At 40.8% G+C, this 243,793-nt stretch overlaps 1 protein-coding gene, 1 non-coding gene and 1 pseudogene across 3 annotated transcripts; 2 read left to right on the forward strand and 1 right to left on the reverse strand.

Annotated features, from left to right (window-relative positions):
- Positions 1-19,326: 19,326 nt before the first annotated feature.
- Trnas-gga (transfer RNA serine (anticodon GGA)) lies at positions 19,327-19,410 on the reverse strand. Its single transcript is given in 2 exon segments — positions 19,327-19,361; positions 19,371-19,410. It is a non-coding gene; the product is annotated as a tRNA-Ser (tRNA).
- Positions 19,411-22,627: 3,217 nt separating this feature from the next.
- On the forward strand, positions 22,628-22,745 carry LOC126250126 (5S ribosomal RNA; annotated as a pseudogene).
- Positions 22,746-87,081: 64,336 nt separating this feature from the next.
- Positions 87,082-241,448, forward strand: LOC126248919 (uncharacterized). Of its 2 annotated transcripts, none has more exons than XM_049950412.1 (13): positions 87,082-87,293; positions 123,479-123,587; positions 128,807-129,018; positions 136,130-136,280; positions 143,811-144,019; positions 151,259-151,508; positions 161,168-163,666; positions 177,057-177,224; positions 187,756-187,796; positions 191,095-191,164; positions 197,583-197,678; positions 234,428-234,486; positions 241,364-241,448. In XM_049950412.1, exons 1-12 carry the CDS (start codon positions 87,183-87,185, stop codon positions 234,478-234,480), a joined length of 3,969 nt encoding a protein of 1,322 aa, XP_049806369.1. In that variant the 5' UTR covers positions 87,082-87,182; the 3' UTR covers positions 234,481-234,486; positions 241,364-241,448. The 2 variants fall into 2 exon arrangements, with proteins under 2 accessions (XP_049806369.1, XP_049806370.1); XM_049950413.1 differs by lacking the exon at positions 241,364-241,448 and adding an exon at positions 237,038-237,238.
- The last annotated feature ends 2,345 nt before the right edge of the window (positions 241,449-243,793 follow it).

Consider the following 243,793-nt stretch of genomic DNA (forward strand, 5'->3'; position numbering starts at 1 on the left):
AAGGTGGATATACACTGTACTAGTGCCGACATTGTGCATGCTCTGTTGCCTGTGTCTATGTGCCTGTGGTTCTGTCAGTGTGATCATGTGATGTATCTGACCCCAGGAATGTGTCAATAAAGTTTCCCCTTCCTGGGACAATGAATTCACGGTGTTCTTATTTCAATTTCCAGGAGTGTATTTGCGATGGATTGTCAGAATGGAGTATTACGGGAAAGGCTAATCTACACTATAAATTATTACAAAGGCTGCGGTAACTATGAGCATGCAGGAATCATTAACATGGATTTATTCTCACCACATGTATAGTGCAACTAATACTACGACCGTGTACTCTGGGAGGAAAGCGGTGACGAGAGTACGACGCCCTTCGGCCTACCCAAAAACCTCCGCACACGCCCGCATTTCCGCCGCGTGTTTACACCAATACACGTCATGCGGCAGGGCGGCTGTGACCGTCGAATCGCTCGGCGGAAACACGATGATGAGGAAGTGTTGGCCGGCCGGACAGTGGAATAGGTATGCGTTAATGTATGCATGCACTTCAACAGCGTGCGTACAGGGGCATATACTGTCATTCGGTTATCATCGCTCCCATAAACAGGCGCCCGGAATTTGCAGACCGAACGTCGGACTGAAATCGAATAGCATATACAGAGTGTAACAGACTGAGTGTATAGACGTTTATTCTGAATACAGCACGATGAATCCAAAGAATGTATTTCACCTACTACATAAAAGCTTCGACCATTCGCAATACGATATCGACTCTATCATTACCGACGAAGAAACATCGTTCACATTTCATTTAGCGAATTTCATTAAAGAGTCCATCAACACAGACGTATTTGTAGAGAGTTGTAGTATTTTGATCTACGATGACGAAAGTGTATTTTCTGAGGCTGTCGCAATGGTAGAGGTGTTGGAAGGGGATTTTGAGGATGTCGTGGGAGACTGTAAGAAGAGTAAAATGGTAATAGATTTGGAATATAAAAAAATGGCAGCTCCGTTCTGGCGTGGAAAGTAAGGAAAAAGAGTTTAAAAAACAGTCCACCACAATTTCAGAAAGGTTAAGGGTACAAAATCACTATATAGATGGGAAACACTGAAGGTGGGACACGAAGCGACAAATTATTACAGATTTCCAAATATGTATTGGAAAAATTCCAGAAGGCATGTAATAAATCACTCTCTATTCATGACCTGGACCTGAAACGATAGACTTCGACGACGAAAGATGAAGTTAATTTGTCGTGCCACCTATTCCCGGTATCTACGAAATGGGTTCACCATTTTAAAGTAAGGCATAGAATTATTTCCAGACAGAATAATGAATTTGTTACTCAAAAACAATTAACCAATAAAGAACAATTAGTAGAACAAGTTAATGCATTTGTGGCAAACGTAAAATCTAATACCGCAACATTAGGAGAGGACAGTGTTTGCAGTTTGGATCAATCCGGATTTAATTTGGAGACACACACAAGTAAGATGGGGCTGGACGTTTTAGCTGTTAGTGACATTCGGGTAAGGGGTGAGAAAGAAGAGGAAATGGGAGAATATAAGGTCTACCTGTCAGGAGTCAAAGCAGGAATAGCACAATGGGGAGTAGGGCTTTACATCAGGAAATAAATGGAACCCAGCGTAGTTGCAATAAGGTATGTAAACGAACGACTGATGTGGATAGATTTGACAGTGTCTAGCAAGAAAATTAGGATTGTGTCAGTATATTCGCATTGTGAAGGGACAGATCAAGATAATATGGATAGTTTTTATGAGGCACTCAGTGATGTAGTTGTTAGAGTAAAGGACAAGGACAGTGTTCTGCTCATGGGTGATTTTAACGCCAGGATTGGAAATCGAACAGAAGGGTATGAAAAGGTTATGGGTAAATTTGGAGAGGATATGGAGGCCAACAGGAACGGGAAACAACTCTTGGATTTCTGTGCCAGTATGGGCTTAGTAATCACAAACTCCTTTTTTAAACATAAGAACATTCACCGGTATACTTGGGAAGGCAGGGGAACCAGATCTGTCATTGACTATATAATAACAGATCAGGAATTCAGGAAGGCTGTGAGGGACACACGTGTATTCAGGGGATTCTTTGATGACACTGATCATTATTTAATCTGCAGTGAAATTGGGATTGTGAGGCCGAAAGTGCAGGAAATCAGGTCCATATGTAGGAGGATAAGAGTGGAGAAACTTCAGGATAAGGAAATCAGGCACAAGTACATAACAGCGATCTCAGAAAGGTACCAGTTAGTTGAATGTAGTCAATTACAGTCATTGGAAAAGGAATGGACAAGGTACAGGGACGCAGTACTAGAAGTGGCTAAAGAATGTCTTGGAACAGTAGTATGTAAAAGTAGGATGAAGCAAACAGCTTGGTGGAATGACACAGTCAAGGCAGCCTGTAAAAGGAAAAAGAAGGCGTATCAAAAATGGCTACATACAAGAACTCAGGTAGACAGAGAAAGTTATGTTGAAGAAAGAAACAAAGCCAAACAGATAATTGCAGCATCCAAGAAGAAATCTTGGGAAGACTTTGGAAACAGGTTGCAGGCTATGGGTCAAGCTGCTGGAAAACCATTCTGGAGTGTAATTAGCAGTCTTCGAAAGGGAGGTAAGAAGGAAATGACAAGTATTTTGGACAGGTCAGGAAAACTGCTGGTGAATCCTGTGGATGCCTTGGGCAGATGGAGGGAATATTTTGAAGAGTTGCTCAATGTAGGTGAAAATACGATCAGTAATGTTTCAGATTTCGAGGTAGAATGGGATAGGAATGATGATGGAAATATGATCACATTTGAGGAAGTGGAGAAAATGGTCAATAGATTGCAGTGCAATAAAGCAGCTGGGGTGGATGAAATTAAGTCGGAACTCATCAAATACAGTGGAATGTCAGGTCTTAAATGGCTACACAGGATAATTGAATTGGCCTGGGAGTCGGGACAGGTTCCATCAGACTGGACAAAAGCAGTAATCACACTAATCTTTAAACATGGAAACAGAAAAGATTGTAACAACTACAGAGGAATCTCTTTAATCAGCGTTGTGGGTAAAATCTTCTCAGGTATTGTTGAAAGGAAAGTGCGAGTATTAGTTGAGGACCAACTGGATGAAAATCAGTGTGGGTTTAGGCCTCTTAGAGGTTGTCAGGACAAGATCTTTAGCTTACGGCAAATAATGGAGAAGTGTTATGAGTGGAACAGGGAATTGTATCTGTGCTTTATAGATCTAGAAAAGGCATATGACGGGGTTCCTTGGAGGAAGTTATTGTCTGTTCTACGAGATTATGGAATAGGAGGCAAACTTTTGCAATCAATTAAAGGTCTTTACATGGATAGTCAGGCAGCAGTTAGAGTTGACGGTAAATTGAGTTCATGGTTCAGAGTAGTTTCAGGGGTAAGACAAGGCTGCAACCTGTCTCCACTGTTGTTCATATTATTTATGGATCATATGTTGAAAACAATAGACTGGCTGGGTGAGATTAAGATATGTGAACACAAAATAAGCAGTCTTCCATATGCGGATGACTTAGTTCTGATGGCAGATTCGATTGAAAGTTTGCAGAGTAATATTTCAGAGCTAGATCAGAAATGTAAGGACTATGGTATGAAGATTAGAATCTCCAAAACGAAAGTAATGTCAGTGGGAAAGAAATATAAACGGATTGAGTGCCAAATAGGAGGAACAAAGTTAGAACAGGTGGACGGTTTCAAGTACTTAGGATGCATATTCTCACAGGATGGCAACATAGTGAAAGAACTGGAAGCGAGGTGTAGCAAAGCTAATGCAGTGAGCGCTCAGCTACGATCTACTCTCTTCTGCAAGAAGGAAGTCAGTACCAAGACTAAGTTATCTGTGCACCGTTCAATCTTTCGACCAACTTTGTTGTATGGGAGCGAAAGCTGGGTGGATTCAGGTTACCTTATCAACAAGGTTGAGGTTACGGATATGAAAGTAGCTAGGATGATTGCAGGTACTAGTAGATGGGAACAATGGCAGGAGGGTGTCCACAATGAGGAAATCAAAGAAAAACTGGGAATGAACTCTATAGATGTAGCAGTCAGGGCGAACAGGCTTAGATGGTGGGGTCATGTTACATGCATGGGAGAAGCAAGGTTACCCAAGAGACTCATGGGTTCAGTAGTGGAGGGTAGGAGGAGTCGGGGCAGACCAATGAGAAGGTACCTGGATTCGGTTAAGAATGATTTTGAAGTAGTAGGTTTAACATCAGAAGAGGCACCAATGTTAGCACTGAATAGGGGATCATGGAGGAATTTTATAAGGGGGGCTATGCTCCAGACTGAACGCTGAAAGGAATAATCAGTCTTAAATGATGATGATGATGATGACACACCCAGGTCGTACTCTATCCTTTAAAGGAACATTAAAAATTAAATGTCTTGCTCAATCGCTGAATTCATTAATCCATAGCTACAAGATAGAGCCAATCCTATCTGCAAGTAGTGTTTTACAATCCCCTTTGCTCATAGTCCTGCAGCAAATAGGTGGCCAGTTTGGAGCCATTGTTCAGCAGACCATGTACAAAGTCGATAATATTGTTACATTTGCTTCAACATCTGGTAAATTAATGTCAGATCTCGCTATTAAATTGTTTGCAGATTTTTATTTACCTACTGTTGGTGAGCAATCTGTTCTGCATTTGGATTCCTGGACAGAACAAACGGAAAAGAAGTTTAACAGCATAGACAAAGGTAATACGAACGTAAAAATTATGACGATTCCTGTTGGAACTACCGGCATAATTCAGCCACGTTATGTTTACACATGCAGACCGAGGAAGAATTTTCTAAAACAGCTCTCTGATTAATCCTACTATACGGCTATCATTTAAATTTGCACCAGGGGAATAATATCCTGAAAATGCAATCTTTGATTCTTAATCAGTTTTCATCCCCTCGATTTGGGAACCTATTTAGGTATGCGTTGCTCAAGAGCGGATACTTCATAGAAATATCTGATAAATGTCAACCTCCTCTTAATTATTGCTTTAAAAATTGTGATACCTGCTGTAAATTGTGCAATGATATTGCAGTAATCAGATATGAGTGGTGCATGATTTGTATGTGTATGCAGCACTTCTTTGCAATGGTTAATACAACGTCCCCTTATTACTGCACTGATTATCAAAGATAATGCAACACAACCTAAATACTGTAAAATAACAAAGTAGATGTTAAACATAATACCCAAAACTAAACAACTAAAGAAACGTAACAAAACAAACAAATAAAACAAAGTCCATGAAAAAACAAAACGAGAATAGCCGGACTCGACAGAGAGCGAGACCATATTGTTTTAATTAAATCCTTCAGGAGCCCGTCTTTTACGGTTGCACTGGGAAATTGCAAACAACACTGTCGCCATGTATGTCAAGTTTCATACGGGGAACAAAGCGTACATATAGCTTATATAGGGGTACTTCCAGCTTATATCTGACTACTGCGACTTCGGGATATAACTTTATCATATATGGTTTATATGGTTGAATTTGTTGTTAAATATACTATTAGATTTTCTACAAATAAACTTCGTACCGTTTCAAAAACTGTGAGATCGGGGAAGAATTGCGAAACATATCAAAATGTTTAAAGATTTGACTGGACTGTACATTTCTTAAAGTACAGTAGCAACCATGGAAATTATGTTTGAACATTTTTGTTATATCTCCTATTGTTTTGACGATGTATGATCAGAAAGATAACAACCACGTTTTCTTCGGAAGGGTTTTCACCACTTCAGCGGTCGAAAGGGCCACTTATAAAAAAAAATTTTGACATATACTACAATGTAATCGAAGTGTATCTGAACCGGCAAGTGGCATTTGTGTAGTGTCACTAGTCAGCTGAATGACTGTCAAAGTCTCTGACATTTTTAACGTGCTCAAGAGGGTTCTTAGAGGGACCCTTTGCCGTTTTATTCACGAACATGTCAATCTTGTTGCCCTCCGTCATCACGCCACAGGAGGGCACCAAACACGATGGCTAAGAAAGCATAAAGACCATTTTCTGTTTTGGCACACTTTCAAATTTTGTCGAGTATTTTCGAATGGCCCCTAGTGATTCCAACTGGTATACCAGAGCAAACGATTATGTTCACACTACACACCAAAAGTGTCAGATAATGTTCAATGGTGTTGCTGCCTCGTGATGTCCTTAGAGTGGGATTTAATCATCCGGGGAGTGTATACAATGTCGAACGTTGTCAAGAACGTTATACTGTTGCTCATTGCACTGCGAACTGTCGTTTCCGATCTCGAAATGTATGGGAATCAACGCCCAAAGGAAAGGGGTGACGCCATTCAGTCCTACGGGCACGGGCTCGATGCCCGGCTGGGTCGGAGATTTTCTCCGCTCAGGAACTGGGTGTTGTGTTGTCTTCATCATCATTTCATCCCCGTCCGGCGTGCAGGTCGCCCAATGTGGCGTCGAATGTAATAAGACCCGCACTAAGGCGGCCCGACCTGATCCGCAAGGTGTCTTCCGGCCAATGACGCGAAACGCTCATTCCCATTTCCATCGACGCCATTTATGACACCTCCTGAAGGCTTTTCGTGTTGATCCTGACGGTAGTGTGTTTGAAATGTTTTCCTCGGCCACCCAACGCTGGGTGTCGTGTTTTTGACCTCCATCGCAGAGGCGCCTAAAAAAAGGGTGAAATGGGAGTAAGAGGAGCTGTGACGATCTTCAGTTGCGTGACTCACCCACAATGGTGTTGGGTAGAAATGTGATGAAATTTTGTGCCCCCATTACACCTCACATGAACTTCTGAGTTGTGGTCCCTTTTTTTTTCACCTTAGTGTTTGAAGCGTCGCAGAGCCAAATTTCAAACATATGCTTCGCAGTGGGAGACAATTACATTCCTTCGCAGAAGTGACAATATCTTTATTTTGTTTAGTGTGTATTCATAACATATACAGCAGAGACAATATATAGCCTATGACGATTCGAATGTTTATTAGAGAATCGTGTGAAATTATGAAGTAAATCAGTCAAGATCCTTTCGATATTTTTCATAACAATGTCTTGTCTTTATGTAGTAGTGTAGATAAATACGTAGGTTTCTGTTTTCTTTCAACGTATAAACATATGTACATAGTTTTCCCATTGATACAACAGGCATATCCCTGAAACACAAATATGTACAACGTATGGTCATATCTTTTACATCCTTCATATGCGGGATCCTGGATGTCCGGTAACGAAGCGCTGGGGTTAGGAGGAATTGCACTTATGGGTGGACTTCTTGTGAGATTTTCCGACGAGCCCCTTCACAACACACACGCACATGGTCGTAACGCTTCTGTTCTTTTCACTTCCGGCTCTTAATTCTGCGTCTAATACGTGTAAGGACCCCTCCTATGGTTACTATGGCGGTGATGTTTGCTACCGTATAGACGGAAATGTTTGTCTTCCAACTGTATCTCTCCGTTTCTGCTATTTTTATGTAATTCTAACTTTTTTTCTAATGCATGCATACGCTACTCTATCCCTCTTAGGTCCTGAAAGTGACGTATACTCATAGTTACGGAGAAGTGCAAGTCTCCATCTTCATCTCTATATCTTTGTACGAGGGCTATTCGGAAAGTAAGGAACGATAAGTCGCGAAATGGAAACCGCAGAGAAAATCAAAACTGTTTTATTTGCAACAGTTAGCTACAACTTCCAGCTACTTCTCTACATAGTCGCCGATACGGCTTGGACGTTTGTCGTAGCGTCGTACGAACTTTCCAATACCCTCGTTATAGAAGGCGGCCTCCAGTGCTTTCCGCCAATTCTCTACGCTGGCCTACAGCTCGTTGTCTGGGCCAAAATGTTGTATTTACAGCCAGCGGTTTATGTGAGCAGAGATGAAACTTAGAGGGAGACAATTACGGGCTGTCTTGTGGGTAATCAAACATTTCCAACTGAAAACGATGCAGGTGCATCTTCATTGCCCCTGGAGAATGAGGCTGAGAATTTTCTTGAAGAAGAAAACGCACGACAGTTATGTAATGTTGGCTGCATAGCTTCTGGCGAAATTTCCTACCAGGCCCTCGCACTAGGCGGGAGACATTATTGTTCTACGTATCTTTATGTGCCCCCTGTGTGCTCAGAACGAAAAAGAACGACGTAACGCGATCGACGGGAATACTAGAGACACTGCCCAACACACCTGTGCAAAACTTCATCGGTTTTTCACTGTGGTTTCCATTTTGCGACCGATAGTTCCTTACTTTCCGAGTAACCCTCGTATTTTAGTCTCGGACGGGGGATCCTTCATGAGTATGTTAACATTGAGAAGTATGTTCCGGCGGACTCGCTCAGTCTCTGTTTTCTGCCGAGTATGTAATATTATCTGCGCACAGTATCCCATACACTTTCTTAAGGATGTGCTGTTCCTATTCACGAGTATATCTATAGGTTCGTGACCATCAGATAACAGTTCTTTTGATACAAGAACTTCCAAATTCTTTCGGCATCTTCAACAGATCCATCCGCAGGTGCTGTGCTCCCATATTCTTTTGATTGCATATTTTTGCTTGCATGTCTTTCAGGATTGCGCTACCTCTTTGCAACCTAGTTGATCTTGTGCAGTAGCTTGTTGTTTGTTGGCATCGTCTATTAGAAGACAGTCCGTTTTTGGAGCCAACCTAAGTAACAAACCATCTCTCTCTTTAAATGTAGCGGCAATATCCCGTATAAATCGAAAACTTGGTTCAGTACTAAGGGTACTTTTAATATGTACGCTAATGCACTGTCCAGTCACATTAATTTGACCACATGTCAAAAGCCTGAATAACATCTACATCTACATACATACTCCGCAATTCACCATACGGTGCGTGGCGGAGGGTACCTCGTACCATAACTAGCATCTTCTCTCCCTGTTCCACTCCCAAACAGAAGGAGGGAAAAATGACTGCCTATGTGCCTCTGTACGAGCCCTAATCTCTCTTATCTTATCTTTGTGGACTTTCCGCGGAATGTGAGTTGGCGGCAGTAAAATTGTACTGCAGTCAGCCTCAAATGCTGGTTCTCTAAATTTCCTCAGTAACGATTCACGAAAAGAACTCCTCCTTTCCTCTAGAGACTCCCACCCGAGTTCCTGAAGCATTCCCGTAACACTCGCGTGATGAACAAACCTACCAGTAACAAATCTAGCAGCCCGCCTCTGAATTGCTTCTATGTCCTCCCTCAATCCGACCTGATAGGGATCCCAAACGCTCGAGCAGTACTCAAGAATAGGTCGTATTAGTGTTTTATAAGCTGTCTCCTTTACAGATGAACCACATCTTCCCAAAATTCTACCAATGAACCGAAGACGACTATCCGCCTACCCCACAATGGCCATTACATGCTTGTCCCACTTCATATCGCTCTGCAATGTTACCCCCAAATATTAATCAACGTGACTGTGTCAAGCGCTACACTAATAATGGAGTATTCAAACATCACAGGATTCTTTTTCCTATTCATCTGCATTAATTTACATTTATCTATATTTAGAGTTAGCTACAATTCTTTACACCAATCACAAATCCTGTCCAAGTCATCTTGTATCCTCCTACAGTCACTCAACGACGACACCTTCCCGTACACCACAGCATCATCAGCAAACAGCCGCACATTGCTATCCACCCTATCCAAAAGATCATTTATGTAGATAGAAAAACAACAGCGGACCTACCACACTTCCCTGGGACATTCACCATCGAGGACAACGTACTGGGTTCTATTACATAAGAAGTCTTCGAGCCACTCACATATTTGGGAACCAATCCCATATGCTCGTACCTTAGTTAAGAGTCTGCAGTGGGGCACTGAGTCAAACGCTTTCCGGAAGTCAAGGAATATGGCATCTGTCTGATGCCCTTCATCCGTGGTTCGCAAGATATCGTGTGAAAAAAGGGCGAGTTGCGTATCGCAGGAGCGATGCTTTCTAAAGCCGTGCTGATGCATGGGCAGCAACTTCTCTGTCTCAAGGAAATTCATTATATTCGAACTGAGAATATGTTCGAGAATCCTGCAGCAAACCGATGTTAAGGATATTGGTCTGTAATTTTGAGGATCCGTCCTTCTACCCTTCTTATATACGGACGTCACCAGCGCTTTTTTCCAGTCGCTCGGGACTTTACATTGGGCAAGAGATTCGCGATAAATGCAAGTTAAGTAAGGAGCCAATGCAGTAGAGTACTCTCTGTGAAACCGAATTGGAATCCCATCAGGACCTGGCGATTTATTTATTTTCAACCCATTCAGCTGCTTCACAACCCCAGGGATGTCTATCACTATGTCCTCCATACGGGAATCTGTACGAGACTCAAACGGCGGTATGTTTGTACGATTCTCCTGCGTGAAAGATTTCTCAAATGCTAAATTTAAACCATCTTTTGCTGCGTGAACTACTGCAATACGTGCAGGAAGAGGTTCAGAGAGGTCCTGGAAGGTACCAGTAGGGATGCTGAGTCATGCCGACTCCAGCGCCGTGGACAAATGCGCTATGTTTCTCGGCTGAGGATCCATGGCGCGAACTGCCCGATCGAGTTCTTATCACAGATTCTCCTTTGGGTTTAAATTCGGGACGTTTTTGGTGGGCAGGGGAGCACGGTAAACTCATCTTGGTGCTCTTCGAACCACGCACTTGCACCACGGGCTGTGTGACACGTTGTGCTGCCCCTCTGGTAGATGTCACAGTGCCAAGAAACGTGACACGAATGCAGCTCTGAGGTACTGTTGGTGCGTAAACGTTGGCCTTAATGAAACCCAACGGGAAGAAGTCATAGTTCGTCAAATCTGATGATTATGGAGGCCAGCTGAGAAGCGCTAAGTCGTCGGCTGTTTGACGCCCAATCAAACGGCTCGGTACAGTTTCATTCAGACATTCACGCACTTGGCGACTCCACTGATGGAATGCTCCGTCTTGTTGCCAAATGAAGCTGTCCTCGTTCAGTCTCACAAACAACTAGGTTTGAAACATAGCAAGATACTGCTGACCATTAATCGTGTTCCCATCAAATAGGAATGGGCCATAGACAGATGAGTGTGATATTGCACAAAATACAGTTTTTTACGTGATTCTCGTAGATGTTCAATGTGTGCATATGAGTTCTGTAGGTCCCAAATAAGAACCATGTGTTTGTTTACTTTCCCACTAAGGTGTAAATCGCTTAATAGCTGAACACGATGCATTGAGCAAAAGTGTCATCATTAGTAGTATTCTACACAGAGGTGACAAAAGTCATGCTATACCTCCTAATACTGTGTCGGACCTCCTTTTGCCCGGCGTAGTACAGCAGCTAGAAAAGACATGGACTCAACAAGTCCCTTACAAATATAGTGAGCCAGGCTCCCTCTATAGCCGTCCATAATTGGGAAAATTTTACCGGTGCATGATTCTGTGCACGAACCGAGCGAGGTGGCGCAGTGGTTAGCACACTGGACTCGCATTCGGGAGGACGACGGTTCAATCCCGTCTCCGGCCATCCTGATTTAGGTTTTCCGTGATTTCCCTAACTCGTTTCAGGCAACTGCCGGGATGGGTCCTTTGAAAGGGCACGGCCGATTTCCTTCCCAATCCTTCCCCAACCCGAGCTTGCGCTCCGTCTCTAATGACCTCGTTGTCGACGGGACGTTAAACACTAACCACCACCACCATCTGTGCACGAACTGACCTCTCGATTATGTCCTGATGAATGGCCAAATCTTCCGCTCGAATTGTCCAGAATGTTCTTCAAATGGTTCAAATGGCTCTGAGCACTATGGGACTCAACATCTGAGGTCATCACTCCCCTAGAACTTAGAACTACTTAAACCTAACTAACCTAAGGACATCACACACATCCATGCCCGAGGCAGGATTCGAACCTGCGACCGTTGCGGTCACGCGGTTCCAAACTGAAGCGCCTAGAATCGCACGGCCACACCGACCGGCAGAATGTTCTTCAAACCAGTTGCGAACAATTGTGGCCCACTGATATGATGCATTACCATTCATAAAAAGTGCAATCGTAGTTTGGGAACACGAAGTCCATGAAGGGCTGCAAATGGTCTCCAAGTAGCCGGACATGCCGGCCGGGGTGGCCGAGCGGTTCTAGGCGCTACGGTCGCAGGTTCGAATCCTGCCTCAAGCATGGATGTGTGTGATGTCCTTAAGTTAGTTAGGTTTAAGTAGTTCTAGGTTCTAGGAGACTGATGACCTCAGAAGTTAAGTCCCATAGTGCTGAGAGCAATTTGAACCATTTTTTAGCCGGACATAAGCATTTCCAGTCAATGATCGGTTCAGTTGGACCAGAGGATCCAGTCCATTCCGCAGCCCACACCATTATGGAAGCCAGTTTGCACAGTGTCATGTCAACAACTTGGGTCTATAGATTCGTGGGGTATGCCTCACACACGAACCCTACCATCGGCTCTTACCAACTGAAATCGGAACTCACCTGACCAGGCCACGATTTTCCGGTCGTCTATTGTCTAACTGACATGGTCACGACCCCAGGAGAGGCGCTGACGGCGATCTCGTGCTGTTAGCAGAGGCACTCGCCTCGGTCGTCTACTACAATAGCTTATTAACACCACATTTCGCTGCACCATCTTAATGGTTACGTTCGTTGTACGAGGCGTGTTTTTTAAGTAAGTACCGTTTTGAAATTTAAAAAAGACGTGTTAAGATATCTCAATAATTTTATTTTCACGTGAAAGCCTGTACCAAAATCTACTTTTCTACATAATTTCCGTCAATACTGAGGCACTTGTCATAACATTGTGCCAGTTTTTGAATACCCTCCTCATAGACGTCTGCCGCCTGACTTGTTAACCACTGCATCACCACTGTTTTGACTTCGTCATCGTCTTGAAGACGCTGACCGCCCAGGTGTTTCTTTAAGTGCAGGATCAGATGGTAGTCTGGGCGCAAGATCGCGGCTGTACGGAGGATGATCTAGAGTTTCCCATCGAAAAAATGTGATGAGATCTTTGGTTTGATTCGCCACATGTGGACGGTCATTGTCTTGAAGCAAAACGATGCTCTTTCTCAGCTTCCATGGACTGTTGCTTTGATTCTGGTGTGACGTAGGCCACCCATGTTTCATCGCCCGTAACCATTTTGCTTAAGAAATCATCACCGTCGTTGTGGTACCGCTCAAGGAAAGTCAATGCACTGTCTAAACGTTTTGTTTTCTGGACATCCGTCAACATTTTCGGTACCCAACGTGAGCACAGTTTTCGGTCATTCAAGTGCTCGGTCACAATGCCATACAAAACTCAACGAGAAGCATTAGTAAAGTTATCCCGCAAGGAGAAAATCGTAAAGCGTCTGTTTTCTCTCACCTTATTGTCCACTCCTGCACCAAATTTCATTAACGACCGAAGGACGCCCACTCCGTTGTTCATTATGCACATATGAGCGGCCATCTTTAAATGTTCTCACCCACTTTCTTACCATTGCATCACTCATAATGTTTTCTCCGTAAACTGCACAGATCTCACGATGAATATCGATCGCTTTTAGCCCTTTATCACTAAGAAATCTTATAACAGCCCGTACTTCACAGTCGGCGGGACTCACGATTATCGGAAGCATCTTAAACACTCAGTGCACAACGTAAACAAGGAAGGATCAGACTGTAATGGCGTCAGTGCGTAGATTAAGGTACAGGCTTTCATGTAAAAATAAAATTATTGAGATATCTTAGCATGTCTTTTTTTAATTTCAAAACGGTACTTACTTAAAAAACACGCCTCGTAAATATCACATTGATTTCTGCTGTTATTCCATGCAGTTTTGCTTGTCTGTGAGCATTGACAACACTACGCAAACGCCGCTGCTCTCGGTCGTTAAGTGAAGGCCGTTGTCCACTGCGATGTCGTGGTGAGAGGTAATACCTGAAATGTGGTACTCTCAGCACTCTCTTGACAAAGTGGAACTCGAAATATTGAATTCCCTAACGTTTTCCGAAATGTCAAATGTCTAGCTCCAACTACCATTCCACGTTCAGAGTCTGGTAATTCCCGCCGTGCAGCCACAATCACGTCGGAAACCTTTCCACGCGAATCACCTGAGTGCAAATGACAGCTCCATCTCATACATTGTGTACGTGGCACTACCGCCGTGTATACAGGGTGTTACAAAAAGGTACGGCCAAACTTTCAGGAAACATTCCTCACACACAAAGAAAGAAAATATGTTATGTGGACATATGTCCGGAAACGCTTACTTTCCATGTTAGAGCTCATTTTATTACTTCTCTTCAAATCACAATTATCATGGAATGGAAACACACAGCAACAGAACGTACCAGCGTGACTTCAAACACTTTGTTACAGGAAATGTTCAAAATGTCCTCCGTTAGCGAGGATACATGCACCCACCCTCCGTCGCATGGAATCCCTGATGCGCTGATGCAGCCCTGGTTGGTTGGTTGGTTGGTTTGGGGATGGAGACCAGACAGCGAGGTCATCGCTCTCATCGGATTAGGGAAGGACGGGGAAGGAAGTCGGCCGAGTCCTTTGAAAGGAACCATCCCGGCATTTGCCTGGAGCGATTTAGGGAAATCACGGAAAACCTAAATCAGGATGGCCGGACGCGGGATTGAACCGTCGTCCTCCCGAATGCGAGTCCAGTGTCTAACCACTGCGCCACCTCGCTCGGTTGTAGCCCTGGAGAATGGAGTATTGTATCACAGGCGTCCACAATACGAGCACGAAGAGTCTCTACGTTTGGTACCGGGGTTGCGTAGACAAGAGCTTTCAAATGTCCCCATAAATGAAAGTCAAGAGGGTTGAGGTCAGGAGAGCGTGGAGGCCATGGGATTGGTCCGCCTCTACCAATCCATCGGTCACCTAATCTGTTGTTGAGAAGCGTACGAACACTTCGACTGAAATGTGCAGGAGCTCCCTCGTGCATGAACCACATGTTGTGTCGTACTTGTAAAGGCACATGTTCCAGCAGCACAGGTAGAGTATCCCGTATGAAATCATGATAACGTGCTCCATTGAGCGTACATACTGACGAAACGAAAATGAGCTCTAACATGGAAATTAAGCGTTTCCGGACAGATGTCCACATAACATCTTTTCTTTATTTGTGTGACAGGAATGTTTCCTGAAAGTTTGGCCGTACCTTTTTGTAACACCCTGTATATGTGCGATCTCATGACTTTTGTCACCTTAGTGTAAGAGCCGCCAGATAATGCCACATGTTTGGTTTTGTCGACATGACGTAGAGCCTGTAACAGCTGTAACTTGTACAGCTTGATAGCCAACCAACGCCTCAAAACACGTCGAATTGTTGTTGTAGACAGTTATAGCTCCCGACTTGATTTGTAGGGCTACGTTGGAAAGCGGTTCGAATTCGTGCGACATTTGCGTCGCGAACATACACATCCTGTGTCTACAACTTGTCGATACCACCTGCAAATGTTTCATCCCATTTGGAGGATCAGTTTGATATCTCAGCCAGAAAGGTTTATGCACTGTAATCCCGGAATTTGTGGCCGAACGGTTCTAGGCGCTTCAGTCTGGAACCGCGCGACCGCTACGGTCGCAGGTTCGAATCCTGCCTCGGGCATGGATGTGTGTGATGTCCTTAGGTTAGCTAGGTTTAAGTAGTTCTATGTTCTAGGGGACTGATGACCTCAGATGTTAAGTCCCATAGTGCTCAGAGCTATTTGAACCAATCCCGGAATAACTCGAGAACACTAAATGATTTGTGCTGCGGAGTGCAATATATGCAGTAATCAGGCAAACAGAAGACAACCGACATCTAACGGCATTGAATATAGGCCAGACGATGTATTCGTTCCTCCAATAACCGAGCCGTGGCGCAGCGGTCGATGATTTTGACTAGATAATACTTTGTAATACGTATATTCCTTTTGAAGCATTCTGTACATCGTTAACAGGCAGTTGTTTGCTTAATTTGTACCGTTTCCATTTATCAGACTGCTCACTGTAGTTTAATGTTGTTCTGTAGCAGCGGGTTCTGTGTGAGTGCATGTCGTCGATGCACAGCCTTCCCACTAGTTTTGTAGATAGTACTGCTATGCCGTCTGGCTGCCCTAAGAAGCCATGCTTTCCTGTTTCTAAAACTGGTTTTTTTTTTCAGGACAGTGTGTGGTATTTCCTTATACGAAGTCTGTTATTTATGTATTTGTTTATGTCCGCGGACCATTCTGTACAATAGTATTGGACAAGTTTACATGAAATCTGAAAAATTACAATTTAAAACGTACATAACCATAAGCATACATCAGTAAAATGAGTGATTTCTTCAAAAATAGCCTCTAAAATACAAGCATCTAAAAATACGTTGACATACATACATAATTACCAAAGATTAAAATCACTTTATACTTGCTGAAAGTTTTTTACACATTTGCTCAGTTACATATGAAAGATTATATTAATTTTTTGCATCAAGATATTCTGTAACATTGTATGGATCAGTTTCAATCAAGTGAAATTTTAGTCTATTTTTGAAATCAAACTTGTTTTCTGTCATCTTTATAGACTAGCAAAGTGTTGTACAGAAGGCATCCTGCTTTTACCGCCTCTTTGTCAGTCAATTTCAGCCGATTTCCTTCAATATGATAATTATTTTTATTTCTTGTGTTATAGTTATGGATATCTCTGTTTAACAATGCAGCATAGTTACTTTTTACATAAATAATTGTTTCATATATGTTTAGTGACACTACTGTTAATGTGTGTAGTTCACTTCACTTACTTCTGCAGGAACCTCTAGAAGATAATTTTGTAACGCATCTTACAGCCTTCTTTCGTAGCTTTAGTACTCTTAGTATGTGTGCATTTACAGAATTTCCCCAGACCAGGATACCATGTGAAATTTCTGAATGAACTAGCCCATAGTACATTGTTAGCAGTATTGGTGTGTTTACTGTCCTAGACATTTTTCTCATTAGAAATATACTTACGACAAACATTATTTATAAGCTTCCCCCATATCAAGTATCTATCCACTGTCACCCCCAGGAATTTATAAGTTTCTGTCTCTTTTTAGATCCAGGTCTCCAAGACTAACTGTAATAGTGTTCAAGTTAGGTGTTTTGTTTGCATGGATTTGCGTATATGTGGTTTTATTTACGTTTATAACAAGATTATTTCCTCTGAAATAATTGTTTCCATTTTCCATATTTAGAGAAGCATGCTTTTCTGAAGTCGTCTGTTGAAACACTACTTATAACGAATATCGTGTCATCCGCATACATGACAGCATTTCCACCTACTATTTGGGGCATATCATTTACATATAGAATAAAAAGTAGCGCGCCCAGCACTGATCCTTGAGACACCCCACATTTAACAAATTCAGAGTTTGAGCAGACATCTGTAATACTTTAGTTCAGATTTTGCTTTATTTTTACGCACTATTCTCTATTTTCCATGAATAATTTCATATCAACCGCTTCCCCCCTTATACAATAACACTTAAGGTTTTCTAATAACATGTTGCGGCATACACAATCAGAAGCTTTTGAAAGGTCAAAAACCATACCATGAATTTTCTTTTGTTTTTCTAGTGTCTTAGCTACGCACGCTGTAAATTCAACTGTTCTGTATTGGTGAATCTAAGACTTCCTAAACCCATGCTGGGTATCGTTCAAAGTATTGCATTTTTCTATAAAATTTACTATTCTGTCTGTAATTATGCATTCTATAATTGTAGGTAAGACAGGTGTAATAGTGACTGGTTGGTAATTTCCTGGATCTTCCTGGCTGGCTCCTTTGAAAATAAGGATCACTTTACTCTTTTTTTAAACATGTCACGAATATTCCATCTTCCTAAGTTTATGAGCAAAGTCAGAGGCTTTATCACCACTGCAGACAGCATTTAATTTGTTTAGTAGATATACCATCAATATTATTTGTTTAGTTAAAAACAAATTCGTGTTCATTTATTGGGAGAAGGAACAAACTTTCTGTCTCATGAGGAGCATTTTGTACCAGAAGAGTTGTGCTTTATTAGTTTGACCACTATCTCAACTGAATGTTGATTTAAAATATTACTGACTTCTTTAGGGTCCCTGATTTCCTTCCCATTTTTCTTTATCGTTTTGTTCCCGCTGTTTTTCATGTCTTCACTTTCCCTCTCTTTCTTTGCGTGTGACCAAACGGTCTTTGCGATACTATTAGAAGCTGTAATTTTGTTTATGTAGTAAATGGAAAAGTATTCAACCTTTTTTTTTTTTTTTTTTTTTTTTTTTTTTTTTTTTTTTTTTTTTTTTTTTTTAGGAGCGCCTGATGGATTTGAATCTAGGGCACTTGCGTGAGCCGATCTTGAACCTTCGTGAGCATGCTTCAATTTGACGGAACGACTGGAGCAGCGCTTTGTATCAAATTTTGCCAGAAACTGGGCGACAGCCAGGTAGAAACCACTCAGAAGATTCAGACGGCTTACAGTGACGATACTATGGACATCAAATAGATGAAGGAGTGGTACAACCGGTTGAAAGACTGGTCATCGGTGGAGAGCGAGCCACGCACTTGTCGGCCATCAAAATGCCGAAACGACTAGGTCATTGCCAAGTTGAACGCTGTCGTGATGCAGGACCCTAGGGTGACTATCAGAGAACTTGCGGATGAGGTGGGCATCAGCACTTCGGCGACATTCGAGCTGAAGCTGCTGACGACAGAACAAAAGCAATTTCGTATTGAAGTCTCACAGGACATGCTGGACTCCGCAAGCAGTGGACCCGACTTCGTGAACACCATAATCACTGGTGACGAGTCCAGGTGTACGGGTGCGACCCGTAACTGAAATCCCAGTAGTCACAGTGGAAGCATTCATCGTCACCATGACCAAAGAAGACCCGCAAAGTGCACAGCAGCGTCAAAGTGATGCTGATTGCTTTCTTTGACTCCTGCGGTGTGGTACACCACGAGTACGCACCACAGGGTCAAACAGTCACGAAATAGTGCTACAGTGATGTCGTTCGTCGCCAGCGAGATGTGCAGCGCAGGAGACTGGACTTGGGATCAATAGGAAATTGGCGCTTCCATCATGACAATGCTCCAGCACATTCTCGCATTCAATTCAGATGTTTTGGCGAAAAACCAGATTCAACAGGCTCCTTCTCTCCTGATATACCCCTCCCCCCCCCCTCTGCAACTGCTGGCTGTTCCCACCGTCAAGAGGCCGTTGAAAGAAACGAGATTTCAGACTAGAGAAGACAATGGCTCAAATGGTTGGCTCAAATGGCTCTGAGCACTATGGGACTTAACATCTGAGGTCATCAGTCCCCTAGAACTTAGAACTACTTAAACCTAACTAACCTAAGGACATCACACACATCCATGCCCGAGGCAGGATTCGAACCTGCGACCGCAGCTGTCGCGCGATTCCAGACTGTAGCGCCTAGAACCGCTCGGCCACCCAGGCCGGCCAAGAGAGGACATTATGGCAGAAACGACAGCAGATCTAAACTCCATTCCGAAAGCGGCTTTTCGGCATGCTTCCAAAAATGGCGGCACCGCTGAGAGTAGTGTGTGAAGTCCCAAGGGAACTACTTTGAGGGTGATTAGGCGTCCAACTCTCCAAGTGAGCCAGTTTATTTTCCCGGCCAAAGGTCAGATACTTTTCTAGCAGACCTACTATTTGTACGACCTTGAGCGAAATGACGTCATACGCCGAAGTACATATTAAGATACAATTAGTGCTTGGGATCCAGTGAACTATGCCAGGCAAGTTACCATTGTCCTCGTGTTCTACGGAAATTCAGATTTGTTACCAATTGGTTTGTGAATTATTAAAATAAGCATGTGTTTTTTCTAAAATACAGGAAACTGAAATTTCATTGGACTTTAAAACAAAGTAGAGGTTATCTTTTAGGCAATTCGATCAGTGAGTACTTCTGTAGATATTTCATTCTACAAACTGAGTAAAAATTGGAGCTACCTGCTCCATTGGCCCTTATGCTTATGATGTATTTCTCGTAATAGTAAATGCTGTAGAATTTTATTGAGACAGAGTGTTTGAAATACTTTGCTATCCTCAGTTTGATTTCAGCTATTAGGACAGATTTACTGTTCCATTAAAATTGCATATTTGTATTGATCTTGACTCAAGTTATTAATAAATGAACAAGTGCTAAAATGTTAACCTGAACTCAATCGATTCCAGCCTTTTATCCTGACCACCCAAGCCAGAACGCTACAGCAGGTCAGATCGTCCGAGCGAAACGTCTGCAGATTTTCGAGCCAGAGGAAGCAGGTAATGAGGCGGAAGGAAGCAGACAAATGGCACGGAAGCAACGGCAAGCTCCGTCGCGTTACCACAGCTCTATCACAAACGGAAAAATTGTGGGAGAACATGGACTGTCGAAAAGGAATAAAACGGAAAGTCGTCTGGTAGAATTTTCCTCAAGCACAATTTTACCATTGTTAACAGTTGGCTTTAAGAACAATGAACAAGTGTTGTACATGTTGAAGAGACCTGAACACGGCAGAAAGTTTCAGATAGACTGCATAACTGTAAGATAAGAGATTTTAAACTACAAAACGTTTCCAGAGGAAGAAGTGGATTCTGGCCATATTTTATTGGTTATGAACTACAGATTAAAACGGAAGAAATTACAGAAAAGTAACACATTACGGATATTTCGTGGATAAATTGAAAGAGCCAGAAGTTGTTGAGGCTTTTATGTGGAACACTGGGCAACGACTGGCGGAAAGGAAGGAAAGAAATACAACGGAAGACGAGTGGGAAGGTTTTGAGAGATGAAATAGTGAAGGCAGCACAGGATCAAACACGAATAAGATAAGTCCAAGCAAGAATCCTTGGATAATATACGAGGTATATCGTTTAAACGACGAAACGAGAAAATATAACAATGCAGCAACTGAAGCAGGCAAAATGGAATACCGTGGTCTAAAACATGAGACTGACAGAAAGCACACAAGGACAGAGAAGAAATGGCTATAGAAGAAATGCAAAGCTGTGGAAGCTACCTGACTATAGGAATGATAGGTGCTGCCTATAGGAACATTAAAGAGACCCTTAGAGAAAAGAGCTTTGGTGGTAAATTCCTATGGGACTAAACTGCTGAGGTCATCGGTCCCTAGGCTTACACACTACTTAATCTAACTTAAACTAACTTACGCTAAAGACAGCACACACACCCATGCCCGAGAGAGAACTCGAACCTCCGACGGGGAAGCCGCGCGAACCGTAGCAAGGGGCGATAGACCGCGCAGCTAACCCGTGCGGCTAAGAAAAGAGAGGCAGCTATATGAATACTAAGACCTCAGATAGCAAGCCAGCATAGAAGGGAAAGCTGACAGCTGGAAAGAATGTGTAGAAATTCTTTACACTGGGGATAAACTTGTAGACAATGCTATAGGAAGCAAAGAAATAAAGATGAAGTTGAGGTGTGGGGTAGGGTACTGCAAGAAGAATGTGACAGAACACTAGAAGATCTATGACGAAACAATTTTCGTAGAGTGGACGACATTCCCTCAGAATTATTGAGAGCCTTGAGACAGACAGCCACTACAAAACAACTCCATCTGGTATGCAAGAAATGAGACAGTCCAAACACCCTCAGTCTTCAAGAAAAATGCAACAATTCCAATTCCAAAGAAAGCAGGTGCCGACATGTGTGAATGCTACCGAACCATCAGTTTAACAAGTCGTGGTTGCAACACACTAGCACGAATTGTTGAATTATTTACAAAAGATTCAAAACGGAACGAAGAACTGGTAGACTCTGACTTATGCTTGGAGATAGGTTAATGGAACGCAACCCTACGTTTATAGCATTTGTAGAATACACTCTCTGAAATGCTTAGAAGTATCAGGAATAAAATAGAAGAAATGAAAATGTTATCTACAACTTTACAGAAACCTAACTGCTGTTGTGAGAGTCGAAGGACATGAAGTAGAAGCAGTACTTGAGAAGGAAGAGAGACAGGTTTGTACCCTACCCCTGACGTTATTTAATCTATAGACTGAGCTACCTGTGCAGAAAAACAAACAGAAATTTGGAAAAGGAACGAAAGATCTAGGAGAAGGAATTAAAACCTTGAGGCTTGCGAATGACGCTGTAGTTGAGGTATAGACATGGGAAGGATACTAACTCCCAAAAAGAAAATTTTTAGTGAAACCAAAAAACTTATCTATGAAGTTGTTTTCACTAACTTTACTACAGAAACTGCTTAAAATGGAAGGTATACACGCACCTTAGTGTTACATATGACATTTGAAAAATTTGGCATGTTTTACACAATGAAATCCCAGTTTCCTTATATGAAACATGCTAAGTCACTCCTTATCCAAAATCAGAATGACTGTTATTTTTAATTCATGCACAGATTTTTCTGTAGAATGCATGATACCTTTCATTAAGGAAGTTTAACGTAGATAACAAGTCAGTCTATCTCTGTCTTTCTCTGTCTCTCTCTCTCCTTTTTTCTTTTTATTTAAAAAAAGAAACATCGGGGATGATTGGCCGTCTTTCAAGGCTTTTCAGACTGACTGCCGTTTCTTAAAAGTTCTATGCTCGTCTACATTTCAATGTCATTCAATGACTGTCTTGTTTTTACGAGAGTTGGAACTTCAACAGTGGCAACTATTTATTTACAGCTCGTACAAAATAGATGGCAACGGCCTTGCCGCAGTGGATACACCGGTTCCCGTCAGATCACCGAAGTTAAGCGCTGTCGGGTGTGGTCGGCACTTGGATGGGTGACCGTCCTGGCTGCCATGAGCTGTTGCCATTTTTCGGGGTGCACTCAGCCTCAAGGTTCCAATTGAGGAGCTACTCGACCGAATAGTAGCGGCTTCGGTCAAGAATACCATCATAACGACCAGGAGAGCGGTGTGCTGACCCCACGCCCCTCCTATCCGCATCCTCCACTGAGTATGACACGGCGGTCGGATGGTCCCGGTAGGCCACTCGTGGCCTGAAGACGGAGTGCTTTTCGTACAAAACAGATACGTGTTTCAAAGTTTTACTAACCTGCGGAGCAGCCAGCAGCATTGTGTATAACCCGTTGCCAGCGATGTATAAGTCGTAGGGTACTCTTAGCAGTGCCATTTGTGTTGACAATTCGACCGACGCGGTCTATTGCCCGACGAATTTGTAGCAGTTCTGAAGCGAATGCCGTGAAGTGTTTCCTTCAGTTTAGAAATCGAGCTGACCTCACGAGGGCTTAAGTCAGGGGAGTGCAGTAGGTGTTATAGCACTTAGCAGCCCCATCAGTCACACAAATCAGTAACAGCTTGCACTGTACGTGCTTGAGCATTGTCCTGCAAAATGATGGTGAGGTCCTGCAGAAAGTGTAGTCACTTGTGTCTCTATGCTGTTCATTTTTGGAACACAACCTACGACCAGCTTAGAGACAGAGGTGATGACACTTTCTGCAGGACCTGACCATCATTTTGCAGGACAATGCTCAAGCACGTGCAGTGCAAGCTGTTACTGATTTGTGTGACTGATGGGGCTGCTAAGTGCTATAACACCTACTGCACTCCCCTGACTTAAGCCCTCGTAAGTTCAGCTCGATTTCTAAACTGAAAGAAACACTGCACGGCATTCGCTTCAGGACTGCTACAAATTCGTCGGGCAATATACCGCGCCGCTCGAATTGTCAACACAACTGGCACTGATAAGAGTATCCTACGACTTCCACATCGCTGGCAGCGGGTTATACACAATGCTGGTGACTACTTTGAAGGTCAGTAAAACTTTGAAACACGTATCTATTTTGTACGAGCTGTAAATAAATAGTTGCTACTATGAAAGTTCCAACCCTCGTATTACAAGAAAATCATTTCTTAACAGTCTAATCTACCAGAGGGAGCTGATTGTTAAAGAATTTGTAATCAAAAACTTGTCACATTCTCCAAAGAAGTCAAAGAATTCCTCATCCTTCATCATTTTTGCATTATTAGACTTTGCATCTTCAGCACTTCGAATCATCCCTGCTATCTCTTCTGGAACCATGGTCTTGCATCTCTTTCCCCATTTCTCAGTTATGTCGAAATCACTACCACAAGGCATGTGGGAATGTTCTGAAACTAGAAATCCAAATTACTATACCAAATGGAAGAAGTTTTGGCAGCCTACTTATTTATAAGCACAGATCCGTATCACAACGGACACTACTACTTGTTACCAACACGTCTAGACACTCTCGGTTGCCAAGATACCACCTCGTCTGACCCAACAGCTCTGCACATAACAACTTACACTTCCTAGAGATTATGTTGTCAGCTAAATTTGGTTATGTCTATACATACTAGCCTCTCTGCGCCATTGACATGGCTGCGTACTGCCTTTTCGATACAAAATGTCAAAATTGGAATTTTTCGCAGTTACGACCTTTTCTATCTCAGTTGAGACACTGAGATAGAAAAGGTCGTAACTGCGAAAAATTCCAGAGACGATAAATGACTTGTAAACGCATCTAAACGGAGTGGATAGGGTGCAGAAAAGAGATTATAAGATGAATACCAACAAAAATAAAATAAGGGTAATGGAATGTTATCAAATCAAATCAGGCGATGCCGAGTGAATTAGAGCAGAAAACGAGCCACTTGAAGAAAAGAAGATATAAAATGCCGACTGGCAATACTAATAAAAGTGTTCCTAAAAAGAAGAAAAAAATTTTAAGACCTAAAATACAGGGTGATTCAAAAAGAATACCACAACTTTAAGAAATTAAAACTCTGCAACGACAAAAGACAGAGCTAAGCACTATCTGTCGGCGAATTAAGAGAGCTATAAAGTTTCATTTAGTTGTACATTTGTTCGCTTGAGGCGCTGTTGACTAGGCGTCAGCGTCAGTTTATCCTAAGATGGCGACCGCTCAACAGAAAGCTTTTTGTGTTATTGAGTACGGCAGAAGTGAATCGACGACAGTTGTTCAGCGTGCATTTCGAACGAAGTATGGTGTTAAACCTCCCGATAGGTGGTGTATTAAACGTTGGTATAAACAGTTTACAGAGAATGGGTGTTTGTGCAAAGAGAAAAGTTCTGGACGGCCGAGAACGAGTGATGAAAATGTAGCACGCATCCAGCAAGCATTTGTTCGCAGCCCTCAGCTCGAACAAGAAGCACAACAATTCATATTTCAGCAGGATGGAGCGCCACCACATTGGCACTTACCTGTCCGTAACTACCTGAGCGTCAACTACCCGAGGCGATGGATCGGCCGCCAGGCAGCCCGTGACAGAGCACTTCATCACTGGCCTCCAAGAAGCCCTGATCTTACCCCCTGCGATTTTTTCTTATGGGGGTATGTTAAGGATATGGTGTTTCGGCCACCTCTCCCAGCCACCATTGATGATTTGAAACGAGAAATAACAGCAGCTATCCAAACTGTTACGCCTGATATGCTACAGAGAGTGTGGAACGAGTTGGAGTATCGGGTTGATATTGCTCGAGTGTCTGGAGGGGGCCATATTGAACATCTCTGAACTTGTTTTTGAGTGAAAAAAAACCTTTTTAAATACTCTTTGTAATGATGTATAACAGAAGCTTATATTATGTTTCTTTCATTAAATACACATTTTTAAAGTTGTGGTATTCTTTTTGAATCACCCTGTAAATTGCGAAGTGGTTTCTGACGGTACAGGGTGGACAAAACAAAACTGACCCGGAAAATATTCACAGTAAGACTGACGTGGGATTCACCCTTATTAATGAACATCACAGAAAACGCTGGTGATCGTCACTGTTGACGCTGATGCAGTGCTGTGTTCGACACATGTAGCAGCTGTGCCTGAGAGATTCCGACAACAGTGTTTTCAATGTTCTGCGGTAGCTCATCCAGTGTGTGAGGATTATTTAAGTACACCTGACCCTTCAATCTGCCTCGCAGGTAAAAATCGTAGGGTGAGCGATCCAGTCGACCAGGAGATAGAACTGCTTCTGGTGAGTTTCCTCACCTCGCTGGACACATCAGGCACTCGTGACAAGGTTGCCAATGCCGTGTGTGCTATTCCTCTGTCTTGCTGAAATTATCTATACAGCCTTTCATCTTCTGTGGGTTGCTGCACATATGAATTAAAGAGTTTCTGGACATACCAGTTTGCATTAAAAGTTTGGTGAAGGAATATAGTCACGATACAGGCACAAGACAATGTGCACCAAACACCAATCTTGAGACGGTGAAAAGTACTGATGGGGAATTTTTTTATGCATAATGGTGCATGTTCTGTGATTTCACATACCCTGACAGGCTGAACCATATCTCACCACTCAAACTTAATGATACAGTGATGCACTAGGGACAGAGGATGCGAGAGACGCTCATGCGCAGACATGCGACAGCAACAAATTGGTGCACGGCAAATGCGATTTCCTGTCTCAACCAAATGGTCGTCAACGACGATAAAGTCACAATACTGAGGTATTAAACACTGGAATAGCAAAGACCCCCAACTTACCTCCATGCACTGTATTGGGATGTTGCATAAGTTCGTAGCGTTTTTCCATAAGTTTAATAAACACAACAGATACACATAACAGAGACTTCAGTCATTAATAATATATTCTCCTTCAGTATTAATAACAGTCTGCCAAACCTGGGGCACTACGGTCGCAGGTTCGAATCCTGCCTCGGGCATGGATGTATATGATGTTCTTAGGTTAGTTAGGTTTAAGTAGTTCTAAGTTCTAGGAGACTGATGACCTCAGAATTTAAGTCCCATAGTGCTCAGAGCCATTTGAACCATTTGAACCAAACCTGGGGAAACTTTTCGATTCCTCGAGTGTATACATCACGTACTTCTGAAGCGAAGAATTCGTCGAGCCATGTTCGGAACCCATTTTCATCCGGAAAAAAAGTTCCTTGAAGGTTCAAAAAAATGTGTGTGAAATCTTATGGGACTTAACTGCTAAGGTCCTCAGTCCCTAAGCTTACACTTTACTTAACCTAAATTATCCTAAGGACAAACACATACACCCATGCCCGAGGGAGGACTCGAACCTCCGCCATGGAGGTTGTTCGATAGAGAGCGGAAAAGGTGAAAATCTCAGGCGCAAGATTTGGTGAATAAGGTGGATGCGGAATAGCTTCCCAAGCCAACTCCCGTATAGCGTTTTTTTGTCAGTCTAGCAGAATATGGGCGAGCTTTATCATGGAGTAGTATCACTTCACGCAGTCTTCCTGGTCGTTTTCCTTGAACTGCGTCTGCAAGACGTCTCAGTTGTTGTCAGTAAACGTTAACGCTTATGGTTACACCTCGGGGAAGCAATCCGTAGTACACCACACCGTAGATGTTCCACCAGATACATGACGTTATCTTCCACCAGACACATAACATTATCTTTTGTGGATGCGCGCAGATCTTTGTACCAAGAGCCTCTGCTTTGTGTGGGCTCAACTATTCCTTTCTCTTCCTTATGTTAGCATAAAGACGCCATTTCTCGTCACCAGTAACAATACAGGATAGGAATTGTCGGCATTGTTCATGAAGCCATTGATGACCAGCAAGCAGAGATGCCCATTGTTGTGTTGGGGGGGGGTTACCAACACAAGTACAAGGATAGCGTACCAATAGGGACAAGACAGGAGGCATGAAGGGCGCCAGCAGAAATAACAATCATCCATTTATTGCACCATTACACACGCACATCATGATATATGAGACATTATGACAAACAGTGTGCATAATGAAGACTGCACAATTTTACCAATGTAAGAAATTAAAATAATACTAGCACAAAATCAACTAAAGTGTCTTGAAGGAAATGTTTATGAGAAGAACACGACGGGGCCGCAAGGGAGGAGGCAACACAATACTTAACTCAGGTGCACCAAAACAAACAACGGACACCAGGCCGCGCCAACAACGGACACGACGGCACGCAATACTCCCTCCGTTGCGGTTCCGCGCGTTCCACATAAGTAATAGCTACCTGAAACATTTTAATACTTGGAACAGTACATCAGTGATCAGCAAATTTAAAAAACAATAACATGACATACAAATACAATAATTTAAGAAGGCAACAAGAATTAAATCATTTAAGTGATAATGTTACGTTCCACCCAAGTAATAGGTACCTGAAACATTTTAATACTTTGAACAGTACGCCAGTGATCAGCAAATTTAAAATCAATAACATGACATAAAAATACAATAATTTAAGAAAATCGCATCGTATGAGTATGATCTTAAGGTCTTTCGGTAATTAACAGATTACGAAAGGTAAAGGGGCATGTGCCACTACTAAACCTTGCGTAAATACACTACTAAATTTTTCAGTACCCAAGTTGCAATTAACTCAACAATAATTAAATCATTTGGGTGATAATGTTACTTTAAAATAATAATAAAATTATTTCATACAAAGAAAACCAAAAATGGCCCGATCAGTACTCCACAGTGAAGCAGTTCACACAAATGGTACTCCACGGCCCCGAGCACACAGCCCCATACAAAATGCAACACAACCACGGCGACCCGGCGTACTACCAGAACCACCAGGCAGTAAACCAAAATCGTACTAAGCCAAAACAAGGACAGACCTTTAAAATAACGAGACCTAGCCCGGGCCGGACAACGGACCATATCCCGGGAAATCCATAAGAAACCTCAGCCAACTTAATACCAAAACAACAATTTATGAACAATATGCAAAACACAAGACCTCTCAGTCCAAAGGCTTCCGTTTAGTCGCGAAGGTGGCTCCGACCCGCCTGCTGTGGTGCCAAGCGTCGTACGGAGTGCCGAATGAAGCTTAACCTTCGTGGACGGAAAGCGGAAGCACCAAAAGACAAAATGATCTCCAATCTAACTGCGCAAGGCAAACTCTAAGGAGTGCCACTCGAAGACTATGCACTTGAAGATTAAACATAAAGCCCCCAGACTAACGTGCCGCTGAACGACGCACTTCCATCACCAGCGTCTAGTAGAGTACGGAGAGCAGCGTAGCCCATCGATATACATCCATGGGACGGTAAACGAGGATAGCAACCCAGCGACGGAGAGACAGGAAATCCACGCTAAGGCATAAATGGTTGGTTGGTTGGTTTTCGGGAAGGAGACCAGACAGCGAGGTCATCGGTCTCATCGGATTAGGGAAGGACGGGGAAGGAAGTCGGCCGTGCCCTTCGAAAGGAACCATCCCGGCATTTGCCTGGAGCGATTTAGGGAAATCACGGAAAACCTAAATCAGGATGGCCGGACGCGGGATTGAACCGTCGTCCTCCCGAATGCGAGTCCAGTGTCTAACCACTGCGCCACCTCGCTCGGTAAGGCATAAATGACATCCCGCCGCACATAGAAGGTATTTCAAACTCAGGCTCGACAAACTGCAAGAGGCGAGATTTTGCTCCCCTTACGCATCAAGTTAAGCGGCACACGACGGCGCTGTCCACACTATTAACCGTAAAATCACGGTCCGGTCTTCCCATCGGGCCCCACTTGGCGTCCAGACGCAAACAACCCCAGGCGAGCCGAACTGTCCACGCCAAGGCAGCCACCTCTCACCTCCTCACACGCCTCCAGCTAACCCCGGCCAGCGATCACACACGGAAACAACCGCCTAACGCCAGTGAAAACTCAGCACTAAGATCGATACGGACCTGGAAATAAGCGAGCGCCGTAACACTCATATTGCCACCCACAGATTTTTGAGATTTTGCCTCAGAGCATACGGTACCAACACGCCCGATTTTAGGACCTGCTCCACTGCATAAAAATGTCGCACGATGGCGGAATGGTTACAGTTCATCTCATTTGCCACTTTCCGTGTACACTGACGTGGATCATTGTGAATTAATGCGTTTACACGATCTTCATAAAACACCGAAGGTCTTCCTGCACGTGGAGAGTCGCTGATGTCAAAACGATCCTCCTTAAAACGAGAAAAGCAATTTATGCCGTGCTGTGTCTAGGGGCATTATCGCCGTACACGGCTCAAATGTTTCTGGCTGGCCGGCCGGTGTGGCCGTGCGGTTCTAAGCGCTTCAGTTTGGAACCGCGTGACCGCTACGATCGTAGGTTCGAATCCTGCCTCGGGCATGGATGTGTGTGATGTCCTTAGGTTAGTTAGGTTTCAGTAGTTCTAAGTTCTAGGGGACTGATGACCTCAGAAGTTAAGTCCCATAGTGCTCAGAGCCATTTGAACCATGTTTCTGGCTGCTTCCTCTGCTGTCTCCCCTCTGCTGAACTCAGACAGAAGAACACGTCCGAAATGTCCCGATTTCTCCACTTGGCATTCTATTTTCTAGCATCCACAGCACCACTCACTATCTAAAAATTACAATATGAAACACAAAAAGCAACAGTGAGCTACAAATAACAAATGACAATCTATAAATAAACCAATAGCAACCGGAACACCAACATCCAAAACAAAAACGCTACGAGCTTATGCACCAACCTAATAGCACTGCAGAGAATGTCAAATCAAACACCTTTCAGCCGTCTAATTTTCAAATTGTTCTTTTATTTGGTTACCAGTCGGCGATTTACTACGCCATCTCCCCTGACCGACGTATAGGAAGACTCCGCTCTGTCAGCAGATGATGGTTGCAGTGATCGCTGCATCAAGCAGAAATCTACAGATACCAGTCTTTTCATGCAGGCCGCTATTTTGACCGGAAGCGAGGTTCGAATCTTCCTACACTTCGATCAGGAGACCTGAAGAAGGCGTAGTAAATCGGCGAAACTGATAGCTAAATAAAATAACAATTTAAAAATTAGACGGCTGAAAGGTGTTTGATTTGACATTCTGTACTGAATAGCCGAGTCCCGCAACCATCTCTGAAAAGATGGACGTACAGAAACCTAATAGCACTGGCGTCGCGACTGGAATAAGCTTTGCACGATGTCTTAGTCTGCAAATTTGTCACGTATCAGAAATACTTATAGTCACCAAACAAAATCACTTCCTATGCGATTTGCCTGGCATACACATTATTTGTGTACTACACTACTGGCCATTAAAATTGCTGCACCAAGAAGAAATGCAGATGATAAACGGGTATTCATTGGACAAATATATTATACTAGAACTGACATGTGATTACATTTTCACTCAATTTGGGTGCATGAATCCTGAGAAATCAGTACCCAGAACAACCACCTCTGGCCGTAATAACGGCCTTGATACGCCTGGGCATTGAGTCAACCAAACTTGGATGGCGTGTACAGGTACAGCTGCCCATGCAGCTTCAACACGATACCACAGTTCATCAAGAGTAGTGACTGGCGTATTGTGACGAGCCAGTTGCTCGGCCACCATTGACCAGACGTTTTCAATTGGTGAGATATCTGGAGAATGTGCTGGCCAGGGCAGCAGTCGAACATTTTCTGTATACAGAAAGGCCCGTACAGGACCTGCAACATGCGGTCGTGCATTATCCTGCTGAAATGTAGGGTTTCGCAGGGATCGAATGAAGAGTAGAGCCACGGGTGGTAACACATCTGAAATGTAACATCCACTGTTCAAAGTGCCGTCAATGCGAACAAGACGTGACCGAGACGTGTAACGAATGGCACCCCATACTATCACGCCGGGTGATACGCCAATATGGTGATGACGAATACACGCTTCCAATGTGTGTTCACCGCGATGTCGCCAAACACGGATGCGACCATCATGATGCTCTAAACAGAACCTGCATTCATCCGAAAAAATGATGTTTTGCCATTCGTGCACCCAGGTTCGTCGTTGAGTACACCATCGTAGGCGCTCCTGTCTGTGATACAGCGTCAAGGGTAACCGCAGCCATGATCTCCGAGCTGATAGTCCATGCTGTTGCAAACGTCGTCGAACTGTTCGTGCAGTTGGTTGTTGTCCTGCAAACGTCCCCATCTGTTGACTCAGGGATCGAGACGTGGCTGCACGATCCGTTACAGCCATGCGCATAAGATGCCTGTCATCTCGACTGTTAGTGATACGAGGCCGTTGGGATCCAGCACGGCGTTCCGTATTACCCTCCTAAAGCCACCGGTACCATATTCTGCTAACAGTCATTGGATCTCGACCAACGAGAGCAGCAATGTCGCGATACGATAAACCGTAATCGCGATGGACTACAATACGACCTTTATCAAAGTCGGAAACGTGATGGTACGCATTTCTCCTTCTTACACGAGGCATCACAACAACGTTTCACCAGGCAACGCCGGTCAACTGCTGTTTGTGTATGTGTATGAGAAATCGGTTGGAAACTTTCCTCATGTCAGCACGTTGCAGGTGTCGCTACCAGCGCCAACCTTGTGTGAATGCTCTGAAAAGCTAATCATTTGCATATCACAGCATCTTCTTCCCGTCGGTTAAATTTCGCGTCTGTAGCACGTCATCTTCGAGGTGTAGCAATTTTAATGGCAAGTAGTGTATGTGCAAAGACAAAACGTATTTTGCCATAACTATGTAGCCGCGCCGCACAAGACGTCCGCGTGTTCCGGGTTCCAACCACATTCTTTTGAACAACGGCACGACCCCCACACTGTTGCTCAACTGGGGCGACAACGTCGTCCCGCCATCACCTTTGGGGAGGTTTACTATCTTTGGCCCGAAAAAAAGCATGTTCTTTGAGAATTTTTTTCTCGGGATGTGTTAGATATCAATGTCAAATTTGGTCAAAATGTGTATTGATATTCCCTCTACAAACTGGAATTTTTTCGACCGGAAATGTCGAAGAGCAAAGGAGGAAGTGCCGTCGGGACGAAACAAAATTTCCATATAGACCTTCATGCGCGGTATGTCACAGTTCAGTCGACTCGTCTGGAATCAAAATTGAGTTGACGTTAGCAAAGTATATAAGATTGTTTAGGAGTTGTACCTCGCTGAAGATATTTGGACCATAGGAAACTAAATGGCGGCCATCTGAAAAAAATAGGGTTTTTTTCATCGATTTTTCGACTTCGTCGGCCAAGTAAAAATATTTGTAATTCATGGATCGGAATAAAAGTGATACAACTCCTAGACAATTTAGTTAGCTTCGTCAGAAACAAAGAATCATGCCAACTGGTTCAGTAGATTTGAAGTTACCATACCGCGCGATAAAAAAAAAGTCATTTCGAGAAAAACGCGTTTGAAGTTTTGACTACATATAAATGCAATATTATCCAAAGTACGTTCAATCTGCTATACCGGGTCCATAAACTAGTCCTTCCTCTTCCTCATAGAGGGCGTTCTGCTCGATCTGGGCCATCCCGCGCTGCTCGAGAGCCGCTCGTACGGCCGGTGACATGCGGTTTTCGGCCGCTTGAATCCGGTGTTCGTCCGAATGCTCTGCGACCTGCGTCGAATAGAGTTCCAGGGTGAAGTCCATCGTTGTGATGGTCTTCAGAACTGCTGAATACCGTTCGTTGAAGAAGCTCACTGCCAGGAAAGTCGCAGTCTCCACAGTCTTCGCACCAGAATGCAAATGCTTGGGAGCTAACTCCCAAACACACGCGTTCAAACTTTCATTTGAATTTTGAGTGTTTCCTCCCAAGCACCGGTACAATAACTCGTCCTCCGAAAGAAAAAAAAAACTGGTGTGTGAAAAAGGCCGATTTTGAGCAGATGCAATTTTTTGTTCGACCTCGAACAACAAACATTTCCGTTCCGTATTCGGAAAAACCGTTTCAGGGGTGGACAATAAACACTTTTATGGATAAAAAAATTCAATTTTAAAAAAATCGATTTTTTGAACCAAATGATAGTAAACCTCCCCTTAAGAATTGTTAATGTTTTTGTGGTGTCGTCCGAAGAGTGACATCCCAGGTTGAAGTTGGTACCTTACGAAGGAACCACATCGCTGCCAGTCTCAGGAAGTAATGAGAGACGTCGGCGAAGACAGGTCCTCAAAAGGTTCTATAAGCCACCAAGTGTACTTTCGTCAGAGTTCAGCGCTGCTCGCACCACTCTGTGATAGCTCAGATCCGGCAGCCTGCTAGTATTATTAGCCAGAACTGTGTACAAAAGTTTGTACTTAAATTACTCTGAGATTTGACTGTCATTCAGTATTGTTCAAACAGTCAGTGTTCTGCAACAGTACTATATTGTCAATCATGTAACAGACACCAAAGCTCACAATTTGCAGCACTGTTCCCAGAAATGATCGGGATCCTTTGGTTTGGAACCGAGTGGAGGGTCTCAAACAATGGCTCCATCGATTTTGTGACAGTCTTGGCTACCGATTTCTGGACCTTGTAATGGTACTTGAATTACGCAACCCTTACGGCACCTCACCTGACCTCTCGATACCAGTAATATTCTACTGTGTTTCCGTAAAGTAGTTGACATATTTCTGAGACAACATTCAAATTTTATTTCATTAATGTAGAGGTACTTTGATACATCGATATGTTTATGTTACAATGATATTATTCTTATGTGTATTCTTTCTTTTGTCACTATGATCTTTGTCGTACTTGTAACTCTGATTTTTGGGCACGTAAGCGATAGTTAGTTTGTTAGAGAGTCGGACCTTGAGAAGGTCAAGTCTTGGACGTCATGTTGGAAAGACGTATATTTTAGTCAGCTTATAAAATGTGAACTTTAGCAGTGAGGAAGATGTTTTCAAGTATGTTTTGTATTGTGAAGTGATGTTTTGTGTGTTACGTGCCATTGCAGCAAAAGTAATAAAAAAAGAAGTGTAACTTGAATTCGGAGTGCTGATTACTTTTTTTACATCACCATTGTCCTGCAAAAGTGTAATCTTCAAGAATGGTTTGTGAAACACATCTATAAAACTTTTGTATATAGCAGAATAAAACCTAGGCCTCTTTGCATCCGAGCCTGGAATCATCACCACCTAGATTTTCGACGAGCCATGATTTTACAACGAGACCAGCGTGGGAAACACGAAAAGATGAGTGCCTAGTTTATTTATTATTACATGAAATGACTTTATTAACTGTGCTCTAATGACACCTGCCACATAATAACTTTGTTGTTGCCCGAAAATGCAGTATTTACCAGCGTGAGCAACACCACAACCATTATTAAATTTTGACCTTTGTTGTGGTAGGGTTGTTAGAACCTGCATTATGGCGTGGAGGATTGTAGGACTCCCCTTGACAGGTCAGGGCTACATTACATGAAGTATGATGGTGATGATGATGTTTGGTTTGTGGGGCGCTCAACTGCGCGGTTATCAGCGCCCGTACAACTTCCCAACCTTTGCTCAGTCCAATCTTCCCACTTTCATGAATGATGATGAAATGATGAGGACAACACAAACACCCAGTCATCTCGAGGCAGGTGAAAATCCCTGGCCGGCCGTTGTGACTGAGCGGTTCTAGGCGCTTCAGTCCGGAACCGCGCGCCTACTACGGTCCCAGGTTCGAATCCTACCTCGGGCATGGGTGTGTGTGTGACGTCCTTACATTAATTAGGTTTAAGTAGTTCTAAGTCTAGGGGACTAATGACCTCAGATGTTAACTCCCATAGTGCTTAGAGCCATTTGAACCATTTTGAAAAACCCTGACCCCGCCGGGAATCGAAGCCGGGACCTAGTGCTCGGGAAGCGATAACGCGACCGCGAGACCACGAGTTGCTTCCTTGCATAAAGGAAGCAGCTACTTGTGCAGCAGAGGATTTGTACATTGCACACGCCTGTTTTTGGACTAGGCAGTAGCTTGAGGCCTTCTGATGAACGCTCACCAGTCGATAAACAGAGAGTGAAATCAGACTGTGTACAAAGTAAAGACACTTTGGCTGTCAAAATTTTAACTGTAAATTGTCAAAGCACTTGCATCAAAGTTTCCCTTCAGGAAATCTGTTGCACTCAAGTTATTCTCCTCTGAAATGTTTAGCAAGGCATGGAATGTATATCCAAAAGTCAGATTTGACGCCATGAAAGGGGGAGTGTTCATTGCAGTCGAAAAATATTCTTTCTATGAAGGCTGAATTTGAGCGTGACTGTCAAATTATTTGGACATGCGTAACATATCTAGGTGAACTCAAGTCAATATTATGAAACGGATAGTTTCTACTAACCGTATAGCGAACAGCCTTATTATTGTGCCTATCTGCGACTCAGCATCTCCGCTATATGGTGAACAGGAACTATCCTTTTCATAACATTGGCATTACTCCAGCCTGGATTTTCTATTGTTTGAACTCTACTTAATTATCAGATGTTATTACTGGCTACCCAGTTCCACCGTGATAATTTAAGAATCATTCGAAGGAAGTCTATACTCAGTGCGGCAGAAATACCCAGATCATGCAGTAATAGTTGGAGGCGTCTTTAAACAACCAAGTATAGATTGGGACGTCTATGGCTTCAATGCAGGTAGCGCGGACAGACAGTTGTGTGAAGTACTTCTGAACACGTTTTTCGAAAATTCTCTCTAGCCGTTTGTTTGACAATCCACACGAAATAGAAATACTTTAGACTTATAGCTACAGGCATACCTGACCTTATCGATGGTGTCAGTATCGAGACAGGAATTAGCGATCATGAAGTCATCTTAGTGATGATTATTAGTAAATAAAGCCATTGAGAAGAATAGAAGAGTTTTTTGCTTGAAAGAGCAGGTAAGCAGTTGTTAGCATCCCATTCAAACAATGAATGCACATGATTTAATTCCAGTATTATGAACGTGGGGGGATTATGGGCAAATCATGCTCTGGAGAAGTATGTGCTGACTAAGAGGATTAAGGACGGGAAAGACCCATGATAGTTTAATAACAAAATTCCTAAAATGCTGAAGAAACAAAGACTGTTACACGCCTAGTTCAGAAAAGAACGCACTAATGTCGACAGGTAAAAGTTAGTAGAAATTCGTGCGTCTGTAAAAATATCGACCCACTAAGCGTACAACTACTACCAGCGTCATGCCTTAGCAAGAGCTCTTACTGACAAATCTATTAAATTCTGGTCCTACATAAAAATAAATAAGCACGTGTGACCAATCTGGTGTGGCCATAGAAGACAGCAAAAGGAACGCTGAAGTTCTTCATTTCGCGTTTAAGAAAGCATTTACACATGAGGATCGTACAAACATACTGTTGTTTAACCGTCGCACAGACTCCCATGTGGAGGACGTAATAATAGGCGTCTCTGGCCTAGTGAAGCAATTGAAGGAGTTGAAAATTAAAGTCACCACGCTCAGAGGGACTACCAATTTGGTTTTAGAGAGAATAGTTTATGGCATTGGCTCCTTACTTAGCTAGCATATATTACGAATCTCTCCCCTAACACAAAGCACCAAGTTACGTAGTACCACAAAAAAATCTTATGTTCAGCATGAAGCCATGTTTAAAAATTAATTTGCGATGTGAATTTAAAATGATTCGTTTTACATATTGTATCGTACAAAATGCTCCACGAAAAATGAAACTAACTGGAAGAAAGTGCAGATGACGGTCGTATATAAGAAGAGTAACAGCATGAACCCACAAAATTATATTTAATTTAATTTAATTTAATTTAATTACACTACACGCAGTAGACGAGCTCTGAACTTGCCCTTTGGAGATACGCTATCACTATAGTTTTATAGTTATTCAGTTGAAACTTCTCACACCTTTATGATTATAGCGGATCTCCATTCTACTTAAATATAAACATCCTAGTCTTATTTATTAGCCTACTTAATCTATCTTGCTTCCTTAATTTTTAAGACAAAAAAACAGAAAATTATGAATTTCAACAAAAATTTTAATTTGTGAGATCCAAAGTACTGTTTCTATTAAATTATTATGGAAAAGGAATCTAAATATAAACTTTTAAATCTCTAGCTCTTTTCTGTTGCGCCAATGATTTTTACAGAAAAACGTCCAAATTTCGAAAATGGTTAAAGTTATCGAACTGATATTCAACACATATTAATTTAGTATTACTCCTGACATGCTAGAACCGTTTCAGGTTATTTACTTGATTGTTAAAGTATTGCGCAACATTTATGACGTCAGAGCTAGTTACAGCGGACTAGGCTGGCACACAATGAAAAAAAGACTGATGAGAATTTTATAAGGCGTGAGTAGGCTGCTTCCCTACATCACCCTCTACTTAAATTTTTTTTTAATGTTAATGACCGAAAAAAAAATTTAATTACAAAAAGGGAAGCAAGAGTACAGCTTAACTCCCTATGAAAAATTAAAATTGAAATGTAAACATAGAGAAATATCAAAAGAAAACTGATTACCTACTTTAATTATTTAAATTGCTGGCATGTTCACTGCCTCTTAAGCAACATTATCCCTCAAAATTTAAGCAAAATCAATGAAACACTTTGGCATACATATTGCCTTAGACAAACAAACACAAAAATATGTAAAATTATGAAAATCTTAAATCCATTAAATACATTTTTACATACACAAATTCAAAGAAAATAACACAGTTATTCATGATACATAAACAGATGATTATATCTTAGCAGTCTTTTCTAAACCTGAAAGAAAATTTTACTATCATGACAATTTCATTTTTACACACGTAGTTGTAGCCGCTTTGGCTTGCGTTCTACACTTCCATTCACAAGGGCAGAGGAGGGGAAGTTGCTATGGTGTGCGTCCTTCACGTTCTCTCTAAATTACATGGGGAAAGGGGAGGGGTCACTGTGAGTTGTGTCCAAGTCACTCCACGCTTTCACGCAGCTACCAGGCTGCCATTATCTGGTTTGTCCTGTAGAACAAACAAAAAGAGTGCCTCAGACTCTGTTCACTTAATATCTAAGGGTGGGTCACAATGAAATGGGGATATAAACATTTTATCCTTCAATATTTTGCTGGAACAAAGTTAACAGAACTTTTTCAATTTTACTCTCGTGGTTACTTAATTGTCATAAAATCGGTAAACAAATGGCTCAAAACGCCGTTAGTCACGTACTAGAGAAAATTTATGCTCAAGGCATACAATCATGAATCCTATTTAATTTAAAATTTATTATTTCTGGTCCGGAACACTGAACCAATGCTCGGTACATTCATGATACATTTATATTTTATTCACTTAGCTGACTCATCTTTGATTACCTTATTCTTAGAGATAGTATGAGTATATTTGATTAGTAGTTGTCTTCTCAGTTTCTTTGTACATGTGAGTAACTTGTGGTAATAGTACAGTTCTGAGTGTTCAAAACACACTACGTTTAGTTGACTACTAAATCCACTTATTGGTCCTCTGCTGCTGTGTCAGTTCCACATCTGCAATTATGTACTTACCTCATCGAAGTGTATTTATGCTGAGCTATAAATAATGTTTCACGTCTGTCATTATGTTACTTATTTACTTTGCTAGTGTATGAACTTAAGTAATACTCACTCCATTAACATTTAAAGCACAAGATAGCACATTTATTTCATATCCATAGTGTATTGCAGCTGATCAGTTTGCTCACGTGGCAATCCATTTCCACTCGATCGGACGCTGAAACCACAGGTAGTCTCTCTCGACCTACCACTAAAGTGCATCAAGTAATTATGGACGAGCGTAATGCTAAATTCTTTAAACCTATAGGACACCATGAGCTACTCTGTCTCATCTAACATAAGGGTACCTATGGCCGCATTCACGCCTCCAACTCATAACCTCAATACGTGTAGGTGTGTCACCGCACACCCAACACCAAAATAATGGCCAGCTCCAACCTCACAAATACTTCAGGGACGTGTCCTTCACGTCTCAACCACAAACACTATTCAATTCTATTACACTGCCATTCCTTGCTACACAAGGTGAGTTTATTCTTACAACTTGTCTGCATATTTTTCATAACACTAAGCACTCTCTCTTACTATTTAGTAGTTAGCTCTAATGCGTACACTAGGTCTCATTTCCACTTCAGATCCTGCTTGAACACGAATTTGTACATCTTTTTAAAATATTATTGTGGGACCATTTCCAATAAAACAACAACTTTGTACTTATAATATTACCAAGGTTCTATACATACTTGTTACTCAAATACATTTGTATCTTACTTACGTCATACTTCTCTATTTTTTATGTCACTGTTAGGTTTGTCACATTAGGTATATATTTTTTTCACTAATCGGTGGATAGAATAGTTCCAGAACTCATGGCTTGATAGTCATACCGGAAGATTTAGTATTTGGGAGTAAGAGCCGAAATTTTGTTGGATAGTAAAGATGAAGAATGAGTGAGACCTGAAATGGAAAGAAGATCCCACACAGCTGGGACTGCACAGCTGCCACACTGTGTGGAGGTTATAGAACAACCTCCTCCCTACAGAATTCATTCACTTCCTATGAACTTCTTTAGGTCGATCACGTTCCTGAGACCTAATAGCTTTTTACTTTTAGGGTACTCTAGCCTATATGTATTGGCATGTGGTTTTCCTATGATCCTGAAAGGTCCTTGGTATTTACTAAGGTTAACACCTTCGTCCCAATATCTCCTATTTTCAGAACTCGTATAGGCAGCTCCCAAGTTTCATCATTAGTTACTACATGTTTATCAATAAAAGGTACCGTTATTACTCCAGTTATCGGCAAGACCATTTTTAACTGGCTTCTTTCAAAGTCAACAACACTCTGATATTTTGACAAGAAATCTATGCCAATTAAAACCTCAATACTGAGATTATTTACAATTAAACATGGATGATCAATTAAATTACCATTAATGTTAAAGGGCAGCAAAGCTTCTTGCTTTACCGTTTTTGACACCTTGCCAGTAGTACCAATTATTCTTAGTCTTGATACCCTCATTACTGTAAGCTTGTCTTTACCAGGTAATGCATCAAAGAAGGACTGAGATATCGCACTCACCTCACTTCCACTGTCTAAGAGACAACGTACATTGATACCCAACATATTCACTATTATTATAGGGTGGCTTATTTTAGGTTGTACAGGTGGTTCCTCAAACTCATCTAATAGTTCCTTTTGAATTTGTCTCCAACTAAAGTGATCGACATCTATCATCATTACATTTAGGTCAAAGTGTGTAGGAGTTTCCTGAATTACATTTTCAGCTGCCTTTTCCAGTCGGTCTATTAATTTCAAATCGAAACACCGCACGACTTCATTACATTTAGTTTGCTGAACATGACCCAAATTACTGTAGTCTGAGCGATTCTGCGCCTCCAGACCGGGCATAACACTAGTTACAGCTAAACCACTTTCTGTATTATCGTTGGGTTCCTTCTCTAGTGACAACTGGTCACAGCTACTGAGTTCATCGACCTCCAACAGGCTACCCTCTACATTATTACTTACCTCCTGTCCTAAATCTATTAATACAGTATCAACATCCTGCACAGGCACTTTAGATAAAAGCACATCATCCTCATCGTAAATATAAGCATGAATTTCTTCTACTTCTTCACCTGACAATTCAGTATTTTGTAGCTCCTCCCTATCGTTACACTGCTGCGCCTTCTCTTTCTCTTTCCACTTAGAAAGCGTCTCGAACACGGTATCTATCAAATACTGTGAGTGATCTAATATTTCTGTTGTACCCTTAGATGCTACCGACCCCTCATCTACATGTTCTGTCTGAGTATTCTGATCTGTTTTACCAATTACTGTAATTACTGGCTTAGGAAAAGTAACCGCCTGGTGAGCGCCAGTGTCCTCATAGACGGGCACTGGTTTTCCTGCCTCGGCCTACTACTGTTTCCTGTATTTCCATTGTAGTTAACTGGCACTGCATTGCTTTCCGTACTGTTGTTTATCTGCATAATTTTGTTTGGAACAAAATTACTATCATTTGGATGCCATTGTTGGTTCTGATAATTATTTCCCCAATTCCTACCTCTCTTAGGATGGCGAACACCTACGGTTCTGATGTTTACATTGCCATTCTGCTCGTTCTTCAAATTACTACTAGTGTTATTAGCATTTCTGTTATTACGTGCTTGCTCCTCATTGGCAGCCACACGCTCTACACGTTCCAAATATTCAATGAAACGATCCAGATTGTCTCTAGGGGCAGATATAATTCTAGTTTGCCAATACCATGGCAGTTTGGCTTGGCTTCAAGACCTAGTATTATCATTTCAGGTTTTAGCTTTTCGGCCAAATGTGACAAACGTGAGATCCATGACCTAGCAAATTCTTTAATAGATTCCTTGCCTGCATTGAAGCGTTTTCCACTCCAAAACTCTCTCAACACTTCATTTTGCTTATTGCTAGACCAATACTCATTAATGAAAGCTGTTTTAAATTCCGCTAATGTTTTACACTTCAACATAACATCAGCTGACCAACGCATGGCGTCACCTGCTAAATGGCTTCTAATAAATGAGATTTTCTCTCGTTCAGACCAAGTTGGTGGAATCACATCTTCAAAATCGTTCCAGAAATCTAGCGGATGGATATTTTTATCTGGGTCGAACCGCAAGAACTGCTGACACCCGATAAAAGCGGCGTTTGCAGCTACAATTTGTTGCATACTACCATTACCAGAAGTTACTGAAGCTACTTTACTCTCAATGTTAGCGATGTTAGTACTAATATTTTCTACTCTCATTTCAACATTATCTACTCTTTGCACAATATGAGTAGTATCAGTTTTGATTGCATCTACGTCTGCTTGACATATGTTTACTTTTATATTAACATCTTTAAACCTATCTGAGCACAGTTCAGATTCCGCCTCTATCTTTTCTGTTAACTTGTGCTCCAGCTTCGCATCTTCCATTTGGAAGTCTTTGCGAACCTCAGCAACTTCGGAATTTACTGTTTTATACATTTCAAAATTGTTGAGCAACCTTTTTCTTAATATCCTCATGGTTGTAATCAATTTTATAATTCAAACTATCCAGATCCTCTTTCAACTTACTGCAGCCAGTCTTGCAGAAAGTTTCTAATTCAGCTTTATTGGATTCTAATTTATTGTCCATTACCTCAAATCGTTTATCAAAATTGATCTGGCTGGCCACAATCCTATTATTTACCTCAATTATATTAGACTTTAATTCAGCATTACTGGTAGCTATTGCTTGTAATAACATTTAAATCAATCGCCCCAGTATCTTTGGGTTGCTCACTAGCTGGCTTTTTATCACACTCAGGTGACGAAAAACTAGCTCCAACACCAGAATCATCAAAACTAAATGAAACTTCTGATTGATTAGTCATATCTAACTTCTCCTTCTTAAATTCTACCATCTCTGATGACTGTTTCGTTTTTAACTCATCAGATAAACTATCATCCAATAAATCAACAATTTCTAATTTTTGTTTTACTACAGGGGTCTTTATTATTGAATCATTGCCCCTTTTCACACTACTGTCAGGAGACAATACTTCATATTTCACTTTAACATTACTATTTTCATGCATATTTACACTTGAACCGTTGTCTGGATTTACAGTTCCCTCAACAGACATAGGTTCTGATTTAAGTTTAACCTCGGTTTCTTCTGGCTGTTCCATCGCCGACAGTCTTTTAGGGGAGGTTAGTAAAATTTTTAACAGCTTTTCACTTAACTTAGTTCCTTCTGCACGACATATGGCGTTGCCGGCGCGGCGTACCAGGATTACTGATGCGACGCAGCGCGTTGAACTGCAGACGGCACTCCGACGGCTGTTGTGTGTTTGCGTGGCCCACAACTGCAGGCGCGTCTCCGGTTGCTCCGACGGACGACTGCGGTGAGGCGAAACTGGCTTCTCGCGATGCCGGCAGCGCCGCTAGACTCGGTGCCAGCTCTGTCAATCCAGATGCGTTGTTAATCCAATTGCATCGTCCACATACACACATAACACATTCACTGTTCTATTACTCAGTTGCGCGTCGCATTTCACTCCCGAATCCAAATATTTAAAAATCACTTTCACTTTTACTCAGTTTGTTTTTTTTTCCCGGCCGATGCACCATTTGTGGGGCGGCGGGTGGAATTAATGTTGTTATTTAAAATGTTTTGTAATGTAGAAAAGATGCATTCCCTGCCGTTTTAACCATATGTGGGGTGGTGGGTGGAATTAATTGTTATATAAATGTTCCTATTATTTATGCTATCTTTTGCTGTTCTCAACACTGGCTCTCTAACTACAATATTGGCAACCAGAAAGTGATAAGCAAAACGTGAAGCCTGTAATTAGAATTCCTAGTGCCCACTTCATTTGAGAAATACACTTATAGCTACAGCTTATAGCTCTGAGGAATTAGGAGATTGTCTGGGATTCATAATCAAAAACGATCGTGTAAAACGTTCTCTATATTCTGAAAGTCACAGATGGAAAAAAAAAAAAAAAAGAATCCACACAATCTGACTAACAGAGCAGTTCAGAGTCTAATGCGCTGATGCAACTATAACTCTCCAAATTAAATGTTTAAGTGAATGCTCGCCATAATTTGATGATAATGTTCATCAAACGCCACGCTAAATAATGGTAGAATGTCTGTCCCGCGACGGCAAGGGAAAATACGACATACGCAAACTGAAGATAGATAATTGAAGTCATCCCAGAATTAACACTTCACTCGAAAATGATTTCATGGTTACGCATATCCCGAGTAACTTAATACGGCATCCGAGGCTGTTTATAGCAATGATACCGACGCGACGCGACTCCCGACACAGATAGTGTGCTATTCAGCGTCTGGAGAGAACTGGGGCCTTACTCTCTCGCGCAGCGTTCTTACATATAAAGCCGCGGTGCGGTCGGCTAAGGGAGCACCTGATCAAATCGGCTCTCCCGACTAGCCGCTGGGCTAGTAATGCACCACTTTAAGTTACCGAATAAATCATAGCTTCTTTTGCTGTTGGCCGATGAAGCTCTCAATTTAAATGTGCATTCAGCACACAGGTAAGTAATCATAATAAAAGTTTGACGTGGCTAAGTTAAATATTTTGGGCGAGAGAATTAATTTAATTACACTACACGCAGTAGACGAGCTCTGAACTTGCCCTTTGGAGATACGCTATCACTATAGTTTTATAGATATTCAGTTGAAACTTCTCACACCTTTATGATTATAGCGGATCTCCATTCTACTTAAATATAAACATCCTAGTCTTATTTGTTAGCCTACTTAATCTATCTTGCTTCCTTAATTTTTAAGACAAAAAACCAGAAAATTATGAATTTCAACAAAAATTTTAATTTGTGAGACCCAAAGTACTGTTTCTATTAAATTATTATGGAAAAGGAATCTAAATATAAACTTTTAAATCTCTAGCTCTTTTCTGTTGCGCCAATGATTTTTACAGAAAAACGTCCAAATTTCGAAAATGGTTAAAGTTATCGAACTGATATTCAACACATATTAATTTAGTATTACTCCTGACATGCTAGAACCGTTTCAGGTTATTTACTTGATTTTTAAAGTATTGCGCAACATTTATGACGTCAGAGCTAGTTACAGCGGACTAGGCTGGCACACAATGAAAAGACTGATGAGAATTTTATAAGGCGTGAGTAGGCTGCTTCCCTACACAGTGAAGTATAGTAACCATAATATGTAAATTCAAGCCGAATGATCCCTCAAACAACCATATGCCATAACCTAAAATATGCTGAAGTAAATTTCATTCAAAACAAAGGTACGCATTAAACTTGTCACTGAACAATTAGTGATTGTGAAATCCTGCCTTCGAATTGAATGTAGCCATTTCAGTCTCATTATATTGTTTTTAGGAAGGTTGAACACCTGTACCTACTTTTCTACTGTGTAATTTCCATTACATCTCAATACACAACACTTCAGAACCATGATGAAGATGAAACTGCACAAACATATTATGTTGCACTAAACTCACATTAACACAGCTTAATAACATACATTAAGGCCAATTCACACTGATCATCACAGCACCATCATGTCATGGCATCGTCACATCAGATCGTATTCACACTGTTAGTCATGTCAAGTCAATTCAGACCATATGATCTCAACTTACATGGCTGTCCTCAGCTATGTTCTCACGGGAATTACGGTTTCCACACGATGATTGTCAACTGTTTTTACTTGGGAAGTGCACTTACACAACACTACAGCTTATATACATGGATGCTGGAGTCCACATTTGTACGAAACTGACATTTATCGGACTCAGGTGGTTTACAACTTGCAGGAATAGCTTGTATTATATTAGAGGAGGAAAACCGAAGTGTGAAACAACGCAAAAAAAACTGTGAGTTCGAGAAATGTCATTACATGGTACAGAAGCGGAATTTCACACACTTTACAAGGAGCTCGAGGAAGAGGAATCTGCATTTCATAATCATTTTAGAAAATTGAAGCACCAATTTTTTCAATTATTATGTCAAATTGCACCCAGAATTATCGAAAGGAGCATTTGTTAAGAGATGTCACCACACTTTGCGAAACATTGATTTGTTAAGGATAAGTTTAGTTGTTAGGCCAATGCAATTTTTTGTGCAATAAACATATCTCCCTCTAAAGATTTACTTTACATATTATATTCGTTTTTTAATGGTCCAAGTTCCTTATATGTACTATGTTTAGCTAGTGAAAACAGATAAATATTGACCACTGGTTCTTCCAAAACTGATTCACCAGCAATCCACAACTGTGCATGTCAGGACGTGGCTGAGGTGGAAGTGGGGTCTGATGTTTATTGAGAAAACATTTACTGATGACCTATCTGGGGTACATTATGTGAGTTTAGCGGCCCTAAGGCGCAAACAGATTGAGCCGGGGCTCGAAAAGTGCACAGGGGCAACCGGCCAATGCGTCTGATCTCGTCGGGGGCTTGTCAATAAAAGAGAGCGATCCACACGCCTCGTTCGCGCAGCTCGGCGCGGTGGGCGCTCACACGTGATCTCCTGGACCTTTCTGATTGGATGCTGTAGGAGCTCTGCCTAGGCAAGCGACGCTTCCCTAAGCGTCACTCCGTCAGCAGAAAGGTTGTTTGTCCGTCGAGCACGTGAACAAGCCGTGGGATAGCGGCACATACTGGAGAAATCTGATGTGTCGCCAACCCAGGGCCTGTGCACGGCTTTGTGAAGATCCATTGCCATCCATAGCTCACGCATTTAAAAAAAAATCCCTTTTCTTTTGTTAAAAATAAAGGACTCCCGTACTCAATCTGTCAGCACCTGTACATCTCCTTCCCCTTCCGCGGGAGCGAGGTTTTATGGTGAAAATTAGTTGTTGCTCGTTGATAAAAGAAAACAATTTGCTCCCTTGGTCGGGTGTGCTAATATTTGCAAAAATGGGGGTGGGGTGAATCTAAGTTTTACAAAAACATCTATGTATACTGGAGTGGTTTTACAACAACATAAAAAGAAAGTCCCTTTAAAAAAAACGATATTATACAGGAAGATTGTTGATCAAAATCATAAAACATTTAGAGACATCTTATCACACATAATTCAATACGATAATTTCCCATCATCATTACTGTATCAGAATGCAAATCTTAGCACAAAAAGTTAAAAGTATGTCAAAAGTTTCACAGCGCTAAACTCGGTGTAGCAGAAGTGTAGATGTTGGCCGAAGTGAATCAGCACTGGTCTTTTGAAGGTTACAGGCGCCTCTAGAAATGTGTAATTGTTTGTGTTGTTTGGCAAACGTTAAACTCGTTGCTACATAATGGAATCAGTTTCAGAATATAAACTAAAATATGAAGGTAGTAATTGTAACAAATTAGTTAATTCTACAAAATAAAAGTATTCAACTGACAAACGTAGTTAACATAAACAGAATATGAAGATAGTAAATAATTAGATAAAAAATTGAAATTCTCAAACTGAGAGGTAGTTTCTGTGGTCAATAGCTTCAAAATAATAATTAAAGACTTATTGAAACACTAACAACCAAAAAAATTGCTTCATATACAGATAAGAGAAAGTTAAAACATGTTCATAATGTAACATAAAAGGCATCTGCTTCTCTGTAGGGACACTGATTGCAGTTGGTTAAACAATAAAGTTCTAGCTGTTGATGGTATATCTTCCACATATAATATAGACAATCATTGAAAAATAAACAGAGTGACATTCTTTCGGTCAGATGCGGCGCTGTGATGGGGTGGCCCATATGCCACTGACGGAGAGCGGGGTAGTACAGGGCGCCGCGCAGAGTTGGATACACTGACGTTCCCTCAGGTGGGGACGGCGGGAAGGAGGGACATGGTGGCAGCTGCTTATTGTGTAGGCAGGTACTGAAACACTCCCCCAGGGATTGTATCAGTAAAGTTTGCAGGGGTGGGCTTCAGTAGCAAATAAACTAAGGTTTCCTACATTCAATGGTTATCTCTAGTATCTTTACCCTATAGTTTACATGATTAGATACATTGATACATTGATACATGATAACAATAATAGTAAATGAACATTAGACAATACAAACCTTTTTTGAGTTAAAGAGTGTATTTCACTATGGTAGACCATGCCTGACATTACTCTTGTCGAAATTCACCCTCGAGCTGTGCCTCGGGGACAGTTGGTTGTGTTGACTTAATGTGTTTACAATATCCTTTCTTATACAGGCACCAGAGAACGGCTCCTGTGACAATCAGGGTTGGAACAGTCAGGGCACTAGGCAGAGTAACCGTATACAATTGTTTCTGTGTCCGCCAGGTAGCTATGTGAGCAACAGCTCGATCCAGGGCGATTTGGCCCTTTTCGTGAGCTAGTAATTCGTCAATTGACTGAAGTGATCGAGCGTCGGACTCGGGTAGCCTGGGTACACTATCGGATGATGGTAGTACCACGGGTACCTCAGGTAAATAAAGTAAAAGGGGTCCGAGGCTCAAATTTTTCACATGTGTTAGGTGTGCTGACAGTTTGACAGTAGCTGTTATTAAATCACAGGTGCACATGTTGAACAGTAATCTACTGTTTTCTAGTGCGAAACGATACGTCCGAGACACGAAAACATGGTCATAGCATATTAAAGCAACTGTAGATGTTTGAGGTACAAAATATAATAAACTATCCCCTACTGGTCTAAACCAAGGCTCACGCAAGGTCGATAACATACGAGGACAGGGGGGGGGGGGGGAGTGTTTCCTCTAAAAACAAGGCCACCTCACAGTCCTTAGTTCCAGTATGAATGGATAAGTTCAAAAAAATGGCTCTGAGCACTATGGGACTCAACTGCTGTGGTCATAAGTCCCCTAGAACTTAGAACTACTTAAACCTAACTAACCTAAGGACAGCACACAACACCCAGCCATCACGAGGCAGAGAAAATCCCTGAACCCGCCGGGAATCGAACCCGGGAACCCGGGCGTGGGAAGCGAGAACGCTACCGCACGACCACGAGATGCGGGCTGAATGGATAAGTTTAAACACATATAGTAATTAGTGTGAAGGCACTGATGGAGGTCAGTGAGCTGCATGACAGAATGTCTTTGGCGATCTTTGCTAATAGCTAAGATATAATTAGTTTGCCAAGTCACTTGCTTTCGTAGGGCAACCCAAGTAACCGGAAAGGTGTGTGGTCGGTAGCATTCAAACTCGCAGTTGGCGCATGTGATGGGTAGAGAAATCTGTGCGCACAGTCCTTGAGAAGTTCGCACAAGATGTACTGTAGCTGCCGCATAATAATGGTGTATCGAAGATTCCCATACAGGGTAAAGCATCTGCATTGGCGATGCCAGATGAAACGAAACATTAGCCAGAGTTTGCAGGAACATTTCTGCAGGCATTAACGTAGGGCTAAGCTTATTCTGTAGTCCTAGCAGAGTAATAGTATGGAAGGTGTTAATATGTATCTGAATGGCATGGGTGTTTTATAGTAAGATCTGTAGCGCTCTCGTTATCTCCAAAGTGTCCGCCCCCGGTAGCTGAGTGGTCAACGTGACAGACAAAGGGCCCGGGTTCGATTCCCGGCTGGGTCGGAGATTTTCTCCACTCAGGGACTGGGTGTTGTGTTGTCCTAATCATCATCATTTCATCCCCATCGACGCGCAGGTCGCCGAAGTGGCGTCAAATCGAAAGACCTGCACCAGGCGAACGGTCTACCCGACGGGAGGCCCTAGCCACACGACCATTTCATCTCCAAAGTGTAGGTCACATTAGTTATGGTATGATGTAAAAACTCAAGGTTCCGTTGGATAACATTCCTAAATGTTTCGTACCGGTGTACAAGGTCAGTTGCCACGACACGAATTTGCCTAGTAGCAGCTAATAAACTGTCTTCAATATGGGTGAGGCGTAATTGCTGGTGGACCAGTACGTCCCGATTTTGGTTAGTAACCAAAGTTACTTGGCGTAGGGTTTGGTCCCAGCGGTTAGCGTCAGCATGGTCGGGGGTACCAAAGATAGTTTTGAGTATCGCACCTCCGGCATTGAACCAGGCTCTCTTAACCCGAGTTAGGGGCACAGTGTCGAAGATGCTTCGTAGTTGTTCTTGAGTGTTTAGCAGTGCTTGTTTTAAATCCCACAGAGTGCGTAAGGTGGAAGTCTGCCCTGACTGTTCAAGTAAAGGTTCTCAGGCCAATAGGCGATTGATAAGTTGTTGTAAAGCTACCTCTTCTTCCTTAATGGAGGTTAGTTGTATATCGGCACGTATTACCGCTTGATGGGGGGTATATAGCAAGTTGTTCAAACGTTCAAACATGATGCCTGACGGTGACGGATGATTACTAAAGGGTGGGAGACTGACAGCTCCAGTAAAAAGAATCAATAAAGCACAGCATCTCATGGTGTAATGTCTGGTCGATATTCTCCTGGTAGTTATTCAACAACTCCAGTAGATTATGAGAGACAGCGCCGAAGTGGCCAATGAAAGGACAGAGTGTAGTACGAGGTGCATTCAAGTTCTAAGGCCTCCGATTTTTTTTCTAATTAACTACTCACCCGAAATCGATGAAACTGGCGTTACTTCTCGATGTAATCGCCTTGCAGACGTACACATTTTTCACAACGCTGACGCCATGATTCGATGGCAGCGGCGAAGGCTTCTTTAGGAGTCTGTTTTGACCACTGGAAAATCGCTGAGGTAATAGCAGCACGGCTGGTGAATGTGCGGCCACGGAGAGTGTCTTTCATTGTTGGAAAAAGCCAAAAGTCACTAGGAGCCAGGTCAGGTGAGTAGGGAGCATGAGGAATCACTTCAAAGTTGTTATCACGAAGAAACTGTTGCGTAACGTTGGCTCGATGTGCGGGTGCGTTGTCTTGGTGAAACAGCACACGCGCAGCCCTTCCCGGACGTTTTTGTTGCAGTGCAGAAAGGAATTTGTTCTTCAAAACATTTTCGTAAGATGCAACTGTTACCATAGTGCCCTTTGGAACGCAATGGGTAAGGATTACGCCCTCGCTGTCCCAGAACATGGACACCATCATTTTTTCAGCGCTGGCGGTTAGCCGAAATCTTTTTGGTGGCGGTGAATCTGTGTGCTTCCATTGAACTGACTGGGGCTTTGTTTCTGGATTGAAAAATGGCATCCACGTCTCATCCATTGTCACAACCGACGAAAAGAAAGTCCCATTCATGCTGTCGTTGCGCGTCAACATTGCTTGGCAACTTGCCACACGGGCAGCCATGTGGTCGTCCGTCAGCATTCGTGGCACCCACCTGGATGACACTTTTCGCATTTTCAGGTCGTCATGCAGGATTGTGTGCACAGAACCCACAGAAATGCCAACTCTGGAGGCGATCTGTTCAAGTCATTCGGCGATCCCCCAAAACAATTCTCTCCACTTTCTCGATCATGTCGTCAGACCGGCTTGTGCGAGCCCGAGGTTGTTTCGGTTATTTGTCACACGATGTTCTGCCTTCATTAAACTGTCGCACCCACGAACGCACTTTCGACACATCAATAACTCCATCACCACATGTCTCCTTCAACTGTCGATGAATTTCAGTTGGTTTCACACCACGCAAATTCAGAAAACGAATGATTGCACGCTGTTCAAGTAAGGAAAACGTCGCCATTTTAAGTATTTAAAACAGTTCTCATTCTCGCCGCTGGCGGTAAAATTCCATCTGCCGTACGGTGCTGCCATCTCTGGGACGTATTGACAATGAACGCGGCCTCATTTTAAAACAATGCGCATGTTTCTATCTCTTTCCAGTCCGGAGAAAAAATCGGAGGCCTTAGAACTTGAATGCACCTCGTAGTGTCCTGCATTCAGAAGAGAGAGAAGGCGTAAGAATATCTCTATGCGACTGTATGTAGTAATGACGACAAAATATATCACAGCAGTGCGTAATAGTGTTTGGTTAATATTTACCGTGCAACGGAGTCGGAGAGTAGTACATTCCGATGAGGCGGATGCAACTTCACTGTTAATACTGAACTGGCCAGTAAGTGAGCAGTCACGGGTCTTTATACAATAGCAAGAAGCCAAAAGAGGGTTGTCAGCATTGCTGACAAGTACCTATAGTCAGCGATCACGTGTAGAAGACTGACACGGCAATTTCACAATCTGACTGAGTGAATTAGTCAGTGGAATAAGCCCGCGGCCATGTAAGAAGTGTGACTGAAAGGGGATCAGCAGCGCCTATGTGTTATTTGTGTGTGTTTTTGTTTTATATATAGATATTTATGGATCTTCACCCAGAATATTGGTGCGATATCCATGAGAGTCAATCTGTTGAGGTGGAAGGTTTCTTAGCCGCTAGATGCAGATAAACGGTTAAGCGTGTTGATGGAAGCACTTAACCATGCGATAAAGTACATGACAGCTTGTATCCTTTACAGAGAAGATTACACACAGGTAGAGAATGGCGGTAATTACATTTTGTAAGTGACAACAATTTTCAGAAAATTCCGTACGCCCTTTATCTACGGAGTTTTTATTTCCGGGGTGACTGTTCAGATCGCTGCAGCTACCCTAGACAACACATTGCGCACTATGTTGAAAAGCGTTTTCTGCGCGAACTGTAACAGGTTTTCCCGGTGAGAAGTATTTAACGCATAATTCTCTCCAAATAAAGTGAGTAGATGCAAAAGCGATAACCAGATAGAGGGTTTAAGCGCCAGAAATGCAAACAAAACAAGTGCAGCTGAACCCTTTTAATACATCTCCTGTAGTAGAGTTTATACTCTCCCTTTCAGGGTGGGGTGAGTATGACTGTGTATACGTATCATGTGGATGAGGTGTCTGTGAATGTGTAAGGAACGTTGTGCGGGCGTTCATGAAGCGATAACGTGTAGTTCATACACTATGTCTGACAATATGTGGCTATTCTTCGCTATGGGTTGCCAAAGCGAGATAGGACTTGATCATCATATAAGCACCAGAGGTAATGAGAGGAAAAACCGATGATAGCGACCGTGAAAGAGATTCTGGTGTACAAGGTTGCGATTGCCAGATGGGCTGAGTAAGTAACTAACTTGAAGAAGGACTTGCTACTGCTGTTATTGAGTGGTCGAGATTCGTGGATTAGGCAAACCAGTGCATATTTACGAGGATAACAAAATGTTTCCCGGCATCAGGTAAAAGTAAGGCAGAGCATGGCAGAAAAGGATGAAATAGCAAGCATTTGCGGAGAGATGGTTACGTGAGAAGCATTGGCAACAACCAAAGACCACACTCGTTATGATATCAAGGCATTAAGCAATTAACAGCATGACTGAAGTGGTTAATACACCCCGATTGCTTCAGGCAAATTGGGAACAGCAACTTAACAAGACAGATACTTCGGCTCTTTACTTCTATGAAAACTCGAGATTCGCTGACGTGACTGTTGGAGAAGAAATGAGCCAACACCTGGCATAATACTCGGGTTCTAAGAAGGCAGCGCAATAACGCAGTATATAATGACTGTAATACAAGAAAAGGCGGATCAACATTGTAATAATGTATTGCATTTTAAAGCTCAGAGTGACTTACTGCCCATTATGTGGGTAAAGATTCTGAGAGGTGAAGCGTAGTTGCACAGTAAAGTTTACAGGTTACAATACGTACGCGCGTGACTGCTGATCAGGCAGCTCGGGCCCGTACGCACACGTGTGTTGCGCGCCGCACTGCTTCACAGTAGTACGCGCGGGGAATAAAACTTCCCTCTTACACGACCGAGTATTGGCGTACTTAGTTTAGCGAGTTACGCTGAAAAATAATTTATCTTGGCACTAACAAGGGAACCTCCCCATCGCACCCCCCTCAGATTTAGTTATAAGTTGGCACAGTGGATAGGCCTTGAAAAACTGAACACAGATCAATCGAGAAAACAGGAAGAAGTTGTGTGGAACTACGAAAAAATAAGCAAAATGTACAAACTGAGTAGTCCATGCGAAAATATGCAACATTAAGGAACGCATGAACTCACGAGCGTCGTGGTCCCGTGGTTAGCGTGAGCAGTTGGGGAGCGAAAGGTCCTTGGTTCAAGTCTCCCCTCAAGTGAATATTTTTTTTTTATTTTCGCAAAGTTATGATCTGCCCATTCGTTCATTGACGTCTCTCTTCACTGTAATAAGTTTAGTGTCTGTGTTTTGCGACCGCACCGCAAAACCGCGCGATTAGTAGACGAAAGGACGTGCCTCTCCTATGGGAACCGAAAACATTTGATCGCAAGGTCATAGGTCAACCGATTCCTCCACAGGAAAACACGTCTGATATATTCTATACGACACTGGTGAGGGCAAGTGCGTCACATGACGGAATATGTTGTCGACCCAGCTAACTTGTACACTTAGCGAATGGGTAAAAAGATTCTTCTACATTGCCCGATTTAAGCTTTCTTGTGGATGTGAGAATTACTCCCAAAAAAGTGATGAAAATATAAGAGTTTGTCACATAAACTGCAACAAATGAATCCAACAGTTTCACAGTCGCACACTTTTCCCTGTGCTCTGTCAAAACATATGTTTTTAACGTTTTCAAATTTTTCCGTGTGCAGACCGTCAAGTCCTGCATATGTACAGGCAAATCTGAATATGTCCTGGAATTTTGGAAAGCGAAGTTGATTATGTATGAGTGCCTGAGCTTTGATAATTGTCTGAAAATAAAATTTTAGGATCGAAGGAAGACTTGAACCAAGGACCTCCCGTACCGCAGCTGCTCACGCTAACCACGGGACCACGGCACTCTAAGGCTCAGAACAACCTTGATGTGGCCTATGTTGCCCATGGACTCCTCAGTTTGTATATTCTGCTTAATTTTTCATAGTTCCACACAACTTCTTCCTGTTTTCTCGATTGATCTGCGTTCAGTTTTTCAAGGCCTATCCACTGTGCCAACTTATAACTAAATCTGAGGGGGGTGCGATGGGGAGGTTCCCTTGTAAGAACTGTGTGGTGGCTCTTCTAAGTACGTATCGTATCGTTGCTACGACGCAAATTACGCGTCGCACTTGTGTTTAGTGCCACGAAAAGCCACGAGCAGCAAGGAAAAGTGAAAATGCGAACACGATTATTGTATTTATGTACTTTAAGGGAGGGACAAAGCTCTCCTTAGGAGCAACCAAGTAATGCCCATGGTTACGTCTTAAAAAATTTCCAACGCAGGTTTTCGCCTACTGTTGAAGGACACTGATTCTTCGCTTGGCTAGATAGCAGAGACACGATTCTCACTTCACAATAGATCGTCGGAGAATAGCTTAAACATGGACACTGCAACAAGTGAGGAGCGATACCTCGATGAGAAAAATGGCTGGAAAGACAGATAGGACCGGTATTGTTGGAGTAATTTACAGTACCACTGCATACTCATTAACAAAAGAAGAAAGACAGGATAGATCCGAGGGCTCGGCAGTAGAGTAAGTAATAAAAGGGGAGGGCTTCAAAAATTAACTGCAATCACAGGCGACTACAGGTATCCACCGATTCGGCAGCACGGATACCAGCATGTCGTGTGTTGTCACTAGCGTGAAAAAACCGAGCCAACGGAATAGTTGTCCCTATTACTCGTTGTCCATTGTGAGTGCGAATCTGTCTCTCGCTGAACTAGCCAGTTGTGATTCAGGCTAACTCAGCAGGCGTTCCTTTACCCTTGGCCAATTACTACGTAGCGCTTGGGCCCATTCCTGAGTAGTTCCCATAATTTACTGAGTCCGACCTATCAATCTGACACGTCAGTGACTGTGTCAGATAGTCTTCCATCGCTACGGTGGCGGCGAAACATTCCCACAGACGAACAGGTTCAAAAAAAAAAAATGGCTCTGAGCACTATGGGACTCAACTGCTGTGGTCATAAGTCCCCTAGAACTTAGAACTACTTAAACCTAACTAACCTAAGGACAGCACACAACACCCAGCCATCACGAGGCAGAGAAAATCCCTGACCCCGCCGGGAATCGAACCCGGGAACCCGGGCGTGGGAAGCGAGAACGCTACCGCACGACCACGAGATGCGGGCGACGAACACGTGTATCAGTCTTTATCGCGGAGCCGCTCCTTGTTATGCAAGGTAGCAGAATGACCGGCATGGCTTAAGTGCTATTTGATTCATAAAGGAAAGATAATAGTAATCCCTTAATACAGTGAGGGGAGGGGGAGGGTTGAGACATGACCCCGTGTTCCCTGCGTATACAAACTGAAGGTATACAACATAAAATGACAAAAAAATGCACACATACAACATAATAAACTGACATGAGGCATAATGCAATTAGCAGCACAATAAAATAATACAAAACAATAAAACGAAACACACAGCATAAATTAGCTTATGACTTAGATCAGTGAGCAAGCATTGCAAAGCGACTGGAAGGCAGTATAGTCGTCTCAGGACTAACAGATGTGCAATCTGCTACGAGTTGGCATTAAGACATTTAATTCTGGACGAATTACGTCACTTGAAAGGAGACCCTATTGAGCTTGACTCGAAGTATAGACTTGCATGAGTAATTATGCAGACCAACTATCATTAACTCTGCCTCTATTTTGTCAGTAGGTGTGTGTCATGCCCTATCCTCTATCATGTATCTCCCTAATCCTGGAGACTTACCTGAGCACGTACTGTAGCACCACGGCGACATCTCGACGATCCATGACTTACCTGTGGCGTCTGCTTGGTGAGCCGCTGTTGCGATCAGTAAGACATAATTTTGTAGGTGTGTCGTATGTAAACAGTGAATAATTCTCCGAGTTAGTCCATGGCTATTAATACTAAGGACTTCGGCCGGCCGAAGTGGCCGTGCGGTTAAAGGCGCTGCAGTCTGGAACCGCAAGACCGCTACGGTCGCAGGTTCGAATCCTGCCTCGGGCATGGATGTTTGTGATGTCCTTAGGTTAGTTAGGTTTAACTAGTTCTAAGTTCTAGGGGACTAATGACCTCAGCAGTTGAGTCCCATAGTGCTCAGAGCCATTTTGAGCCACTAAGGACATCCATTACTGGGTGTGTGAAAACATTACTTGTAATTCAAGGTGGTGTGATCGGTACAAAGTGCGTAAATGACGGTAATAGCAAATAGGAGCAAGTGGGACTATGGTGATGTGAGTCAAATGTAATTCATTGAGGTGTTAAATTGTAATAAAATCGTGGCAGTGAAATGATGAGGTTCTCTCACTTGTTTTGTACCACCTATAACCCCTGCCACACTCTCAAATAAATGGTTCTTTCTTTAAATCCACTTACTCTGTTATGGTAAAGTATGCATATTTTATCTATAGTTATGCTATTCCATGCTGAATAACGACGGCTGTCAGGATACGTGAGGGTCTCGTCTTTTAATTAGTGACGCGCATGAATGGATTGACAAGATCCTCGCTTCATATCCACTATCTAGCGGGACCACTGCCAAAGGAACAGACTGGAAAACGTTAGTGAAGAAAGAATACCCTATTGAGCTTGACTCGAAGTATAGACTTGCATGAGTAATTATGCAGACCAACTATCATTAACTCTGCCTCTATTTTGTCAGTAGGTGTGTGTCATGCCCTATCCTCTATCATGTATCTCCCTAATCCTGGAGACTTACCTGAGCACGTACTGTAGCACCACGGCGACATCTCGACGATCCATGACTTACCTGTGGCGTCTGCTTGGTGAGCCGCTGTTGCGATCAGTAAGACATAATTTTGTAGGTGTGTCGTATGTAAACAGTGAATAATTCTCCGAGTTAGCCTTCTATAATGATCACTTGTATGAAAGCTAATAGTGTTCTATTCTTCATTAGCTAAGAAAAATGATTATCTGCATTGTAGAAGACAGCAAATGTGTATATGCGAGACGTATTTACACTAGTAGTGCAGAACCCGTTTCATGCCGTATCACGGCATTGTGTATCCTACAATTCTCATACGTGCTTGTTGAGCGCCATAGGTTGCATTTAAGACAGTGCCCGCATCTCGTGGTCGTGCGGTAGCGTTCTCGCTTCCCACGCCCGGGTTCCCGGGTTCGATTCCCGGCGGGGTCAGGGATTTTCTCTGCCTCGTGATGGCTGGGTGTTGTGTGCTGTCCTTAGGTTAGTTAGGTTTAAGTAGTTCTAAGTTCTAGGGGACTGATGACCATAGATGTTAAGTCCCATAGTGCTCAGAGCCATTTGAACCATTTAAGACAGCATAAGAGTGTGAATTAGTTGCAAGGCTGTAGGTAAGGTAGGAATAATTTCGTTTACTAGTGTGTTTTATGTAATTTGCGTTTTGTTAGGCATAAGATACTTCGTGTAGTAGTGTAATTCCTCAACTAGGACGTGTGTGGTTCATTAGATGACGTAACAAATGACAAAATGTGGCGCAGTGATTCATTCGACGCAGGATGTACTGGTGTGTGGGTGGGTGTGCGTGCGGCTGCGTATCTAACGGAATGCGCTGCTCTGGCGCCTCCAGCAAGGACGCTCTATCAGGCAGCTGTGCGCTTCTTCGTACGCATAGTTATGTTTTGTTTTTGCCTGCGATGGCGTGGAATGTTATTTGTCACTATGTGGGTGAATGACTTTAGTACACTAGTGTTTGACTATGCCAAACTAGTGAAGTTGCGATACTCAATACTTCAACTCTAACTACGATTCTAATTCTATTCTTCTTAAAGTAGTGCTCTCTATCGGACGATTTCGAGCCCAGCTCCCTTCCGTACATAGCCAGGTTGGATACAGAAATGCACATCGTAGTGGCCGGCTACACTAAGTTATGTATATCTGCCAATTCCTGGATGTGTATGGCGAAGGAGTACGCCCGAAGACGCCCAAGAGCGGCACTACATCCTTTAACTTGCAACCGCGAATACCAATAGTCTCTTTAACGGTTGAACACAAAAACTTTTAATCCCTGTTTTCCAAGATAGCGGAAAAATATTATTGGACGCTATACGAACTGAGATGCATTACATTAGAAATGACTGTGTCCTCTACCAATTACGTAGTAGTGCCAGTGTCTTTCTATGTGAACTTTTACTACATAAGTTACTTTTTCATCGCATAGTATTGAAGAATTTACATTGAATATCCACTTGGTTTGCAACCTGGGAAAAGTTTTCACTAGCTTCTGCTAGGCAATCAATAAAAGTTTCTCTCAAAAGATAGCAATTTGTGTTGTGTACGTCGGCAGACATCGTTATGAAAAAGTGTACTTTATTTGAGCATTAGGCAAAATGATTTGTGGTTAATAGCTATTGCAGCGATATTCAAAAGGGAAGTTACCAGTACTGTCGTATGGAGGATGAATGACATAAATACTACAAGTGTAGTTCCCATAACCAGGTACCATAACACAGATCACTCCTCTTCACATAACGCTTACCTTTCAACGTTCTTTGTCATACTCTCCAGCATTTCATTGTAGGCATATGACGCGCTAAAGCTTCGGTGCAGCTACCAGCTCTCTTTCATTACAGTGGCACTAGTAGGTGAATTTGTTACTGATAGTCATACGTACTTTGCATAGGTATGCTGTGTAGATGGACAGTACAACGTGTGAAAAGAAATATCATTAAAATTGCTGTGTCCTTCCAGGCTGAATGTTAGGTTTGTATGTACTGTGTAATTATTTCTTTCGATAATAAATGATTCCAAAACCTCACTATTTTCGTCCTGTTACCTTATTGATACATAGATTAAACTCTGGGGTAAACTCCTTAGTTCAAGCATGGATTTGTACTCTCAGGGTGGAAAACAGAGAGAGATGTGGTGTGATATTTACAACGAGGCGGATGAAGCTAGTATGAGAGTGACCCAGCGATTACAAGCATTGGGTCTGATATCCTCTAGAGTGATACACAGGAACTGCAGAAAATGTGGACAGCTGTAATCGTTCCGTTATCTTAATCTCTGGAGAATTTAATTACATGGAAGATACAAACAGTGGCTATAACTGATCTAATACCCAGGATTGAGTTTTAAACTCGTGTTAGTGTAGGATTATGATAGTCTCGTATTATTTGTCAATTACTTTTTCCATTCAGGAAGTGGTTAGGAGCCCTTGCGACAACTTATCGTACTATTTGAGCAGATATCTCCTCATCGAATATAATTATACTCACATTCCAACCCATACTTCCAGCACTTTGCTTGCTCGCTGCTTACTCTACACTTTGCACTTACATATTAGTAAGCTACACTTAAGGCTGCAGCAGCGCATGCAACTGAACAAGTATTACATGAAACCTCAAATGAATATGAGTTAACAGCTATGCTTGATACACTACAAAACAAGATACAAATTTAGTCTCTTGACCTCAATGCATAAGGATGCTTGTTCCTTAAGGAATATCTAGGTCTGACAGGTAAAGGTTTTACCCTCTTTTTCTTTACTTTAGTCACTGTAGGTCCTGGCATAGTTGATACACTACTAGGCGATGGATCAGGCAAAACTGTCGAAATGGAAGGTGCTTTTCCATAAAAGGGTTTCAGACGATCAAAATGTACTATCACTAACCGATCTGGCAACTGGATTTCAGCATTTACTGGAGAGGTTAACCGAATGATAGGGTACGGTCCCTCATATTGAGGTGCAAACTTCTTTGTTCTTCCTCGTCTTACTGTTGGGTTATGCAGCAAGATTAAATCTCCAGGCTTGTAAAGGGGCATTACTGCATTCTTATTACTCCGCTGTAATTGTTTTTTGGTGGCTTTGGAATTATTGGTTTGAACTTGTTTCCAAATTGACTTGAAACGGCGAGCTAACCTCTTGACTTCAGTTATGTCCACACCTGGGGGCAATTTGTCCAATTCAAAAGGTGAGTTCATAGATTTGCCAAAAACTATCTCATAAGGACTATAGCCTGTTGACTCATGGACACGGCTATTATTGGCTGAAGCGACTATATTGATATAACGGTCCCAATCTGAATGCGTTCTGTTTATATAGTAACTTAACATTTTCTTAATTGTCCTGTGGACATGTTCCAGGCGGCCATTTGCCTTTGGATGAAAGGGGGTGGTTCTCCACTTTTTGATTCCTAGAAGCTTACACACTTGAACGAATAAAGCCGACATAAAGTTCGTCCCTTGGTCTGTTAGAACAGCGTCAGGGCTGCCGAAAGGCAAAACTAAGTGATTGACAAATTCTCTAGCAACTGTCTCTGCTGTTATATTAGCGAGAGGTACGAAAACAAGGTATCGAGAAAAGTGGTGCATAATGGACAGGATAGATTTATTGTTCTGATTGCTTTGTGGAAAAGGACTGACGATATCCAGAGCAATATTCTGAAATGTTCTCGTCGCCTCTGGCAGGCTTTGTAAAGGTATTTTGGTCCTAGGAGGGGGTGCTCTTTGAGCGCAAGGTAAACAATTTTGAATATACTTTTGAACATCTTTCTTTCTGTTTTTCAACCAACACCGTGTAGCTATCCTTGCATTTGTTGCTCTTCGCCCATTATGGCATGCTTGCAAACTATCATGGCATTGAGCTATTATTCTGGACTGCAATTTCTTAGGAATTACAACTCTATTACCACCCGGAGTCTTTCGGTATAAAATACCATTTTCAGTAATGAAATCTACACTGGTAACATACCTATGACATTCAACATCTCGGCTTTGCGTCTCTTTCAGTTCCTCATTCAAAACATCATTTGTTTGAACTACCCTTACTGTACGACTCAGGGGGTCAGCATTAGAATGCAGTCTACCAGGTTTATGCTTAACCTCGTAGTCATATTCGGCAAGTTTTAAAGCCCATCTAGTTAAACGACTGCTAGGATCTTTCAGATTCAACATCCAAGTTAATGCCGCGTGATCTGTTATTACGGTGAACTTTCTACCTTACAAATAACATTTAAAATAGTTTACCCCGAACATAAGTGCAAGCAATTCCTTTTCAGTAGTACTATAATTTATTTCAGCCTGATTCATCTGGCAGGAGGCATACCCAACAGGTCTTTCCTCTCCGTTATATTCTTGGCTAAGGACTGCACCCAGAGCAAAATCTGAGGCATCGGTTGCAAGAATAAAAGGTTTTTCAAAATCTGTATAGACTAAGAGAGGTGAGCTTGTTAGTACTTCTTTAATCTTCTTTACAGCTACTTCACATTCTTCTGACCACTCGAAAACTGCACCTTTTTTCAACAACTTGGTTAATGGCTTAGCTATGGTGGTATAACCTTTCACAAACCGGCGATGGTAATTATATAGGCCAAGCAGTGACTGTAACTCTTTTACATTGGTTGGGGTGGGAAAATCTCTCACAGCCTCAGTCAACCGAGGATCTGGTTTGACACCTTCAGCACTAATGACATGTCTCAAGTACTAGACTTGTGATTGTGCAAATGAACATTTTTCTATCTTCAGACTTAAATGGGCACTCTGCAAACGTGACAAAACACACCTCAACCTTTCTTCATGTTCTTCAATAGTTCTAGAAAATACAATAATATCGTGTAAATAAACTAAACATGTGGTGGGCTTTAAACCACGTAACAATAAATCAGCAAATCTTTGAAAGGTTGCAGGAGCATTCCTGAGACCAAATGGCATGCGTAAAAACTCATACAAACCCGAAGGCACAATAAAGGCGGTTTTAGGTCTGTCCTTGGGAGCTATAGGAATCTGATGATACCCTAATCGCATATCTAAAGTGGTGAAATACTTGCAGTTTCCTATTTGATCTAGGGTTTCGTCAATACGAGGCAAAGGATAAGTATCAGGTGTTGTTACTTTATTCACCGCTCTCATATCAACACAAAGCCTATAACTCTTCTCGCCATTGATTGATTGCTTACGAACCAGAACGGTTGGGGACGACCAGGGGCTGGCAGAGGGTTGAATAATCCCTGCTGCTAGCTGCTGTTGAACTGTGTCTTCCACTATTGGTTGTAAATGATAAGGGACCCTACATGCCTTTTGAGATATAGGTCTAGCATCCCCGGTGGGAATCTCGTGCTGTATGAGGTCAGTAGCAGGCAAATATTGCCTTTCCTCAAACAACCACGCAAATTCTTCCAATACGGGCCATATTAGCCTCTGCTCTGCTGTACTGAAATGCTCTAACTTTTCATTAAATTGCTTTTGCAAAGAGGGTATCTGGGTACGCACACTTATAATAGGGAGCTGCTTCCTATTTTGACTCTTACCTTCATTTATCACTGAAAAATAATCGTCTCCTATTTCCTAACCACTTGCTAAAACTGTTCCACGTGGAATCTCTATCTTTCTCAAACCAAAATTATCGACACATACAGGTACACAAAACTTGTTCCCTTTTCTCTCTACAGCACATAAACCTCTCTTCACATGAACTTGTAACCTGTCCAACACATCGTTTTGACGGAGCGGATCCACAAAAACGATTGAACTAGTAGGCAATGGAGCTTTGATATCAATCCACAGAACCTTGCCTGTCCCACTCTCAATGGTAACTGGGCGTAACGATTTAATGGGCCATGTACGCGGTTCTGTCGGGTCCTGTGAGAGCGGCCGTCCCTCACAGTTTCCTCGCGCGCTTTCGGTCCGTACGCCGCCGAAAAAGTGAGTTTCCTCACCAAATCGGACGGTTTGCGTCCTATAATCGATTACCCCTTGGTACTCATTGAGGAAATCATCGCCTAGAATGATATCAAAGTCCCTCCTACGTTTCCGTACAACCTCCATATTAAAACCATATGTTTTTTTTTTTTTTTTTTTTTTTTTTTTTTACTTAACTGAAAACTAACGGAAGATGTCCCCGCAGGACTGATCAGTCCCTCACCCAATCCAGCAATGTGATAGCGGGGCGGTTTCAACCTCCGATTATCGTGATAGGGGACAAACAGCACGCTAATTTGTGCTCCCGTATCTACTAACACTCTAATTGTTCTACCCCTGAGTTTACCCTCTACCAAAACATTTGCCACCTCACCTTTCTGCTGTTTTTTATACGTCGGTTTCATTACTTTTATCGGGGGCGACCATTTCCCTGTTGCTAACTACCCCGTTGCCTGTTTGTCTGTGGAACATTTTACTGCCTTTGTCTGGTTACATTGTTTTGGGGGCATGTGGCATTGGTATGCCCGATCTTGTGGCATCTGCCACAACACGGAGCGCGGCAGCGTGCGGCACTATGATTAAACTTCCCGCAGCGCTGACATTTTGCATCATTAAGAAACACGCGCCGCGTCTCGTTACTTTGCGATGGGTTAGTAACAAATCTCCCTGCTTCATCACGTAGCAGTGCAATTCGCACAGCTTCGTGCAATGTAGTAGGGGAAGCCATTTTCACTTTTGTCCCGGTTTGCGGGTTAATCCCTCGAATGAACACATCTATAGCCCTTGCTTCTACTTCCTCTATTAAAACTTCATTACGGGCCTGGCAGTTGCTAAGTACGTAAGTGCGACACGATACCGTGCGGATTCGATCAGCAAATACTTCTAAATCTTCATTGGTTTTCTGTCGTAAGGTAGACAGCAAATCCCGATAATAACTGACACCTCCCTTATCGGAATAGCGCTCTGCTAACCCTTTAGCCAAGGCTCCAAAAGTGATAGCATCTCTCAGAGCGTCGACTGACTCAACATATGTTCGAGCGTCTCCTGCTAGTTTCAGCTTCAGCACACTCAAAAGGAAACTATCAGGCCACCCACAAGTCCTACCTACATCTTTGACACACTGCAAAAATGTCGTTACATTTTCGTTAGTTTTACCAGCGAAAGTCGGGATGAAATTTACGGCAGGGAAACTGCCAACAAGAATGGACATAGGCGGAACTGTGCTAACTGCAGAGACGCGACTAGCGCTTGCAGCTGCTTGTTCAATTGTAGCTTTTTTGTTGCTTTCCGCCGCAAGCGCATTGCACTGCTCTTGCAATTCCATCTATTGCATAGTTTACTGTCTTATCTGTTCTTCAAACATAGTGACAGGGTCCTACCCCCATGAACCATGGACCTTGCCGTTGGTGGGGAGGCTTGCGTGCCTCAGCGATACACATGGACGTACCGTAGGTGCAACCACAACGGAGGGGTATCTTGAGAGGTCAGACAGACGTGTGGTTCCTGAAGAGGGGCAGCAGCCTTTTCAGTAGTTGCAGGGGCAAAAGTCTGGATGATTGACTGATCTGGCCTTGCAACACTAACCAAAACGGCCTTGCTGTGCTGGTACTGCGAACGGCTGAAATCAAGGGGAAACTACAGCCGTAATTCTTCCCGAGGGCATGCAGCTTTACTGTATGGTTAAATGATGATGGCGTCCTCTTGGGTAAAATATTCCGGAGGTAAAATAGTCCCCCATTCGGATCTCCGGGTGGGGACTATTCAGGAGGACGTCATTATCAGGAGAAAGAAAACTGGCGTTCCATGGATCGGAGCGTGGAATGTCAGATCCCTTAATCGGGCAGGTAGGTTAGAAAATTTAAAAAGGGAAATGGATAGGTTGAAGTTAGAAATAGTGGGAATTAGTGAAGTTCGGTGGCAGGAGGAACAAGACTTTTGGTCAGGTGAATACAGTGTTATAAATACAAAATCAAATAGGGGTAATGCAGGAGTAGGTTTAATAATGAATAAAAAAATAGGAGTGCGGGTAAGCTACTACCAACAGCATAGTGAACGCATTATGTTGGCCAAGATAGACACGAATCCCATGCCTACTACAGTAGTACAAGTTTATATGCCAACTAGCTTTGCAGATGATAAAGAAATTGATGAAATGTATGATGAGATAAAAGAAATTATTCAGGTAGTGAAGGGAGACCAAAAATTTAATAGTCATGGGTGACTGGAATTCGAGAGTAGGAAAAGGGAGAGAAGGAAACATAGTGGGTGAATATGGATTGGGGGAGAGAAATCAAAGAGGAAGCCGTCTGGCAGAATTTTGCACAGAGCATAACTTAATCATAGCTAACACTTGGTTCAAGAATCATAAAAGAAGGTTGTATACATTGAAGAATCCTGGAGATACTAGAAGGTATCAGATAGATTATATAATGGTAAGACAGAGATTTAGGAACCAGGTTTTAAATTGTAAAACATTTCCAGGGGCAAATGTGGATTCTGACCACAATCTATTGGTTATGAACTGCAGATTGAAACTGAAGAAACTGCAAAAAGGTGGGAATTTAAGGAGATGGGACCTGGATAAACTGAAAAAACCAGAGGTTGTAGAGAGTTTCAGGAAGAGCATAAGGGAACAATTGACAGGAATGGGGGAAAGAAATACAGTAGATGAAGAATGGGTAGCTCTGAGGGATGAAGTAGTGAAGGCAGCAGAGGATCAAGTAGGTAAAAAGACGAGGGCTAATAGAAATCCTTGGGTAACAGAAGAAATATTGAATTTAATTGATGAAAGGAGAAAATATAAAAATGCAGTAAATGAAGCAGGCAAAAAGGAATACAAACGTCTCAAAAATGAGATCGACAGGAAGTGCAAAATGGCTAAGCAGGGATGGCTAGAGGACAAATATAAGGATGTAGAGGCTTGTCTCACTAGGGGTAAGATAGATACTGCCTACAGGAAAATTAAAGAGACCTTTGGAGAGAAGAGAACCACTTGCATGAATATCAAGAGCTCAGATGGAAACCCAGTTCTAGGCAAAGAAGGGAAAGCGGAAAGGTGTAAGGAGTATATAGAGGGTCTATACAGGGGCGATGTACTTGAGGACAATATTATGGAAATGGAAGAGGAGGTAGATGAAGATGAAATGGGAGATATGATACTGCGTGAAGAGTTTCATAGAGCACTGAAAGACCTGAGTCGAAACAAGGCCCCGGGAGTAGACAACATTCCATTAGAACTACTGATGTCCTCGGGAGAGCCAGTCCTGACAAAACTCTACCATCTGGTGAGCAAGATGTATGAGACAGGCGAAATACCCTCAGACTTCAAGAAGAATATAATAATTCCAATCCCAAAGGAAGCAGGAGTTGACAGATGTGAAAATTACCGAACTATCAGTTTAATAAGTTACAGCTGCAAAATACTAACGAGAATTCTTTACAGATGAATGGAAAAACTGGTAGAAGCCGACCTCGGCGAAGATCAGTTTGGATTCCGCAGAAATGTTGGAACACGTGAGGCAATACTGACCCTACGACTTATCTTAGAAAATAGATTAAGGAAAGGCAAACCTACATTTCTAGCATTTGTAGACTTAGAGAAAGCTTTTGACAATGTTAACTGGAATACTCTCTTTCAAATTCTTAAGGTGGCAGGGGTAAAATACAGGGAGCGAAAGGCTATTTACAATTTGTACAGAAACCAGATGGCAGTTATAAGAGTCGAGGGGCATGAAAGGGAAGCAGTGGTTGGGAAAGGAGTGAGACAGGGTTGTAGCCTATCCCCGATGTTATTCAATCTGTATATTGAGCAAGCAGTAAAGGAAACAAAAGAAAAATTCGGAGTAGGTATTAAAATTCATGGAGAAGAAGTAAAAACTTTGAGGTTCACCGATGACATTGTAATTCTGTCACAGACAGCAAAGGTCTTGGAAGAGCAGTTGAGCGGAATGGACAGTGTCTTGAAAGGAGGATATAAGATGAAAATCAACAAAAGCAATACGAGGATAATGGAATGTAGTCGAATTAAGTCGGTTGATGCTGAGGGAATTAGATTAGGAAATGAGACACTTAAAGTAGTAAAGGAGTTTTGCTATTTGGGGAGCAAGATAACTGATGATGGTCAAAGTAGAGAGGATATAAAATGTAGACTGGCAATGGCAAGGAAAGCGTTTCTGAAGAAGAGAAATTTGTTAACATCGAGTATAGATTTAAGTGTCAGGAAGTCGTTTCTGAAAGTATTTGTATGGAGTGTAGCCATGTATGGAAGTGAAACGTGGACGATAAATAGTTTGGACAAGAAGAGAATAGAAGCTTTCGAAATATGGTGCTACAGAAGAATGCTGAAGATTAGATGGGTAGATCACATAACTAATGAGGAGGTACTGAATACGATTGGGGAGAAGAGGAGTTTGTGGCACAACTTGACAAGAAGAAGGGACCGGTTGGTAGGACATGTTCTGAGGCATCAAGGGATCACAAATTTAGCATTGGAGGGCAGCGTGGAGGGTAAAAATCGTAGAGGGAGACCTATAGATGAATACACTAAGCAGATTCAGAAGGATGTAGGTTGCAGTAAGTACTGGGAGATGAAGAAGCTTGCACAGGATAGAGTAGCATGGAGAGCTGCATGAAACCAGTGTCAGGACTGAGGACAACAACTACAACAATAGTGACAGGGTCTGTGCCAGGAATTTCGGCAGCAGCTCCTGCTTTCTTGTTTGAACGGGTGTCAGGCATGTTTACAAAATGACTTCACAAACAACTCAAGGAATTGCTACAAAGATAGCAAGGCCAGGCCACTGCAATTGCTCGCAACTTGCACTACTTCATTATGCTGGAGGCGGCGACGTTGGCGGCGGCGTCGAAGGCGGCTTAGGCAGACGAAGCGGCAGCCGGGCGTTGACTGCAGGCTGCGCAGCGACGCTACAGCGGCGGTGAGAAGTGCTGCCCCGGCAGCATCTGATACAGTGGCATCCGGCTGACTGCAGCTCGGCTGGCGGCGTGATGGTCAACGCGCGGCGATGTCACTGTATCGCGTGCGTTAATGCTGAAATAAAACGGGGAACCAGGGCCGACGTGATGGCAACAGGGAGAGCTGCATGTAATAATGTAGTGCCGTATCGGTGCTTCCAGCACCACAAGAAGTTAATTTACTGCATGGCCCCCAGGTCAAAGAAAATGCCGCGTCATCTAGCCATAATTTCAATACTTGTTAGACCGCATGGTGGGTCATATCCCACTTCACTGACACCAGTGTGCATGTCAGGATGTGGCTGAGGTGGAAGTGGGGTCTAAAAAAGAACAAGTGTTGATTTTTCAACTCCGGTCGGCAAACTGCCTCCCGTTTATTGAGAAAACATTTACTGATGACCTAGCCGGGGTACATTATGTGAGTTTAGCGGCCCTAAGGCGCAAACAGATTGAGCCGGGGCTCGAAAAGTGCACAGAGGCAACCGGCCAATGCGTCTGATCTCGTCGGGGGGCCTGTCAGTAAAAGAGAGCGATCCACACGCCTCGTCCGCGCAGCTCGGCGCGGTGGGCGCTCACACGTGATCTCCTGGACCTTTCTGATTGGCTGCTGTAGGAGCTCTGCCTAGGCAAGCGACGCTTCCCTAAGCGTCACCCCGTCAGCAGAAAGGTTGTTTGTTCGTCAAGCACGTGAACAAGCCGTGGGATAGCGGCACATACTGGAAAAATCTGATGTGTCGCCAACCCAGGGCCTGTGCATGGCTTTGTGAAGATCCATTGCCATCCATAGCTCACGCATTTAAAAAAATTTCCCTTTTCTTTTATTGAAAATAAAGAACTCCCGTGCTCAATCTGTCAGCACCTGTACACAAAGTTACTTAACAATTCATAAACCTGCCACAAAGACATATTTAAGCAAATAACTCTAAAACGATAGTTGATGTATACTTCACAGAAAAAGCATTTTGTCCCTTTTGCAGTACCTGAAAATTTCAGTCCATTTCCTTATCAAACATTGCAAATGGCTGACAACACACAAATAAATTCCATTTGCTAATCAGTCTGATTCTACTCACACTGCCTTTTCACTTCAAATTGCAGCCATATTGCAATCCATTTGATTGTAAGATATTAAATACCAGTATGCATGAAAATCCACTTTATAAATGTAGTAGGTGGCATGTAATTTAAAAGTAATATTGAAAAACTATTTTTGGCACATGATAATTACAACACAAACATGAGAAGATTTAAGATGTTTAGGAATCAGACCTCACACATTCTTTATTTGTCCCACAATGCTTCTTTCCTAACAGAGTTTGAATATTTCCTATTGCTCAAATCGTACAATTCAGGTTGCTGCTTCACTGCTTCAATTAATCTTTCGTCATCCATTATAACAACAAATAACAAAAATAACGAATAACAAAGACTTAGAACAACAACTGATATCAACCAAGCAAAGCACGATGAAACTAAGTATGGAGGTTGAGCACACGGCTGTGCATCGGGAGAAAATGAGCTTGAGTGTCATGTGATCAACAACAGACCATGATATCAACCATAGAAACTTTCTTCCAGTGAAATCTTGATGGTACCATGATGTAACATGATGGTTAGTTGGATGCTGCCATTTGAAACACATTGCAGAATGTTTTGATGGGATGTGATGTGATGGTCAGTATCAATTGGCCTTTATGATTTCTGTGTACTTAAATAACAAGCTCCTAACGATCACACATCACAATGTGTTGTTTATACTTGACACATTATTGATATAGCCCAAGACAACTGTTGACTATCGCCATTTATCACTAATGTCACTATTATTCGGACTTCCCATCAAGGTGGTGTTGGTTGCACAGGAGCGATTGACAAAGAGAGAGCTTTCAGGGATATAAGTGTACATCAAAGTTAACACATACCAAAGTCGATCGTTAGATCAATTGTTCCCATAAGACAGACTAATTACAGTGCACGCAAAGGCATTGAAATAGTTGTACTTCCCGTGCCCCATATGGGAATGGAATGAGAATAAACTCTAATATACAATGGAGAGTGCCCCTTGTCATACAGTTTAAAGTGATTTTCAGTACATGGATATAGTTCTGGAATACCATAACTTCTAAGGCCAACTCATACCATCTGTCATTTCAAAACATTACACAGTGCCTTTCAAATCGCGCCATTCACACAGGCTGTCAATGGAGTGTCACATCATATCACATCAAGGTTTTCTGGGGAGAAAGTTTTGACTGTGTTGTCGTCAGCTGCCACAGGAGATTAAACTATTTTTACCACGCTCTCTAATTTTACTGTAGTTGATTTCGGCTTTTGTTTGTTCTTAATCTTTTTTTTCTATATTGTGCTTTGTTTTTGTAGAAAACTGCAAAAATTCCACGACGATCTGGATGTTTTTTACGTTGACTGTTCTGCCACAACCGAAGCGACGTATCTGAAATCGAAAATAATAATTTAGCTTTTGCAATAACACGACAGAACTGACACCCACACCATATACAAATAAGAATATAAGTTGATGGAGCAATTTTCATTAAATAACATTGTAAGTGAAAAAGTCAGCTCTAAAGAAGAAGAAATATATGGCTATTTATGGCGTTATTATGTATGTAAGAAAAAACGTAATGGATAAGCTAATCAGCCTCTATTTGTTCCCTTAAAAATATTGCTTAATGTGTTTGTATGAATATGTTTTTGCTGGAAATATATATGTTTTGAAGTGTTTCAATTCTCAGCACTTTACCACACAAAATTGATCAAGAACATAGGTTATTAAGTTTGCTTTGACCATTAAGGCGGTATCGCTGCGATCCCTGTGTTTAAACCGAGATTTAAGTCACAAATCACCTTAAATTTTTAATTTAAGTTACATAACATTTGTTTTTGCAATTACTTAAAAGTTATTTACACACTATATGTCGATTTTAACGCACTAACTAATGCCTGCAGTATTTTAATTTTTATCACATGCAGTCACATATTTTTTGGTACTTTTTTAAATACCAGACATAAACAAACTGTTTGAGAACTGAATTTTACATTCTGAGAAATTATAAAATCTCTGTAGCAAGCATATTTTTTAAAAAATGTCCAGGGCTTAAACTTGCACATAAAAATTTCCCTCTATAGACACAAAATGAAAGGCTGCAAAATTGATATTTAATGCCAGGGTCTACATTTTTCTTTCACGCCACTCAGAACTTCATTTTAATTAACAGTTTAAGTATTTTGTTGGAGGAACATGAAGGTTCTCATCGCAATTGTCCACAGGTTCTTCCTCTGAACGATTATCCGGTACCAGAACCATGATCACTAACTATTGAAAAATCGTCATCTTTTTCCTCTATTTCATTATCTATATCATTGACATCTTCCTCCATGTAGCGACTGACAATTTCATCAAACTTAGGATAGTTAAAAGTGACACATTCCTGGGAACACATCTTGTATTACACTGAAGAAAACGCATATATGGTTAATGAGGCATAGTGTAGGAGACTCCAACACATGTCAATTGTTGTAACTTGGCCAGACAGCCAAGCCACTGTGAGGTAGCCGAAAGGCACGCGTTTAAGCTCACGCAGGCTGGCGTGAGGTCTGGAACAGGTAAAGTAATTATACTATCAAGAAAAGTACGTAGCTGCTGGAATACTTAACTTTAATCCATAATTGGTGAACATCGGTCTTGATGGTACATGCATCAGAAGATAAATAGCAAATGATAATGGCGCCTTGCTAGGTCGTAGCAAATGACGTAGCTTAAGGCTATGCTAACTATCGTCTCGGCAAATGAGAGCGTAATTAGTCAGTGAACCATCGCTAGCAAAGTCGGCTGTACAACTGGGGCGAGTGCTAGGAAGTCTCTCTTAGACCTGCCGTGTGGCGGCGCTCGGTCTGCAATCACTGACAGTGGCGACACGCGGGTCCGACGTATACTAACGGACCGCGGCCGATTTAAAGGCTACCACCTAGCAAGTGTGGTGTCTGGCGGTGACACCACATTCCTCCCCCGCAAATCGGCGGACGGTTGTGGTATAAGGCTTCCGCCCGCCGTGGAGAGGAACCCATGTTGGCGTATGCGACGAGGTGGGGAGCCTAACAACAGGCGAGGCTGTGCCACCCGCACCCTGCCATTCGGTCCGAGGGGAGCTAGGAAACGCCTGAAAACCTAGTCCAGGGTGCACGCCAACATGCGGTGTATGCACCCGTAGAGATACAGGAGGGGCCGAAGGGTCGACCTCCATCGAGCCGGGGCACCCGACGGGCGAAGGCGACATATGGTCCGGAGTGGGCAAGAGTTCCATGGCGGAGGACAACTGGTCACGAGAAGCGATCGGCGGCGCGTGACCCATGGAGGCGCCCGGCGGTTGCAGCGACGCGTCCACCGCGGGCGTCGCCGGCGGGAGAACAGGCGGCGGCAGCGGCAGCGGCGGCGCGTCGCCATGGGGCAAAATGGAAGGCAGCGTCGGTAACACCTGGGGCTGAGACGAGCCAGTAGATGGGTCCCCAGGGCGCTGACCGGACGGCACCGTCGCTGAAAGCAGACGGGGAGCGGCAGATCCCGTGCGACGACAGAGGCGCAGCTGATTGAGATGCCGACGCACCCCACCAGAGGCCCCCAAAACCAGATACATAGCGCGGCAGAGGCAGCGAAGAATGCGCCCTTCAAGCCAACGCCGTGAACCTCGATAGTCGCGGTAGTAGATAACGTCGCCTGGGGCAAAAGCAGGTGTCTGCCGCTGCACAGGAACCTGATGCGGCGGATGGAGCAAAGACATCAAGGTTCGATGAGGGTGACCGTGAAGCAACTCAGCCCGCGAACGACCATCGCGAGGCCGAGAACGATACGAGGACAAAAAGAGCAATAACGCGTCCTCCCTAGAATGCGACTCTTTCAACTTCAACATCTGTGACTTGAAAGTCCTAACCAAACGTTCAGCGGCACCGTTTGACTGTGGCGAGCACGGCGCGGACGTCAGATGTTGAATACCATTGGCCTTGCAGAATGACTGAAATTCTGCGGACATGAATTGTGGGCCATTGTCGGAAACAATAGTCTGCGGAAGACCTTCAATGCAAAAGATAGCAGATAACGCTTGGATGGTGGCAGATGACGTTGTGGAAGACATCCGGTCAACAAAAGGAAAATTACTGAAGGAATCGACAACAACCAACCATCGAGCATTCCAGAATGGACCAGCAAAATCGATGTGTAAACGTTGCCAAGGGGAAGTGGCTTTTGGCCATGCAAAGGATTTCCGCGGTGGTGCGGATTGTTGTGCGGCACACGCCACGCAAGAAGAGCACATATTCGTAATCGCTGCATCGATTTCGAACCAAGTACAGTGCTGACGAGCAAGTTGTTTCGTTCGCACTATACCCCAATGTCCTTGGTGGAGAAGCCGTAAGACAGAGGACTGTAACGAACGTGGGACCACGACCCTGGACTGATCATTATCAGAACGCAACAGCAAAACACCACGTCGTACAAAAAGTCTCTCCTTGTGAGCAAAAAAGCGGCGAACCAACGGATCCTCGATCCGTGACTTTGACAAGGGCCTTTGCGTAGCAACAAAACGCAGAACGGTAGCAAGGACAGGGTCTGCAGCTGTAGCTGTAGCAACACGACGAAAATCAATCGGAAACGATTCGACCACGTCATCGGTGTCCGAATCAATAAACATGCAAGCAAGTTCGGAGGAATCGAATGCTCTATCCTCAGCAACAGGCAAACGGGACAATGCATCAGCGTTTCCGTGCTTAGCAGTGGACCGATACAAGATATCGTAGCGGTACTGCGAGAGGAAAATAGACCAGCGAATGAATTTCTGCGCTGTACGTGGAGGTACAGGCTTGTTCGGATGAAAAAGCGATGTCAAAGGTTTGTGGTCTGTGATGATGGTAAAGTGACGACCATACAAGAAATCATGAAACTTTGTAACACCAAATACGAGAGCCAAAGCTTCTTTCTCGATCTGTGAATAATTTCTTTGTGCAGACGAGAACAATTTGGATGCAAAGGCAATAGGGCGATCGTGCGAACCATCTTTGTGCGCAAGCACAGCACCGATCCCGAAATGCGATGCATCCACCATCAACAAAAGGGGTTTCTGCGGATCGAATGGCGTAAGGCAAGTATTGGAAAGCAACGCCGATTTCAACTGGCGAAAGGCGCGTTCGCATTCCGTCGTCCAGACGAACGGAACACCTTTACGGCGTAAGCGATGAAGCGGAGCTGAAATGGAATAGGCGTGGCGCACAGAGCGATGATAATAATAGATTTTTCCCAGCACACTCCGTAGCTGCTTCAAATTCTGCGGCGACGGCAAGTCTTGTATGGCACGGAGGTGCTCTGGACTGGGATGTATGCCTTGGGCATTGATTACATGTCCCAGATAGGGTAAGTCACGAGCAAAAAACACACATTTGTCCTTCCGCAAGCGAAGACCATGTTGTCGCAAGACCTCAAATAATGTTCTGAGAGTGGCTAAATGTTCTTCTTCCGCCTTTCCGGAAATCACTATATCGTCCAGATAGTTTGCTGCAGTAGGGACCGATGCACAAACAGTTTGCAGATATTGCTGAAACAATGCAGGGGCGGATGCACACCCGAATGGCAGTCGTTTGAATCGGTACAAACCAAGATGCGTGTTAACCACCAAGACGCGCTGGGATGCGGCGTCCACTGGTATTTGCAAGTACGCATCTGCTAGGTCCAACTTCGAAAAATATTTACCCGGGCACAGTTTGTCAAAAAGATCTTCCGGTCAGGGCAAAGGAAAAGTTGCAATCACTAGTTGTGGATTCACTGTTGCCTTGAAGTCCACACAAAGTCTCAATTTTCCGGAAGGTTTTTGCAAAATTACTAAGGGTGATGCCCAGAGAGAAGCCTGCACACGTTCAATCACACCTTGTGATTCCAAATTGTGTAACGTTCTTGCGACCTCATCACGCAATGCGTGGGGAACATTGCGCGCTCTGAAAAATTTCGGTTGCGCGTTGACTTTCAGTTCCAAATGTGCTTTATAGTTTTTAGCGCAACCGAGGACCGGTGCAAAAATGTCTGCAAACTCTTCACATAGACGAGAAACACTGTCTGAAGGCACAGTCTGGTTCACTGATAGGACCTGATTGACTGTAGACAAGTTAAACAACTGAAATAAATCTAAACCAATCAAGTTCACTGCAGAAGAAGAACGAATGACGTAAAATGACACAAGTTTTGTTTGTTCCTTGTATGTTGCAAGAAGGCTGCACTGTCCTAACACAGGGAGCCCGTGACCTGAATATGTAGTTAGCTTAACATTTGCGGCACGCAACGGAGGTGTGCCCAGCTGTTTGTACGTGTCTTGATTGATCAGTGAAACTGCAGCTCCGGTATCGAGCTGGAATGGTATCACTTTGCTGTGAATGTCCAAGTCCACAAAAAGTTTATTGTCCTGCTGACAACAAGAACGACTGTCTCGTGCAACGTGAACTGACACTGGTACAGAATCACTTGCGACTTGACGGAATTTCCGGCGATGTCGACGCACACGATTTATGGGATGAACACAGTCACTGTGAGAGAGAGTGGCACTGGGCGGAGTGGAATGAACTACATGAATTTCCATAGGCGAAGTTTCACGAGCCTGAGTATCCTTGGTTCAATTTCGATTCCGGCGCGAAGCAAAGGGCCTGGAATGGTTGTGAGTGTCCGATCTGAGCTTTTTCTGGCAAACACTCTGAACATGTCCTTTTTTATTACAGAAAAAGCAAATAGCCTGGCGTGACAGGCAATTCTCACGCGAATGTCTAGTAGCACACCGCGGGCATGATTTTAGCACTGCATTTGCTTGCTTGTACGGCACACGTGGCTGAGGGCTAGGCGGCTTTGGTGTGGCCGGGCGCGAGGACTGTTTACTGTTCCGTGCAGCTTGCCCGGCGGGCCGGTTAACCTGACACACGGGTGGCGAAGTTTCAAATGATGCCTGAGCAAAGTCAAGCGTGTCCTGCCGATCCAATATGTCCAACACTTGGTGAAGGGAGGGTTTGACTAGTTTCAAAATCTGTTCCTTTATACGAACATCAGAAACGTTCTGTGCAATTGCATCACGTACCATAGTATCTGAATAAGGGAGTCCACATTGACACTCAAAAACACAATCCCTAGTAAGGCCTTGCGAGGTTGCAACCCACTCCCGATTAGTCTGTCCTGCAGTACGTTTTGTACGAAAGAACTTATACTGTTTGGCAACTACATTGACTGATTCTTTGAAATATGCATCTAATGCAGACAAAATTTCGTCGTAGGACAGAGTTGCTACGTCGCGTCGGGGAAATAATTTCACTATCACACGGTACGTGGTCACTCCGACACACGATAATAATAAAGGCTGCTGCGCATTACCTTGAATTTTGTAGGCGGCGAGATGGAATCCAAATTGGCGTGACCACTCTGTCCAGCTTTCCAGTGCAGCATCAAACGGACGGAAAGGTGGTGCAACAGCGTGTTGTGGCTGCAGTAGCGGTGGAGCGGCGGCTCCCGCATCGTTTTGCATTGCACGTTGACCCCGGACGAGCTGTCCAAGGGCATCCAATAAGGCCTGCGTCTGCTGATTCTGCAAGCAATAAAATTCGGACAGTACATCTGGAGATGGTGGCGAAGCCATTACACAAGTAAATCAGTCGGTAGAGATACGAACGCGATTTAGCTCGGCGCCAATCCTCGGCGCCAAACTGTTGTGACTTGGCCAGACAGCCAAGCCACTGTGAGGTAGCCGAAAGGCACGCGTTTGAGCTCACACAGGCTGGCGTGAGGTCTGGAACAGGTAAAGTAATTATACTATCAAGAAAAGTACGTAGCTGCTGGAATACTTAACTTTAATCCATAATTGGTGAACATCGGTCTTGATGGTACATGCATCAGAAGATAAATAGCAAATGATAATGGCGCCTTGCTAGGTCGTAGCAAATGAGAGCGTAATTTGTCAGTGAACCATCGCTAGCAAAGTCGGCTGTACAACTGGGGCGAGTGCTAGGAAGTCTCTCTTAGACCTGCCGTGTGGCGGCGCTCGGTCTGCAATCACTGACAGTGGCGACACGCAGGTCCGACGTATACTAATGGACCGCGGCCGATTTAAAGGCTACCACCTAACAAGTGTGGTGTCTGGCGGTGACCCCACATCAATAACACATGTCATCAACAAACATAGAAGGTGACAATGCAGCTGACAACAAAACATTCTAGGGTTGGCGATTTAAGGAGGATAGTGGGAGACCACACCATGTGAGTTAAAGGATAATAAATGTTATCATTATTCGTTCCTCAATTCCACTACTGTATTCGACTCATCATATAACAAATGGTACCTCATAGCCACACTTTCACGGTTCATGGCTGGCCTAAGAGTTCGTCATGATGTGACAGATAGTGTGAATACACCCTGATGTGCTGATGTCATAATGTGATGGCCACTGTGAACTGGCATTTTGTTGCAAATTGAAACTGTTTAAAAATCAAAACCTTTTGTCCAAGGAAAGGCTTAATTACTTATATGATTCTACCAAGAGGTCGTGATATCTGCTACTACAGCTACAACTGAGCATGGTCGCATGTGTTCAGGTGACCATGAACTAAGGTGTTTCAAGGTATCTTTCAATTATACAGTATATATATCTATAGAGTGAGCACAGTCGCCGGCCGAAGTGGCCGTGCGGTTAAAGGCGCTGCAGTCTGGAACCGTAAGACCGCTACGGTCGCAGGTTCGAATCCTGCCTCGGGCATGCATGTTTGTGATGTCCTTAGGTTAGTTAGGTTTAACTAGTTCTAAGTTCTAGGGGACTAATGACCTCAGCAGTTGAGTCCCATAGTGCTCAGAGCCATTTGAACCATTTTTTGAGCACAGTCTATTGTACATTTTCTCAGTGTCAAGCCAGGCTAATCACGTGATTATGGGACAACATTGCTTGTCTACAATTGGTGGTAATGACGAAAGTTGAATATTACATGTCCTAGCCTTGTGGTGTATACATTTCTACGTGTTTGAGTTTTAGTAACAGCTACAGTGCAGTATTGTCTTTACTGTGGATGTAAAGAGAAGTGAGTGAAAGGAGAACCAGTTACTTTCCATAGGTATGTACAACAAATGTATAACTGAAAATGTCATATTGATATGAGGCACTTTATACATTGAAATACATTGAGACACAATGTTAGAAAGTTTTGTATTGTAGAAATAATTTCTGCGATTTTATGGCCCTATGTTTACGAGACAAGTGCTAGACGAATTTGCAAGTTTGTTTGAGTAAACTTTCAGTCAGTGCAAGTAATAGCAGACAAGCTGGTGGTGCAAATCGCATACCGTCTTTACTGTAACAGTTCCATAGTTCAAAATGTGTTGTTTTAATGGCAGTTTGGCACCATCTACAGTGTCATTGTAATGTAATTAATTAGAACAGAGATTTGGCAATATGAATAAGTGCAATAGAAATCATAAAAAATATTGTAGGCTGTCACTTCTTATCCTGTTATCGAAAAAACGTAAATGAAGTGAAATCTAAGCTATGATATTGTGGCGAAAATGCACAATACTTATTGCTCTTCACATCTCTAAGCCAACTACAGTTCCTAGCATAAAATTGTTAATATGTCTTTAAAAAGTGTATACAAAGTTTCACAACACTTCTGAAGGTGATCTATCTTCAGCAATGAAGTAATGCACTAAGCGCTATATGGACTAAAATGTGTCATCCCAAAATCATGTGATTTGAGCTGCAGCAGATGATGCCGACAGAATTCTCGTTCTGCACTTCAGAGATGAAAGGTATATGGAAAAAGTGGCACCACACCCAGATGTTCATCTCTAGATCACTAGAGGCGCTAGAAGAGTCATGAAGCATGAAGCCATCTAGCTGGCTGACTAGGCCCCACACAACTGTCCAGTGAGAGCTTTCCAATGCTATCCAATGGCGGGTGATTCAGTTGCGTCACTCTATAATGTAGCTTCCAGTTTTGTTCGTTTTTGTAGTCTTTCTCATTTCTTAACTGCATACTGTGCATTATATTTTGTTGCAACTTCGTTATAGTAAGCTTATGTACTTAAAATTTCATACACTTTACCTTGGAACTGGAGATAACTTCTCCAGAAAATGCGTCCACAATTAGTACTAAGATATATGATTTACAGTACTTTAATTATGTATAAATGAAATATATTATCTGTCACGAATTATGCTGTGTGGTTTCCTTTCGTTTAAATATGACTGATGTGTCATTAACAGTTATTCTTGTGAATGTAACAAAGAATGTTATGTTTTCCAGAATATTCCACAGAATAAATTGATGAATGAAACACTCCTGTAAATACCCAGGTTGTTCACCTGGATATCATGTAGGTTCGATGGAGAAAGCTAAAAAGCATCATTTCTAGAGGTTTCCCAAGCAACCTCTAGAGTTGCTTCTGAAGTGGAAGAGTGTTTCTAAGCTGTAAGTTGATGTGAACAGTGCTAGTGATTTTGCTTGTGTATATCATTTCTCTGAAGAAGATTTTATGTGTAAAACTAGGCATAGGCTAAACAAGGGTGTGTTTCCTAAACATATGACAAGTGTTCATTATATATCTGCTAATATCGGAAGTGGATCAGGTAAACTGCTGATAGTGAATTACCAAGCACTAACTGTAATGTGGCAAGTCTACATTTTCCAGCTGCTAATACGAGAAATGAAAATGGTACTAGTTGTGCTGAACAGTTTATACTCCGAGTGATACACTTTGTAAATTTCTTGTTCCCTCTCAAAATGAATCTACAGGTGGTGAACACATATGTTTAGTTGAAAGATCTTTTGATGAGGAAAGTGATGTTTTGGGTATTGGAGTTTCAAAAGCAGACTTAAGTCACAGAATATCAAAAATGTATAAGATTCGTAAGAATACTTTAACAAGGTAAGCACAAATTTAAACCAAAGTTATATCATGGGAAAAATGAACTAAAAAGAGTCAAATATTTGTATGATAGCAATATTTTCTCTTTCATACAAAACAATTCATATCCTGTTGCCAGAGATTTCATAAACAGCCAGTTACGGAACTCCCATCGACCAACAAATGCTAGGCAATGGAGATGTGAGGAAAAGATATTTACTCTGATCTTGCCTGCACAGATATTTTCCAGTTCATTTTTCCCTGCCACCTGTGAGGCTTCTGAAATCTCTATTATCTGCTGTACCTTTTGAGCCAGGATTGAATCCTGCAGTGATGAATGTAATAAAAGCAATGTGGAGCAATGAAAATATTGTTGTTTCTTGACTAATGAAATATCTTTGGAGAGATGTTTCTATTATGATGTGAGTAAGCAACAAATCACAGGATTTCAGGATTTAGGTCATTTAAGAAGGTCAAATGTATATGTAAACCACGCATTGGTGTTCATGGTCAGAGGCATACATAAATACTGGAATCAGGTTGCTGCAAATTATTTCACTTAAAACTCAGTTTCATATACTACTGCAAAAGTTATCATTGTCCACGTTATAAGGCAACTGCAAGAAATAGGGTTGAAATAGTTTGTAGGCTACAATTTGTGACCAGTTTGGGACCAACCAGAGACCACTGAACGAACTCCGTAGTAATAAATCGAATGAATTCAGTCTATTTCATTTTTTAGTTAGTGATGAACCTATTGCAGTGATTTATGATGTTCCACGCCTAATAAAGAATACTAGAAATGCTCTTCTAGTAAATAAAATACAATCTGGGTTGGAAAAAAGGCTAGTTTTAAATTTATTCAGAAAGTTTTTCTACTGGATCAGCAGAAGATGTTTGGGAATTTGTCAAAACTCCAGGGGAGCCTTTTTACTTTAAAGATTCTTTTACTAAAATGAAAGTTAAGGTAGCTGCAGCCACACTTAGTCCTACAGTTGCTGTAGTTATTGAGACATATGTAGCATTTAATATTTTACCTACAGAGGCAATAAAGGTTGCAGAATTTGTTGAAAACAAAGACTGCCCATTCAGTTCATGAAACAGCTCCCATTATTAACCACAAGATGGCAAATCTGTCAGGCTTGCCCTCTCTGCAGACTCGACACATATTCAAATATGGTATGGTATATTAAAGGAAATGGAAAATTGGAAAATACTGGGGCTAAGAACAGAGTGAGATAACACATAAATGTTAAGTTCATAAGTGGCTGGCAGACTACAATACAATCACTGATGTTCATTTGGAACAAATAAAAAAATGGCTTCAATTTTTTAAGCATGAGGGACATTAATCAAGATGCCTTGGAGATTTTTTGTTGCTGTGTGAGACAATATAGTGTTTCAAACACCATCCCAACCCGCTTTCAGTTCAGAGCAGCACTGAAAACGGTTATAATCTATAATGTGAGCCTAACTATAAATTCATTATGTAATGATGATGATGACAGGAATATGTCATTAAGCAATTTAAGGCAATTTGTGAGATCTCACAATGACAGCTTTCTTGACTCCACAATATATTATTGTATAGTTGCTGAAAATGTGTTATTTAGTATCCCTGCTGATAATACAGCTGTCTGTGGTGACAGTGCGGTGAGGAGGCTGATGTAAGGAATGACAGACGTGCATCGACTTTTGTAGTTGGTTACATCCTGGGAAACATGGGTTGAATACCTGAAACCAACCATGATGACTGTAAAATGATTGTTTTCGCCAGCACCCGCAGAGGATCATATATTTACAAGTTCCAGGGAATTTAATACCCTAAACACACAATTTTTGTATGCCAGTGAAAGCCTAATACTCTTTTTAACAAACTTTCACAGTCAGTGGTATGAATATTTGGATAAACATGGCAACAGGAAAAATTTGAAGATAAATTCTAGTTACCATTCAAATTTCCAGGAGGTGTAACAATTTGTAGAGCCCACTATTCAGTATATATTAAGAAAATGTGTACTATTTATTATTTACAAGTATGTCAGAGATTGGAAACACCATCTGTAATAAAGGAAAACATTATCTCTGAACTGTAAAACAATTTTGAGTTTTTTTATTCAGTTTCTCCTTGGCGAAATTGAATAAAAAGCTCAAAATTGTTTGACAGTTCAGAGATAAATTTTATAGTGAGCCACAAAAATAAAAAACAGTAGTTCATTTTTGTTCGCAGTTAATTGCTTTTATCCCTATTTCCTATCTGTGATACTTTTCTCTTAATGTTAATGCTGTGTCTGCTTTTGTGTTGAAACATTTACAGTGGGTATCTGCCCCAGACAGCAATTTAAGGGCGCCAGATTCATATTCTTGAAGAAAAAAACCTTGTTTTGGAAGGCACCTAGTAACCAGCACACATTGGTCTAGCAGTTATTCACATGATTTTGAAATGCATCCCTATTGGTTTTTGAGCATTTTTGAATATATTCTAAGTTGATTTCTGAAAGATGTAGGGACATTTCAAAGGCAGTTGGTGTTTAATAATGCAAATTTTCTGAAATAGAACTAGAGTTGCAACATATTTTAGATAACAGGTAGATTTCCATACTTCATCCACTTGTGCTGATGACATAGGAACTAAGCATGGAATAGATGGTACTGTTTTTTGGAGGCAGTTTAGCAATTCTAATCATTGAAGTGGAAGTTATTTAAAGGGTAATACTGCTGTAGATACATCTTGAGTTTTTTTAACTACTGCTGTGATGCAGGCCCAGATCTAGGGATTGGGGGGGGGGGGGGGGGGCAAACTGGGGTATCTGCCCCAGGCAGTAATTTCAGGGCTTGCCACATTCATATTCTTGAAAAAAAACCTTGTTTCACAAAGCAACTGGTATCCAGCACCCGTTGGCCAATAGATTATTCGTATGATTTTGAAATGCATCTCTATTAGTCTTTGAACAGTTTTGAATACATTCTAAGTTGATTTCTGAAGGACTTATAAGTTGATTTTTGAATTCATGCATAATGTACATGAGGTCTCTGCCAGCGGAATCCCCATCGCACCTAGAAATAAAAAACTTTCTTGCAGACAAAAGGAAACGTGCTATACGAGCCGTGCCAAATAAACCAGAACGGGTGAACGCCATCGCTGTCTGTTTATGTCGTTATTGGCTGTGCGAATGATCAGCATTATTATTATTATTAGCTATATCCGTAGATTCAGGTTACCAGAGTGGAAATAAACGACTAACAGGAATAACAGGTAAGAAAGATTACATCTTCTCAGTGTATCTTCTCGGTGTATCAAGGAAAACGAAATTCTGACAGAAAATTTTTACCATATCACTACACTACTAAGGGCCTGTTGTATAGTCCCTGGTTACCAACCACTTAAGTTCTACTCTCGGAATAGTGCGGAAAACGCGTGGTACGAACACATAATAACGCCTAACCAGAGAATAAAGACAGGATAACTAAATCGGTGATCCTGCCAGTGTTAGTGAAGTTAACTGGAGTATAAGTTTTGATAATGGCAAGAATAGCTACATAATTAGTGGTGACATGATTATTTGCTAGAACGAGGAAGGAGAGGAAATGGGGAAATTATACAAATTATATGAGGAATATGATGATTTCAAATTTATATAAAAATTCTTATTGCTACTTTTAGATCTAATTCTTGAGAACCGAGAGTTTATGAATGAAATCTTAAACTATTTCCTAACGTAGAACTTTCTGAAACTTCCTTTCAGGTTAAAACTGTGTGCCGGATAGAGACTCAGACTCGGGACCTTTGCCTTTCACTGTCAAGTATTCTACCATCTGAGCTACCCAAGGACGACTCAGGGCTCGTCCTCACAGCTTTACCTCCGCCAGTATCTCGTCTCCTACTTTCCAAACTTCACAGAAGCTCTCCTGTGAAACTTGCAGAACTAGCACTCCTGGAATAAAGGATATTGCAGAGACATAGCTTTGCCACAGCCTGGGGGATGTTTCCAGAATTAAATTTTCACTCTACAGCGGAGTGTGCACTGATATGAAACTTCCTGGTAGATTAAAACTGTGTACCGGACTGAGACTCAAACCTGACTTACAAGTGCTCTCCAGGAAAGCTAGTTCTGCAAGTTTCCCAGGAGAGCTTCTGTGAAGTTTGGAAGATAGGAGACGAGGTACTGGCGGAAGTAAACCTGTGAGGACGGGTCATGAGTCATACCTGGTTAGCTCAGATGGTAGAGCAGTTGTCCACAAATGGCAAACGCCCCTAGTTCGAGTCTCGGTCTGTCATAGTTTTAATCTGCCAGGAAGTTTCATTCAGCAAACACTCCGCTGCAGAGTGAAAATTTGATTCTGGAAACATCCCCCAGGCTGTGGAAATGCCATGTCTCTGCAATATCCTTTCTTCCAGGAGTGCTAGTTCTGCAAGTTTCGCAGGTGAGCTTCTGTGAAATTTAGATGATAGGAGACGAGGTACTGGCTGAAGTAAGCTGTGAGTACGCGTCGTCATTCGTGTTTGGGTAGCTCAGATGGTAGAGCACTTATTTGCGAAAGGCAGAGGTCCAGAGTCCGAGTCTCGGTCTGGCACACAGTTTTAATATGCCAGGAATTTTCATATCAACACAGACTCTGCTGCAGAGTGAAAATTTCACTCTGATAAAACTTTTTGCTTGTAGTAGGCCTAATAGGCATTTGATATTGCTACTTCGTGAATTATATTTTGTTGTGTTATTTATGTAAATCAGGAACATAAAAGTGACCATTTGTACCAAAACAGTCTCGCTTATTTGGATTGTCTTACATTTGCTGCCATATTACGAAGGCCTATTTCGATTATCTAGCAGACACTGACAAAACAGATGTGATGAAATTGAGAAACCACACCAGTCTTGAGTGCTAGTCATGTTAACACCTTTTTGAGTATTAGACAACGACATTTTGAATTTTCATGTAGCAAAGTATTTGATGAACTTTGATGATCTAATAGATTCTTCCATAGAAAAGAAAGCACACCATGTTGAGCTGCAGTAAGATTACAGAGAAAAAAGTTTTGGGATCTAATGACTTAGAAAATGTGTACTGTCTTGCTTGCCTCTTGTCTTTCATGTTTCCGAAATTTAATTTTTTGTTACACAAAAGAGAAAGTTATCAGCTAATAGGCAATAAAGAGTGCAAATTTGCTGAAGAGTTCTTATTCTCCCAATTACAAATAATCAAATCCAATATTAATTATGAGGTTTTTTTAAGGGGATATGGTGTCAAACTGGCCAAGTAAGAGCAGGAGAGGCACCATAGGACACTTTAATTTCCACTGTCTTGAATATAGGTTTGATGACTTTCATTACAAAATATACATGTCTGAATTCCACAGAGTGGAATGCACTGACTTGCGATAGAAATATTCTGTGTGAAGATGTGTGGTACTACACTTTGGCACACTTAAGACCAAATAGCATGTCTTAAATTTTCTCAAACATATGTGTTTTATATATTAAACTCTTCACAAAGAGGTGCCCTACAAAATGAACATATTTTTGAAAAACAGATTTTCTTACATTTTTGACGTCGTATCTCAATTGCTTGTGGGGAGGGGAGGGGGTGCCACTATCAAGTTTTGGTGCGGTTCGGAAATATGGTAAATCTGGGGCTGCTATGAAGGTCAACTAGAAAAACTATGCACCAGCAGGTTGTTACACGTAAAAATCTGCTCTTTGTACCACAGTTACTGTTGTAAAGCTATGGTAGAGGAAGTTATTTACACTTAGAGGCAAATGCCCAGTAAGATAGTTTCACATGCTGTTAACAACAGGCATGTGGGAGAGACAATGTGTCGAATAAAGGAACTTAATTGTTTGTCTGCAGGTAGGACTTATGCTCACGATTATATTGTATTAATTCACCTACATGTGTGTCTCGAGGAAAATGCAATAATGTATTATCTGTAGCTTTAACATGCAAGAAGGAAATCAGATTGCTGTTTCACTTCCTGTCGACTGAACTTGTGTAAGACAAGAAAAATATAAAGATAACAAGGATAGCAAAATTTTCTGTTAGTAAATTAATGAATTATTCGAAATAATCTGCCTGTACCGATGATGATATATACTTCCATTCACATTCGTGAGTTTTTTTTTTTTTTTGTAGGTTTACATAAAGATATTCATGCTACAAAAAACGCCGTTGGTATTGTGATAAACGTTAACTTGTTTTATACTGATGCTTGCCATAAACATAACTTTGGAAGTTCAGAAGATTTGTATTGGTGAAAATCAAAAGCACAAAAAAAAAACCTACTAATTGGGCTAAAGGCGTCGGGTGTGGAGGGGGGGGACACACAATGTTTTCTTTTTCTTTAGTTCATCTCCACTTCACTTGGAGCGCTGCTATCGTTCCATGTTTCCATTTTTTAACACGGGACTGGCGCGTCTCATTTATTGCTGTTCTGCGTGTTGCGCATCCGAATGCACACTCCTTAGGTTTTTATACTTTATGCTTTCAGCACCATGGAGGTAGAATTTTTACCTCCTTGTTCAACACAGACATACATTAATGTATGTCTGTGGCTTTCAATTTGCGATGCTAAACATGAGGTTCCTGCAGTGATGTCTGTATTCTTTGGTTTGCTGTCAACTGTCAAAGATGTTTAGTGGTTTAGAACGCCAAAGTTAGTTGTGATGAGTGGAAATGAGTGTTATGAATTGTGTTTGTTTTGAATGTTCGTGTAAGTGAATATTTCTGCTGGGCGGAAATGAAAGATCAAGGGAGGACTCCTCTTCGAACTATATTACAAAATTTTCTGAATCACGTCGAGAATCTGGATAACCAGAAAGTTGATGGGAGCTATGAAAAAGAATTTCAGGTACGTTTGTTATTCTTTGTACAGTGTTAGACAATCTGCCACTATTTTCCCTTGATTTCTACTTGATCCAGTGTTTGTACTTGCGGATTAATCATTTTAAAACTTTCTTTTTATCGACATTGTACTTTCCATTGAACTTTAGCCAAGTGAAGCACTGTGCCCAAGTTCTGCCCTGAGTTTTCAGTGACTCATTTCCGTCGTTCGTAATACACGACACTGCCAAAAATTATTTTACACATCTCCAATTTCCTTGACCCCAGAAGTCTGATGTATTCAAATATTTCTAACTGTTGTTTTGCTAACAACTCCAAAAGTAATGTTATTTAGCCGTGTGCTCCCTCCGAAACTGTTGTCTAAAATCACCTTATTTCCGTTACAGCCTCGTAAACTATCGAACCATATTAGTGGTACTGTATTACTTTGTTGTGTTAAATGGACAATTGTGTAGCTGTATTGACCATTCGCTATTATTTATTCCTAGTCGTGTGGATACAAATTTGTTGTTTATGAAACATATGCATCTGAAAAACTGCAAGTATTTAAATATTTTTCGACAGTTTCGTATTTTGAAATGCCGTCTGTTTGTCACCACGATTCTGAATACTCGGACAGTATTATTTTTTCAGAAGCAGTGTTATTAGTACTAGTAATTTATTCGTCTAAGAATGGGCACAAAAATGTGTCTTGAGAGGCTTATATATTAATTTGTTTTTTTAATTTTGTGTGGCAGGGTCTACATAGCATTTTATGTTTGAATTCATATCGTCAGTCATCAATCTGGGTTATAAACTTCTCAGACGTTGTGAAAGAGTGGAAGTGCACTGTGTGTCAACAGTGCATGGTTCCATATCATTGATGGCTGTGACCAATAATAATTATTACTGCTATCTACTTGTAAAACTCCTTCAAATGATTTGTGTTCTATTATTGACATCTAGTTTCCAGTTTGGTTGAGCTTCCTTGTGTTAACTGGTTCATCTTTATATTTTCCTTCCATTCTTATATTTTTCCAGCCACATCTTGCATATCTTATTTGTGTTACTTTCTCTATCTAGACCTCTGCCACACACTTAAGTGCGAATTGTACATCTGTAGAGTATGTGTGAATAGGTTATGTGGTAAAAGTACAACTAGAAACTAAATGTTCATATTTTCATCTTCACTAACTAGATATTACTGCATAAAAATAATAAATAAGGAAGAACTTTATTTCTGGAGCAGATATTTGATCCTAAACAACCCTCTGTTATGTTTTTGTTATAATTTACTTGTTGTGCTTGCAAAAATACTTCCCATATGCTTCATCTTATACTGTCTCATGCTCTTTTTATTGTAATTCTGTTTGATTATTATTAGTTTTGTAACTGTGTTTGGGGGGGGGGGGGAATAGTAGAAAAGACGTTACTAGCCCTACAGTATTATGTATACAATCATATATTTTAAACAAACAACAAGAGAACCATGTCCAGTCATCAGAAAAATAACTTCTTAGAACAATGTGCGTCTGCATCATGAAACCAATTGTTATATTATGAGGCATATTCATATATGAACTGAAAAACAAGACTAGGGCCTAAGATAGTAATTGTTCTATGACATTACTGGTATATTTAAAAAAAAAAAAAAAAAAAAAAACACACACACACACACAAATCGAAATGTGGTGCTCAAATTTTCTTTCTTTTGTGCTTCACTTTAAATTTGCTTACACTTAACCTATAGTATTCTTATGTTAGCAAACAGTTGTAACTTGTTCAGTTTTTTTTTTTTTTTTTTTTTTTCTGATCTCTTCAGTCTTCTGTGATAAGGATGTAAGACAAAATAACAATCATCATGGTCATATAGGACTCTTGTAAGATGTACTCCTCCACCAGAATTCCCACCCAATCATTTGCCTTTTCCACAATAAATTTCATGTGCTCGTGTTAAAGTGACATAAATTATATAGGAAATACAAAGTAGGTAACCTTGTCTTCCAGCATACAGGGGAAAAAAAATATCATGTCACTACAACAAACATGGAGTTTCTTCTGCAGAAGTCGTGTATCGCTCAAATTTAGTTGCCCAGGGTGATCAAATAATAGGTGAAGATCCAGAATGAGATTTTCACTCTGCCGCGGAGTGTGCGCTGATATGAAACGTCCTGGCAGATTAAAACTGTGTGCCCGACCGAGACTCGAACTCGGGACCTTTGCCTTTCGCGGGCAAGTGCTCTACCAACTGAGCTACCGAAGCACGACTCACGCCCGGTACTCACAGCTTTACTTCTGCCAGTACCTCGTCTCCTACCTTCCAAACTTTACAGAAGCTCTCCTGCGAACCTTGCAGAACTAGCACTCCTGAAAGAAAGGATATTGCGGAGACATGGCTTAGCCACAGCCTGGGGGATGTTTCCAGAATGAGATTTTCACTCTGCAGCGGAGTGTGCGCTGATATGAAACGTCCTGGCAGATTAAAACTGTGTGCCCGACCGAGACTCGAACTCGGGACCTTTGCCTTTCGCGGGCAAGTGCTCTACCAACTGAGCTACCGAAGCACGACTCACGCCCGGTACTCACAGCTTTACTTCTGCCAGTACCTCGTCTCCTACCTTCCAAACTTTACAGAAGCTCTCCTGCGAACCTTGCAGAACTAGCACTCCTGAAAGAAAGGATATTGCGGAGACATGGCTTAGCCACAGCCTGGGGGATGTTTCCAGAATGAGATTTTCACTCTGCAGCGGAGTGTGCGCTGATATGAAACGTCCTGGCAGATTAAAACTGTGTGCCCGACCGAGACTCGAACTCGGGACCTTTGCCTTTCGCGGGCAAGTGCTCTACCAACTGAGCTACCGAAGCACGACTCACGCCCGGTACTCACAGCTTTACTTCTGCCAGTACCTCGTCTCCTACCTTCCAAACTTTACAGAAGCTCTCCTGCGAACCTTGCAGAACTAGCACTCCTGAAAGAAAGGATATTGCGGAGACATGGCTTAGCCACAGCCTGGGGGATGTTTCCAGAATGAGATTTTCACTCTGCAGCGGAGTGTGCGCTGATATGAAACGTCCTGGCAGATTAAAACTGTGTGCCCGACCGAGACTCGAACTCGGGACCTTTGCCTTTCGCGGGCAAGTGCTCTACCAACTGAGCTACCGAAGCACGACTCACGCCCGGTACTCACAGCTTTACTTCTGCCAGTACATTCTGGAAACATCCCCCAGGCTGTGGCTAAGCCATGTCTCCGCAATATCCTTTCTTTCAGGAGTGCTAGTTCTGCAAGGTTCGCAGGAGAGCTTCTGTAAAGTTTGGAAGGTAGGAGACGAGGTACTGGCAGAAGTAAAGCTGTGAGTACCGGGCGTGAGTCGTGCTTCGGTAGCTCAGTTGGTAGAGCACTTGCCCGCGAAAGGCAAAGGTCCCGAGTTCGAGTCTCGGTCGGGCACACAGTTTTAATCTGCCAGGACGTTTCATATCAGCGCACACTCCGCTGCAGAGTGAAAATCTCATTCTGGAAACATCCCCCAGGCTGTGGCTAAGCCATGTCTCCGCAATATCCTTTCTTTCAGGAGTGCTAGTTCTGCAAGGTTCGCAGGAGAGCTTCTGTAAAGTTTGGAAGGTAGGAGACGAGGTACTGGCAGAAGTAAAGCTGTGAGTACCGGGCGTGAGTCGTGCTTCGGTAGCTCAGTTGGTAGAGCACTTGCCCGCGAAAGGCAAAGGTCCCGAGTTCGAGTCTCGGTCGGGCACACAGTTTTAATCTGCCAGGACGTTTCAATGGGTGAAGATTTTTAAACTCTTAGTTCTGAAGATAAATGAAGGGTTGGAAGTATCATATTCATGATCTTGTGCTGAAACTAAATGATCCTATCATTGTTGTAAGGATGCCAGTAATCTTCATTGTCACTGACATGTTGTTTTGTTTGTATTCACTTTGTTATCTCCTATGGCAGTGTTATCATGTACACTTGTGTGACTTAAACATTAACAAAATCAGATTCTTTAAAAAAGAGAGTTTTCAGAAAAGTATTTTGAGGAATCCAGGACCACAGCAAAATGCAGAAAACTAGCAAATTATTTATATCCAATATTAAAGTTAGGAGACTTTATATTTCACAAGCATTTTGACCTTTGTAGGAATGGAAAATTCACCAACTAAGTGCAGCTACTCACAGAGGTCCAGTGTAAGCTGTATTTATCGTATGCGAGTGAAGCTTGGTATGTGTTTTAAAGCGAAACCAATTTAAAATCGGAAAAAGAAAATTAGTTCCAGTTGTGGCCACCAGGTGCAAATCTTTCATTGTGAATGTGAGAAAGATTTATAGAAATATTATCATATAAGAGTTTAGGAGCAATATGTAGGCAGAAAAGGTCAAACAAGTGAGAAAGCCATAATGGTTTAATTATTAGCTGCCACTCAAATAATTTGTTCAGTATGAGTACCAGAGATGTAGAAATGCTGCATTCGTAAAATCACATTATCAATAGTTACCTGTGGCACTTCTGGTATAATCTGAGCAACATGTTCATGTATACTAGCGTTCTGATCAGGTAGAGACCGAATATGTCTCTGGTAAACGTGTTCCTTTAGATATCCCCAGAGCCAAAAGTCACACGGATTCAGATCAGTTATAATGCAGGCCATGCATCTATAAAATCTCTGGAGGTAACATGTTCATGGAAGGTTGCATAAGCAGATCTTTCACTGTGCGAGTGACATGAGTGTTGCCCCATCTTGCGTGAAAATGTGATTTCCACCCAGTTGCATTCTGCCGAAGCAGGAATCCCATGCTGTACAAGGAGGTTTCGATAACATTCAGAATTCACAGCACACCTGACAGGCCTTCTGGGTGTATTCTCTTCAAAGTAGAACAGACCAAGAATAAATGTGCTGAATACTCACCGCCCATTTGCATATGGCAAGTGCAATGGTTCTTCATGTGCAACACACAGTTTAACAGTACCCCAAATTCAGCATTCACTGCAATCTGTAGTGTAAAATGTGCCTTGTCACTTCACAGAATATTGCCCAGCCACATGTCATCAGCTTTGATCCATGCAAGAAACTGAAGAATATATTTAGAACATTTGCTGCACAATTTAGATATTGTATAGGACCCAGTGTCAAATAAACTGCAGAACTTTCTATACTCTTGACCATGGGATGGACAGTTCTTATGGCACTGCATGAGCACTAGCACTATGCAGGGAATGTGCTGCACAGTCAGTTACAGCAACAGCAACCTTGTCAAAAACTTCCTCTTCCAGGTTCCACCCCAAGCTCCACTGTGTTTATGAATTTCATTATCATCTTCTTTAAATCATTGAATTTACATGGAGCCTCTCCTCAGACCTTTCCGTCGGCAATACTCTCTCAGTGCAGCACTGCCATTCACATAAGCTAGTTTCTCTTCATAATAGCCTTCCTGTTCACTTATGCTGTTGCTTGCCAAATGATAGTGTGTATCCATGTTGTCATACAAATAGTCTACAGTGCCACATTTGCACCTGCTGGGCACAGTTGGAACTAATTAGTTTACCAGCATGAATCATTAATGCAATACGATATCTGCCGATACTGGGCCTCTGTGAGTAGCAGCATTTTAATTATAATCACCCAGTCTGTCCGGAACACCCTCAAGCATGAAGACCTTTCAGAAGCTCTATACTGTGTTTCTTTGACATCAGAGAAGATACGAAAATCTTACATGTGACAAACAGGAAAATTAAATACCAAGAGAATTGCCTTTCAAAACTTTATGAAACTACATGGTCCAGTCACTTTAATGTGACCACCACCTATCTTTGATGTCAGCGTGCAATAACCACACACAGGTGGCAGCACTAGCAGCGAAGAATATATAAAGCTTGTCAGGGGGATGTGTAAAACCAAGCAGTCATTGTTCTAATGCAGAAAAAAGCAATTTATCTGACATTGAAAAGGGAATGATCATTGGCTTTCAGCCAAGGGTGGAAGAATTTCTGAAATGGCTGAGTTTGTAAGCTGTGTGCATGCCGCTGTGGTTAAAGTACGTCTTGCATGGCAAAACCAGTGCCGAGGCAACTACGGTGCACCGTGGGCCATAGATGACAGGAGTGAACAACAGCTGTGGAGATGTGTACAGCCAAGTAGATGTGCAACTATTGAACAGCTGACTGCCCAAATGAATTAAGGGGCTACCAACAGTGTCTCCTCAATGACAGGTCAGCAAAAGTTGCTGCATATGGACCTCCACAGCACACACATGGTTCCTTCACCCACTGTGACTGCTGTTCGTCAATGTTGAAGGCTGGAATTTGTACCTCACAAGGGAACCTCCCCATCACACCCCCCTCAGATTTAGTTATAAGTTTGCACAATGGATAGTCCTTGAAAAACTGAACACAGATCAATCGATAAAACAGGAAGAAGTTGTGTGGAACTATGAAAAAAAAATAAGCAAAATATAGAAACTGAGTAGTCCATGTCCAAGATAGGCAACATCAAGGATACTGCGAGCTGAGGAGCGTCATGGTCCACTGGTTAGCGTAAGCAGCTGCGGAATGAGAGGTCCTTGGTTCAAGTCTTCCCTCCGGCAAAATGTTTATTTTTTTGTTTTCAGACAATTATCAAAGTTCAGGCACTCACACATAATCAACTTCGCTCTCCAAAGTTCCAGGACATGTTCAGATTTGCTTGGACACACGGAAAAATTTGAAAATGTTAAAAACATATGTTTTGACAGAGCACAGGGAAAACTGTGCGACTGTGAAACTGCTGCATTCATTTGTTGCAGTTTATGTGACAAACTCTAATGTTTTCAGCACTTTTTTGGGAGCGATTATCACATCCACAAGAAAACCTAAATCGGGCAAGGTAGAAGAATCTTTTTCCCTATTCGCCAAGAGTACAAATTAGGTGGGTCGACAACATATTCCTGTCATGTGACGCACATGTCGTCACCAGTGTCATATAGAATGTATCAGACGTGTTTTCTTGTGGAGGAATCGTTTGACCTATGTCCTTGCGATCAAATGTTTTGGTTCCCATTGGAAAGGCACGTCCTTTCGTCTACTAATCGCACGGTTTTGCGGTGCGGTCACAAAACACAGACACTAAACTTATTACAGTGAACAGAGACATCAATGAACGAACGGACAGATCATAACTTTGCGAAAATAAAGAAAGAAAACTTTTCACTCGAGGGAAGACTTGAACCAAGGACCTCGCGTTCCCCAGCTGCTCACGCTAACCAGGGGACCACGGCGTTCCTGAGCTCATAGTAACCTTGATATTGCCTATCTTGCAGATGGACTACTCAGTTTCTATATTTTGCTTATTTTTTTCATAGTTTCACACAACTACTTCCTGTTTTCTCGATTGACCTGTGTTCAGTTTTTCAAGGCCTATCCACTGTTCCAACTTACAACTAAATCTGAGGGGGGTGCGATGGGGAGGTTCCCTTGTCAGTACCACAGCTGGACCTCCATTGAGTTGTGGTAGGTGGCCGTTTTTTTTTTTCTTCAGATGGCATGAAGTGTCTGAAAGAAAATACCCTGCAACCAGGAGGGGGTGTTATGGGCAATTTGGTAAACACATCCTGGTGCTCTTCAAACCAATGTACACAGCAAGCTGTGTGACACACTGCATTGTCCTGCTGGTGGATGCCATTGTGTCGAGGAAAAAAAAATGCATGTAGGGGATGGACATGATCCCCAAGAACAGATGCGTACTTTTGTGGATCCATTGTGCCTTCCAGAATGATGAGATCACCCAGGGAATGCCACAAAAACATTCCCCAGACCATAATGCTCCCTACTCCAGCCTGGACCCCTCGCGACAATTGTAGCAGCTTTTCTGTAATTCTGTCTTGTGTAAATGGTATGGAACTGCGGCTGGTCAAAGAATTGAAGGAAATAGATACCAAGAGGCATAATTTTATTTAGCTACCACTTTTGGTGCCTCATTGGCACCATCTTCAGACCCCTATACACTAAACTAGCAACTCATCAAGTTTTTTGTGCTATTATAGGGACCACTATATCCAGCTGGTTTCTGTAGACTTCTAAAAACTTCTCGGTCAATGTGGACCCTAACCCTAATGACAACTGTCAGTCCAAGCCATGCATACACAAGGTATAAAGGGGGCAATGCATTGGTGGAGCAGTCATTTGTACTTAGATGATTCATGTGGAAAGGTTTCCAACCTGGTTATGGCCACACGGTGAGAATTAAAATACTTTGAATGCAGAATGGTATTGGAAGCTAGACGCATGGGTCATTCCATTTTGGAAATCATAATGGAATTCAATATTCTGAGATACACAGTATCAAGAATGTACCGGGAATACCAAATTTCAAGCATTACCTCTCACCACGGACAATGCAGTGGCCGGTGGCCTTCACTTAACAATCCAGAGCAGCAGTGTTTGCATAAAGTGGTCAGTGTTAACAGATGAGCAACACTGCGTGATATAACCACATAAATCAGTGTTGGAGATATGACGAACATATGGGCTGTGGCAGCAGATGACCGATGCCATTGCCTTTGCTGACAGCATGATATCACCTGCACTGCCTTTCCAGGGCTGGTGACCATATTGGTTCGACCCTGGATGACTGGAAAACTGTGGCATGGTCAAATGAGTCCTGATTTCATTGGTAAGAGCTGATGATAGACTTCAATTGTGGAACAGACCCCATGAAGCCATGGACCCAAATTGTCAACAATGCACTGTGCAAGTTGGTGGTGGCTCCATAATGGCGTGGGCAGTGGAATGGACTGGGTCCTTTGGACCAACTGAAGCAATCATTGACTGGAAATGGTTATGCTCAGCTACTTTGAAGACCATTTGCAGCCGTTCATGGGCTTCATGTTCCCAAACAACAGTGCACCATGTTACCAGGCTACAATTGTTTGCAGTTGGTTTGAAAAGCATTCTGGTGTAGTGAATGATTTGGCTACCCAGATTGCTTGACTGAACCCTTTTGAACATTTGTGGGACATAATCAAAAGATCAGTTTGTGTACAAAATTCTGCACCAGCAACACTTTCGCAATTATGTACAGCTATAGAGGCAGCATGGCTCAGTATTTCTGCAGGGGACTTTCAATGACTTGTTGACTCCATTCCATGTCAAGTTGCTGCACTACGCCAGGCAGTAGGAGGTGTGACATGATGCTAGGAAGTATCCCTTCAGTGTAAATTATAACAAGTTCAATGTGCTGAAGTAGTATTGTATTTCTTGTTAAGTTAGGTCATGGGTGAAATATAAGCCCAATTAGATGAGGACTTAATCAAAAACTTTATGTTTCAAGTACATGCGTCCTAACTGGAAAATGTTTTATACTAACATCAGTGATGGCACATTACTACATGTCCGTAATTATCACATATACAGCTTTCTTTCTGACCCATGTTCATTAGAACTTCTTTTGGTTATGTTATTGAATATACTTCCATCCTTGTCAGTTTTTCACTATTACTTATGATACAGCCTGTATAATTGTATATTAGGTTATACGAGGGCTATCCACAAAGTACATTACGTTTTGGAATTAAAAATAAATAAAGTATTGGAAATTTTTTTTATTATATACAGATGAAGGCCACAGTTAAATACTACTTTTCTACATAGTTGCCATTTAAATTAAGGCACTTATTGTAGTGATGGACAAGCTTGGAAATGCCTTCGTCGTAAAATTCGTCCACCTGCGCCTTCAACCACGTGGTTACCTTTTCTTGAAGCTGTGCGTCGTCATCAAAATGCTGCATAGCCAACCACTTATTCATTGCTGGGAATAAGTGGAAGTCACTCGGTGCCAGGTTGGGACTGTACGGCGGATGAGGAAACAACTCCCACTTAAAAGATTCGAGAACTTCACGAGTGGCATTTGCCATGTGGGCCCAGGCGTTGTCGTGAATCAGCAAGATCTTTGAGCCCAACTTTCCCCTGCACTTGTTTTGTATTGCTCTTCTGAGGTTGTGCAGAGTTTGGCAATACCTTTGAGAGTTTATTGTGGTGCCTCTTTCCAGGAAATCCACAAAAATCACACCTTTTCTGTCCCAAAGGACAGTCATTACGTGGTTGAAGGCGCAGGCGGCTGAATTTTACGACGAAGGAATTTCCAAGCTTGTCCATCGCTACGATAAGTGCCTTAATTTAAATGGCAACTATGTAGAAAAGTAGTATTTAAGTGTGGCTTTCATCTGTGTATAATAAAAAAAATTCCAATACTTTATTTATTTTTAATTCCAAAACGTAATGTACTTTGTGGATAGCCCTCGTACTTGGTAAGGATTCCTTAGTCAGTAAGCACATCTAATTGAATGTTATCCAAGTACAGGGTTATTACAAATGATTGAAGCGATTTCACAGCTCTACAATAACTTTATTATTTGAGATATTTTCACAATGCTTTGCACACACATACAAAAACTCAAAAAGTTTTTTTAGGCATTCACAAATGTTCGATATGTGCCCCTTTATGGCAGACATCAAGCCGATAATCGTTCGTCCCACACTCGGCGCAGCATGTCCCCATCAATGAGTTCGAAAGCATCGTTGATGCGAGCTCGCAGTTCTGGCACGTTTCTTGGTAGAGGAGGTTTAAACACTGAATCTTTCACATAACCCCACAGAAAGAAATCGCATGGGGTTAAGTCGGGAGAGCATGGAGGCCATGACATGAATTGCTGATCATGATCTCCACCACGACCGATCCATCGGTTTTCCAATCTCCTGTTTAAGAAATGCCGAACATCATGATGGAAGTGCGGTGGAGCACCATCCTGTTGAAAGATGAAGTCGGCGCTGTCAGTCTCCAGTTGTGGCATGAGCCAATTTTCCAGCATGTCCAGATACACGTGTCCTGTAACGTTTTTTTCCGCAGAAGAAAAAGTGGCCGTAAACTTTAAACCGTGACATTTGCACAAAACACATTAACTTTTGGTGAATTGCGAATTTGCTGCACAAATGCGTGAGGATTCTCTACCGCCCAGATTCGCACATTGTGTCTGTTCACTTCACCATTAAGAAAAAATGTTGCTTCATCACTGAAAACAAGTTTGACACTGAACGCATCCTCTTCCATGAGCTGTTGCAACCGCGCCGAAAATTCAAAGCATTTGACTTTGTCATCGGGTGTCAGGGCTTGTAGCAATTGTAAACAGTAAGGCTTCTGCTTTAGCCTCTTCCGTAAGATTTTCTAAACCGTCGGCTGTGCTTGCTTTATTTGTCGACTTCCGCGGGCTACGCGTGAAACTTGCCCGCACGCGTTCAACTGTTTCTTCGCTCACTGCAGGCCGACCCGTTGATTTCCCCTTACAGAGGCATCCAGAAGCTTTAAACTGCGCATACCATCGCCAAATGGAGTTAGCAGTTGGTGGATATGTGTTGAACTTCGTCCTGAAGTGTCGTTGCACTGTTATGACTGACTGATGTGAGTGCATTTCAAGCACGACATACGCTTTCTCGGCTCCTGTCGCCATTTTGTCTCACTGCGCTCTCGAGCGCTCTGGCGGCAGAAACCTGAAGTGCGGCTTCAGCCGAACAAAACTATATGAGTTTTTCTACGTATCTGTAGTGTGTCGTGACCATATGTCAATGAATGGAGCTACAGTGAATTTATGAAATCGCTTCAATCATTTGTAATAGCCCTGTGCATACTTCATTGATTAAGTGTATGAGAAGAATTCAGTAAATTCAGGCACATGGCTTCCACCTGAAGGCACTGCTACATAGCCTTCTGTGTTTTTAATAGAGAGGAAGCTGGATTTAATTTGGTTGTCATTTCCAAAATTATGCTGATTTTGGCACTGGAGATTATTAGCAAAGAGCCAAGTCATCACATTAAAATTAAAGATCTATTCCAGAATTGTTCTACAAACTGGCGTATGTGATATAGGTCTGCAGGGTCTCTAGATTAGTCTTTCCAGTATTCTTGAAAATGCTTAGTGTCTTGTGATCACTCCCAGTCATGTTGGGCACACTTGTATTAAGAAATTCTGTCAAATTCTCATTAAGAAAATCCACCAGGTTACAAACTGTGAAATAATTTTGGAAACAGAATTTGGAATTATGTTTATTTGTCTTGATTTTGTTGTTAATTTGGCCGGGATGCTACCGACTGAATGATTTCACTCCCTTGACTAAAGTTTCTCTGAAGTCCATTTATAACTCTTTGCTTTCCAGTGTTAAAAGCTTCACATGGTTGCTTTGATTTAATTTAAAATATGTTGATCTTCTGTCTTTTGACTTTTTTGCACCTGTGGTATGACACCCCACCTTTCTTGAGCAGCTCTTCAAAGCCATTACTAAATTTCTTACTTTTTTAGTATTTCATTTTGTGACAATTTGATTTGTTGTAGTTTAGAATGGTTTGAAGTTTTCATTACAGTCTGGTATCCAGAAATACTATTAATACAAAAAAAAGGTAAAGCTTTCATCAATCCAAAAATTCTTTTGAATACTACAGTGCCTTATTAGTCATGGCCTGTTGAAGATGGTATGCTGTTGCCTTCCTCTAGGGTTGAGAACTGGCTTACCCAGCCAGTTAAAGGGGATTTGCAGTTTAACGTGGATTCCAAATCACAGTGTGAATTGGCATCTTTCACCTCAGCAAACTTTGCCAGATGTGAAATAAGTGATAAGTGACAGATAAAAATCTTAGGAATGACCAGGAATTGAACCCAAGAACTTCAGATTTGTAGGCTGGCACTTCACCACTGAGCCACTTAATATAAGTACAGGTAAATGAGCTGTACACTAGTGACATTGTTCTTGAATTTTCAATTAACAAGTATGTGCTTTGTCCTTGCTTTTGGTTATTTTGGTTTAGGTTGTCAGTAGCCTCCCTGTCTCATTATAGGTAAAAGACTAGCTTTTTCTCTCAAGGTAACTTAGTTCCTTCCAATATCCTTGTCACTAATGGCTCAATCCAGTATCTAATGACGTCACTGGTAGCAATCTGTTAGAACTATTATAGAACAGTAAAAAATTGGTGATCTCAGAAAAGTATTAGCACATCACTAGAGATTGTTTTGTTTGTAGACATACATGATTGTGTTGAGAGTGATCCTGTTTGTATAGACAGATGAAAAGTATATCTAAAGTGTTTCACCATGTGACTAAAATTATAAACTATGTGAAACTTCCTGGCAGATTAAAACTGTGTGACCGACCGAGACTCGAACTCGGGACCTTTGCCTTTCGCGGGCAAGTGCTCTACCATCTGAGCTACCGAAGCACGACTCACGCCCGGTACTCACAGCTTTACTTCTGCCAGTATCTCGTCTCCTACCTTCCAAACTTTACAGAAGCTCTCCTGCGAAACTTGCAGAACTAGCACTCCTGACCGAGCGAGGTGGCGCAGTGGTTAGACACTGGACTCGCATTCGGGAGGACGACGGTTCAATCCCGCGTCCGGCCATCCAGATTTAGGTTTTCCGTGATTTCCCTAAATCACTCCAGGCAAATGCCGGGATGGTTCCTCTGAAAGGGCACGGCCGACTTCCTTCCCCATCCTTCCCTAATCCGATGAGACCGATGACCACGCTGTCTGGTCTCCTTCCCCAAACCAACCAACCAACCAACTAGCACTCCTGAAAGTGCTAGTTCTGCAAGTTTCGCAGGAGAGCTTCTGTAAAGTTTGGAAGGTAGGAGACGAGATACTGGCAGAAGTAAAGCTGTGAGTACCGGGTGTGTGTCGTGCTTCGGTAGCTCAGATGGTAGAGCACTTGCCCGCGAAAGGCAAAGGTCCCGAGTTCGAGTCTCGGTCGGGCACACAGTTTTAATCTGCCAGGAAGTTTCATATCAGCGCACACTCCGCTGCAGAGTGAAAATCTCATTCTATAAACTATGTGTTTGTGTATGTTTCCTAGGTAACCTTTTACTGCAGAACACGAGTCAAGATACCTATTATATATTTGGGAATGCAGATGAAATCACTTATTACATATATAAAAAAAAAAATCAACAGCGTACTGATAGTAGAAAACTCTGCTCTGAGTGAAAATTTTTAACAGCCAGTCAATAAGATACACTAATTGGCCATAATCTGTTTGTTATTAGGGTGTTTCATGTTTGCCGGCTATTTGAGCAAGGAAATAATTTTCTTGAGTTTCCTATTAGTTACTTATCGTGATATTTCCTTTACATAGAATAATTCTATTTTTAGACATCCCGAGGGAGAGTATACACTTTTGTTTTATTTTGCACTAATACAGGCTTATTTTTACATAGTAGACTGCTGCTACTTATGTTACACTACTTTTAGAATGCTTGCTTTTTGATAATCAACTTGCCAACAGGTCCACATGAAGATATTTGCATCATCATTAATGCTGCGGTGACTGGAAGGGCAAACACAGCCGCATGTATGGTCTTGGCTGCAGTTGGCTCAAATTTCTCATTTTTTTCTGGTCAGGAGTGATCATTACTTGCAGCTGGGAGTAATCTGCTATACTTTTCTTTTTAGTTGTGTACTTCAGTAATAATATACTAACACCACCTATAGTGATTCTTATTTACACGTTACCTACCTCAGTAGCAAGGTTTTAACTGAGATTCCCTCACCTAACTCGAGCCATTAAATGCCCTTTCCTGCAAGATCAGCTAATCAAGGTACTGGCTTAAACTAACAATATTAAATCCCTGGTAGCTGGAACTTCGCTTAAATTTGGTGAACTGGATGAATTCTTTGTAGACTACATTTGCTAATTTAAATGCATGTCTTTTGCTTTAACTCATGAGTAACTAGAGCTGGTCACTGGATCTGGTTAACCAACAAGTCAGTCAAACTCGCGAGATGTTTCCTTGCTCCAGTATTACTATAAGAGCCAATGAGCAGTTGGAGAGGAAATAATTTGACTGGTGAATAGCTAGTTAGGCAATCTGGTTAACTGGCAAACAAACTCGAGCTTCCAACTACAGTATTCCCTCTGATCATCTACGAGTTATCATAGGTGGTGATGAGAAAATGGGATGAGGTTGCCATTTAATGAAAGACAGTGAACAGATATTGATGCTACTTGTTCTGATAAATTTTGTGTGTCGTACAAACTAGCAGATATTTTGAAGGTTATGTAGAGTACAGATTCTTCTTGCAAAAGTGCCTTATCTGAGAATACTATTACATTTGTAAATGAAAAATTAATATTTTTAGATACTATATGTCAATACAGAGAACAACAATCTGGCAGTTTTTTGAAAGAGTGAAGGACGAGAACCAAGCAGCTATGTATAGCTTGCGTGGACTGTCCTTTGTCACAGGTGAAGGAACAGCTAACCACAATCATTTAAAACAGTGCCTCAAATGTTGTTATAATGATTAGCAGCCAAAAAGCAAATAAAAATATATAATTAAGCAATATAACAATTTTGTAGGTCTGAAGAGAAATTATATATATATATATATATAAAATTAGGTTTTCCATATGTTCTCGATGGTGGCCTGAGTACACACCATTCAGAATTTTATTCTTCTCTCAGTAATAAAAGGTTTCACTGAGATGGGAGCTACTTGATTAATTGTGTATTGCCCAGTCTTAAGATTTGAAGAAATGTAGTGGAATCAGTCTGGGCTGATCAAGTGTATTGGTACTCAGGAGACATGTTTGTAAAGTATTTAATGACATTTTTAATTTGTGAATATTTTTTTAGGTCTACGGTTATTCTTAGTAATGAAAAACTGCATGACAATATACTAATGTGTGGAGAATGCATAAACAGGACCAGAACTCATCTAAAGCTACTGTTCAGGAACCAAAAGAACCACATAATTTCATTTGAAAAATTAATTTGGTACTTGCATATCAGTAGTTAAAAAAGGTTACTATTACACACCTTTTCCTATTTTACGAGACCATGGTGACTGTCAGAGCGAAAATATGTTATCAATATTTTTAGCATCTCAGAAAGTGAAATAGGTGCCTCACCTTATATGTGTGATTCGACGAAATGATGATCCCTGAGACCAGAGAGGTCAGCTGTAAGAAAGTTCCTCGACTCCTATTTAACGGGTACAACTCGGAGGTGAAAGCCCTGCCATTGGAAAAAGTGCTCCGTGACCAGCATTATCAATCTATCATGTAACCACTGGCATGAAATAATATTTATCTTAGCCCTAACATTTCACAGTATAATATAGGCTGAAAATAAAAACCAAAAGGCTGTGTGATTTTATTTCCTTATGTGAATAAATTTGTGAGCTACATATAATGGATCATAATTTTAAACAAGGTGGCAGGTAACAGAGTACTTGCACAAATAAAATTTATTTTGCATGATTTTTTTTAATTTTTAGTTAAAATGAGAGTGAGGATATCATGGTTCAATAATAATTCGTGTATTTTATTGTAGAGTCCCTCATTTTTAAACATTATTTTTTTGTGTTTGTACAGTTAGTCAGTGCAAAAGGAATGATGATAATTGTACACTGTCTCATGGGTTACAGTTTGGTAATTGTGGAAAACTGAATCAATGTAAATGCTCAGTACAGTTGTGAGTGTAGCAGATATACCTTTAATAAATAAACAGATTAGTATGCTTTGTACCTTTGGTGGTTGATCCCATTCATATTTTGTGATGCAGTAAGTGGTGTTCTGTGTTCAACATGATTTTTGCTTCTTAGTTAACAATCTCATTTGCCTTCACATAAACTTTTTAAGCATGTTTTGAAATGTCCTCGGGTATTCATCTGGGTGATGTCACACAAATGGTGTAATATTATGAAAAGCTGACTTATTGCCACCTTCAGCAGTCCTGATTACAAACTGTCTTCCATTGAATGTTGTCTTAGATACCTGCTCTCTCTCTCTCTCTCTCTCTCTCTCTCTCTCTCTCTCTCTCTCTCTCTCTCTCTCTCCAGCTGTTGATCTTGAGGCCATGGTACCTGTGAATTGTTACACTGGCAAGGAGGGAGGGAAAAGTAATGAGGTGGGGCATGAGCTGCAGTCCTCAGTCTTTGTGCCACTGCTGCTGGTGATGGAGTGCTGCTGATGTGATGGCCATCCATATGCTATGGTCCCAGCTTTTCATTTAGCATGACACAAGTGGATCTATCCACATATTGTCAGTGTGCTTTGAGCCCACGGCTGAGTTCCAAGCCTTACTTTGTTGCAAACTGCTGCCTTTATTGATCAGTTCATCATGTAGCTAGATCTCTATCGCTTCTTTTAAAATAGAATCCCATAAGGTGTTGGCCTGTTTTAACAGCTTGCTGCTGTCATAATGCTGTTTTATCCTTTACAGTGCTTTTTGACCGTTGCCTTTGTTGGCAGTGTGATGCATGTGCTTAGCACATCGTTCCTATACCATTCAGATAGTCTGACCTATGCACATTTCCTTCACTAGCAATGGTTGTGTTAGACTCATGGTGTTGGGAGTCCTAAGTCATCCTTAATAGATCCTCCTGAGGATATTGTCTTGGGCAGTGAGCAAAATACACACTTAATGTTACGTTCCAAGAGTATCCTTCTAATTTCCACTGATATGCTACATGTGTTACTGTGTTAGGTATAAATGCTGTCACAACTTGTTGCTCTTCTTCCTCTGAAAGTTGTGGCCTAGCTTTCTTCAGTTTAAAGACTCATTGGCTCTGAAGGTGGTTTTAACTGTTCCTCTGAGAAAACTGCCTAGCGGTTCTGCAATTCTACTGCCAAACTCTCTTGATTAGATTTTGTAAGCTCAGTACACTAGTGTGCTCAGACTGCCTTCTCGTTGTGAGGGCACATGAAAGGAGGAGGTATGCAGGTACAAATCTGTATGTGTTTGTTTGCTGTAAACACTCTCTGTTTCCCATCTGGTCTACGGTTGACTCGCACTCCCAGAAACAGAAGTTGGTTCTGTTCATGAATCTGATGTTTTGGTACATCAAGTTCAGGTGTTGTAAAAAATCTTGTTGCCAGATTACGAAGGCATGTTCAGAAAATAAGTGTCTAGATTTTTATATTTATTTGGAAAAAGTGTATTTGAAAAAAATTAGAGGGTATTGTTGATACACATGTTGACTATTTTTCTACATAATCACCACCCTGCTCACTACATGTGGTGAGCTGTGGCACAAGCTTCTTTATGTCTTCCTCGAAGAACTCTCCTGCCAGCTCCTGCCCCTTTTCAGGACCGCATTTGAAAATTTAATCCCAGACATGTATGGCTTCAGGGAGGTGAAAAGATGATAATCTGAAGGTGCCAAGTCATGGGAATACAGGGGGTAGTACAGAACATCCCAATCAAGTGAGTCCAAAAGCACCTTGGTGACTGAGGCTGTGTGAAATTGGGCATTGCCAACCAAGAAGCACATTTGCCCCATCAGCATTCCTCTCCTTTTGTTTTGAACACCCCTTTTCAGTTGTTTTAGGTTCTCACAATATTGTTGTGTATTGATTGTCTCCTCCTGAGACAGAAATTTGACCAAACTTATGCCTTTTCACTTACAAAACACTGAGGCCATGATTTTTGTGCCTGAAATTGTGATTTTGAATTTTTTGGCTGATAGTTAATTGGTGTGACGACACTGCGACAACCGTCTTCTTGTGTCTCTTGTGTGTAGTAAACCACCCATGTTTCATCTTCAGTCACAGTAGAGCTCAGAAAATTCTCACATTTCAATTCAAGTCGCTCAAGAAACTCACAGGCGCTATTGATCTGATTTTTCTTGTGCTGCGGCCACCGTTTTTGGGACCCATCTTGTTTACACAGTTTCTGATATCCCAGAATGTCTGTCAGTGTCTTGTATAAGAAAGTTCTGGTGAGCTGTGGAAGCACTGCAGAAATTTTATACACTGTAAATTGGTGGTCTTCACGAACAGTTTCTTCGATTTTTTACATCAACTTATCGGTCAAAATTGAAGGTCTTCCACTTGTCTGTTCATCGTGTACATTTGTTCTGACCCCACTAAACTCCCTACATCACTTAAACACACTCATTCTGTTAATTACACCTTCACCATAAACTGTTTTGATTTGAAAAAAAAAAAAAAAAACACACAGTAGATGTAATTCCTTTCGCGGGTAGGAAGTGTATCATGGCACCCGGCTCACACTTGGCAGGGTTTCATATTGATGTCTTTCATGCTACTGGTTACTGCAACATGAGTTTATGTAGTATTGTGTTCCTGCAATGCTTCTTTCTGGCCACGGGATCCCTTCTATCATACATTCTAGGCAATCCTCAAAAAACACAAAACCACAACCTGTTATGATCACAGTACACTTACTTTCTGAATATGTCTCATATCATCTGTGTATTGGAAAAAAACATGAGGGTATTTGGATTGCTGACTCACGAGCTGCTTCTTCAAATGCCTCCATGAACACGTTGGATACCACTGGTGATACCATTGGTGTGCCAGTGTTGCTTACGATGGTATGGAGTGGAATCCCGTCTTTAGGACTTCAGGTAATGCTTAGTGTTTCGGAGCTGCAGCCACTTGTGGATGAAGTCTTTTCACTCTTTTCATGTATAATGTTCTAGAGAAGTTATGTTGGCTTCCTCTACACACAGTTGGTTGGATCATCATCTACTTTCTTATAGGCATTATCCTCTAATAGGCTGTACATTTTTCTTGCATTCTTGAAGTGGTAGCAAGACTGTAGAATTTCCTTTTTCTGTGGTGACTGTCTCAGTATCTTCTATGAGGTGTTTCAGCACATTCTTCATCTCCTTGGAGACATCTGGCTTCGGTGGAATGACCCTTGTGCGTTTATAGTATGTTTCATGCCACATTTTCTCTGCTGCGTTCTGTGAAACAACAAGGGCACCTTTTTCAACCATACTGCTAAAAATGAGGCATTGGTAGTGTCATCAGCATTGGGGCAGAATTTAGTGCTTTTCAGAGTACAGATAAGTATGGTTTCTAACAGAAGACGATCAGCCATTAGAACTGCCTGGAAATGTCGAAATAACACACTGTTTGCATGGTGGCACCTGGCTAAATATCTGAGAACATTTCAGAATCATCATATGCCAGGAAAGACAAGACATGTTTATCATTCTATTTGTTTTTAAATTTGGGCACTCACAGTTGTGTTTGATCTGAAAGTAACATGTTTTACACTACATTCACTGCAAATGCACGAGTTTCACATTTTTCGCCACAATATATGTATCATCAATGCCATAGATTTCAATAAATGTATTAATATACACTTAATTTCAGTCTAAAGTTGATCATATACATCATCTGATAGAATAAAGCAAATTATTCCCTAAATATCTCACTGAATTGTACATTTTCTTTGTAATGTATTTATTTCTTACCCTGCTATTTACACAAAAATGGTTCAAATGCCTCTGAGCACTATGGGACTTAACTGCTGTGGTCATCAGTCCCCTAGAACTTGGAACTACTTAAACCTAACTAACCTAAGGACATCAAACACATCAATGCCCGAGGCAGGATTCGAACCTGCGACCATAGCGGTCATGCAGTTCCAGACTAGCGCCTAGAACCGCTATTTACACAGTTCACATAAAATAGCATCTGACACAGGCAGAATGAGGAGTGGGATCTGAGGTGATTCAAGATCTAATAATCTATAACCCTTTTGTCTAGGGCTGTTTATTGAACCTAAAATAGTGTAAATTACTTAGGCCTCAGGATTGGGGAACCTGTAAATGATTTCAGTAGACAAACTAATACTAGAAGGAAGTCACAATAATTATATATCACCGATAGGTAGAGCATCTGTACTTAACAGAGTATACACATTTCCTGATTCTTGGCATGTAAAGATTTTTGTCTGAAGTTAATTCCAAAATTCTCGTAAAAAATTTAAACAGTTAATAAACTTGTATGTTGTACTTTGGAGATTTAGGTCAGTAAATCACATTTATGCTCTGGTACCAGATTATTATATCAGTGCCTTCAGTTGTTTTGTAATTATGGTCTGCTCATCATATGCGGACATTAACCTTGGTTTCCTACTGATTGGTGCAATTGCAAGCATGTAGTTATCTCCTCGAGCTTCCTTTCATTTCGGTAAAAAAAAAAAAAAAAAAAAAAAAAAAAAAAAAAAAAAAAAAAAAACCACACACACACACACACACACACAAACCCTATACTAAATGAGCATCAAAATGTTCCACATGCAACAGATACATGCCTGGTGCAAACTGCCTTTTATTAGGAGCTTGTTGTGAGGACTGAATGAATGTGATTCTGAGCATTTATTATTATTACTCATCATTTCATGGTGGGTCCATATGGCCAGGTGACTGCACCTAATTAATGTCTTTTTTTATGCATCATAATTGTTTATTGTGTCCTTTACATTTTTTGACTTGAAAGCTATTTCCTGAGCTTTCTTGACTTTGAATATTATCTGGTGTAATAATTAATCACTTGTAAGGTGATACACAGTGTTTGTTATCCACCTACATTTTAATGTTACATCAGTGTTACTTCAACTAATCCGTATTCACGCTAACACAGGATCTCGTGCTGTAATTTCAATCTACAAGCAGTTTGTATTTCATCTTTGACTTAGCAAAACTCTGTTGCCACATACATAGAAAGTACTTGAGATAACCTTAAAAAGTGGTCTTGTTTGTCTCTTTCTTTCTTCATATAACAGCCCTCAGGAGCTCAGCATTCGTTTGCTGGGTATGGGCTTGGCAAGCCTGAGGTTCCTGAGCTTGGTCTGGTAAGTGCTGCTACTCGTCTGTCGCTTAAGCTCTGGACATTGTTTTGCGACCACTGTATGGTGCAGCAGTGGAACATTGTGTGCCACAGGAAATCGGGCTCTTGGCTTGACCACCTGAATCGTCAGGATGGTAAAAGCTTCTGTAAAAAAGTCCACAGTCTCAAGGTGTGTTGCGTGCTGATGAGATGCATGACGGGTGAGGTGAACAGTCATTAGCAGGCAAACTCTTAGAGAAACTGCCGCACTTCAGTTGCATAAGACATACTCAGGCTTGCAGGGCTCTGTCTGGGTAGGCCCTTATTTCTCTAGCTACTCTTGGGACTGAAAAAAAACCACAAACTTAAACTCTTCAACTCTCAATGGAATGGGTGTACCATTGGTGAGTAGCAACAGCCAATCTCACAAGATGGCTCATGTAGCCAGTCCTCCTGACACAGAAATTAACTCCACTACTTTTGTTTCTTGTGACAGAATGCATACTGCTAGTTAGACTGTGTTTTTAATAGTTAAGAGGAAAGAAGGCAGCTTTAAGAAGTGGCATCTTTCTGCATCCAAAAAGGTTAAGAGGGCATTGCTGGCACCTTAAAGTCCGTGAAACACTTACACAGTTGGACACTATTGCTTGAAACTGCTAGTTCCCAACAAGCAACAAACCTCTGTAAAACTAAACTCCTCTGGAGCTCCACATCTTGAATATAATAAAATGGGTGGATGGCGACCTGGCCAAGTCAGACTGATGTATACTTACTTTTAACAGCACAAAACTTCCAGAGCATTTGAAGGCAGGTTTCCTTTGCATAAGCATGTGGTTTTATGTCCCCCACTACTCTTTTCACTTCTGACAAATGGGGTAAGGCCACTCACAAAAGAGTTGATTGTTCATCTGCCCCAAAGTGTCAGTTGCACTAGGAGTCACCCTCTCTGGAGTAGGGGCAGCAGTACCTTCCTTGAAGAACAAAAGGTACAGAAGCTGAAAACTATGAGGTGTATCCCATATAGTGAGGCCAAAAAGATCTATAAAGGCCATGCAGCCTCCCTCATTCACTACACCTTTCATTTCAGCCCTTAAGAAGCCTCTTCTGACAGCTAATGCTTATACGTAAATGGACATTGCAAGTGTTTTCACTAACACCTCTATGTTTGCCAGTGCATTTGCAAAGCTGCAGGTACTTCAGAACCCATGGCCCCCCAAAGACAGAGTATAGTAAACAGTTCATCACTGCATCTACCATTTCTGCAGTAGCTTCTGCCAAGCCTGCTTAATGAAATAAAGCAAATGGGAAGCATCAACAGTGGGCCAAAACAAGTAGCAAATCATCAGACTATGTCAACGTCATTCAATCTGACGTTTGTAATCAGTCTCCTTTGGAAATAATGGAAAGTGAAGTCTGCCCAGGGCAACTGTATTGCCCCATGACTGAACTTCCACCCATTGCAGGTTCCCCACCCCATTGAGAGTCAGGGTGAAGGTCCAAGCCCCTAATCAATAGCTCCCATACTGCAGTGGAATATGAGTGGGTTCAGGACACATGTGGATGAACGGGAACTTCTAGCCCAGGCTTACCCCCTGTGCTTGTGTTTACAAGAAGCACATTTTAAAGCCACTGATGCCCCGGTGCTATGGGACTATGCCCTCCATTGCAAGGATGGCCTAACTTGCCTTGGTTACTGACCTACAGGCAGTAGCCATGGAAGTTCCTGTGAGTCAGAGGATTACTATCTGCTCACTGTATTTACCTCCACAGGATGCAATAGACTGTGAGGCTCTCAAAGGCCATCTAGACAAACAGCCCTGCCCATTTCTCCTACTGTGAAACTTCAATGCCCATGATGTGTTATGGGGCTCAAACTCAACTTGCCCTAGGGGTCAAGTTTTGGAGAACCTCATGTCTCAGGAGCTGCTACTGGGTCATACTTTGCCATTGACTTCTCTTTTAGCTCTCCAGCCCTTGCAGACTGTGTTCAGCGGGAAGCAAATGCCTTTCATTCCAGTGACCATTTTCCACTGTGGATCCACATACTGTAAGGAGCATTACCTGAAAGGAAGCCACCAAAACAGACAATCAGCAGAGCTAACGGGATGCTTTTCAGCCTGCTGGCTGTGTTTGAAAACCAAGGCAGTGTCCAGGAATGGGTGGACTTCATGACACGAGCAGTCCACCATACTGCTGCCTTATCCATCCCAAAGTCATCAGATCATCTTAGGAGGCAACATTTACCTTGGTGGAACAATGAGTGCTGCTCAGCAATCTGGATCAGATGTGCGGGCGGTACTATGACGGTTTAAATGCTACCCAACACGAGACAACCTCACAGCTTTTTGAGTCATGAGAGCCAAGGTTTGATACATTATTAAGGGGGGCAAGAAAAGGGCATTGCAAGTGTTCCTGGATTCTATCAACCATTCTACTTGTTCTACAAAAGTATGGGAAGCCACCAGGAGGATTTCCAGTAAACAGAGTTGTTTACCAGTAGCAGCAGTGCTGTAAAAGGTGTGTCTCCAGACAACACCTGGAGACATCGCTCAGGTGATTGCAGAGCATTTGGCAATGACTACTGCCAGTGCTAGCCAGGCTCCAGCATTCTGCCGCAACTGTGCCACTTCAGATGCAACAATTCTGATGCCCCTCAGGGGGCTCAGCATTTCGTTGCTGGGTACGGGCTTGGTGACCCCGGGGTCCCTGAGCTGGGGACTGGGAAGCGCCATCAGTCCTCAATACCGTAAGCTCTGAGCGTGCTTCAATAACCACTGTAGGGTGCGACGGTGGAACGTTGTATGGTACAGAGCCCGGGGATCTTGGCTTAACTGCCTGGGTCGCGAGGATGGTATAAACCTCTATAAAAAAAGCCTCAATCTCAAGGTGTGCTGCATGTCGAGGAGTTGCGTGGCTGTTCAGGTAGAACAGTTGCTAGCGGGCGACCTCTGGGGAACCTGCCACCCCCCAGTTGTATTAGGCCTACCCAGGCAAGTGGGGCTCTGTCTGGGTGGACATTCCTTCCCCTAGCTGCTCGTGGGACCACCATGAAACAAAATATGAATAGTGCACAAGCACGAGTCTCTAATAAAGGAAAGTTCAATGCTTTACAGTATGACCCCCAATCGTTCCCTTCCCTGTCCACACCAGGGGAGGAATGGTGGTCTAAATTACCTGGTGAGACGTATTCTCCTTGATTTCTGGTTTGCAGCCAAACAGATGGGGACTCATTTCTGACCACAAAGCCTCAGTTTTTTTTGTGGAAAATTTAGAGGACAAGTTTGGAGAAGTTGAGGGCATGTCTAAAATGAGGTCTGGAGCAATCCTCATACAGACAGCATCCCCAGCACAGTCATGGGCATTGCTTGCTTGTGCCAAGCTCGGTGATGTTGCAGTCTCCATTACGCCTCATAAGAGCCTCAATATGGTTCAGGAACTTATTTTTCATCGTGACCTGTTGTTGCAGTCTGACGACGAGCTTCGTGCAAATCTGGAACGCCGCGGTGTCCACTTTGTACGACGTATCTTCGGGGACCTAAAGATAGTAGGGTCGCCACCGGCGCCTTCATCTTGGCTTTTGAGGGAGACACCCTGCCCGAGAAGGTCAAGGTGATGATATATCAATGTGATGTTAAGCCTTACGTCCCTCCTCCCATGCGCTGCTTTAAGTGCTGGAGGTTTGGGCATATGTCATTGAGATGTGACACCAACCCTACCTGTCGGGATTGTGGACGTGCCTCCCACCCCAACGTCCCATGTTCGCCGCCCCCTGTTTGTGTCAATTGCGGACAGAAACATTCACCTTGCTTGTCAGACTGCACGATTTATCAGAAAGAATGGCAGATTATGGAGTGTAAGACCTTGGACAGGCTCACTTACACAGAGGCTAAACAGCTCTATAAGGCCTTAGTCCAGTCCCGTCTCAGCTACGGGAGCGTGGTGTACAACTCAGCAGCACCTTCAACGTTGCAGATCCTCGACCCAATTCTCCATTGTGGCGTCAGACTGGCGACAGGTGCCTTCCGCACTAGTCTGGTGACTAGCCTTCTTGTAGAAACTGGAATCCCTCCCCTACGATTCTGCCGACAACAGTTGCTTTCATCATATATTGCCCGCGTCCATGCCTCGCCCAACCACCCAAACCGCAGGCTCCTTTTTCCATCTTCTACACTCCCCTCCCCACAACGGTGGCCTAGGTCGGGTCTCCCGATCGTGGTCCGCGTTCATTCCCTTCTCTCGTCACTCGAGTCCTTTCCCCTACCTCCATACTCCCGGCCCTCTTCTTCTACCCCTCCTTGGTCCCTCCCTTGCTTGCGGCTTTGATTGGATTTGTCCTGCGACTCCAAGTCCTCCGTTCCACTTGCCAGTCTTTGCCAACAATTCCTGGCTCTTCTTGCCTCGTTTTGCGATGCAGATGTAGTCTACACCGATGGTTCTGTGGTCGATGGATGCACTGGGTTTGCTTTAATCCACGGTGACTATGTTGAGTAGCATTCCCTGCCTTGTGGGAGCAGTGTTTTCACTGTGGATCTGGTTGCTCTTTATCATGCACTCGCCCACATTTCCTCCTGCCCTGGGGAGTCATTTGTCATATGCTGTGACTCCCTGAGTGGATTGCAAGCACTCGACAAGTGTTTTTCTCGGGACCCTTTGGTGCGCGGTATCCAAGATGCTGTTTTTGCTCTCGCTGAGTGTGGTCATTCAGCGACGTTTGTGTGGACCCCGGGCCACATCAGCATTCCAGGAAACGAATGTGTCGATTGGTTGGCCAAGCAGGCCACCACTTCGCCACCCCTGGAGCTTGGTCTCGTGGAAAGAGACCTCCGGTCAGCCCTACATTGCAAGGTCTGCGATGTCTGGAGCTCTGAATGGTCTGTCTTGAACACGCCAAATAAGCTCCGCATGGTAAAGTCGTCCGCGGCCGTATGGAACTCATCCTTGAGTAGCACGTGTAGGGACTCAGTTGTTCTCCGCCGTCTCCGAATTGGACATACGCGGTTGACCCACAGCTACCTCCTTCGTAGTGAGAACCCGCCCAAGTGTCGCTATGATGCAGCGCTGACAGTGGTCCATCTGCTGATGGACTGCCCCTTTTTAGCCCCCTTGCGGCAGTCCTTTAATTTACCAGCTGCACTTCCTTTAATTCTCGGTGACGATGCCTCTATAGCTGACTCAGTTTTACGTTTTATCCGTGCAGCTGGGTTTTATCACTCGCTCTAGTGTGGGTGCTCTCGCATGATTCCTCAGGCTACACCCACTCCAGTGACTTTTAATTGTGACGTGGATACCAAAATAGTGTCTTTTATGGTTACAAGTTGTGTTGGTACCTCTATCAACGCTTTCCAGCTGGAGGTTCTTCGTTTGTAGTTGAGTGGTTGACCTTTTACCTGATCCATCAACCACTGCAGTCTGTTTTACTCTAGTCAACTATTTGCTCTGCTCCATTTAAGTGTCCTCCATTTTGTGTTATTGCGGTGTTCATTTTAGCTCTGTACCCCTTGGTGTTCCCTCCCTCTGGGTGCAGAGGTTACGCTTTTACTGTATAGGCCTTTTACAAGTATGTCTGTTTGGAACTGGGGACTGATGACCTTGATGTTTAGCCCCCATCAAACCCCAAAACCAACCAACCAACTCTGATGATTCTTACAACTGCCCTTTCCCCGTGAGTCTGAAAGGAAATCCTTTTTACCTGTTTAATTTTAAACGGCAGACATGTCACTTTCCCAATTCACCGAGAGAGGCAATATTGATACCTCTCTTTAAACCAGGAAAGAAACGAACGTATCCCAGTAGTTACTAGAACATGGCCTTAATGAGCAGTGTAGGAAAGACCCTGGAACAAATGGTTAACAGTCATTTAGTGTGAAGGTCAGAGGTCAGGCAACACCTTAGCCACTCTCAGTGTGGATTCAAGAGATTTTGATTCACTGTTGACATCCTGACCCTGCTGTAGTTGGCTATACAGCAGTCTTTCCTACGTAACCATCACTGTATTGGAGTATTCTTTGACATCAGCAAGGCATGTGACACTATTTGGAGACACAGTATTCTAGGGGAGCTCCACGAATGGGGCTTTGATGACCACTTCCTCATTTTCACATGGTCCTTCCTATCTAAATGGTTTTTTAGGTCCCGAGTTAGTTTTGTGCAGGAGAATGGTGTTCCTCAGGGCAGTATTTTAAATATGACCTTCTACAGTAAGGAGTCCTGTGCAGTGTTCCATATTTGTGGATGATCATGCAGTTTTCCATTCCTCCTCCAGTGTTAGAACAGTGACTCATCAGTTGCAACTTACAAGGCAGAGTTTAGAGGAGTGGGCTGCACAGGATTTCAGTTTTCTGCATATAAGAGTCTGTGTGTTAGTGCATTTTAATTGTCTAATTGTATTTTTAATGTGTCTGACTTCTTTCCCCCCCCCCCCCCCCCCCATATGACTCAAAACTCTCGTGATTACCACACCTGAAAAACCTAGAAGCCAGAACCCAGAAGGCACTGAACATCTCAAAGCACCTTAGCCACATGTCTTAGGGAACAGACAGGGCGCGTCTGCTCCAGTTTTATAGGGCTTTTGTGTGATTGCAGCTTGACTATGGGTGCCCAGTATATGGATCAGTGAGGCCTTCTTATCTGAGACTGGGGAACTGCCACTTACCATCTGGCGGCAGCTCCTCATGGTGTGTCAGGCATGCATCATTGTTCAGAATTCACCTGTGTGCCATAGTGTTGCTTGTCCATCTCGGAAACACCTATTCTCCAATTGTTCTACAGCTACATCGATGCTCCGCAAGCCACCGTGCGGTGCGTGGTACCCTGTACCACTATTTGTTTATCCCCTCCTATTCCACTTGCAAATAGAGCAAGATAAAACTGACTGTCTATACACCTCCGTATGAGCCCTAATTTCTTGTATCTTATCTTTGTGGTCCTTATGTGAGATGTAGGTTGACAGTAGTAGAATCATTTGTCAGTCAGATTCAAATGCCGTTGCTGTAAATTTTCTCGATAGTGTTTCTCGAAAAGAACATCGCCTTCCCTCCATTAGAGTTCCCGAAGCATCTCCATAACATTCTCATGTTGTTCGAACCTACCAGTAACAAATCTAGCAGCCCGCCTCTGAATTGCTTTGATGTCTTCCTTCAATTTGACCTGGTACAGATTCCAAACACTCAAGCAGTACTCAAGAATAGGTTGCACCAGTGTCCTATATGCAGTCTCCATTACAGGTGAACTGTTTACTTAAATTCTCCCAGTAAACCGAAACTGACCATTTGCCTTCCCTACCACAGTTTTCAGATGCTCATTCCACCTCATATCGCTTTGCAACATTATGCCCAGATATTTAAACAACTTGACTGTGTCAAACAGGAAACTAGTAATACTGTATCCAAACGTTACAGGTTTGTTCTTCCTATTCATCCACATTAACTTACATTTTTTCACATTTAGGGGTAGCTGCCATTTATCACACCAACTGGAAATTTTGTCTAAGTCATCTTGTATCTTCCTACAGTCACTCAGCTTCAACACCTTACCGTACACCACAGCGTCATTAGCAAACAACCACAGATTGCTGCTCACCCGGTCCGCCAAGTCATTTACGTCCCCCCAGGGGGCTTGCTGCTCTTTGGCAGGTTCGCGCTTGGCTACCACGAGGCCCCAGCCTTTGCAGCATCTTTTCCCTTTGACGCTGCATGTCTATGCTCTTGCTGTTCTTTTTCGCATGCCTTGGTGAATATGTCTGGGCTGTTTTTGGAAATGTATTCTACATTTTCGGTAGTCAGTATCAGAATACTCTCCACTGCTCCTTTTTTCTTCCTTCATTCACCTTTTTGTATCTTTCCTCCGCTTTGGCATTTGAGTTTCCTCTTTTTCTTCCTCCCTGTGTATTCCTGAAGGCAGGTCCATGCATCTGACATGGAACAAGTGACTGGGTAACGTGTAATTCCCAGCCCCAAGTTGACAGGTAGGGTTTGCACATCCCCCCTGGTACAGGCCAGGCCCAGGGAGGGGTGATTGCCTGAGCTGCTGCCTTCCCAAATTGCCGATTGGTCCCTCTGTTAGATGTTCGGGAGGTGTGACCTGAGGTGTGAACAATCACCTCAGTCAGGTTCGCCCTCTTCTGTAGGGGGTCCCCAATTGGAAGGAGCTCACCATCAGAGACGCTGGCAATCATGGGAGATTTTCTTGCAATGAGCCAATCATCTTCTCAGTCAGTGGCTATGAAACGTAAATGGAATGAGGCCAATGATTCAAAGACCCTCCCAGCTGCACCGAGGTTTCTCGTGGTTTCACGTACTGAAGGCGGTCAGTTTGTCACAGCTGTAAATCTGTTTATTATTCAGAAAGGTGTTGATGCAATTGCTGGTCTGTGAAATCCTGCTCTTGTTTACGCAATGTAACTTTACTTTTGGAGACTGCTTCTGATTCTCAAGCACAACAACTGCTTGCAGCTTCACTCCTCCATGCCTATCCTGTTTGTGTCTAGGCTCAGTGAATGCTGAGTTCTTCCCGTGGTGTTATTTACACTAGACTGCTCAATGGTCTGACTGAGGCAAAAATCCAAACGTACCTCTCATCAGGGTGTCATTGCCGTCCAGTGGATGATGAAAAATAGTAGGTGTCTCCTTAGTGCCCACACACACTCTTTCTCACTTTTGATCCAGTGGATCTTCTGTCAAAGATCGAAGAAGGTTAAAGTTATCACAGTCAGACCATATATTCTAATAGTGAAATCGTCCAGCATCATGGATAGCCTCCCCGTCTCCTTCAGCTGTGCTACAAGCCACCAAACTCTCACCCCATGGGGCGGAGTCACCAGCTACGCATCTGGCAGGCTGGAAAGGTCAGGAGGAATACTCCCTTGAAGACTTCATATGTCCCTCCAGCCAACCAACACCTGAGTCTTCCTCTGCCAGCTGGAAAGATTTGAAGATGCCAAACAAAGGCAAACAGTCTTCTCCTTTGCCAGTTCAAAGATCTTCTTCTATGGTGCCGCCATGTTATGCCCTCGCCCAGCCAGAACCCCCTGGACTCTGCAGGCCTACAGCAGAAGAATGCCGATGCTTCTGTAGACATTATGGAGCAGAATCCCCCTGCCTCTGTGCCCTGTAGCAGCGAGTCTTCGAAGGCTGGCACTCGGCAGCTGCCGATGTGGTGCCCCTTCATTTTGTGTTCATCATGACTGTCCTCCGATGGAATGATCGTGGCCTTCGATCCAACAAAGAGGATTTATGGCTGCTCTTAGAATCACAGCGTCCACTTTTTCGCTGCCTTCAGGAAACAAAATTTCATCCTCACGACTGCTTTGAGCTCTCGCATTTCTTCCTGGTCCATTTTGACATTCCCCCCGAGGTTAGCATTCCATGTAATGGGGGAAGTCATGCTGCTCATACAGGATGACATTCATCGTCAGCCCATCTCTCTGACTACCGGTCTTCAAGCTGTTGCAGTTCATCTTTTCCTTCCTCACTTGACCTTTTCCCTTTGTACCATTTACATCCCTCCATCATACAGTGTCACCAGCGCAGACTTCCTCCTGCTTATTGGACAGCTACCTCACCCCTTTCTGCTGCTCGGTGATTTTAATGCCCACCATACCCTTTTGGGTTCTCCCAGAACCTCTCCGAGAGGTGTCCTATTTACTGATATTCTTAATCAACTTAACCTATTCTGCATTAACATAGGAGCACCTACATTCCTTTCAGACTCCACGCATACCTATTCCCATTTGGACCTATCCTTCTGCACTGACCAGCTTGCCCATTGTCTCGAGTGGTCCGCTCTCTCTGACACATACACAAGTGACATTTCCCATGTGCTATCCATTTGCTGACTCCTATCCCACCTCCGTGCCCACCCAGGTGGCAGCTTACTAAGGCCGACTAGAGGCTTCATGCCTCCCTGGCAACCTTTAAAGAACAACATTTCCCCAGTTGTGATGACGAGGTGGAATATCTTACAAAGGTTATCCTTACTGCCACAGAATGTTCCATTCCTCTCTACCATACTGTGTCCTGGTCCCTTGGTGAACTGAGGCATGTTGCAACGCAATGCTATCCGCATTTTTAAACGTCATCCTACAATAGCAAACTGCATTCATTATCAACAGGTGCATGCACAGTGTTGCTGTGTCCTTCTGGATAGCAAAACAGCTAGCTGTATTTCATTCACTAGTTCTTTTAACAGTTCCCCACAATCCTATTGTGTGGGCCAACCTCTGATGGCTCTCTGGGACTAAGATCCATTCCTCAATTTCTGTCCTGACAGTAAGAGACGATGTCATTGTGGACCCTATTGTTATCTCCAACACCTTGGGCAGCCATTTTGCGGAAATCTCGAGCACTTCCCACTGTCAACCCGCCTTCCTCCATCGGAAACAAGCAGAGGAGGTTCAGGCGATACCCTTCTCTTCTTAGAATTGTGAGTGCTACAATGTCGCCTTTACTATGAGGGAGGTAGATCAAGCTCTCAGTTCCTCCCGACCTCCTTCCCAGAGCCAGACGCTCTACACATTCAGATGTTGCAGCTCCTTTCTCTTGCGGGCAAGCTCTTTCTGCTTAATACGTACAACCACATCTGGGCAGAGGGAACGTTTCCCAGACACCGGCATGAAGCCGCTCTCATACACATACCTAAGCCCGGTAAGGACAAATACCTTCCTTCTAGCTACTGCCCCAATTCTCTCACCAGCTGTGTTTGCAAGGTGATGGAACGTATGATTCATACCCGGCTGTTATGGTGGCTCCAGTCTCGCAATTTACTAACCATCGCATAGTGTGGATTTAGAGTGTGGCGTTCTGCAGTTGACCATCTCATCACTTTGTCCACACATGTCATGAATGGTTTTCTATGGAAATCCCAGGCTGTGGCCGTGGTTTTTGATTTGGAGAAGGCCTACAACACCTGCTGGAGGACTAGCATCCCCCGTACTCTCTACGTGTGGGGCTTCCGTGGCCACCTGCCTTTTTTCCTTAGGAATTTTTAAAAGACTAAGTTTTCAAGGTACGTGTGGGTTCTGCCTTGTCAGGCACCTTTATACAGGAAAACGGTGTGCCTCAGGGTTCCGTCCTGAGAGTCGTCTTCTTTGCTATTGCCATTAGCCCTATAATGGCCTGTCTCCTGCCAGGCCTCTCTGACTCATTTTAATTTGGTTGCATATTGGACACTGTCTCCTCAGCCATCGCCATCTGTTAAGTGGTGCTCCCCCACCACTTTGTGCACACTGTTACCAGCTTTTCACTGTCTGCCATTTCCTGACGGAATGCCCTTTCTTTAACTGCTTATTTTCCCATTTGTGTTTGTCATCTGAGTTATCGGCCGTTTTAGCAAACAACGTACAGACTGTCAACCACGTTTTTCTTTTTATCCATCGTATCAAAATGGCAAAGGCCATTTAATTTTTAGTTCTGAATCTCCGTTTCTGTATGGCATATTTTTTTAGACCTTTCTCCACGTCCCTGTTTTTCGCTGTCTTCTCTTGCATCGATTGGGATTGAAGAGTAGTCACTTTTAACTTCTCTCTTTGTCTTTGTTTTCTACAATTTGGCATGGATGCATATTACCCTAGTTGTTTTTGCGCCCTAAAACAAAACAAAACAAATCATTTATGTATATAGAGAATAACAGTGGTCCTATCACACTTCCTTGGGGCACTCCTGGCAATACCCTTGTCTCTGATGAACACTCGCTGTCAAGGACAACATTCTGGGTTCTATTATTTAAGAGGGTTACAAGCAGCAAGGCCATTTGGGATCCATGTGCAGTGATTGCTGAAGCCACATGATGTGGGGCAAGTACAACCCCAACTCCAGGGTTTTAACTGCCTGCCAACTTGGTTACTGTGGAGACCAAGAGTAATGTTAGATTTAGTGTAATACAGGAGAGGCTGCACTCCTTTCTTTGTTTTGAACACATTATCTTACGACAACCTAGACACCCATCTCCAACTATGAAAACTGCTGGGTGCTGGGCACAAGGGGAACTGCGGGGAATGAAAGAGCGGATGTAGCAGCCAAGGAGGCATGTCACAATCCTCAATTAGTTCAGTGTGCCATCCACTTGCATGCTGTCACCTTGCTGTTGAGGTACACAGTCGCATCGATGGGAAGAAGAGTAGCTGGAAGTGAGTAGCTGTGTCTGTGAAAATCCACAACTTAGTCATGGTCTACCACCTTCCAGCCGCGTAGTCAGGATGTGGTCCTCCTTACTAGTCTTTGCATAGGCCACAGCCGTATGATGTGTGGCTTCTTGCTCCAACGAGAGGACCCTCCAACATGTGATGCTTGTGGTGTACAGATCACAGTGCTCCACATTTTACTAGACTGTGTTTTATTCTGGGGTCAAGGGGTGGCAGGTCACTTGCTGACAGATTTACTGTCTATTTTAGGTGACAATCAAATAGTACAACTTTTAAACTTCTGTGAATTGTCGAACTTGTTGCCTAAAATTTTAGAGCTATGTTTGTAATGTGTTATCAGGGTAGCTGGCTCATCCATGTTTTTTGCAAGTGGTTAGCCAGCCACATATTGCTGTGAATTTATTGTAGTTTTCCTCTTGTCCTCTTCAGTTTTACTTAACAGTTGTAGAACACCTGAAAAATTTTAATGCTGTCTTCCTTCAGACCTTTTGGCACAGAACCACTTGGACAAAATTCCATCAAACTGATGTAGTTTGGGCTTTTTCAAAGCTTTTTTTGATTCATTGTCTTTTACTGCCACTGTCTGTGAGGCAAGCCTTTGAAGTTGACTTTTATATATAGTGCAAGAGAAACTAAATATCTTACACTTACAATACAACAAAAGTTTATCATTAATCAGATTAAGGAAGATGGGAATAGAAATAGGATTATGGAAGAATATAAAGTTGGTTCTTCAACAGTCTATATATACAGATGTCAAACTTTTGTTGTAATGTAAGCGTAAGATATTTGTGTTTTACTTCCACTTTGTTTTGGAGGTGTTTGGTAGAGAAAACATTCCCACAGCAATACACAGCATTCCTGTAATTGTGATATAGAACAGCACTAATCATGATTACGCTTTAAAACACTACTTTTTATTTATATGAATGCTTTTTAGTCACTGTAAACAATTGGTGCAAGACAAAAGCTGCCTGACAGTTGGTTGAAACAATTGTTGGCACTACACAACTTGAAATTCTTTACCATTGCCAAATGTAACTAAATTCTGCCAAACACATCCAAAATATTTAGTATGTGTGAGCAATGCTGGATTATTGAACATGCCGGACTGTGTGATGCTGGGTTAATGGGCTTTTACTGTACCTTGGTATATTTTCCTTTTATCTGCACACAGCTTTATTAACTGCTCATATTCAGAACTGTTGGCATCTAGAAGGCAAGGAGGTTTGTTGTATGTGGGGGAGCAGATTCATAGACATTAGCATCCTTCTTACAGAATTGATGGATATCATTTAATTTGAATGTGATGAAAGTAGAGGAATTGTGAGCAAAGTTTAAACTTGTGCAGCACACACTCAATGAGTATGTGCTGCATAAAGTTAATGATGGCAAAGGCACATGCTGGTTTAATAACAACATTTGGCAAGTGCTAAGGAAACAGAAACCCTTCCGTAGTTTGCATATATTGTGAATTTTGCATATTGTCAGTAGTCCCAAGCAAATGGAAAGAAAGATGCAGGTATGTTCATCTCGTATAAGGACCAAAAGATAAAACACCATCTGCACGGGCCTTGAAGGCCTAACGGTACTGACAGCGGCCGCTGTGTCGTCCTCAGCCCTTAGGCGCCAACTGATGTGAGTATGGAGGGGCGTGTGGTCGGCACACCGCTCTCCCGGCCGCTGTCAGTTTTTGTGAAACTTCCTGGCAGATTAAAACTGTGTGCCAGATCGAGACTTGAACTCGGGACCTATGCCTTTCACAGGCAAGTGCTCTGCCATCTGAGTTACCCAAACACGACCCATCCCCACAGCTTTAATTCCGCCAGTACCTCGTCTCCTACCTTGCAAACTTCACAGGACCTCTTCTGCAGACCTTGCAGAACAAGCACTCCCAGAAGAAAGGATATATAGTGTTTGATCCTCAGCTGCATCCTCTCATATACACTATAGTCGAGGAAACCATCTGCTTCCTGGTTACAGCTACTAACCTCATGAATATTGATAGGTTAGAGACAGCTGTTAGCACTTTACTTTACCTGAAGGTAATTAAGAAACTCGTACACTGTGTAAAATTTTCCTTTGAAATATTGTAGATTTCAAAGTGTAAAAATATACATAATCTTATGCAAAAAAAGATTATTCTTCATATGCAATAATTCACAAAGGAGCTACATTTAAATTTTTTGGTATGATTACAACTGAAAAAGCCAACTTATCATCATGGGCTATTGGACAAAGATAATCTGTGCAAGTAATTATCCAGTCACACGTGCATTCTTGCCATTGTCCCTTTCCCATTAACTTTAAGAATTTAAGTGTGTTCTAAGATTTTGGTAGATTCGTGACTACTGTTATCATTGTGTTTGCTAAATTTGTGAAAATGAGTTCTTGTTCCTGTATGAATTAACTTAACCGAAACACCAATTTTTTTTCTCTCTTCCAAACTATAAAGCTAATCAAAAAATTTGTTACAGGAACTGAAGCTCTTCAGTGAAGTTCTGAAAACATCAGAACAGTACTGTTGTTCAGAAGGTCAAAAAGAAGTAAACCGCAAGAAGAACCGTTATAAGGATATACTGCCCTGTGAGTACTCTAAATGGTACAGTTTTGCCCTTTATGAGCTTAAGTATTTGGGATTGTATCAATAAAAGTGAGTCACTGGTTGAAACTTGCATTTTCTGAGTCACTGCTTGGTTCCCTACCATTAAACATATAGGTGTCAGCGTTATATAAGGCACAGCCACAGTGGTGAGTCACCCCCTCCACCAGTTGAGCCATGACCCATGTTTGGAATTAATAAAGCCAAATGGGAATCATGGAATGAGATGTGGCTCACAGTTCCTTTAGCCACTTCAGTAAGTGTCTCAGTGCAGGATGGTGCGGAGCTGTACATTATGGCAAACTTTGTGATGGTGTTTCCTTCACAAAGAAGAAAGTGTTATAAAATATTTTACAGTTGTGGAACTAACAATTTTAAAGAACTGCGCTTAGCCAGACTACAACTGCAGACCTCCATAGCACTTTGCACTGCCCAGTCTCATAGAATGCATGCTCATCGCTGAGGAACAAATCATTTGTTGCCGATAATACTTTAATCAATTATTTTTTGTTACAAAAACAATTACAGGGGCAATCATCTTCGGTCTGTGTAAGTCTTTGTTCTTTCTTCAGTGTCAGGTTTTCCTTTGCAACTGTGGTTTTCTGTTGTTCTCCTCGGGCACCACCAAGACATTAAGCTATCTGAACATCACTGGCCTCTGTTCTTCAGTCATTCTTGGAAGATTAACTTTAGCTCTGTGTTACTGAGAACTACATTTGCAGATGATGGTCCTGCCTCATTAATGATATCTTCACAGCCACTGAAAAAGCCAGGGTTTATATAGTTCAGTTCTTGTCAGCTGAACACTTTATGGAAAAAATAAAATTGATCGTTCAATACTTTGTTACCTGATACACTAGCCAGAATTGGATTGTTTACTGCATGCAACAGACCGAGGAATACTTACTCTTATTCTTTTAGATGTATTGGTTTGTTGCCTGTTCATTTCACAACTGCTTGTTTCTGTACTCTCGTTTTCATATTTCAAATTCTTTTTAAAATCTTCTTAATTATATGCCAAATTCAGTACGCAGTGACTCTCGTATTTTAGCCATAGCAATTGCTTTCTTGCTTTTCTGTTCTCATAGTTGTGTTTTGATTAAAATTTCACTGTGGCATTTTAAAAGTTCCACAAAGGGCATTTCTTCATCATTGTAGGGCAGAAACTAGTGGCACTCTTCAAATCCCTCCAAGGTGAAATGTTGGATTGTTCACTTCGCCACTTGAGCATGCAGGTAAAAGCAATGGGCCAAGTCATGTACCTACTGTCCAAAGACAGAGCACACCAAAGAGGGGAAGTTGTTATTGATACCAAAGAAATGTTTTGGCTCTGCCCAACAGAGAATGTGTTTTCCAGTGAACATTGACTTGTAAGGCATGCCTCAACTTTATTAATACTATTCATTAACAAAATATATTTGTCACCCTCCCCAGTGTTGGTGTGTGCTTGTGAAATTGATTACTATATTGTTGTTGTTTTCGTGTCGAAATATATTATTTGAAATTAAATAATGGCACTGAATACTTATAGTGAATAGAAAAAATGTTATGTGTAGCTGTTCGGATGATTATAGTTGACTACAAATATTGTCTAATGACCATTGTTCATGACATTTTAAACTTGAAAGTTACTGGTTGCAGACTCCTTTTGCAGGCTACGCTTAGCCAGTTTTACATGTGAGAGGTGACACACATACTGTGAACTTGGGTTTCTTCTCAAAAAAAAACAAAAAAAAAAAAATTGTCACACACTTTATCAGATTATTTATAGGCAATAAAAAATGCATAAAACAAGGAATCTGAAGGGAAGCAATGCACGAGAGCTGAACTGATGCATTGATAAAAATATGTTATTTACGACTGAAAAGAGTACATAGTATTCATTTAAACAAAATTTTATATCATGTCTGTCTTAAAAATGTACAGGGTGAGTTTTACATGATAACATTGGCGCAATTCTTGTCCTCAATAAGTAACTTTGGTTTTAATTATTATTCTAGTTAAATGTTGAGTCATGTATGAGGAAAAATATTTACAAGTTACAAGACCTCCTGCAGCAATGTGTTGTGACTCATTACCTGTCTTTTTTATATTTTCTACTTAATTTATATGAAATAATATACTCTTTATGGGACATCTATGACTGTTGCTAAACGTTTCCGTGATGAATAAATCCACTCCAGTTGTACATGACAAATCCTTTATTTGGATGAAATCTTACACATGACCTGGGTTTCAGGATGTAAATCCCATCTTCAGACACTACAAATAATGAAGAGGGATTCTTCATAAAATTAATTAACATTTGAAGAGCCCATATAAAGTTGAACGTCAAGTAATATCTTAATTGTATATGAGAAAGTTGTACCAGTCATGTAAAAAATCCAGCAAATTTATCATGTAGCCTGCGAGATCCCACGCGGGTGAGGCATGAAAAGGTTCTCTGAGTCAATTAGTACCACACCCGGTAAATGGGGCCAAACTGAAAAAAATGTGAATCTAAAAGCAAATAAGCACACATTGCCAGCGTAATGCAACTTATGAACCAACTGCAGATTACTAGACATGGGCTTAAGAAATTAAAATGAAAGCATAAAAGCCGTAGAATCCAGTTTGTGAACTTCTTAGTTTTCCTTGTTTTTTATAGTGCCTGAAGAAGGGATTTATATCCAAACCCAGGTCATGTGTACGATTTTATACAAATAAAGGATTGGTCAAATACAACTGGAACAGATTTATTCATTGTGAAAAATTACATGAAATAGTTAAAAACCTGGAGAAAGGTCTTTCATTAACTGGTATTAGCAATACTAATAGCTTTTCAGCTGAATGGAAACCATTACATACATCCTCATATTGTTAAAAATTTATAAAAGGGCAGGGGGGGAGAGAGAAAGAGAGAAAACAATCTTTTGTTTACTGCATCCCTGTTGCAATTGTTGCCTTTATGTCATGTAGTGCTCAACTACTATAATCTATCGTATTTAATTTTACACTTCAGCATTGGTTTCCATTGTAGCTTCAATTTTCTTAGATGTGCCATTGTTGTTGTGGTCTTCAGTCCTGAGACTGGTTTGATGCAGCTCTCCATGCTACTCTATCCTGTGCAAGCTTCTTCATCTCCCAGTACCTACTGCAACGTACATCCTTCTGAATCTGCTTAGTGTATTGATCTCTTGGTCTCCCTCTACGATTTTTACCCTCCACGCTGCCCTCCAATGCTAAATTTGTGATCCCTTGATGCCTCAAAACATGTCCTACCAACCGATCCCTTCTTCTAGTCAAGTTGTGCCACAAACTTCTCTTCTCCCCAATCCTATTCAATACCTCCTCATTAGTTACGTGATCTACCCACCTTATCTTCAGCATTCTTCTGTAGCACCACATTTCTGAAGCTTCTATTTTCCTCTTGTCCAAACTGGTTATCGTCCATGTTTCACTTCCATACATGGCTACACTCCATACAAATACTTTCAGAAACGACTTCCTGACACTTAAATCTATACTCGATGTTAACAAATTTCTCTTCTTCAGAAACGCTTTCCTTGCCATTGCCAGTCTACATTTTATATCCTCTCTACTTCGACCATCATCAGTTATTTTACTCCCTAAATAGCAAAACTCCTTTACTACTTTAAGTGTCTCATTTCCTAATCTAATCCCCTCAGCATCACCCGATTTAATTTGACTACATTCCATTATCCTCGTTTTGCTTTTGTTGATGTTCATCTCATATCCTCCTTTCAAGACACTGTCCATTCCGTTCAACTGCTCTTCCAAGTCCTTTGCTGTCTCTGACAGAATTACAATGTCATCGGCGAACCTCAAAGTTTTTACTTCTTCTCCATGAATTTTAATACCTACTCCGAATTTTTCTTTTGTTTCCTTTACTGCTTGCTCAATATACAGATTGAATAACATCGGGGAGAGGCTACAATCCTGTCTCACTCCTTTCCCAACCACTGCTTCCCTTTCATGCCCCTCGACTCTTATAAGTGCCATCTGGTTTCTGTACAAATTGTAAATAGCCTTTCGCTCCCTGTATTTTACCCCTGCCACCTTCAGAATTTGAAAGAGAGTATTCCAGTTAACATTGTCAAAAGCTTTCTCTAAGTCTACAAATGCTAGAAACGTAGGTTTGCCTTTTCTTAATCTTTCTTCTAAGATAAGTCGTAAGGTTAGTATTGCCTCACATGTTCCAACATTTCTACGGAATCCAAACTGATCTTCCCCGAGGTCCGCTTCTACCAGTTTTTCCGTTCGTCTGTAAAGAATTCGCATTAGTATTTTGCAGCTGTGACTTATTAAACTGATAGTTCGGTAATTTTCACATCTGTCAACACCTGCTTTCTTTGGTATTGGAATTATTATATTCTTCTTGAAGTCTGTGGGTATTTCGCCTATCTCATACATCTTGCTCACCAGATGGTAGAGTTTTGTCATGACTGGCTCTCCCAAGGCCATCAGTAGTTCTAATGGAATGTTGTCTACTCCCGGGGCCTTGTTTCGACTCAGGTCTTTCAGTGCTCTGTCAAACTCTTCACGCAGTATCGTACCTCCCATTTCATCTTCATCTACATCCTCTTCCATTTCCATAATATTGTCCTCAAGTACATCGCCCTTGTATAAACCCTCTATATACTCCTTCCACCTTTCTGCCTTCCCTTCTTTGCTTAGAACTGGGTTGCCATCTGAGCTCTTGATATTCATACAAGTGGTTTTCTTCTCTCCAAAGGTCTCTTTATGTTTCTATTAGTGATGTTGACAACTGTTGCGTGCATTAAGAGTGCATACAAGGGCTTTGCCACTCTAATTTGGACACCATTTCACTGCGCTGTCTGAGATGAGATATACACAATACAGATGTAAACAGGGACCACAACGAAGTTTCATGCAAAAATACCTGGCTTCAGAGATGCAAGACTCTGTGAACTTGATTTGGTGTCAACTGTATTTCACTCTGTTCAGCTATTTCACATGTTTTAAATGAATACTGACTGATTATCTTTGTGTATTATTACCTTTCCATGATAATAATATGTTTCTCATTGCAAAATCGTTTTCTGATGAGGAAGCTTGTAAATGCTGGCTCATATTTTAATAAGTGAGAAGCATGACAAAAATAATACCCTTATAGGCTCTTGTGTACAATGCTTATAATATTATAGATAAGGGAAAAACCATTAATTTCTTTCTGTTTCAGTTGATATAAGCCGAGTTGTTCTCGATGGTTATGCTGGCGTGCCTGGAAGTGACTACATCAATGCAAATTTCATTAAGGGTGCTAGTGGCTCACTGGCTTACATTGCCAGTCAGGGTCCACTACCTCATACAGTTAACGATTTTTGGCGTATGGTGGTGGAATGTAAAGTTCAAGTCATTGTCATGGCCTGTAATGAGGAGGAGGCTGGAAAGGTATTTGCTGATGGAATTGCTTGCTTACTTGAAGAAAATTTGTTTTGATTAGGATTACCTAGAAAGAATGGATACTAGTCAGCAGTGTAAAAAATCTGTCGCTTCCCCATTTCCCTACAGTAGAATATGAAATGCATCTGTTATTTTTACTGTGTGCCAGTTTCACCAACTGCATCACCATTATGTTCAAAAACTAAATTTAAAATAATCTTGTTTGTACCAAATCATACTGAGTGTGAAGTTAAGTTGGTGCTGTGACTTAAAAACGAGAGCATTTTCTGCATTATTATGACAGGTAATGAAATTGGGATTGCTTGCCAAACCCTTTAAGAGGCAAAAGTCGGGCGATTGCAAGGCAAACATTTTTTTTTTTTTACAGAGCACTTCTCGTCAACACACGTTCTCAGGGACATATTACTGATGCCAGTGTCCACTCTGGTCTGTAAAATGCTACTAAAACTGTGTAAGTCATATCGTCATATCGGAACAAATAGTGATGGATGCTATCGTAATTCATTTTTGTACTGTGTGACAGTGACTGGCAGAACATTGCTACTGGTGATATAGCACTATAGATAGGGAGTTTGTGTAATCCAATCATACAATCCAGATCTCACATAAAGTGACTCTCACTCTTTTTCAGAGTTGAAGAGGTATGTGACTAGATGTAGCAGTCAGTAGTAATGTTGAAGAGGTGACAGTAAAAAATTACTGTATTTACCTAATTATAAGACAAGGTTTTTTCGCAAATTCGTCTTTAAAAAAGTACAGGATCATCTTATGTACAGATAAAGCTTTGACATTTGACATCAAATGCGTATTTATTTTGAAGAATTCTGAAGGGTTAGAGGGGAAACAGTGGAACAGTGACACATGCTTGGCTGGGAACTAGGACAAATGTGGCGAGGGAAGTGATGAGTGGACACCAAATTTCATTGTACTGCCAACCATGGGAGCATATACAGTGTACCTTGGCTTTTTATGAAGACCTACCACATTTAAGCTACAATTTGCCCGAGCCCTTTTGTAGTTAGTTCAACTCTGATTGTAAATTGGATAAATACTCAAAAATAGTATACGTTTCTGCAGGAGATAGTAAAAATCTAGATAGAGGCCAGTGGTATACTTACATGTTTCATAGAGCAATATTGTCTGTGCTCACCGTGAAATATCACGGGAATGAAAAGGGTTGTGTCAGATGCCGGTTCTACACAGCCAACAAAAGAGCAATGGGCACACAACATGTTTGGAAGCAACAGGTGAAGGAATATTGTCACGTTCTCAGATCAATATAGATGGAAAATCTGCTGTGTATTCAGAGAAGGCAGATGTTTTCTTAGGTCCCATCATAACAACCACCTCACCAATTGCAAAATTTTCAGAAGAATATGACAACCAAAATTATAAATTTTATTAATTTCTGTTTCACCCACAGCAATTTAAGCTCTGCTGTTAGGTCTCACCATAACCTCCACTGTGGAAATTGCGATATAATCAACAGGAACAACCAAGTATTTATGATGACCGAAATTATAAATTTCATTGCTGCTCATATATAGAAATACATTCTCTTTCCTTGCCTGTCATTGGTTAGATGCAACCAGATAATGATACCACATTATTATTATTATTATTATTATTATTATTAATGTTGTTATTGTTGTAATATCACAGACTGGCTAAGTAAACAAAAAAGGAAGTGAAGATAACAATTAATGTAAACCATTTCTCTTTGGTATTGTTATTGTTATTATTATTTGCAAATAAGCTCATTATACATACATATAGTACTTTGAGTTGGGAATTTGCTTTCCTTTGCCCCCATATTTCTTTCATCCTCTTCCTGTGGGCTTCCTTTCTCTCTTCAGACCTTATTATTCCAGTCTTCTTTGGTTTTTGCTCTTAACCAGCTTTCCATTTGTGGATATTGGACAAGAAGATCTCATAGTTTTGGACATCTTCTGGAATAATTATTGCGAATTTCAGAACAGTTCGGATTTCACTAAGCCATTTCATTGTGTTTATTTTGGCTTTTCTCCTAATGTTAACAAAATTGACCATTCGTTTTGTAAAAAGTCTGCCATTTGTTTTGTATGTCTAGGCTCATTCTTTTAATGTGTCCACAGAATCTTTACCTATGTCTTCTAATGCCACTATGGATATTTGCGTATTGTTTGATTTCCTGGTTGCTTCTGAGGCAGAATTGTTCATCTTCAATGGGGCTGGCCATGGCTTGCCAAACTGCACGCGAACCCAATGTGCAGGCTGAGGCTCGGCCTGTCTCGGCTTTGTTCAATCCCTCTTGGAAGCACCTACTGCAGTACGACATTTCATTTAGTATTTCCATGAGGCAGTTTTCGGTCAGCATGACACTTTTCAGTTGGGCAGAATCATGATGCCAACACTGTTTACCCTTCACTATTTGTTTATAGTATAAAGAGTGTTCACAAGAACAGTAGCTGTTTGCACAAAAAGAGGCAGTCTAGCTACCTATCATCACAATTGTTTAAAAATGAGTGGGAATTACAGAAGAGAAGGATGAAAATTCTCAACATATATTACACAGTTGCATAATCAATGGGTACTGCAAATTTGCAATGAAACGATATTACAATACGACGCAGAAAGAATTTAAGGATTTAGTTGACAATGAAAGAGCAAAAAATTACAGTGATGAAGAGGCAGGATTCATTGTTCTGTATACCAAGAACCACTTTGTGGTAAATTTGCAGACATAGAGTACACGAAGGACTTGATGGTATGAATAGAAAAATTTCTCAAGTTGCACGCACTATTCCACTGTCAGTTGCAATTACAGCCAAGTACATTGGTTGAGTCAGTGGGTATGCCTGGAACAAGTTTTCAGTTTAAAAACCCCTATTGATTGATCTGGGAAGAAAAAAGTAGTGTAGGAACAAAATTAGAACATCCGGAATGTATTGGAGACCTTGTGTTTTAAGTGTACTTGACTGTACACTGCCCACAGTAGGCCACTGCAAGGTGAGAAACAAGTTATTTATGATTTGATGTGATTTCATTTTAAAAAATAAATAAATATAAACCCATTATTGTTCGGTCAAGTTCTGACAAACACAGTCCAGTTCTCTAATCTCACTGGTGTTAAAGCAAATGCAAAGTTTTAAAAATTCATTGTGGCCTTGAAAGAATTACAAGGATAGTTTTCTAAATGTTATGAAGACACAGCCAATCTTACATCTGTTTTTGAGACTGTTTGCCATTTCAGTTGGAAGTGCCCTTGTGCACGTGTAGCTGGAACTGATTTGCAGTGTAATTCTCATTTAAAAGCCTAATCCTTTAATGTTAAAACTACCCAGGATGTCTACACAGTTTTCCCAGATAAAGTTTCCACACATCCATAATGAGGTTGCAAAAGTGCTATAATATTTTGATCAGCATGTGTGTGTGAAAGGCATTTTTTCAGCTATGAAACTAAATAAGTCATGATTATGTGACAACCTCAGTGCGAAAATCTGTGACATTGTCCGCACCTGTCTGTGTACTTATAGTTTGTACCAGATAAAAATTGTATTGTCTTCAGCTCACCAAAAAAATTAAATAATACTGAAACATTGTTTCATTTTTTATTTATATTGATGAGAAATATGAAATGAAGTCATATTCATTGTGACTGTGTTGCCATCTAAATAACAGTGCATTCACAGGTTCCCCCTCTTCTCCCCCCTCAAGCTCAGACAGAGTGGCGTGGCAGTGGGGAAAATGTGCAGCCAGATGGAGGGAGCACTGTGGCATGCAAGCCAGGTCTATTAGTTTTGGGCCTAGAATTTGTCTTAAGATTTTGCATTTCTTTTTCACAATGTCTGTTGCCCCGTTTGAAATAATTTTTTCTGATCCATAGAGGCATTCTGGTTTAATTGCCAAATTGTAATGTCTCGATTTTGTGTGCTTCGCAATACATTTGTTGTTGTACGTATTTTGGGTAAGTCGATAAGCAGTTTCTATCTCTTGGCATCTAATTTCGTTTGCTTTTGTTTTGATTCCATTTTCCTGAATGGTTTCACAAAGATATTTGACTTGTGGAATTTTCTTTAATTTTGCCATATTTTATCTTCATGAATTGCTGTGCTGCTGTGTTGCAGGTGATGTACTCTGTCTTTTCAAAAAATATCTGGAGACAGACTTTTTCTGCAGTTTCTTTCAAGAGTTCAGTCTGAGTATGGGCTGATGAAATGTCACAAGTTAATATTGCTAAATTGTGTATTGTTATTGTGGTCTTCAGTCCTGAGACTGGTTTGATGCAGCTCTCCATGCTACTCTATCCTTCATCATCTCCCAGTACCTCCTGCAGCCTACATCCTTCTGAATCTGTTTAGTGTATTCATCTCTTGGTCTCCCTCTACAATTTTTACCCTCCACGCTGCCCCCCAGTACTAAATTGGTGATCCCTTGATGCCTCAGAACATGTGCTACCAACCGATCCCTTCTTCTGGTCAAGTTGTGCCACAAACTCCTCTTCTCCCCAATTCTATTCAATACCTCCTCATTACTTATGTGATCTACCCATCTAATCTTCAGCATTCTTCTGTAGCAAAATTGTGTACAAATGCATGTAAATCTGTAGATAATTTGCTTCTGCCAAAAGTGACTGGTTGGTCAATTTTGAGGATTGATTTCTGTTTAGTGATTCTTATATCACTTTCTCAAGGTCACACCTGAAAAGTTATGTAGACATTCCATCTCCTTGTCTTACTCCTATTTTGATTTTGAAAGAATCTGACAATTCGCCCATAAATTTAACCTTGGACTTTGTATTTATCAGTGTCTGTTTTATGATTGCAAGTCTTTTAGATCCAGACCTTTAATGCTAGGAATAGTTATTTGTGGTCAACTGTGTCATAGGCTTTTGAAATAAACATATGTGCAGGGTAAGTTTTTGTTACAAATTCTCGGACGCCTAAAGATTAGGTTCAAGGTTTGCTCTGGACACAGATGGCTCGTACTGAATCTTGCGTGATATTCTCTAGTTTTTGGTTAAAGTTGTTTCTGTGATCTATTGAGAAGACACTGAGATAGAATTTTGTATGCAACTGATTTTAGTGAAGTTCCCCAGTAGTTATTTACATCTGTTCTGTCTTCCTTTTTGTGTGAAAAGTGAGTTAACTCATGTTTCCAGCCTTTTGGAATTTGTTGTGTTTGCCAAATATGCATGGTTTTGATGGTTTCTTTTATGGTATTTGACCCTGCTGATATGAAAATTTCTACTATGATTTGATTTTCCCCTGATGTCTTTGAGTCTTTTGATCTCTCTGGCTATTTCTTCTTCATCTGATGGAATGAACCTGGATTGGTGTCCTCAAGTTCTTGTGGTTAGAATCTTTTTATTTGTTCTGGGCATTTAAGTAGTTCTTTGAAAAATCTGGCTAGTTCCTTGCAGTTTTCTTGATTGTTTAGAGCCAGTGGTCCATTTTCTTTCTTGAAGCAGAGACTTCGTGGTTGACATCCTATGAACTTTGTTTTGAAATGCTTACAGAAATTTTGTGTGTTGTTTCTTTTGAACTCTTTCTAGATTTCCAAGTTATCAATACTTTTCATATTTCTTTGTGATCTTTCTGAGTAATTTGGCTATGTCTTTCTTCACGTTGAGGAATATTTTGTAGTTGTCTTCTGTCATATTTTTGTTCATTGACGGTTTGCTCTAGTTAATGAAAGTTTCCTGTTCATAACAATCTATGTTTAGTGTGCCAAAGGAGGTCATGGTATTATGACAAAATTTGCCAAAGGGCTCTGACTCCCCAATGTTTATGTGTTAGTCCAGACACGGCACAAGCCAATAGTCTGGTTGTGCTGTTCTTGACAGCAGTGAATTGGTTATCACCGGGGGTGAAAGTTGGTTTCCTGCAATGCGTTGTTACTTCATTATCTCAAGTTTTTAACCAAAGTCCAGTTTTTTAGCAGTGGAGTGTTAGCCCCAGAAGAATAATTCCAGCTGCTTCTGTGTTGATCAGACAATGACCACTTTGCTGCTTGCTGTAAGTCAGGTGTAAAGTGGATATTGCAGGATGTCTCTTCTGCCAGTTCTGCCATATTGATGGTCTTCATCACCACCTCATTGCCATTGAGCATCCCACATTGTAAACAAGAGCAGCAAGGTAAGCTTCCCTGCTTTGTCATCTGGATCGCTGGGTCCTGAGCCACCCCACCACAATAAGGTCTAGTCCACGGGTGGTTGGGGGAGGGGATGTTTATTGTGATTATTTCATTTCTCCTTGTAGTATCAAAATGTAGACAATCAATAAATGGCATAAGTTTAGAATGGGTATAATGTTAACTTATGTAGGCAGATGCTTTACCTCAATAAAACAGTTTGTCATTACTCTTCAGAATATGTTAAAATAAAATTTTCTCAAAGAGCCTCTTAGGAAAAAATAGTCTCTTCTATTCATGCTTGTCTTATATTTGAGTAAATTAATTTGCAATTAAGTTATTTACTGTGTGACAGTAAATGGAAGTACATCGCACGGACACACTGGAATTGTTGATACTGTCCTTTGCATAGGAAGTTTGTGTTATTCAGTCATACAGTCCAGAACTTGAGTAAAGTGACCCTCACTTGTTTTCAAAGGTAGAGAAATACCTAGTCAGGTGTAACACAGACAGCAGTGATGTTCAAGATGTAATGATAGCACAATTATTTTGCTAGAGAAGAATATTAAAACAATCTTCATACCCTGGCTCCTAGAATGTATGGACACATCAGTGATGTTTATGTGGAAATGTAACACCACATGACATGAGGAGTACAGCAAGTTGATATACAAATATAGTACTTTAATATTATTTTCCGTGATTTGTGTTGGTAGTTTCTGGATAATCTTTGTGTAAGAGTTCCCTGTTTGCAGAAAATTATGTTCTAACACTTCCCAGTGTTACTGAAAGGCACCGAAGTTATATTAGATCTGTATTGAAATTTGTTGTTCCTGTTTGCCCTTGACTTGAACAAAATTGTCTTAAAACTCATTTAGGAGTTTTTGCACTTTCATATTTTGTAACATGCTGGTAGCTACAGGGAAATACTGTTAGCTTCAGTACTAAAAACCTTTGTTTGTAAGTTTATTTTGATTTTAATTTACAGCACAAATGTGAGAACTATTGGGTAGAGGAAGAAGGACAAGAGAAGCAGTTTGGAATGGTTACTGTTCGTCTAGTGAAGGCTAGTGTAGTTTGTCCTGACTTCCTTGTGCGGACTATGATGCTGAAGTACACAAACAGTCAGTCAGTTACCGGTAAGCTACTACCATTTGTATCATTCACATATTCCATTCACAATCTCTTGCAAAACTGTAATACTTTCTTGCAAAATGAAGAATATATTAAATTTTTCTTCTCATCAGTTTCTATAGAAAATTCTTGCTGATCGCATCTTCTTGTTAAGATTCATTTATTGTGGGTGCTATGGTGCTGGACATCCATTTGAAACCTAGCTTTTTTAATGGCAAATAAGGTCTACTTGCTTTCTTGTAGCTCAACCAAGTTAAAGCTGTGCCTGATGATGGGAGGCAGAACTGTGCCATTTTGTGCTTAAGAGGAAAACAGACAGAGCTTTTCATAGACTTAGAGCAAGTGCAATATTAAACCTTGAGTATGGTGTGTTACACACAGTCCCGTCACCTATGTTCGGCGTCAGCGTATGATAACCATTTGCAGATGGCTGGTGGCAGCGCTAACAGTGGAGGGTATATAAAGCATTTCAACGTGACATGGAAAACAGTGCAGTCACTGTTGTAAAGTGGAAATGGAGAAATTTATCTAATGTCTAAAAGGGCACGATAATTGACTTTCCAGCCAAGGGCTGAAGCATGTCTGAAATGGCTAAGTTTTTAAACTGTCCACGTGCTGCTGCGATTACAGTATGCTGTGCATGGTCCTATACAAAATGATGACTGCAGAGATGGGTATAGATGAATAAACATGCAATTGTTGACCACTCAGATAAATCAAGGGGCTACCAGCAGTATCTCGCCAATGACTGTTCAGTGACCATTGGTGTGTATGAGCCTCTGCAGCAGGCAACTAGTTCATCCACCCATACTGACTGCTGTTCCTTGATGGTGAAGGCTGGAATTTGCATGCCAGTGCTGCAATTGAACCTCCACTTAGTGCTGGCAGGTGGTCTTTTCAGATGAATCACGTTTTATGCTCTATTGGTATGTACAACATGAAACATATGAAAGCAAACACCCTGCAACAATCATTGGAGTGTTATGGTCTGGGAAATATTTCCATGGTGTTCCCTGGGTGGCATTGTCATTCTGGAAGGCACACTGAATCAACACAAGTATGCATCTATCCTTCGGGACCATATCTATCTCTACATGCAGTTTGTTTTTCCTTGGCACCATGGTCCCTACCAGCAGGACAGGGGAACATGTCATTAAGCTCGCAGTGTGTGTTGATCTAAGAGCATCAGGATGAGTTTCGAGCACTCTACTGCCCACCAAACTCCCCAGATTTAAATGCAATAGAGAATTTGTGGGACTATCTAGATCGGGCTGTACGCACCACCAATCCCGAGCTGAGAAACTTAGTGCAGCTGGCCATTATACCGGTGTCAGTGTAGTTCCACATCCCTATCGGTACCTTCCAGAACCTGACTCGCTCTCTTCCTGCACATCTCCCAGCAGTCTATGCTACGAAAGGCTTTTGACAGGTGGACACATTAATGTGACCAGACAGTTTATTTTCCAATACTCTACTCTAGACAAGAAATACAAAAAAGGAAGGAACAAAATGTTTCCTAGACAGACTGCACCTGGGGTAGTTCCAAGAGACACTGTTGTTCTTCCAGGAACACACTTAGCTTGGTCAAACTATAATAAATGGCACTAGCACTGACAGGAGCCAAGAAATATTCATAAAATTGTGAATGTGTAGAAATAAAGATCACTTCTCCAAGAAGTGGAACTAGTGAAATAATGAATAAACTTTAAGAGGAATGGGATTTGATTTTTTCTATCTTCAAAAAGTGATACCAAATTTATTTTGGGGAGCAGTCAGCTAACGTACAAGAGGAAAGGTAGTAGAACAATATGAAACTGTTAGAAACAGTAAATATTCAAGGAGACATACATTTAAAAAAGGAAAAAAAGCAAATTGGCAGAAGATAGGTATAAATAAATGATGAGTAAGGAAAGAGGAGCTAAGATTATAGACTGAAAATGGTGATGTCACAGCACTAAAAGTAGTGGACTTATGATAGAAGCAAAATCATTAAATACCAGAAAAGACAGTGAGATCAATAGACATAAAGGTAGCAGTAGAAAAGCAGTGTACCATAGGTCTTTGAAGGAGCACAGTGTTCCTGGTGATTGGAAAAAAGCACAGGTGATTCCCGTTTTCAAGACGGGTCATCAGACTGACACAAAACTACAGACCTGTATTCCCAACATTGGTCAGTTGTAGATTTGTGGAACATGTCTTATGGCGTTTCTGGTGGCTGAAAATCACATCTAGTGGAACCACAGTTAATTTCAGAAGCAGAAATCTTGTGAAACCTAGCTCACTCTGTTCTTCCACGAGATCCAGAAAGCAGTAGATACAGGAACACTGATAGATGCCATGATCCTTGACTTCAGGAAAGCATTTGATACAGTTTTGTACTGCCACCTAATGAACAAAATATAAGTGTACAGAATTTCAGACCAACTGCATGATAGGATTGAAGAGTTTCCAGCAAACAGAACACAACATGATATTCTGAACTCAGAGAAGTCTTCAGGGGTGAAGATAACTTTGGGTGTGCCCAAGGGAAGTATTATAGGACCATTAGTTTTCAACATTGGAAGTTACAGGAGGCTTTTCACAGATGATGCTGTTGTGTACTGATAAGTCTCGAAGCTCGAAAATTGAAGTGAAGTGCAGAAAGATGTTCAGAAGACAAGTGCTTGGTGCAGGGAATAGCAATTGACCCTCGACATGTACAAATGTAACTTACTACGATTACATAAAAGGCCCTTTATTGTATGACTACAAAACTCCAGAACAATCAGTGGACGCAGTTACTTCCATAAAATATCTAGGTGAATGCATACAGAGTGATCTGAAATGAAACAGCCACATCAAATGAACTGCAAGTAAAGCATCTGCCAAAATGGGATTCAATGGAGGAATCTTCAGGAAATTTAGTCCATCAATAAAGGAATTAGCTTATAGAACACTTGTTCAACCAGTAATTGAATATTGTTTGTCATTGTAGGATTTGTATGAGATAGGAAAGATGTTGGAAATTGAGAAGGTCCTAAGAAGAGCAGTACATTTCATTACAGGTTCATTTAGTAAGTATGAAAGTGTCATGGAGATGATCCACCAACTCCATTGACAGACATTGCAAGATAGATGTTCTGCTTCACGGTGTGGTTTATTGTTAAAATTATAAGAGTGTACATTCCTCACGAAAAGATCATGAAGATAAAATTAGAAAGATTTGAGCCCACATGGAGGCCTGCTGGAAGCAAACCACAAGGTGGCTTGCGGAGTATAGATGTAGATGTAAAGGTTAGTTTGGTTTCCATGAATGAAGTGATGAAATGTGTGTTAGATTGTGAAATTTGGATATGTAGCTTGCAAGTGTTCATATGCCACCAATTATTGTATGGTGTCTACAGTACAATGTATCATGTCCTAATATCAACATATTTGAGGCTTGTCTTTTGACTCATTTGCAGAAAGCATTTTGTAAATTTTCGAAATATTTAGATATTTATAACAACATTCTTAGTATAGTTAAAGGTAAGTATTAACACAGAGCTAATAGGAGCACTTGAATTAATTGCAGAAGGAGCAGAGTTTGAAAAAGAGGAAACGTTAGTAATGTTGTTGTCAAACTATGTGTGTTGTTTCACAATGTGAAAAATTTTAAGCACTTTCCACAATTTAAGACAGTTTTGATCAGGAGAGTATATAAAATTCTGGAAAAGTATTTCATTTGTCTAACAATTGCTTTTATCTGAATGCACAGAATAGCTTTTGATTTTGTTGGTGTTGGTGTTGGTGATGATGGTGGTTTGTGTGTGTGTGTGTGAGAGAGAGAGAGAGAGAGAGAGAGAGAGAGAGAGAGAGAGAGAGAGAGATGTTAATGCTCAACTGTCATTCAATTTGTAATATGCTACCAAGCACAAATCAGAACGATCCATCATCAGCTAAGAAATATTGCAGATGAAACAAATACGTACTGATTACACTAAGCTGGAGACCCTGACAGCAGTATTCAGTGGGCATTTGGGACAGTTACAGTAGATCTATATGACCAACAAGGCGGGAAATTTCTAATCTTGTGATAACAGAGCAGTAATGATAATTTAGACCTAGTACGACCTAAAATGCAGTCCCAGATGGATTAAAGAAAGTAATATAGCATGAGGAGTGGCTGGCCTCAATATAGCATGAGGAGTGGTTGGCCTCATTGTTTTAAAAAACATCTCTCCTTTGTGCTTGGAAAATATCTATTGTGTCTTTGGAATACCAGAATCATGTGTGTAGTGGCATTTCTATCAAGAAATCTCATTCTTTGGTGAGTGGGAGCAGCTTAAGCTGACATTTGCAGCACACCATTTTTAAGAATGTGTTAACCATTTGTTCTGTTCAGTACATGACTTCATAACTTCAGCAATGTAAACAAAGTTTGTAAACGTATGGGGTTGTAGGCACATAAAAGAAATTTTTCATAAGTTCCTCTATTGACCTGCTTAAAAAGCTATATAAACTATCATATAACTTCTTAAAAATACAGTGTTGTCTCCTTTACTGTGTAAGTATATGGGGGTAGCTTTTAAAATAGCAGTTCTTGCATTTGCAACTGACATTTGAAACGTTTCTCAAGCGGATCATATTTCCTTTAGGAATTTGAGTGTTCTAAAGCATGTACCAAGTGGTGGATCATAGTACATCCATGAAACTTTTTTTAATTTGGTTTGCCTGAAACTGTTAAATATTATGCACATAATGACCAGTGTTTTTCAATAGTGTTAAACTGATATTTCTTGAATGTAATTCATATTGTGTTCAAATATGTAAAAAGGCAGTGGAGAACATTATTGAATGAGGACAATAAACCATAAAATTAGATTTTTTTTGGTGAAATAATGATATTTGGGCTGATTACAAAATATATGTTTGGTATTCAGCTACATGAAATGCACTTCACATAAATCAGGGTGCTAAGCAAACCAAATGAAAATGAACTTACGTATATTAGAAGACACCTGGTAAAACACAAGAGAAAGAAAACATAAAACTATATAGAGAAAACAAAGAATTCCTATGGCATTAATATGTCTCACACAGATAGCAAGCAGCACTGAGACTTATATTATCATCTGGGTAAAGTTCACAGTGCTACTTAGTATAAAATGAGCTGTGTGAAGATGTAAGGTATTTTCAGTGGCATTGTTTTTTTTTTTTAAACCTCATTGTTAGGCTCACTTGTTTTATTATGAGGTAACTTGTACATTCTTCATTTGATGTTTGTAATCAATACATTTGAAGCAAGTGCATTGAAATAGTCTGATTGGCTTAAGTTCAAAAACAACCAATAGTTTAAAATTAACCTGACTTAATAAATGTGCAGATAATTTCCTTTTGTGCATGAAACACTAATGCAAGAAAGAATTTGTTGCTTGGTCCATTAAATGAATATTCACCATGACTGAATTCACTTGGCAATCGCTTTCTGGCTCCATAGTTCTTATAACATTTCATTAATTAAAGAGTTGTGTGGTAATTTATCAGATTTACTAACGTTTGCAAGTTGTGGAACATTGTAATTTAGATGAAGTATGTATAATATTAGGCAGGAACATCAAAATGATAATGCAGTAAGAGTTTATATATGTATAGTTCACACTGAGATGAACATAATATTCCTTGCATTTATTCTTTAAGAAGTCTACAAGCCTGATCACTGTTAATTCAAACAATGAACTCAAACAATTCGGGACTTTTTTCATTGTTTGAATTCTGTATGAATGTAATCATTGTACCAACCTCACTACTTTGCTAAAACTTCTATTTTTAATAAACTTGTCAAGAATTCTGAAAATTTCAGCATTTTTATTAATTGATCCATTGACTATGCTAATAAAACCTCACATTTTGCCATGGTACATGTTCCTAGGATATAGTAATTTGAAATATAATAAATTTTCCAAAGTGCACTGTAAATCATTAGTCATGTCATATTGTGATCATATTATATTAAGTTCTAAATTGTTTTAGTAATTTTGTTATATTTGGGCCTATTCCATAGTAAACACTGTACCATTTGTGCTGCCTTCCTCACTGTACTGAAAACTTCTGTGCTCAGTGTCTATCAGTAAGGCATACCAACAAATCAGTAAAACAGAAAACTTTTGAGAATAAAACAACAACAGTAAAAACATCCACTGCATATTATATAAATTTTAGACAAGTTTGCTGGTCATTTTCCTATATAAAAATGTGTGTGAATGTATCCAGGCAAACGGCCAAGTTCTTAGTGATGTAACTCTTCAGGCTTTCCCGGCGATCTAGAGATGTCAAGTTCTTAGTGGTTAGGTGTTTGGTCTGTTTTGCAATTTGGTGGGTGACATGTCACTGAAAAATCTCTGGTAGAATTGCTCATCCATATTCCCAACTACATTCAATTTGTTTTGGATTCTTCTGCCTTTTTAAATGTGTAGAAATAGTGAATGAGTAGAGAGCCATTATGCTGCTAAAATGTGAGTTTATAGCCCATTCTGTTGCAGAGTCAAAGTGTGGATCTCTGCAGGTTTGAAGTGGAAATCTTTGATGGGACTATAGAATACATCTGTATTTTTGAGCAATGTGTTAAAGACGTATTTTTGAACACATTTTGGGGAAAACAATTGATTTTCACAATTGTAGTTATAAAAACAGTCTAGATTGCAAAATCATATTGATTGGTGACTGGTTTCAGTCCAAAGGCACACCACCTTCGGACCATGGAGACGGATCTGTGAAGCAGGAACTGCAGAAGTCTCCAGATGCTGTCAACTGCTTGAGAGTGCATTATCAGAATACCTGCCTGCTTTGGAATTAAAAATGAAAATCAAAACTTAATTCTATGATCAGGTCCAGGGGACCATTAAATGCCTACCCATTGCTACTTTATCATCTACTTAACATGTCATGGGATGTCTCAGTTGTTCTTACAACAGTGAATAGGTCTTGTTCCATTTTTCCCACCAAGAAACAGTCATTGGCAGTACCAGAAATTGAACGCAGGTTCTCCTTGTTGCAGTAGAGCAAGCTGACCACTGTGCCACAGAAGCAAGTAACTAACTAAATGAAGATCACTGTAAGTTTTCGTAATACTCAAAGGTTACTGGAATGAAAGAAGATATTCATTTCTCTTTCAGTGATATAGTTATTGTCAATTTATGTCATCCAGTACAACTAAGGAGAGCACTTTACAGAAATTCTGATCACAGCTTGTATGGAAAGCCACTGACAACATGCTGCAGAGGTTTGTTGGGATTACATTTATACCCTAACAAAGCAACTTCTTTGTTGTGCTTCAAACCCATAAGATTGAATGTATGAATATGTTGGTTTTACTGTGTCCTCACTTGAGATGTTTGTATCATATTATATTATGATTATTCCTTTGACAAAATTGTAGGCAGGTAAGTTACCATGTTCTTCTTACCTTCTCATTATTTTAGCTTCTTCCAGTATTGAAGACTATAAATTGCCAGTTGTCTTGTTTTAATGACTCTCAAAAAGTTTATTTTGTGTGAATTTTGACACTTCTATTGCAGAACATCGTACAGTTTGCCAGTTTCACTACTCTGCTTGGCCAGATCATGGTGTGCCACCACTGGTGAGACCTCTGCTGGACATGGTTCGCCTTGTGAGAGATACCCAGGCTTCAGAAACTTTGCCTGTGCTTATTCATTGTTCTGCTGGTTGTGGCCGCACGGGCACAATATGTGCTATAGATTATGTTTTGGGTCTACTCAGGGCTGGTGTAAGTAAACATTTTATGAACATAAAGATTAGATTTTATAGTTAATTATCACTTCTGTTCATTGTTCTTTTTCATTTCTACATTATTTCAGATAAAATTTTCTCTGAATTTGCACTTTTTAGGTCATGACAGGTATTTTTGGTAGGAACAGTGGTTGAGAAGAAGTAAGATACTTGAATACTGTGATATTATAATTCATCCATAAAATAAGATTCATTGATGAAACCCTGCTACAGTCTAGTGCAACTGATTTTGTTGCATGTGCCATGCTAAGGCTGTTATTGATAGAAACACACACAATTTTCATGTGGCTGTGTGCTGTATAAATTTGGTGACTGGTATAAATGCCTGTGTCATTCTATTTTTTATTAGATTTTTGTAATTCTTAAAGCATCATTCATTCAATGTCATATCTATGAAGCTCAGGGATGAAGCAGTGATTTTTAGGTGGCTACAGATGTTCTGTTCTGGGCATGATGAAGAGCAAAGCAGGTAATTGCCAAAGACTGGGGAACTAAAGGAAAAATCTATTGAAACAATTCATGATAAAACTACAACTTGTTCCAGAACAGTTCATGCCAGAATAGGATTTTAGAAGGCAGAGGTTCTGAGTTCGAGTCTCGGTCTGGCACAGAGTTTTAATCTGCCAGGAAGTGTCAGGATTTTAGAACTTAATGTGGTTAATCTCTATATAATTGTGATTATAAACAAACTGTGTTGCAACAATATGAGTGCATATTTGGTGTTCAGTACACAGTGCAGTAACAAAATTCACTTCAAATATTGTCACGTAGAAGAAGGTGTAATTATATGAATGACGAATGCTAACTTCACTTTACGAAGGTTTATTCATCACTTGCACATACAAGAGCGCGGAGTGAATTGCCTCCGGCCAGAACACTTATTGTATATAGACAGTTACAGAACATTCCAGTACAATGATTCTTGACATTTGTGGATACTTCTAGAATGTACTCGAACCGAATATAGAAATTAAAATTTTACAGTTCAGGTGAGTTTTGAACTCGCAAACCTCCATGCAACAGCCTAGTATCATAACCACTACACTACAGTGTTACTCAGATTCTTATGTGACATTACTCCCTCCTTAAGAGAACAGCATCTCGGTGTTATGTCCTCCTAGTTCGGGAACAAGTCATAGGTCCTACATACTCCGACCCTCTATGACTGATGTTCGCCCTTGCGGTGGTCTTCTTAGAACTTCCCTAGTGGCTACACTCTTTGTCACCTTTCCACTTGTTGCCTGTCACTGGAGCTTCGAATTTACCCTGGGTTGCAGGGTGATTATATTCATTCAAAGGACGTGGACCGTATCTCTGATCTTTCGTCATCTTGTGTCGGGGTCGAAATCTTCAACTTCATAATTAACATCAGGCAACTGTCTTACAACCTTATAAGGTCCAAAGTAGCACATGAGGAGCTTCTCAGAGAGACTACCTTCCGAGCAGGAGTGAAGATCCAGACGAGGTCACCAGGCTGGTAGACAACAGGGAGGTGGCTCGCATCATACCTTCGGTGATCGTTTTCTTGAGCCTGCAGCGTGCAGAGTCAAGCTAACTGCCAAGTGTCCTCAGCTCTGGTTAACACCTGGCCAATGTAGTCGTCGTCCACGTCATCAGGATGTAGCGGAAACATAGTGTTCATCATTGTCGTCGTCTCGTGCCCATGCACAGGAAAAATGGCGTAAATCCTGTGGTGTCTTGTTTGGCGGTGTTGTAGGCAAACGTCACGAAAGGTAGTACCTCATCCCAGTTGCCCTGCTCAACATTGACGAACATTGATAGCGTGTCGGCCGAGGTCTTAAGAGGTGTTCAGTAAGTTCATTAGTTTGCGGGTGGTAGACAGTGATGTGATGAGTGATGTAGCACTGAAGGTTCATCTCTGTCACAAGATTCGATTGAAAACTTTCCCTCGATCCGTAATTAACGACCTTGGGGCACCTTCTTTTAATACAACGTCTTCTACGATGAATTTGGCTACCTCGAATGCTTCAGCTGTTTTCATGGCTTTTGTAATGGCATAGTGTGTCAGATAATCAGTGAAAACAATAATCCATCTATTGCCACTAGTGGACATTGGAAATTGTCCGAGGAGGTCAATCCCAACACACTGGAAAGGAGTTTTGGCTGGTGGAATTTTGGGTCAGCCAGGTCGTTTCTGAGGAACTGCCTTCCTTCTCTGGCACTCCGACAGTGCAACACATAGTGACGGACACTCCTAAATAAACCTGGCCAGAAAAATCACTTGTGGATCCTATTGTATGTCTTAATAAATCCTAAATTTCCGGCCTCAGGTATGTTATGTAATTTCTGTAGAACATCTAAGTGCATGTGTTTAGCCATCACTGGTAGCCACCTCTTTCCAAACGGTTCAAAGTCTTTCTTGTGAAGTAATCCATTAACTATTGTCCTTTCACATCCTTTGACCAATTTAAGGCAAGCATAATTTGAGATATCTTGGTGTCCTTCTGCTCAGCAGACAGATCCTGGAGTGCAGCGAGACAGTCACTATCTTCATCAAAGTCTTGATGGTCTTGCACAGAGTATCTTGAGAGACAGTCGTCATCTTGGTGTTTTCTTCCACTTCTATACACAATAGTAATGTCATACTCTTGAAGACATAGTGCCCACCTGGCGAGTCGTCCTGTTGGATCCTTAAGACCTGTCAACCAACAAAGTGAATGATGGTCTCTAGCAACTGTGAACAGCCTTCCAGCATCTTCAGGCTACTGCTTTGTGGTGTAGCGGTGGCGGACCACCAGATGCATCACATGGGACACCTCAGATGATGTTTGTTTCATCCATGGACTCTGTTGCTTAGGCACCTTGTAGTATACCTATCACAGGTACCCACATTCACCGCAGGGTGAGTGGTTGTTGTAATGCATTCATGTCACTCAAGACAGAAAGTCAACATGGAGGCTGGCCATCTAGTCTCACTCATTCACCTTCTGAATGGACGGGTGGCTGCTCCTTCAGCAAGTTCTGAGCAGGCACACGGGGGGGAGGCATTTAGTAGTTATCGGGAGCTTCAATGTTAGGCATGTTATGAAGCCCCTTAGGGAAGCAGCATCCAGGGCTGGAAAGAATGCCAGTGTGCGCTTGGTACATACGCTGGGTGACCTCATCAGAGATGTGAAAGAGGCCTCTGCCTGCTGCTATTGAGCGTACTGGGTGAAGTCATCTGCAGCTTCGGGCTCGTGTCAGCACCAGTGACATCTGTTGCTTGGGCGATCTTCAATTCGTATGGGTGGTTGGTGGAAGAGTTGAAGACTGCTGGTCTCCACAAAGGATGCAAGCAGAGCTGACAATTAGCAGCATCGTTGAAAGAATTTATCGAGATCCTTTGGTTTGGAGCAGGATGGAGAGTCTCAGCCGAAGGCTCCACCAGTTCTGTGTTGGTCTTGGCTGCAGAATTCTAGACCAGCATTGTGGGGTGAAGAATTTTAGGACTTCCCTTGATAGTCAGGAACCCACTACACAAAGGAACTGGCTACTTGAGTAGCAGAGTACTTGTTGAATGCACATGGGGATTTTTTAGGCTAGGCAGTAGTTTGAGGATCTGTGTGAACAGTTGCCTGTCAATATACAGAGAGTGAAATCAGACTGCGTAGAAGATAATGCACTTTGACTGTTATGATTTTAACAGTAAATTGGCAAAGTGTTCATTGCAAGGTTCCTGAATTTACAGCACCCCAAGAAAGTTATGCTCAAATTATTCTCAGAACCGAGAGCTGGCTGAAACTTTAAATAGAATGCTCTGAAATATTTAGCAAGGCAGGGAACATTTATCGAAAAGAGAGACTGGACAGTAAGGGGGAAGAGTGTTCATTGCTGTTGACAAAAATATTGTGTCTGCCAAGGTCAAAAATGAGTCTTGACTGTGAAGTTACCTGGAAATGTACAGCAGGCTTAGGTGAACTAAAGATAATTATGGGACATTTTTTACTGGACACCTAATTTTGCCATATCAGTTGTAGACCCATTCAAAAGTCTACATGCAGTAGTTCTGAAATACCCAGTTCATGCAATATTAGTTGGAGGTGACTTTAATCTACCGAATATAAACAGTGATGTTTATGAATTCATTGCAGGTGGTATGGACAGACAGTTATGTCTGTTATGTTTGAACATGTTTTCCAAAAATTGTTTTAAACAGCTAGTTAGACTACCCCCGGCTCAGTGGAAATATTTTAACGTTGTAGCTACAGACAGACTTAGCTTATCGACAGTGTCACTATAGAGACATGGAATAGTGATCATGATGGCGCCATAGCGACAATGATTATTAAAGTTAATAAACACATCAGTAAGGCTAGAATAGTATTTATGATAAAAATAGCAGATAAGCAGTTGTTAGCATACCACTGGAACAGTGAATGGACATCATCTAGTTACAATATGATGGATGTAGAGGAATTACGGGCAAAATTTAAACTTATCGCAAATTGCACCGTGGATAAGTATGTACTGAGTAAATGGATTGAAGATGGAAAAGACACGCCGTGGATTAATAATAAAATCTGGAAAATGCTGAGGAAGCAGAGATGGTTGCACTTTCGGTTCAAAAAAGAATGCACTAATGTTGACAGGCAATGCTTAGTAGAAATTCATCCATCTGTAAGAAATTCAATCCGTGAAGCATATAGCAACTTCCACTATCTTACCTTAGCAAAAGAACTTGTTGAGAACCCAAGAAAACTGTGGTCCTGCATAAAGTCGCTAAGTGGGTCAAATACTTTTATCCAGTAACTTGTCGACTACTCTGGTGTGGCAATAGAAGACAGCAAAAGGAAACCTGACGTTTTAAATTTTGCATTCAAGAAATTGTTCACACCAGAGGATTTTACAAACAGACTCGTTTGACTGTCAGACAGATTCTCATATGGAGGACATAGTAACATGCATCCCTGGCATGGAGAAGCAGCTGCAGGTGTTGAAAACAAATAGGCTCCAAGTTCTGGATGGAATAGCAGTTCAGTTTTACAGAGATTACACTGTGGCAGTGCTCCCTTACTTAGCTTGCGATTATCATAAATCTCTCTCCCAACATAAAGTCCCAAGCAACTGTAAAAAAGTGCAGGTGAGTCCCATATATAATAAGGGTAAAAAAACAGACCCACATAATTACAGACCAATATCCTTAACATTGGTTTGCTGCAGATTTCTTGAACATATTCTGACTCTGAAAATAATAAATTTCCTTAAGACAGAAAAGCTTCTGTCCACAAATCAGCACTTTTTTAGAAAGCATTGCTCGTGCGAAACTCAGCTTGGCCTTTTCTCGCATGAAATCCTGCAGCCATGGATGAAGGGCAACAAGCAGATTCCATATTACTACATTTCCGGAAAGCATTTGACACAATGCTCCACTGCAGACTGTTAACAAGTGTACAGAATAGGTTCCCAGTTATGTGAGTATCTCAAAGACTTCTGAAGTAGTAGGCCCAGTATGTTGTTCTCAATAGTGAGTGTTCATCAGAGACAAGGATATCATCAGGAGTGCCCCATGGAAATGTGATAGGACTGCTCTTATTCTCCATATACTTAAATGATTTGATGGACAAGTCGATCAGCAATTGGCTCCTGTTTGCTGATGATGCTGTGGTTTATGGGAAGATATCATCATTGAGTAACTGTAGAAGGATACAAGATGTCTTAAACATACATCACTAGTAATGTGCTGCTTGACACAGTCATGTTGATTAAATATCTGTGTGTAATGCTGCAGAGCTATATGAAATCGAACAAGCATGTAAGGATGGTTGTAGGGAAGGCAGGTGGTCGACTTTGGTTTATTGGGAGACTTTTAGGAAAGTGTAGCTCATCTATAAAGGAGACAATGTATAGAAAGAACACAAGTGTGACCCATTCTTGAGTACTGCTCAAGTGTGTGTTATCCCTATCAGTTCGGCTGAAAGGAAGACATTGAAGCAATTCAAAGGCATACTGCTAGATTTGTTACCGGTGGGTTGAATCAGCATAAAAGTATTATAGAAATGCTTCATGAACTCAAATGAGAATCCGTGGAGGGAAGACAGCATTCTTTTCACGAGACACTATTGAGAAAATTTAGAAAATTGCTATTCTACTGCCACAAACATACTCACACAAGGCCTGTGAAGATAAGAGAAATTAGGACTCACACAGAGGCATATGGAGGGTTGTTTTTCCCTTGTTCTGTTTGTGAGGGGAACAGGATAACACTAGTGGTAGTACAAGGTCCCCTCCGCCATGTGCTGTACAGTGGCTGATGGAGTATGCATATGTAGATACATATATTGTTTGAGTTTATATCCAGAACATCACATGGACTTGATTTAATTTAAAAATAAATAACCAAAATCATAACTATAACAAATAAATTGATAGTACTTTTCTTTAATAGGAGCTGGTGAGACTAGTACTAAGTAGTGTGATCTGTAAACTCAATAAGTGCTTTATAGCAAGTAGAGCTACACATTTATAGTAGGAAAGTTCTGGTAGAATTTAGATAATTTAGGAGCAAAGGAGACCACGTACCGAATAGCAGAAGCATTGTGTTGATTACAGGCAACACAAAAGGGAAAGAAAAATTGCTTCCTTTTTGAATCAATCCTTTCTCGAATTAAAGTGCGCACACACACAGACAGACAGACACACACACACACACACACACACACACACTAGCTCAAGAAAAGATTGATTCCGAAAGCTAGCAAGTTTCCTTTATCTTTTGTGTGTGTGCGCCTGTTGATGGCTCAATACTTCTGCTATTCAGTGAGTGGTCTCCATTACTACCAAATTATGAACTTAGCCTAATATAAATATTACATAATACAATGTTTTTAGAAAAAAGTGTTTCATGTGGAACATATTTTATGAAGTTATCATTGTTCCCAGACTTTGTTCTTCTTTTGCCCTGTACTTAGTAAAATACTTAATTGTAAGGAGTATTTAAATTATTTAATTTTGGAAATACTTTGAAAAATTTACATATTGGTTACCATGGTAATTGAAAATTCTACAAATTTATATTGACGTGTTCAGACAGAATATATTCGTAATGTAGTGCTGGAAACAAATAGAGTAATTACATTATAATGGAAGTGTAGTGTTTCAGACATCAAGACCAGTGTCCACATATTCATTTCTCCCTTTCGTCTCTTATATGTGTATTGTCTAAGTGTGTGTTTGATTGCGTAAGATTATACTATGATAATTTATGAATGATTTTCAGAAACTGACCAGTGACTTTAGTTTATTCAACCTAGTGCGTGAAATGCGTAAACAACGCACAGCAATGGTCCAGACGAAAGAACAGTATGTTTTGGTACATCATGCAGTCAGGGAACTTTTTTGTGAGCAGTTACGGATGATTGATTCACATCCTTATGAAAATATTGATCTAAATGGTATGCCACTTGTGAAAGAGACAACTGATTCAAATTTGGAACCAACTTATGAAGTAATAGAAACACCATGTGAAGGTATGGTAAACAATAGTTATGATTTGTTATAAATTATTTTCTATTTGATAGATGTTATTGGAAATGTAAGTGTTGAAAAATGACTTGTTAGTTAAATAGACAGAGATACCAATACGTTATGATTTTTACACTTATACAAAGCAGTTGTTATTCCCAAGCCTTATTATATACCTTTCCTGAATGTTACACAGGGTGTTCCAGGAGGGATGGTCAGTATTCAGGTATTTTACAGGAGTGCTCATTTGAAGTAAAAAGCATCGTATGGACATATGCTCTATTCCGAATGGTTTAACCCATTGAACATGCAGTTTGTCCGTGGTATGTTGTGAGTTAAGTACTGTGAAGAGTTGAGAGTGTGTCAGAGAGAAGCATTTGTTAACTGTAATGGTGCATGTTTAGGACGTCTATAATGGATGTGCTGTTGCTACTGTTGAAGAATACCATTGACACTTTCTGCCACATGAAATTTCTGATCATAGAATGTTTACAGAGTTTTCAGCACATTGTGGGAAATAGATATTCTTCCAAGTTCCATTTTTATTCTTAATGTTTAGTTCAACAACTTGTGCAGGAACAGCAGCACATTGTTGAAATGGGCGGAATTACACTAAGCACTGCATTGGTCCTGATAGTACAATTGACTGACCCCCAAGATCACCAGATTAAATCTGAAGTGTACAAAAAGAAAAAAACCTGATACACAAGGTGAACTGCTTGATCACATCAGGGACACTGCTGCCCTCATTAGGAAATTTGCAGAGGCATTCAAACAAGCAACACATAAAATGTTCTCCCAAGAGTGCATAAATGCATCAAAGTTGATGGTGGGATATTTGAACATTTATTGTGAACTGTACAACTGTAATGTGACATGTATGACTGTGTTTGAAGGTGAATGCATTAAAATATGTATTTTTCAATTGATAGTTTATAAAATGTGTGTTGTAATGTTTACTAACTGTTAAATGTGTGTAAACTTTACAATTTATTGGCTAATACAGAAAATAAATAACAATGTACATTTTATGTGTCATATCTAGGAAACTATTCGGAATAGGGCATATGTCCATATCAAATTTTTTGCTTTAAATGATCGATCCTGTAATATTTCTGAATATTGATCAGTCCTCCTTGGACACCCTGTATGTTCTACTTGACACTGAATGGCATAGTCTTTAGTTTGCATGTTCGATTTTGTTTCCTTTTTCCCCTCCTGTCCTTTGTTACTACTAGAAGAGTTAAAAATTCTGAAAACTGTAGCTTAAACGTTTTCTTTTGCACACATCTGCCAGTAATATAGCACTTTCAGCTTCATTGCAGTAAATACAACTTTATACTAATTTACATTTATGTTACGTTAATAAGTATGTAACAGGTTAAAGAGTTTTAAAATTTGACATTTGTTTTGAACACTAGTAAGACTTACTTTCTCCCTCACATTTGGACCAAACAAGGTGGCACAATGGTTAGCATAAGGGACTCACATTCGGGAGGATGACAGTTTAGATCCATGTTCTGCCATCCAGATTTAGATTTTCCATGATTTTATTGAATTGTACCAGTCAAATGCTAGGATGGTGCCTGTGACAGGGCATGGACAATTTCCTTCCCCATGCGCGCGCCTAAGCCCCTGCATGGTGCCAGATAGACTGACAGTGCCAATGCCACAGGTGTGCTGGTTATGGGGGTAGGCATGGGGGGGGGGGGGGCGGGGGGGAGATAGTGTTGGGTGTGGTGGGTAGAGGGACACGAAGGTGGGAGACAATGAGAGGTACTGGAGGTGGGTGACTGGCAGCTTGGAGGGAGGCCGGTTTGCCAGCTTAGAAAGTGAGGGGGAGAAGTGGCAGGTATATGAGCCGGCACAATTGTAACGGCTGGTGGGAAGCATCACACACTGAAAGCTACATGGGAACATGAATTGGAAGGGGATGACACAACAGAGGAAGGGGAAACGGTTGGGTGGGGGGTGTAGGGGCTATGGGTGACCTGACTTTGAGGCCAGGACAATTGCAGGAGTGTGGTTCAGAGAAGCTGATGGTGGAGGGAAGGAACCAGATAGCTGGGATTGTGTAGTAGCCATTGAAATTGAGCATGTTGTGCCATCAGGTAGTCAACTTTGTTCTTGACAACAGTTTTCCAGTTGCCATTTATTCTGGTGGACAGCTGGTTGGTAGTCGGATAGCTGGTTGGTAGTCGTACCAACATACGAGGGTGTGCAGTGTTTGCAGTAGAGTTGGTATATGACGTGGCTGCTATCACAGGTGGCCTGGCCTCTTATGGGGTAGGATAAGCCCCTGACAGGACTGAGTAAGAGGTGCTGGGTGGGTGAATTGGGACCGTATCTGTGTCACAGACCAAGGTGCAAGGCCTGGCCAATCCACCAACCCAGCACCACCTACTCCACCTATTCCAGCCCTGTCACAGGCTTTTCCTGCCCCATCAGAGGCCAGGCCACCTGAAAAAGTAGCCATGTCATATACTAACTCTGCTGCTAACACTGCATAGCCTTTTATGTTAGTATGACCACCAGCCAACTGTACACTATGATGAATGGCCACAGGATTGGAAGTAGTAGATTGTTAGACTTAACCACTCCTCACTGCTCATAAACTAAAGTATATTATCTCTGTAACAACTCTTGAGTAAGACACTGAGCTATTTCACTTTACCCATTTATTACAGTTTAACAGCACAGCAGGAGAGTTTCTTTGCAATTTGGAATGTAAGGAGAGAAACATATGATGATGAATTAAAACTTCAAATAATTAGTCTGTGAAATGTGCACAGACAGCATAATTGGTAGCTGGCTGCCCACAAAAGGCAGGGTCTAGGTTCAAATCCCAGTCCTACCCGAAAGTTAAAATCATTGCAAAGATGACAGGGAGATTATAGAGTAATGTCTTTCCAGCTCGGTGGTAATTAAAAATAATGTGTATATGACAGAGCCACATGAAGAGGAAAGTTGTGTAACACTTGTTGGTCAACAAAGTTTTATTATGCCTAAGATACTTTTCATAGTATCAGCTATACATTGCAAACATTGGTTAATTTATACCAAGTTTCAGTAAGAATGCAACAACTGTAAAAACACAGAAATTTATTAGACAGCTTGTAGATTCAATTCAGATGTCTATTTGAAGTAAGCACAATGGTAATGACTTCCTTGGCTAATTTTGCATTCCACAGCTAGCAGCAACCTGTTGAAGTATAATTTTCAGAGACAGAAAAATTTCAGTCAGTCATCAGTGAGTGGTAATTGCATAACTGGTAAATGTCACTGGTAACATTAGCAGGAAGATAGTGATAAAGACAGATACAGCATTGTATCTCAGCTGCAGCTCTGTGAAATGGCACTGTGGTTAAAACACTGAACTCATCTTTGAGATTATATGAGTTCAAATCCTTGTCTGGCATATTGGTACATTCTTTCCATAATGATATAAAAATATTGGGATGAATCCTTCAACAAGAACATAACTGATGGGGTTTTCTGCATCTTCCAACAGAATTAGCTGATAGTCACTCCATTGTGTGTGGAAGAGGAAACATAAACAAGAAACAGAAAGCATTTGAACTGTAGTGGTAAACATAATGTAAACAGATAAAAATAGAAAATGAAGAGCTATTTTAAAGAATAGGAGGGGAAAAGAAGTCCATGGGAAACTTTTGAGAAGAAAGGGCACTTTAATAGAATGTTAGATAAAGCATTCAGGAACAGTTAAATTGGCACTTGAAGGAGCAACAGAGAACATAGTTGTAAAGGTAGACAATGATCAGATGTGTGTAAGACAGGTTACCAAGGATGTTTTCTATAATAGGTATATAGAGATGAAAAAATTGGCCCAAAGTAGGAAGAAGTGGAGAATAACATCAAACTAGTCAAAAGAGTGATGAGTTGTTAGAAAATGGAAAAAAGAACTTTTGATATAAAAAGGAAAATGCTGTGGTGTCCTGCCTTTGTAATAAGACCACTTTTTTTTTTTCCTCTGGAACTAAATTATTCCAAAATGACATCAATGAATTTACAGACGGAAATTAAACAATCTTACTTTTGCTGTGAGTAGTTTCAGTTAACAACTCCATTGAGTTGTTACAGCAGGCCAGCAACATGTGATTTGCAGCTTAGCTTTGACTTTAGTCCGAAAAACCAAATGTCTTGAATTTTGGTACAGGCCCCTTTCAACCACTGAGAAACTGTGTGAAATTAAGTGGTTGGACTATAGATTTGAATTCAAATCATGTTTCACAGGGTGTATATGACCCGGGACAACTGGGAAATCCTGGAAAAACCCGGGAATTTTTTCATCCGAGAGAAAACCGGGATAAACCAGGGAATTTTTCGGAATTCCGGGAATTTCTCATTGTTTTAGCTTTCAGTTAAATTTTTGTAATTTCAACTGGTAAGAATTGATACTAGCAAAGAATGTTACTGTATCCTGCTACTGGAGAATGATACTGCAGCAATAAAATATCAACGAGAGGAAAAAAAATAAAACTCTAGTGGCAAAGGAAATGAGCCATTAACAACAACAAAACACCGTGCACCACAGGAGTCTGCAAACAGCAAAAATATGTCAAAGGCCTTAGGGCAAAGACTATGTAATACTTCGTAACAATAAACTGCTTTCTATGAGCGTAACATCACAACTATTTACATTAGGTTTGTTTAACCAGTTGCCAGCAGGCTCATGCGCATGCGCAGTTGACTCGCGTATGAGCAGTACCTTCTCCCGCTTCCCGCTACTTGAAATGCAGCTGTTAGCTGTATCGGCAGTAGCAGCAAGCAGCCAGATGCTAACGAAAAAAAATTTTCTTGCGCGCCCTAGCTGCCAGATTAGCGCATGTGTAGGGTTGTCTGAGTTGTAGTGGGGAGGGTGTTAGTCTCCACGTGACCCGTGTTTGCGTATATTGATTTCGCTGTTTCTTCTTCGTTTACAGCTCCCACATCAAATGAAGACAAAACAGATTTCTGTGGCCGAGAGCCATCAAGTGAATTAAAGTACTTCATGTAATTATGGAGGGCAAAAATATATTATTGGTTTCAGTTTTCTGATTTTATTTCCAAGTTATTAGCAGTCAAGCAATAATCACCTTGCAGAACAATCAAGTTATTTTTGTCAGTTTGCTAAAGAAATTTGGCTTTATTCATTTTTCATCTGAGGCAAGCAATTTATTTGAAACAAAGTGTTTCATTCACAGTATTGGTTAGTTCCAACTGTTCGCTGAATGTCAAGTGCACATTTTTATCTTCTGCCATGTATGGCATTATACCATAATAAAGAACCAAATATGAGATAGTACAGTACTGGTCCTCTCAGAAAATTTACATTCCAAAAACCACACTGAAAAGCTTAATACCAGATGGGACCTACTTCTTTGTGAATCTGGAAAAAACCAATTTGCACTGCAAGCCGAATTATGCGTTTTAATATGGTTACGAAATCCCGATACTCTTGGAGTATCCTCTGATGTCCTTTTTCTTTTATGGCATAATGTAAGATTTCGTAGTGATTTGTACATACGAACATGCGAGTTTCCTACAGCACTGCAGCTGTGCACACGCAATAATGCCTGTTTTCTGGTACTCTCTGGCAACTGCTAAATAGAACCTATTTCTAACCGTCTCGGGGTAGTATTGCAAACAGTGGTTCGAAAAGTGTTACTTTCAAAGTAAATTTCTCTTTACGCAAGATGAATTATGTTATGAATGAGAAAATGGGATGAATTTCTTAAATCACAGAGCGTTTATAACTGAACACTTTGAGGACCAGCCACTTACAAGAATTTCGAGCCCAGAAGACCAGACATTTATATCATTATTTTAAATTTACTGGCATATTTGTGTGATGTATCTTAAAGTGTAACATTCTCAAAAAAATATCAATATTACATGCAGAAGCTTAGCTTCTCTTGTAGCTTAACGAGCGAGGTGGCGCAGTGGTTAGCACACTGGACTCGCATTCGGGAGGACGACGGTTCAATCCCGTCTCCGGCCATCCTGATTTAGGTTTTCCGTGATTTCCCTAAAATCGCTTCAGGCAAATGCCGGGATGGTTCCTTTGAAAGGGCACGGCCGATTTCCTTCCCCATCCTTCCCCCACCCGAGCTTGCGCTCCGTCTCTAATGACCTCGTTGTCGACGGGACGTTAAACACTAATATCCTCCTCCTCTTGTAGCTTATTAATCTTCAAGACCAATATTATATGTGAAAGCTTAGCTGTTCTTGTAGCTATACTATGTATATTAATGTAAACCATTAACTTTTCCTCTTTGTGTGTTTGCACTATGTAACAGTGATCTTGCTATCGGATGACTATAACACGTGTCCTATGCTCTGAATATCTGCTGTCATCAGTCGGTGAGATCACGTGGCATGAGATATGACTAGCTTACAAAAGGACATCGCAAACTCGATTTCAACACTCTGGAAGCTAACTTCATGTGTTTGGTGCAAACCGAATTTATACTTTCGTAATACGCAGTGTATATGTTGCTGAACATCAAAGGTTTTTCCAAAACTTCTGTCCTTTTTCCTCATCAAAAGTGTTTCCAAAACTCCCCCCCCCCCTTTTTTTTCTCCAGGAAGTTCTACGCCAGTGTAACCATTCAAAGGATTGATAAGTTTTACAGTTCCAAGGAAAAATCTACAGAAAACCTACTGTCACTTAGCACGGAAAACGTGTATTTTTGCCTGGGAAAAAGTATATTTTCTAAACGGGATATCCAGGATCCGGGAATTTATTTTCTTTGTCCGCGTATACGCCCTGTTTCAGTCTTCAAGTTTTTTTTTCTTTTTTCTTTTTTTTTTTAATTTAATTTTTTTTTAACAGTGTCATTTATTCTCTAAAGCTCTATTGTATAAGATATCCTGAAGGCAATTGTGCCACAGGTTGCTGCCTGCTTACCTTAATGGAACAGACAAACGCTGGCCGGTGTGGCCGTGCGGTTCTAGGCGCTTCAGTCTGGAACTGCGTGACAGCTACGGTCGCAGGTTCGAATCTTGCCTCGGACATGGATGTGTGTGATGTCCTTAGGTTAGTTAGGTTTAAGTAGTTCTAAGTTCTAGGGGACTGATGACCACAGATGTTAAGTCCTATAGTGCTCAGAGCCATTTGAACCATTTTTTGAACAGACAAACCTTACACATCCACATCAATATCCAGTGAGTTTCCAAAGTATATTTTCTCAGCATCAAGATCATAACAGTCTACCACTCAGTACATTCTGTGCACATGGAGTTGCATATCTGAGTTCTCTGTTCTCTGTAACCTTGGCACGAAGCAGAAAAACACAGTGGTTAAAGCATTGTAAAGCATTGGACTCAAATTTGAGAACAGAAATATTGTAATCTCTATATGATCATTCATGATGAGGTTCTTGGATTCCCAAATGAAGACAAATGCTAGTGTTGTTCCTAAGACAGACCACAATGAATTTCCCACCCTTTCTAGTTCAAACTTTCAACGGTAATGGTGTCACTGACAGGATGTTAACCCTAATCTCCTTTCTTCCTTTGTAATTGTATCCAATGCAGTGCAGTAGCTTTCATGTGACCTGTGAGTGATCATTCTCGCAGTAGTGGTTGCCATTGAGTAGTGGTTGAGGGATTCAATATTTCTTTGGTCCTAAGATAATTTTCTGCCACTTAAGCCTTTCAGCTCTGGCAATGATTAGTTAATGATATAGTGCCAAGTTACACTGTCTGAATAGTGTATAACACTATAGGAGGAATACTATTGTCAGATTTTGTCATTAGGTATAGTTTAATAAATCTGGAGAAGACTTCCAACACTACTGATGTGCATGTAAAATTCCCAGAAGTCCTTGGGGAGGGGGGACCGTAGAGATCCATTAATTAATTAATTTGAAATTATCTTTTGGTTTTATGTTTTGCATGGGTCCCTTATATGTGTTGTCTACCACTTTGCCCTGTGGCAAATATTGGATAACTTTAAACGATCTGTTACCTTCTTCAACACATTATTGATGGTTATTATTACACTCGAACATTTTACAGTGCACTTCTTAGGTCTTCAGTGCCGTAATGCTGGAGGGAAGTAATTTATTACCTCAGTTTCAAACTGCGATTGCCAACAAACTTACCATTGTTCAGTATAAAAATCTCTATGCCCATAAAAAATATCATTGAAAATTTTGTAATACTGTACAAATTTTGGATTTTTCACAATACCATACCTAAGCTTTATTGATTTCCAATGCACAGCACTACAAAGGCACTTTACAGAAACTACAACACGCCATAAAGTCAGAATACCCAGAAATGCTGTCAGTTAAAATCATCCTATTGCATGGTAACCCCCACACTGCCAATCAGACAAAGGCTGTGCCTTATTGATTTGCTTGGGAAACACTGCAACATCCCCAGTAAAGCCCGGATCATTTACCATGTGGTTTTCAAATCTCTGATGACATGAAGAAATACATGTGGATGTCAGTTTCTGATAGATAAGGAAGTTCAAGACTGAGTGCAGTTGTGGACCCGTCTGCAGTCGACCACACTCTACGAAACAGGAATTGATCATCTCGTTTCCCTGTGGGATAAATGTCTCAACATGTGTGGTGATTATTTTTGAATGGAACCATTCCATGGTCCCATTGTGGGAGATATTCAGTTTTGTTTGATTTCTCCTTATAGTTCCTTTTCCAGTTCTTCAAAGTCCTTATAAAAGCACTATTTTTTTCTTAGCAGATTATTAAAATGTGGACTATTAAAAGCCTGCCCCTTTGGAAACTTGTGGTGAAATCCACAAAGCCGAGAAATGCTTCAAGCTGGTTCTTATTCTTGAGAGACTAACACTTATCAATTGCTGTTAACTTTTCTGGGCCCATACCGATGCCAGATGTTGTGAGATGTGCCCCAGAAACTTATTTTCCTTTCTCACAAATTCACATTTTTTGAATTTCAAAGTTTTCCACCAGCTTGAAAAAGCAGTGAATACTTTACTCGATAATTCACAATGTTTTCGCATTTCTTGTGCAGCTGTTAACAAAACCTCTGCATATGTAGTTAAGCTGTCATTCAGTTCTCTCCCCAGGTCCTAGATTCAAAAAATTTTAGATTAATCTGTAAACTTCAATGTTCTGTACAGTTAGTATTGCTCTTTATTCAGGGGATTGTTCAGCTGTGTCTGTGCATTGTAATGTGTTTATGTAATAAAGTTGCTTTCTGATTTGAGTGTTGTGGATGTTTACAACCTGTATTCTGAATACTCATATACATGAAAGTATTCTACAAATCACATACATTATTTCTATATTATTATTGTTGTTATTATTATTATCATTATTATTATTATTATTGAATTCTTTTTTAAGGGGGCTTGTGTAATTTACATGCTATGGCTCAAGTCTGAATGTGAATATTCAATGTCTCTTAGTATTTGCCTTATGTTTAATCATTTTGTTAACTGATACTTCTGTAGCTTCCTGGTTGCACAACATAATTCTAAATGAAAAACACAATATGTCTGATGATGGCCTTGTAAACTGGAAACTGCTTAACAAAATAAATTAATTCTATAGGACACACGTCACATCATGTTTTTCATTTAGATTTATTTATTTAAACTAGTGGTAATTTACTATTTTTGTACTTGGCAGTAACTTTCCAAGTTCAGTTATCATTTTCTACTTTTCAGAGAAACAAGATATCAGAGAAAAAGAAATATCTAATTCTGCTGCTCCTCCATTGCCACATAAAAAGAGACTTTCCACAGCAGCTTCCAAACAAGAAAAAGAAGTTGAAAATCTAACAGAGAAACAGCGTTTAGCTTCTGAAAGGACTAGTGTTAGTGAGGAAAGTGTCAGCTCCAGTGTCATGACATCAGTAACGTCCACACAGAAACCGCGGATAGCAAAACTGAAAGCTATATTTGAGAGGAATCTAGGAGATCTTGAAACAACCAATCCTCCGACCAGAGTGCGTCATTCACAACAGGTCACTCGCAGCCATTCTCTCGGCGCAGTTTGTAAACCTGACTTGAAGCAGTTATCACCGAGTCGATTTGGGCAGAGTGAAACAAAGACAGTTCAGCACAATGTGAATGAACCCAAAGAAGAAAGCAGTTCCTCACACTGTTCTGGTTTTCAGCCAGCTCTTCCTATAAAACGGAGTAAGTCATTACGGGTTCTAGGTTCTTCTGATCAGTCAAAACTGTCTTTGGTTTCAGTAGGAAAAGGAAACTTGGTAAAAAGTCAAAAATTTTGTGGGAGTGAAAGTGTTGGTTCAGGAAAGTGTATTGCAACGCAGCAAGCAAAAGACTGCACAGTGAATCATAAGTCCTCAGGTACAAACATTTCACATCACTTTGAAGGATCTGAAAGACGAGGGTTGGAAACGGGGACCGTCTTTAACCAGCCGAGTTTGAATAGTTGTCCACCTAAGTTTTCAGACAGAGCAGGTGCAGGAAATGAACAAAGGTATGATGGAGGCCAGAAACTGCATGGGTTAGCAAACTCTGTGAGTGATAGAAGCAGCAGTTTGGAATGTTGTGGCACTGAAGAACTGAAGGGTAACCTAAGGAAAGTGCAAGGAATGTCAGTTAGTGGTGGTGGTGGTAGCAGCAGCAGCAGTAGTATGGAATCGGAAGCAAAAGCAGCTCTGTGGCCTCAGAATAGGTCCACATGTCAAAGCAATTTGTCTAAGACTGATTTAGATGATAGAAGAGGTTGGAAAGATAGTAAGCAGTGTGCAACAAATTTGGTAAAATATGCTGTGTGTCAACACAGAAACTCATTAAGTAGTGGACAGTCTCATGCTTCTTCAAGTGTTTATGTAAAGCCAGTGAACCAAGGACTTTATGGTGAAATTCAGAAGAAGGTATCTAGCATTGTAACAGGACTCGGCGTAAGGGAGAGGAGGAATAGCTTCAGACAAGCTGTCAGCACTGATAAGGTATCTGGCTCAGATACACGTTGTGTAAAATGTTGTGAAAGTGATAGTGTGTGGTCAAAAAGTGATATACAGGTTCGTGATGCTAAAACTCTTTCAGATAGGCAGGAAAGTAATTCCAAAGTGTTAATTCAGAGTGATTTGGTGCAGGGTGCCAAAATCTACTCTAATCTCTCCCCACATTCTCATGCAGATGTTGTACACCCAGTGGTCCAGGATGAAAGGGGAGAAAGAAGTGCTCGAGCAGGAGGGCCACAGCCTCATAATTCACAAAACAAAATTAAGTGTTCATCAGTTAGGACTGAAAAAAATCCAGTGAATTGCTGTAGTGAAGCGGTAAACAGAAAATGTATCCATCAAAGAGCTGAAGAACAAAGAGTGGCCAAACCTGTGAAAGAAAGCAAAATATCACCTCATGTTTGCAGGGATGAAAAAGTTTCTTGTGTCATGTGTGAACCAGAGGGCAGAAATCAACACAGAAAGGTAGAAAGCACATACTCAAAATACAGCAGAATATTGCCTGTTGGGAGAAAACTTTCTCAACCAGCATGGGCGAATCATGAACAGTTGACTTCAAGTGTCATTAGGGACAGTAGCAGTAGTGGAAGTAGATTGGATCCTCAGCAGTCTCATTATTTGCACGATGTGAAACCTGAACTGACTGTTTCAGCAAAACCATCTTTTGTCCCTCAGACTGAAAGATACGATGACATAATTACAAATCGTGTGTCTTCAAGTGAAGTGAGCTACCATAAGGGGTTCCTAAACAAACCAGTACCACCTCCTAGTAAACAAAAACCTACTTTGGTTAGCAAAACTATAAGAGGGAACAGTGCTTCGAAAAATGAAAGAGAACCGTGCCCAGGACAAAGTAGCGCTTCAGCCAGTGCACAGTTCTTTGGTGAGCAGAGTACTGTAGGAAGTGATAGTGTGTTTGTTAAGAATGTAGATGTTAGTCAACAACAAACTCAGCATGTGGATAGGTTAGTGAGAAGAACAGTTTGCAAAGAAAGGGAAGAAGGGAACTCCAAATTATTAGCAGCAACAGACAGCCAGCCATTTGCAAGAAATGTGGCCCAAAGCGGTGGACCTGACTTTAAAAAAGCTACAGTAACTGTTGACCAGCACAAATATCAACACAGTAGTGGTCACGTTCCTGCACTTGGGCAAGATGAAAAGCTGTCAGCGCGACACAAACATGCCTCACTGAAGGAAATCAACCGTAGTGATGATTCATTTAGCTATGGTAAGTGCCTCCTTTATTTTCATGCATGTATAATACTATTTCCTGATTGAAAATCATTGTTATTAATTTCTTCAACAACTTAAACGTGATTTGTAGCTGTATAACAAGAATAGGTACTAAAACAAAAAATTCAGAGGATGGACTGTAATATTTGCGTATCTCTGCTATACTTAAACTTACACTGACTGCAAAGGTGGATGGATGGAGCCTTGGTACTCTATCCAAATTTAAGTGAGAGTGTTGCAAGCATGATCCCATACACATTTATTATTAATTACTTGAGCAGTTTCTGTATATTTCTAATCTGTGTTGTTTCATTTTATCTTCAAGGTATCATTAAAATCCTTCTGCTTTTACTATTATGTCATCTTATAAGATACTTAAAATGCATCCTCAGCAAAGAATTTTGCCTAATTCATCACTGATGTCTGTGACACAAGAGAACTGCATGACATGGAACTTTCCTTTCCTGCTAAACTTCATGCCTTTTCTTGCTGTTTTACTGATATATCTGTTGGCCCAGAAGATGTTATGCAACTCTTTCAACATGTGTAGACAACTTATTCATTTGGGCATATGAAGTTTAATGTCAACAAATAAATTACTCATGTGAAATACACTGTTTACCTAATTTTTTTAATTGGTTGACCATCACTGTCAGTGTCACAATTTTATTGACTATTTCATAAAACTGATAACTTATCGAGAGGAGAGGTCAGGGAGTGGGGGAACAAATAATGAAAATGTAGCACTGTTGAATACCAGAATTAAAATGCCACTGAAAATAATAATAATAATAATAATATTATATGTAAAATATAGTAATGTATTTTATTTCAGAAGTCTTCATGGTGGGTAAGGAAATCATAAGATGGCTGCTATGCCCTACTAGTAGGATCCATCCTAGTATTGGTCTGTAATAATTTGTAAAAACATTAATCACAATGACTGGATGAACTTGAGCAGCAATAATCGTCTTTCACACTTACCAGCTTACTTTACTAACTTACAGTTACAGCTGCCGGATCATCATATCTAAAGTACTCCTGTATGAGAAGTGTTGTCTTTTATTTCATTAATTTTAGTGAAATACATCTCCATGGTGTAAGTATTAACTATTCCTACAGTTAATAGGAGGAGCTAATCTGCAGTAAGTCTTCAGCTTTGGTTTTAAAACCTGAGGTTTGTCAGAAACACTGTTCAGCTCTTTTACTGAGTGAAGTGGCACAGTGGTTAGCACATTTCTTTCATATTTGGGAGAACGACTGCTCAAATCCAAGTCTGGCTATCCTGATTTAGGTTCTCTGTGATTTCTCTACATCGCTCCAGGCCTCTCCTTTGAAAGAGCATGGCCAATTTCCTACTGCATTCTTGAAACATTCTGAGCTTGTGCTCTGTGTCTAATGATCTCAGTGTCATCGGGGTATTAAACCCTAATATTCCTTCCGTCCTTCCTTCCTTCCTTCAACCCTGTGGAAGCCTATTGAAAATTTATATTGCAGAATATTGAGCACTTTTTTGAACAATGTTTAAGATGTGCTCACAACATAAGGATTACTACTTTGTCTTGAGTTCTCTGAATGGATGCTGCTCTTCCTCCTAACCAAGTTAATATTTTTACATATAAATCTCACAAGTAAGTGGATGTGTTGTGATGTAAATGTGCAAGATGCCATCACTTTTCATAGAGGCCTATGTGAAATTCATAAATTAATGCCACATACTGCATTGTGTTCGCTACTGTCGTGGGAAAAATTGTTTTGTGTTGTACTAAATTCCCCATCAGTATTATTCCATATAAAATCAACAAATTGAAGTAAGTGAAATGAACTAAGTTTTATAATATCAGTGGTGCTGACTAAATAATAATATAACCATAAAGGTAGGTGTCTTCAACTTCTTCAGCAGGCCTAGAATATGAGCCTTCCACGAAAGCTTGCCATCTGCCCCAAGCCTCACAAATTTAGTGTCTTCTGTTTCACTAATCATACCATTATTCTAGCTGAACTGGATGTCAGAATAAGTAAAATTGTGTTAACAAACTAGGTGATGTGTACTTACTGGAATTGAAGAATCTGCCCCTCCACTGGCACCGAAGAGATGCTTGTCTCCAAGGCCAATTTTACCATCCAGTAAAGTTCCTGGCCTCAATTAGTAACAATAATACTTGTTTCATCTGCAAACTAAACAGCTCTAGAGTTATCTGCTATAAATGTAAATGAAGGCAAGTCTTCATTTTATTTCAAGAAAATAGTATCCCCAGTGTGGAGCCCACTAGCACACCCCCATTACTCTGTCTCATCCTACATTCTTGACTGTTATGTGACAATGTTAAACAACTTTTTACTGCTTAGTTAATACTGAAACAACTAAATGTCTCACACCAAATTCTGTCATGATCTGCAGGGCATTATATAAAGCCACTGTAGGGAATGCCAACGATAGAAGCATGGACCTTAGTCACCTCTTGGATATCTGATACCAATTCCTCCTGTAGTTGCTATATTTTACTAAAATTGAATTGACCTCTTCGGGAGAATTCCCAAGTTAACAATTAGGGATACATGGATGGTACTGTGTACTGACCGCCTCATCTAGTAATTAGTTAGTTTCATGATCCATGGATCATTTGCACAATAAATTGTAATGAGTAATTTTATATACACATCACAACTTAATTTTTAAATATGGATACATGCCAAACATTTGTAAAGTAATTTCTGTTTATCTTCCTTTCTTTCTTTCTTTGTAAAAATCTGCAGATTTGGGGTAGTATTTCACCCACCACCTTTTACACATTACAGTAATAGAAATTCTTCTACAGTGTAGAGTAGTTGTCAAGGAGAAACCTTTTTAGTTTGTTTTCAAATTTTATTTTGCTATCTGTCAGACATTTTATATCCTTGGGTAAGTTATCAAAAATTTTTGTTGCAGTATTGTGTACACCTTTCGTGATGAAACAACCTTAATGTGGAGTAATGAATGTCATTTTTCCTTCTGGTATTGTAATTATGTACAGCATTGTTCCTTTCGAACTGCAGTTGATTATTTACAACAAACTTCAAAGAGGGAATAAATATACTGTGAAGCAGTAGTCAGTATGCCCAACTCTTTAAACAGATGTCTACAAGATGATCGTGGATGTGCACCATGTATTGATCTTGTAGCACATTTTTGAGCAATGAGGACTCTCTTTCATAAAGATGAGTTACCCCAGAACATTATTCCATATGACATCATAAATATGTGAACTTACTGATTTGTCTCTCCCCAAGATTTGCAATGATTCTAAATGCAAATGTTGCTCAACTAAGTTGTTTTAGGGGTTAAAGAATGTGTTTTTTCCAGTTAAGTTCTCTTCAGTATTAACACCTAAGGATTTTGAAGTTTGCACGCAATTTATTATTTCCTCACCATGTGTTATACTGAATATGTTGTGTCTTTTTAAAATTGAGGGTCAGACCATTCACGGAAAAAAAGTCAATGATACTTTTAGGAACATTGGTTTACTATTTCTACTCTTTCAGTATACATGCTTGGATAGATTACAATACTAGTGTCCTCTGCAAAAATACTTAATTCTACCAGTTGTATATTAAATGGAAGATCATTCACATATATGAGGAACAACAGTGGACCTAAGATTGAGCCTTGAGGAACCGTGTACTTAATTTCACCCTAGTCAGAATAATGTCTCCAGACCACATTGGTTGAATTACAAAGTACAACCTTCTGCATTCATTTGGTTAGATATGACATTATCCACTGGTTGGCTCTACCATCAATCCCATAAAACTTCAATTTATGTAGAAAAATATATTGTGATTCACACAGTCAAATGCCTTAAGTAGGTTGCGGAAAATACCAAGTGGCATCATTTTATTATTTAATGCTTGTAAAATTTTGTGAGTGAACATGTAAATGGCATTCTCAGTAGAACAACTCTTCTGAAATCCAAACTGTTATTTTCTGTGGATATTATTGCCACTATGCTGCCGGCAAGGCTGACCTGGCTGCCATAGCTCCAGAAGTTTCTAGGTTTCTTGTAAAAAGCATAATTTTGAAGCTTGTGGCACCATGTGTAATGATCTTTGACCATTTAAAACTGTTTCAGTCGATACTAATGTCGAAAGTAATTTTATAACGCAACATCATCCACAGGATGACTGATGGCCATCTATCACCTGCAAACAAATGGTCTCATGGAATGTTTTAATAAGTCATTGGCAGATTAGTTAGATAGTTTCATGTTCCATGGCTCATTTTGCATGATTAATTGTAATGACGAGGAATGGATCATTTTACATTCACATTACAAATTAGTTTGTAAATATGGCTACATGCTAAACATTTATAACTTGTGAGTCAGTAATTCCTACCCACCAGCTCTCACAGTAATATAATTTGTTCTAAGGAATAAAATGAGTTGTCAGGGAGAAACTCTTTCAATTTGTTTTCACATTTTATTTTGCTGTCTTCTGACATACTCTTGATGTGTGTTTGACATCAGAGAGACTGGATACTACAGACCCTGTCATGACAGTGACATATAATACAGCAAAGCAAGACACTCCATGTTTCATAGTGTTTTTCGTGGTCTCTGGATGAAAGGCTGAAGCAGTAACAGACACTTGGTTTCTGCTTCAACCTAATGGTGCTGAAGACTGCTACATAAAACTGCTCATCGCCTAAACTGAGGAAGCAAGACTGCTCGTGCCCATATGGACCTTGTAAGCTCAGAATAAGGACCATGGACATTATAACGCTGCACACAGACTTATAAGCTACAATCAAGGTGACCTAGTATGGACTGTTATATGTGTATGGAAGTTCAGGTTATTAGAAAAATTAGTAAAGCGCTAGTTTGACCAACATTGAATTTTACGTCACTTGAGGGTCATAATCTGTTGATTCAAGGATGATGGCTCTACACTGAGGAGACAGCCACAGAGACATTGTTCATGTCCTTCACATGAAGCCATGCCATAGTTCTCTGAGGTGCAGATCCATTGTAGGTGCTTCCAAAACAAGTTACATGAAGGTATATTGGATAGTTGCAATGTCTCAACAGAAGTAACTCCAATGGAATTTCACAGTGACAATAAGGATGTGACAACATGACCACATTGTTGTCGTCATCATCATCATCATCATCATCATCATCATCATCATCATACAAATGACCACTGATTAGATCCAGATCCAAGATGCTATAGTTAACTCATAAACAATGAGTTAGTGGTTGCTGTTGTGTGCCACCCCCCACGCACGCCCCCCCCCCCCCCCACACACACACAGAGAGAGAGGGGGGGGGGTTAATCCAAGTCATTTTTGCATAACATTGTGATTGGAGGTGTGAAAAGCCACTCTCTCTGTGCACTTGGCTGATTATCCAGAGTTAACTCAGTTTATCCAGTTTGTTTGCAAACTATAATCGGCAGCAAGTTAACCCTGTTTGTGTGTGTGTGTGTGTGTGTGTGTGTGTGTGTGTGTGTGTGCATATTTTACATGGTTTTGCAAATTAACTCACATATACTTCATTTTAGTTCCATATGTCAAGAGTGTAGGTATTTTGTACCAATTACTTCATGATTTCTGTTAGTATTGTTGCATGGCAGCTCAGTTCCCATCAAATGTGCTGTCAAAAAGATTTGACAGATGCTGTGTAAACATTTGTTGTTGTTTTTTTTTTCAGTGTATTTTGTTGTATGCTGCAGTTGGTGATGTGGAAATCATTTTCAGTTTACAAGGGCAGTCATATCAGCATGATTCCTTTAAAAAGTACACAAACAGTTTCCTTCTCCTTTTGTGTCCAAACTGAATTGGTGCTCCAGATCTAATGACCTTGTCATCAACAATATATTAAACCCTCATTTGCTTTCCTGTAAGTTTCTGATTTACATTTCAATGACATCTGTAATGAAATAAAGGGAGACATTGTCCCTTCAGATTCCTGCATGCCGCAACATTGAACTTCTCATAATCTATCTCACCAATATGGAAGATATTCACTCATTTTGTCCAAAAAAAGGGCTGCATGTGTTCACATTCAAATGGTATAATAGATATTGTCAGGAAACATGAAGAAAGACACGTGGTAAAATATTGAAAACTGTTTTGTTCTTCTGTGTATCATATATTGTTTTTTAGAATTTCATACAGAAAAATAAAATATTTTATGCAACATGTATAACAAAGCAGCAGATCAATAAACAGACTAAAAACTATATTTTCAGTTTTCTTGAAGCTTGTGATATCTTGAGGTAGTATTATGTCAACATTTTGTATTAAGATATTTCCAACTGACATTTTTCTCTAAAAGTACTGGTACAGGGTAATTATAATTAAAGTTCCAGTTTCAGAATGCTGTAAAAAAAGAACTGCTCTCAGAATGTCATCAAATTTGAGTGGAATATGATAGAAGAAAGGAGAAACATTATGGAAAGAAAAAAACATTACGACCAGATGGCACCGTAAATGTCATAGTGTAAAAGTGTTCAGTCACAAATGACAGATGAATCACAATACAATGGCTATGGTGTGAGTTGCTCATTAAACCTGCAGCACGGTGCAATGTGCAGGACCACACAAGCTGGGAGACAGGCACAAGATATGTTATACTCTCCACCGTTTTGTGCCGCAGGTTGAAATTGAGAAACAGTGTGTTCCACAACAGGTTGGAATGACTCGAGTGTCACAATCAGAATGTATTCCTCAATGTATTCCTTCAATTCAGCAACATTTGTAATCAGAGCACTGAACACAGCATCTTTCAGATAACCCCACAGCCAGAAGCCGCATGGATTAAGGTCAGGGGATCTGGATGGCCAAGCTGTAGGGAAATGGCACCTGATAATTCTAGAATTTCCAAAATGGCTCTGCAGCAGCTGCTTCACTGTCTGTGCATTGTGCAAAGGTGTGCCATATTGCATAAAAATGATCCTATCCTTACATCCATGATGTTGAAGTGTTGGAATGATGTTGGTGCACCAAAGGCCTTCATAGCATTTACAAGTGATGGTACAGGATCTGCAGAGCCCATCTCTTAAAAAAAAATATGGCCCTAAGATAAATGGTGCTGTCAACCTACACCACACAGTTACCTGTGCGGAATGGAATGGTATCATTTGACGTGCGAGCGGATTTTCTGTTTTCCATATTCTGCAAGTCTGTGTATTGACATGCCCTTGGAGATGAACGTTGGCTTTGTCTCTCCAAAAAATGTTCCATGGCCATTCATTGTCCACTCACATGTGAGCAAGAAACTCTAGAACAAACATTTGTGTTACTGGCAGGTCAGCTTGAAGTAACTCCTGAACATGGGTCTTTTGTACGACTAGCAATGTTCCATAGAATTTTATGCACCATACTAACAAGGAAGTCCAGAGTTCGGGCAGTTCTCCGTGCACTGCATGTTTGCACATCACTGCTTGATCCCTCCTTGAATGCTGTGGCTACATCTTCTACTGACATCAGATCAATTGTTTTCCTCCCTCTGTCACACTGAACTTCAAAAGAATGTGTCTTTTTCGAATTTCTTAATTGTTTTCTCTAGACCCCTGACAGAGATTTGACCGACACCTTTTTTCATATCCTTGAGTGTCCAGAACTTCTGCACCATTATTGACACATACAGTCACAGTTCTTGTAAAATAACTTTACCAGCAGTGCATAATCGTGCACTGAGACAGTCACACCGAGTGTTTCAGACACAAACTGAAGAATAGCAATGCACCCCATATCTTTTGTTTTGCAAATTCTGCTGCTTAAGCGCCATCTAGTGGTAATATTTTTTATATAACGTTTCCCCCTTCTTCTATAATATTCTGTCATTCTGAGCAGTGGTTCATTTTTTACAGCCTTTTGAAACTGAACTTTTAATAATAATCATCCTGTACATTATAATTAGTAGAAGGTGTTGAATAACAACTTAAACAATTTTTAAATGATTGCATTTCAGACATATTTTAATCTTGTTCTTCTCATAAACAATTATAGTAAGACCACCAATAATCATATTGTTTAATTGCCCAAAACTCACCTACCTGGCAGTTCTCTATTGATGGATCACAGTGTGTCCTTAGAATTCCCATAATTTTCTTAATAATTTCAGATGAATTTTGGGACTGGCACCGACATGGCCCTCAGACCAATCTTTCCCTCTTTCTTCTTTAATCTTAGCAGGCCCATTTCATATAAAATTTCTGCCAGCAATTTGTTGATGAAGAGGTGGCAGTGGTGTTAGCAGGAGTGTGATTTTTAAATTGATTCCTTACATAGAATTGTGTCATTTAACCCCCTCCACAGGTGGATGTGATGAATGAGCTGTCTGGTTTTTCTGTTAATGTCGACAATTTGAAGGCTAAATTATTGTAAACATCCACGTGAGATGAGAAATGAGTTACAGAAATTAACAGCCCATGCAAATAATGAAACATATCAACTACAAGTTGAGATAATTATATCAATGAACTAAATGTATAGTGAGCTGAAGTACAAACTACAGTACACCATGAGAGTGAGCTTCCTAATCTTAGTTGTAGCTTGAATCAAAATAATCTTAATGTAGATATTAGTGACAAGCAAATTTTTGACTCAAATAGTTCATTGTACTGGGCAATCAGCAGTGGAAGGGGAGCACAAGTAAGTACACAAGCACTATCGATTGCCAATTGAATCTTCTTTATTTGTGTGTGTAATGTGTAGGCTGTGTCACATAACAAACACAAGATATACAAGAAAGTGTTGTAAACAAACATCCAAGTTTCTAATGTATTCAGTAGAGTTTGCTGTTGCCATCAGGAACTCCTCTGCATTCCCAGGGGATGCTCAAAGTGGGCACATATGGTTGATGTGCTGTGTGGTTTGAGGTTTTGTTGTTCAGAACTACTCACAGATGGGCAAGGGCACTAGACTCTATTTGAATAGTGACCCTGTGCCTCTCACACTGTTTGTACTTACTCTGTTCAGTACAAACCAGACTTTGCATTGTTCCACAAGCCATGGAGTATTGTTTGAAATACAAGGTAGGAGTATTGTTTGAAATACAAGGTATCAAGTTGTTCAGTTGTAGTGTTAGACTGACATAATTTTAATCTATCATTCACTTATACTGCCTGCATTCTCATGGAGTTCTTTTGCTGCACACACAGAAGAGAGCATCTGGAATTAAGCCTGATGTTGTTGATGGTACAGATGTTATGAACTGGAAGGTCTTCATTCTCAGCCAGTTTATAAAATCCCTAATGGGAGTGTCGTGGTGCTATGTGGCGTCTGATAGGAAGTCAGAAAGTGTGGATGTTTCTGGACATTCCTGTGAAAGTGCACATGGTCCGATTTAGCTGTGCACCAACAAATCTGATGTAATCACTGTTAAGCCAAAATGAAGGTACACCATCTGTAGGGCAGTTCACAGTGTGTATGCTGGTGAACTAAATGTTATTCTATAGAAATTCTGTATGATATTTTTCTGAATCTGGCAGCCATTCTATCCAAGTCCTTTCTGAAGAGGAGTATGCATATGAAGTGATTTAAAAGTGAAATGACCACATAAAACTAATCACAGGTAAGGCAGATGCCAGACTGAGGTTCATTGGAAGAATCCTCAGGAAATATATCCCACCCACAAAAGTGGTATCTTACAAAACCCTCGTTCAATAATTGCTTGAATATTGCTCATCAGTCTGGGATCTGTGCCAGATTGAATTGATAGAGGAAATAGAGAAGATCCAAAGAAGGACAGCAAATTTTGTTACAGGTTTATTTAGTAAGCATGAAAGCAACACAAAGACACTCAGCCAATTCCAGTCGCAAGCACTACAAGAGGGGTGTTCTGCATCATAGTGTGGTTTACTTTTGAAGTTCTGAGAGCATACCTTCCTAGAAGAGTCAACCAAGTATTAAACCATTATATTACTTCTTCCCATGTATAACTCATTAAAATACCAATAAGGTAAAATCAGAGATATTTGATCTCACACGGAGACTTACCTGCAATCTTGCTTCCCACGAACCATTTGCAGCTGGAACAGAAAAAGGAGGAAATGCCCTCTACTACACATCATAAGGTGGTTTTCAGAGTATAGATGTAGATGAAGTAGGATATTTTATCTAGTACAACTCCAGATATTTCGGATTTTTGTTTTATGTAAGCTGTTTATTTTCAAATTAGATACAGATTTCATCATTTGTTTGTTTATAGTTGATATGGAATGTGTTTACTTGTGTAAGACTAGTGTACACATAACCCCTCCCCATCCCTGACACCCCCCCCCCCCCACACACACACACACCTTAAGGAGACGAAAGTTCAAGAAAGGGATAAGTTGGGGAAGATTATTAAGGGAAGGCAGGTCACTCAGACTGAAGCATGAGAGGTTATGAGGTTGAGGTGATGCCGAGATGAAGGACTAGTATCAGAGAGTGTAGTTGGTCAAAGATGGTACATTGGTGAACATTGTGCCAGTGCCAGTCCAGGCATAATGAGAGCAGACTGAGAAGTGAAGATGGACTAAGAGAATAATAATAATAATAATAATAATAATAATGAAAAAAGGTAATAGTAATATATTAACGAGAAAAGATAGGGGGAGTGATTGTACGTTGATGGAGGGTAAATCCAGGATGATGTCAGATGCGAAGATATGTTGGTGGAAAAATTCCATCTAAGGAGATTGTGAAAACTGGTATCATTTTAGGGGATCCAAATGGCCTATGTGGTATAGCACTCACACAGGTCCCTTGAGTCATGCTATAGAGCACGTTCAGCTACCAGATACTGGATGTCTCCCAAGAAAGACATTTCTTCTGTAACCATTTGTATACTCAGCCAGTTTAGTGATAGTCATGCCTGTATAAAATGCTTAGCAGTGGACACACATTAGTTGGTAAACAACATGCATTGTTTTACAAGTTACTCAGCCTTTGACATTGTAATATTTACCAATAATGTTTCTGAAGTAGATGGTAGTATGTGGATGTATGGGACAGTTTTTATAGTGGGAATGATTGTAGGGCTAGAAACCTTGTGGTAGGGATAGTGGTCTGGGTATGTCATATGATTTGACAAGCACGTTTTAGAGGTTAGAAGGGCTAGGTAAAACCACAGTGGGTGGTGTAGGGAGAACTTAGGGACAGAGGATCTCATTTCAGGGCTTGACTTGAGAAATTCATAGGCTTGCTGGAGTAATATGTTGTAGCATTCAAGGCCTGGGTTGTACTGGGTGACAAAGAGGTGCTTCTGAGATTGTTGGTAGTGAGAGCTGTGTTAGTCAGAGACTGAGAGGAGGATACTCCCTGAGAGATTTGTTTGTGAATAAGATCTGTGGGTAGTTGTGAGAGTACAAGGCTTGTGAAAGGTTGTTAGTGTAAGTGTGAAGGTATTTGGTGGTGGAACAGATACATTTGCCACCCATGTCTAGACTGTTAGGAAGGAAGTGTTTTGATTTGGAAGGGGTTGCACCTGTCAGTGTGTAGCTATTGGTTTGGTTTTATATGGACTGATGTGTGGATGTAGGCATCAGTGAGTTGGAGGTCAATATCAAGGAAGGTGGCTTTGGGTTTGGAAGAGGACCTGGTGAACTTGGGCTATGAAAAGGAGTTAAGCAGTTATAGGAATTGGAATAGTTCTTCACCATGTGTTCAAACCACAAATATGTTGTCAATAAATCTGTACCAAGCCAGGGGGCCAGCTTTTTGGTCAGAAGGTGCTACTGTGGAGTAATTCAAATAAAACATTCCCTGTGACATGGTCCAGTTTTTATCAGTTACAGGTATGTAGCTGGTTACAGAATAAGTTTTCATTTCACAGGTTGATACTCCTTTTGTAGGTCTGTTTATCAGTTGTCATTTTGGTTTCAAAGTCTAAGTTGTGGAGTTGTGCTTGATTTCATTTCTCAGCTGTGATTGTGATTTGTTGGCCAGTTGTATTCTATCATCTAAGCATGCCACAGGAATTTACAAATGCTGAGTGTACCAATGTGGTATTTGTGCACGGTGTTTGTAATTAAAAACTGCTGCCTTAAGAGAACAGAGTAAATGATTTCGTAACCATAGGTTATCAGATTCAAGAAAGTGTATTTGTGTTTTCAGTAAACTGTGTGAGACTGCTTCAGTATGTAGGTATCAGATTTCATCTGAATGTGCAAGTGACCAGTGTGTAGATAAACTAGAAGACATTATTCTGTTTCTAGAATGTAGTTCTTCAACAAGCATAACTAACTACACTCAAACAGGCCTTGGAAGGCCTAATGGTATCGACTGGCCGCTGTGTCATCCTCTCGGCCCAGGGGCGTCACTGGATGCGGATACAGAGGAGCATGTGGTCAGCACACCGCACTCCCGGCCATTGTCAGTTTTCGAGACCGGAGCCACTACTTCTCAGTCCAGTAGCTAAGTTGCTCCCCAGTTTGCCTCACAAGGTCTGAGTTCAACCCGCTTGCCAACAGCGCTCGGCAAACCAGACGGTCACCCATCCAAGTGCTAGCCCAGCCTGACAGTGCTTAACTTTGGTGATCTGACAGGAACCTGTGTTACCACTGCATCAAGGCCGTTGCCTCAACGAGCATAATATGCAGAATTTCTGTGCCTGTTGGTGTTCCACATACAAGAATATGCCAGACATTATGTATGCATAACACCTTTGAGAAGGAAGTGAATGTATATGATTGGAGTTTTGTCGCTGGTTAACTCTAAATCACCAAGTAATCCCATTAGTACTGATAAAGCCTCTTCCATTCATGACGGTATCAGTAACATTTTTAGCTCACATCAGTGAAATGCTTCTCTTTAAATGTGTGGTATGGTGCAGAAGACAATCAGTTGATTAGCCTTATGTGTTACCACATCATCTTACAAATTCTTGTTATCTAAACTTTCTTAAAAACTAACTTCCAGCATTTTCGGAAGAGGGATGGGTATGTTTTGCAAACATCACGGGTTCCCTATATGTTCTAGTTGTCAGATGACACATCAGCTAAACATTCATCAGTTGATAGATAGGTAGAAATAGTCATGATTCTTGAACACCAAGATGCCTGGACTTTACCTCCTTTACCCCTTTTTGCCAGTGGGGATAGTTGAAAGACAAAGTTTACAAAGAAAAAGTAAAAACATGATAAGCTGCTCATTCAGGTTGTGAATAGTGCTGCCACCATAACAGAATGCATATATGTCCTCTGTGGTGTCATCAAGAGAATTTGAATGTGAGTTTAAATTGTAGGTAGAATTTATGAAATTCAACTTTGAAGTTAATCATTTTCCTTTGTTTTCTGTAAGTGTTTTTTGGGTTACATTCTAATAGCTATATCTCTGTAACCAATAAGAATTAGATATATACTAAACTGAAATATAATATGCAGTTATACTAAAATTTGAAATGTAATGTTTAAAGGTCTTGTTGCTGGAGTGCAGCTGCGACAAGGTTCACAAGATGACAGTGCTTGCAGCTGTCCAAATGTTGCACCTAAAGTGAGACGGCATGCAAGTGTAGTGCTCTTGCGACATAGTCTCATAGAAACGGCACCCCTCTCAGTTTGGAGCAGAGATCACCAAGGTAGAGGTATGTATCTCTAAGCGTATTCTTTTTCTGTACTTTTTTCTTTACTGTGATTCATAAGTATTACATGTGCTTTTTCTGCTTCCCGGTAGTTCATGTGTTTGAGTATAAACAAGCATTATCTTTTTGTTTTCAGTTGGGCTTGTAAAAAACTGGAAGAAAGTGTGGGAGTGATTCTTATATTACACTGTGTTTGTTGGAAGACTGAATTTGAAAGAGAATATAATGATGAGAGTTCCAATGAATAATTTATTTTGTATGCTGTTTTATTAGTTAATCTGAAAGGATGGTTAAGAAAGAAAGTGGTCTAAATACAAACACTTAGCAGCTGATTGCAAGGTTTACTGTTGTTGTAAATTTGTTCATACAAAATATTGATACTTTATTGCACAACACTGATTTGCCTTTCCTTGAACTGGGTAGCCATTCTCCAGGTCTGGATGTTTCTTACTCTTTTCAAATAATGAAATAGGCAGCAACAAATATGTATGCTGCAGAGAAAATGTAGGAAGTAGCGCCACAAACAAAAAAATTATGTTACGGCAACTAACTTACCATGAGCTCCACTCATAGAGGATGTTGCCTGTCTTTTCTTTTCCTTGCGTACTTTGCACAATATGTTTACTATTCCTGTTATGTATTTACTGAGCATATACACCTGAAAGAATGGGCAGCACACTGTTTGTGACTAAATACCAAGAGTCAAAGGGGCAAAAGTAGTTGCAGATACAAATACCAAGGAAAGAGTAAATTCAAAATTTACAATCAAAATAAGCTTTCCAAATGGTGTATACATATTTTCACACATTCCTTATCATGGAACCATTATAACCAGTCTTCTAATTTGACCTGATCTGGCATTTTGAGGCAGAATAGAAGCCATTTTGGAAAGGAAAGTGCTCTGAAAATGAATACAACCCAGGAGTATGAATTAGTAACTTATCAGTGTGATGAAAGAATAGTGTGCTGTACATTCCATGACATGACAAGACACTAGTGATTAAGTTCAGTACCTTCTTTCTCCTTCAGACACTGTTGATGACTATAATAAATTTTGTCTCTCTCAAAGTGGAGAAAGTTATTGCACAAATGAATACTACAAAAACTGTACTAGAGAGATCCCCAGCTCATTAACTGAGGGGAACAAATGCCATAGATGTTATTGCTGCACACTCAACATTGTATAGACTTACATTGACAAAACTTGTCGATGTCAGAAACAGATAAGGAGGATCTCTTTTGTGTGTCGCTTGATATATTTTGAAAATGGCCTTTAACAGCAATTGTAAGTAAGCTTCAGTTAATAATTTAAATAGCCAGTCAGTTGCCAGAAGTCCAGCAACTGATTGGCTGATTCTATCCTCCTGTATGGTTTGGGTACTCTAAAATAACTATTAGGTTGCAACATTGAACAAATTTTTCTAATGTCCTAACATGACATTGAGGACACTAATTCAAGCACTCCGGTGCTCGAAGGAATAAAGACGCTCTGCATGCAGAGCATGCCAATCTGACACAAACTTTATTGTAGGACAGTGTTCAGTGTTGTGGGTGGAGCCAGATTTGAAGACAATGATATCATCAATTAATAAAGTAAATAGCCAGTCAGTTGCCAGAATTCCAGCAACTGATTGGCTGTTTACGCTATTAATCGATGATATCACCGTCTTCAAAGATGGCTCCACCTACAACACAGTACACTGTTCAGCAGTAAAGTTTGTGTCAGATTGACACGCTCTGCATGCAGAAAGTCTTTATTCCATCCAGCACCAGTATGTTTGAATTATCGTCCTCAATGTCAGGCCAGGACATCAGAAAAATCTGTTCACTGTTACAATCTAATAGTTATTTTAGAGCACCCAAACCATGCAGGAGGACAGAATTAAACTGCTGTGGATCTAGATGGTGTTGGTCTTTCCTTATTACATTTGGATTAACCCCAAAAATCTCACTTCTGTCAATTCCAGGTTTTAACGAGCTTTTATACCTACTTTTATTATATGAATTTCACTGGTTTTCAGGAGTGCTTCACAAATTGGCACTGTGTTACAAATGCTTTTTGTTTTCAGTTGGGCTTGTAAAAAACTGGAAGAAAGTGTGGGAGTGATTCTTATATTACACTGTGTTTGTTGGAAGACTGAATTTGAAAGAGAATATAATGATGAGAGTTCCAATGAATAATTTATTTTGTATGCTGTTTTATTAGTTAATCTGAAAGGATGGTTAAGAAAGAAAGTGGTCTAAATACAAACACTTAGCAGCTGATTGCAAGGTTTACTGTTGTTGTAAATTTGTTCATACAAAATATTGATACTTTATTGCACAACACTGATTTGCCTTTCCTTGAACTGGGTAGCCATTCTCCAGGTCTGGATGTTTCTTACTCTTTTCAAATAATGAAATAGGCAGCAACAAATATGTATGCTGCAGAGAAAATGTAGGAAGTAGCGCCACAAACAAAAAAATTATGTTACGGCAACTAACTTACCATGAGCTCCACTCATAGAGGATGTTGCCTGTCTTTTCTTTTCCTTGCGTACTTTGCACAATATGTTTACTATTCCTGTTATGTATTTACTGAGCATATACACCTGAAAGAATGGGCAGCACACTGTTTGTGACTAAATACCAAGAGTCAAAGGGGCAAAAGTAGTTGCAGATACAAATACCAAGGAAAGAGTAAATTCAAAATTTACAATCAAAATAAGCTTTCCAAATGGTGTATACGTATTTTCACACATTCCTTATCATGGAACCATTATAACCAGTCTTCTAATTTGACCTGATCTGGCATTTTGAGGCAGAATAGAAGCCATTTTGGAAAGGAAAGTGCTCTGAAAATGAATACAACCCAGGAGTATGAATTAGTAACTTATCAGTGTGATGAAAGAATAGTGTGCTGTACATTCCATGACATGACAAGACACTAGTGATTAAGTTCAGTACCTTCTTTCTCCTTCAGACACTGTTGATGACTATAATAAATTTTGTCTCTCTCAAAGTGGAGAAAGTTATTGCACAAATGAATACTACAAAAACTGTACTAGAGAGATCCCCAGCTCATTAACTGAGGGGAACAAATGCCATAGATGTTATTGCTGCACACTCAACATTGTATAGACTTACATTGACAAAACTTGTCGATGTCAGAAACAGATAAGGAGGATCTCTTTTGTGTGTCGCTTGATATATTTTGAAAATGGCCTTTAACAGCAATTGTAAGTAAGCTTCAGTTAATAATTTAAATAGCCAGTCAGTTGCCAGAAGTCCAGCAACTGATTGGCTGATTCTATCCTCCTGTATGGTTTGGGTACTCTAAAATAACTATTAGGTTGCAACATTGAACAAATTTTTCTAATGTCCTAACATGACATTGAGGACACTAATTCAAGCACTCCGGTGCTCGAAGGAATAAAGACGCTCTGCATGCAGAGCATGCCAATCTGACACAAACTTTATTGTAGGACAGTGTTCAGTGTTGTGGGTGGAGCCAGATTTGAAGACAATGATATCATCAATTAATAAAGTAAATAGCCAGTCAGTTGCCAGAATTCCAGCAACTGATTGGCTGTTTACGCTATTAATCGATGATATCACCGTCTTCAAAGATGGCTCCACCTACAACACAGTACACTGTTCAGCAGTAAAGTTTGTGTCAGATTGACACGCTCTGCATGCAGAAAGTCTTTATTCCATCCAGCACCAGTATGTTTGAATTATCGTCCTCAATGTCAGGCCAGGACATCAGAAAAATCTGTTCACTGTTACAATCTAATAGTTATTTTAGAGCACCCAAACCATGCAGGAGGACAGAATTAAACTGCTGTGGATCTAGATGGTGTTGGTCTTTCCTTATTACATTTGGATTAACCCCAAAAATCTCACTTCTGTCAATTCCAGGTTTTAACGAGCTTTTATACCTACTTTTATTATATGAATTTCACTGGTTTTCAGGAGTGCTTCACAAATTGGCACTGTGTTACAAATGCTTTGGCAGTTGATCACTAAGTTTCCAATAGTCTCATCTGTGGTGCATTTTTTGGATTTTACACAAATGCGTCAGGGTTTCTTGCAGCTATCATTATCTAGACTAAATGGAGAGTAGTGTAACCTAAAAAAGACCGTGGATGCAACCCACACAGAGTAAGCTACTTTGCGTAGCAGGATCTGATGTGTTGTGCACCCCTGGCTCATTTTGGGGGCTCTACAGTTCCCAACCCAAAGGTGCAAGTCTAAGCAGTTGCAGTCTATCTTGTCACAGAACTTTCTCAGTCTCTGATGCATGCCTTTTGCACAATTCAGAACCAGAGGTGGTTGTGTGGATGGTGTTGCGAATTGGGAGCTTCACTTAAATTCTGTGAGCAAGGTTGGTCAAATCTTCTGTGCCAGTCACTCGAATGATCCAAGTATGATCTCGGAGCAGAGATGACAGGCATCGTTCATCCCTATATGCATCACAGTCTGAAGCTGGTTGCACCCTGTTCCCTCAGTGTCCGCCAGAACAGTCTCAACATGTTGAATGAGACCTTGAGATATGTAAACTGAGTGCACAAGATGACCTTCTTACCCCTTACTGCCATTTCCCGGAATGGTATCATTGTATACTGTGTGTTCAGCTGCCACTGATTAACAGACCCCTACCCATTTGAACTTGGTTCCCTTGACACAGGATACAGCATGCTTCCCAAAAGGTGAAATTTGTTGCATTGACTCAGTCTCAGTGTTCAAAAACTCCTACCCAATGGGAACAATGGACAGTATCTCGGGTATCAGTACTGCACCTCAGCACTAGTGCAGAAGTCTAGTTAATAATTCATAACTTCAAAGTGGTAGACAAAAATTAAAGAAATGTGGGTAATACACGTAAGGGTACAATTATTGCTTGCATTTTAACATTTGAATCATCTTTTCACAGTACAAAATCCTATTTTGCAGTGTGAAAGCCACTGTTTCATGAAATAATTCAAAGATGATCTCCAGCATTAGTTCATAGGTTTTTTTGTATATTTCACAGTTGTGAATTCATAAAGGTGATACAAATTTAGCAGCTAGAGTAGTAAGAAATCCAGCTTCTAATGGAAACTTCATACTTTTAGAATTTTTCTGCCATCTATGTACCTTCCAGCTTCTGTTTATTTTCAGCAGGAAAGAAGTTGGCAGATTACTTATAATCGTCATGCAATTTGGAAAGAAAAAAAAACATTAGTTTGAACTCACTTGATCAATTTATGATCAACTTTAAGGTAAATGAAATATTTGAAATGTAGTACTTTTTAAGCAGTATCTGTGATGAAATTTATTCGATACCTCTGTTATGTCTCACGGTGGGGAAAGATTACACTTCTCCCCCTTTTCACCTTTTTCTATTACAAATAATCAAAGCATTTGTAAATGTTTCTTCATTCTGCACTATAAAAAATCCTTTCCTCATTCCTTATGTCCCATACAATGTTTCTGGTAAGAAATGTGGCCCAGTTGGTGTTTGTCCATCTGTATTATATTAAAAATGGTAAAGGTACCCTCAGACTTGCATCTTCAGTTATGAAATCTAAATGTATATCAAAAGGATAGGCTAATGCGAAGTGGAGGTGGTGTATTTGTTTCAGTAGACAAGAGACTTGTATCTACTGAGATAAAAATTGAAGCTGCAGGTGAAATTGTGTAGGCAAGTCTTGGTATTAGACATGGTTGTGAACTTATAATTGGGTTCTTTTATCAACCACCAGACTCACCCCTGGAAGTAACTAGAAATTAAAAAAAAAAAAAAAAAACCTTTGCGCACTAGTACAAATGTACCCCAATACTACGATCATCAATCAACTGGGACAGTTATGTAAGTGGTGAGCATGACAAGGTATCCTGCTAAATGCTTTTCCTGAAAACTAGTTCAGAAGCCCACTCATTATGGAAATATATAGGGTTGTCTAAAAAGATGTTATGACCTATATGGGATTAACTTTCATTTTATTTTATTATTTTAGTCTTATTTTATTTTTTATTTCAATATAAAAAACACACACTATGTACACAATTCCAAATGACGCAAGTGCAGTTCTTTAACCTGTTCTCCTTGGTTCTTGGTGTATGTGCAGAGCCTTTTCTCCATACATACCATAGTTCATTCACACATTTCCATGTGTATAGATTGGACAACTTGGATTATGCGTTATTTCACCATTCCCCATGACCAGAAGTCACGTGGAGTCAAGTAGGGTGACTGTGGTGGCTACACCAAAGGTCCACATTGTCTTATACAGTGTCTGCTAAACGGTTCATCAAGGTAATGTCGAACTTATAAGGAATAGGTGGTGGTGTACCATCTTGCGGGAAGTAACCTGATATTGAGGGGAAGATTATTAGCAATAAAATTCCGCGGCATATCTAGGTAAGAATCTCTCATTACAGTTTGATCATAAAAAAAATATATATATATAGACCAAGTACTCAGAACTTTGAAATAATTCACTATATGTTAACTTTCGGAGAAAATTGAGTGTGCTGTCATAGTCTGTACTCCAAGTGATGCAATTGTGCTTATTCACGTTGCCGCTGACATGAAATATGGCTTCATCCGATTCTGGTTTCTAATGCTAATCACCTACTTGACTTCCATGGTCACATAATCATCATATCTTTTGAACATTTATGATGTTATTTTCCATTCAAATACTTCTTGAACATCCTCTGTTACCTGTACAATCATTGCTCATAGACCTAGTGTGCTCAAATTTCTCATGCAGTTGACAGATAGTTAAATGGCTTGGAGGATCGTTATCAAACCATTGCTGAATTTTTTTTTTGTCACTATTGAGGTTGACCCACACTCTTCCATCCAAGCTGCTACCTTCCTTCTCTCTTCAAAATGAAGTCAGGCGGCCATCTCTAGTCTGCAACAGAAGAAAATTTAAAATTTTGTAGTACCGTGTGAGTGGTAACAGCTTTTTGGATGACCTTGTATATTACAAGGAGGTTCAGTAAGTAATGCAACACTTTTGGCCCTGAAAGGAGTTTAGTTTCATTCAGGATTTCAGTAAATCATATTATTCCTCACTCTTTTGGGTATAAAACCCTATTTGTCAACATAATCTCCATTCAATGGGACAGCCTTACGCCACCTTCCTGGGAGGGCCTGCATGCTCGCATGGTGCCTTTCTACTGGTCGACATCAGATCCAAAGTCTTGCTGTATCAATAACTTGCCCCATCTTCCACATATCGCTTCCCATGAAGTGCATCCCTCATTGGTCCTAACAGATGGAAGTTGGCTGTAGGGTGGGTGAGGAAGAACAGTCCAGGTTTGCGCAACCTTGTTGCGATGGTGACAGATGCCTCGCCCAATAACCCACCTTGATTTTGTTCACAGTCAAGTCTCCATAGAAATTGTGCAACCACATATGAATATCTGCGGTGCTCTGGTTTTCTGCCAAAAGAAACTCAGTGACAGGTCTCTGCTTTGAACACACCTATGTTACAGACACCATTGTGAAGGCTATGTATGGTCTCGCCATCTATTGGAACTTCATGAAACTGTAAGGGATGATGAGTGAATATTTCACAGTGTCCCTCAACAAATTACACATTTTTCAGCCAAAATTGGCCAAGGAAAAGAAATGTTGTATTACTTATTGAATGATCTTGTAAAGCCAATGGAAACAAATAGGCCTGATCTCTTGGAGGATGTCGATATTGAAAGTGAAATGGGTGACCGTGAGGCAGTTATATTAATAATTACTACCAAAGTACAAGAAATAGGGAGATTTGCACATTTAGTAAGTTAAAGAGGCAGTGGTGCCATATCTCAAGAATGAGCTCCACACGTTTCAGTTCATGATTAGAGGGACCATCTATGGCCCCTGTAAAGAAACTTCCTAACAGCTACTAGTGCACAATAATTTTCAAGCGGAGTGTAGTGTAATAAGACTTTCAGATGCTAAAAAAATGTGTTTTTCTATCAAAGGGCAATGTGTGAAACCTCAAATGGCTACTGTAGAAGAATGTTATTGAAACACCTCTCTCAAAACCCAAAGAAATCTGGTTATATGTAAGCAGTATTACTGGCACCAGAGTTAGTGTCCGGATACTCATGGTGACACAAAGAGTGAAATTGAGGATAACAAAGCAAAAGTAGAGATTCTAAACTTGACTTTAAAACTTTCCTTTATAAATGAGTATCCTTGACCACTCCCCCAGTTTAATCCTCCTACCGCTACAAAATTGAATGTAATAGAAATTAGTGTCAGTGGCATTCAGAGACATCTGAAATTGGTATAATTATACCAAATGGAATCTCTGTCAGATTGTACAGAATTTGCAACTGAGTTAGCCCTTCTTTTAACCATAGTATGTCCTAGAGTCCGTGGAGAAAAAGCAGTGTCCAGAAGTTGGAAGAAAGCACTTGTCACACTCATCTACAAGAAGGATAACAGAAGTGATCCACAAAACTATTGTCCGCTATCAGTGACATCAATCTCTTATAGAATCTTAGAATGTACTCTCGGCTCATATGTAAAGAGGTATCCCAAACGGAACAACCTCATCTGTGCAAATCAGAATTAATTCAGAAAATGTCATGCAAAACCCAACCCAGGCTTTTGTCATGGATCAAAGCAATCAAGTGGATACAGTATTTATTGATTTCAAAAAACTCATTTGACTCAGTGCCTCACCAATGTTTATCAATGAAAGTATGGTCATATATTATGAAATTTGTGAATGAGTTGGGGGTTTCTTTGTAGGGTGGACATAGCATGTTATCTTGGATGGCGAGTCATTGACAGAGGTAGAAACAACTTGAAGTGTGCCCCAGGGAAGTGTGATAGTTCCCTGTTAACAGTAACCTCAGACTTTTTGCAGGTTATTCAGTTACTGTTATTGAAGCACTGCCTGAAAAAACAAGTGCACAAATATTCTATTGGTGTCAAGATTGGTAATATGCTTTAAATATTCACAAATGCAGAAGTTTGCACTTCATAAAATGCAGAAATAGATAAGATCGGATGACCACAATATCAATTAGTCATAACTGAGTCATTCAACTCATACTAATACCCAAGGTGATGATAATTGGTGGGGATATGAAATGGAGCTGTCATACAGGCTCAGTTGTAGGTAAGGCACGAGGCGGATTTCCAGTCCATTGGTAGGATACTGGGACGATGCAGTCAGTCTGGAAAGGAGACTGTTTACAGAACAATTGTGCAACTATCTTCAAGTGTGTGGGACCCATACCAAATAGTACTGATGTGATATCAAAGGGCAGCACCAGTGGTTGCTGGTTCGCTGGACCCACAAGATGGTGCCACAGAAACAATGAAAAACCTGAATCGTCAGATGTTTGAAGGTAGTAATCATCAATTATTCCATAAACTCCTACTTGCAAAGTTTCAAGAACCAGTATTAAGCAAGGAATCTACGGCTATACTATAGCCTACCATTTATTGCTGTATCGCGTATCAGTCTGTAGGGACCACAAGGACAAGATCAGCCTAATTGCAGCTTGCACAGAAAAGTTAAAGTAGTCATGCTTACCACGCCTCATATCCAAATTGAGAGGAAGAAACCATAGTATATGGTACAATAGGAGGTACTCCCGTAATGCATTTCACAGTGGTTTGCAGAGTATGGATGTAGGTTATGGTTTACTCTTGTTTGCCAACCCCCACATCTATGTAACGAGCACACTGTATTGAATGCCAGCCAATTCACATATTAACTTCCATACTGGCACTGAGCAGACTTCTGTCTCAGCATTACCGACTCAGTTTGTACTGGAAGTTTCACTCACATCTACACCAAAATCAGAGATATCAAGAGGGTCCTGCCCCAGAACTGATAAGGAATGGATGCAGATAAAAATTGAAATCTCTTCACTCACATCTAGCCAACATCAAAGCAATATTGAGGAAATTTTACAAAATGGATACAAAAGAACAGAATAAGAGATGGTTAGTCTTCATTGTGAGATCATCTTATATGAATCAGTCTACAAAAAGAATTAGGATGCAAAAAGTAAAAGCATCTTTAAGTACTAAATTAATTGGTGAATGACAGGTGTTCTTCCCACATGTAGTTTTATACTTTATAATTATGTAATTACCTTTCATTGTAAAAATGTAGTTAGCCAGGTGTAAAACCATAGGAAAATAAAAATAGATATATACATTATTTCTGGTATGTGATGCCGCTCTCTCTCCCTTATCTCACTCCCTCTCGCCCCCCCCCCCCCTCTCTCTCTCTCTCTCTCTCACACACACACACACACACACACACACACACACACTCTTCCTTTTTAGTTGACCATTGCCAAATACACTAAATATGTTTGGCATGTGCAACATGTTCCATTAAGCCATGACTGTTTTCAAAGTAATATGTTTTCTGCAGTATTTCAGTCTTCAGATATTATAACAATAATATGTGTGTGTGTGTGTGTGTGTGTGTGTGTGTGTGTGTGTGTGTGTGTGTGTGTGTGTGTGGGCACACGTGTGCACTCACATTTTGATGGTACTTATTTTAAATTCACAACTTTGTTTCAGCTCCCCGTGTACCAAATGTGAAACCACCTCTGAATCAAGAAGTGAGTACACCAGTAACTTATTGCACTGCAAAGTTATTGTTAATATTAGATTTGCATTATGATTTTTCCACACATCATCCATATTACAAAACACAACTGTTCAATATCCATTTCAGCAGTATTTTTGTACCTCAAATCATGGCTAATAGTGTACAGGGCACTTCAAAGGTAATTGACCAGCTTGTGTGATGTGGCTAGAAACACTCATACTCTCCCTATTCAGAAAATCATAAATATATGCTGAGGAACTAAACAGACTTTGAAAATACTTTTCATTCATTTCCACACTTTTAAGCAAGTGTATGCTCATAAATACAAAGATTAAACTCAGGACTTTGTAAATTATTTCTTTTGTAATTAAGAAGAAAAACAAGAGAAATTGCCCAGCATATAGTGACAAACTTCATAATAACAATTGTTCACTTTTCAGCATAATCTGTGTTCTTTTCTATAGTGTTTATCTACAAGACATGTATTCTTATGCAGTAACAGTAACTACCTATAACTAAACTAAGTAGCTATAAATGGGCAAGCTTTACCTTTTTTTGAACATGGTGAAAATGAGTAGGTGTATTGCAGGAATTGATGGTTGACCTCTGCTCTGAAAATTCCAACAACAGCACATCCTCAATCCCAAAATAAACTGTCCATCACTTGTCTTGTCAGTTGTAAAGTTTTAAATTTTTTTCTGTTATGTGATGCCGTTAAGTTGGCTGCCTTTTTCATTTGTGTTATACCTTTTTGTTCATATTGAAACAGTGCAACAAATTGAGGACTTCTGCCTTCTTGACATTTGTATTCTTGCCAACCACTCTGTGTGGTACCCAGTATGCGTGAACCTTTGGATGCAGTCCTAAAAACATTTTTTAGCATTTCGTGAATGTGGATCAAGCATCTGGAATTCACCTTCAACATTCAACAGTTGTATTGCAGTCCTTGTGTAACATGTATGTCTGTGTTGGTCATTTCTGCATTGCAGTGTAGCCACCTGTGACAAAATGTGGTCATATTTCAAAAGAAAACCCAGTTGACACTTAACCATATAATTGTTGCCACTGATATGGCAGTTTTGAAAGTAATTCTAGATTCAACACATATCCAACACTTTTCTTTTTTAAATAACTAAATAAGCAAAACATATTACTTAAATGTATGGGTATCAGAATATTGGACCTTTTTGTCATTCATATGTTATGTAGAATAAAATATTATGGCTCAGACCTGTTAATGGAGTGATATTTCAAGAAATAAACTGAATTGTAAAGCTTTTAAATCTTACATCAAATTTTGCAGTGCTGCTTTATGCTGAATATTTATAATTGTGCTATGCAAGACATGGTGCACATAATAGAAATCTAATTTTGCCTTGAGGAACCATTACCCAGAACATTTAATTGTAAATTGGCAGTATTTACATGTTACTGTTTAATTCTAAAAGGAATAGAGAACAGTACTTGTCTATAATATCAGAGAAAAAGAAACAAGTTGCCTGCAAATTAATCGTTTGTGATGTTTCCCCCTTTGTAATTTCACATTGTTTGTATGTTTGAGAAGGAAGCAGAGTGAAGAGCTGTTGTTGCTGTAGAGGATGTTTGTTTCTTATGTTGAGATCAACTGTGTTATGTACATTATTGAAAAGAAATGCTACTTAATCTGAAAAGAGCAAAGACTTCTCCTAGTCACACTTCATTGTCGTTTGTTGAAACAGCATAAGATGTTTATTGACAGTTGTCAAACTGAACTTAAACTGGCAAGGTTAGCAAGAAAGGTGGAGGGTTGTACACCACATTTTTTGTCCAAGTGTGGTAGACTATGTATACTGTATTGAGCTTCTCAGTAGAAATCAGAATCACTTCCAAAGAAATAAATGGACTGAAATTTGGCTTACATTGTTCTCTCTAAAAAGTTTGGGCTTAGGGTCCTTAAGTGTTAATGTGCATTTTTTTCTGATGTGTGGTATTTACTGGAAAAAAATTTCTTGTGGAACATCTACCATGATAGTGTTAAATTCTGAATGAGGAATTCTTGTTAGGAAATGATGTAATGCTCATAATGATTCAAATAATAGATAAACTGAGGTAGGTTTCACAGAGAATTAAAGTACATTGCATGAGATTGTAAGGTGGCCCAGCACCTTGTATAAATATTTTATAGAACACAGATTATTGGGCAACCACATTGTAATTGCATTTCATCTGCAGAACACTTTTGAATGTGCTACATATTTTAAATACCACAGTTTAGTTCTATAGTGTAACATAAAATGAACGTTTATCTGGTAAAGGCAGCTAACAGGCTACAGTTCACTGTGTCTGTGTGTAGCTGATGTACAGAATACATTGTCTTTGAAAACTATGGGAATTAATAGAATTAACTGATAAGGACAAAAAAACAATGTAATTACTGACAAGTTTCTGTAGTCAGCACAGAGACGTTTCAGAAATGATGTAAGTTAAACAGGATTCCCTGTAGAAAAGGATTGTACAGGCATTTTCATCTTCAGGGCTTTCAGTGTGTTTCAGAGAGAGATTCAGCTGTATTAACATTATGAGCTTCCATTTGTTTAGGTTTACAAATGGTACTGTTCTCGATGTTTTGACTGGTAATAGTTGGGGGCAGGAAACACATCATCTTTATACGTGAAGCACCTTTTTCTACCTAAACACTGGATGATGACTTAAAAAGCTGAAACTAATTGAATAACAATAATAAATCTAAATTAACACAGCCCACTTAGAAAAATTACCCTTCATTTACAAGAACTAAAGTCATGACAGTTCACATTTGTAGCCAATATTGAAAACAGAACAACACTTAACTGTCACAACAGTGAGGTGCATTCAAAACATGAAAATAGTCGTTTCACAGTGATAAATATTTCAATAATTTACCATCAAATTCAGACAAATTAACATAGTATATTTATTTTGGGTAGAAATTGTTCAGGGTGAATTAACTTTAAATGGCTATATAATCTGTAAGAAACAGTGAGTTTAAAAGTGTAGTTATCATTTCTTCCAGGCATTATTTTGCTACAAACATTCTGTTTACACTGTCAGAAAGAGTGTGAACAATATTTTGAATTTAAATGCAAATTTTGATATTTTTCAGGATCTCACCTTAAATTCCAATAAGAAAATTAAGTCTGTCTGTTATTCAGTATTTTCATTGCTACCTAAGATTCTCATAGAAACTGTAATGTACATTCAGAAATTATGTTTATTTGCTTGAGCGAAGTATATATTTCATAGAGTTGATAGTCAATTTTGACCATTTTGAAACTTTATTTTATTTCTAGGGTACTGCCAGCTGGGGAACTGCTGCTGGTGTTGATGTAGACTTCGTTGCAGCAAGTATGAAGTCTCAAGGTACACTATTCTTTCTTAAACTTCCTGTCAAAGTTCCAAAAAATATTATTTGAGCTTCCAATTGGGAATTTCAGTTCACCAGCATTTTTATTTGTTTACTTATTTGTTTACTTTTACTTTATGAGTGTCTGTTCTTACATACTTAAATTTAACATCCAATAACTTCCTCTTAAGTAGAACATGATTTCTTCTTTTTACTTGCTCTGTTTTGATAACATGACTTCCATGAAGCCAGTCAGTAAGGTATAAGCTGAAGTTTTATCAGGGTGTATACTGCACCATGTAACAGAGATATACGAGGGCTATCCACGAAGTACATTACGTTTTGGAATTAAAAATAAATAAAGTATTGGAAATTTTTTTTTATTATATACAGATGAAAGCCACACTTAAATACTACTTTTCTACATAGTTGCCATTTAAATTAAGGCACTTATTGTAGCGATGGACGAGCTTGGAAATTCCTTCGTCGTAAAATTCGGCCGCCTGCGCCTCCAGCCACGTGGTTACCTCTTCTTGAAGCTGTGCGTCGTCATCAAAACACTGCATAGCCAACCACTACTTCATTGCTGGGAATAAGTGGAAGTCGCTCAGTGCCAGGTCGGGACTGTACGGCGGATGAGGAAACAACTCCCACTTCACGAGTGGCATTTGCCGTGTGGGCCCGGGCGTTGTCATGAATCAGCAAGATCTTTAAGCCCAACTTTCCCCTGCGCTTGTTTTGTATTGCTCTTCTGAGGTTGTGCAGAGTTTGGCAATACCTTTGAGAGTTTATTGTAGTGCCTCTTTTCAGGAAATCCACAAAAATCACACCTTTTCTGTCCCAAAAGACAGTCGCCATCACCTTCCTTGCTGACATTGTCTGCATGCATTTCTTGGGTTTTTGGGGGGAATTTGTGTGCCCCCACTGCATTGACTGCAATTTTGTCTCGCAGTTCACATGCTTAACCCATGTTTTGTCACCAGTAACGATGCGATCGAACAATGAGTCGCCATCTTTCTCGTAAGCGTCCAAAAACATTAACGCTGCAGCCGTTCGCTGATTTTTGTGAATCTCTGTCAAGATTTTTGGTATCCATCTTGCACAAAACTTGTGGTAACCAAGCTTTTCGGTAATGATTTCGTGCAACAAACTTCGTGAAATTTGTGGAAAACTCATAGAGAGTTCCGTTATTGAGAAATTACGGTTTTCACGGACCGCGGCATTTACTTTTTCGACAAGTTCGGCAGTCACTATGCTGGGTCTTCCACTTCGCTCTTCGTCGTGAACGTTAGTTCGGCCATTTTTAAATTTTATGACCCATTGACGCACTCCACCTTCAGTGATTATGTTGTCCCCATACACTTCACAAAGCTGCCGATAGATTTCAATCGGTGTACAGTTTTTTGCAGTCAGAAACCTTATTACAGCACGCACTTCACACTTCGCGGCATTTTCAATTAACGCTGACATTTCAAACTGTCACAGTAACTCAACAGAGTACAGCACGAACCTCTCACTAGCACGGCAGGATTCCGACTGAGCGGCGGAATGCCATGACACCAAGATGGCCGCGCTAGCCCCGCCCCTAACGGACACAAACGAAAACCTATTGTACTTTGTGGATAGCCCTCGTACAATAAATATGAGTTGGGGACATGAAATTAGCATGAAGTGTACAGCATTCCTGGATATGCAAACGATTAGCATTTCAGCACAAATGCACAAATCAGGTAGGAGTAATGCCATCTACATCCTGTATATAAGGATAGGTTACACTGTATGTTTCTCATTCAGAAATCACATTTGAATGTTGGTTGTTTGTGAGAAGATCACGTTATGCGTCCTGTAACTCGGACAAATGTCTACCATAATAGGTCATAATTCAACAGTTGCAGGATTGTGGCCTTTCAAAACTGTTGTTTATCATTCTAGGTAATTTGGACAGCAGCCATTATGTATCTGATGTGTTAAGAATGGTGGTTGTACCCTACTGTGAGGTCTCCACAATGTTATGTTTCAATGAGATAATGCAAGTCCACATATTGCTTGTGCTGTCATGACCTACCTCAATACAGAGGGTGTTTGAGTCTTGAAAGGCTAGGGCATTCTGCAGATCTCTCATCCACGGGAACATCTGCTCATGGGTTGCTTAGAGACTGGCATGCCACCACTCACCAGCTACTACTATTGATGCACTCTGGCAATGCTTAGCCTGGTTAGAGCCATTGTTGCTGCCAGATGTGACAGCTTCGTGTAGTGCATTTTGTACCTTGTATACTCCCATATCACCAACAAATTTAATGATGTATTCTTCATATTATACTATATGCACACAATAAGTGAAATTTCGTTATTTTCCACCCTTCCTAGTGTGCAATTTTAATGACCAGCTATGTATTTGGAAGTGAAGTAATTGTGAAGCATTATCTGTCATTATAAAAATTATATGTATCGTTGACATACATGTAGTGACAATGCCTGTAGTTAAACAGTTGTGGTTCTGTAAGCACACTGTACATACTGAAAATTGAAAGACAGTATACTCCCAATTATTCAGGATAATGTGAGGGAGAAGAGCCACAAATAATCGAAAAACACAAATAATCGAGATATTTTCAATGTGTATTTTCGACAGTGTTTGCTGGACGGATAGTGATTTCAGCGTCTGCAGCCAACATGTGCACACCCTTAGGCATAGCTCAGTGTAGTCGTCTTCTGCTACCAGTCTGTGTTAGCCAAACTAAAATGGGTGCATATGAAGTTGTGATTATTTGCACATTGTTTATGTCTATTCTTTTAATTCTGTACCTTTAGTATAACAACACTTAAGGTGCTAAGTATATAGAACAAAGCATGTAGACTCTAATTGCCTCTTATAAATGTTTTGTGTTTTGCACTTTAGTTTGTAACATCTGTCAGTAAGGTAGTTCTGTATGTGTAGCTATTGCCACACTCTGTCTAGCGAAGTTTCCCATCAGATACTTCGCAAAGGATGTCATTGTATTAGTGACAGAAGTAAATATCTGTGATGTGATAAATCACAAGTTCATTATGGGTAAGATTGTCAAGAATGAGCAAATGTTATAAGCACTTTGTGAGCCAACAGACAACCAGAAACTGAAGAGAAGTTTATTGTGAGCATGAGAACAACATTCCAATCATAAACACAAGGGAATACATAAACACAGTAGTATTTATTTAGTAAGTCTGAATGCTTCTTAAACATCATATAGCTCCACCAGTATTTCATTCATCAATACTTGGAACTATTTCAGGAAAAGCTCATGACCAATTGTCAGATGTGAAAATGTGGTGAATTAAGGTAGATGTACCCCTCAGCTGCCATACAGTGACAAACTAGACAATATGCCATTTATTCAACTGCCTATGTACATTTAGTAATTCATATTATAGGAGAAGTAAGCGAAAGGAGTCTTAATACTCATAAGACCACATACCGATCAGCACTGTTACTTCTGCACAGTTTGATGCCACACTGTTGGTAATCGATTTATCCTCAAAAAATATTCAAGTGTTAATAAACAAAATGTTGATACAATTATATGACAGTCATATCATTGAATGATTCCACTGCACCATTGTTGTCCTTAGAGAATACCAGAGCTTTGCTTGGCTATCAAAGATTGGAAGTTCGTGGTGTAAGATTGTGTATAAAATTTGCATTGGCCTTTATACAACAGAAATTAGATGTTCATTTCTTCAGTATGCAGAGTGTGCTTACATAACCACAGCTGTGCAAATGTAGGTATTTTAAGCACAGTAATGGTTGTAATGCACAAGTGTATGCCAGTGATATATATAATTTATAAGTATTGCATGTGCATGTTTCATCGGCAGGTATGAACATTTTCTGTTCTTTTTATGTCAACAATATTTATCCTATTTGCAACAGTAGGTGTGAAATGTAATGGATTTCCATTTTTCGAGTTCCATAATTGATGCTATTGTGCTACCTTTGTCAGATGTGCTGTAATGACATTTTATGTGAGTATGTCAGGTACACATATTACATGTTGTGTGAGTACGTGCACCACATGTTGCTATGCTTGCAGCCACATAGTCTACTGTATCTTGTGCAATCCTCTATTATGTGGATTGCCCAGTGGGTGTTCATGATTGAAGCAAGCAGCAAATAAAGTACTGTCCATTCGGCAGCTTCTGGTGATTTAGTAAGAAGCTCTTCAAATATTTACAGGCTGTGCACACCACCAGCATAAAATATTTAAAAATTTCGTTGTTTGTTCCCTGTTCAGAGACAATGAACATACAGTTATTTTAATATTTCTTACAGGGAGTTATCCAGGATATTTATTTATACAAAACAGGTTTATTTTCTGTCTGTTGATTGGTATTTTTATTTCAAAATTATACCGTTAGTAAAGGTTACTTTGTAACTATGAGATACAATCTGAAGATGTGTGACAGTGCCAGAAACTGGTCATTTTGAAATAAGAATAGTGATTGACAGACAGAAAATAAGCCTATTTTGTATATGATTATTTCATAAATAGTGCTCCTTGAACATGCTTTTTATCAGCAAGTTCACATTCTTCTATTCTAGAGTTGTTCCATTAGGACCTGGTAACTGTGACCCATTTATCACCCATGCCGAAAGCAACTGATTTGCAGCTGCTCCTGTATACTTCTGTTTCATTACATTTGAAACTGTTATGCAACATGTAATTATTATTTCATTTTCTTGAAACGCTCCTATTGTGAACAACTTTTATTCCATGACAAATGTTATTCATAAAAAGGTTTCTGAGACAGGACAAATACAGTTTGGTGAATAGAGCAAATACACATAGAGCTTACCAACAAGGAAAAATTGTGTAAGTAAATCAAGGAGGAGAGGCTCTCACTTTATGTACTATGCAGACAATAAGAAAGCAGTTGACAAGGAGATGGAAGAAACAGTAGGTACAACTGTTGACACCCAGGTTCCAGAATCATTTTGGATTGTTTTAACATTACATCCTTTTCCTCACTGTTTGGTTATTCTAACTGGACAAAGTAATCCATGGTGTTTATCTAGCCAATTATAAGAATTTCAACAATTTTGTTGGTAATCCAAGTTAAGATGTGATTGGTCTTTATCATGTATTGAAAGTATTGCCAGGGTGAATTCATCTTCTGTTATGTTATTCCTACTGTTGCGTTACAGCTTCAAAGTTTATGGCAGCTTGAATAGTACTAGGATATTCTAAATATTGTGAAGCAGTATCACTACTTTGAGTCGAACATAAAAATTTTATTATTGATGACTTCCTTAAGGTTATTTATTAGAGGCTCTTAATTATTATCATTTTAATTATAAAGCTTGAGGGTATATCTATAATATTTGATCTTGGACCATAAAATCTGAAATTAGCCCTTGAAGCCATAACTGGACAGAAAATTAGAAGAAAATAAAATAGTAATTCTCATTTAAAGATTAAGACCTGGATTCAGCAGAATCAGTAGCCAAATATGTGCACTATTAAATACAAGCTTACATAAATTAAATATAAAAGTGACCTCAGTGTAATTATGACAGTAAACCCTAAAATTGACAGTTGAAGAAGAAGAAGAAGAAGAAGAAGAAGAAGAAGAGAGTTTAAATCAATTAAGACAATGAGAACAATGGGGCAGAGTGTGAGGGAGGGGGTTAGAAGGAAACTCATGGTAGAGAAAGCAGAGAAAAGGCAACATAAATGAGCAAAGTATGTGTTACTTCCAAAGGAAGCAAATAGGATGTATTAGCCTTAAATCCACTTAATTTTTACTGCCAGCAAATCACAGGAGTTAGCAGTTGGGAGATTATAGGGCGAAGAAACAGGAAGAAAAAGCTAGGAATGCGTTTGTACATGATGAGAGGCCAGAAAATGTCATAACATTCACTTGTGTGAAGTATACAATGAATATCAGAACTTAATTTATTGTGGTCCATTGCAACCACTTGTAATTTAGATGTGTGTAATGTGTTTACTGGAACTAGGCTCTTTTGTAAAACAACCCTATTAGCAGTCTCTTTCCACCAGCAGCCAGGTTGCTTGAGGACAACAGCCAAACCAGAACTCTTTCCCTGAGCCAAGAAGTACAGACATCCTCAAATCACTTGAGGGCTGTTGTCAGTATCATACATGAAGACTTTCTTGTGGATTCCTACTCCCTTACAGGTACTCAGGGAACCATCTGAATAAATGTGGGTAACTACAGCTAGCACCTGTGAGACAAATAATGGAGTAGAGACTGACTGAAATGTGGTCTGAGGGGTGTCTTCAGAATTAATTTATGTTTTACTAATGTTTCAGAGCCAAATAAATGTAAAAGTTGATATGTGGTTTGCTCTGTGTATTTTCATACTTGAGTGGAATCTGATTTATTGTAACTGCATATGATTTAAATAACATATTTCTTTAATTTGTGTTGCAGGAAAGCCAGAAGCCTCATTTCCTCGAAATGCAGAAACACAGCACCTTCAGAGGCACACTCAGCATAGTTACCCAGATGTTCCACAACGAACTGCAGGTAGGATGTTTTCACCATGCCTTAAATCCTGTTTGAGAGTATGCAGTTTACCTTCACTGCTTTTTGGAAGACTTGCGAAGAAATATAACTACTGGTCATTATCTTGACTCTACAGCAGATTTCTGCATGTGATATTATCACATTCATCTTAGGAACTCATTTAACCAATTAAGTGCTAAAAGTGTAATGTTAAAAGAAGATCCATTTTTCTGAGCTATATCTGTACTTCAGGTGAGATAGTCAGGTTCCCATGTGAGGTCTGACTGAATTTGGATTACATTGCTTTTATGAGTATTTTTAATGAATTAATTACTGCTGCATTAATATAAGCCCTGTCATTTCCTGCTGTAGAGGGGTATATGTACAGTCTTAGACAATAAAACTGACCGCCGGCCGGCCGCCACAGAGACTAAGTCCGAGTCATTCACTTAAGGTGGCCAATAAAACTGACCGCCCCTGACAACTCTAAGTCTGGCCATATGCACAATCTGGCAACACTGTAAGATGCGGAAGTGTTAGGAGGAAGTATTGTCTACTTCCGAGACGTTGTCGGACTATGTGAGCCCGTGGTCTAGTGGCAAGCGTCGTGCGTTCTAAGCTTATAGTCGCCTGTTCGCGTCCAACTGTTTTTTTTTCCCACAGTCGGTCTAAAGTTATCAGTCTGACTGAACATCAAAGATAATTCGCTTAACATTCTACCCACCAGCAATAACAAGTATTCCAGAAACAATTCCGCAGGACAGCTCGTGGCTGCGTCGCGATCATAACAGCTTGCGCTCGAGCGTTTCCTCGCGCTGCAGCGGCTACCGGCCACCGGCCAGGCGCCACCCGCCGCCTGAAATCCGGCACCGCTCAGGTGAACGCGGCGCGACGCTGTCAGTGTATGTATCAACTGTCATTTTCGAATTTGAAGTTCTAGTTATCATCTTGCAGTTAAGCATTGGATTTTGCATACTTGAGAATCATGAACTACAGTTAAGCATTGTAAAATTGAGTCGCAAGTGGAAATAGGTGTAACATCTGCAACACAACGTTTACTTTTGGTATAACAGAGGGGTGAATGCAGAGGAGGCAGCTAGAAAGATTTGAATTGTGTGTGGAGCGAGTGCTTTTGGGAAAAATACGCCAGAAAAAGATATTCTTGTTTCAACAAAGATCGTTCTGGCATCAATGATTTTCCACATTAAGCAAGTCTCGACTACTGATATATGTGATAGATTACCATTTTACCATCATGCGACATTTGCATTCAACAGGCAAAGTTCAGAAGTCTGGTGTACGAGTACTACATGCTCTAATTCGAAACAACAAAAATCAACAGAGTGACTATTATTGAACGTCATCAGGTCGCTCATTGAGCATTCGTATGCAGTACTGTAACTGGTGACGTGTTATGATGCCTTTATCATTAACTTCCTAAGAAGAAATGAAAGGCTGAGCCCCTCCAAAAGACATAAACTCGAGCAAAGAGTAGTGTGAACATAATATTTTACATCTGATAGCTCCAAAAGTGAGTTTTGGGCTACGAATTCTACCAAAACACAGCTGGAATTTGTTGCCAACAACTGAGACACCTTTCGGTCTCAGCGTAAGAAAATCGAGCAACACAACTACATCACATGTTCTACTGCATGATAACGCACTTCTTGATTTGGGAAACAAAACTATCCAGGAGATTGACATTAAAGTCGTCTCTCAGGCACTTGTATTGATAGAGAAGTCCTCTCTCAAGCACTTGTCCCTCTCGTCATATATTCGTCAAGTTTTACCTTTCCCGCTCTTGATCGATCAACCGTCGACGCAATTCATTTCTAGACGAAAATACTCTTAAAACTACTCTGGTATAATTATATCGTTGAAACCAGTAGGTTTCTACTGGCGTCGTGAAAGAAAATTCTTTTGCTGATTAATTTCTCATTGATGATTACTGTTGCGTTTAGTAAACTATCGGAAAATCCAATTAAAATATTCACTGTACTAATACAAAATAAATTCAGCTTACTACAGAAACATCACGACGGCAGACTATCTTAATAAAGCATTAAGTATCTGTGAGACGATTGAGCGTATTTTAACACGAATTAGTAGGACATTACCGACTTTTGACTTCGAAAAGATCCGTATTTACTTCATTTCCTGTATCATCCGCTATTATTATGAAAAGTGGCATTTCATAGATATAATTATGTATTCACAACAACAAAAAATATGTCGTCATTATGAATTTGGCAGTACCGTAAGGTTTTCGCTCTGACACTAAGGGTTACTGAAAGTAGCAAGGCGCGTTGTCTTACGATTCCCTTATTGCGTTTGTATCTGCCTGCTTGTAGCTCTGCTACAAAAGAATTAAAAATCTGGCTTTCAGCGAGTCTCAAAAGGCGAACGAAAGCAGCTTGCACCTGGTAGCCAAACATGTTTCTTGGGAACAGGCTACTTCCTAAGTGGGAAGACATTCTTTTGTGGTTGAATTGTTGGCAAATGTCAGTCAGACGTGTGCTGTTGGTCTAAGCGTTTCGGTGTGTTGAATTTGTACCAATGATTTTTCTACAGGTTTTTTCTGTCCCAAATAGAGAGTTGAAGCCTCCCATTAGTATTTTCACGTCATCTTGGTAAATTTTGCTCATAGTCTTTTCGAGTGTGTTCCACAATTTTTCGACATTTTCGGTGTTTTCCTTATTTTCGATGTTGGTGGGGGCATGTGCATTTGAGTGTATATTTTTTATAGGGGCTCTGAATGAGCATAGTCATAACTCGATTGTTGATGGGTGTGATTTCTTCGACAGAGTTGTTGATAGATCTGTGTTCGAGAAATGCAATGCCGAGGATTGGTGCGAGTTTCGCTACCTTTTGTTGTATTTTGAAGATGCCATGGTTTCCGTAATGCAAGTTTTAATTGTCAATTAATCGTGGTTCTTGAAGAGCAAGGATGAGAATTTTTTGGCGGACGATTTCTTTTGTGAGATTATTTAGGTTTCTTGTTTGGACCAATGTATCGATGTTTAGTTTTCAAATGAATGTTTTCTGCTTGTAGGGAAATTTACCAGAGATCTTCGATATTCTCTGCCGTGCTAACCTGGACTCCCCAGAGTGTGAAAATCCAACTGCCGCCTATCGGTGGCCAGGTTGTGTACCACCTGGGATAAAGTTACCTTTGCTTGCATAGTTCATGTTTTCTTGTGTTTCATTGGTTTGGCCTGGGTGATACCAGGACCGGACAGGACCAGAGGGTGTTGAAGCCTTTGGAAGCAAATATTGTCAGCCAAGCTCATTGAGCTAACAGACGGTGACCAGAGTAGCGGTGATTTTCACTCAGATGTGTCTGGATTTTGGGTTCAACGGATTGAGTAGCCGTTCAGGATTGTGTTAGTATTTGGTTCACCACAAGTATTTGATTTCCACGGTACCATCCATATGGGGGAGGGTTTCCCCTATCGGCCACACGGGATTTTTATTATTATTATTATTATTGTCATTATGTCATCAGCAAATCCGATATGGTGTATCTTCCCTCCACTGAAATAGATGTGTGTTGTTCGATTCAGTATTTCCATCACATAAACATGGTTTATAATTACGTTACATTGCTGCTAGTAGACATATTTCTCACTTTTTCTTAGACAGTTGCTAGCTGTTACCCCATCATAGGAATTTATGTGCGCAGCATTGTTGCAATACAGACGTTCAAATTATCCGATTTCTGTAATTTCATTTTGATACAAGATCGTCCTAATCGGATTCAGCCAGTCAGTCTTAATGTGGCTATCCGACTACGACGCTCATCATATGATAGACTGGGTGAACCACATTCTTAATCGGACTGTTGAATCCAGATCACTTATCTATGACAGGGAATGAATTCTTAAACACTGTGCTTATTACAAATACGTTATTTAAATATAAATATATGAACTAACGACATAATGTATTTACAGGAGCAGAGACCCATCCATCATAGTAGAGCAGTGCGAGATTGGTTTCAGGGCCAAGAGAGGATGAAGCTGTAGCCGTTTGTTCCACGATCACCGAACATCAACCAGATAGAGAATATATGGGCAGAGGTAACAAGGTCATTGCCATGTGTCCCTACAAATGCAAGTGACCTTTGGACGAATATAGAAAACGTATGGTGGGAAGTAAACCATCACGCTACACTGTCGACGACTTAATGAAATCAATTTCCCTACGCCCTCGAGAAATCTTACGTAATGATTGTGGGTGGGTTGGTTACTAAAAGTATACTCGTCCACAAAGCCCATGTGGACAGTTATCTGATAATCGGTCAAGCTTTGCTTTGTCGCAGCCCTTTAGCATACATCAAGTCCATTTACTTTCAGTCCCCTCCTTACAATTCTTGGAGTGCAAGGTAATTGAAAAATCTCATCCACTCGACGCCAACTGAGGAACTGACTGGTGCATGTGTTGTTCAACACACAGTAGTTGTCACCCTCACAGGAATCAATGACTGTTTGTGTGTGTGTGTGTGTGTGTGTGTGTGTGTGTGTGTGTTTTCGTGTTAACGCACGATGTGAATCAATACTATTAACATTAGAGAGACAACCAACAATAAATATTGCATCAAATATGACTGTAAAGTATTTTAATGCGATGGGAAGCTACAAACTGAATTTTTACCCATCCCACGTCCTGCGTATTCCGTTAAGTAAGATCTATTAACTCCATAGTATCGTTAGCAGAGACAGTGCGCTCTTGTTGTCGAGGCTCGCGACAAGTGCAGCGATTAGCAGTGCCCAATGCCGCCGCGATTTGTTTGTTGGCTGAGCGTGGACACTGCAGCAGACGCTTCGCCCTAAACAGAAAGAAATCATCTTGGCTCTGACTCCAGTGAGCGGATATCACTGCCTACATGTTCTTATAGTAACCAACGTGAGACTCTACTCACAGGTGCCATGGAGCAATTGCAACGGGTATCATGTCATTAGTCATCAGAATATTAACCAGTGATGAAACGTCCACTCTATTTGAATCCCAAGACAATAGGAACCTTGTCACAAAGGAATGTGAGGTGATATCAAAACTTATCCAACATACAAAAATTAACTGCAGGGCTTTCATGTTTGCAGTAATAGCACACAAGGAAATATTATGTCTTGGAAGCGTATATTTCATTTCCTCTTCTCATATTAACGCCCTTGTTTTAATATGAAGTGAGAAAATAAACACGAAAAACTAAAGTTCCTGAGAAGCATATAAGTCATTTCCTCGTCTCATATCACAACTTTTGTTTTAGTATGAAGTAAAAAAATAAACAGTTTAGAGTTCTGAAGCATAATATGACACCAGATTCCTATCGTAGGCGCTATCGGAAACGCCAAAAGCAGGGAGCTGTCCATTCTTTCGTCCAACAGTCTGTTTCCTTTCATGTATTTATTCCTCCCGCTAGGAGATTATTATTTAAGGACTTGTGGGCATCAAGTTCTTCAGCAGAACAAGCCTTATGTTATTGTGCTAATTACCGTATGGAAAAAATGCAACAAAGACGAGTTCTGCTAGAGCAGTGAGGTTATTTGCACATGTGTGTATTCAGCAATGACTGCCAGCTGCCACAACACTTCACAGAATCCTTGCGGCAGGCAACACAACTGTGCGTGCACTTCAGACTTCATTCAGTGAGACGTCAGGAGATGGATGAAAACGTCAAATTAACGTCGCTTTCCGAGTCGTATTCAATCCAGAATGAGGTGTTATTAAGGTAGTTGGGTGATCTAGCAATTCCACTTTTATGATTCCCATATGAGTATTTCGATAGCCAAAAGAACCCGTTAGTGTGAAACTATCGGGAACTGCATTATATCAAACTGCAAGAACTTCAGACAATACGTGGACTCTACTCTTCGCTGGGTGACCTATTACTGTTATTTAGCATTCTCTCCGTCCTAGTCAAATGGTTCAAATGGTTCTGAGCACTATTGGACTTAACATCTGTGGTCATCAGTCCCCTAGAACTTAGAACTACTTAAACCTAAGTAACCTAAGGACATCACACACATCCATGCACGAGTCAGGCTTCGAACCTGCGACCGTAGCAGTCGCGCGGTTCCGGACTGAGCGCCTAGAACCGCTAGACCACCGCGGCCGGCCACGTGCTAGTCGTAATGCAAATGGAACTTCAGAGGCGCTTTCCGCTATTCTTGACAAACATCAGTAACCTGTAATCACTGAGAGTCACAACTGCGTTCTAGGCGCTCAGTCAGGAACCGCGCGACTGCTACGGTCGCAGGTTCGAATCCTGCTTCGGGCATGGATGTGTGTGATGTCCATAGGTTAGTTAGGTTTAAGTAGTTCTAAGTTCTAGGGGACTTATGACCACAGATGTTGAGTCCCATAGTGCTCAGAGCCATTTGAACCATTTGTCACAACTGCGTGATGATAATGGTTCAGGTTGTCAGTAGTTGTGGTGGTGTTACGTTGTCAAACTGCTTACAGTAACGTTAATGGTGGCGCACATACTTTAGCGCTGACTACCTACTTAAGTAAAGATAGTGTTGTGGCGTCTTCGCTTGTCTTTATTTGGCCTCAGCTTGAGTAATCCGATTTAACGAACATGGTACTCCAATCGCGGGCTCCTAATAAAGTATGACTGCAGAGATTATCGTGCGGATATTACATTAATTCTGCAATGAAATGCTTAACAAATCTTACCCTCAGATATGCAGCTGGAATGACTAATTACACAGGTACTCCATGTTGCACTAAGTGATCAGTTCGCTGCAATCCTGCTTGTACTGTTCGTAAATACTCGTATACTTCAGAAATGGTTCTAATGGCTCTGAGCACTATGGGACTTAACTTCTGAGGTTATCAGTCCGCTAGAACTTAGAACTACTTAAACCTAACTAGCCTAAGGACCTCAGACACACCATGTCGGAGACAGGACTCGAACCTGCGACCGTAGCGGTCGCGCGGTTCCAGACTGTAGCGCCCAGAACCGCACGGCCACTCCGGCCGGCTTGCCATATGAACCATTTGAACTATTTAACACAAAATGACATTAAAAATTTAAGTTATTCACGAGCAGCTAGTTGAGAATATGTATGAACATTAAATGACACGACGAACCGTCTTGTTCTGCATATGGATTCAAACCCAGCTCATGCAGACTAAGCAAAGATTTCGTGACTGACGGAAACTAACAGTCATTCCTGATTAGGCATACAGAGAGTGATATACCTCGATTTTAGACAGTATCAGTTAGCAAATATCAACTTTAAATTGCATAACGCAAACATTTTTAACAGACGCGAATTCCTACCCAGCATCTATTGTCCCTATTAACGAACTACGAGAGATGTTAAATATTGCTTCTTCACAAGTAACTTACTTGAAATGCCGTGAGGTAAAGCTGTGTGTTGGACACGGATTCGAACCCGGAACCTAATCGGATTGCTATCGAAGCACAGTCAAATGTGACATATCGGAATTTCGCGGCAGTAGCTAGATGTTTTAACTGAAATGACGAGACGAAACATTAATTTTTTCCTTCCCAGGAGTCCAGCCCGGCACCTATCGCTGTTATATTCTAGAGAAAACGAACGTTAAATATGGGTTTGTTGCACCAGCAGTGACATGTGAGCATGTTTGAACTGAAATAATATGACGAAGAGTTCAGCGCTCACTGGGAATAGAGCCCCACACATATCGTTGTTGACTACACACAAAGAGACATCAGCTACCGAATTTTTCTCCACCAGCTGCTCAGAATAGCATCTTGAACTTACAGTCATCTCGCAAATAGTTCTGTGTCTCACTGGGAGTTAAAAACGTCAGATATCGTTAGTGTTGACAGCGAATGAAAATACATTAAAAATCGAAATTATTATCCACCAACAGATAGGTGTTCTCATGCTAGAGCTTGATAATACATAATTAAATCTTTAGTGCCGGGCCAGGATTCGATCCCATTCACGCGTAATATGTGAAGGTGTTGAGGAATCTGCAGTTTTGAACAAACAACAAATTGTAGCCGAGCTGTATTGCCACGAAGGGACCAAATTCCGCGTTAAGGGCGGTCTGAGTTGCATTCCCAGTTCAGAACCAATTTTATCGACATACAGAAGCTCAAATAAAAGATGGAATAAGTGTCCTGTGACCATACATAGCGTTTGTGTTGTCACTTGAAATAAATAACTAGTATAAGAAAGGTTACTGGTGATAGAGTTTCTACATGTCGCCACTCCAGACTTTATTGTGGTTCAACCTACCGTCTACTTGGTAAAGAAGGAATATCATCTTTAATGTGAATTTCCAGACCACGCAGCCATTATATCTCCTTCACTTGGTGTAGCCAGGAGAGAATGGAATCTGTCTCTCCCTATCTAAAATCATTGACAGAAGTGGGAATCGAACCCAGACCATAGGTATAACAACCTACCATCCGTCCAACAGACCACGAAATCCTCTTCTCTGCGAGTCATTTTTCTATCGTAACGCAGTTGCGCCACACTGGATGAAAATTCTGACACACAGGCTCCCTGTAGTAATTTGCAGCATGTTCAGTAAATTCATTTACTTGGTTGACCGAATCACCATGAACTAGCTGCCTCGCCTACCCAGTGCATACATTCGACTATTTTGTAATCACAGAAATAAAATCACGTAACTGCCACCTACACACAACTGCCAACAGTGTAGGATGCAGAAGTTTAAATAGGAAGTGTTCCTTTCCACTTGAGCTATTCTATTGCGCTATCTGTTACTAGAAAACGTCGTTCAGTCCAAAAGAAAAGCTGTAACTGTTTGTCTCTCAGAAGTCAAGACCTGACCATATGCATAATCTCACAGTGCTGTGGAATCCAAAAGTTCTGGAGGAATAGTTGCCGAGCTCTGGAGCTGTTGTAGCTACGTGTCAGCTTGTAGCATAGATAAGATGTCGCGAGTTCGAATACATTCAGTGCTACATTTTTTAAAACGCAATTCTGCTCTCTGCTGAAGTTATCAATCTAATGGAACTTTGAACATAATTCCCTTCACTTCTCAACCCAAAGTAGTCGCATGTGGAAAAAGGACAATTAAACCTGAATAGAGCAAAATGTCACAGTAGTTAGACAGCAGGCAGCAGATGCATCTCGAAAATGTGCAGGGAGAGCGCATCGTGCCATAATATGTCAGAAAAGTATTTTCTACATTAGCCGTCGTGTGGTAGTGATATTTTAGTCTTCTTCAAACTTTGTTTGACAGCTTTAACTCAGAACACGTTTTCTACATGCATGTAATCAATAAACTGCATGTGCATTGTCAGACTGTCATAGGTAACATCAGAGAATTCGCATATATCGTTGATGCTTAATGTCTCTCTCATGTTTACTATTGTTTTAACAACACTAAAGGAAACCTTACGAAAATTGTGCACTGTATTATAAGAAATGAAATAAAACTAACCATGATAACCTTACGACGAAAGTATCTGTACACAAGCATGCCTCTATCGACACGAATTAGTAAAATACTACTCACTTAGATTTTGATTGGGTCTGTGTTTAATTGGTATGCTGTGTCATACTCAAGAGGGATGCAAATGTGGCATTTCATAAATATAGTTACGTATTCCTAGAAACCCAAAATTCGCTTGTCAGCAGTGGAAAGAGGCGTTACCTGTTGTGCAGCATTGTAAGTTTTTCAACATTGTACTATGAGCTGAAAGCATTTTCTTGCGATTTCCTTATTGATGTTTGATCTGACTGCTTGTAGCTCTTTCACAGAAGGGATAAAAACGTTACTAGTCAGTGAGACTGGAACTGCGAACCGTAAAAGACGCTGTTTCACAGGTCAGCACGTTACCACAGAGCTGGCGAGGAGGTATGGGTCTCAGCTTCCTATTACGAGGGCAATAGTAACTAGAACTCGTAAACCGCTATTTAAAGGTCGAGATTAGTTGCGATTTCCACTTGCAACGACTTTCCTGGGCTGAAAACCGTAAATTTTCAATCTTTTGTTACCCTTCAAGCGATAATAACTCAGATTATTCAATGGAAATGACAGGTAAAATCAAGTGAACTTTGAGGCTTAATTCCGTGCACACCAGGAAGTAACTCGTCGATCACAGAGTTGCCAAACATACGTTGCCTTGTTGCCAAATCTCAGTTACAGTACCAGCAGGAAGAAGACGAACCGATGTGATCCTACAGCGGTCTGGGAAGTGACCATAGCTGGTGTCTCCAAGTCGCGGCTGCTACGGCCTGGAATACGTAATGCGTCTGATTCGCTTTCTGTAACTAGGTTTAGGGACTGGAGCGTAGTTACTAATAATACTCAGAACTGACTGCAATTTGAGCATCATAAATCAGCAACTCTCATTGTTGTTTTTTAATATTTCTATCGTTAGTGTACTCAAAACTAAGAAAGTCATTCACAGGCGTTTTCGTGCCTCGCCGATAGTCGAGCACAACATACAAATAAAAATAAAAAAGAATGTGTGTGTCTGTGTGTGTGTGTGTGTGTGTGTGTGTGTGTGTGTGTGTGTGTGTGAGAGGGAGAGGGAGGGAGGGAGAGAGAGAGGGAGAGGGAGAGGGAGAGGGAGAGAAAGAGAGAGAGAGAGAGAGAAAGAGAGAGAGAAATAAAAAGCAATGAGAGAGAGTGTAAAAAATTGTTGTAAAGAAATTGAATCATGGTATTTAAAGAAATCTTTCATTAAAATGACACGTTCCACATCATTACGAAATGTCGTATTCATGATCTATGGAACAAGAGTTAATCTAATGTAATCTAATGTAATCTTCTCACATCATATTGATGATTAGCCATGAAGAGTGATGAATTACCGAAATTTTTGCCAATACCAGTAACCAAATCTAAACTTGACAATACAAGACGACAATTTTTGTAATAAACCGTGACTCCTATCAAGACCCTTTCGTCCCTGTTATCTAACCACGAAAGATGTCTGATATACCTCCATTCTGAAGTAACAAAGTGTGCATGCATTTAAAGATGAAGTGCATGATGTGAAGTTCTGTGACGGAGATACGAACCCAACACGTAATCCGATTGTTAACTAAGAAAAATCAAATGTTACGTATCGGTTTTTCTTACGAGCCGCTAGGTGTCTGAATCTAAAATAAGGATACAAACTTTTGTGCCTAAGCGACAGTCGAACTGCACACCTACCGTGCATCCACGAATATAGCTTAAGTATCAGTTGCCTACTCATGAACAGTAAGATGTGTGCGTGTTTGACCAGAAATAATGACACCTGTTGCGATTGTTGGCAACACATGAACAGACATTGAAATTGCGCGTTAATTTTCACTAGCAGGTGGGTGTGCACTTGATAAAGCTAGAAATGAAATTATGAATATTTTTGTACTGGATCAGGTTTCAGACCCACATACTTACCTTTGGAGGAGACCTAGAGAAGATTGCAGTCTTGGGAAAAGGAACGAAATGACTGAACTACTGTTCGAGAGAGTCAGATCCTCCAAAGAGGAGATACGAATTCGAATCACAGTCCAGCACCAAATGTTTAAACGTCTCTAGTTCAATCAAGTACAAGTAAAATAACAGCCCTGTCCCTTTAAATGGCTATCGGTTCATCAAATAAAATAAAATTTTCTAATGTAAGTAAGCTTACTGGCGACTGTATTTCTGGTTACCATGACTTCCGCTGTGTCATTTCCCAACGTAAACCGGCTCTGCCTAGTTGGTAATGAAGGAACATGATGTTTAATGCGGATTCTGGATTATAACGTCTTTCTCTTGAGGTTACCAGAGGTAAAATAAATCTGTTTGTGCCTCTTAAAAGTAAATGCCTGAACCCACGCATTGCACCTGTGATAGTTCGTTCCACCAGACCATTGTGGCCACATTACCCAGCCCCAGGAGTGTGCTGTAACGGATGATGTGCTTAGCTTACAAAATTAGTCACCGGTGGAAAAAATGCGAGTCTATTAAATGGTCAAGTAGAAGCAAGCTTCTCGCGTTTTACCTCAAGACTTCTGACGCAGAGATTATGCTATTGTCATGTCAGCAGGATGTAAAGACTCTTCTAGGCATCATAGGCTGGATGTGAAGCCATTTTGATTTTTCACAAATTCAACACATTTCTTAGTTCGAGAAAATCCACTGTGAAGCGTGAAGTTGCCGGATAATTCGATTATTACTGTTATTATTAATATCATTTTATTCATACCGCCACTGGAACACGACCGTAGTCTTGAGGTAAAACGCGAGAAGCTTGCTTCTACTTGACCATTTAATAGACTCGCATTTTTTCCACCGGTGACTAATTTTGTAAGCTAAGCACATCATCCGTTACAGCACACTCCTGGGGCTGGGTAATGTGGCCACAATGGTCTGGTGGAACGAACTATCACAGGTGCAATGCGTGGGTTCAGGCATTTACTTTTAAGAGGCACAAACAGATTTATTTTACCTCTGGTAACCTCAAGAGAAAGACGTTATAATCCAGAATCCGCATTAAACATCATGTTCCTTCATTACCAACTAGGCAGAGCCGGTTTACGTTGGGAAATGACACAGCGGAAGTCATGGTAACCAGAAATACAGTCGCCAGTAAGCTTACTTACATTAGAAAATTTTATTTTATTTGATGAACCGATAGCCATTTAAAGGGACAGGGCTGTTATTTTACTTGTACTTGATTGAACTAGAGACGTTTAAACATTTGGTGCTGGACTGTGATTCGAATTCGTATCTCCTCTTTGGAGGATCTGACTCTCTCGGAACAGTAGTTCAGTCATTTCGTTCCTTTTCCCAAGACTGCAATCTTCTCTAGGTCTCCTCCAAAGGTAAGTATGTGGGTCTGAAACCTGATCCAGTACAAAAATATTCATAATTTCATTTCTAGCTTTATCAAGTGCACACCCACCTGCTAGTGAAAATTAACGCGCAATTCGTGTCGATAGAGGCATGCTTGTGTACAGATACTTTCGTCGTAAGGTTATCATGGTTAGTTTTATTTCATTTCTTATAATACAGTGCACAATTTTCGTAAGGTTTCCTTTAGTGTTGTTAAAACAATAGTAAACATGAGAGAGACATTAAGCATCAACGATATATGCGAATTCTCTGATGTTACCTATGACAGTCTGACAATGCACATGCAGTTTATTGATTACATGCATGTAGAAAACGTGTTCTGAGTTAAAGCTGTCAAACAAAGTTTGAAGAAGACTAAAATATCACTACCACACGACGGCTAATGTAGAAAATACTTTTCTGACATATTATGGCACGATGCGCTCTCCCTGCACATTTTCGAGATGCATCTGCTGCCTGCTGTCTAACTACTGTGACATTTTGCTCTATTCAGGTTTAATTGTCCTTTTTCCACATGCGACTACTTTGGGTTGAGAAGTGAAGGGAATTATGTTCATGTGTTGCCAACAATCGCAACAGGTGTCATTATTTCTGGTCAAACACGCACACATCTTACTGTTCATGAGTAGGCAACTGATACTTAAGCTATATTCGTGGATGCACGGTAGGTGTGCAGTTCGACTGTCGCTTAGGCACAAAAGTTTGTATCCTTATTTTAGATTCAGACACCTAGCGGCTCGTAAGAAAAACCGATACGTAACATTTGATTTTTCTTAGTTAACAATCGGATTACGTGTTGGGTTCGTATCTCCGTCACAGAACTTCACATCATGCACTTCATCTTTAAATGCATGCACACTTTGTTACTTCAGAATGGAGGTATATCAGACATCTTTCGTGGTTAGATAACAGGGACGAAAGGGTCTTGATAGGAGTCACGGTTTATTACAAAAATTGTCGTCTTGTATTGTCAAGTTTAGATTTGGTTACTGGTATTGGCAAAAATTTCGGTAATTCATCACTCTTCATGGCTAATCATCAATATGATGTGAGAAGATTACATTAGATTACATTAGATTAACTCTTGTTCCATAGATCATGAATACGACATTTCGTAATGATGTGGAACGTGTCATTTTAATGAAAGATTTCTTTAAATACCATGATTCAATTTCTTTACAACAATTTTTTACACTCTCTCTCATTGCTTTTTATTTCTCTCTCTCTTTCTCTCTCTCTCTCTCTCTTTCTCTCCCTCTCCCTCTCCCTCTCCCTCTCCCTCTCTCTCTCCCTCCCTCCCTCTCCCTCTCACACACACACACACACACACACACACACACACACACAGACACACACATTCTTTTTTATTTTTATTTGTATGTTGTGCTCGACTATCGGCGAGGCACGAAAACGCCTGTGAATGACTTTCTTAGTTTTGAGTACACTAACGATAGAAATATTAAAAAACAACAATGAGAGTTGCTGATTTATGATGCTCAAATTGCAGTCAGTTCTGAGTATTATTAGTAACTACGCTCCAGTCCCTAAACCTAGTTACAGAAAGCGAATCAGACGCATTACGTATTCCAGGCCGTAGCAGCCGCGACTTGGAGACACCAGCTATGGTCACTTCCCAGACCGCTGTAGGATCACATCGGTTCGTCTTCTTCCTGCTGGTACTGTAACTGAGATTTGGCAACAAGGCAACGTATGTTTGGCAACTCTGTGATCGACGAGTTACTTCCTGGTGTGCACGGAATTAAGCCTCAAAGTTCACTTGATTTTACCTGTCATTTCCATTGAATAATCTGAGTTATTATCGCTTGAAGGGTAACAAAAGATTGAAAATTTACGGTTTTCAGCCCAGGAAAGTCGTTGCAAGTGGAAATCGCAACTAATCTCGACCTTTAAATAGCGGTTTACGAGTTCTAGTTACTATTGCCCTCGTAATAGGAAGCTGAGACCCATACCTCCTCGCCAGCTCTGTGGTAACGTGCTGACCTGTGAAACAGCGTCTTTTACGGTTCGCAGTTCCAGTCTCACTGACTAGTAACGTTTTTATCCCTTCTGTGAAAGAGCTACAAGCAGTCAGATCAAACATCAATAAGGAAATCGCAAGAAAATGCTTTCAGCTCATAGTACAATGTTGAAAAACTTACAATGCTGCACAACAGGTAACGCCTCTTTCCACTGCTGACAAGCGAATTTTGGGTTTCTAGGAATACGTAACTATATTTATGAAATGCCACATTTGCATCCCTCTTGAGTATGACACAGCATACCAATTAAACACAGACCCAATCAAAATCTAAGTGAGTAGTATTTTACTAATTCGTGTCGATAGAGGCATGCTTGTGTACAGATACTTTCGTCGTAAGGTTATCATGGTTAGTTTTATTTCATTTCTTATAATACAGTGCACAATTTTCGTAAGGTTTCCTTTAGTGTTGTTAAAACAATAGTAAACATGAGAGAGACATTAAGCATCAACGATATATGCGAATTCTCTGATGTTACCTATGACAGTCTGACAATGCACATGCAGTTTATTGATTACATGCATGTAGAAAACGTGTTCTGAGTTAAAGCTGTCAAACAAAGTTTGAAGAAGACTAAAATATCACTACCACACGACGGCTAATGTAGAAAATACTTTTCTGACATATTATGGCACGATGCGCTCTCCCTGCACATTTTCGAGATGCATCTGCTGCCTGCTGTCTAACTACTGTGACATTTTGCTCTATTCAGGTTTAATTGTCCTTTTTCCACATGCGACTACTTTGGGTTGAGAAGTGAAGGGAATTATGTTCAAAGTTCCATTAGATTGATAACTTCAGCAGAGAGCAGAATTGCGTTTTAAAAAATGTAGCACTGAATGTATTCGAACTCGCGACATCTTATCTATGCTACAAGCTGACACGTAGCTACAACAGCTCCAGAGCTCGGCAACTATTCCTCCAGAACTTTTGGATTCCACAGCACTGTGAGATTATGCATATGGTCAGGTCTTGACTTCTGAGAGACAAACAGTTACAGCTTTTCTTTTGGACTGAACGACGTTTTCTAGTAACAGATAGCGCAATAGAATAGCTCAAGTGGAAAGGAACACTTCCTATTTAAACTTCTGCATCCTACACTGTTGGCAGTTGTGTGTAGGTGGCAGTTACGTGATTTTATTTCTGTGATTACAAAATAGTCGAATGTATGCACTGGGTAGGCGAGGCAGCTAGTTCATGGTGATTCGGTCAACCAAGTAAATGAATTTACTGAACATGCTGCAAATTACTACAGGGAGCCTGTGTGTCAGAATTTTCATCCAGTGTGGCGCAACTGCGTTACGATAGAAAAATGACTCGCAGAGAAGAGGATTTCGTGGTCTGTTGGACGGATGGTAGGTTGTTATACCTATGGTCTGGGTTCGATTCCCACTTCTGTCAATGATTTTAGATAGGGAGAGACAGATTCCATTCTCTCCTGGCTACACCAAGTGAAGGAGATATAATGGCTGCGTGGTCTGGAAATTCACATTAAAGATGATATTCCTTCTTTACCAAGTAGACGGTAGGTTGAACCACAATAAAGTCTGGAGTGGCGACATGTAGAAACTCTATCACCAGTAACCTTTCTTATACTAGTTATTTATTTCAAGTGACGACACAAACGCTATGTATGGTCACAGGACACTTATTCCATCTTTTATTTGAGCTTCTGTATGTCGATAAAATTGGTTCTGAACTGGGAATGCAACTCAGACCGCCCTTAACGCGGAATTTGGTCCCTTCGTGGCAATACAGCTCGGCTACAATTTGTTGTTTGTTCAAAACTGCAGATTCCTCAACACCTTCACATATTACGCGTGAATGGGATCGAATCCTGGCCCGGCACTAAAGATTTAATTATGTATTATCAAGCTCTAGCATGAGAACACCTATCTGTTGGTGGATAATAATTTCGATTTTTAATGTATTTTCATTCGCTGTCAACACTAACGATATCTGACGTTTTTAACTCCCAGTGAGACACAGAACTATTTGCGAGATGACTGTAAGTTCAAGATGCTATTCTGAGCAGCTGGTGGAGAAAAATTCGGTAGCTGATGTCTCTTTGTGTGTAGTCAACAACGATATGTGTGGGGCTCTATTCCCAGTGAGCGCTGAACTCTTCGTCATATTATTTCAGTTCAAACATGCTCACATGTCACTGCTGGTGCAACAAACCCATATTTAACGTTCGTTTTCTCTAGAATATAACAGCGATAGGTGCCGGGCTGGACTCCTGGGAAGGAAAAAATTAATGTTTCGTCTCGTCATTTCAGTTAAAACATCTAGCTACTGCCGCGAAATTCCGATATGTCACATTTGACTGTGCTTCGATAGCAATCCGATTAGGTTCCGGGTTTGAATCCGTGTCCAACACACAGCTTTACCTCACGGCATTTCAAGTAAGTTACTTGTGAAGAAGCAATATTTAACATCTCTCGTAGTTCGTTAATAGGGACAATAGATGCTGGGTAGGAATTCGCGTCTGTTAAAAATGTTTGCGTTATGCAATTTAAAGTTGATATTTGCTAACTGATACTGTCTAAAATCGAGGTATATCACTCTCTGTATGCCTAATCAGGAATGACTGTTAGTTTCCGTCAGTCACGAAATCTTTGCTTAGTCTGCATGAGCTGGGTTTGAATCCATATGCAGAACAAGACGGTTCGTCGTGTCATTTAATGTTCATACATATTCTCAACTAGCTGCTCGTGAATAACTTAAATTTTTAATGTCATTTTGTGTTAAATAGTTCAAATGGTTCATATGGCAAGCCGGCCGGAGTGGCCGTGCGGTTCTGGGCGCTACAGTCTGGAACCGCGCGACCGCTACGGTCGCAGGTTCGAGTCCTGTCTCCGACATGGTGTGTCTGAGGTCCTTAGGCTAGTTAGGTTTAAGTAGTTCTAAGTTCTAGCGGACTGATAACCTCAGAAGTTAAGTCCCATAGTGCTCAGAGCCATTAGAACCATTTCTGAAGTATACGAGTATTTACGAACAGTACAAGCAGGATTGCAGCGAACTGATCACTTAGTGCAACATGGAGTACCTGTGTAATTAGTCATTCCAGCTGCATATCTGAGGGTAAGATTTGTTAAGCATTTCATTGCAGAATTAATGTAATATCCGCACGATAATCTCTGCAGTCATACTTTATTAGGAGCCCGCGATTGGAGTACCATGTTCGTTAAATCGGATTACTCAAGCTGAGGCCAAATAAAGACAAGCGAAGACGCCACAACACTATCTTTACTTAAGTAGGTAGTCAGCGCTAAAGTATGTGCGCCACCATTAACGTTACTGTAAGCAGTTTGACAACGTAACACCACCACAACTACTGACAACCTGAACCATTATCATCACGCAGTTGTGACAAATGGTTCAAATGGCTCTGAGCACTATGGGACTCAACATCTGTGGTCATAAGTCCCCTAGAACTTAGAACTACTTAAACCTAACTAACCTATGGACATCACACACATCCATGCCCGAAGCAGGATTCGAACCTGCGACCGTAGCAGTCGCGCGGTTCCTGACTGAGCGCCTAGAACGCAGTTGTGACTCTCAGTGATTACAGGTTACTGATATTTGTCAAGAATAGCGGAAAGCGCCTCTGAAGTTCCATTTGCATTACGACTAGCACGTGGCCGGCCGCGGTGGTCTAGCGGTTCTAGGCGCTCAGTCCGGAACCGCGCGACTGCTACGGTCGCAGGTTCGAAGCCTGACTCGTGCATGGATGTGTGTGATGTCCTTAGGTTACTTAGGTTTAAGTAGTTCTAAGTTCTAGGGGACTGATGACCACAGATGTTAAGTCCAATAGTGCTCGGAACCATTTGAACCATTTGACTAGGACGGAGAGAATGCTAAATAACAGTAATAGGTCACCCAGCGAAGAGTAGAGTCCACGTATTGTCTGAAGTTCTTGCAGTTTGATATAATGCAGTTCCCGATAGTTTCACACTAACGGGTTCTTTTGGCTATCGAAATACTCATATGGGAATCATAAAAGTGGAATTGCTAGATCACCCAACTACCTTAATAACACCTCATTCTGGATTGAATACGACTCGGAAAGCGACGTTAATTTGACGTTTTCATCCATCTCCTGACGTCTCACTGAATGAAGTCTGAAGTGCACGCACAGTTGTGTTGCCTGCCGCAAGGATTCTGTGAAGTGTTGTGGCAGCTGGCAGTCATTGCTGAATACACACATGTGCAAATAACCTCACTGCTCTAGCAGAACTCGTCTTTGTTGCATTTTTTCCATACGGTAATTAGCACAATAACATAAGGCTTGTTCTGCTGAAGAACTTGATGCCCACAAGTCCTTAAATAATAATCTCCTAGCGGGAGGAATAAATACATGAAAGGAAACAGACTGTTGGACGAAAGAATGGACAGCTCCCTGCTTTTGGCGTTTCCGATAGCGCCTACGATAGGAATCTGGTGTCATATTATGCTTCAGAACTCTAAACTGTTTATTTTTTTACTTCAAACTAAAACAAAAGTTGTGATATGAGACGAGGAAATGACTTATATGCTTCTCAGGAACTTTAGTTTTTCGTGTTTATTTTCTCACTTCATATTAAAACAAGGGCGTTAATATGAGAAGACGAAATGAAATATACGCTTCCAAGACATAATATTTCCTTGTGTGCTATTACTGCAAACATGAAAGCCCTGCAGTTAATTTTTGTATGTTGGATAAGTTTTGATATCACCTCACATTCCTTTGTGACAAGGTTCCTATTGTCTTGGGATTCAAATAGAGTGGACGTTTCATCACTGGTTAATATTCTGATGACTAATGACATGATACCCGTTGCAATTGCTCCATGGCACCTGTGAGTAGAGTCTCACGTTGGTTACTATAAGAACACGTAGGCAGTGATATCCGCTCACTGGAGTCAGAGCCAAGGTGATTTCTTTCTGTTTAGGGCGAAGCGTCTGCTGCAGTGTCCACGCTCAGCCAACAAACAAATCGCGGCGGCATTGGGCACTGCTAATCGCTGCACTTGTCGCGAGCCTCGACAACAAGAGCGCACTGTCTCTGCTAACGATACTATGGAGTTAATAGATCTTACTTAACGGAATACGCAGGACGTGGGATGGGTAAAAATTCAGTTTGTAGCTTCCCATCGCATTAAAATACTTTACAGTCATATTTGATGCAATATTTATTGTTGGTTGTCTCTCTAATGTTAATAGTATTGATTCACATCGTGCGTTAACACGAAAACACACACACACACACACACACACACACACACACACACACACACACACAAACAGTCATTGATTCCTGTGAGGGTGACAACTACTGTGTGTTGAACAACACATGCACCAGTCAGTTCCTCAGTTGGCGTCGAGTGGATGAGATTTTTCAATTACCTTGCACTCCAAGAATTGTAAGGAGGGGACTGAAAGTAAATGGACTTGATGTATGCTAAAGGGCTGCGACAAAGCAAAGCTTGACCGATTATCAGATAACTGTCCACATGGGCTTTGTGGACGAGTATACTTTTAGTAACCAACCCACCCACGATCATTACGTAAGATTTCTCGAGGGCGTAGGGAAATTGATTTCATTAAGTCGTCGACAGTGTAGCGTGATGGTTTACTTCCCACCATACGTTTTCTATATTCGTCTAAAGGTCACTTGCATTTGTAGGGACACATGGCAATGACCTTGTTACCTCTGCCCATATATTCTCTATCTGGTTGATGTTCGGTGATCGTGGAACAAACGGCTACAGCTTCATCCTCTCTTGGCCCTGAAACCAATCTCGCACTGCTCTACTATGATGGATGGGTCTCTGCTCCTGTAAATACATTATGTCGTTAGTTCATATATTTATATTTAAATAACGTATTTGTAATAAGCACAGTGTTTAAGAATTCATTCCCTGTCATAGATAAGTGATCTGGATTCAACAGTCCGATTAAGAATGTGGTTCACCCAGTCTATCATATGATGAGCGTCGTAGTCGGATAGCCACATTAAGACTGACTGGCTGAATCCGATTAGGACGATCTTGTATCAAAATGAAATTACAGAAATCGGATAATTTGAACGTCTGTATTGCAACAATGCTGCGCACATAAATTCCTATGATGGGGTAACAGCTAGCAACTGTCTAAGAAAAAGTGAGAAATATGTCTACTAGCAGCAATGTAACGTAATTATAAACCATGTTTATGTGATGGAAATACTGAATCGAACAACACACATCTATTTCAGTGGAGGGAAGATACACCATATCGGATTTGCTGATGACATAATGACAATAATAATAATAATAAAAATCCCGTGTGGCCGATAGGGGAAACCCTCCCCCATATGGATGGTACCGTGGAAATCAAATACTTGTGGTGAACCAAATACTAACACAATCCTGAACGGCTACTCAATCCGTTGAACCCAAAATCCAGACACATCTGAGTGAAAATCACCGCTACTCTGGTCACCGTCTGTTAGCTCAATGAGCTTGGCTGACAATATTTGCTTCCAAAGGCTTCAACACCCTCTGGTCCTGTCCGGTCCTGGTATCACCCAGGCCAAACCAATGAAACACAAGAAAACATGAACTATGCAAGCAAAGGTAACTTTATCCCAGGTGGTACACAACCTGGCCACCGATAGGCGGCAGTTGGATTTTCACACTCTGGGGAGTCCAGGTTAGCACGGCAGAGAATATCGAAGATCTCTGGTAAATTTCCCTACAAGCAGAAAACATTCATTTGAAAACTAAACATCGATACATTGGTCCAAACAAGAAACCTAAATAATCTCACAAAAGAAATCGTCCGCCAAAAAATTCTCATCCTTGCTCTTCAAGAACCACGATTAATTGACAATTAAAACTTGCATTACGGAAACCATGGCATCTTCAAAATACAACAAAAGGTAGCGAAACTCGCACCAATCCTCGGCATTGCATTTCTCGAACACAGATCTATCAACAACTCTGTCGAAGAAATCACACCCATCAACAATCGAGTTATGACTATGCTCATTCAGAGCCCCTATAAAAAATATACACTCAAATGCACATGCCCCCACCAACATCGAAAATAAGGAAAACACCGAAAATGTCGAAAAATTGTGGAACACACTCGAAAAGACTATGAGCAAAATTTACCAAGATGACGTGAAAATACTAATGGGAGGCTTCAACTCTCTATTTGGGACAGAAAAAACCTGTAGAAAAATCATTGGTACAAATTCAACACACCGAAACGCTTAGACCAACAGCACACGTCTGACTGACATTTGCCAACAATTCAACCACAAAAGAATGTCTTCCCACTTAGGAAGTAGCCTGTTCCCAAGAAACATGTTTGGCTACCAGGTGCAAGCTGCTTTCGTTCGCCTTTTGAGACTCGCTGAAAGCCAGATTTTTAATTCTTTTGTAGCAGAGCTACAAGCAGGCAGATACAAACGCAATAAGGGAATCGTAAGACAACGCGCCTTGCTACTTTCAGTAACCCTTAGTGTCAGAGCGAAAACCTTACGGTACTGCCAAATTCATAATGACGACATATTTTTTGTTGTTGTGAATACATAATTATATCTATGAAATGCCACTTTTCATAATAATAGCGGATGATACAGGAAATGAAGTAAATACGGATCTTTTCGAAGTCAAAAGTCGGTAATGTCCTACTAATTCGTGTTAAAATACGCTCAATCGTCTCACAGATACTTAATGCTTTATTAAGATAGTCTGCCGTCGTGATGTTTCTGTAGTAAGCTGAATTTATTTTGTATTAGTACAGTGAATATTTTAATTGGATTTTCCGATAGTTTACTAAACGCAACAGTAATCATCAATGAGAAATTAATCAGCAAAAGAATTTTCTTTCACGACGCCAGTAGAAACCTACTGGTTTCAACGATATAATTATACCAGAGTAGTTTTAAGAGTATTTTCGTCTAGAAATGAATTGCGTCGACGGTTGATCGATCAAGAGCGGGAAAGGTAAAACTTGACGAATATATGACGAGAGGGACAAGTGCTTGAGAGAGGACTTCTCTATCAATACAAGTGCCTGAGAGACGACTTTAATGTCAATCTCCTGGATAGTTTTGTTTCCCAAATCAAGAAGTGCGTTATCATGCAGTAGAACATGTGATGTAGTTGTGTTGCTCGATTTTCTTACGCTGAGACCGAAAGGTGTCTCAGTTGTTGGCAACAAATTCCAGCTGTGTTTTGGTAGAATTCGTAGCCCAAAACTCACTTTTGGAGCTATCAGATGTAAAATATTATGTTCACACTACTCTTTGCTCGAGTTTATGTCTTTTGGAGGGGCTCAGCCTTTCATTTCTTCTTAGGAAGTTAATGATAAAGGCATCATAACACGTCACCAGTTACAGTACTGCATACGAATGCTCAATGAGCGACCTGATGACGTTCAATAATAGTCACTCCGTTGATTTTTGTTGTTTCGAATTAGAGCATGTAGTACTCGTACACCAGACTTCTGAACTTTGCCTGTTGAATGCAAATGTCGCATGATGGTAAAATGGTAATCTATCACATATATCAGTAGTCGAGACTTGCTTAATGTGGAAAATCATTGATGCCAGAACGATCTTTGTTGAAACAAGAATATCTTTTTCTGGCGTATTTTTCCCAAAAGCACTCGCTCCACACACAATTCAAATCTTTCTAGCTGCCTCCTCTGCATTCACCCCTCTGTTATACCAAAAGTAAACGTTGTGTTGCAGATGTTACACCTATTTCCACTTGCGACTCAATTTTACAATGCTTAACTGTAGTTCATGATTCTCAAGTATGCAAAATCCAATGCTTAACTGCAAGATGATAACTAGAACTTCAAATTCGAAAATGACAGTTGATACATACACTGACAGCGTCGCGCCGCGTTCACCTGAGCGGTGCCGGATTTCAGGCGGCGGGTGGCGCCTGGCCGGTGGCCGGTAGCCGCTGCAGCGCGAGGAAACGCTCGAGCGCAAGCTGTTATGATCGCGACGCAGCCACGAGCTGTCCTGCGGAATTGTTTCTGGAATACTTGTTATTGCTGGTGGGTAGAATGTTAAGCGAATTATCTTTGATGTTCAGTCAGACTGATAACTTTAGACCGACTGTGGGAAAAAAAACAGTTGGACGCGAACAGGCGACTATAAGCTTAGAACGCACGACGCTTGCCACTAGACCACGGGCTCACATAGTCCGACAACGTCTCGGAAGTAGACAATACTTCCTCCTAACACTTCCGCATCTTACAGTGTTGCCAGATTGTGCATATGGCCGGACTTAGAGTTGTCAGGGGCGGTCAGTTTTATTGGCCACCTTAAGTGAATGACTCGGACTTAGTCTCTGTGGCGGCCGGCCGGCGGTCAGTTTTATTGTCTAAGACTGTACCATCAGGAACAAAGACATGAGGCTATTGTCTCAGATGTGTCCAACCATTCTAGTGCCCCTATTGTGCCTCTGTTCACTGTACAGCCAATTGATACCTACATTGCTACTTCTCACATTGCTGTTTCAGACTGCTATATAGTGAGATGAGCCCCTCTCTTGATGACCCTGTGTATTTTGTGTGGATTAAATAGCAATTTCTTCCATAGGACTGTTGACACTATTTATTTGCAGTGAATTGGCTGCATATCTTATTGCATCTCATTCTGTTATTTTTATTCTGTTACATACAGTAGCAAAATAGTTTTGTCCACAAATAAAAGATCTTCAACTGGTTCAGTTCAATGTTGAGTAATTCGCCTATTTACTCGGCACTTGTGGCATAATCATATTATTAAAACCATAGTATGGTACCTGTTACCAAAATTACAACTAAAACTGTATTGCACATTGCTTATATTCATGGAAGTGCATTATTTATGTGGCTGCAATGAGCTGATAGTAATGCCTCGTGCAGTATTATGTAACAGTGATTAATTCTGTATGTTTTTGTGGAGTCACTTTACTGAATAATGGAATATGTATTTTCCAGCTTCCAAAATGCAAACAGCTGGAGCAGTGTGTTCTCTCTCTCTCTCTCTCTCTCTCTCTCTCTCTCACTCACTCCCCCTCCCTCTCCCTCCCTCTCACTTCCTCTCTCTTAAGTCATCTTTGGAATTTAAAATACTTCCTTCTTATGGAGAAAAATTAACGGTTGGAAGAAAAGGATGAAGTGTATAAGTGATGTGGGAAAGAAAAGCAGCATAAGTTCAGACTCTTAACATGCACTTTCTCTCTCCTAATACAAGACTCCTGTTTCAGAAGCTGGGAAGGCACACACCCAACATTTTCAGTTTTGATCCTGTACAAAAAAAATTGGCAGTTTATTTTATTTTAAAAATGTTTCCTAAACTAATGGCTGGTGTCCTGCAGACCTAGGAAAAATACTGAGTAAGCCATTTCAACACCTGCCTGATCTCCCTACTAAGTCTCGTAAACACTCAGTTAGTTGAAACTGATTGCAAGCCCATTGTTTAAAATTGTGGAGAAGACATGCATTGTCATCTGAAGGAGTGAGCGATTTGCTGAAGTAACCCATGGTTTTGTGGTTGTATTAAAATCTGTAAGAAACAATGCAACTGGCCTCCAGTGACCATTTGTATCATTCAGTTATAATAGCTTGCTCATTAACATTCCAGTGACTAGAATGGTGAGTGCAAATTGTTATCCAGTCACAGTTCTTTCTCAGGCTCCCTGTGTTCAATGTATTGCCTCTTCTGTAGGCACACGTGACGTGCAGTGATGCCGGGCATGCTCAGTGAGAATCGAAACACAGTTCCTGTTACAGAGGGCCCAGAGTGTGGAACATTAGGTTGGAAGAGGAAACAAACACAGTAGCTCCATATACTATTATTTTTCTTTGAACAGGTAATTACAATGTTCATTCTAAATAGAACCATTTCTCTTGCCGGCACTGCACTCCACCATCGTAACTGCCGCCCAACATTGCCGCTGCAAAAACCTACACTACCAAAAACACCACCCCTAAATATGACTTATTGATAAAGACTGCACATCATCAGATTGCATGAGCATGTAGCATGTTATGCACCAGCTCTCGCTCTCCCAATCCCTCTCCCGCTCCCGCCCCCTCTCCTGCTCCCGCTCCCTCTCCTGCTCCCACTCCCTCTTCCTCCCTCCCTCCCTCCCTCCCTCCCTCCCTCCCTCCTCTCTCTCTCTCTCTCTCTCTCTCTCTCTCTCTCTCTCTCTCTGCCATCTCATACTTACAAAGTAATTTTAATCGCACTATAATGTATAATGGTCACCATCAACCAGTCACTGTAAGATGAGCAGTGTATGTAGTCCTTGCTGTATGCCCAAATATTTACAGACCCAACATCGTCCTTTGTAAAGCAGAATCCATGACTGTGTGTAATGTGTACCATACTGGACACATATGATTAGTTTGAAGCAGCTTCTAGCATAACTCTTCTGATGAAACCAGTTTTTTCCAGGCCTCCTTATACCATTTTAACTTGGTCTTTCATGAAATTTTAATGAAAACTGCAGTTTTGCACCTATATTCGTACGTGGGACCCAAGCAGGTCTGCTAAGTGGTTTCCCCAGAGCATTTCCTCAAGATTCATCTCACTAATGATATGGAGTTACTGAAGCAGAGGAGATGTGTTTGAGCTGGAAATTCCTGATTGGCTCAGAGTCCCTGAGTACCCTCCACTTTATGCTGGGCATGTACCCTGCAATAAGCAGGTCCAAAATATCCAGGACACCCCTCTCCATGTGCAAAAGCTCGGGAATAAAGTGTCATTCTATGAGTATCTGTGTAACTGGGAATGCAAGAAAACAAATTAGCAGATGTGGCAGTTAACAGAGATTGCATTGAATATTCTTGACTAAATGTATCACTCCCACTCTTCTGAGATACTGTCATAGGTCAGTGGAAAGAAGTACATCACGTTGCTTGTTGTGTATTGATTTTGTTTTAGATCTAGACAAGAGGATAAAGGCTGGTTTACCAACTCTTCTGTGTTTTATTTTAATAAAAAGATGAATATGGTTCACAATTTTAGTTTTTGTGAATTGTCTCATTGTTTTCAAGTATCACTGGTCCGCAGAGGATTTTTTTTACAGGAACCAGAGCAGACAGTGTCTATACACTGAAGCACCAAAGCAACTGGTATAGGCATGTGTATTCAAATACAGAGATATGTAAACAGCAAGAATATGGTGTTGTGATCGGCAATGCCTATATAAGACGACAAGTGTCTGGCACAGTTGTTAGATCAGTTACTGCTCCCTTCAATGGCAGGTTATCAAGATTTAAGTGAGTTTGAACGTGATGCTACCATCGGCAGACGTGTGATGGAGCACAGCATCTCCGAAGTAATGATAAAGTGGGGATTTTCCCAAACAATCTTTTCGTGAATGTACCGTGAATACCAGGAGTCCCATAAAACATCAAATCTCTGACATCGCTGAGGATGGAAAAAGATCCTGCAAGAATGGGACCAACGATGACTGAAGAGAATCGTTCAGTGTGAGAGAAGTGCAACCCTTCCGCAGATTGCTGCAAATTTCAATGCTGGGCCATCAACAAGTGTCAGGGTGCAAACCATTCTACAAAACATCATCGACATGGACTTTCGGAGCCGAAAGCCCACTCGTGTACCCTTGATGACTGCACAACACAAAGCATTATGCCTCGCCTGGGCCCGTCAACACCGTCACTGGACTGTTGATGTCTGGAAACACGTTGCCTGCTCAGACGAGCCTCATTTCAAATTGTGTTTAGTGGATGGACATGTACAGGTATGGAGACAACCTCATGAATCCATGGACCCTGCATGTCAGCAGGGGACTGTTCAAGCTGGCAGAGGCTCTGTAACGGTGTAGGGTGTGTGCAGTTGGAATGATATGGGGCCCTTGATATGTTTAGATACAACTCTGATAGGTGACATGTACGTAAGCATCCTGTGTGATCACCACCTGCATACATTCATGTCTGTTGTGCATTGCCACCAACTTGGGCAATTTCATTAGGACAATGTGACACCCAACACGACCACAATTGCTACAGAGTGGCTCCAGGAACACTCTTCTGAGTTTAAATACTTCCACTGGCCACCAAACTCCCCATACATGAACACTATTGAGCATACCTGATATTCTTTGCAACATGCTGTTCAGAAGAGATCTCCACCTCATACTCTTACAGATTTGTGGACAGCCATGCAGAATTCATGGTGTCAATTCCATCAAGCAGTACTTCAGACATTAGTAGAGTCCATGCCACATCGTGTTGCGACACTTCTGCATGCTCACTGGGACACTGCATGATATTAAGCAGTAGTACCAGTTTCTTTGGCTCTTCAGTGTAGATTTCAATGTGTTGAAGACAAATATTACATTTAAAATTGTCTCCTAGCTCAAGGTTACAAGTTAGTTGAGATTTTATGTTTCACATATATTGATACCGTAATCAATAGGCTTTATACAGTAATTGAACTTAAGTAGTTTGTTCACGCCATTTCTTTCTCTCCCTCTTTTGGATGGTGTCTCTAGCATCTCTGTAACATCCAGCTGACATCAGCCAGTGTATCAGTAATCCATCATCCTGTGTACCACTGTTCCATGAAAGAAATGTGCTGGCAGAATTGCTTGCCATGCTCATCACTGAATGCACCACAGTCCTCAGGGAACACCAAGGTGGGAATGAAGGAAGTGCTTCTTCAGGGTAATTTTGCAGCCAGTGACTTTATAAGGATGAATGGATTTCTCCACAACGTTCCTGTAATTTCCTGCTTCCCAAGAACAGTGTCATCATGTTGTGAAAACACTGCCACGCATGCAGTTGATCAGGGTTTAGAGTGGACTCAAAGTGTATGTTCCCCAGCTGCTGGCATATCTATGGATATCCTCTTTGTGATCCTTTCTGTACTGAGTCGTGGAAATGTCTTACAAAGATACTGAAAGGCTGCTTCATTCCTGTGCACAGATTTAACACGTGCTGTTGTAGTCCCAACTTAACATGCAATAGTGGGAGAGAAATTATGTTGATTCACTAGAGGTTCTTTGGCAGTATTTTTTGACCCACACACCAGAGCTTCTCGTTTAGGCCATTCCCTCTGTTTGTTGTGTTTTTCTCTTGCACAACTGTCCCACTCACACAGGTAGCAGCCGTATCTAGCGTAACCCCCTTGCAAACCCAATAGCATCACAATAACTTGGAAATTTCCATTTACCAGCCTTGCATGCTTATTGTAATTAACTCAGTTTACAGTGGATTTCAACATGGTATAACTTTCTTTAGCTAAGGCAGCATATGCAACAGGGATGGATGGTGGCCTATCATTACTATTGTAACAGTATTGCATTCAGGCTTATTTTTTAGCCGTCTATAAAGTGTATCCAGTTATCTAGTTTGTATGTAATGTTCAGGTCTTCCAACAAACTGTCTGTGTCACTGCAGAATGTAATGTAGTCTTCAGTACTGAAATGACATGCAAGCTTTTCCTGACACTCCCACAACACAGTCATAGGTCCTGTGTCATGAGGAGATTCTGCTATTTCAGTTGTGAGGTCAAGAGTTTGGTTTTATGCTTTGAAAGATCTAAATCGCTGATCAGATCTCAGAGCTCATACTCTGTGATTTTGTGTGGTGTAAAGCAGTGTTGCCAATTGTACTGGTAGTGTCCATCTCTCTTACTCACTCACAGCAGAGCAACCCTTCTCACAATGCCTTTGCATGTAGTTCTTATAATGTCCCATAAGTGTGATTGTGAAATGTAAATACATTATCACAATTAACAAAATGTTCTGGGCTATTATGCCATCATTGAATGGATTTCACCTTAGACCCAAACATTTCATCCCCATCTGTGGAGGACATTTTCAAGGTGTCATAGCTTCTTTGAATGTCCGATTCACACCCTGACTCGCTACCAGGATACAGCAAAATTCCATTTTCTTGCAGTGGCATGACTTCACATGTTTTTGAGTGCACAAGCGCAATTGGCAGCTGTGGACTGCCGTCGTCCACTGTTGCTCTCACCCTATGGTGGAAGACTTGTACACATCTTCAGCTTCATTCAATTTCATGTCCTCCTCCATCCTACTGAAATTAACAGAGTGTTTCACAATCTCTGTGGCCTCTCTGTATAACATTTCGTGATATCCACTTGTAGCTGCCAGTACTTGGGGCTTATCAAAATGAATGTGGTGGTCTCATGGCTGCAAAGCATGTTCCACAACAGCTGATCTGTCAGTCTCCCATCTTCTGCAATTGCCATTGTGCTCTTCTAGTCATTTTTTGACCATTCATTTTGTAGTACCCACGTACACCTCCCCACAACTACACGGAATTTCGATAGGAAGGAGAGGGACATGAAATTGAATGACATTTGGATTCCAGTGCTGATGACGATGTGTACCAGTCTTCCACCGTGGGGTGAGAGCAACAGCGGACAATGGCAGATGACCGGCCAATAGCGCTCGCCCATTCAAAATGTGATGTTAAGCCACTGCACGGAAGCACACAGAAATGGAATTTTGATGAATCAGTGGTGAGCCAGAGTGTGAGTCAGACATTCAAAGATTTTACCATTCCCCTTGAAAATGTCCTCTGCAGATGTGGATGAAATGTTGAGTTTTAAGGTGAAATAAATTCAACCATGGCATACTAGCCTAGAACATTTTATTAACTGTGACATTTCCGGACATGAAAGTGTACATTTTACGTGTAAATACATTATGTACTTGTAACCCAGAGCTAGGAGACAATTTTAACCTTGATATTTGTGTTTAGCCCATCTAAATCTATAAAGCATGGCTACTTTTGTTTCGTGTACAATATAAAAAGTTAAAATCTGTGTGCTAGTGGTATTAGTGATGAAATTTCAATGTGTTATTGGGGTGGATAGCTCATTTTTTTTTACCTCAGAGTACTGGTCATAAATGCTTGGATATGGATGTGGAAAACCTGGGGACACCCAGCATTGAGGTTGGTCAACACAATGACTTCTGAAAATGTAAAATCTGGGCATCCTTGGGGTGATGGCCATTGAGATTTAAGAAGTCCTTTGCTGGCAACATATGAGGGACCTGTCAAACCCCATTTGTGTTAGACTTGACCAAATAAAATGGGCTTCTGTCTGGATAGATATTTATTCCCCCTGCAACTCATATACAGAAAATGAAATGTTAAACTCTTCTTCTCTAACTGCCAGTAAGGTGTGCATGCGGCTGATGAGTAACACCACCCAACAAAGAGGTCTCGGATAAAGTCATCCCGATAAATCCGCAGCAAAGAAAAGTTTGAGTAATAGTAACAAAATGCTTCAAATCAGTTAAATACTTAACAAATGGTACCCTACTGACAGGAATGTCCACTTCCAAACAGGTTACCAGACTTAAAGCAGAAAAGTTATTTGGAGAGTGTCGTATTGATATATAACTGCACTACATCAATTGTTGTCATACAAAAACATTGTGATTGTTCCTAAAATGAATGAAGAGGCAAGTATGCATAGGAAGCAGTGATTAATGACCAAAATATAATGAGAAGGGCAAATAATGAGCTAGTTAAAACATCAGCATATATCATTACATTGGGTTGAACAGAACTCACAGAACACACTTCAGTAGGATATATTCGCCATAGGATGAGGACCTGTATCCCACACACAAAGGTAATGCTTTAAATTACAGCAATATGGTCACTCTACAGTGGCAAAATAGTTACGCAGAGGATCAGAAGTGCTGCCGAAAGGCCTGTCTAGCAAACTGTCCTGAACCGGGTGAACAACTTGACGCAAATCTGGATCAACAGTGAAGGCAACTGTGATCTGGAAGCCTATAGTAGGAAACCCTACTACTGTAAATTGTGCCTCAACATCTACATTGGAACAAAATGTGATAATGGCCCCAAATCCATACTGAGTGGCATCTGTAGCCAAAATCAGGTGGTGGCCAGGATGGAAAGCAGTCAAACAAGGAGCAGAATGTAATGTAGATTACAAAAGCATGTGTGCCCTTGCAGGCCAGCATCCACTGAAAAGGAAAGTTCTTGTGGAGCAACTCGTGGAGGTGATGGGCCAACATAGCAACATTGGGAGTAAATTTGGGATAGTAAGCAATTTTACCTAAAAATGCTTGAAGTTCTTTGACATTTGTAGGGTGGTGCAGAACTGTGACCACGACAGCTTGATGACATGAAGGCTTAACACCATCCTGAGGAACCTCAGACCCCAAATACACAGTGGATGGCCGAAGAAGTGTGACTTGGTTAAGTTGCATTTCAACCCTGCAGTAAGAAAGACTGTGAAGAAGGTGCATAAGTTAAATGGATGCCCTTGCCACAATGAAGTCATTGAGTTAGTTCATGAGTCCTGGAATAGACATCGTCAGTTGTTCCAAAAAATGCTGAAAAATCACAATGGCATTAGCCACACTGTACAGGAGGCACTGATCATGGTACAGCCTGAAGGGCGTGTTAATCACAAGGAGCCATTTAGAATCCTCCTCCGTTGGAACCTGTAAATAGGCTTCAGATAAATCAGTTTTGGAGACAAACTGGCCCCCGGTGAGTTTAGCTAATAACTTGTCCACATGGGACAAATGGTATGTATCAATGATAAGTTGAGCGTTAACTGAAACTTTAAAGTTGCCACAAAGGTGAATCTGACCAGTCGGTTTTGTAACAGTAACGAGAGAGGTCGACCACTCACTGAATGTAGTAGGGCGTCAGCTGTGTAACACCTAACAATGTCAGCCTGTCCGAGTCCAATTCTGGTTTCACTTGCTCGTGTAAAGCCACTGGAATAGGACACGTATGGTTTCAGGGTAATGTAGACCACAAAATTTGAGGCACGACCTAACCCAGCCAAGAAAAGAGACAAAGACTCAGAACACAGAGACTCTAACTGCTGGTAAGTACCTGGTCAGAAATGAAGTGCATCATATCATCATCCTCCCCCAAGAACTGACCCATGCCAGACAAGAAGGAATAGGAACCACTGTGGCAATGTCACACCAAGTCTCAGTCTGATCACCAGCAGTACGAGATACCTGAAAACATTGAGCAATATTTAACACTTCAGGAAGATGGATTTTCATACTTTAGTGCACATTGACACACCTTTTTATCAGAAGCCAACCAGATGATGGTGTCACAGAAGACAGAATCAGCATAGGAATCGTGATGAGCATTGATAACAAATTGACATTGCAACTGAAGCCATGGATTTCAGCCACCCAAGCCCAGTAGGTGAGGCTGTTTATGATAATGCTAGAACTCCACACACTACACTGACATGCCTGAGTTTACTGTGATAATTTGACAATTAAAAATTTCATCTAATGAAAGTGACACAGGTTCCTGGAGTGGGGTAATTGGCCCAACAACCAGTAGGTCTGAGGAGAAATACAAGAAAGGAACAAAGCTTTACACATATTTGCATCAGTGACACCAAAAGCGAGCAAGTGTTGCTGAAGCTGCTTCTTATAAGCCTCCCAGTCTTCAGCCTTGTCATTGTAAAGGGGAGAAAGGATGGCAAGTACGCTGACAGCATGAAAGCCTGCATAGTGTGGCCCACAAGCTCATAATAGCAATTGTAGGAGCCTCCTGCTGCTTGAGGAGTGATTGGATGGAGCATGCCTCCATGGACAGAAGAACCAAAGGAGAAACCAAATAGACAGAACATGCAGAAGTGAACACCAGCACATCACCACTTGTATCATACTGTAAGACACGAACAAGAGCCCAGCCACAATGAACCAAAGTTCATCTTCTCCCACATATAAGCAAACAGCAGTTGAAAACATAGACACATACATAGAAACAATCCAGGTATTGATACAGGCAGTTGCTGACAATAGGTATGAACGCAATACGAGAGTGAGTGCCTGCTGCCCTGTGCTTATATAGAGGAGGGCTGCGGTAAATGGTGCAGCGGATGCCATGCTGTGTGCACAAGTCATGTGGACCACTGGAGGCAGCCTCTGGTAGCTGGTCCAGTATTTGAACTGTAGCATGTCGGTGGCCTGGTGCTGTGGCGTGTATCCAGGTACAGGGTGATTCAAAAAGAATACCACAACTTTAAAAATGTGTATTTAATGAAAGAAACATAATATAACCTTCTGTTATACATCATTACAAAGAGTATTTAAAAAGGTTCTTTTTTCACTCAAAAACAAGTTCAGAGATGTTCAATAGGGCCCCCTCCAGACACTCGAGCAATATCAACCCGATACTCCAACTCGTTCCACACTCTCTGTAGCATATCAGGCGTAACAGTTTGGATAGCTGCTGTTATTTCTCGTTTCAAATCATCAATGGTGGCTGGGAGAGGTGGCCGAAACACTATATCCTTAACATACCCCCATAAGAAAAAATCGCAGGGGGTAAGATCAGGGCTTCTTGGAGGCCAGTGATGAAGTGCTCTGTCACGGGCTGCCTGGCGGCCGATCCATCGCCTCGGGTAGTTGACGTTCAGGTAGTTACGGACAGATAAGTGCCAATGTGGTGGCGTTCCATCCTGCTGAAATATGAATTGTTGTGCTTCTTGTTCGAGCTGAGGGAACAGCCAATTCTCTAACATCTCCAGATACTGTAGTCCAGTTACAGTAGCACCTTCAAAGAAAAAGAGACCAAAAACTTTATTGGCTGAAATGGCACAGAAAACGTTCACCTTAGGCGAGTCACGTTCATACTGAGTTGTTTCCCGCAGATTGTCAGTGCCCCATATACAGACATTGTGACGGTTGACTTTCCCGTTAGTGTGGAAAGTTGCTTCATCACTAAACACAATCTTTGAAACGAAAGATTCATCTGTTTCCATTTGAGCAAGGATAAAATCACAGAAATCGATTCTTTTAATCTTATCAGTTGCAGACAGTGCTTGAACCAATTTCAGACGATAAGGTTTCATAACTAACCTTTTTCGTAGGACTCTCCATACAGTTGACTGTGGAATTTGCAGCTCTCTGCTAGCTCTGCGAGTCGATTTTCCTGGGCTGCGAACAAATGCTTGCTGGATGCGTGCTACATTTCCATCACTCGTTCTCGGCCGTCCAGAACTTTTCCCTTTGCACAAACACCCATTCTCTGTAAACTGTTTATACCAACGTTTAATACACCACCTATCAGGAGGTTTAACACCATACTTCATTCGAAATGCACGCTGAACAACTGTCGTCGATTCACTTCTGCCGTACTCAATAACACAAAAAGCTTTCTGTTGAGCGGTCACCATCTTAGCATCAACTGACGCTGACGCCTAGTCAACAGCGCCTCAAGCGAACAAATGTACAACTAAATGAAACTTTATAGCTCCCTTAATTCGCCGACAGATAGTGCTTAGCTCTGCCTTTTGTCGTTGCAGAGTTTTAAATTCCTAAAGTTGTGGTATTCTTTTTGAATCACCCTGTATTATGTACAGGGTTATAGCAGCCATAATTTCAGTTCTCAACTTTTCTGTGGAATCCCTGCCTTGCAAATATCGGACGATGCTGTATTGTTTTTGAATGTAGCTGTTAGTATGTGCAACAATGTCTTCCACTATACCATTATGTGTTATTGTATGATACACTGAAATATCACCAATGATGTTTGTAGCAGAATGTGTTAGAGTAGTTTACATGTCCTTGATACTTTTGTTTGAAATCTTGCTTCCTCCAGGCTCCCCACCTCTTTTGAAAAATCATTTTTTGATATTTACGTACATTATCTGTACCAAAAAAATAATCATTACAATCCTGATTAGCTTTTGTATTATTTTTACTGGTAACAGAGTCTAGTTTTGAATCAGTGTTATGTTGATCTTCCTCTGCTCTTTCTTTCCTTTCATCAGGTTGCCGACTCTTTGTGGCGTCTTCTTCTGTAGAAAATTCATCCAATATTTTCAGTGTTTCTTCAGAAGTCATCCTAAATGACTACAGTACATGTGTGGTTACACTATGATCACAAATGTCAAATGAAATCACTAAGCATACCAAATAACACTTGTAGTAGCAGAACTATGCTGTAATGTTAAACTTCTTATGTGACCAGCTGTGTGGGAAATCATATGCATCAGCAATAACCACTTCTCGCAGTAACATAGTAAATATGTAATAAAATGTGCTGAATAGAATGACACTTGCTCTATTCAACATACAAGATAACAGAAGTGAATAACAGACATAATAATCACATACTTTGTTGAATAATGCTACCATGCTTAGAAAATAAAGTTGGGGTATTCCATACAGAAGTATGCCTGCTCGAGGGCTAAAGGTACTTCATGATTTTATTGTGGTCTAAACGGTTGAGATACCCTTGCCTGCTTTGTTGTTTTTCCTGACAATGTCTCCAGATTCAGTCTTCCTAAACAACCACCAACTTATGATGCCAAAGTATATGCAATACTTAAGGCAATTGAATGTGGAATGGATGAAATTCCTCATCTCCTCTGACTATTGTTACTGTAGCTTCATTAACTAACTCTTTTCTTTGTTAATACATTTTTACTGTGCATGTTCTTATAAAATTGTAAACTTGATCAGCCATTTGCTCCACACCTTATTCAGAGTACAATTCAGTTGTCTATCTCTGAGAGTTTCCACTTTTTTGGAGAAGGAGGAGGAGGAGAAGGGGTTGGCTGGCTGAGTGGAGCCTAACGAATGTATATGAAATCCAAGACAGGTGTTATAGTTGTCTATAAGTCAGTTGTAATTACGTATCTGTTGTCTTTCTAATATCTTCCTGTTCATACTCTGTCTGGAAGAACTTGATTGTTGTTGTTATTTTGAAGGATTTATCCCCCACTTAGGAAATCCTCAATACAAACGTATTGTATTAAGTACCCAGTGGATTACATTTTGATCAGTGCCTTCTTGTTTACTGATACTGTTGCCTTATGTAATTGACTGTATTATAGTATTTGCAAATAGTATGCTATTTCAACATTTTTTTTTTTTTAATCCTACCTAATTATAGGTGCAGAAGGAGTCACGTCACCACATCTAGTGAGGAAGCAACACTACCTGTAAGGAAGGGTGAGTATATTGGAATATATTGAAAAGGAAATATTTAATCTGAAGTCAAATATAATTTGATATCATTCTAAATGAATTTAAAGTTTTTAATTCTAAACAGTAAAATCGTACAGATAATTGAATTACGAAATTCAATTTCCAGAAGAGACTGTAATTTGATTACGATGATGACACCACCACCACCAACAACAACAACAACAACAACAGTCACCACTAACTTCACACTTACTTGACAGAGAGAAGTCTTGATGTGCATTATAAAAAAACTAACAGAAAATAGGTTACTGGCAGATTTCCTTTGACATGTTGTTGTTTGACCTCTTACTTTTTTCCTCTTCCTTAATCTTTCTTCTAAGATAAGTCGTAAGGTCAGTATTGCCTCACGTGTTCCAGTATTTCTACGGAATCCAAACTGATCTTCCCCGAGGTCGGCTTCTACTAGTTTTTCCATTCGTCTGTAAAGAATTCGTGTTAGTATTTTGCAGCTGTGGCTTATTAAACTGATTGTTCGGTAATTCTCACATCTGTCAACACCTGCTTTCTTTGGGATTGGAATTATTATATTCTTCTTGAAGTCTGAGGGTATTTCGCCTGTTTCATACATCTTGCTCACCAGATGGTAGAGTTTTGTCAGGACTGGCTCTCCCAAGGCCGTCAGTAGTTCCAATGGAATGTTGTCTACTCCGGGGGCCTTGTTTCGACTCAGGTCTTTCAGTGCTCTGTCAAACTCTTCACGCAGTATCGTATCTCCCATTTCATCTTCATCTACATCCTCTTCCATTTCCATAATATTGTCCTCAAGTACATCGCCCTTGTATAGACCCTCTATATACTCCTTCCACCTTTCTGCTTTCCCTTCTTTGCTTAGAACTGGGTTTCCATCTGAACTCTTGATGTTCATACAAGTGGTTCTCTTATCTCCAAAGGTCTCTTTAATTTTCCTGTAGGCAGTATCTATCTTACCCCTATTGAGATTTCATGAGTTGTGAAATAAATTCATGTACTCAAATTTTTTATTACTTTGTGTCATATAATTGCCTTATTCTGACATATTTAGTCCTCAAAAAATCTTTTCTTTTATTATTATTATTGTGTCATAAACATACAGGTTTTTCTTGTAAGAAAAATAATACATAACTGCTGTTGTATAGGGATTTGTTAAGAGTGGTATAATGTGAATTTTAATGAGAAATATAGTTCTTCATGGTTTAGGCAGTTACGTTCTGCAAAGAAAAAAATCTTCTGTGCAATACTGTGAGAAAAATGTGTTGGTTAACTTATTTTTAAATACTCATTATTTAGTAATATTTTTATTTCTGGTCTGTAGATGATTTTATGTACATACTTTCCATTTGATTATCCTGCTTTCCAGTTTTGTTTTAAAACAGTAAATGTACTCAGTCTTATTGTATAATAGATAACTAGTATAGTTTAATACTTATCTATACCACTTCATTTCAGTAAGAATTTAATTAGGAAATATCACTTCTCTGTAAGTTGCAAACCTGTCGTAAGAGTTATGGAGGAACTAAAGGTGTAAAGCATAGGAAATATTGCCATGAGCTCTGGTACATATGATGTGGTGTAGTGGTTAGCATTGCTGGCTGGCATGCTATGGGTTGGACAGTGAAAATAAGAGCAGTCACAGATTTTCTGGCTCCTCGTCATATTTCTGATCTGAGAAGTTTCCTCGGATTGTGCTTCTACTACTGCCCATTCATAAAGGACTTCTGTACCAAGAAACATCCCTTACAAGAACTGCAACAAATTTCCGTGGAGTGAGGTGCAATAAATCTCTTTCCTTGTTCTTAAGGAGGCACTAACATCTTCTCCAGTTCTAGCGTTGTATGACAGGAATGCCAAGACAGAACTTAACATCAACACTATTGTTTTGGAATAGGGGCAGTTGTAGTATACATTCAGGAAGGTTCTGAGAAGGTGATAGCTTATAAGACAAGAGTACTCTCCAAGTCTGAGAACAACAACTCTACAGCTGAGAAAGAGTGCCTTGCAGTTTTTTTGACCATCAACAAGTTCCATCCATATTTATTTGCAAATTATTCACTGTTGTGACGGATCACCATAAGCTATTTTCATATGTTAAAAATATGCTTCGGATTGTAGTTATTCTGATTGATTATAGCATTTAAATAGCATTTACAGCCAATATTCTCACAAAATGTGTGTTATATTTGTGTAATTAAAGCTTAAAAAAGTCATTAAATATCAAGATCTGGTCACATTATCGAAAACGCTCTGTTATTGGTTTATGTTCTGGTGGCGTTGCAGGCTAGGGGCAATACAAAGCTATATGTGTGTTATAGGAGTGTTAGCCGAAGCTACGAGATTTCTGTGTAGTTCTTCTACACACAGTTCATCTATTTAGTGATAGAAAATGTAATCACAACAGAGTCGGTTAGACCATCAGCGGAAGCGCACCGCTAGTTCCTGCTACTAATAAAGCGTACACCGTTTGCTTGTTACATATTTTTACAAGCTTCAAACAGGAGCGACTGCAGTAATGGATAGGAACTGTGATTGTTGAGTACAGATGCGAGCTGAGCTGGTGACCCCACAGCTTCAGGCTGTGTTGGCTTCCGTCACACAGCTTGAGGCTGCTGCCAAGGAGCATCACTGTGGGGGATCAGATGCGAGGGATGTCGAGCACGTCCCATGTGTCCTCCGATCAGTCCACTGCTGTGACCTCCTCAGGTACTGCCTGCACTGAGGTTGACCCTTCACCCGTGGTCGAGTGGGAGATCATTCCAAATTCTGGCAGGCAGTGAAAAACTTTCTCAGGGGCCGATCGTAGGACCTCCCTGGTTCGTTTGACAAATAGGTTTTGGGTGTTATCTGTGGCTGACGATGTTTCTGAGCCGGATGCAGTCGTCCACCCTGTTCCAGGGGAAGCTTCTCGGCGCGCAAGGTCTGGGCATTCACAGAGGGTGGGCTTGTTGGTAGTTTCGAGCTACAACGTTAGGCGCGTAACGGGCCCTTTAGGAACATGGCTGCCAAGCAGGGGAAGGAAGCCAGTGTGTATTCGGGGGAGGGAGTCATTCTGGATGCCACGAAGAGTACAGGGTGCAGCCAACTGAAAGGTGGTGGCTCCTGTCTGTACCAGTGACATGTGTCACTTTGGATTGGAGCAGATTCTGTCTGGTTTCGGGCAGATAGCGGAAATGGTAAAGATTGCCAGTCTTGCTTCTGAGATTAATGTGGAGCTCACCATCTGCAGCATCATCGATAGAACCAACTGTGGTCCTTTGGTGCACAGCCGAGTGGAGGGTCTGAATCAAAGGCTCAGGCTGTTCTGTGACCGTGTAGGCTGCAAATTCCTTGACTTGCGCCATCATGTGGTGGGTTTCCGGGTTCCGCTTAATAGGTCAGGAGGCGGCTACACGGGTAGCAGGGGCTGTGTGGAAGGGACTGTGCAGTTTTTAGGTTATATGGTCTCATGGGATCACAGTCTGTCTAAAAGTGGGCAGGTAAAACACAGTAAGGTATTTGTAGAAACGATTAGTATTGTAGTTGTAAATTGTTGTAGCTGTCTTGGGAAAGAACTAGAACTCCAAGCCCTAATAGAAAGCACTGAAGCTCAAATAGTTGTAGGTACAGAGAGCTGGCTGAAGCCCGAAATAAGTTCAGCCGAAATTTGTTCAAACGATCTAACAGTGTTCAGAAAGGATAGATTAAATACAGTTGGTGGTGGAGTATTTATTGCTGTCAGAGGTAGTTTTCCTTGTAGCGAAATTGAAGTAGATAGTTCATGCAAAATAGTATGGGTAGAGGTTATACCTGACAATCGGACAAAACTATTAATTGGATTGTTTTACCGACCCCCCCCCCCCCCCAACTCAGAAGACATAGTTGCTGAACAGTTCAAAGAAAACTTGAGTCTCATTTCAAATAAGTACCCCGCTCATACAATTATAGTCGGTGGCGACTTCAATCTACCCTCAAAATGCTGGAAAAATTATATGTTTAAAGCCAGCGGCAGGCATAAAACATCATCCGAAATTGTACTGAATGCTTTCTAAGTAAATTATTTTGAACAATTAGTTCATGAGCCCACTCGAAGCATAAATGGTTGCGAAAGCCTACTTGATCTTTCAGCTACAAATAATCCTGGAAAAATAGTGAGTATTGTGACGAATACAGGGATTAGCGACCACAAGGCAGTTGCTACTAGGCTGAATACTGTAACACCTACAACCATCAAAAAGAAATGCAAAGTATATCTGTTTAAAAAAGCAGATAAAAATGCTCTTAACACCTTTTTAAGAGACAATCTTCACTCCTTCCGATCTGGTCAGGTAAGTGTAGCAAAGTTCTGGAATGTTTTCAGAGAGAGAGTATCAACAGCAGTTGAGAGATATATACCACATAAATTAATAAGTGATGGCACTGATCCCCCATGGTACACAAAACGGGTCAAATCGTTGATGCAGAATCAATGAAAAAAGCATGCCAAATTTAAAAGAACGCAAAATCCCCAAGATTGGCAAAGTTTTACAGAAGTTCAAAATATAGCGCGTACTTCAATGCGAGATGCTTTTAATAATTTCCACAACTAAATTCTGTCTCGAAATCTGGCAGAAAACCCAAAGAGATTCTGGTCATACATAAAGCACACAAGTGGCAAGACACAATCAATACCTTCACTGCACGATAACAATGGTGAAGTCACTGATGTCAGTGCCACTAAAGCAGAGTTATTAAACACAGTTTTCTCAAACTCCTTCACCAAAGAAGACGAAGTAAATATTCCTGAATTCCAATCAAGAACTGCCAAGATGAGAAACATAGAAGTAAATATCCTCCGAGTAACGAAGAAGCTTAAATCACTTAATAAAGGCAAGGCCTCTGGTCCAGATTGTATACCAGTCAGGTTCCTCTCAGAGTATGCTGATAAAATAGCTCCATATTTAGCAATTATATACAACCACTCGCTCACAGAAAGATCTGCACCTAAAGGCTGGAAAATTGCCAGAAAGGGAAGTAGGAGTAATCCGCTGAATTACAGGCCTATATCATTGACGTCGATTTGCAGTAGGGTTTTGGAACATATACTGTATTCGAACATTATGAAGTACCTTGAACAAAATGATTTATTGACACATAGCACAGATTCAGAAAATATTGTTCTTGTGAAACACAACTAGCTCTTTATACTCGTGGAGTAATAAGTGCTATCGACAGGGGATGTCAAATTGATTCCATATTTTTAGATTCATCACAAGTGTCTTCTAACCAAACTGCGTGCCTACAGAGTATCGCCTCAGTTGTGTGATTTCCTGTCAAAAAGGTCACAGTTCTAAGTAATAGACGGGAAGTCATCGAGTAAAACAGAAGTAATATCCGGCGTTCCCCAAGGAAGTGTTATAGGCCCTCTATTGTTCCTGATCTATATTAATGACATAGGAGACAATCTGAGTAGTCGTCTTATTTTGTTTGCAGATGATGCTGTCATTTACCATCTTGTAAAGTCATCAGATGATCAAAATGAATTGCAAAATGATTTAGATAAGATATCTGTATGGTGCAAAAAGTGGCAATTGACCCTGAATAAGGAAAAGTGTGAAGTTATTCACATGAGTACTAAAAGGAATCAGCTAGATTTCGATTACGCGCTAAGTCACACAAAACTGAAGGCTGTAAATTCAACTAAATACTTAGGGATTACAATTACAAATAACCTAAATTGGAATGATCACATAGATAATATTGTGGGTAGAGCAAACCAAAGACTATGATTCATTGGCAGAACACGTAGAAGGTGCAACAGGTCGACTAAAGAGACTTCTTACACTACACTTGTCTGCCCTATTCTGGAGTATTGCTGTGCGGTGTGGGATCCGCATCAGGTGGGACTGACGGATGACATCGAAAAAGTTCAAAGAAGGGCAGCTTGTTTTGTATTATCGCGAAATAGTGGAGATAGTGTCACAGACATGATACGTGAATTGGAGTGGCAGTCATTAAAACAAAAGCGTTTTTCATTGCGATGGAATCTTCTCATGAAATTTCAATCACCAGTTTTCTCCTCCAATTGCAAAAACATTCTGTTGGCACCCACCTACGTAGGAAGAAATGATCATCACGATAAAATAAGAGAAATCAGGGCTCGCACAAAAAAATTTAAGTGCTCATTTTTCCCACGTACCATTCGAGAGTGGAACGGTAGAGAGACAGCTTGAAGGTGGCTCATTGAACCTTCTGCCAGGCACTTTATTGTGAATAGCAGAGTAGTCACGTAGATGTAGATATAGAAAAGTTTATACTTATGACATATTCCTGTGTTGTGTTTTATGACAATACACCATCTTAGCATTCAGGTGGTACCTTTCTCACATTCTTAAATATGTAGCTGTTTGAAACTTCGTGGAAGATTAAAACTTTGTGCCAGACTGGGGCTTGAACACAGGGATCTATGCCTTTCGCGGGCAAGTGCTCCACCAACTGAGCTACCCAAGCACAACTCGTGACCCATCTGCACAAATTTACTTCTGCCAGTACGTCATCACCATCGGGTTGTGAGGTGTGCTCAGGTAGTTCCATTGGCAGAGCACTTGTCTGCAAAAAGCAAAGGTCCTGGGTTTGAAAACTTGTCCGACACACAGTTTTAATCTGGCAGGAAGTTTGATATCAGTGCTCACTCTGCTGCAGAGTGAAACTTCATACTGGGTGCACCTGTGTGTTTCCTGTACCTTACAAGAGTTGTGACATTTGGGGATATCCAGCTTCCTTCCTCCTGAAATAAGACATTGTACTTACCTGGAAATTTCTACCTGATTGTACTTCTCTACCAACTAATATGTCATTTAAAGTTGATTAATTATTTTATGTCATGTAACAAATTCATTTTAATTTGTTGCAGGTCCACATGTTAGAAGAAACTGGTTCCTTTTGTAAATATGTAAGATATCTGTTACATTGTAAACAATAATAAATCTGCTTAAAACAACCTGGCTTCAATGGTTTCTGCCCCTCAAAACACTCTCTCTTGTAACTTCTACTTGCACATTCCCTTCCTTTACTACTTAATAACTTAACTTCAGATCAGGATGGTACTGGGAGAGCTGAAGAATTTGAAGACTTGATTCCTCTTTAGCTCCAGGTAATTCTTGTCAGATGTAGATTGCTATATTTGTAGCCATTAAGTCTGTTATTTTGTGTACTATTGTTAGGTCACATAAGGCTATGACAGGCTGTTCCAGCTTGTGTGCTGCCCACTTGGGGACAGCTGGACAGACACTGGCACAGGTGGGAAGGGGTGGGCATATGGCTAACACACAGGCAGTCTTGCTGCACACACAGTTGCACTCCACTGGCCGAGAGAACGAGTGAACAAAGGCAGTGGTGGTCAATCGGTTCGCATGTGCACATAAGACATGCATAGGGCTGTCTGGCAATGTGCTTACGTTACCTGTGCCTGCCCCCAAGTGCGATGAGGGGTGGGCAGGAATGCCCTTGCCCCATGTGGCAGCGTTGGAACAGCCTGACCTATGAAGTATAATATCTAATAATGACTTATCAAATATTTTATAACACAACTTAAACTGTTTCTGATTGTGGAACTGTTTCTTTAGTTATCTGTTTTGAGATTTTATCTAGCAAAATAATCTTGTTGAGACACTAGATGGATGAAGAGGCTTATCCTGTATCACAACTAAGTGATACTTCTATCTGAACATCAATTTAGTCAGTTATTGGGAGAACAGAGTTAGGCACCTGAGGTCTGTTTTAAAAAAGTAACATTTATGCACTTATCTCAACAGTGACCATGCAGCCCTGAAAATCTTTTGGAATGCCCTTTAGTGCCCATGACATCGTTTTCGATGGCATCAAAATGTCATTAGATGCTAGTAAGTGTGTGCATCTAAAACAGAGTCCTTTCAGCTATGACTAATTTTTATAACAAAAGCTTATGTGCAGTGTCCACTAGGGGGTAAGGTTATTGAATGAGTAAACTTACCTGCTTTCTAATTGACAATCATGTGGACAGCCACACTGTCATTGTGAAGGACCTATGTGTTGTCTCGCCATGACTGATTCCCTTTGCAAGGTTTCTCAGAAAACTTTTCAAAATATTTCTATAGTAATGGTAGTTAAGTGTTTGAACTGAAAGCAAAAATTCACAATTTCCTTGATAACGGGGTGGGGAGATGATGATCATTTGCCATCCATATGGTGACTGGACTTTGGTCTTACTGTTGTAGACATACACCCAATTCTTGTCTCGTGTGATGATGGTTGTATGAATTTTTTGCATTGTCATCTTGTTCAAGGAGGAAACTATGCTATAACTCAATGCATATTCAATTTTCCAGTTAAATTTTCATGACATGAACCAACTGAAGTTTTAACCTCTTCTTCAGTTTCACTTGTAGCTGACCGATGTGTGCCATATCCATGCTGTCATCTATTTGAGTGCCACTAGTGCTGTTTCTAGTCAAGGGTCATGTTAAATTGACTAATGACTACTTTTAAAACACAAGAACCATTAATAGCATTGTAATCTACCCAGAGCATCACCTCCACAAGGTTGCTTCAAAAGTTCAAACATTTCTGTTAAAATTTTTCATTTTGTATTGTTGTTTGACACTGGCCTTTGGCTATAAATCTTGGATATTAAGTGAGTGAGCTTGCCAAGGTTAACGGAGGAGGCAAATAAGGCTATATATCGAGGGTGTGGCATATGTGTTCCCTTCAAGGGCACAGACACAGAGGGGCCACAAAACTGACCCAAAAAAGTATCAAAAAAGAAAGATCGTTTAAGAATAAACCTGAATGATTACATTAGTACCATAATAGAGTGTACCAAAATAGACAGGATTGAACACCAAGAAAATTCAACTCGGGCCACCCCTCTCACAATGGCAGATCTGGACAAAGCCATAGCGAAATGCAAGCTAAGGAAGGCCCCGGGCCTGGACGGGATTTTTGTTGAACAGATTAAACACTTTGGTCCCAACGTTAAACAATGGCTACTGAAACTGTTTAACAATTGCATGGAAACAGGTCAGATTCCCACAATCTGGAGGAAGGCTAAAGTTATTGCCATTTTAAAACCAGGCAAAAATGCTGATGACCCCAGAAATTTCCGACCCGTATCACTTCTCTGCCATATCTTTAAAATCTTTGAAAGAATACTCCAGGATCACCTCTCCAGTGCCATAGAACCCTACCTAATCCCCCAACAAGCAGGTTTCCGCCCAGGGAAAAGCACTACATCTCAGGTAATTAACCTCACGCAGCTGATTGAAGACGGCTATGAGAACCGGAAAATAACTGGTGTTGCCTTTAT

Source organism: Schistocerca nitens, chromosome 3 (assembly GCF_023898315.1).
Source record: "Schistocerca nitens isolate TAMUIC-IGC-003100 chromosome 3, iqSchNite1.1, whole genome shotgun sequence".
Taxonomy (NCBI): domain Eukaryota; kingdom Metazoa; phylum Arthropoda; class Insecta; order Orthoptera; family Acrididae; genus Schistocerca; species Schistocerca nitens.

Bases quoted from the DNA above. Each gene is read 5' to 3' on its own strand.
- LOC126248919 (XM_049950412.1), top strand. From the start codon at position 87,183: ATGAAAGATCAAGGGAGGACTCCTCTTCGAACTATATTACAAAATTTT. The intron at 136,281-143,810 runs GTAAGCTACTAC...CTTCTATTGCAG, and splicing joins AAACAGTCAGTCAGTTACCG to AACATCGTACAGTTTGCCAG. The intron at 151,509-161,167 runs GTATGGTAAACA...TCTACTTTTCAG, and splicing joins AATAGAAACACCATGTGAAG to AGAAACAAGATATCAGAGAA.